The 260,922-nt window shown below is 36.5% G+C and overlaps 6 protein-coding genes across 21 annotated transcripts; 2 read left to right on the forward strand and 4 right to left on the reverse strand.

Moving 5' to 3' along the window:
• Window positions 1–5,080: 5,080 nt before the first annotated feature.
• On the reverse strand, window positions 5,081–18,607 carry MRPL30 (mitochondrial ribosomal protein L30). Of its 2 annotated transcripts, XR_006215659.1 has the most exons (8): window positions 18,498–18,607; window positions 14,106–14,183; window positions 12,361–12,441; window positions 8,007–8,153; window positions 7,703–7,776; window positions 7,465–7,624; window positions 5,766–5,889; window positions 5,081–5,175 (listed from the first exon to the last, which is right to left on the reverse strand). XR_006215659.1 is itself a non-coding variant. In XM_015544608.2 (7 exons), the coding sequence occupies exons 1-6, from the start codon at window positions 18,567–18,569 to the stop codon at window positions 7,492–7,494; spliced, it is 585 nt and encodes a 194-aa protein (XP_015400094.2). In that variant the 5' UTR covers window positions 18,570–18,607; the 3' UTR covers window positions 5,593–5,889; window positions 7,465–7,491. The 2 variants fall into 2 exon arrangements, 1 of the variants encoding a protein (XP_015400094.2); XM_015544608.2 differs by lacking the exon at window positions 5,081–5,175 and having other exon boundaries at window positions 5,593–5,889.
• Window positions 18,608–18,664: 57 nt separating this feature from the next.
• On the forward strand, window positions 18,665–29,110 carry MITD1 (microtubule interacting and trafficking domain containing 1). Of its 3 annotated transcripts, none has more exons than XM_007097803.3 (7): window positions 18,665–18,891; window positions 24,777–24,878; window positions 26,746–26,882; window positions 26,963–27,049; window positions 27,752–27,867; window positions 28,762–28,822; window positions 28,935–29,110. In XM_007097803.3, the coding sequence occupies exons 1-7, from the start codon at window positions 18,741–18,743 to the stop codon at window positions 29,028–29,030; spliced, it is 750 nt and encodes a 249-aa protein (XP_007097865.1). In that variant the 5' UTR covers window positions 18,665–18,740; the 3' UTR covers window positions 29,031–29,110. The 3 variants fall into 3 exon arrangements, with proteins under 3 accessions (XP_007097865.1, XP_042837127.1, XP_042837128.1); XM_042981194.1 differs by lacking the exon at window positions 18,665–18,891 and adding an exon at window positions 22,116–22,362; XM_042981193.1 differs by lacking the exon at window positions 24,777–24,878 and having other exon boundaries at window positions 18,668–18,891.
• An 11,269-nt stretch (window positions 29,111–40,379) lies between these two features.
• Window positions 40,380–63,660, reverse strand: LIPT1 (lipoyltransferase 1). 6 transcript variants are annotated; one of them, XM_042981195.1, is made up of 4 exons: window positions 63,564–63,660; window positions 62,777–62,884; window positions 61,900–61,968; window positions 40,380–41,554 (listed from the first exon to the last, which is right to left on the reverse strand). In XM_042981195.1, the coding sequence occupies exons 2-4, from the start codon at window positions 62,845–62,847 to the stop codon at window positions 40,432–40,434; spliced, it is 1,263 nt and encodes a 420-aa protein (XP_042837129.1). In that variant the 5' UTR covers window positions 62,848–62,884; window positions 63,564–63,660; the 3' UTR covers window positions 40,380–40,431. The 6 variants fall into 6 exon arrangements, with proteins under 6 accessions (XP_042837129.1, XP_042837130.1, XP_042837131.1 ...); XM_042981196.1 differs by lacking the exon at window positions 63,564–63,660 and adding an exon at window positions 63,411–63,473; XM_042981197.1 differs by lacking the exons at window positions 61,900–61,968; window positions 62,777–62,884; window positions 63,564–63,660 and adding an exon at window positions 42,645–42,741.
• CA3H2orf15 (chromosome A3 C2orf15 homolog) lies at window positions 47,366–61,969 on the reverse strand. Its single transcript, XM_042981201.1, has 2 exons — window positions 61,900–61,969; window positions 47,366–48,410 (listed from the first exon to the last, which is right to left on the reverse strand). Exon 2 carries the CDS (start codon window positions 48,339–48,341, stop codon window positions 48,066–48,068), a length of 276 nt encoding a protein of 91 aa, XP_042837135.1. The 5' UTR covers window positions 48,342–48,410; window positions 61,900–61,969; the 3' UTR covers window positions 47,366–48,065.
• A 137-nt stretch (window positions 63,661–63,797) lies between the features above and the next one.
• On the forward strand, window positions 63,798–219,058 carry TSGA10 (testis specific 10). 8 transcript variants are annotated; one of them, XM_042981204.1, is made up of 21 exons: window positions 63,798–63,946; window positions 71,010–71,138; window positions 74,713–74,949; window positions 81,179–81,394; window positions 89,739–89,804; window positions 90,804–90,971; window positions 91,377–91,532; window positions 95,822–95,992; window positions 96,078–96,155; window positions 97,425–97,576; window positions 116,365–116,480; window positions 119,298–119,452; window positions 123,472–123,527; window positions 125,070–125,238; window positions 127,551–127,661; window positions 132,928–133,113; window positions 193,048–193,257; window positions 208,528–208,730; window positions 210,653–210,757; window positions 211,045–211,194; window positions 218,110–218,431. In XM_042981204.1, exons 6-21 carry the CDS (start codon window positions 90,921–90,923, stop codon window positions 218,132–218,134), a joined length of 2,094 nt encoding a protein of 697 aa, XP_042837138.1. In that variant the 5' UTR covers window positions 63,798–63,946; window positions 71,010–71,138; window positions 74,713–74,949; window positions 81,179–81,394; window positions 89,739–89,804; window positions 90,804–90,920; the 3' UTR covers window positions 218,135–218,431. The 8 variants fall into 8 exon arrangements, with proteins under 8 accessions (XP_042837138.1, XP_042837137.1, XP_042837140.1 ...); XM_042981203.1 differs by having other exon boundaries at window positions 63,944–64,030; XM_042981205.1 differs by lacking the exon at window positions 63,798–63,946 and adding an exon at window positions 64,062–64,149.
• LOC102965954 (heterogeneous nuclear ribonucleoprotein A1-like) lies at window positions 170,684–171,812 on the reverse strand. Its single transcript, XM_015544613.2, has one exon. The coding sequence runs from the start codon at window positions 171,810–171,812 to the stop codon at window positions 170,850–170,852; it is 963 nt and encodes a 320-aa protein (XP_015400099.2). The 3' UTR covers window positions 170,684–170,849.
• Window positions 219,059–260,922: the final 41,864 nt, after the last annotated feature.

Below are 260,922 nucleotides of genomic sequence, written 5' to 3' on the forward strand. Positions count from 1 at the left end.
TTTTGAGGAAACTGCACATTGTTTTCCATAGTGACTGTACAAATTTACATTCCCACCAACAATGTTCTGGACATCCTTGCCAGCATGTTATCTCTTATATTTCTGACGATAGCTTTTTTTTTAAATGTTTTATTTTTGAGAGAGAAAGACAGAGAGAGAGAGACAAACGGTGTCAGGGAGGGGAAGAGAGGGAGACACAGAATCAAAGCAGGCTCCAGGCTCTGAGTGGTCAGCACAGAGCCTGATGTGGGGCTTGAACTCACAAACCGCAAGATCATGACCTGAGCCAAAGTTGGCACTTAACCACTGAGCCACCCCAGGTGCCCCCTGATGGTATATACTCTAATATGAGATAACTCATTGTGGTTTTGATTTGCATTCCCTAATGATTAGTGATGTTGAGCACCTTTTCGTGTACCTGCCATTCATAGATCCCCTTTGGAAAAATATGTATTCAGGCCCTTGGCCCAGTTTTAAAATTGGACTATTTATTTTGCTATTGGGTTGTAGGACTCTTTATATATTTTGGATACTAACCCCTTCTCAGGTATATGGTTTGCAAATATTTTTTTCCATTCCACAGGTTGTCTTTTCATTTTGTTGATGGTTTCCTTTGCTGTGCAGAGGCTTTTTAATGTAGTCCCACTTGTTCATCGATTTTGTTGCATTTTAGGTATCATATCCAAGAAGTCATTGCCAAGACCTATGTCAAGCTTTTTCCTGTTTTCTTCTAGTTTTATGGTTTCTAGTCTTACATTTAAGTCTTTAATCCCTTTTGAGTTAATTCTTTGCGAGTGGTGTTAAGATAAAGATTTAGTTTCATTCTTTTACATGTGAATATCCAAGTTTCCCAGCACCATTTATTAAAGACTGTCTTTTCCCCATTGAGTGTTCTTGGCTCCCTTGTCAAATACAGTTGGCTGTATATGCATGGGCTTATTTCTATGCTCTCGATTCTGTTCTATTGGTTTATACATTTATTTTATGCCAATACTATTCTGCTTGATTACTATTGCTTTGTAATATAGCTTGAAATGAGTAAGTATGATGCCTCCCACTTTTCTTTCCCTCAGGATTGCTTTGGCTATTCTGGGTCTTTGGTGGTTCCATGTACATTTTAGGATTATTTTCTCTATATCTGTAAAAAAAAAAAAAAAAAAAAAAAGCCATTGGAATTTTGATACAGATTGCATTGAATCTATAGATGCCTTTGAATAGTGTGGACATTTTAACATTAATTCTTCCAGTCCATAAACACAGAATATCTTTCCATTTAGGTCTTATTTGATTTTTTTTCATTAATGTTTTGTGGTTTTAAGAGCAGAGATATTTTACCTCTCTGGTTAAATTTATTCCTAAGTATTTTATTGTTTTTGACTATTGTAAATGAGATTGTAACAATTTCTTTTTCAGATAATTTAATAGAAATGCTGAGTTTTTTGTATGTTGACTGAATCCTGCAACTTTACTGTATTTGTTTATTAGATCTAACAGTTTTGGTGGGGGGGGGGGTCTTTAGAATTTTTCTATGTGTAAAATTATGTCATCTGAAAATAAAGACAATTTTGCTTTTTCTTTAAATGACTGCATTTCTAATAGAGGAATGTCAGACTCCCTAACAGTGATGGGAGGGAGTTTTTGGTTGAGGGGCCTTTCCAAGTCCTATTCTATATTTCATCCTATGGAAAGGTAGTTTCTTGCATTGTACTAAGTTGAAACATGGCATTCAGGCAGATTTTACCAAATTAGTATTGTAAATAAGAAAATGCCTTAATAAAAGTACCAGTCCCTGTCAGTGGCTCTGAGACCCTCTCTAAGAACTCCATTATCTCTGAACCAGAGAACAAAGCAATAAATGAGATGTGGATCTCAGTGACAAAGTGTCATGGGGGACAAGTTTGAACAAAAGTAGTAACTCCTCAAACCTGAGATGAGAAAGAAAAACACAGGATTTCTTTAACCTCAGGGAAAAGAGTAGAATGAGCATGACTACAGACACTAAACAGACAGAGAATTTAATAAATACAATGGAAAAATAATTTAACATCCCAACAGGAATGTATTTAGGGTCCATGCTGTCAGAGGGCTGGTCCTTTTGTCTGAATTTCTTAGATTAATGCATGACACCACAGACCCATAGGAGAGAGGTAATAGGGTTTTGAGTGTTGCAGTATTGGACAGTGATGTATAAAGAGACCGAAACAACACTTCATACGTCAGGGGACTCGCCAAAAAATACCAAGTTAGTTGTCAGTGGAAGAGTCTGTACTATTAAGTGTAGTAGAGACCCTAGAACCAAATCAACTGAAGCTTTCACACTTTTTTTGCTGCTACAGTTCTTAACAAGGTGGATGTATATGTCTTGGCTACTGATATAACAAGATTAAATACAGCAATGGGCCTCTGATGATTTCCATTTAATTGAATCAGTTCCCTAATGCTTGTTCAGATTTGTAATGAAAGGAAAGGGGGTGGAGAGAGGGGAGAATTTGTGAATCTAGAATAATGGAAACAATCTTTTGGAAGGTAGTTATTGTATCTTTGTGTCCAATCTTATTTCTTTTAATTTGAAAAAATGTATATTCATTAAAAGATATTTAATAGACTTTACTTATATGTAATTAATCTAGAGAGATCAACTCTAAGTTGTCAGATTTCTGTCAATACTAAGTTTGGTAGACAAAAATGCTCATAATCATTTTGAACTCAAGTTTGGAGAATTTTTAGACAATCATCCCTACTGCTTTTACTTTTATGTGGTGAACAGCAAATCTTTGTTATCTGATGGCCACTTTAGAAAACTCATAGGCAGGGGCACCTGGGTGGCTCAGTTGGTTGAGTGCCCAACTTCAGCTCACGTCACGATCTCGCAGTTCGTGAGTTTGAGCCGCACGTCAGGCTCTGTACTGACAGCTCAGAGCCTGGAGAGTGCTTCAGATTCTGTGTCCCCCCTCTCTCTGCCCACCCCTACTTGTACTCTCTCTCTTTCAAAAATGAATAAACATAAAAAGAAAATTAAAAAAAGAAAGAAAATCCATAGACAGTTTAAGAATAAAATACATCTTAATAATTTTACTGTTTCAAATTTGGGTATGACTTTGGGAAAGGCAAAATCAAGAATAGTTTTGAGAGAGGACAAGATATGTGCTAAGTATCTAAAATAGGAAAAAGGGGTGCCTGGGTGGCTCAGTCAGTTTAGCAACAGACTCTTGGTTTCGGCTCAGGTCATGATCTCACAGTTTTGTGAGTTCGAGCCCCACATTGGGCTCCGAGCTGGCAGTGCGAAACCTGCTTGGGATTCTCTTTCCCTCCCTCTCCCTACCCCTCCCCTACTTGTGCTATCTCTGCCTCTCTCAAAATAAATAAATTTACTTAAAAAATTTAAAAAAATAAAATAGGAAATAATGATTCTCTAGACAAAAATACCTTGGTTTACTCAAACTTGATTTTTACCTTTATTTTACATTATTCATGCAGATTGCAATAATTTGTTAATATACCTTTATATGTATTTAGGCATGGACATTTATATTTAATAAACCTAAGTTTGTATCTATTGCTTTACAATAGAATTTGTCCGGGGCACCTGGCTGGCTCAGTCAGTTAAGTGTCCACCTCTTGGTATCAACTCAGGTAATGATTTCATGGTCATGGGATCGAGCCCTGCCTCAGGTCTATGCTGAGCTTAGAGCCTGCTTGGGATTCTTTCTCTGCTTCTCCTTTCTTTCTCTCAAAATAAATAAACTTTAAAAAAAAAAGTATAATTTATAATTATATTAAATAAAAGATGTAGGAGTACCTGGGTGACTCAGTCAGTTGAACATGCAACTCTTGATTTCAGGCCATGATTTCATGATTTCACAGTTCATGATTTTCACAGTTCATTGAGCCCCAGTGTTGGGCTCTGTGCTGACAGCACAGAGCCTGCTTGAGATTCTCTCTATCCCTCTCCTGCTCTCTCTTGTGTGAGCGCACACTCTCTCTCTCAAATACTTAAAAGAAAAAAAAAGTATACATATTAAATTTACCATCTTAATAAGGAGTAAATCATATTCATTATGCTACATACATATTTGTATTTCTCTGTAATTATTGTACCTGATTTATATTGTTTATAATATATAAAGTGTTAACAATTAGTATAACATATAACATTCTTAACACTTTATATTATCTTTAACTTAAGTGACCAACAAATTTTTTCTCCATACAATGCAGAAAATTAGAGAACAGAATATGAAGAATTATTCATCTATTAAAAAAATTTTTTTTAATGTTTATTTATTTGAGAGAGAGAGAGAGACAGACAGACAGCATGAGGGAGGGAGGGGCAGAGAGTGGGAGACACAGAATCTGAAGCTAGCTCCAGGGTCTGAGCTATCAGCACAGAACCTCTTGTGGGGCTCAAACTCATGAACCATGAGATCATGACCTGAGCCGAAGTCTGACACTTAATCGACTGAGCCACCCAGGAGCCCCAAGAGAGAAAAGTTTAGATGCAGAAAAGTTTTGATGTATATACATATATAAAGAGTGACAGATGGTTTAGACAGTAACTTGGACCCTTGAAAATTTTATCAAGCTGTGTGATCAAAAAACCAGTACTTGTTACTCCTGGAAGTTTGGGAAGGAGAGGATACCACCTATATTAAGCAAAATTATCTCTTTTTTAGAAAAACAGGACAAATAATCTCTTCATGGGATTTCTTCGCTTTTTTTGTTGTAAGGTACCTCCTAAATGCACCATCTTATTTGTGTCAAATCTCCTCAAAATGGCCAGTGCAATTCCACTTGGTGGAACTGCTCTTGGTGAAACTGTGCTAGTTAGGATGCTAAGTATTAGTATTGCGAGGACAAAAGATGCCCCTGGAAGAGGTGCAATTTTAGATTGAGAAGATGTCAAGAGAACTGGAATGGTCCTTAAAAGTAGTGCTAGCGCTCAGGTAACTTCTCGGAGACCCAAAGACAAAACTAAGCAAGAAGTCCTTAAAAGGTTTTGAAATGATACGAAGCAAAGGAATGACAATATGGGGATTTCCATGGGTCTACTTGGGGATGGACTTACCATGCTTGCAGGTAATCTTTAAGGAGGCCCCCAGGATCCTTGCCTCTTGGCAGTCATACATTTGTGTAATTCCCCTCTTCCTTGAGTTTGGCTGGACTTATGACTTGCCTCTAACCAATGGAATGCAACAAAGGTGATGGAATGTACATGACTACATTTGCATGATTACCTAAGAGTATAGCACAAGATGAGGTTTTTGGAGGTGTTAGTGGGGTTCACAGGGTCCGGAGTCCATGGCCAAGAAAGAATTCTTGAAGACATCTTTGGTGCAAAAAGGTGATTTTATTTAAGCACCCTGCCCTGGACGATGAGGAAAGACTGATTATATACTATGGGGTTGGGGGAGGTAAAGTCCAGGGGAAGTTTCCAGGGAGATTTTCATATGCTAAAGACTCACAGGACACTGGAGGCCTAGCTATTGTCAAGCTAAGGCTGTTTTTCCTTCTAGCAAAACATTAAGACAGTAGGGTGTTCCTAAAGAAACATTTTACTCTGCCAGCCTCAAGTATTTGTCAATGGGCTGCATGTTACAAGGGACTGGAGTTCTGCCATTTCCTTCTGCCTTTGTTTCCCACTGTGGAGGGCTAGCGGAGACCTAGGTCCTGAAGGACTATGATCTCTATCAGTTAACCTTTTGTTTTCCGCTCTCCTTTGTTCTTGGGCAGCCAGGAGTGCCTGAGGAGTATCACACATATCCCACCTGGTTGGGTTGTGGGGGGTGTTTGTGGTCTGTCAGCTTGCCTTGTGCTCCCTCATTAGCACACATCTTGCTAGTTTCTCTCTTCAACAGTGACTGCCTTTGAAGAAACAACTTGCCATGAATCCTACAATCACAAGCAAATGAAATGAGAGAGCTTGGAAGCAGATCCTTCCCCAGTCAAGGTCGAGGAGAACTCAGCCTTGTGAGACCGTAAGTGACTAAGCCCAGCTAAGCCCAGACTTCTGACCCACAGAAACAGTGGGATGATTAAGTGCGTGTTGCTTTAAGCAACTGGGTTTGTGGTAATTAGTTACACAGCAATAGAAAACTAATGCACTAGGTTATACCCATGTGTGCCTTATACTTTTCTCCTTATAGACAATTTTACTTACAAATATTCAACTTAACATTTAGGTCCTTTTTTCTAGTCATGGACTGTTGAGGTTAAAATTACTTACCTAAACTTTATTAGAATCTTTGGGTAAAAATTAACCAATGTTCTTTTCCCCATTTTAAACATTAATATTAGTATAGTGAAAGAGATGGCAATAAATTAGCAGGGACCAGCTTTTATTAACACAGCTATCCTCAAACCACCTCCAGCAGGGACACATTTTGTTGTAGCATACAGGTTTCTCTAACTAGAATGAGCTCTCTAAAGTTAGTGTCCTCTGGCTTTAAGGTCTCCTCCAGGCCTTACATATACTAGATATTTCATAATTGTCGAATTGAAACTGTAATTGCATTCAAGCTTAGTAATTAATGATATCTGGCTCATTTCAGGTAGCAATTCTGAATGCTCTAAAACATCAAGACCTATGACAGGATGAATACTACACAAATTATGAGTAGTATGCCAATGTTATTGTTGCCCAAACTAAACCTCACAAAAGACAAAGGGAAATAGGCAACTAGAATTCAGAGATTCTTCACCATCATCTTTGATTAGCTGCCACAAAACTTCCCACTATTGAACCTGTCCTACAATTCTTACTTCTCCCAACCCCTCCAGGTATCTGAAATAGGAAAAAAAAAAAAAAAAAAAAAAGGAAATAAAACAATTCTCCCTAAAAGATTTCTCCCTTCTTTCTCATCTTTTAAATATTACCTCAACCGTTGGCAGAGATTTCTTAGGAACTCAAAGAACATCAACAAAATTTGGGCCAATTCAGATTTATAATTAGAAAAAGATACTATTTTTGGTATTAAATTTAAGAATAAAATGCAGCCAACTCTACATATATACTTATAGACACTAAAGCACAAAGCAGTCAATCTAGCTACACCCAATGTTTAATGACTGTGGCCGAATCTCTGTTCTCTAGCAAGAGACTAAACTCCTGATGGGCAGGGACCATGTTCTGGTCTGCTGTGCATTTCCCCAACACGTAACACAGTGCTCACTCAAAGGGACACTCAAGGAATTTGTTGCGTTCAATTAAAAGAGAAAACAATATTTTAAACAAGTCAATGGTGACTGCTAAGGTGACATCTGAACCCAGATGTTTAAACAATACCACTCCAGCCCATTCTGTAGTGAAACTATCAGACAGAAAAGAGAGTTAAATCAAATACCAGCACTGAAACTTCCAAGCCTATATAAGGAAGAAATCACACCATGTTTAGCCAGTGAAAATGGCTAGAATTTAAAATATATTTTAATGAGAACACTTTCTATCTTTAAATAAAAATGATTTACATTTTTAAATATGAAACTGCTCTGGCATTAGGACTTAACTGCTTCCTGATCTACAGGGTTTAGATGCCACCGCACCACTAATTCCCCAGTGCTCTTGAGGCACGTGTTAGACATGTCCTCTTCCGCTGGAAGTCCTTGCGGCAACTTCAGGGGCTGGATTCTGTGACATAAGAAAATGCTTTTAGAATTATACTAGGTAATACACTTTTTTAAATAGCTGAAGTAACAAACAACAAACCTTATCAAATGTTTAACCACTTTCAGTTTTGCATTCACTGAAGGTATATTCTTGTGAACTTGAGGAGTATGTGCCTATAAACAAAGGAAACAGGGTTATGGATCCATTTCAAAGCAGATGGTCCCATGTTACAGTGAAATGTTAAGGTGAAACTCATTTTGTCTGAATCAAATTTTCAAATAAATTACACTAAATAATACATTTAAATGAGTGAAGTAATAAAAATGTACCTTAAAGTTTAAAAATTATAAAATTTAAAGCAAATTTAAACAACTAACTTAAGAGGACTTAAACAGCTGCTTACTTTTTCTAATCCAAGCATCTTTATTATATCTTTTTCCCAATATGGACGTCTTTTTGTACTCTTTATTCTGGTAACAATATGTAGTTTATGAGGGTGCTGTGGATCCCCACCATATTTTTCATGATCTGCAGGTGAAGGCTGAAATACCTAGGAAAGAAGAATTATAAATGGTAAGTTTTCAATTACACAGTTTCTATGTATTTCCTTTTCCTTTCTTAACCACCCCCCAAAATCTACATCACGATCTCATCCCCAATCTTTCTGAAATCCTCATCTTCAAACTGATTATTCAGACAAAGTCTAAGGATTGCATACTTTGAAAAAAAAAAATCACACAGGCAAAGACTGCTTTGTTTTGTTTTGTTTTATTTTTTTATTTTTTATTTATTTTATTTTATTTTATTTTTTTAATTTTTTTTTTAACATTTATTTTTGAGACAGAGAGAGACAGAGCATGAACGGGGGAGGGGCAGAGAGAGAGGGAGACACAGACTCGGAAGCAGGCTCCAGGCTCTGGGCCATCAGCCCAGAGCCTGACGCGGGGCTCGAACTCATGGACCGCAAGATCATGACCTGAGCCAAAGTCGGACGCTCAACCGACTGAGCCACCCAGGCGCCCCTGTTTTGTTTTGTTTTAAAAGCAAAGCGGGAGTAACCAAAGGACATTAAAGAGTTCAAATGCCAGGAGACTGTATTAGCACCAGATAAGCGGGGCACAGTAGCATCCCTCCACCCCATTCAGGCAGGGCATCAAAGATAAGCTTACAATGACAACACATGAGTACGTGTTAGTACAAATGACTGCCTACAAAGGGTCAGAAACAGCTCAAGAGAGCTGACATTAATACTGATTCTCTAAAAACTCAAAAGGTTCTAGTAAGCTATCACACAAAAAACTTCCCTGAGTATATAAAATGTACTAAATAAAGAGGTACATGGTAATACTATTTGTAATAATGAAAAATTTAAAGGCCACATCCATGTTCCTCATAGAATAACTGGAATAAATGGAATAACTGGAATAAATGGAATTACAAGGCATACATCTGAATTAAAACTAGTACAAAATAATAAAACCAGTAATATATGATACAACTGAATAAATTATGATGTATCCCATGGGATACAATGCTGCCATAAAAACCAGTAAGGCTAACTATCTTAGCAGCTACTAACATTGAAGGATGGCCATAATACATTCTTGAGAAAAAAATAATTCCACACCACTATGTGTAGTAGGATCTCATATTTGTTTCATCTGTACCAAATACATGAGTGTGTACACAGGATACACTACATAACGACTGATTCTAAGAATCATGTAATATACATATGTGCATATACATACACTAATATATGTATAAAGGTCTCAAAGACATTAGATCAAGTCATATCACCTCTGGGAAATCAGACCAAGGAAGGACATGGACACACGGACACACACACATGGTGGCACTTTGACCAAAAAGGGTATTATTTAATTATAAAATAATATTGTAGAAACTTATCTGCTGAGAGGCTCACATTATATTGCTAAATGAAGACAGCAGCTAAAGAAGCATTTTACATGAGATGATTCACATCTTTAAAAACATATAACAGAAAAGAATATGGAAGCTGTCTCCAGGTGGTGGGATTAAGGGTGTCTTTTTGCTCATTTGTATTTTCCAGGGGTTTTGAAGAGATGCAGGGTGAGAAGAATGGTGGTAAACAGAGGATGGGGCAGGCATGCTGAAGAAAAACAAAGATTTAAAGAAACAGTGTAAAGAGCACAAAATATCTGGGAAAACCAAGGGTAAATGTGTGGCTCAAGTAGAAAAAAACATGAAAAGCAATGTAGAGGATGAAGTTAAATTGCTCAACTGTGCTGAGCCTTCAGAAATTTCCAGAAGGGATACAGAGCTCTTGAAGACTTGAAGCAATATGACTACAATTTTAAGGGACTCAGAAAGAATATACTTACAAGAAGACAAAATGAAGTGGGAATGGGAGACTGGTACCAGGAAACTTGCAGCCCTGGTTTAAGAGCCTGAACTACAGTAGCTGCAACAGAAAAGGGACTCATTTGGGGACTTTGGACAGTAAAATAGATGCATTTGTGGTGAATGGAGGAAAAGGAGGGGTTGAGATGGACACATCTCCACCCTGATTTGGGAAATCAGGTAAAGGATGGTAGCATTAACTGATATAACTAATACAGGACGAGCATCCTATTTCATTTGGTTGTTTGGAGGGAAAGTAAGATGAGTTTGATTCTAAATATGTTTAACCTGAAATACCTCTGCATTATCCACAAGGCAGGGTCTAGGAACATGTGAGAATACAGGAATAAGTTCAGAAGATAGGCATGGGCTGAAGATACACATCTCAGAATCATTTCCATGAAGTTTGAATTTTCATATTTGCTACAGCTGACAATCAAAATCAACGCCTTACACATTTTAAAGGAATGCTAACGTCTGTATCTATCCTTTTATTCTAGAACTTTACAGACTAAGAAACATGAAAAGATACAAGACAATACAGTTGTGGAGAGCATAGCAGCAGCAAAGCCATGACTTGAAAAATAAAGAGGTTTCTGATATAAGAACATCAAGCACATTAAAGGTGTCAAAATAGTCAATGGTAACACTATTTTATCTTAAAAAAAAAAATCAAAGGAGAATGGTAGTTGTCAAAGGCTGGGGAAAAGAGATTGGGGAGTTATTATTTAATGGGTACAGAGTTCCAGTTTTATAAGATGAAGAGTTCTGGAGATGGATGGTGTGATGACTGCACAACAATATGAATGTATTTAATAACACTGTAACGTACACTTAAAAATGGTTGAGACGGTACACTGTATATATATTTCGCTGCAATACAAAAAATTGGGGTAAAAAAAAACACAAAAAAACCCAGACTTTAAAAACTAAATGTAGTCTTTTCCATATATTCCATCAACTGCATAATTGCATTTCTAGGTACTTACCTCAAACGAGTTGAAAACTTATGTCCCCACAAGAACTTGCACACAAATGTTTACAGCAGCTTTATTCACTACTGTCAAGAACTGGAAACAATTAAGATGTCCTTCAGGAGATGAATGGCTAAACAAACTACAGTACATCCATAAAACCAAATATTATTTGTAATAAAAAGAAATGAACTGCATAGCCACACAACTCAGGTTATAAAAATGCAACTTTCATTATTTCCAGAAACTTGTTTGATTTCTGAGTCCCCAGCCACTTTAATGGAAAATAACTTGATCTTTCAAATTCGTGTTTTTCCTTAATTCTATCCAGATATGTTTTAGCTAACTCACAATTTATCATTCTTTTGACTAAGTATAGTTAACAAAAAGCTAGCAATCCTGGTGGCAAGACGTCAAGAAACCTTAACTGCATATTGCTAAGTGAACGAAGCCAGTCTGAAAGATTACATGTGCATGATTCCAACGATAAGAAATTCTGGAAAAGGCAAAACTATAAAAACAGGAAAAATATCAGTGGTTTCCAGGGGTTGGGAGATGAGAGGGAGGGATGAACAGGTGAAGAACAGAGGATTTTTAGGGCAATGAAACTATTTGTATGATTCCCTAATGACCCAGGACATTGTGCATTTGTCAAAAGCCACAGAATGTGTAACACTAATAGTAAACCCCGATGCAATCTAAGGACTTTAGTTTATAATAATCTGTCAATTCTGGTCCATCAATTCTAACAAATATATACCAATACAAAATGTTAATTATAGGGTAACTATATATGTTGGGGGAGGGAGTATATATATGGGAACTCTCTGTACTTTCTGTTCAATTTTTCTATAAGGCAAAAACTGCTGTAAGAAATAAAGTCTATTCATTTAAACAAAATAAAACGAAAGTCAATAGGGGGCTTAGCCAGTGTTTTCCAAAAGTATGATATGTACACATAAGTATAGCAAAGAAAACGCAAAGATCCCAAGTTGCAATACTCAATATATAAAGTGAACACAAAGAAGCACAGAGACAGAGTCTGAGCCGGAGGAAGACCCACTGTTTTCCTGAGGATAATGGTGATATGAAAACACAAAATATTAAGGCAAAAACCATAAGCGGGAATAAACAGGTACTAAGATGATAAAACCCCACTACTTCAAAGGCCAGTGGCACATTAAAAAAACAAAAACAAAACAAACAAACAAACAAAAAAAGAATCATTACCTAGATAAATTCTACCATGTGTTATTTAAACTCTATACTACCATGGACATTCACAAATAATTCAATGTAAAAGTTTTCAATATTACACAAATAGGTACCATTTGAAAACATAACATGCTTAAAAAAATAGTAACGCTAACCCCCACCCCGCCAAACCCTTGTTCTTACTTTATCTGGAATTCTTGACTTGGTAAATTTGTGACGAATCCAATCTGTACAAATGAGAGACTCCACACCTTTTGTTACAGTCTAAACATGATAGAAAACATTTTTTAAAAAACTCTGGCTAGTGCAGAAATCTATACTCACCAATTTTTAGGTGACAAAAGTCTGTTTTTATTTAACCTATAATTATCAAACCTTTATCTCAGCTCCTTAGCTGAGTGAATACATCTCACCTTACCACTAACATTATAAAGCAAAAAGCACACATAGACTTCTCTCTTTTTTTTTTTTTCAAGTTTTTATTTAAATTCCAGTTAGTTAACATTCAGTGTAATATCAGTTTTAGGTGTAGAATTTAGTGATTCCCACTTCCACAACACCCAGTGCTCATCATGACAGGTGCCCTCCTTAGTACCCATCACCCATCTAGCCCATCCTCCCACTCCCATCCCCTCCAGTAACCCTCAGTTTGTTCTCTATAGTTAAGAGTCTGTTTTCTGGTTTGCCTCTCTTTTTTTCTTTTTTCTCCTATGTTTATCTGTTTTGTTTCTTAAATTCCATATATGAGTCAAATATAGACTTCTTGACCAGGGTGGGCAATATTTTTCTATAAAGGACAAGACAGGAAATATTTCCAGCTTTAGGGCTGTATGGTTTCCATTGTCAAGTCTCAACTCTGCCACTGTAAGGTAAAAGCAGCCACAAACAATATGTAAACAAATAGGCATGGCTATGTTCTAATAAAACTTGATTTACAAAAATAGGTGGACTGAATTTGACTTGCAGGCCATAGTTTGCCAACGCCTGCTCTAGACAATGTGCAATAATTTACCTTCAACAATACAATGTAAAAGAAAAGGAGTTGCCAATTTTCTTTCTAGTCCCTACAATGCCAACACTCCTAGTTCCTATTTCTTATTCCCTTTCTATAATCTTCCAGTCTTGTTGCTCTCAGTCTGCTAAAGAAAAAGGATTCACTGCCAGTCCTTCCCATCAGGAAACTCCCCTCTGGATGGGCAATAATCATTCCTTTCATGCCCTCTCTGTCCTGAAGAGATCCACAAACAACTAGACAGTAGGTAGGAGTGAATGAGGGAGAGAAAGGAAAAACATGGGCTTCTAATCCTGGCTCTGTGCTCACCATTTGTGAGAAATGAGACACTTATCCTCTCAGAGAGTCAATTTCCTCAGCTATTTAAGAAGGAAATAATACTGACCACACAGGATTAATCTAAGGTTAAGGCAATGTACGTAAAGCACCAATGTATGGCCAGCAGCAGGTCTGTATCTAGACTCTGGCCCTCATGAATGGGTTAGGCTGTACTGCTACAATTTCTGTAAGAAAGAATAGAAGGAATTACATGAAAATACAAACATTAGTGATCTCTGGGAGAGGGCTTTTCTTCTTTCTGCTCTTCCATATTTTTCTATGATTGGAAATATACTCTTTTCATAATTGAAGGGAAAAAACCTAAAACTTTAAAAAGATTAAGGGGAATCAACAGTGGCCATTTTTTACCAGCATGTTCTCCAGGAAAAGATCTTTTGTGTTTTTAAATTTTTAGTGATAAAACAGCAGATCATAAATCATAAATAAAACTGCTCTTCAACATTAAAAAACACTATATAAAAAAAGGAACTTGTACAGTTTAACTTGCCTGTTTGTTTTGTTAATTACAAAAGAGAAAGAAATCACTCTTAAGGAATAAAAAAACAGAGAAAGATGATACTTGAAAAGAAATACTTACTTGGAGTCCACCTGGGGGCTTCTGAACTATTGAGCGCAAAATCCCTGCCATGAGTGTGGTGACTGTTCTCTTCAAAGGCTATGACAAGCATAAAATAGATCCGTGGGTCAAATATGTATTGGAAATGGACAGGTGCCTACTTACATATTATTAAAAACCTAAAGAAGTTAATTATAAACTTGACTGAAGTTTAACAGTAAAATCCTAGTTATTTTAATGCAGTAAGAGTAAGAAGTTATAATAAATGTTTTATTCAGAATTCAGCAAAACCATATGTAGCAATTATACATTAATCACATTCCATTTTTGCCAGATGAGTTAGAAACTAGGTTGATTCAATAAAAATGGGCAAAGAAATCACTACTACTTAATTTCTTCACCAAAGAGCACAGATAAAGAATGCTTTGTTATAAAATCACAAAATGAAAGGACTAGAAGGGACTGAAGAAATCCAGACTCCTAGAATGAGAATTGACAACCTTCTTTAAAAAAGAAAAAAAGAAAAAAAATGTTTATGTATTTTGAGAGTGAGCAAGTAAGCTGGGGAGAGAGGGGGAGAGGGGGAGAGAGGGGGAGAGAGGGAGGGAGGGAGGGAGGGAGGGAGGGAGGGAGAGAGAGGGAGAGAGAGAGAGAGAGAGAGAGAGAGAGAGAGAAAATCACAAAAGCTCAACACGGAGCCCAGTGCATGGCTGGATCCCCAAACCCTGGGATCATGACCTGAGCAATCAAGAGGTGGATGCTTCACTAACTGGGCTACCCAGGTGCCTCTAGAATTGACCACCTTAGCCTATGTATGTGGAAAATGAAAATTCATTCATTTTGAAGGGCATCCACCTTCAATCCAATCCAATCCAAGGGCATCCAGCTTATCCAAGGAGCATATAGTTTGGAACCCAATTCTCATTAATTCCTACTCCAGTGCATTTTCACTAAATCATAATACCTTTCTGTTAAAAAGTAAACTATAACTTTCTTTCTTGAATACTTGTATTTTTAAACTATTCTTAATGAATATGCATTGCTTCTATGATGTAAAAAAGTCATGTTTATTTAGACAGGCAATAATTACAACCAATTATACTGATGTATACAAAAGCAGAAAGATAAGGTTTATGAACTACATGTACATTTTTCATAGGTTACTTAATTTGTGTGTTTCAATTTTTTTTTCAAAAGGACAGAATATAATATCTACCTTCCAAATGAATCATTCTAAAAACACCTAAAACAGTTTTTAGTACATAGGAAGCCCTCAACAAATGGTAGTTTTTGCTATTATGAAATTATTACAAAGTTGTAATAAGAATACCCTAACACACTAAAATTGGGTAAATGCTGTACTTCGGTGAATCCACCAGATTCTGGCTCACTCAAGCTCATCAAGTCTTTCCTGTGATGTGGGCAAACAATGAAGTTGTGGGAATCAATGCAAGATGTCCCATTAAAAGAGCCAAGACTTTTGAAAAATTCTCAGCAACTAAACCAGTCTCTCAAAATTAATTATGCATCAGTTTTAGAAGAGTCAACTACTAAATCCTTAGTGCCATGAAAGCCAGAATTTTATCTTGTTCATTTTCTACTCTCAGCATCTAGCACAGTATCTGATGAACAGTAGGCACCCAGTGTTTGTTTATGAATGTTTGAATCAATTAATGGGTTAGAACTATGGTCTGCTCAACTCAGAATTCAGAAGTATATCTAAATTTCGTAACTCTCATTCAGACTTCAAAGATTACTATACAGCATAAGAATTTCTAGTTCAAATCAGTATCTAGTGCAAATCATCAGCCATTGCTTGGCTGGTTGTTTATATATATTTTGTATCGACGCTTCCTTAGAAGAGATGCTTATTTAATCCTCTGGCTCTGCAATCAAATAGGTAACGATAAATTATTTTCTCTACCATACTTCTTCCTCCTAAGTTAAACATTATATATTAACCCAATTCATTTGGCTTCACATTTTATTACTTTTCTCTTATCATTTAGATTTCAGCAAAAGCCTCCTAAGGGGCCTTCCGGTTTCCAGTCCAACTTCCATAAGCCCTCTTCTCCATAGCAGCAACCATTTCATTAAAATCCCAAATCAAATCATGTCAACTCCTCTTCCCCAAACCTTCCAATGAGCCAGGTTTCTCACTGTTGAAGTGAAAGGTAACATATAAGAGGAGAAAGCTAGAATAATCCATGTGATCCAATGACACAAGTTGAGAGTTTGAGCTCATGTTTAGCTTAATATAGATACTGATGGATATAGAAATAATCACAGGTATGAATGTGTGTGTGTGTGTATATATATATATATATATATATATATATATATATATATATATATATATATATGGGTTAGCTCTGTTAGCTGAATGGCATCCCAGTAGCAATGAACACACTCAGCGCCTGATCTTAGCATTCTCTAATAAAAGGAACCAGGGCTCCTTTGAGAAATGGCTAATCATAGGGCTACCACAGGGAATATATTAAGATGAACCTGGAGCACTTTGTAGCACTAGAAAACGAACTGCTTAAAAACTCAAAATGATGGGAGTATGTCTTCAAATACCTGACTGCCTTAAAACTGTCAAGATCACCAAAAACAAGGAAAGTGAGAAACTTCCATAATCAAGAGGAGCCTAAGGAGACATGACTACTAACTAAATGGGGTAAAAGGACATCTGGTAAACACTAAGAAAATTCGAATGAAATATGGACTTTAGTTAACAGTGTAATAATACTGGTTCATCAATTCTAACAAATGTACCATACTAATGTAAGATGTTAATAAAAGGGGAAATAGGATGTGGGTATATAGGAACTTTACTATTTTCACAACTTTTCTGTAAACCTAAAGTTATCCTAAAATAAAAAGCTTATTTATTAAAAAACCAAAACCTCCAATGTCTCAGAGCAATAGCCAGTCCTTAACCCCTACCTCTAGGACTTCATCTCCAACTGCTCCCTTGCTCACTGGATACACACTGACACCCTTACAGGTCCTAGAAGTTGCCAGGCAGACAAGCTCCTCTGGACTGTTTTTTCTCCTGGAATGCTCCTGATATTCATATAGTTAGTTCCCTTATTGCTAAAATAAGGTGCTCAAATCTCTTCTTAGTGGGGTCTATCCTGATTCCATTGTTTAACATTTTGACCCCCCACAATTGTCAGCACTCCTCACTCCACTGGATTTTCTTTCCATAGCGCTTCTCTTCTAACATAGTTTGTTAGGTTTGTTGCTTACTGTCTGTCTCCACCCAGTTAACATGTTAATTCCGCAAGGACAATAAATTAAAAAAAAATTTTTTTTTTCTTGGTGTGCCCTATCTATTCACAGATGTATCCCAAGCATCTACCAAGAGCAGCACCTGTTGTGTAGTAGGTACGCTATCAATTTCTGCTGAATTAAGTTTAATTTACAGACTTCAGAAGGTGTGACAGTGAAAAGTTGTAAGTTTTAATAAAAAATAAAGGTTAATGTAATAATTACTCACACAACTCTTGGACCTTGAAGCAACTATACTGTCTTCTACTGTACAGTAGCTTTTCTCTTGCAAAAATAGGAAAACACATGCATCATGAGAAGTATGATCCCTTTTCCATTAAGAAAATGTCTGTGACTGTATATGTATACACAGAAAAACTCTGGAAAGCTATCAGTAAAATATTAACATACCCATGGGGGGAAGGCTACCAAGGTGATTTTCTACTTTTTGCCCCAGTTAATATCCGAACAGTTTTAGACACCTACTTACTGACAAAAGGAAGGAAAACACTGAAAACGCACAACATAGAATTTTCCTTTCAATTAACCGATATCTCTGAACGCAAAAAATGTTTAATTCCTAACGCCTAAAAAGTAACAGGCAGTCTTCATCAGCGCCTGTTGGCGAAAATATGCAAAACAGGCAGCTCTGGGTAGGCGGCGATCAAAAACATGATTGCAAAATTATAGCTTTTAGTAAAATGGTAAATATTTTAACTGCAAACTCCCGAAGGTGTTGCCTTCTAAGATGCAATCAGCAAGCTTTTATCCTCATTAACAAAAAATTCAAGTTACGCGGACCCCCAGTGGGAAACCGAAATTAGTTATAAACAGAAGCACAAAAACTGCCAAAACAACCCTGAATTCCCTGCCCCACTAAACTATCTTGCCTAGGCGGGTCCAGAGCCGGGCTTAGCAAGCCGCGCGGCTCCGGAACTGGGAAACCAGATCCGCTCGACCACTGGCTTTTCGCGATCCCAAGGGACAGTGAACGGGCGCAAATTCATTTAGGTTATTACGATCCGCAAACTCAGAATCCAATAGGAAAATCAATCCACATCTCCACGGCGTTCCCAGGTACCCACTCCTGGCAAAAATGCAATATTCCTAAATACTCTTCAGCCCGACCTTACTCACCGAGGGGAAGCAGAGCAGACGGGCGCCCACGAAGCGCAACACACAAACCCGGCCGTCATATAGCATACTCATAGTCAACCCCGGCACTTCAGTTCCGGCCACGTCCCGCCCCTTCAAGGCCATAAAAAGAGAGCGCAGGCGCAGGTCTGTCACGTTATTCCCCCCTCCCCCCTCCCCTCCCCCGCGCGGCAGCGGCTGGTTCGGCTCTGGTTGTGTTTGAAGCAGAGAGGAGTTTCCGTAACTATGGCGAGATCCGGACAGGAGCAGGAAGCCGAAAGCACAGCTGCATTCAAGGTGCTAAAGCGGGCGATGGAACTGGACTCGGAGTCCCGGTACCAGCAAGCTCTGGTGTGTTACCAGGAGGGGATTGACCTGCTCATGCAGGTCCTGAGAGGTGAGCAGGGAGCCGTGGAGAGGATACCAGAGGAAAGTAACTGGATCCGCAGTTTCTGGGGGTGGAGTGAAAGTTAAAAACCCTTCTTGTACACCACCAGGAAGCAGTCAAAACAGAAGGTTGATATTCTACAGGACAAATGGACTGGTTTCTTTCAGATTGATGTCATCAAAAAAGACAGGGTCAGTACTCTAGATTTTGAAGAGACAGAATCAAATCTAAATATATAAGCCTTGATAGGACTCAGGTTCGAAAGAAATGTAAAAATACATTTTTGGATCCTTTTTGGAAAGTTTGAATATGGATTGGGTAACAAGTTATTGACTTTGTTAGGTAGCATGTTTTTTTCTAAAACTGTCCTTGATTTTTAGAAATGCAGACCGAATTGTCTTGGGAAGGATTTGTTATAATGTCTGAATTTAATTTTAAGGGGGGGGGGGGGGAACCCGGAGCAAATGTGGCAGAATTCTAGCAATTCTTAAATCTATGTGATCGGTAATAAGGGTGTTCGTTACACTATTATCTTTGCTTTTATGTTTAGATATTTTCGTTAGAAGTAAACAAAAATAAAATCACATAGCGGTAGAATAAAATTCATAAATAACGGGTGTACTGAAATTCGTTGTGAGAAATACATAGGATTGTGGGTAGGCACAGCGAAACTCGATCTGTTAATATAGTTATTCAATGTTGAGAAGTACCCAAATAACCATTAACAACCAGTACAATCTCTGGCACATAGTAGACACTCAGTAATTATGTATTAAACTGATTTAAGTCCGGCCCCTGGTCCCCACAACCTGTAGCTCCCAGTCTGGCCGAAGATCTCCCCTGTGTGCCTTTTAGCCTAAGTATTACAGAAGCTTTTGGACAGCAGAGGGCGCTTTTCAGGGTTGGGGGCTTTAGTAAAACTACTTTGGGAAGGCCCAGATGATGATGAAGATGAAGATGATGATGATGGAGAAGAAGAAGGAGATGATGATGATGGAGGAAAGTAATTATCATTTATGAGTGCTGAGTGCTAGGCACTGTCAGAGCACATGAATATCATGATCTTGTTTCATCTTTACAATTGCCCTGAGAAGTAGGAGCTGATGTTATCCTCATTGTACAGCATAAAATTAAGCTTTTCAGTTCCACCACAGTTAGTCAAAATTGGGAGCCCAAGGCTTTAAAGACTCTGGTATACTGACTGCCAAAAAAAGAGAGGGTACAGTGTTGGTCAGGTGGATCATTGCTTAAGTTCCAGTGCTGTAGGGTTGCCAGGTCAAGCACTACTCAAGTTCTGGCATTCTGGGAATCTGAATTAGGAGAACTATAGTTTTGCTCCTGTGTGCTCTACTGATTCTACAGAGGTTATATAGAGACAGTGACCTGATCTTACAGGTTAAGATACAAATGCAAATAACTCTAGTACAGGAAATAAGTGCCAGGAGAGACAGATAGACAATGAGGATTTAAATAGTTAAAGGTCATTTGGGGGAGGAAAGGTGGAGGTGGCTTTTGAGGAATAAGTAGAATTTCAGAAATGAAATTCCGCAAAGAGTGTTTAAATTCTGTCTGTGCTATTTTTACCAAATAAGTGGCTCACTTTGGTTCATTGTGTGTCTCTAGATGAAGAGTGAGAAGTAAAGTAGATTGAGGTGTGGTGTGGATGACCTTCACTGCCAGGAGATTTTAACTCCTTCCATAGACAAGGAGAAACCATTTAAAGTTTTTATAAAGGAGTGATGTAATTAGAGTTGCATGTCAGGGCTTGTCTCTATTAGGAATATGCTCTTCTCCCAAATATCTGCATAGCATACTCCCTCTTCTCTTTCAGTTTTTTATACAAATAGTACCTTCACTGTGAGGCCTTTCCTGACTTCCTGTGTAAAGTTACAACCCCATCCCAGGACTCCCTTGTTTTCTTCCTTGTTTTATTTTATTTAATAGTACTTATCACAATCTAACATACATATTTTACCAACTTCCTTTTATTGTTGTCTTTCCTCCCACTTGAATGATAGGGGATAATCATGTCTGTTTTATTAACTGCTGTAGCCCCAGTGCTTAGAACAATGTCTGGCATGTGGTAAGTTCTCAGTAAATAATTCTTGAATAAATGAGTGAATATGGCAAGAGTGTGGGGGAGATACTAACCTGAAGAGACTGAAGTAAAGCAGACCAATCGAGGAGCTTCTGCAGGAATCAAGATGAGAGGTGAGAAGGGCCTGAAGGAACCAGAGGGGTGACACCAATATTAAGAAAGGAGGAGACAGTCTGGATATTGAATAATTGGCATTAGGACATGACTAGATGTGGGAGTGAGGTTCCAGTGGAATGGCTGCTGTAAGTAAGCCTAGGAAACTGAGATGTGATGTTTGAGGAATGGGTCTACATTGTTAAATTCTGCCAGCTGATCGAGGGTGATCGTTAAGAAAGGACTACTTTATTTACAGAGGACAGAGAAAATAGAGTATATTTATAGGCAGTCGCAAAGTAACAGTGGAATTTAAGAAAAGAGATATTATAGTCTGGTTCTAAAGGAAGCCCAGAGTATGGTGAATGGAAAAAATTATGTAGGTGATAATGATATTAACAAAATTTATTATTTCCTACAAGCCAGTCTCTTTGATCATTAATCATCTCCCTGTCTAAGGAACAATTTCTCTTTCCGTGTTACAGTTGAGGATACAGACAGGTTGAGTAACTGGCCATGGTCACACAGCCAAAAGTGGCAGAGCAAGTTTTGAACTTGTGACTCCAGATGCTTTGCTGTTAACCACTATTCACACTGCCTCTTTGTAACAGAGACCATAAAATGCTTAATCCTGATAAAGAGACCAGTTCAAGGTTTTTGAGTTTAAAGAAATATATATAAACCTAGTAGAAGAATATGAGTTCTCATATCACCTTAGGAGCAAAAACAGGATTCCTCACAAGAGATTTATAGATTATAAATAGATAGATTAGGATTTTCTTAAGATACTGAAGTATAGGCATGAGAAAGTAGGGATCTCGATACTAATTTTCAAGTAGAAGGACTTGAAAAGAAAAGAATTCAGTAATTATATTGATATCAATAATTTTTTTTAATGTTTATTTATTTTTGAGAAGAGAGAGACAGAGCATGAGCGGGGAAGGAGAAAGAAAGAGGAGACACAGAATCTGAAACAGGCTCCAGGCTCTGAGCTGTCAGCACAGAGCCCCACGCGGGGCTTGAACTCACGGACCGCGAGATCATGACCTGAGCCAAAGTCGGACGCTGAACCGACTGAGCCATCCAGGCGCCCCATATTGATATCAGTAAAATGTTGGAAACAACCTGAATACCCTGGGAAGAAGAGAGGTTGAATAAAGTGTGGTACATCCACACAATGGAGTGCTATACTGCTGTAGAAAACAATGAGGAGGATCTGTGGAAGCGATATGGAGTGATTTCCAGGATACACTGTTAGGTGAAAACTACAAAGGACAAAGAGATCTATGGTATGCTATCCTTCATGTAAAAAGGAAGATATTCATGTGTCTCCTCATTTGTTCAAAATAAAGGAAGGATAAAACAGAAACTAATGAGGTTTGTGGGGTGGTGGAAAAGAGGTACAAAGAAGGAAGGAATGGGAATGGGGGTAGCAAGATGAGGAAGGAATAATGCTGCTCTGAATTATTCAACTGTGATACAGAAGCAGGTGGACAAGAAAATAGGTAACTCAATTATCTCTGGAAAATAGTATTTTGACCATATTCTGTAAGGTTAAAGACAAAATGAATTATATACAAACATTGTGTTTTACAAAGGCAGATATATGTGTGTGTTAGTAACCCTATATATATTTACTTTTTAGCCACAAATTGAAAGGATCTGGAAGTAGTGACAGGACTCCCCTAGTGGCAGGAAGTATACTCAGCACCCAGAATTGGATTTCTTCATACCATTCTCCAATAAAAGGAACTTAGGGCTTTGGAAAAATGGTTGATTCCAGGGCTGGGGCAGGGAAAATACAAGATGAGTTTAGAACATTTTGCACCAGAAAGCAAGGAAGTGCTCAAAATATAATGGGTCATGTTGAAAGTACAGGGGTCAGCCAACATGCAGGAGCTCTCAAAGCCAAAGCTGATAAAGTTAGGGCAAGATAATAATATTGCCATTTGCAGCAACATGGATGGAACTAGAGAGTATTATGCTAAGTGAAATAAGACAGAGAAAGCCAAATACCATATGATTTCACTTATACGTGGAATTTAAGAAACAAAACAAATGAGCAAAGGGAAGAAGAGAAAGAGGCAAACCAAGAAACAAACAGACTCTTAACTATAGAGAACAAACTGATGGTTACCAGGGGGAGATGGGTAGGGGGATGGGACAATAGGGGATAGAGATTAAGGAGTGCACTTGTGATGACCATTGGGTGATGTATGGAAGTGCTGAATTACTATATCATACACCTGAAACTAATATACTGTAAACGAACTGGAATTTAAATAAAAACTTAAAAAAAATAGTATTGGATTACAACCCATAAAATAAAATAAATATGCATGAGTCAATACTGATACAAATTGATCACTCAATAAATAAATAGATGGGGGAGAATGGACAACTCTTCCTTATAGTAGCATTCCAGTTTATAAATTAATTAGGAATGATGGAAATAGAAAATCTCTGTTTGACAGACACTGCAGTGATAACTGTTGCAGGCAAGGACTATCAATGGATGCTAAAATTAGGGGGTGAAAGAGTGATGAGAAACAGGATATCTTCCCACAAGATACTTATCAATTATGAAGGACAAAATAGTGATTTTACAGTGGAGTGATCTTTGAACTCACCAGTAATGACATATATTGACATCATGTACCGAGAAGGGCATGCTTTCATGATTTTCTTCCCCAAAATGCATAACCTCAATCTAATCATGAGAAAACACCAACAGCCCCAAATGAGAGACATCCTACAAAATAACTGACCACTGCACTGTTTTCCCCAAATGTCAAAATCATAAAAGGTAGAGAGGCTAAGGACCGATTTCAGATTGGAGGAGACTAAGGAAACATGACAATTAAATGCTGTGCAGGATCGTGGACCAGAAAATGAACTTTCTCTTTCTCTAGTGGGAAAATTGGTGGAATACAAATAAGGTTTGTGGATGAGTTAGTAATGTTGTATCAATGTTAATTTCCTAACCCTGATAATTGTAGCATATTCACATGATATGTTAACATTAGGGGAGTTTGGGTGAAAGGATACTGTGTGCCATTATTGCAGCTTTTCCATAAATATAAAATTAATTCAAAGTAAAATGTTGCTAAAAAGTGGGAGTTTAAAAATGAAATTATTATTGGAAAATATAAGTAATATCAAAAAGAAGGAATGAGGGAACCAGAAGTGATTTGGGGGCGAGGGACTTGGGGTAAGTTTTATTGATAATATGTATTCAAAAAATACCTTATATTTTTTGGGTGACTGGGAAAAAGACTGAGCATGAACTATAATGGGTAAGTCTGGAAGAGAAGCTGGTTTTGCGGAAGAAAGATAGGTATTGTTTCCTGTGTTTTGATTATGTTAAGATTTCAGACTTAAGGTTGATTAGGACGAAATGGTTCTCAGACTCGGGTTTGAAAATAAGCCACCTTTGTCATCACCTCATCAAATTTGGTATCCCCAGCAGTGAGACACAGTGTCAGAGTTCCCACTCCTAAATAAAGTTGTTTCAGATGCTTAGTGCAAAAATGGAGGTCTTGGTGATCAAACCAAATTTGAGCCCATTTGTGTATTTGAGGATTGAGGCAAACCATGCTAAATAGGACAGGAAATTTGTGGAAGAGTTGGGAAACTGGAAATAATGCCTGTTTAAATAGAAAAACTTTTTGGAAATTTGAGAGTGTATTTTTTTAATTTGTAGGCACCAAAGATGTTACAAAGAAATGTAATCTCAGAAAACAAATTTCTAGCTACATGGATAGAGCAGAAATAGTGAAGAAATACACGGATCAAGAAAAAGAAGGTAAAGAGGCTGTTTTATAGAATGTGTCCATAAGTAAGTGTGACAAAGCCCATTTCATCCAGTGTTTCTGGCTCTGCCTTTTGTAACTCTTTGTGGTCTGGACCATTTATCCCTGGGAGCCTATAGTTTTATTCTGCATTTCCACGTCCCTATACATAACCTATATTCTTAACCCTTTTAGGTGGGGAGGTGATTTTCACACACCCTCTTGAGAATATCTGATGAAAGCTATACATACTGCAGAACTTTGCATGCCATTTTAAGGAATTCACTGCAGATCCTTATGAAGCTTATGTGTGGACTGCAGTTGAAATAATACTACGCAGAAATAGGAAATGTAAATCCTGTATTTTATTTCTATTTCGCTTTCTAAAATGACCAAAATGTTAAAGTAGCTAAGGAAACTCCTGGGGCTTCTTTAGGATTTTGCTGTGAATGAAAACATTTCAGGAGTGAAGTATTCCTAATGACCAGAGATGCCACTAGTTGTCCTTCCCTACTTACTATTAATCTACTTATGAGCATCCAGTTTACAAACATATGTCTATAAATGGTCATTACCACCTTTGCCTGGCATAATCCTACTTTTTTTAGCCAAAGTTACTACTGTCCTCAAAAAACCAGTGCCTCCAGACCTCAGCTGCTCTTCCTTGCTATCCTTATATGGCCCTCCCCTACCTCTTCCTAGTATTCCATATGAGCCCCTACCCTGGGTACCCCCCGCCCCAGCGAGCTCCTCTGTTGAGTGGGAATAAAATTGTATTTCCTTCACCCCAAATTGAAACTCACAATGAAATTTCCTTTTAAAACATTGATGAAATAGAGTACCATCAGCATTGTGGTTTGAATACATTGGGTTAAGTTAACCTGTGTGGGTAGCTTGGCTTGAAAACTGATGCATAGTTGCTAGTAACATTATATCTGTGGAAATACTAGGAAAAAAATCCAAACTACTGTTTTTTAAACAAACTTTAAATCGGCAACCATCACATAAATTAGGAACTACCATTAGGGGTCATGTTTTTTTAAAAAATTTTAAAGATCTTTGATAACTTACTCAATAATCATTCATTTTGAATGAACAAAAACTATGGAACTGTTTTACTGACCCTGTGCAATCCTAGTCTTGGGTTGTTAAGAAGTGCTAAAATTACTACTTAAAGTACCCTATGGGGCGCCTGGGTGGCTCGGTTGTCTGTGCGTCCAACTTCGGGTCAGGTCATGATCTCGCAGCTCATGAATTCGAGCCCCACATCAACTCTCTACTGTCAGCATGGAGCTGGCTTTGGTTCCTGTCTCCTTGTCTTCCCCTCTCCAGCTCCTGGTTTCTCTCTGTCTCAAAAATAAATAAAAACATCAAAAAAAAATTTAAATACTGTATAAGTTCTAAGAAAGACTTCTAAATTCCATGTATTTATATGTTTAATACTTTAGCTGTTAAATTGCAGGACACAGAAAGACTTATATCTGAAGAGAAGGACCACATAGCCACTGAGTTATATAGCTTATGGTTCTACTCATGGTGACAGAATTATCAGCTGTCATTATACATATAGACTTCTCTTGAATAAACTGCCTGGTCTATAGGATTCAGCTCAAGAACCTCTTCCAAGAAATCTCTGGACTTTCCCATTTGACCTCCATGAAGGCAGAACTCACTTATGGAATTCTTTGCCTTATTTATTTCTGTACATATAGCATCTTGCATTGTGCCTCGTATATATGTAGGAGGCATTCAGAAATGTTTGCTGAGTGGAGGAGTTAAAAAAATTAACTTGTATCTGATCCTGATTAATCACTATATGTAAATAATATAAAAAGAAAATAAATTGTCACTGGTTTTATTATTGAAATTTGTGTTTTTTAGATGGAAAATATCATCGGCAGATTAAAATAGAAGAGAATGCAACAGGTTTCAGTTACGAGTCACTTTTTCAAGAATATCTTAATGAAACAGTTACAGAAGTTTGGATACAAGATCCTTATATTAGACAGATTCATCAGGTAGGTGAAATGTAGAAAAATATGATGAAATGTTACTTAAAATGTATGAGTTAGTAATAACCCATCATGATGTCTTTCAGCTGTATAACTTTCTTCGATTTTGTGAGATGCTTATTAAGAGACCGTGTAAAGTAAAAACCATTCATCTTCTCACCTCTCTGGATGAAGTAGGTATCTGGAAGCATTTACTCTTTCTTCATGAATTTTGTTTAGCTAGGAGATGTAGTTTGAGCAAGGAAATGTGGACACAGTGCTTCAGCTAGAGCTATTTCTTTGGGAATTGTACAACAATAGGCCTAAAATACCTTCAGAAAAATGCTATTGACTTTTCTGATTTTGTTGTATCTTACATTTGGCTACTTTGCTAAACTATAATTCAAATAGTTTGTCAGTTTAGTTTCTTGGATGTTCTAGGAGATGATCACACTGTCTGCACTATTGACAATTTTGTCTCTTTACCAATGATTATATCTTTTTCTTGATTTACTGTATTGGCCTTCTGGTGGATCATAGCATGATAGTGAGCATCTCTATCTTGATTTTGATTTAAATAGGAATGCTTCTAAATAAACCAGAATTTTAAGATTAACTTGAAGAAAGCACCCCATCTTAATAACTAAAAAGCCTTACTAAAACACATTTTAGGAGATAGGATAGAATCGTGTTATGTGTACATTAGAAAAAAACAATTATTTTGATAAAAACAACTGCCATTAAACTGCTTCATACTTTTATTGCTTCTTTGAGATAATAGACATTGAAACTAGTATAGAATTTTTCCCATTTTATCTATGATACACATTGTGTAGCTTAATGATAATTTAAAATAGTAATAACTGAACAGAAAATCATATTTTTCCTATTAACAGGGTAGTGGGAAAGAGCAGCAAAGTAGTGGCCTGCAAGAAATAAAAGAGTCACTCAAGAATCATGGAGTGCTGTTGGAATTAGAATATTCTTCTTCAGTACATGACCGAGAAATTAGGTTAGTGTATAGCAATATTTTAATTTTTATGCAGTTGAATATACTTACTTATTTTAATGCAATATAATTGCATATAAATATTCAGTTTATTAAAATTTTAAATAAAGCACAATTTTAGTATCTTTTCACTTTTTAGGAAAAAATCTGGCTTATTATATCTGAGTTTCATATCTCTTAATGGAATAGTTTACATGTTCTGTTTCATGTGAGAAGAGGAAGTACTTTTCTATTCAAGCATACATATAGTGTTGGGGTATTGGGATAATTTTCTGGTGGTAATATTTAATATTCTGATGCTTTTAGTATTCACTTATATTTTATGAAATAATCTCATAGGCATGACAGTATGCAGCAGTGTCTACAAGGAGACAGTATATGCAGGTATTTTAGTAATATGTTCCTCTGTTTCACACAGTAGCTTTCATATGTTTATAGTGAGTGCACCTTTAGTTTTAATGAAAACTTAAGCACAACCTAAATGCAAAACAGCTGAAAATGCAGCTGCTGTGGTTGAAGCAGAGGTCGGGGTCCAGAGCTCATCCTGCGTATGTCCTCCATCTCTAGGTAGGGAAACCCCTGCAACACACCATAGCCTGACCTGAATACACTTAGCAGAACAGGAAAGTTTTATCAGAGATCTGAAATTCAAGAATAAGATATAATTTACTTGACAAACTTGTTACCATCTAATCAAACCAACTAATGGTTTCTTTGGACATTTTATTTCATTGTAGACACGGCCCATGAATAACTCCAAGTTTGGTTCAATTCATGCCACTGGAGAAAATGATTTTCTTTGTTAGGGGGAAATTTTGCTGATACTTACTACACTACACCTTTGATAACTGTCTGACTTAAATGTCTGGAATATAATACTGTATACTATTTCAATAGGTTTAACAATGGATGGATGATTAAGATTGGAAGGGGACTTGATTATTTTAAGAAACCACAGGTAGGATATAGTCTTATGAGTAAGTATGTTGCACTTTTTGTAACATTTTAACAAATCGCTTTGGTCTTTTTTATAAAAAAAAAACAAAACACCTCTTTTCTTCTCTTCTTAGAGTCGTTTTTCCCTTGGATATTGTGATTTTGATTTAAGACCATGTCATGAAACAACGGTGGACATTTTTCATAACAAGCACACAAAAAAAATATGATGGGCAGTAACTTAATTTGCATTATATATTTATATTTTAAGTGAATATTGATTTTGGGTTGTTTTTTTTTTTTTACTTTGGACAGATCATTTCTATAATTATGTATTCAATAATAAATTTTTACATTTCTACTAATTTATGGATTCATTGTTCAGTTATGTAACCAATCCTAAGTATTTTTTATAAATACATTATTTAGTGGATTTACAGGGTTTCTAGTCATATGATTAATTTAAACATTTTACCAGCTTTTCTCTTAATTTGACTATTGGGGAATGAATCAATAAACAATAAGAACCTATTAGGAAGATAAATTGGATGTTAATCTTGCCTCTGGGTAAGACATAAAGAGTCCAGGAGGAAAAACTCATGGATTAGAGTACTCTTAAAAGACAGATGGGCTTGGGGCACTTGGGTGGCTCAGTCAGTTAGCGTCTGACTTCGGCTCAGGTCATGGTCTTGCCCTTCCCGAGTTCAAGCCCCACATCGGGCTCTGTGCTGACAGCTCAGAGCCTGGAGCCTGTTTCAGATTTTGTGTCTTCCTTTCTCTCTGCCCCTCCCCAACTCACGCTCTGTCTCTCTCAAAAATAAACATTAAAAAAAAAGTTTAAAAAAAAGAGAGAGATGGGCTTGTAGTTCTAATAACCAAGGAAAAAATTACAATTAAGTGTTTTTGGCAGAAGTACATTAACATTGATTTATCCAATATTACCTAACTTCATAAAGGCAAATCATCCCAATTATACAGATGCATTTTGCATCATTCAACCTTGGCTGGCACATTTGTAAAGCTTTGCGTCTTAGAATCAACTATTCTGGGTAAGCTCATCCATCCAGATGCCAGATGACTGGTTGGGGACAAAGACTAGGTTCCATGGAGATAGGCTTGGATTGCAGACTATCACATATGGAGAAGACAGAAGATTGCATTCAAGATTAAATAGCATGGAGGACCTAAGCCAGGTAGAAGCCACGGGAATATGATTGGGCAGAGTGGTCCTGGGTGGCTTGGACACCAGATTTATGTTTTACCTTTGGGAACCAGCAGTCACCTGACTGACTTGGCACAAAAGACCAAGAAGGAATTCCAGAGAAGTTCCTAATATTTTTCTTTAATGTGTTCAGGTTCACATGCTGATAATGCTAAACCTGAAAAGACTCAAACCAGTTTGCCAAGTTTTATTATATTGGAATTCAGGGTCTCAGGACAGCACTTGGAACAAGTGTTGGACTTAATCAGAAGTTACTTTCTGCAAAGTATCGTAGCTTAGCTTGCCATCCTGTAGACATAGAGTGGCTTTTCATTCAGGTGAGAACATGTATTAGACCTCCTTATTTTCATGTTAAATAACAACTCTGATTTCTTCTAGAGCATGTGAACGTATCATTATAGAGACTCAGCAATCTATAACTCTGTGAAATTAACTTTTATCCAATCTACATAGGAATCCTGCCTAAGAGTCACTGATACTTAAGGGAGAGCACCTAACAGACATGCTATCGATAATACTAGATATTTGAAATCCATCCCCAGGTCCAATTAGGACATCAGAAGTCTACCAGATGCAAGTTACTTATTAAATACATCAAGAAATGTGCAAGAGCTATATGAGAAAACTATAAACTTTATGGAAGAATATAAAAGAAAACTAGGGAAAAACAAATGATATTCTCAAAATGGGAAGGCTTAATAAGATGTCACTTCTCCCTAAGTTAATTTATAAACTAAATGACAAAGACACTAACACTAGGAGACTTGCTTGACCAGCCAAAAAGACATAAAGCTACAACATATATATTTTTAACTGTATGGACATAAGAATGGACAAAACAGTAGCAAAGAATAAGGAGTCTGGAAACATCTGGGAGAGGAAGTGAATGTGTGTAAGAGCCCTCAACATACAATAAAGGTGTTGTTCATATTAGTGGGGAAAGAGTAGACTATTCAATAAATGTTTGGAAAAAACATTAGATATCTACCCCACATAGGGGTTATTGTGTTAAAGAGCCAATTAATTAAAAAAAAATTATTTTAGCTCCACTAAATGTACTAAGTATAACATAAAACCCACGAATTATCAAGGAAAGGAAAAAGCAAAAGATGTGATCATGTAAATAGTTAAAACTTGACTAAAGAGACCATGAAAAGTTAAAATGAGATCAAATTTACAGCATACAGAGAAAAGGGTTAATAGTATTAATATATAAGAAAGATACCAGGGGCGCCTGGGTGGCTCAGTAGGTTGAGTGTCTGACTTCAGCTCAGGTCATGATCTCATGTCTCGTGAGTTGAGGCCCCATGTCGGGCTCTGTGCTGACAGCTCAGAGCCCAGAGCCTGCTTCGGATTCTGTGTCTCCCTCTCTCTCTGCCCCTAACCCACTTGCATTCTGTCTTCATCTCTCAAAAATAAGTAAACACTAAAAAAAAAAAAAAAAAAAAGAAAGAAAGAAAGAAAAATAGCCAGCTTTTCAGGAAGTAAGCTTAATCTTGCCTCTTTAACCTCACCAAGGACTTTGTCCTTTGAGCTATCTCCTTCTCTGCTCTATTGTTGCTGCCAGTACATATATCCCCAACTAGACACCTATTTCTTTGTTCTTCATGAACAAACTTCTTCAAGTTCTCTATTCAATTTTTTCCCATTTTCTACCCACATATTCATACTTAACTCACTTCAACCAGGCTACCCAGTCACTCCACTGAAAATGCTCTTGTCAAGGTCAACAGTGACTTCCATATTACCATATCCAGTGGCTACTTTCTTCCTGTTTCTTGGCCTTTCAGGAGTATTTGACCCAGTTGGCCACTCCCTTCTTGAAACTCTCAAATTCTAAGAAACCCATTTTTTTTCCTCCTCCATTGGCCTTCTCCTAAATTACATACTAAGTAATAACCTCTTTTTTTAAATTTACACTCTCCTCCAAGTGATTATACCAGTAACTTCTTAGTGAAAAGCAACAGAAACTGCTCTTACCTGATGTAAGCAAAAAAGAGATTATAAAGAATAGTGGGTAGTTCAGTCTATCAACACAAGAGCTACAGACTTGGCCTTGGAGGTTCTGCAGTGGAAAAAAAAAAAAAAAAACACATCTAGAATCACAACACAGAACTAATCAGATGATACCACTGCTGACTCCAATGCAAGGCCTGGCCTGAGTAGCCTTATTATTACTTATATCATTTAAAGTACAGGGCAATACACTGTCAGCCTCAGCACCTTTGCTGCCCCCAGATATTCAGGCTCCTGTCACTACTGCCAGAGAAGGATTTTCACCATCCCAGGTTCTCTGCATCATGATCCATTCAGAATCTGAAGCAACTGCATCTGATTTTCAGAGCCTAAGTCCTGTACCCTCACCCTAGATTCAAGAGAGGCTAGGAAAAGAGTACAGTGAAAATTTCAGTTTCCATAAAGGGGGTGGTGGTGTTGGTTTGCAACTTCTGGAGTTCTCCAAGTGAAATTTCGAAACTGGCCTCCATACACTCAGGGTAAGGAGAGAGTGAAGAAAGAGGCAGACCTCTCCAGACTGGTAGCGGGGGTTAATAAGCAAGGGAACTTACATATGAGGCTTGTCTTGGGTGGCTACAAGATAAGTAATCTCCACACATGCCTTTAGAATCTCAAGAGTTCATGGAGGCCCCGATGGGATTCAAGTCACATATACAGTCCAGATGGTCTCAGTAGCCTATTACTCTCTCAAGGCCGAGTCCTTGAGGTGGTTCCCAGTGTGGGAACAGTGGGAAGAACATATATTCCAAGGACAGGGACGGTGTAAGGAGCCTCTGATTGCCCATATCCAGTCTGAGGGTCAACTGGCAGTCACATCCTTTTGATGACCTCTCCAACATCTGGGTTCTACCTCCTGCCAAGGTTTATAAGGTGGACAATTCCCCAGACATATTAAGGGGACTGAGATGCTAAACACTTTAAGCTTCAGATGAATTATAATAGTTCACAATTACCATTTATATGGCTTAAAATACTATTTGTATGCTGTCAAGTCCTAAATCTATAAACTAAACCAAAACTTTTCCTTGGAGTTGTGATCTCATATATTCAGCTGGCATTTCACCTGACATCTCAGAAGCACAGGCATTTCAAATACAGTAAAACCTTGGATTGTGAGTAACTTGTTCCGTGAGCATTCTTCAAGATGAGTGAACATTTCTGATAAGTTTTAACTCAATAAACGTGTGATATCTTGCGATACAAGTACTATGTGATGCCGAATGTCACATGATCACTCTCTTGCTGTGGGATTGTGGGTGATTGTCTCCTATGCTTGGATACTCGGTCTCAGGCCACGGTGTTGGGCAGAAATCAGTGATTTTTCAAAATGTTGGAAAGTGCCCACAACTGGCATTAGTGTATTTTATGTCACCTCAAAGCACATGGACAGTCCTTTGCTTTTCCATACAGGAATAAGCTTAGGAATGCTTTGCTTCATTCTAGGTCAGGCTGCCTGCAGATACAGACCCTTTCCTCTGCTGCCTTATTGCCAGTTACATTACATACAGTATGACAAGAGTTTATTAATACTGTACTGTAGCCAACAGCTGTGTGAAACGTATACAATGGCAGAAAAAAGGTTGAAAAGAAAGATGGTAAGGAGGAGATGATTACAGTGGAAAAGGTTAAGAAGGAAATCATCAAGAAGTACGGACAAGGTATGTGAGTGGCCGAAATTGCAAGATTTTATAAGAAGTCTATGTCTGCATCTTGTCTGCAGAGGAAGAGGAGAAAAAGGCAGAGGAATTCTTCAAATGAGATGAGGGAGATGTGTAAAATGTGGGAGACCGTACACAATTTTGTAGAAAAATCACCACCCGAATAAGGCTGTAGCAGTACAAGCAATGAATCTGTTTAATGACAATGCAATGTCACATTTCTACAAAATCTTCAAAAGGCGGCAAGAGCAAGTGTCATTGGATAGGTTCTGTGTTAAAGTTGCATGAAAAGAGAAAGATTCCATTGAGCCAATAGATAACAGAGGTTCCGTTAGTGATAGTGAAAGTCGTCCTACACAATAACCCTACTCTCTCTTGTCTCTCTCACAGCAGCCACGAAGGTTTTCAGAGGTAAGTGCAGGTTAATTTATTTTTCTTTATATTTTGTATTTTATTATTTTACATTATGTTACAGTATTGTAATCATTTTTATATGAATATTTTTGGGTTGTGGAACGAATTACCTGAGTTTTCATTATTTCTTATGGGGAAATTTGGTATACAAATGCTTTGGATTACAAGCATGTTTCTGGAACGAATTATGCTCGCAAAACAAGGTTTTACTGTAAAGGATGTTGCAACTGAACTTTGGATACACACTCCTCTACTCCCTGTTTACTCCCATCCATCCAATTGCTCAAATAAATCTAGAAGTCATTCTTGATTCCTCATTCTCTTTTATCTCCAGGTGGAAACAACCAGAAAGTTCTGTGGACTCTAGCTGCAAAACATACCTTTTCTATTCCAGGTGATACCTGTTAAATTTCCCTTTTGGAACTTGAAGCCCCTAAAAACTTTCACCTGATGATATCCTTGCTCTTGAGAAACAAATGGTATCAGAAAATCATGAGTGCTTTATTGCACTGAAGCACATCATATCAAGATTTTTATACCTTTCTTAGAAAATAACTTTCACGGGGTGCCTGGATAGCTTAGTCGGTTGAGCGTCCGACTTTAGCTCAGGTCATGATCTCATCATTCATGAGTTCAAGCCCCGCGTCGGGCTCTGTGCTGACAGCTCAGAGCCTGGAGCCTGCTTTGGATTCTGTGTCTCCCTCTCTCTCTGACCCTCTCCCACTCACACCCTGTCTCTCTCTCTCTCTCTCTCTCTCTCTCTCTCGCTCACTCACTCTCTCTCAAAAGTAAATAAACATTAAAAGAAAAAGAAAAGAACTTTCACATGTTGCAGGTTAAAAAATATGCCCAGAGAAATCTCTTCAAAATTGTTTACTGGCTATTTAATATTGCTGCAAAAGAACAGAAGGAACTATGAAACCTGCCTCAAATGAAGAACAGTTAGACTGCCAATTGTGTTTGTCCCAGGAGCCACTTGAAAAGTAAAATCCAGGACGCCTGGGTGGCCCAGTCGGTTGAGCGTTGGACTTCGGCTCAGGTCATGATCTTGCAGTTCAGGAGTTCGAGCCCTACGTTGGGCTTGCTGCTGTCAGTGCATAGCCCACTTCGGATCTTCTGTCTCCCTCTCTCTTGTCCCTTCCCTGCTTCTGTGCTGTCTCTTAAAAATAAATAAAATAAAACATTAAAAATTAAAAAAAAAAGGAAAAGTAAAATCCCCTTCACTTACTCCACTTCCACTTTGAGAGAACCAGTTGCAGGCAAATCCCTGTGTCCACTCCTGCTCCTTCTCTTCTCAAAAGAGAGAGAGAGAAGAGAAAGAAGGAAAGAAGGAAAGATGAGATCTGGACCCACTCAGTTACATGAAGAGAACTCATAAGAGCTAAATTCACATTAAATCCTAACTTCTAGTACATCAGATTGTAACTGTATTTGGAGGTAAGGTCTTCAAAGAGTTACAAAGCTAAAATGATGTCTTTAGGGTGGACCCTCTTCCAGTAAGATTGGTGTCCTTATAAGAAGTGGAAATTTTGACACAGATATACACACTCAGAGGAAATGTAACAGCATTCCTATTGGTCTTAAGGGTTAACTTGCTTCAAGCTTATTCACTCCTTGCTTGCTGACCAAAATCTCTGTAGCAGTACTAACCTACTTACCTTGAGATCCTGCAGACCGCTGACCTTGAGGAACAAAGAACCAGACTTTCTGGAAGATAAGACATGACTATACTCAAAAACAGCTGCCACTGACCATAGTATCCTCAGTGAGAAACATCTGGAAGCCTTGATTCCTGGTACAGGGGTAGGAGTTGGGATTGCCTTGCCAGGATGTGGCTTGTTGGACTTCAGGGGCATCCTTTACTGAGAGACACCTAGGAGCCTTGATTATTGGTAAAGCAGAAGAATCGGGAAAACTTGCATGGACAGATGATTAACTGGTGAGCACCAACTTCTCTCGAACATAGTCCCCTTACCATTCCCTGTGCCTTCCCTTTTAAAAATTCTCCTGCTTCCCTTGGACAGGGAAGATGGGTCTTTGAGATGTTAGTCCGCCATTTTCCCAGGTTGCCAACTTCCTGAATAAAGCAGCTTTTCCTTTCCCACCAATGCCTGTCACTTGAGTATTGGCTTTTGAGTGGTGACTTTGGAACTGGTCCTCTCTCTGGTAACAGAAAGGCTATGTGAGGACACAGCAAGAAGGCAGCCATCTGTGAGCCAAGGAAAGAGGCTCCAGGAGATACCAAACCCATCAACACCTTGATCTTGGACTTGCTAGCCTCCAGAACTATGAGAAAATATATTTCTATTGTTTAAGCCACCCAATCTGTGGTATTTTTTGTGGCCACCCTAGCAAACTAACATATACTGCTTTATTGTTTCCCTTTAAAAAGAATCCAAATTAAACCTTGCCCTGAAAATGGACGTCATCCTTAATTTTTGACAAGTGTTGAACACTGTGTCAGTATATTTCCATGGCCATTGCCAGCATCACCTCTGCTGGGATTCCTACAGTAGTCTTCCAAATGGCTTTCTGCTTCCTATCTTCCCTCACTCCAGTCCATTCTCCACAAAGCAGACAGAATAGTCTTTATAAGAACTGCAGTATCATTGCACTTAAAATCTTTCTCTACCTCGGACTATCAGTCCCTACATAATCTGGTCTCTTTTTCTCTACAGCTTTGTCTTGCTCCATTCTCCTCATGTTCCCACACTTCAATTTTTCTATACTTCCTTTGACACCATTAAAAACCTAGCTGTGGGGTGCCTGCGTGGCTCAGTTGGTTAAGTGTCCAACTCTTGATTTTGGCTCAGGTCATGATCTCACAGTTCATGAGTTCAAGCCCTACATCACTGCCAGCACAGAGCCTTCTTGGGATTCTTTTTCCCTCTTTCTGCCCTTCCCCTACTCATGCTCTCTTAAGTAAAACTTAAGAAAAATCTAGCTTTTACCTGCTTTAGGGCCTTCCTGTATACTGTTCTGTGTCGCAGATTATACTTTACAAAAATGGTTTCAGTAACATCTTCCAGACCCAGCAGTAATTTTTTAAAATGTTTGAGAGAAAGAGCGCATATGCATGCACAAGCGGGGTAGGGGCAGAGAGAGGGAGATAGAATCCCAAGCAGGCTCTGTCCTGCCAGCGCTGAGCCTGATGCAAGGCTCCAACTCACACACTGTGAGATCATAACCTGAGCTGAAATCAAGTCAGATGTTTAACTTACCAAGCAACCCAGGGGCTACCCTGCCTCCCCCGCCCCCCGCCGCCTTTTTTTCCCCTGCCTCCCCTTTTTTAATGCCAGCAGTGATTTTTAGAGTGACTTTGAGATTCCTCCCATGGAGAGGTGGTTATTGATGTTCTCTCCCCTTGAATTTGGATGCACATGGGACTACAGAAGTGATACTGTGTTACTTCCAAGACTAGGTCATAAAAGGAAAGAGTTTCTGTTGGGCTTGAGTCACTTGTTCTGGAAATCCAGCTACCATGTTGTGAGGAAGTCCAGGCAGGCTTGATTAGGCCCAAGTGGAAAGGAATTGAAGCCCTCAACTCACAGCCCCAGCTGAGCTCCCAGCCAACTGCCAGCACCAATTTGCCAGCCATGTGAGCCATCTTGAAGTAGGTATTTCCAGCCCCTTAAGCTGTCCTAGCTAATCCCACTGGATCATATGAGCTATCCCCATCAAAGCTCAGCTCAAATTGTAGATTTGTGAATAAAATAAACGTTTTTTAAGACACTAAGTTTTGGAATGGTTTGTTAGTTAGCAATAGATAACTGATAAAACTTGGAATACTCTCCTCCCCACTCCCCTGTGCATGGCTGCTTTCTTCTCATTCTTCAGGTCTCTGTTTCAATGTCCTCTCCTTGATAGGTCTAGCTAGGTAGTCTCTATTATAGCTACCTGGGCTTTTGTTTGTTTGTTTTATAATTGTCTGTCTACATTCCCTATTAGGCTTGAGTTTTTTACACTCAGGTCTTTAACTACTAATGGGTCATAAAATCAGTTTTTAAAAGCTGAAATAAAATTGAATATAAAATATCAAATAAATAGTATAGGATAAACATTGCATTGTAAAACTTGTTAGGTATAGGTAATATCTGTGCTGGTACACAATATAAAATATTTATTTTTTACTCTAGTTTTTAACAAGTTTGAAAAGCCATTACACTAAACTGTCAATTCTTGAGGTCGTATCTGTATCTTACTCACCATGAACATCCAGCAACTACAAAGTACCTGGCACACAGTAGGCACTCAAAAAGCACACAGTAAATACTGTAGAAATAAGAGAAATATATGAATGAACTGTAGAGACACAAAGTGTTGGCACTGACTTTACTCTGAAGAAGTTTGGCACTGAAGAGATAGAGACAAAGCAAAACTTGAGCAGGGGTTTAGGGGAAAGAAGAGACATGAGCATGTTCATTCACTCTGGGTAAGGATCCAGTAAAAATGGAGAGAGAAAATGCAAGATAAAGAAGATAATTTTTTTTTATTTAAAAAAATTTTTTTTAAATGTTTTTATTTATTTATTTATTTATTTATTTGAGAGAGAGAGAGAGAGAGAGAGCGAGTGAGCATGAACAGGGGAGGGGCAGAGAGAGAGGGAGACACAGAATCGGAAGCAGGCTCCAGGCTCTGAGCAGTCAGCACAGAGCCTGACACAGGGCTCGAACTCACGGACCATGAGATCATGACCTGAGCTGAAGTCGGACGCTCCACCGACTGAGCCACCCAGGCGCCCCAAGAAGATAATTTTTTGATTGTACAAGGCCCAAACAGGTTGGAAAGGACAAAGATCCAGGTACAATTACAGGGGTTAGCCTTAAGGAAAAGGAGTTGAGAATGAAGGACAATTGTTGAGAAGACATGGGGTACTGAAGGAACTCATTTATGAAGGCTTCCACTGTCAAATTAGGAGTTAAGGTTTGTGACAAGAGCAGTGGAGCTCTGAACTTAAGAGGAAACATTTGTGATTAAGGCCTTTGAAGAATGAGGGAGTCAATGGAGAGGAATTGAACCTGACGCCAATAGAGAATAAATATAAGTTGGAAACTGCAAATATTAAATTGGGTTAATCTGCATGATTACATGAATTTTCCTCCAGCTTTGCCTGCCATCTGGGTATCATAGGAGTAAAAGATCAGTTGTTGGAAGAAAAATAATTTAAAAAAATGGCCATATAGGTCAAGAGAGAAAAGCAAATGAGAATGCTGACAAGAAAGGACAGTATACATGAAAGAATTCAGGGTTGGGTAGGAAGGGAGAGGAAGCAAGAGACTTGGAGAGTTAAGGGGTTAGAAAAGTGCAGTGGGCTCCTCTTTAATGGGAGAGGATGGAGGATAAGACACTTAAATAACATGGGGGTTAGAGGTACTGACTGTGGCGCAGTTGAAAATCCACATATAACTTCGGACTTCCCCAAAACTTAACTAGTAGCCTGCTGACCAGAAGCCTTATTAATAACCATCAACACATATTTTGTATTATGTACTGTATTCTTGAAGTAAGCTAGAAAAAATGTTATTTAAAAATCCTAAGGCAGGTGCCTGGGTGGCTCAACTGGCTAAGCATTTGACTTCAGCTCAGGTCATGATCTCATTGTTCGTGGGTTCAAGCCCCCCGTTAGGCTCTGTGCGGACAGCTCAGAGCCTAGACCTGCTTTGGATTTTGTCTCCCTCTCTCTCTGCCCCTCTCCTGCTCATGCTCTGTCTCTCTCAAATAAAAAAATAAACGCTAAAAAAAATTTTTTTTTAAATCGTAAGGGAAAGAAAATATTTATAGCACTGTAAAAAAAAAAAAAAATCTACATATAATTGGACCCATGCAGTTCAAACCCATTGTTCAAGGCCAACTGTATGATTTAAAGGAAGAAGTTTAGAATTTAAGGTTTCAGAGGTGACAGGAAGCCTGGGTTGTATTCCCTAGAGGTAAGAAAACTAATTCTGAGATCAATGTCAAATAAAGTATACATCTCCATGGTAGTAACAGGAAGGAGCAGAAATACATATCTGTGCTAGGTTAAAAAAAATAAATAAAAAGCAATGAAGAAAGAGATAACATATCTATAGGCCAGAAAATAGAAAATATGGACTAGCTGACACTTCCTAATGAGGAATAGTTACTGAAAGAGACTATGTCTTTTTTAAGAGACATACAATGAAGGTGCCTAGCTGGCTCAGTCGATAACAGCGTGCGACTTGATCTCAGGGTTGTGAATTCAAGCCCCATGTTGGGTGTGGAGATTACTTTAAAAAAAAAAAAAAAAGACATACAAAGTAAACATTTTATTATCATTAAAACCATTAATAAATTTATTGGGAATCACATTATTCCCTTAATTTTTTCACAGAGAATATTCCATTTACTGTGTAGTTCATCATCTTTAGGACATGTTTTATGTAATATACTTGTTAGCATAGTAGTTTCAATTGGGCAAAACTTACTGCCAATAAAACCTGCTTTTAATTTGTCACATATTTCCAGTGGCAACCAATGATCAGGTGCTTCAATATTACAGATTTCAATTCTTCCATTCTTTATGTCTATGACTATTTTAATTTCCAAATATGACTGTCCATATAATACATTAAAGGAAGTGTTTATACTAAACTTTGGAGTTTTGCCATATATCCACTCCCAGGTCTGTAGTTCTTTGGCTTTATTATTTATTCCAGGAAACAGTGTCTCATCCGTTGGGTTTATTAGGTTAATATGATTATCAATTTGATGGTAAGCAGCATATTCTGCAGCAATAGCATTCATCAGTACTTCACAGGTCAGAGTGGGATCTTTTTCCAAAAGATTTTTTACTACGGAAGGTATGCTAGCAGTGGCATTGCTCTTGATCCCTTGGTAAGGGCTCTTCAGCAAAGATGACAAGAAGGTCCTATTGGTACTACATAATAAAGTGCAATGGTGATAAGCAGTAGTCCGGCCAATCTTAGAAGCTGTTCCTGAGATTTTAAACTGTCCATCAAGTAAAAGGTCACATCTTTTAGTGGCCTGCACATCCAGCTGGGGTTGGATAGCATTCAGAGCTCTCACAACTAATTTTAAATTCTCCATCCTATTGTACTTTTTTTTGGTTGTAAAAAAAGTCAAATTGATATTACCCATATCATGATAGACTGTTCCTCCTCCACTTCTTCTCCGAGCCAGTTTTATACCTTCTTCTCTCATCAGATTCAGGTTGCATTCCTGCCAAGGATTCTGATGTCTACCTATTACAACAGAGGGAGAATTTCTCCAAAGGAAAAGAACCGGCTTGCCCTCTAGATTCACATGGTCATGGATCCAGTCTTCTACAGCCAGATTTTGATAAACATCATTAGAAATCGATTGTAAAATAAGCCCACTTTTTACTGTGTTTTTAAAGCCAGCTGTTGGGACCTTGAGGTTACAAAGTAACTGGAAGCAATTCTTCATTGAAAATGGGATCAGCATGCTTTTAAAAATGGAAGAGAAACAAGTTAATTGAGAAAAAGAAAATTTAATTGCATTTTCTAGCTCTTGATTCTCGGTTATTTAATCAAAAGTTTCTAATGTATCAGTTGCTTTGCTTGCCTTTTAGCTTTATTGTTAGTCTTTAACAACTCTACAACAGAGTACTCAAAGGAAATAAACGAAGACAAACCTGAAGAAGAGTTTCAATGTCTGATGGAATGTGCCTTGTGGAAACCACCTTCCCAGCTTCTGGGCTCTGGAGAGATCCTGTTAAAGCCAGGATATCCTCTTTCTCCTAGAGGAGGCTTGGATTCATCTGGGACCGGTGAATCTCTTTTTATTCAATGGTTCAGTAACAGATCAGCCTTGAAGGTCTGGTAAAATGTTTCTTTTCTTTTTTAAAAATGTTTGCTTATTTTTGAGATAGAGGGCGAGTGGGGGAGGGGCAGAGAGGCGGAGACCCAAGACTCCAAAGCAGGCTCCAGGCTCTGAGCTATCGGTACAGAGACCCAGGCTGGGCTCAAACTCACCAACTGTGCGATCATGACCTGAGCCAAAGTCGGAGAAGCCGACTGAGCCACCCAGGCCTCCCTAAAATGTTTCTTTACATTTTACAGTTTTCCCCCAGACAACAACCTTATTTCCATATTCTAGGGGGACGCTTTGATACCACCATTTTGCATTACAAACATGCTTTTCAACACTGAACAGAAAGCAAAAGATAACAATTCCATCTATCCTCTTATGTAGGCCCAGCTCCTTCAAAACACCTGTTATTTTGCTACATCTTTGACAGTACATAACTGACCCAGAGTCTCACGACGGTCGCATGTTTTATTTCGCTTTCTTGGCTCTCTGTGGGAACGCACACACCTGGCACCCAACACGTTTTAGTTTTTTACCCTCCTGCGTTGGGGATAAGCTGTTCCTAACCGTGGAGTTAGGTCGTCCCAAGCGGTGAGCGAAAACCACGGCGTGTACAGCACCGGCCTCGGCGGCCTGGACTCAGAGTCCCAGGTGTCCACCCACCACTCACACCCAAAGGGCCGCCCGCCCCAGCGGCCCCGAACCGCACTTACAGCTTAGCTCACCTGCTTCTTCCAGTCGCGCGCACGGCGCACGCAGGTTCCTACAGGAGAAGGACGCGTGCGAGGACCCCACGGCCCGTCAGGCTGCGCGCGCGGCCAGCCCCGCCCACTGCCCACTGGGCCAGAGGAAGGCTGGGCGGCGGAAGCGCCGAGAGGAGGCGGGGCCACGCCGGGAGCCCTTCGTTCCCATTCTTTGGTGTCTGGCTGTGGGTGCCCGAGGGGCTCTCGACAGAGTCGATCAGCTGGCGCTAAACCAGATTAGAGATGGGGATACTTTCCAATGGAAAGTCACAGCGCCCGCAGTTCAGATGGAGTTCCCCACGTGACAGCGCGGAGCTAAGGGTCACCCAGGGCGAAGGTAGGACAGGGCGGCTGTGTCAGGTTGGAGGGGGCATTCGCAGAGCGAGGCCAGAGGGAGGACGCCAGGAAGCCAGAGCAGTCAGGTCGCATGCCAGGCCAGGCCAGAGCACCAGCAGATGCCTACTGAATGTGCAGTCATTGCTCCAGGTCTTTCCATATCTCCTCACAGTCCAAAGAGCACATAATTCCACTTGGAAGGCGAGAAAACTAAAATCAGTTTTAAAAGACAAATTGCATTTAAAGGAATAAACGCTGGTATTCCCAATACAGAGATGGAAACTGCTGGGAAGGAGTGGGTCAGAAAATACACACTTAGGCTAATGAATGTTACCTATCTGCGGTGACCCTAAGTGCAGTTGGCAAGAAAATTCTTGTGGCTCAGCCAGGTGGGCAATTCCTCCAGCAAGCCAAAGTTTCATTTAACTATTGCTGCATAATAACTGACTCAAACATCAGTGGCTTAACACGATTTTTTATTTCTAATATTTATACGGTTTCACCAGAGCTTTATTCATCCAGGGTTGACTGAGCTGGGAGGTCCAGGATGGTCTTATTCACACCCTGGCAACTGGTGTTTACTGGCTGCTGGGGCACCTCAATTCACACCTAACCTTGGAAGAGACACTTCAGCCACCTTATGTTAGCCAAAGCAACAACAAAGTCAGGCCAGAGATAAGGGATGGAGCAATGGACCTCACCTCTTCATAAGAGGAGCCCAAAGAATTTGTGGTCTCTTTCAATCTTCCACAGAAATGAAAATTTTCAGTTAGAATAGAAACTGCCTAGGCCTGCATCTTGGAATAAGCAGCATCCAGGGTTCACAATTTGGTGATGCTTCACAGGGCTCCATAAAAAGCTACAATTTTTTTTTTTTTTTAAAGCTACAATAAAGACAAATGGCTCATTTATCATTACCCTTTTGGTTGAAGTTCCTCTTTCTTGTATTACGCAGATGGAATGGATTTTGTTCAGTTAGTCCCTCTAGGAATTTTATTAAAAATAGCCACACAATACTGTTTCCCTTTGCTTATATTACATCCTTCCTAAATTTCATTTCTCTCAAATCTGAGATAATTTTTTTTCCCTTTATTTCCTACTGAGGTGGTTGTGTCCTTTGGTTATTCTTAACCCTTCTCCTACTTCACCTCCACTGGAACCTTCTTCCACTGACACCCAAACATGAACTCTGCTTCATCATAACAATCCTCCAGTGACCCCACTTCCTTTTCCACCTTTCATCCTGTCTACTTCCCTTTAAAAGAGCAGAGCTTCAAGGACTTGCTACATATCCAGTTGCTTACTTCCCATTCATAATCAACTTCCAATATTTCTTCTGTCCCCATTCTGTCAAAAGTGCTTTTTGAGTGGGGGGTGGTGAAATGGGTCAGGGTGGTCAAAGGTATAAACTTCCAGTTATAAGTAAGTCCTGGGGATCTAATGTACAGCATGGTGTCTATAGTTAACAATATTGTATTAATGTGTTTACAAGGTGCTGAGAGTAGATCTTAAAATTTTTCATCACAAGAAAAAAATTTGATGGATGTTAACTTATTGTGTTGTTTTGCGGTATATACATATATAAAATCATTATGTTGTACACCTAAAACTAACCCAATGTCGTATGTCAACTATACTTCTATTAAAAAATAGAAATAAAGAATAAATAAATCTCTTTAAATCACTAAAAATGTATTCAGGGCTGATGAAGAATGAGGTCAGCTACTTATTTTCAAATGGTTGTGGGGAGACGGAAGGCCTTTGTACTAGCAACTTTTCTGTAAATTTGAGATTGTTTCAAAATAAAAGGAAAATAATATATGTTAGGTGTCTGACACTGTAATAAAGACTGTTAGTGCCCCCATGCATTCTCCAGCTGCTGTGAGTGTAGGAGCTGTTGTGTCCAGAGACACGTTAGTGATTCATGCTACCTCCCTGCTCCTCCAGCCTCCCCCTTGGGCTTTGTGGTAGCAATCAAGGTCTGACTAGTATGGGGCACAATAGTCCCACCCTTTGCCTCAAAATGGGTAATGGAACAGCTGTACAGTCAGATCCTTCCAAAGCATCCTGTGGATCAGGCCAAGAATTTATCTGAGCTCTCATCCTCAGCTGACTCCTATTTCCCTGTCTTGCTTCCCTCACTCCCTTACATGCTTTTTCTAAAGAGCACACTCTCAAAAATCACATGCATCTGAATTCCTGTCTCAGGCAGTTTCTAGGGAATCCCAACTAAGAGATCACACACTAGCTCAATAAGTGAAAGCTTTTATTATTAGCATCCATGACAACATCATTAGATGCAATACATAATAGGTTTAGACACCTTATTTTATGGATATGTTGAATTTAAAGTCTCCTAAACATCCTTATTTCTGCTGAACTACTTTTTTTTTTTATGGGAAGTTTACTGTCTTATTAGAAGTGGCAGAACTCTGAAAAGTACTCACTTTAGGATTCCACTTGTAGAATTCTCCCAAAACACCTAAGTGAGGTTGTTATCCTTATTAAGCTTGTTCCATTTTACCTCTTCCAGGAAGTCTTTGTGGATTTCCCTTGTCAAGTGTGCTAAAACTATGGCTTAAGTTGGATTTAAGAATTCCAGTTTTTTGGTATCTTAGCAGCAGTGGTTCTCAATGAGGGTGATTAATGTTAGCATTTTTATTGTCTCAATGACTTGAGTGAGCTACCATATCTGACATCATGCAATGCATGAGGCATCATGCACAATGAAAAATCATCCCACATTCAGCATCACCATGACTATCAAATATCCTGTTGGACATTCATGGAGATGAAAAACAAGGCTGTAAATATCTGAGCCAAGCCCCTGTTAAAAAAAAAAAAAAGTGATTTTGCTAAGGTCATTGTGACATTTCACGTTGCTAGATCCAATCCTTGTCTAACCTTGCAGTTGACTACCTCTACCTTAATGACTACTGTGGGCAATCTTGACATTACCTTGTCTTGGTTTTCCACCATCCTCAATGCCAGTTCCTCAGTTCCTTTGCTAGTTCCCTTGTGCTGACTAGCTCCTAAATGTTGGAGTTCTCAGGACTTTAGCTCACATTATACATTCACCTTAAGCAATTTCATTCATTCCCAAGGCTTTAAATGCCATTTCTGTGTACAACTTCAAAAGTTGTATTTTTAGTTTCATACATATAAATGACTACTTGCCTTGGAAGCTGGGTTATGTCCCCAAACCATGCTCCTGAGCTTTTCCCTAAGGAACCTCCATGCATGTAGTCTCTTTAGCTAGAAATCGTTTCTTTTTCCTCCACTTTCAAACCATCACTCTTTCCTGCTAAACTTCATTTGGACTTTAACCCTTCTCAAGATCTCAACCATCACCATCATGTTACTTAGACAACCATGTCACTGCAAAAGCTATGAAAACTTCCTAGTTCCAACAATTAAAAATCAAGTTTATGTGTTATGTCTCCTGTCTTTCTGAACATTTTACTTTTTCTTCATGGTACATCATAATATGCATCTTATAGAATTACTGTCTGATACTGTATCTTCCCTGGTAGACAGTAAGCACTATGAAGATGGTGGCTATTTTATTCACTACTATATCCCCACCAAGAAACATAATGCCAAGTTAGGTGAACAAATGAATGACTTATGTTTTTTTCCTCTCCCAAAGAATTATGTTCTGTAAATGATAAAAAGCAGTGTCTTATTGGCTTATGTCCAATTCAACAATTTTATTTAACTCTAGGATCAATATTCCTTACAATACATTTGTATTTTTCTGATTTATAAAATAGTTTCCCCTGAAAGAAGATGGTTTTTCATCTTTGTTTTTATGAATATTAAGGAAATTTCTCACAATTAGCCATTAGAGATAGCCAGTAAATTTTAAAGTACAGGAAAATGTTCAAAACATACATACATACATAATATAAATAGTTACAAGGTCACTATATGTCAACACAAAATGGTTTTACTTTCATCTAACAATACTTGGGACAATACTGCTGTCTCAAACTACTAGACATTTCTATAAGAATGGCAAACTGATGCTATAAAACAAGAATTTTTTTTTATCAATATATTAGGTTTATTTATTTATTTTTTCAATATATGAAGTTTATCGTCAAATTGGTTTCCATACAACACCCAGTGCTCATCCCAAAAGGTGCCCTCCTCAATCCCCATCACCCATCTTTCACTCCCTCCCACCCCCCATCAACCCTCAGTTTGTTCTCAGTTTTTAAGAGTCTCTTATGCTTTGGCTCTCTTTCACTCTAACCTTTTTTTTTTTTTTCTTCCCCTCCCCCATGGTCTTCTGTTAAGTTTCTCAGGATCCACATAAGAGTGAAACCATATGGTATCTGTCTTTCTCTGTATGGCTTATTTCACTTAGCATCACACTCTCCAGTTCCATCCAAAAACAAGAATTTTTTAACACAAGACTATTTTTCTTACATTAAGTATTGGTGGTATAAAATGGTAGTATCTATAAAATAAACCATTAGACTTGGAAATAACTATTTTGTAACTCTGAAATGAATTCAATGTGGGGAAAAATAGTTTTAAAAGGATGATTTAAAATGTGAAATGCTTCTCAAGATATGTAACTTACTGGTCTTTTGCAGGGTTTATGTGAAGTGATCTTTTACAGAACAGAAATGCAAAACTGCAGTAAGATAAAGTACCCTAAAGCAAAATCCCAAACTTGAAATATTAAAAAATTGGTACACTAGAAATAGTATGAAATACAGGTGTCAAATTGTTCAGGCACTGTTTTTGATCACTTGTTAGAGAAACATTATAATTAAAATGTTTTAGTACCATTTAAATACTGTTAATCAAAAATTCTGATTTTTGACAAGGATAGAATACCAGAGAATTTTGCTTTGAATTTTGAAAAGTTTTTTTCCCCTAAGACAACTGTTTTGAATATGTATCAAAAAAGTGCAGTCTAAGGTGATTCATAAATAGTGAAAAATAAGCAATCATCATTCTTCATTTTGTTAGGTTTTCCTAATAAGGTTAAGTTCTCATTCAACATGCTCTCTTAGTCAAAAGCAATTTCTTTGGCAGAATGTACAAATAACTTCATTCCACATCTGTCATTTCTATTCCATCATTTTCTTTAACATATACTACAGAACCCAAGATTTTCTCTGAAAGAGATCCTGTGCTAATCTCTTTACTTCTTGTAAAGTTTTCTTGGCTTGTGTTTTCTAATCTTATTTTCTTGATGTTTTGAAATAACTGAGTCACTGGTTCCAACTTGCTTTTCTCAGTCCCTTGCATTAAATGATCGTCCACTTTTGAATCCACACGCATAGCAGATACCTGAGTAGCAGATTTACTAAGGGAAAATCCCATTGGGAGAGCTGAATAATATAGTTGGCAGGTATCTCTTTAAGCAGTGGAAATGTTTCTTCAACTTGATTGCTTGGAAAGAAATGATAACAGGTGAATACAGTGGTAATTTCAACTAACCTCATGGCAGTGCTTGTTTTCATGAAACATCATGGTGGTGACTCCAAAAATATAAAGTAAAATTGCCTTGGGGTGCCTGGGTGGCTCAGTCGGTCCAACTTCAGCTCAGGTCATGATATCATGGCTTGTGAGTTCAAGGCCCCCCCCCCCCCCCCCAGTCAGGCTCTAGCCTGACAGCTCAGAGCCTGGAGCCTGCTTCAAATTCTGTGTCTCCCTCTCTCTTTGCCCCTCCCCCGCTTGCTCGTGTGTGTGTGTGTGTGTGTGTGTGTGTGTGTGTGTGTGTGTGTGTGTGTGTGCGCGCGCGCGTGCTCTCAAAATAAATATTAAAAAAAATTTAAAAGTAAAATTGCCTTCCACTTCTCAATGTTTACATTTTCTTTGTAGGAGGATTTGCAGTTCTACAGGTTCTGTGAAAGTCTTTTTAAAAAGGAATTTATCAGATTTTGTGCTTTATCACCTTTCAGAAATAAGAGAGCTTCTCTACTTAGTCCTTTATATCGTTTTTCCTATTAAAAATTGTTAATAAATTATTAATGGATTAAAGAAATAATTACTGAAGGCCAAACACTCTGCTAGGTATTCTGCCAAAAATACAGATGCCCAAACAACTGTAAACATTTACCTATGAAGCAAACAGAATTAATGGGGGACGACTGGATGGCCCAGTGGATTAAGTGTCTGGCTCTTGATCTCTCAGGTCATGATCTCACTGTTTGTGAGATCAAGCCCCACATCAGGCTCTGTAGCTGACAGCATGGAGATTGGGATTCTCTCTCTCCGCCCCTTCCCTGCTCATGCTCACACTGTCTCTTTGTCTTTCAAAATAAATAAACTTAAAAAGGAATTGAAGGGAGAAATAGTTCTATAATAATAGTTGAAGATTTCAATATTCCACTCTCAATAATGGATAGAACAACTAGATAGAAATAAGAAAATAGAGGACTTAGTAAAGAAATAGAGCACTTAAACAACAAACCGACTAGATTTTTTAATTTTAATTTTTTTTAATGTTCATTTTTGAGAGAGAGAGAGAGATACAGCATGAGTGGGAGAGGGGCAGAGAGGGAGAGGGAGACACATAATCTGAAGCAGGCTCCAGGCTCTGAGCTGTCAGCACAGAGCCCAACATGGGGCTAGAATTCACAAGCTATGAGATCATGACCTGGGCTGAAGTCAGACACTCAACTGACTGAGTCACCCAAGTGCCATTAATTTTAATTTTTTATTTAAGTAGGCTTCATGTCCAGCATGGAGCCCAATGTGGGACTTGAACTCATGACCCTGAGATCAAGACCTCAGCTGAGATCAAGAGTCAGACACTTAACCAATGGGCCACTCAGGTGTCCCTAAACCAACTACATTAACAAACATTTACAGAACACTCTACCCATCAACAGCATACACATTTTTCTCCAGTGCACTTGTGACATTTTCCGGGATAGACCACATGTTAGACCACAAATTGAGTCTCAACCGATTTTAAAAGGTCGATATCATATAAGGCATCTTCTCTGACCACAACAGAATGAAGTTGAAATCAGTAACAGAAAACAGGAAAATTCATGAATTTGTGGAAATGAACACACTTTTTTTTTTTTTTTGAGAGCATGAGTAGGGAAAGGGCAGAGTAAGAGGGAGAGAGAGTAAGCAGGCTCCATACCCAGTGCGGTAGCTCAACCTCACTACTGTGAGATCATGACCTGAGCCGAAATCAAGAGTTGGATGCTTAACCTATTGAGCCACCCAGGCATCCTGAAATTAACACACTTTTAAACAACCAATGGATCAATGAAATCACAACAGAAATTAGAAAACACTTAGAGATGAACTTAAATTTACAGCATATCAAAACTTACTGGATACAGCTAAATCGGTGCTACAGTGGAAATTTATAGCTATTAACACATTAAAAAAACAAGATCTCAAATCATCAACCTAATTTTATAACATAAGGAACTAGAAAAAGAAGAAAAACTAAACTTACAGACAGCAAAAAGAAGAAAATAATAAAGATAGAAATAAAATAAAATAAATAGAAAATAGAAAAACAACAGAAAAAGCAATGAAACCAAAAGTAGTTCTTTGAAAAGATAAACAAGATTGACACAATTTCTTAGATGGATTAAGAAGAAAAGATGACTCAAATTATTAAAATCAGAAATGAGAGCAGGACATTACTACTGATTTTACTGAAATAAAAAGGAATATAAGAGAGTGCTCTATTTTATATGTCAACAAATTGGATATTCTAGCTGAAATGGACAAGTTCCTAAAAACAGAAAACCTACCAAGACTAAATCATGAAGAAACAAAATCTGAATAGTCATCAAAATTCTCTTGACAAACAAAAGCCCCGGACCAGATGGCTTCACTGGTGAATCCTACCAGACACATAAAGAAGAACTAATACCAATCTTTGTCAAACTTTTCTAAAAATTGAAAAGGAGGGAACCCCTTATGTTACCATGAGGCCAGCATTACCCTGATATAAAAGCTGTAAGAAAACAAGCAAACAAACAAAAACCCTACAACAACCTGTAGACCAATATTCCTAAGGAACATTGATACAAAAATTCGCAACAAAGTACTAGCAAACCAAATTCAGCAGGATATTAAAAGGATTACACATCCTGATCAAGTGGGTTTATTCCTGGAATGCAAGAAAGGTTCAATATATAAAAATTGATCAATGTAATATATCACATTACAGAATGAAGGAAAAGAACCACACAATCAACTCAATGAAGCAGAAAAACATTTGACAAAATTCAACAAACTTTCATGATGAAATAGACAAACTAGGAAAAGATGGAAAATACCTCAACAAAATAAAAGCCATATGTGAAAACCCACAGCAAACATCATAATCAGAGAAAGCTTTTCCTTAAGATCAGGAATAAGGCAAGGATGCCCACTTTCACCACTTCTATTCAACACAGTACTGGAAGTTCTAGCCAGAGCAAAAAGAAATAAAAGGCACACAAATTGGAAAGGAAGAAGTAAAATTATCTCTATTCACAGATAATATGATCTTATATGTAGAAAATTCTAAAGATGGCACACACACACACACACACACACACACACAAAACTGTTGGAACAAATGAATTCAGCAAAGTGGCATGATACAGTCAACACACAAAAGTCAGCTGCATTTCTATATACTAACAATAATCTGAAAAGGAAATTAAGAAAATATCCACTTACATTAGCATAAATGGAACAATAAGATACTTAGGAATTAACTTAACCAAGGTGAAAGACTTGTATGATGAAAAATACAAAACACTGCTGAAAGAAATTAAAGAAGACATAAATAAAACACATCCCATGTTCACAGATTAGAAGACCTAATATTATTAAGATGTTCATATTACTCAAAGTGATCTACACATCCAAAGCAATCCTTATCAACATCCCAGTGACATATTTTGCAGAAATAGAAAAATCCATCCAAAAATTCATATAGAATCTCGAATAACCAAAATAATCTTGAAAAAGAATAAAGCTGGAAGGCTTACATTTTTTGATTTTAAAACTTAATAGAAGGCTACAGTAATCAAAATAATGTACTGGCCTAAAAACAGACATACAGACCAATGTAACAGAGTCCAGAAATAAACCCTCACATATATGGTCAAATGATTTTTTTTAAGTTTATTTATTTATTTTGAAAGAGAATGTGCATGCAAATGGGGGAGGGATGGGGTGGGCAGAGGGAATCCCAAGCAGGCTCTGCACTGGGGCTTGATCTCAGGAAGGGTGAAATCATGACCCAAGCCAAGATCAAGAGTTGGATTCTGTTTTTTTTTTTTTTTTTAACGTTTTATTTATTTTTGAGACAGAGACAGAGCATGAATGGGGGAGGGGCAGAGAGAGAGGGAGACACAGAATCGGAAGCAGGCTCCAGGCTCCGAGCCATCAGCCCAGAGCCTGATGCGGGGCTCGAACTAACGGACTGCGAGATCGTGACCTGAGCTGAAGTCGGACGCCCAACCGACTCAGCCACCCAGGCGTCCCAAGAGTTGGATTCTTAACTAACTGAGCCACCCAGGCGCCGCAGCTCAAGTGATTTTTGATAAGGGTGCTTAGATCATTTCATGGAGAAAAGGACAGTTTTTTCAACAAAAGGTGCTGGGGAAGCTGGATATCCACCCGCAAAAAAAAAAAAAAAAAATGGAACCCTTACCTAACACCATATGCAAAAATTAACTCAGAATGTATCAAAGACCTAAATATAAGATCTAAAACTATAAAACACCTAGAAGAAAACATAAGGCAAAAGCTTTGCCATGGATTTGGAAGTAATTTCTTGATTATGATGCCAAAGGCATAGGCAACAAAAGAAAACAGACAACTTGGTCTTCATGAAAATTAAAAAAAAAATTGTGTGTCAAAAGGCACTATCCAGAGTAAAAAGGCAACAGAAAAAATGGGAGAAAATATTTGTAAATCATATATCTGGTAAGTGACCAGTAGAATATACAGTGAACTCCTAAAATTCAACAACAAAAACCCAATTAAAAAATGGACAGAGGACTGGATTAGATATTTCCTCAAAGAAGATATGTGAATGTCCAATAAGCACATGAAAAGATGTTCAGCATCACTAATAATTACAGAAATGCAAATCACAACAGTGAGACACTGCTTTGTACCCATTAGGACAGCTATTACAGAGAGAGAGAGAGAGAGAGAGAGAGAGAGAAAAGAAAGAAAGAAAGAAAAGAAAGAAAGAAAGAGAGAAAGAAAGTAAGAAAGAAAAAGAAAAAGAAAACAAGTGTTGGCAAAGGTATGGAGAAATTGGAACCCTTAGGTACTGTTGGTGGAAATGGAACAGCTGCTGTGGAAAATAATTTGGCAGTTCCCCCCAAAAGCTAAAAATAGAATTACCATATGATCCAGCAAACCAACTTCTGGGTATAGACCCAAAATAATTGAAATCAGGGTCTCAAATAGTTGTACACCCATGTTCATAGTAGCCTTATTCGCAACAGCTAAAACATGGAAACAGTTCAAGTGTCCATTGATGGGTAAGCAACATGTAATGCATATATATACAATAGAATATTATTTAATACTATAAAGGAAGAAATCCTGTAATATGCTACATGATGGACATTATGCTCAGTGAAATAAATTGGTCACAAATCGGTCACAATCGTCCACTGTATGATTCTTCTTGTGTAGTACTTAGAATACTCAAAATCAGAGAGAAAGAATGGTGGTTGCCATAGGGGGTTATTGTTTAATGGGTATAGAATTTCAGTTTTACAAGATGAAAATAATTCTGGAGAGGGATGGTGGTAATGGTTGCACAACATTATGAATGTATTTAATACACTGAACTGTACACACTCAATTGGTTAAGATGTTAAGTTATATGTATATCTTACCATAATATAAAAAAATGAAAAAAAAAAAGAGTCCAATAAAGATACAGTACTTTTCAATACAGATCCCCAATCTGTCAAGAGAGATGAACATGCAACATGAAGGAAGGGCCCAGAGAGGTTTTGAAAGGAGGGGAGCCTAGGTCAGGGTTGGGCTTTGAAAGATGGGCAGGAACTTGAAAGGCAGAATTGACCAGGTTGGAAGAAGGGACCAGCTTCCTGGCACAAGGAAGACAGTGAGGACTTCTGAAGTTTTGTCTAGTGCTTGTTAGAGAACAGTGATTGACCGACCGAAGTACTTAAGCAGCAGTGTGAGATCTGAAACAGACTCCAAGTTGTGAATGAGAGCACTTTGCCACTTTTTGGAATATTGTCCTTCTTTTCCTCCCTCCTTCCCTTCCTCCCTCTCCCTCTTTCTTTCTCTCTCTCTTTCTTTCTTTCTGAGAGGGAGATAGAGAATCCCAGGCAGGCTCTGTGCTTTCAGTGCAGAGCCCAATGCTGGGCTGGAACTCACCAACTACGAGATCACGACCTGAGCTGAAATCAAGAGTTGGATGCTTAACTGACTGAGCCAGGAATGTGTCCAGGCACCCCAACAATGTATTATTTCTTTAATATTTAGGCACTGTGGTATCTGAGTTTAGAATTCCATCCCTATCAAGCTATAATCATTTTATTGACAAAAGATCTCTAATGATATCATCTTGAAACCTTAATCCATATGTGTGATTGAATATCAGTATTTACAACAGAACAAAGTCCTGGGTCTGTTGCAGTATCCTAAACATACTAGTTACTCAAATACTGTTAATATGAAAATTAGGAAATGGCTTTCTAGGAATCAGAGATAATTTAGCTAAAGTTTGAAAAGATCTCTCTGATGATATTCTAAAATGTAGGTCTCCCTGTTTCTTAGATCTGGAAACTGAAGTGAATATTTTTTCTCATCAAACACATATATATTACTGTCTTCAAATTAGTAAAATTGAATTTATTCTATTCTTTGGTCTGTCCTCTTTGATTATTTAAAAAGGAAGTACTCTGGGCATAAGACACGAATAAATGCTTTTCTAAAGAAGACACCCAGATGGCCAACAGGCACATGAAAAGATGCTCACCATCGCTCCTCATCAGGGAAATACAAATCAAAACCACAGTCAGATACCACCTCACGCCAGTCAGAGTGGCTAAAATGAACAAATCAGGAGACTACAGACTCTGGAGAGATGTGGAGAAACGGGAACCCTCTTGCACTGTTGGTGGAAATGCAAACTGGTGCAGCTGCTCTGGAAAAGTGTGGAGGTTCCTCAAAAAATTAAAAATAGATCTACCCCTATGACCCAGCAATAGCACTGCTAGGAATTTACCCAAGGGATATAGGAGTGCTGATGCATAGGGGCACTTACCCCAATGTTTGTAGCAGCACTTTCAACAATAGCCAAATTATGGAAAGAGCCTCAATGTCCATCAACTGATGAATGGATAAAGAAGATGTGGTTTATATATACAATGGAATACTACTTGGCAGTGAGAAAGAATGAAATCTGGCCATTTGCAGCAACATGGATTGAACTGGAAGGTATTATGCTGAATGAAGTAAGTCAGGCAGAGAAAGACAGATACCATATGTTTTCAGTCATATGTGGATCCTGAGAAACTTAACAGAAGACAAGGGGGAGTAGAAGGGGGAGAAAAAAAAGTTACAGAGAGGGAAGGAGGCAAACCATAAGAGACTCTTAAATATTGAGAACAAACTGAGGGTTGATGGGGGTGGGGGAGAGGGGAAAGTGGGTGATGGGCATTGAGGAGGGCACCTGTTGGGATGAGCACTGGGTGTTGTATGGAAACCAATTTGACAATAAATTATATTTAATATAAAAAAATAAAAAGGAAGTACTCTTGCCAAAAATGTTTAACTTGAATCTAATCTTGAGGACACAATCAGATAAACCCAAACTGAGAAATATTATATAAAAAAAAAATAGCCTCTAGTCAAAAATGTCAATGTTTGAAAGACACAGGGAAACTGAAAAATTGTTCCAGATTAAAAGAGACTAAAAAAACATGATTTCCAAATGCAGTTAATGATCCTTTAGTTGTGGGGGAGGGAAATGTACTATAAAGGCCATTTCTTGGACCACTGGAAAATTTGAGTATTGATGGTTTAGTAGATAATAATATTGTATTAATGTTAAATGCCCCAAATGTAGTACCTACTATGGTTATATAAGTGAATGTCCTTATTCTTAGGAGATACATGCTGAAATTGGGGTAAAGGATCTTTCCACAACTTGTTTTCAAATATTCCAGCAATAGATACAAAGAGAAAGTAAAATATGAAAAATGTTAACAACTATTGAATCTAGGTGGAAAGGGTTAAAAAAATTGTTCACTGTATTATTCTTGTTAAATTTCTGTATGTTTAAAACTTTTTCAAACTACAAAGTTGAAAAAACTTAAGAATATACAACTGACCCTTGAACAACACAGGTTTGAACTGCATAGGTCCACTTATGTGTGAATATTTTGTCTTTTCTTTTTTTTTTTAAAAAAAATTAATGTTTATTTTTGAGAGAGAGAGAGAGAGAGAGAGAACGCAAGCAGGGAGGGGCAGAGAGAGAGGGGGAGACACAGAATCTGAAGCAGGCTCCAGGCTCCAAGCTGTCAGCACAGAGCCCAATGCGGAGCTTGAACTGCACAAGCCATGAGATCATGACCTGAGCCGAAGTCAAACACTTAACCCACTGAGCCTCCCAGGCGCCCCGTGAATATTTTTTCAATACATACAGTATGGTACTGTAAATGTACTTCCTCTTATGATCTTCTTAACATTTTCTTTTCTCTAGTTTACTTCTCATAAGAATACAGTATATAATACATATATAAAATATGTGCTAATTATTTATATTATTGGTAAGGATTCCAGTCAACAGTAGGCCATTAGTAGTTACGTTTTTGGGGGATCAATAGATACATGTGGATTTTCAACCACATGGGCAGGGGAGGTTGGCACCCCTTAACCCTGCATTGTTCAAGAGTCAACTATAGTAACAAAACTCTGTGAAACATTATACTGCATATGAAATCAACAATGGTAAGATAATGGTAACATATAGATTCTCAACAAGCACATTAAATTTCAGTTTAATAGCAAAATTGAGGAAGAACCAAATGCAATAGGGTATATTTGGCCCTCTGAGTGTCCCTTTCACTTGTCTGGAATCTTGAGGACATGAAGAAAGAACAAGTATATTTGGGACCTCTTTGGCCTGGCATTCAGATAGCCATTCAAGAAAATTTTTTTTAATGGTTATTTATTTTGAGAGAGCAAGCATGAGCAGGGGAGAGACAGAGAGAGGGGGTCAGAGGATCTGAAGCAGGTTCTGTGCTGACAGCAGCAAGCGTGATGTGGGGCTCAAACCTGCAAACCATGAGATCATGACCTGAGCCTAAGTCAGACACTCAACTAAGAAACTAAATAAATTTGACATATACACACCACGGAGAGACTTGCCTTACCAGACATTAAGATATGCTACAAAGTCAAAATAAAAAAATAGTCTAGTACAGGCGCAGGAACAAATAAAGGACCAACGAAACATGACAGAGTTCTAATTTGGACCTAGTTGTGTGTAGGAACTTCATACATGGTAAAGGTGGCACCATACAACAGACTAAGTTTAGACAGAACAGACTAAGTTTAGTAGGATAGTACTGTCAATACTGGCTCACGATGTAGATGCAAATAAAGTAGGATCCCTATCTTATATATAAAAGTGAACTCCAAATGCAGTAAAGACCTAAATGTGAATTGCAGAACTATAAACACAGTTTTAAAAATGTAGGACAATATTTGTTATCTTGGGTGGAGAAAGAGTTCTTGAATAAAAACTAACAAGCTTAAACAGTAAGGAAGAAAACGGATGGATCTGAATACTCATAATTAAGAACTTCAATAAAGAAACTATAAACAGTTAAAAAGATGAAAATTGGAAGATGTGCTGTACAAAGCGGACAAGGAATTTACAGCTAGAGTATAAGAATAACTACAAATCAACAAGAAAATGGGAAACCCAATAGAAAAGTGGGCAAAGGATATAACGATGTAATTCACAGATTGGGGAATCCCAAATAGATAACAAGTACATAAAGAGATATTTGAACTTACTAGGAGTCAGAACAATGCAAGTTTACTACCATCAGAATGACAGACTCTAGGAAGGTAGATAACATGGAGTATTAAGAATACAGGATGACGAGGGGCGCCTGGTTGGCTCAGTTGGCTGAGCATCTGACTTCAACTCAGGTCATGATCTCACAGTTTGTGAGTTTGAGCCCCGCATCAGGCTGTGCTGACAGCTCAGAGCCTGGAGCCTGCTTCAGATTCTGTGTCTCCCTCTCCCTCTGCCCCTCCCCTGCTCACTATCTCTCTCTCAAAAATAAATAAACATTAAAAAAAAAAAAAGAATACAGGATGACAGGAAACCTTGTACATTGCTGGTAGAGTAATTTTTAGCTCCAATTTCATATTCTACATCCAAACCTTCAGTGAATCCTGTTTCTATTTTTACCCTTGCCCAACCCTTCCTATTGTGTATTCTTCAAACTGTATTTGGAATGAGCTTTTTTTTTTTTTTTTTTTTTTAAGTAGGCTCAATGCCCAATGTGCAGTTTGAACTCATGACCTTGGGATCAAAAGTCCCATGATCTACCGACTGAGTCAGCTAGGCATCCCCTGGAATGAGCCTTTTTAATAAAGTGTTAAAAAAATTTTGTTTTAATGTTTATTCATTTTAGAGAGACAGTGTGAGTGGGGGAGGGGCAAAGAGAGAGGGAGACACAGAATCCAAAGCAGGCTCCAGGCTCTGTCAGCACACAGTCCGATGTGGGGCTTGAACTCGTGGACTGCTAGATCATGACCTAAGCTGAAGTTGGGACACTTAACCGACTGAGCCACCCAGCACACCCCTGGAATGAGCCTTAAAAAAAATTTTTTTTTTAATGTTTATTTATTTTTGAGAGAGAGAGAGAGAGCATGCATGAGTGCATATGCATGAGTGGGGGGAGGGGGAGAGAGGGAGGGAGACACAGAATCTGAAACAGGCTCCAAGCTGTCAGCATAGGGTCTAACATGGGGCTTGAACTCATGAACTACAAGGTCATGGCCTGAGCCAAAGTCAGACACTCAACCAACTGAGCCACCCAGGTGCCCCTGGAATGAGCCTTTTAAAACATAAGCCAGATCTCATCAATACTCTGCTCACCACTCTGTTCTAGGTACTTTCCATGTCAGAGTAAAAGCCAAATTCTCTACATTTTGAGTCTCCAGCTGTGGTAAGGAGAATAATGGCCCTTAAAGATATTCACATCCTAATTCCCAGAACCTGTGAATGTCACATGGCAAGGGGAAATTAAGGTTGCAGATGGAATTAAGGTTCCCAGGCAAATGACCTTGAGGTAGGGAGTTTATCCTGGACTCACTGGTCGTTACCACTCTAACCACAAGGGTCTTCACAAGTGAAAGAGGGGAGGAATGTCACTATTAGAATGATGCAATGTGGGAAGGACCTGACTGGCCATTGCTGGCTTTGAAGCTAGAAGGAGACCACAAGCCAAACAAAGTGGGCAGCCTGTGGAGGCTGGATTCTTAGATGCTCCCCAAGAACCCCCAACAGGAATACAGCTCTGCTGACACCTTGATTTTAGTCTAGTGAGATCCATTTTGGACTCCTGACCTCCAGAGCTGTAAGATAATAAATCTGTGTTGCTTACATAACTACTAAGTTTGTGGTAAATTGTTACAGCAGCAATTGGAGACTAATACAGCCAGCTAACATTCTCAAATTCCTCTCTCACTCTGCCCCATGATCTTATTGCTATTCCTCAAGAATATGCTATGCCAAACCCTCTTCTGCTTTAAGGTTCATGCACTGACAGTTACCTCAGCCTGAAGCAATTATTGTGCAAAGCACTTCTGTTGGGGATGATTACTAACATGGGGTCTGAGGCTATCAATAGCTAGCTGACTTTGAGCCCTGAGGGAGTTAACAGGGACCAGATTTATCTTCATGTCTTCAACATCTTAAAAAAACAGACAACACATGAAACAGTGGTTTTTAAATAACAGACAATAGGCAGTGCATCCCTAAGAGATCCCTAAGAGAAAGGAAATAAACGAGGTGAAGCCTATAAGCGCTCACCGCCTGGAAATTTCAGGCTTCAGCACAAAGAGGGGGAACCCAAACTGTGTCTGGTTATTTCAGTGAGTTGAGGAGATAGGAGTTCAGAGTCTGCAGAGACCAGGGTCACTAGAATTTGTGGAGAGATGAGAGAGGTACAGTGAGAGAAAGAGCTCCAGAGATCTGCAGAGAGTTCCCCACAATTCTTTGGCTGAGTACTGATCAGGAAACACACGTGCAAGAAAACTACTGAAGCCTGGGAAAGAACCACCAAAAGTAGAAGGCCAAAAAGTCCATAGATCTTACACGGCCAAAAATGCAGTTCCCACCAGCCTGAGTATAAAGAACTCCTAACACAGGGGACATTATACAGAGTCCTCAGAAAGGTATTGGCTTAGCAATGGGGCCAAATTAGCCCTGAGAGTATTTTGGACCTAACAAAGCTTAAAAGCAAGCTTCTAAAGCAGTGCTGTCTGACAGAACTTTCCTCAATGATTGAAATATATTGTCCATTATACTAGCCACTAGCCACATGTGGCTTTTGGAGTTTGAAATGTACATAGTACAAATGAGGAACTAAATTTTAAGTTCTACCTAATTTTATTAATATAAATCCAAAATGCCACATGTAGCTAGCTAATGGTTACTGTTTTTTTTTTTTTTTTTTTTTTGTTTATTTATTTTTGAGAGAGAGACAGAGCATGGACTGGGGAGGGGCAGGCAGAGACACACACACACACACACACACACACACACACACACACACACACAGAATCTCAAGCAGACTCCAGGCTCTGAGCTGTCAGCACAGAGCCCGACATGGGGTTTGAACTCACGAACTGTGAGATCATAACCTGAGTTGAAGTTGGATGCTCAACGAACTGAGCCACCCAGGTGCCCCTAATGGTTACTGTTTTTTTTTTTTTAATTTTTTTCAATGTTTATTTATTTTTGAGACAGAGAGAGACAGAGCATGAACGGGGGAGGGTCAGAGAGAGAGGGAGATACAGAAGCCGAAATAGGCTCCACGCTCCGACCTATCAGCACAGAGCCCGACATGGGGCTTGAACTCACAGACCGTGAGATCATGACCTGAGCTGAAGTCGGACGCTCAACCAACTGAGCCACCCAGGCGCCCCAATGGTTACTGTTTTTAACAGTGCAGCTCTAAAGAGTCAAATTGTTTCCAAGTAACATTACTGCATTTCAGAACGCAGCCTAAATATATTTAAAGAAAAACAAAACCAAAAACCTCCAGCACCCAACAATGTAAAATCTGCAATGTCTGTTAGCCAAAAAAATTAACCAGGCATGAAAACAAGCAGAAAAATATGACCCATAAACAGGAGGAAAAAAAATCAGTTAATAAAAACAAACCCAGAAATGACACAGGTGATGGAATTAGTTCTCAAGGACTTTAAAAGCCATTTTAAATATATTCCATATTTTCAAGAAGGTAAAGCAAATCATAAGCACGATGAGGTTAGAAATGGAAGATATTAAAAAAGAATTAAAATTCCAGAGATGAAAAATATAATTCTGACATAAAAAATATGATGGATGGGATTAACACTGCCAAAGGAAAGAAAGTGACCCTGAAGATATATCACAAGATGTATCAAAATGAACACAGCATCAGTTAGTTGTGGAACAACATCAAGAACCCAAACATATGTTTAATTGGAGTCCCCCATTTTTTTAGGGTACCAAGGAGGTACAGAAAAAAAGGCAAAACAGATTTTTTTGTAGTGAAGCTGTGAAATGATGGAGAAGCTAAGGGAACAGAAAACCCAGACCTTAGAATTACCCAGGAGTACCTGTCACATATGTACTATAAAAGGATTAGTTGGGGCAGAATGGAGCACTTACCACTCTTTGGATTTCCATAGAGGAAAGAAAATGTTCACTTTCTTGGATTGGGGGACGAAGTCAACAGTCCTTGATAGGAAAAGAAAGGAAAATCTTCATGCTCTGGTTTGGCCTTAAAATGTCCTTTTCCTTACATTCTTCCCAAAGAATCTTCAGAAACATCTAGGTGGTGTACACAAATGCTTAAGGTTTTCTTATTTTTTCCCTAAGGGAAGTACTTTCCTAACTTCTGTATTAATAAGCCCCTCATTCCTCCCAAGTCTTCAACTCAGACTTTCGAGGTTCATACATTTTCCCCTCTTTTCAATAATGCTAGATAATGAGAACATTTTATTCACCATAATCTTAGTATCTGAAAAGGAAATGAGATTATACATTGTTCTCCCTAAAATAACTTTTTAGGATGGTCTTTGAGAGTTCATGCTTTGTTTTTTAAAATTTTTTTATTAAAAAAATTTTTTTTAAGTAAGCTCTATGCCCAATATGGAGCTTGAACTCATGACTCCTAAAGGAAGAGTCCCATGCTGTACCTACTGAGCTAGCCAGGTGCCCCAGTTCATGCTTCTTTGTAAATTATTTTTATCAGTTAGGTAATATTACACTTTAATACCTCTCGGGACCTCTGACTTTGTCTAAAATAACAAGTATTCTCAACTTAATTTTTTAGTGTCTAGCTATACTTACAAAGTATATGCTAGCTGAAAATAAATGCTACAAAATATGAGAAGATGTAATGGCACAAACAGGTGAAGAAATCAGAACAGAAATGGGGAAAACATGTCACATATTTAAACGTACTTCTACGAAGTAATTTGTTCTAACATAAAATGTGTTTATGGATGCCAAAAATATATGGGTGGGGGGAATGAGTACTCACCTGGCAAAAACAGGAATTGTCTCTTCAAATGTGAAATTACTTTTGAAATACACAGGCGAAAACTCGAACATCAGAGAACAGCCCTAAAAACCTAGTTACCTATTTAATCTGTAGGAAAAGGCAGGGAGATACAGCCATTAGAGTTCTGAAGTTTTTTGGGTTAAGACAAGTTATTTAATATTAAGAAATGTTAAAAAGATAGTATTTTTTTTCAAGCCGGGCTCCAAAACTTTGGCAGAGTAATGCAACCCTTATTCTTTTTCACTAAAAAGCCCTTTTTCCACTTTTAGGTAACGTGGCTAATTTTAACATAGTTGGATGGCCAAATATATTACACCTGGTTAAGTTACAGTGTTCCAAGACTCAAGGCCCCTACTTGGGAGAACACAAATTTAAATGGTTTTACACAGGAAAATAATCGACACAACATTAAATATCAAGTGAGGTAGTATACCCTTTACTTTTTTGGTTAACGATCTGGTGGAAAGGGGTTTTAGAGAACTGACATGTGGGGAAGGAATACCGGTCAGGAATCAGCGCCTGCCACTTCCCGATTCAACCATGACTGAATTGTGCAGGGCTGACCGGGTCGTGGGTCCGCTGGCTCCCCAGGCTGCAGGCTGCCGGTGCTCACCCGAACAGAACTGCTCTCTCCCGAGAGGCTGCAGCAGCAGAACCCCACCGGGGAGACTCCCCGAAAACCGGCGCCTGGCTGCGGCAGGAGAGCTAACCAACCTCTCAGCCCTCAAAAGCAGCTCTGGGGAGTAACACGTTCCGAGTAACTCACTGAACATGTGTCCAGAACGGTGTAGGATCCCTAAGAAAAATGGCACAAAGCTGCAGCAGCAAAGCAGCACGTATCCTAGAGCCGAGGGAAGAAGGCTGGAGGATACACAGCCCTGCGCATGCGCGTTCCATCCAGGTGCTACACCGCCGGCAGAGAATAAGAATTAAGTGGTGGAAAAGGGGGCTGCGGCTGGTTACTAGGAGACGGGACGCTCGGGTGGTACGACTACGATCTGCGTGGCCGCACGCCTGCGCGGCGCGGATGGACCAGGAAGAGGCCTCTGCTACGCGGCCTGAAAGGCGGACAGGTGGACGTACGCGTCGCTACGTGCGTGGGTGCGCACGCACGGCTTGTAGTTCCCGCGAGAGGGAGGGTCGAGCCAGGTACGCGTGCGCACGGGAAATAGGGGCACGCGGAAAGGAAGCCGAGCGAAGGCGCCGGGGAGGTGGAGGACGAGCCCCCCTCAGGTACAGAGCGTGAGGGCGGGGCCGACGGCGGCTCCGACCGTCGCTAACCGCCTCCGCCTCCTTCCCTCAGGGTCCCGCCTTCATCTCCCCCCCACCGGGGCGGGGCCACGTCGATTTAGGTGTGGGAGGGGAGGGGAAAGGGGCGGAGGATGGAGACGGGGAGGGACCTGGATCTCTGGGGCAGGCAAAGGCCCGCCAGTCGTCAGCATGAGCTCCAGCGAGGAAGCTGGGCCGAGAAGCCCAGGGAGGGACTCGGAGCTCCAGGTGGGAGCAGCAGGGATGCGCCGGGTCGGGATAAAGCAGCTCCTGGGCCGAAAGGCCCTGCAACAGGTCGGATGTGACGGGAATTAGGGGCTATGGGTGATCTCCGAGGTGGGTATTCACTGCTTGACCCGCTGTGAGGAACGGTGGAGAGCAGAGTCGCGGTCCAAGGAAGTCCTCCAGGAGCAAACTTTTCCCCTGTTGTCGTTTCTTGGGCTCTTAGCGTTGAGCCGAGTTCCTATGGTGACCGCTTCGCTTCCTGCCACAGCTCTCCACTTGGTAGTTGTGGGGACTGTTCTGTTTAGAAACGCTTGGAGTGGAGCTGAGGAATTTGAAAGTCAGAGATTCGGGAGTTCAATCTGCTCTTCCTGACTCCCGGTGTCTCATTTTTAAGCCTCCTTATAGATTTTGGGAGGTGAAGGGCCGAGATTACGTAGGTATTTGCATGGAAATCTCCAATAATTTCACTGGAAATTATACGCAGGAAAGTCAGAGTGAATTGGGTTTTGTTTGAAAAAATATTTGAGACAAGCTGAGTAACTGTGGCATCTGTGGACCTGATACCTAAATACGTATAGGAATATGTTTTTTTTCTTTAAATAAAGTCAAGCATCATGGCTTTAAGAAAGATTTGCATAGTGACAGAGTCCCAGTGTTTTCCTTCTTCCACTCCAGACCCTTATATCGCAAAATATTCGTTGTTTTAAAATTTCTTTTCTGGTTTTCGGCATTTAAAGAACACTGTTTTTGTTTGTTTGTTTTGTTTTTTAAACATGGAAGGAGATAAGTAGAAAAATAGTTTATAACTAGAAGAAAATAGGTTAGTTATAAACGTAAGTGGAAAGTGTCACATTATTCAAATCTGCTTCCAGGATAAAACTGGTTGTTTGTAGTTTAATTGCTCAATGAACTTAAACCATTCAATTTTAATTAGTGAGAAATAACTAGGAACATATATTAATGAAATATTTATTGTAAACAATAAACTTTGGCATTATTTAATGGCAGCTTCCAAAATATATCTTATTTTGTTTACTGTCTGAAAAAAAAATCACTGCTTATTGTCCAGCATATAGTCAGATGTAGAGATTCTGTTGGCTCCTTTGCTGTATTCTTTTCAGTTGCTTAGATCAGTTTTGGGTAATTTGCTTTTAGAGTATTCCATATACAGAGGCAATTAGAGAAGTATTATCCATTCTTTTTCCATCACATATCCCCTTTTCTCCCCAGATGTAGCCACTATCCTGACTTATATGATAATCTCTTTCTTGCGTTTCCTTATAGTTTCTCCATCTTTGTGTATGAACAGACATTCTAGTTTGGCTTGTTTTTGAATTTTATATAAATGGAATTGTAGTAAGTATTCCTTTGTAGTTTGCTTCTTTAGTCAATGTTATGTTTTTTAGATTTATCCATGTTACGTATAGTTTGTTGTTCAGTGCTCCATTTTAAGACTATACCACAATTTATTTACTCTAGTATTAGGGTTTTTACAGTTTTTGGTAACTATGAGCAACACTGCTGTGGACTTTTCCTATACATGTCCCTCATGATAATCTTTTAAAGTGAGCTGATTAGTAAGGTAGTTTTGTCTTAATGAATGTGATTAACATCAGTCTGTTATTAATATTTTTTAGTTCAGAAAAGCCTCTTAAAAACAACTCTTTAACTTCTTATGTTTCTTAGAGGTCTTGAGAAATGATACTTCTAAGGCCATTGTTTTATGCTCCTTTAAAAAGACAAGTTATTTCTTTACAGTATAGTCTGGATAGAAGAAAAGTCAGCTTGGGTTTGGATGCAATGACTAGAGAGATTATTTCTTTTTCCTAAGAAAGGTTAAACATTGTGGCTTTACTGTTTTGTTTGAAGTGAATTCCCAAAACATTTATTCATTCATTTTTATAATCAAAATCTATCTCAAAAGTATTCATAAAACTGTGGTTTTCTTCATCCTTCTGTTAGTGAGGCTATTCCTTCCTACTTCAAAATGTTAATGTAAACTTTTGGAGACAACTTTATAAAAAGAAAACAAGTTGAACTTTTGTGGAAACAGATTTCAGAATCCCATATAAAGTACTCCAGTATTTTTAATTTTTCTACCAAAATATTGCGTAGATTTGTTGAGCTTGTAGTATATGCATGATCTTTTGCTCAAGACTGATGATATTTTTTGGCACATGATCTTACCTCCTATTTCATGAAAAATGAAAATTCTTCCAGGCAGGACCTTTTGCACATTTCTATCTGTTCTTACCTAAATCTTCACCTGACCTTGCTTTTCTCTTTCTTGTCTCAAATGACAGTGCACAGACCATTTCTTTGGGTTTACTTTTTTTTTTTTTTTTAATGTTTATTCTTTGAAAGAGAGAGCTTGAGAGGGGGAGAGGCAGAGAGAGAGAGAGAGACACAGAATCTGAAGCAGGCTCCAGGCTCTGAGCTGTCAGCACAGAGCCCAACACGTGGCCTGAACCCACAAACCATGAGATCGTGACCTGAGCTGAACTCAGATGGTCAACTGACTGAGCCACCCAGGTGCCCCTCTTTGGGTTTACTTTTATTGGGTCAGTGGTCTTCCTTCATTAGTTAACATTAACCATGTTTTAGGTATCTTCACTGTGTTTATGCCGTAGGACTTCTTAAGCTAGAGTGTAAAAGCTTTAGGGAGTTCTTGAACCCCCTGAAGTTGCTTGTAAAATTTTGTATGCGTTTTTATTTTCCTGAGGAGAGGACTCAGGGCTTTTGTTTAATTCTGAAGGGAGTCCTTGATACAAGGAGAATTAAGAAACAAATTCTTCTCTTTTGTAACAACCCTTCAACAACTGTGGTCTTCTAACTTTTGCTCATAGTTTTGGGGGAACATGGAAAATATATTCTAAGTCTTTTTGGGGGAAGTTGAAGTCAAAAGTACTTTTTTGTACTCTTTTTCTCTATATTCCCTTGGCATACATTACATTCCACTGATATGGTGTTAATACTGACTATAATTTCTGATTTATTTTTTCTGGACTTCCCTAGATCCATCTAAAAATTGTAGGTTTTTGTTTTCCATCTTCCTATCCCCAGAATCTAATGTTGGTTCGTTCTTATTCTAGCTATTTATAAATTTGTTTTGTAAGTGAATAAATGTGGTTGTTAAAATCTTAAAATATAAATAGAAACGGTGACAGTAGGGTTAGGAAAAAAATGTATTTGAGAGAGGTTTTAGTGAAAAGACTAGTAGGACTTGATGGCCGATAATATATATAGCACTTCTTTTTGCCAGGCAGTGTTCTAAAATGCTTTATCGAACTCATTTAGTCTTCACACCTCTATCACGCAAGTATTATTATCATTCCTGTTTCAGAGATGGGGAAGCCATGGCCAGAGATCTAACTTGCTCATAGGCAGCTAAGAAACAGCACAACTAGCATAATGAACATAAGCAGTCTGATGCTAAAGAACAAGCTCCTAACCACTATGCTGTGATGCTTCCTCATTGAGAATGGTTGTGATTTTAGCTTGAGTGTTTATCGTAACAATTTGCTGCTTCCAAAGTACTTTCACTTGTATTCTTTAAGATCTGTACAGGAACACAAGTTCCATTTAGATAGAGATTATGGGAGTGTGGAGGATATTCAGTGGTCTGAGGTGGGGAAACTGGCAGGCCAGGCATGGGCATTTCAGATACACTGATTTCTCTCCCTTTTCACTGCCTCCAAAGATAGTGCAGAGAACGTAGCAACTCTAATATGATTGCCCACAATTGTCAGGTAGACTTTTGGCCTCTTGCTACTTTTAATTTCTAGTCTAACCTGATAGGTAATTTTATAGAATCCCTACCTGACTATTTAGTTTACCAAAGAGAAGAAAGAAAGTTCAATTTTATCTGCTTTTGTACACTGCTTCCTTATCGACCTATACAAATTTTTATTGGCACTTTCCTGTTATGCAAAGAATTCTGTGCAGGTTGGTAGGACTACAGAGAACTCTAGGACACTGCTTGTTTGTAAGATTCTAGTAATTGTGTGAGGAAGACATATCCAGAAAAATAAATAGCTACACAGATTATTGTATAACCAATACATACAGAAGTCTCAATAAAGAAGTAATCACTGTGGTGCCTGAGTGGCTAGTCGGTTAAGCGTCTGACTTTGCCTCAGGTCATGATCTCATGGTTCATGGGTTCGAGTCCTGCCTTGGGTTCTGTGCTGACAGCTTGGAGCCTGCAGCCTGCTTCAGATTCTGTGTCTCCCTTTCTCTCTCTCTGCCCCTCCCCAACTCACGCTCTGTCTCTCTCTTAAAAATAAGTAAACATTAAAAAAAAAAAAAAAGTAATCACTATCTGATGGAGAATACTGAGAACACCTACTAGAAAATATGGAATTCAAGCTGTGCCTCAGAAGTGTCTTTCGTTAAATGGAGAAAAGATAGTATGTTTCTATAATGATAATATGAACCTATGTGTAAAGAATGTAGAATAGTTTGTTTTTCATAAAGGGATTTTTGGAGGTATCAATTAGAAGATAAGTTTGGAGAAGTGGGAGGCAACCACATTATGAAGAACTGTGAACGCGTGGCAGGTTTCCACTTCATTTGAAGAGATCCTTGCTATTCAAAGTGTAGTCTCTGTACTAACCAAATAAGGAATTACTGAGCAGCATTTTTAGAAATGCAGTATTTCAAGCCTACCATGGATAAGAAAATTCCTAAATGATTTAGATGTTCAGAAGATTTGAAAAGTACTGTTAATTATAGTGAATAGTCTGAATCTGTTATTCTAAGTCAAATGTTTATAACTAGGAATACATTTTTCAACAGAAACTATGTAAGCAATGGTACTTGGGATTTTGGCTTAATCTATAAAATCTTAAATGATTTATAAATTAGAATTAGTCTGTGAGGGATGTCTTGGTGGCTCAGTTGGTTAAGCATCCGACTCTTGATTTCAGCAGTGTCATGGTCTTGGAGTTGTGAGATTGAGCCCTATATCGGGCTCCATGGTGGGCATGGAGCCTGCTTAAGATTCTCTCTCTCTCTGTCTCTCTCTGTCTGTCTCTCTCTCTCTCTGCCCCCCCTCTCCCCTCCAAAAAAAAAAAAAGAAATACTCTGTGAGTCTAATGCTGAAATTCCAGGTGAGGCAGTAACTGTTGGAATGAAGAACAGAAAAGTAGATTTATGTCTAGTTTAGGGAAAGGAAAAAAGGAAAATAAGCCTGTCAGACTGCTAAGTGCTGGATTGCACAGGGTGTAACACAAGGTCAGGGACTGGGGGGATCCTGATCCTGCATTTTCCCAAACACTAGATTTTGGACAATAGCATCTGTGTGGCCGGGAGAGATCTAGGATGCTTGTGGCAAATTCTTTCTTCCTTAACATAATGTTAGCTTTGGTTCAGGGAAAGAAAAAATTACTTTCCTAAATTACACAGTTTCTGAGATACATTCTCCTGTAAAAAAATCACATTGTGATGGTACATGGGTGGCTCAGTAGGTTGAGCTTCCAACTCTTGATTCAGATCAGGTCATGATCCCAGGTTCATGGGATCAAGCCCCTTGTCAGGCTCCAAGCTGAGTGTGGAGTCTGCTTGGGATTCTCTCTCTCCCCCTGCTCCTCTCCTCTGCTGGCGCATACATGTTATCTCTCTCTTAAAAACAAACAAACAAACAAAAAAACACAGTGTGGAGTAGTATGTACAGTATACTAAAGTGAAAAATATTTTAACACGTTATTTTGCACTTGGGCAAATATATATGTAGGAAAAATTCCTAGAAGTAGAATTATCTGTGCAGAAGCTACATGCATTTATAGTGTTGCTAGATTTTACATAATTGTTCTCGAGAAATATTGTGTCAATTTAACCCACCACCAGTGATGTATAAAAATGTTAAATTATAGGGGCGCCTGGGTGGCTCAGTCAGTTGGGCATCGATTGCGGCTCAGGGCATGATCTCATGGTTCGTGGGTTTGAGCCCTGCGTTGGGCTCTATGCTGACAGCTCAGAGCCTGGAGTCTGCTTCAGATTCTCTGTCTCCCTCTCTTTCTGTCCTTCCCCGGCTCAGCCCTGTCTCTGTCTCTCTCTCTCAAAAATAAACAAACATTAAAAAAAAAGTTACATTATATATCCAACTTTTTGATCTTTGCCAATATGAGATTAAAAAATGGTATCTCAGTGTTGTTTTAATTTGTATCCTTCTAAATGGTGAGATTGAGTATCTTTTAACCTATTTAAGAGCCATTACTGTGAAATATCCATATTCTTCATCAACTTTTAGACTATTTTCTGTTTTTATTTATAAGAATCATTTCTGTATTAGGGAAGTTAGCTCTTTGTGATATGTGTAGCAAAGCTTTTTATTAATATACAAAAGCAGCAACGAATATGTAGCTAGTAGCTATTATATTGGACAACACAGGCCTAAAGGTAGACTACATAATTTGTTGCTGACCTGTATTTCCTTAGAACAATGATTACCAAATGGATAGGATGGGGTATGTCTTTTTTGAAAAGCATGTGTAATATTGTAGTTTTATATTTGGAAAACACAAAAAGTTTATAACATGAAATTTTAAGAAAGTAAAGCTTGATGAAAATCCTCTTAGCTGGTGGGACAAGGTTAAAAACAATTGAAAATGTATCTAAAAATATTGTTAATTTCCAAAAATCATTAATTGTTGTAAGAAATCACAAAACTGTTTTAAACTAAAAAAATCTCTGCATCATTCTCATTTTTTCCCACTAGGTTACCACCAAAGAACATGATTTTGGTCTAGGGGCTCCATTTTCTGAACCTGAAAAATACCAGAATACTCTCCAGCTAGAGCAAGAAGTGAGAAATCAAGACCAATTCATCTCTGCACTGAAATTACAGGTTATATTTAATTTCTGTATTTCCCTGAATTAATTTGGGATGGAGGCCTATTTTAAAACAAGAAGATGGAGAATAAATACTAATTCAGTGTTCATTGACATCTTCTGAGTCTAAAATCATTCCGTTTCTATCTTAACCATTTTGATACATGCAGATTCAGATACATATAATGAGTGCAAACTATGTGGCAAGTGTTGTATCCAGTACTTTTAAGTACATAATGTTACTTAATCATTTCCAACCTTGTGAAATAGTGATGTTATTTCCATTTTAAAGACATGGAAGCTGAAGTTCCAAGAGATTAGAGAATTAAGATATTTGAGTAATGAGTGACAGAGCTAAGTAGGATTTGAGTTTCCAAGTTAGCTAGGATTTGAACCCAGTTCTCTGTATTGTCTGTTCACCTGGTGCGTGATGTGCCGTATGGCTACTAATGAAGGCTATTAAAAGAAACTTCCTCTTTTAGGAAAATGGAGTAGACTTACTTTGCCCTATTTCTCCCACCAAGTACAGCTAAAAATGCTGAGCGTTTTGTTATAAAACAAATATAAGGACATCCTGAAAGGTGGGAAGGAGGAGGAAGACTGGCTAGGGACCTCAGCACACATTAAGTGACACATTGGTGAATTCCTGGGTTTTTCTTTTGCTCCATATATCTCAAAGTGCTGGAAAAACTGGCATCTAGAAATAGCAATGGATGCAGACAAAAACAGTTTCAGAAGAGCCATTCTTCCAGACAAAAGAACTAGGAAGGCAGCAGCCTCGCAATATGGTTTTTTTTCCTTTGTCCTAGGTTTTTTTTTTTTCCCCCCAAATTTATTTAGTTATTTTGAGGGAGAGAGAGAGTGTGAGCTGGGCAGGGACAGAGAGAGAGGGAGAGAGCGAGAGAGAGAGAGAATATCCCAAGCAGGCTCCACACTGTCCTGCAGAGCCTGATGTGGGGCTTGATTCCATGACCTTGAGATCATGACTTGAGCTGAAGTCAGATGCTTGACCTACTGAGCCAACCAGTGCCCCTCTGTCCTAGGTTTTTATAATTTATGTATTTTTTTAATTTGGAAGCAATATCAAACTTATATAAAAGTCACAAGTACAGAACAAAGACTATCATCCCTCAAACCATTTGAGAGTAAGTTGCAGACCTGCTGTCCTGATCTCTCTAAAATATGAGTGGGTATTTCCTATAAATAAGAACACTTTCCTACAAGATCACAGTACAATCTAGTAAAATCAGGAAATGAATTTCAATATATAGCTGCCAGCTAAGCCTCTGGCTTAGTTTTTGCCAATTGTTCCATAATGTCCTCAGTTACAAAAAGATCTAGTCCAGCATTGCACATTGCATTTAATTATCATGTCCATTTATCTCCTTCATTCTGGAACAGTTCCCCATTCTTCCTTGATGTTCATGACTATGACACTTTAAAGAACACAGGTGAGGGACGCCTGGGTGGCTCAGTCGGTTGAGCGTCTGACTTCAGCTCAGGTCATGATCTCGCGGTTTGTGAGTTCGAGTCCCGTGTCAGGCTCTGTGCTGACAGCTTGGAGCCTGGAGCCTGCTTTGGATTCTGTGTCTGTCTGTCAGTCTGTCTCTCTCTCTCTCTCTCTGCACTTCCCCTACTTGTGCTCTGTCTCTCAAAAATACATATATGTTAAGAAAAAAAAAAAATTAACACAGGTGAATTATTTTGTAGAATGGCCATTGATTTGGGTTTGTCATGATTATGTTAATGAACCTTTGGCTGTGTGGTAGCCTTCAAATTGGCCCCACCTCATGTTACTCCCATTCTTATGCGGTCTTTTCACACATTGTACCATAATTGATCTTTGTGACCAAGAGCATAGAGCAGAAGTGATTAAGTTATAGAGTGATCTCTTGGATCATTTGCTCTGAAGGAAGCAAACATCCACGATGTGAGTAGCCCTGTGAACAGGCCAGCATGGCAAGGTACTGAATCATCTAGCCAGTAACCAGTGAGAAACAGGCCTGCAAACTGTGTTGGGTGAGCTTGGGAGTGGATTCTCCAGTCCCAGTTAAACCTTGCCATGGTGACTGTCACCCTGGCTGACTCTTCTGACCTTGTGAGAGACCTTAAACCAGAATTAGCAAATTAAGCCACTCCCAGATCCCTCACCCCTGGAAACTGTGACATAATAAATGTTGGCTTAAGGTACAACATGAATACAGACAGGAATAGTACAGAAGTGATGGTGGGTTCTTTTCATTGCATCCCATCAAGTAGCACACAATTTCAATTTGTTCTATTACTAATGATCTTTATTTGGATCTTTCGATTAAAGCGATATCTTCTGGGTTTTTCCCTGGTGAAGTTGCTTTTTTTCTCTCTTTTAATTATTTTTTAATTTTTCTATTGAAGTACAGTTGACATCCAGTGTTAAATTAGTTTCAGGTGTACAGTGTAGTGATTTGACAGCTCTATATATTATGCTATCCTCACCCCAAGAGTAGTTGCCATCTATTGCCATACGATGCTGTTACAATACCATTGACTATCCCCATGACTTATTCATTCCATAACTGGAAACCTATATATCCCCCACTCCCCTTCACTCATTTTTCCATTCCCTCCCCCACCATTTTGTTCTTTGTATTTATAGGTTTGTTTCTAATGCAGACTACTCTTAGGCAATACCTGCCCACTCAAATACCACGAAAAACACTCTATAGCCCCACTCCTGCCAGCAAAGGTTGAGTTAAGAGCCTAGACTTCCACTTTTGCCATGCTGTAACAAGGAGTCCTGGCCATGCCTCATGCCCCAGTCCCCAACCCTCCATCGCACCAGCGTGCTATCAAAGAGGAATGCTGGCTGGGGAGCCAAGACTTTAGTGCCCACCAGGCAGTAAGTGCATCCTCCAACCCCATAAAGTCAGCAAAGACCGTGTGGGGCACCTAGATACCCACCCTCACTCAGAGTAAGAAGTGTCCCCTTTTTGCTAAGGTGGTGTCAGAGGAGACGTAATGCAGAGTCAGGACTTTTGCCACCTCTTAGCATTAACCAGTTCACTCACCCGCAGTGGTGGTGGAGGACACATGGGAACAGTAACAAGTTGCCTCTGTTCTTCCTCACTGTGGTGGTATCAGCAGGGGCCTGCCTGGTGGGGACCCTGAACTCCCATCCCTGCCTAGAGTAACAAGGAGAGTGCCCTCTCCAGGTGTCAAGAGAGGCCTAGTAGAGAAATTGGACTTCACCTAAACCTAGCAGTAAGAAGATAGTGTCCCACCTTTTTAGCTAGAACTAAAATACCAGGAAGTGTGACAGGAAGCCTACCATAACACAAGAGCAGATCTCAATGAAAAAAATCACTTCTTGGAGTGCCTGGGTGGCTCAGTTGGGTAAGCATCTGACTCTTGATTTCGGTTCACATCATGACCTCACAGTTTGTGAGTTCAAGCCTCACATGGGGCTCTTTGCTGACAGTGCAGAAACTGCTTGGAATTCTCTGTCTCTCTCCCCCTCTGTCTTTGCCCCTACCTCACTTGTGCTCTCTCTCTCTCTCAAAATAAATAAATAAATTTTAAAAATGTTAAAAAAAATTACCTTTTATCTCAAGAATCAGGAATATCTCAACCTCAGTGAGAAAAGACAACCAAGAGATGCCAACACAAAGATGAATTAGATACTACAATTATCTCACACAGATATTAAATCAGTTGTCATATAAATGCTCCAACAGGAATTCTGAGCATGTTTGAAATAAATAAAAAATAGAAAATCTCATCTAAGAAATAAAGGATATAAAGAAGAACCAAGTGGAAATTTTGGAATCAACCAAGATATTCTTCAAAAGGTGAATAGATAAGCAAATTGTGGTATATCTGTACAATGGAATATTAGTCGTTGATAAAAAGAAATGAGCTATCAAGCCACAAAAAGCCATGAAGGAACCTTGAAAGCAAATTGTTAGGTGAAGAAAGCCAACTGAAAAGGTTACATACTTTTATGATTCCAACTATATGACCTGAAAAAGACAAAACATAGAGACATTAGAAAGATCACTGGTTGCCGGGGATTTGGTGGAAAGGAGAGTCGGAGGGGTAAATGGAGGACATGTATTTTTCAAGTAGTGAAACTATTCTATATGATATAGTAATGGTAGGTACATGTTATTATGCATTTGTCAAAACCCATAGAATCTACAACCCAGAGAGTAAATCCTAATATAAACTCTGACTTTAATTAAATGTGTCAATGTTGTCATTAATTGTAACAAATGTACTGTACAAATACAAGATTTAAATAAGGTGGGAAACTGTGTGTGGAGTGGGGAGAAGGGGTATATGGGAACTCTGTACTTCCTCATCAGTTTTTCTGTAAACCTAAAACTGCTCTAAAGAAAAAAATAAAGTCTATTAAAAAATGCATAGAAGTTATATCTAAATCATGCATTTGATACGGATTAATAATTGAGAATATACAAAGAACTCTACAACAATAAAAAAAAAAAATTCAAAAGTGAGCAAAGGACCTGAATAGTCATTTTTGAATAGACATTTTTCCAAAGACCTACAAATGGCAAGAAAGCACATGAGGGGCACCTGGGTGACTCTGTTGGTTGAACGTCTGACTTTGGCTTAGGTCATGATCTCACGGTTCGTGAGTTCGAGCCCTGCATCGGGCTTGCTGCTGTCACCACAGAGCCTGCTTTGGATCCAGAGACTGATCATGTTCATGGATTGGAAGCCTAAACATAATAAAAATGTCAGTTTTCTCCAAATTGATATACGGGTTTAGTGCAATTCCCATCAAAACCCCAGCAAAAACAGCTTTGAAAAAGAATAATAAAGTGGAAAGAGTCATTCTCTTTTGGTTTCAAAACTTTGTATAGATCTACAGTAATTAAGACTGTATGGTGGGGGGGATAGACACAGATCAATGATACAGAATAGTGAATCCAGAAATAGCCTTATGCAAGTACAGCCAAAAGGTTTTTGACAGAAGTGCAAGTGCAGTTTGATGGAAGAAAGATAATCTTTTCAATAAAAGATGCTGGAACAATTGGATATCTTTTAGGGAAGAAAATGAACCTAAGCCTAAACTTCACACCATATGTAAAAATTAATTCAAAATGGATCATAGATTTAAATGTAAAACACAAAACTATGAAACTTTTATAGTAACAGAAAACCTTCAGGGCTTTGGGCTTGGTGAAGAGTTCTTAGTGTGACACCAAAAGCGTGATTCATAAAAGAAAAATTGATACTCAGACTTCACCAAAATTTAAATACTTTACTTTGTGAAAGACCCTGTTAACAGGATGAAAAAAAACGATAACCCATACTTCTTTTTAAAAAAATTTTTTTTAATGTTTATTTTTGAGAGAGCGAGAGACAGCACAAGTAGGGGAGGGGCAGAGAGAGAGAGAGAGAGAGAGACGCAGAATCTGAAGCAGGCTTCAGGCTCTGAGCTGTCAGCACAGAGCCTGGTGCAGGGCTCAAACCCACAAACCGCGAGATCATGACCTGAGCCGAAGTCGGACGCTTAACCGACTGAGCCATCCAGGTGCCCCTACAAACCATATTTCTGCCAGAAGAATCATATGTAGGGTACATGAAGAATTCTTAAAACTCAGCAGTAAAAAGCAACAATTCAATTAGAAAATGAGCAAAAGACATGAAGAGGTATTTCACAGAAGGATATATGTTGAGCACATGAAAATGTTCAACCTTTCCAAACATCAGGGAAATGCAAATTAAGTCCAAGATAAAATAACAATGCACACCTATAAGAACAGTTAAAAATAGTGACAATACCCAATGCTGGCAAGGATGAGGAGAAACCAGATAGTTCTGGGTATTCCACAGACATGAAAACTTATGTCCACTCAAAAACTTGTATATGACGGTTCATAGCAGCATTGTTTGTCAAAGACTGGAAACAATTACAATTTCCCTTAATAGGTAAGTGACTAAGCAAACTGTGGTAATCTATACCATGAAATATTACTCAGCAACAAAAAAGATTGAACTATTGGTCCATATAACTTGGATAGATCTCAACGACATTGTGTTGTGTGAAAAAGCTAATGACGAGAGATCACATACTATGATCTTTATCACATGATTTTATTTATATAACATTCCTGAAAAGAGAATTATAGAGATTAGTGGTTGCTAAGAGTTAAGGATGGGCAGGGTAGTGGATGTGACTGTAAAGGGGTGTCAGTAGGGCAATCTGTGGTGATGGAATAATTCTGTATCTTATTGAGATGCTGACTACAGCAGTCTATACATGGGATAAAATGGAATAGAAAACAATATGCACATATCATATCAATGTCAAATCTCTGAGTGTGATATTGTGCTATAATTGTTTAAGATGTAACTATTGGGGAAAGTGGGTCAAGGGTATAGGAGACCTCTCTGTACTCTTTACAACTTCCTGTGAATCTTTACTTATTTCAAAATAAATAGTTAAAAAATTTTTTTTAATGTTTATTTACTTTTGAGAGAGAGAGAGAGAGAGACAGCATGAGTGGGGGAGGGGCAGAGAGAGAGAGAGAGAGAGAGAGAGACACACACACACACAATCTGAAGCAGGCTCCAGGCTCTGAGCTATTAGCCCAGAGCCAGATGCAGGGCTCAAGCCCATGAGCTGTGAGACCATGACCTGAGCTAAAGTCGGACACGTAACTGACTGAGCCACCCAGGTGCCCCCCAAAAGTTTTTTTTAAGTTATTTTTTGATTACCTGTTATCAACCAGAAATTTTACTTGAACTTTTGTACCTGACTATACCCTACAAATTGTAGGTATTCTCTCCGTTTAGCAGATGAAAGTTAAGAGGCTTCCATTTATTTTTTCTGAAGTCAGATGTATCTCTTAGGATCAAGAAAATACGGTAAATTGCCCAGGGTTAAGTAACTGGTAAAGAACTACAACAGGATTTGAACCTGTCTGCCTAATTGCAAAGCCTACATCCTTTCTCCTACTTGAAACTATCTCTTCTAAAGTACTTGTGTCTTAGAATTGAGTGAAAGTAGGGCTTGATGTTAAAGGTGAGAGGAATGAGTGTTTATTTATAATGTATTTGTTTTTATTTAAAGATAATTTGAGCATTATATGCTAGATATATAATAAATGATAAATGAGAGGTGTGTTGATACAGAAGTTGGAGACAATCACTTAAAATTGTTTTTTAATGTTTATTTAAGGAGGGGGGAAGGGGCAAAGAGGGAGACACAGAAGCTGAGGCAAGCTCCAGGCTCTGAGCTGTCAGCACAGAGCCTGACTCGAGGCTCGAACCACAAACCACGAGATCGTGACTTGAGCCAAAATCAGACACTTTAACTGACTGAGCCACCCAGGCTTCCCTAGAATAGAGACTATCACTTTAAAGTTGCTTAGAATTTAGTGGGACAGGGAGGTAAACACATAATATGCATTATAAAATACTAAGATTAAACTGTGTAAGAGGCTTTATGGATCACAGAAGGAGAAGCATTTAACCTGGGATAGTGGAAGGTTAGCAAACATTTTTAGTGTGCTCTTATTGCTCAGAAATATGACACTGTAGAAGCCATGAACAAAGACAAAAATATATATAAATAGATAAATTGAAGTTTATCTGTTTGTTTATCCCACATCCTATGGGTTTTTTTTTTTTGTTTTGTTTTGTTTTTTTTTTTTAGTTTTATTTTGAGAGAGAGAGGGGAGGGGAGGGGAAGACAGAGAATCCCAAGCAGGCTCCTCACTGATAGTGCAAAGCCTGACTAGGGGCCTGAACCCACAAACTGTGTGATAATGACCTGAGCTGAAATCAAGAGTCAGACGCTTAACCAACTGAGCCACCCAGGCACCCCCCACATCCTATAGTTTAAAAAATGATACAAGTAATGAAAATAGCTTAGGTAATAAGAACAGGGGAAAATAAACTTAGTGAAAGCATGAGACAGGAATAGCAAACAGGAGATCATTGTACACAGGTTCTCTGCTAGTTACTAGAGATGGGTTGCAGATTGTTTTAAAAATTCCTTGAGACCAGGGCAAAAAGGAAATTTTAGTTAAATAATTCACTGTCCCGAGGATAAGAACAAACCAGGTATCCAAGAGAAGCATGTTTTCCTGAAATTGAGACATGAGCCAAGTTTTCTTTGAGAATTCTTATAAAGAGGGTTGTAGGACATAATATATAACATCTTCAATAACTTAGTAAAGTTTTTAAAATGAGTCTAGCATCCTGGAACTTAGATACATAGGGTTGGTGGAAAGTTAAACTGGAGAGGTCAGTAGGGTTGGCATTGCAACATTTTTTAAATCTTACTCTTAGTGTGATAAAGCACCATAAGGTTACAGGAGTTAACTCCAATTTGCACTTTCAAGGAATTTTTAGCTGTATATGGTAAAACGCCAAAAGAGAAGAAAGTAGGAGGTATTGCTGAAATTCAGGCCAGTTGTGATAAAAGACTCAGCTAAGGAAATAAGTGCATATACAGTTTCTGTTTTTGGTTTTTCTTTTTTTTTTAATTTTTCAAAATTTTTCTTGTTTCCTGGATTTGATAAATTCCTTACTTCTATTTTTTAAAATTATTTGTTTTTAAATTTACATCCAAGTTAGTTAGCATATAGTGCAACAATGATTTCAGGAGTATATAAATTCTTTACCTCTAAATCTCTCAAGTTAGCGTGGCTTACAAAATGCCAAAGGAAGAGTTGAATTTATTGTGCTTCTTGGTATGTATTTATTGGGTATAATAAATGTCTTGGTAATATATTTAGCTAAATACAATTCATGACCTTTAGGGTATTTATATATATAGTGACAAATTATAGATAAAGTTTGTATTTGTATTTTTATTTTTTTAAAAATTTCTTAATGTTTTTATTTATTTTTGAGACAGAGAGAGACAGAGCATGAGCAAGGGAGGGGCAGAGAGAGAGGGAAACACAGAATCTGAAGCAGGCTCCAGGCTCTGAGCTGTCAGCACAGAGCGACGCGATGCTCGAACTCACAGACTGTGAGATCATGACCTGAGCTGGTCAGACACTTAACTGACTGAGCCACCCAGGCGCCCCAAGTTTGTATTTTTAAAGAAAACTTTGTTGCTTCTGATGGTTTGAAAAGAGTGACATCTATAGTTATTTGAAATGGGCAAGGTTGGAAGTTAGAACTAAGGATACCACTGGATGAGGGATTTAGCAATTTTTGATGCTCCTCAAAGACTGAGTCTGTTTTTCCTTCTGTCTTTTTACATTTTTTATAGGTACCAACATGGTGCCATGAATATAATAGGTGCTCAGTAAATGTTTAAGTACACAGTGAGAGAAATGGAAAAGGATCTTTGTGCCATCCTTAATAGATATTTGTTATAGTACTTAACATATTCTTTTTGTGTTTTTTCAAGTAAACAAATTCCGAGAGGGCAGGTACCTAACCTATTTTTGTATCTATGGGATTTAACATAGTTCCTGATATATAATCATGTTCAATGGGTCTAATATATATTTCTTCCTTTAAAGGCATTTGGATACCTTCGTGATAGAAAAGGCCATTTTCTTCATCCGTTGGTTTAATAGTGGGCTGGGAAGGAAAGCTGTGGTCCTCCACGTTAGTTAGCAAATACTTGACCGATTTGGTATTTAGCTTAGTCAAGTAAGTTATTAATATGTTCAAAAGAACCTCTTTTGAAGAGTTAACGTATTTTGGTAACAATAATTAGAAATATAATTGATGATATGAGTTATTAAAATTAAATAATTTCAAGAGTGTGGTTTCTTTTATACAGATATAAATATTTGGCCAGTCTTCTAATAGTTTGGTTAAGAAATCAATAGTAATTAGGTTTTTTATTAACTATAAATTATCTTGTAAGATGTAGCTATAAACCTTTAAATTTTCATTTATTTTTTCAGATAGGTATTATATTTACATGCTACAAAATTCAGAAAATGAAAAAAATATATATAGCTAAGTCTCTTTCCAGGGAAGCAAACCTCCCTTCCTGATTCCATTCACCTAGTTGTTCTCCTTGGAAGCAAAGGAAATATTTTAATACGATTATTTTCTTTCTCATTACAACAGGTTGAAGATCTCAAACAGACAAATCATGGCTTGGAAGAATATGTTAGGAAACTCTTGGATAGTAAGGAGGTGGTAAGCAGTCAAATAGACGATTTAACCAGCCACAATGAGCATCTTTGTAAAGAATTGATTAAAATTGACCAACTAGCAGAGCAACTAGAAAAAGAAAAAAATTTTGTGGTGGATACCGCTGACAAAGAACTTGAAGAAGCAAAGGTATTACATTTACCATTGATAGGATTTTTTATTGAGTTACAATTGACATGTATAGCATTATATTAGTTATAGGTATATGACAAAATGATTCACTATTTGTACATATTGTGCAATAATCACTGCAATAATTCTAGTTAGCATCTAACTACTGATCAGGATTTTAATTCCTCTTTAAACATCATATAATTATTAGATGCAGTGTGGAAAAAGTGACATTCTCATTTATATCATTTGAAAGTTTTTTCGATTTGACATTACATTTAAATGTCTATTCTAAGGATTAAATTGTATTGCACACTTTATTTCTTTTAAAAATTCTTGCTCAAAAAATTTCCTAAGTAATTGTAGTCATGGTAAAAACTTCAGGCAATAGGAATGTTCCTTTTTTTTTTTTTTTTTTAGTGTTTATTTTTATTTTGAAAGAGACAGAACAAGTGGGGGAGGAGCAGAGAGAGAGGGAGAGAGAGAATCCCAAGCAGGCTCTGCACTGTCAGCACAGAGCCCTATGCAGGGCTTAATCTCATGAACCCTGAGATCATGATCTGAGCTGAAATCATGAGTCAGATGCTCAACTGATTTAGCCACCCAGGTGCCCCAGGAACGTTCTGTATATAGGACAGTGATCTCCCTTCCTAATCCTTCTCTCTTCTGTAGAGAGATCTCCCAGCAAATAGATGATGCATATATTTCCATCCTTTTTTTTCCTGTTTTCACACACACGATTTATTTCACATTTTAAAGCATTTTTTAAGTCAAAGTTTTAAATGTCTGTGTGATAAAATTCATCAATTTTTACTGACTTCTGAGTTTTGATTCTTTTATTTTTTGGAAGTTCTCCCCCTTTTAAAAAATTTGAATAGACTGTATTTTAGAGCGATTTTGGGTTTATAACATAATTAAGCAGAAGGTACAGAGATTTCCCATATACCTCCTATCCCTATGTATGAACACCTTCCCTATTATCAACACTACCAATCAAAGTGATACACTTGTTAAAATTGATGAACATACATTGACTCATCATTATCACCTAGAGTCCATAGTTTACATTCGGGTTTACACTTGGTGTTGTACATTCTAAGAGTTTGGACAAATGTAGGATGACATGTATCTACCATTATAGTATCATGCAGAGTAATGTCTAGCCTAAAAATCCTCTCTTCTCCACCTAGTTTTGATCCCTGTTTAGGAAGATCTTACCTCAAGAACTACAAGAATGTTTTCTATGGTTTCTTTTAATACTTCTTAAATAATTTTTTAAAGTTTTAATCCTTCCAAGGGCGCCTGGGTGGCTCATTCAGTTAAGCGTCTGACTTCAACTCTCACGTTCTGTGTTTGAGCCCCACCATCAGGCTCTCTGCTGTCAGTGTAGACCCTGCTTCAGATCCTCTGTCTCCATCTCTCTCTGCCTCTCACCTACTCATGCATGCTCGCTCGTGCGCTCTCTCTCTCTCTCTCTCTCAAAAATAAACAAATATTAAAAAAATAAAGTTTTTTGGGGTGCCTGAATGGCACAGTCGGTTAAGGATCTGAGTCTTGGTCTCTGCTCAGGTCATGATCTCACAGTTAGTGAATTCAAGTCCCATATTGGGCTCTGGGCTGACAGTGTGGAGCCTGCTTGGGATTCTCCCCTCTCACCCTCTTTCTACCCCTCCCACTTTCTCTGTCTCTCTCTAAATAAATAAACTTTAATAAAAAAATAAATAAATAAAGTTTTAATCCTTCTGGAATTTTTATTCTGGTATGAGGTAGGGTTGGATACTCCTTTCTTTAGTCACTGATTTGAAATGGCATTTTAATAGCTATTAAATTTTCATGTGCATGGATATGTTTCTGGACTCTTTTATTTCATGGATTCATTTGCTATTTTCTGTGCCACTACTGTATTATTTTAATTAGTGTAGCTTTATAATATTTTGATAAACATTTTATTTCTTTTTTTTTTAAATATGAAATTTATTGTCAAATTGGTTTCCATACAACACCCAGTGCTCATCCCAAAAGGTGCCCTCAATACCCATCACCCAGTCTCCCCTCCCTCCCACCCCCCATCAACCCTCAGTTTGTTCTCAGTTTTTAAGAGTCTCTTATGCTTTGGCTCCCTCCCTCCCTCTCTAACTTCTTTTTTTTTTTTTTTCTTCCCCTCCCCCATGGACTTCTGTTAAGTTTCTCAGGATCCACATAAGAGTGAAAACATATGGTATCTGTCTTTCTCTGCCTGACTTATTTCACTTAGCATAACACTCTCCAGTTCCATCCGCGTTGCTACAAAAGGCCATATTTCATTCTTATTGCCACGTAGTATTCCATTGTGTATATAAACCACAATTTCTTTATCCATTCATCAGTTGATGGACATTTAGGCTCTTTCCATAATTTGGCTATTGTTGAAAATGCTGCTATAAACATTGGGGTACAAGTGCCCCTATGCATCAGCACTCCTGTATCCCTTGGGTAAATTCCTAGCAGTGCTATTGCTGGGTCATAGGGTAGGTCTATTTTTAATTTTTTGAGGAACCTCCACACTGTTTTCCAGAGTGGCTGCACTAGTTTGCATTCCCACCAACAGTGCAAGAGGGTTCCCAAACATTTTATTTCTTGACTGAGTTTAGTACCCTGCAATGAAATTTAGAAACTAGGAATGTAAACACAATTCTAAAAATGAAGACAGTTTCATTTATCATTGCTGCCTAATGGCTTATAAGCATGATATAGTGTATTTGAAAGCCAAAAGCAACCTATTGAGTTTTTAAAGGTGTGAATGTGCTCCATTGTCTTGGTTTTATTAATCACCACATTACTAATTGTTTGTAACAAGGTAGTTTCCTAAAGTTCATTGTTGTTCCATGTTCTTTCTTTTTTTTTTTTTAATTCAAAATTTTTTTCTTAGTGTGTATTTACTTTTGAGAGAGAGAGAGAGAGGGAGAGAGACAGAGCCTAAGCAGGGGAGGTCAGAGAGAGAGGGAGACACAGAATCAGAAGAAGGCTCCAGGCTCTGAGCTGTCAGCACAGAGCTCGACGCGGGGCTCGAACTACAAACTGTGAGAACATGACCTGAGCCAAAGTTGGACACTTAACCGACTGAGCCACCCAGGTGCCCTGAGGCAGGGGGGGGATTATTAAGCAGACTCCACTCCTAGCATGGAGCCCAACTTGGGGCTTGATCTCACGAACTGGGAGATCATGACCTGAGCCTAAATCAAGAGTTGGATGCTTAACTGACTGAGCCACCCAGGTGCCCCTGTTCCGTGTTATTTCTTAAGCATCCTTTTAATGTACTCTTGGTAGCACATAATAAAGCATTATATGTTACTCTTGGTAGCATATGATAAAGCACTTAAATGATCAGGCTGAGAACCTAAGTGTTATTATAGGTATTATCTATTATAGTAATTTGAAATATAAGAGCCCAGTGAATAAACTCTAAGGTAGTATTTGTTTTTTTATGCAGTAATTTTGCTTATTAAAATGGTGTAAAGGGTAAGTAAGCTTGAATTAATGAAAAATCTGAGTAATTGAATATTGAAACATATGAAGTTTCTTACTTTAACGTAAGGACACAGTCTTCTTTAACAGTTACCTGGAAGAGGTCCTTAGGAGAACTACTTGAGAGAGTAGATAAGAATGACGTTTTAACTTATGAATTAATCTTGTAATGGTTGCTACTAAAGTATTTGAGGGACATTTAAAAATAGCTTGAATATTTTAAACATTTCTCAATAAACTCTTGTTTGTATTGTTTCTTTAAGAATAGTTATCCTTCAATCACAGTTTATGATAAATTAAGTTCAGTCTTAATAATAAAAATTACCAAATTAAAGAACACTAGATTAATGTTTTATTTTCTTCCTTGTTTTCTTCTTCACATTAAAAATTAACTGCATCGCTTCCCAGTCTGGGAGGCCTAGTTGGCCAAATTCCCTTTAAGAGAGTGCCTGGTTTAGAAGTCATCAATTTTAAAGGATTGTTAGTGTCTGTGTTAGAGAGTGAGTACTCTGTCAGGGTGATCCTCTGCTATCAAACCGGAAATTTTAATGAGTGGGAAACATCTAAAATAAGAGCTAGGATTTACCTAAAACTGAAAATATTAAACCTACAGATGGAAATTCTGCCTGGTTCAGAAAAGAGTGTTTCTAGGAAATAGATATTCATATATTGATGTGGAACATTTGGTATATCTAAGAATTGGAAAGCTAGAGTAGAGATAGCATTGCTGATGCAGGAAAGACATTGGATAGTAAATACAGAGAGAGAAAAGTAGAAATAGGTCCTTTGGGTTGTTTAAATGTGTTGAAATGAAATCATCAACCTGAATAAGTGAATGTTACAGGTAGAATGGGGATAAGAAAGATGCACAACCAGTGTTGGGGATGTGAACACCAATGCATGTTGCCATCATCCTTAAATCAGAGGATGTGCAGTCTCAGTATTCAGTTACTGGGGAGAGAATCCTTGTCTGATTTGTGGGATGAGGATTGAAGCAAGAGAATTTCTAATTTGAGCTGAGAAAGAATGTTTATGTTCCTGCACTATTTGCGGTAGCGAGGTAGAGTCAGGTTAAATCTGTTTATCTAGAATGGAGATGTATAGTATTAAATTTATTTACTTGGAAGAGTTTACTTTTAGTCATATTTTTAAAGGTCAACAGAATAACTTCTTCCATCATTTATTACATTAAAATGTTTTGAGTATTTACTCTTTTATTATTTATCATGTAACAAATTACCCCTCAACCTTAATGTCCTCAGATGAGAAACATGTGTATATCATAGATCCAATTATAGCATAGGTGGGTAGTTCTATTTCATGGTTTCTCAGAAAATTGTAATCAAGATGATGGCCAGGCTGTAATCATGACGTGACTGGTAGTGGAGGATTTGCTTTTTTTAAAAAAATGTTTATTTATTTTTTGAGAGAGAGCATGTGTGGGGGGAGGAGCAGAGAAAGAGAGAAGAGAGAGAATCCCAAGCAGGCTCTGTGCTGTCAGTGCAGAGCCTGACTCCAGGCTCTGTGAGATGCATGACTTGACCTGTAATCAAGAGTTGGACACTTCACTGACTGAGCCACTCAGGCACCTCAGAGGATTTGCTTTTAAGAAAACTTACTCAGATGACTGTTGGCTTTTGGGGGGAAACCTCACTTCCTTGACAGGTGCACCTCTCCCTAAGGTTGTGTGATGTATTTATGTCAGCTGACTTCTCTCTGAGCCAGTCATCCAAGAGAGACAGAAAGGAGGAATCTGCAATGCCTATTATGAGCTAATCTCAATGGTTACATACCATCACATCCTGTTCATTAGAAATGAGTTACTAAGTATAATTAGGGGGGGAAGAAATTAAGCTCCATGTTTTGAAGGAAGGAATATCAAAATTTGTAGACATATTTTAAAACCACCCCAATTACATGTCTCCTTTTATCTTCTCATCTTGAGGTTTTTTTTTAATCATTTATATCTTAATAATACAGTGTTTCCCAGCTAATTGAACATAATTTTTTGAAATAAGCAGAATTGCAATTTTACCACTACTAGTTCCTTCACACAATTTATATTTTAATTAACCTAAGGGTTATTATTGGACTGGAACTTTGGTAGCTCTTGTCATTATTGTTACATTTATGTTTGATTCAATCAATCAAAAATATTTCACGATTGACCATGTGGAAGATGAAGTGTAAAGGCTATTAAGTTCTTTGTCCCTTCCCTGCATGCTTAGTTCTCCTCTTCCTCCCATGCTTTATTTTTCTCCACAGCATTGTCCAGCTACTTTCCCCTATCTACACTCTACTCCAGCCACACTAGCCTCCTTACTATTCCTTGGAATTTGGCAGACATTCTTTTGCTTTAGGACATTTGCTATAGTCGTATCTTCTGCCTGAAATGTTCTTCTAGATTTTTATATGGTTGACCCCCTTTCTCTTTGCTCACAGGTCACTTTTCAATGAGGACTTATCTGCTAACCCTATTAAAATTCCAAACTATTCCTTCATAAAACTCCCAGTATCCTTAACTCTGCTCTTTTTTCCCCCTACATTACTGCATAATTTATTTGTTAGGTTTATGTTTTATTGTCTACTCAGCTAGAATGTAAGGTTGGCCCAAAGACAGGGATCTTTGTCTATTTTTTTTAACGTTTTTGTCTGAAGTGCCTAGAACAGATGTGAATGCTCATGTATTGTTTGAATAACACAGTAACTATCTATTTACATATTTATTTTTACATATTTTATTTTTCTCTTTTCAACTAGAATGTAAGTTCCATGAGGGCAGAGGTTTTTGTCTATTTTATTCCTTACTGTCCCCAGCATATAACACATTGTCAGGCACATAGTAGGTCCTCATTAATCAATTGTCAAATAAATGAAAACACTGGGTTAGCATCTTTTCTCTTGGGCCAGTTATAATTTTGTTTTTATTTTTAAGTAATCTCTACACCCAATGTGGGCTCAAACTTAAAACCCCAAGATCAAGAGTCACATGTTCTATCAACTGAGTCAGCTGGGTACCCCTAAATTAATTTTTCAGAGTGGAATCAGCATTATGTTTTTTATGTCTATAAAAGTAATATATGCTGCTTATAGAAATTTCAGTCCATATAGAAGAGTATAATGAAGAAAATAACATTTACTGGAATCACACCTTGCTATGATTAGACATAATCTTCAGTTTAAATATTACTGGTTTGCTCCATCTGTATCTAGGTTATGTGTATATAAATTTTCTTTTTACAGCAAACAAAATTTTTGGCTCTATGAGTTTTTATAGTTAATTTAATATGGACACCTTTATATGTAATATAGATCCATTTCTTTTTGGTGTCTACATAATAGTATAAATTAAAGCATTGAAAATTGTCTATCCAAAACTATATAAACTTATCCAAACTGTACATGAATTTTGTTTCATACCATAACAACCCTTAATATTTCATAAATTACAAAAATATGATTGCCAGAGAAATCTTAGAAAAGAACTTGGGCCTAAAGAACAAATGAGGAGCAATAATTACAGAAAAGTCAAATTTAAAATAAAACAGGAAACAGTTTAGAATAATGAGGGAGAGGTTTATGAATTGAGAAATAAATTTGTTAAACTAATAAGCTAATTTATAGCATATAGATTATAGCAAATGGATCTTTGAATAAAAACATAGTCACTGTCCTCCAGAAACCTACAATCTAGTCATATACTCAATATATGACTATAGATGACTATACTGTAAGACTGGGTATGTTCAATGTCCTAAAACTGATACCAAAAGTGTTTTATAGGTTTGATTGAACTAACCTATTAGAAGAGTTCAGAAGAGAAAGCAATCACTTATGACTTTAGTGATATCGGAAAACTTTTATCCTACTAATTCTTTTATCTCTTCCCTATTTTCATCTTCAGAATTATAAGTAGTATTAATATTTTGTTGTGGTTTATAGAGAGTAATTTGGTAAAATATAACCAATTAATATTTCATACCAAACTGGTAATACAAAAGAACTGCTATATTTCATGCTATGTTCTTTTACCATCTAAAGGTAGGTGAACAGAAAGGGGTAGATTATCTTTTATTTTGTAAAATATTCATTACATGTTTTTATTTTTAAGTGGCTTCCTTTTTAAAAAATTAAAGAAAATTTTTTTTGGTCATGGTTAGTGTACTCTTTAATCCCCATCCTCTTTTTCACCCATCCCCACTCACTTCCCCTCTGCTAACCATCAGTTTGTTTTCTGTGGTTAAGAGTCTGTTTCTTGGTTTGTCTCTCTTTCTCTTTTTTCCCTTTGTTCATTTGTTTTGTTTCTTAAATTCCACATACAAGCGAGATCATGTGGTATTTATCTTTCTCTGACTTACTTCACTTAGCATTATACTCTCTAGCTCCATCCATGTTGTTGCAAATGGGAAGACTTCATTTTTTATGGCTGAATAATATTCTAGTGTGTGTGTGTGTGTGTGTGTGTGTGTGTGTGTGTGTACATTACATCTTCTTTATCCATTCATCTATTGACGGACAATTTGGTTGCTTTCATCACTTGGCTATTGCAGGTAATGCTGCAAGAAATGGTACATGTATCCCTTCGAATTAGTGTTTTTGTATTTTTTGGGTAAATACCCAGTAGTGCGATTATTGGATTGTAAAGTAGTTCTATTTTTAATTTTTTTGGGAACTTCCATCTGTTTGCCACAGTGGCTACACCAGTTTGCATTCCCAGCAACAGTGCAAGAGGGTTTCTTTTGCTCCACATTCGTACAACGCCTGTTATTACAAGTGGCTTCCCTTTTTGATGTTCTCTTTTTAGCTAAATCTGTTCAAATATTTTAAATTTAAATAACAATTTTTTCTGTCTTTTCAGATTGAACTCATTTGCCAGCAAAATAATATAATAGTATTGGAAGATACAATAAAAAGGCTTAGATCTGTAAGTGCATTTTTCATAAATGTGTGTTGAGGAATCATTTGTATTAGTAAGACTACAAACAAATGGTACATGTGTTTTAGCTCTCATGTATTTTGTGAACGATAAAAAATATCTGTTTTCTAAAATTAGTACTCTGATGCACAGGGGCATTTCCCATCTGTAAAAGTATCAGTGTTCTCGCTCCATTTCATCATTGCACCTTTCTTTCCTAGAGGTGGAGAGAACTTTTGGTTGGTTCTATTAGTGCCCTTAGCTTTACATGATTTAAAATGATGACTGTGAGTAATTTGATTCTCAAAATATAAGATGCATTTGTTTACACATTAGCTTATTCCCGTTAGTAATAAATATTAAGTCAAATATTAAAACTTAATTCTGAGTAATATGTTTTCTTTACCTAACAATGCAAAGTGAAACTGCTCTGTTTAGATAGTTTGTCATCATTTGAAATATTTAAAACACTCTCTCTGAAAGTATATCTGTAATTTTCTCCCAATAAAGTATTAGTACAATAAAGATTATGAAAAACAAACAAAAGCTTCTAAACACATTAAAGTGAGTGGGAATGTACTTGAAAGTGCCTACAAGTATACCATATATAGCATTCATTTAATTTATTCATTTATTGAAAAATTATTGAACATAGATGGTGTGAACAGATGCTTTAATGTTAGCATACAAGTTTTCTCAGCAAATTAATTCAATTTCTAGGACTTGTAATTAGATCTGTGGATATTTCTGGCCTTTCCAAAATTTCTTTACCATTTTTCTTAAAATTATTGACTAAATTTAGGGGTACTTTCGGTTAAACAAAAATATAGTAAATTCAGAAATGCTGGAAAAAGAAGGTATCTAACTGCTTTTTAAAGAATATTGATGAATTATCTTTAAAATACCAAATTTATTATTTTTAAGGATCCTGTTTATTCAACTTGCATTTAGAAAATAATGCTATAGTTTTGCTTGAAATAATGACCTAATTTTTTCCTCCTTGGCAAGATAATTTTAGAGACTGAAAAAGCACAAAATAAATCTCCTTCTAGACTTGATTCCTTTGTCAAGACTTTAGAAGCAGACAGAGATTATTACAAGAGTGAAGCTCAAAATTTGAGAAAGATGATCAGAAGTAGATCTAAAAGTCCAAGACGCCCGTCTCCATCTTCTCGGGTAGGTTTTGGTAATTTGTAAGTATTTTGGAGTTCATTGTTTGAACACTGATTTTTATTCTTTGATTTACCTAATATGGAAATAATTTATTTTGATTTGGTATGAATTGGTGTATCAAAAAATTGGGAGAGACAGCAGTCTCTTTGATAGCACAGTGGACCAGTGAAATTGGTTCTTTATCCCCAGTGTTAGTAGGGGTTGGGAAGTAATCAGATAAATATGGACCAATTTGGGATGAAGCTGTTTAAAAGAGAAGTGATTTTTTTAAACTTTTTTTTTTCATCATTTCCTTTCATTATATAGTCATTTTTGCTTGAGTAGAGATCATGTACTGCTCTTAGTGGCACCATTTCCTTAAAAGCACATGTCAAGAAGAATTTCAAATTTCTTGTATAATAATTGCAGGGTACAAACTGTGATGTAGAGCTTTTGAAGACAACAAGAGACCGTGAAGAACTTAAATGCATGCTGGAAAAATATGAGCGTCATTTGGCAGAAATTCAGGGTAATGTCAAGGTTCTTACATCTGAGAGAGACAAGACCTTTCTTCTTTATGAACAGGTAAACTTATTTATAAAGAAAATACCTAAGTAAAAATATTCAGTTCTAAATATATGTAATTCTTTAAGTTCGATAAGAATGCTTAAATCTGCCAAATTGATCAACTAACATTTGGGAATTACCTTCGTTCTTAAGATATTCTTAATGAAACGTAATATATTTCCAATACAATAAGTGTATGTGTACATACACACACACGCACACACATTATTCCCATATCCAAAAAAGATCATATATATGCATAGAAATAGTCTGATTTTGGGCATGGGAAATGAGAAACGTGTTAAATGATAGGGGATGGTGAGTTCAAGGTAAAAAGATTTTGATTTTAGGGTTAGAAAACGCTAACATCACTAGATGTACTGTCAGTCACTTTAGGAGCTGACATATAATTTGCTTAATTTAGGAGAGTAAGATCAGTTTGTAGTTTATCTCTATTTGTAGCTTAAAGTTATATACATATAGTCCTTATTAATCATATAGCTTATTTACTCAACAAATATTAAACCCCATAAATCACCAACATAATTTTATTTTAAGAATAAAATCAATAAAATATTAAAATAAATAAATAAAATTTTATTTTAATAAAACAAATTTTAAATTTAAATTTAAGTAAATAAATTTTAAATAAAAATACATTTTATTAAGAATTACTGCTTGCCACTCTAAGAGAGAAAAAAATGATAAAATATGAACATTGCTTTCTATGTTTGCAATTTATCGGGGGAGATATATTGTCTTATATTTACTTTTTGTTACTTTAGCATAAGTAGTCTAGAAGGTATTGTAAGAAATAAAAGAAGTGGGTATTTCTTAGTTGTTGTGATCAAGGAAATCTTTGCTAGATGATCTGGAATTTGAGTCCTGAAGGAAGAATGGAGTTCCTGTTATCTTGAAAGGGGTAAGAAGGAACATTCCAGACTAAAGGAATTGTGTGAGGCAAAGAACAAAGGCAGGAAAATGAGTAGATAAATGGATCAATTTAAGACTAATTTGTGCCATTGGAGTAAGAGGGAGCTAAGGCTTGAGAGATAAATTGGACTAGAGCAGGGGTCTGCAAACCTTTTCCGTAAAGGCCCAGAAAATAAATATCTTGGGCTCTGCAGGCCGTGCAATTTATCACCGCTATTGAACTGTGTTGTAGTATGAAAGTAGCTTTGGACAATCTACAAATTTTTGGCTGTGTTACAATATAACTTTTGCATATAACTATATACAGTATAACTTTTACTTTTGGATACAGAAATTTGAATATCATTATTTTCACTTATTATACATATTTTGAAATCTTCTTTTGCTTTTTTTTAATCATTAAAGAACATAAAAAACATTCTCAGCCCACAGACCTACAAAAACAGGAGGCGGGTTAGATTTGGCCTGTGAGCTTTACGTAGTTTGCCAACTTCTTGAGTACATGGTAGAAGCTCTTCAATGGGTCTTACACGGGGTTTATACTTTGCTTTATAAGCACTGGCAATCTGGTTATTTTTAGAGAAGAAATGACCAAAGCCACATTTTTACAATTTTAACCTGTTAACAATTTTATATTATTTTTTTTCATAATCTGTTATCTTTTTATATAACAATTTTTCTTTCAAGAGAATTGGAGGAAGGAGAAACTGTGGACTTTTTAGAAGGCTGTGAAAGCAGTCTGTTCATGAGGCATTAAGAACTAATCTGACCAGTGGTGGTGGCGGGGATGGGAGGTGCCTGGGTAGCTTAGTTGGTTGAGCGGCCATCTCTTGGTTTCAGCTCAGGTTATGATCTCACAGTTCATGAGTTCAAGCCCTGTGTTGGGCTCTGTGCTGATAGTGCGGAGCCTGCTTGGGATTCTCTGTCTCTCTCTCTCTCTCTGCCCCTCCCCGCTCATGCTCTCTGTCTCTCTCAAAATAAATAAACCTAAACAAAGAAACACAAAGTAAGTTAGGGTGCTATCTGTTGAAATAAGGATAGAGACAGGTGTAAAAGACACTATAAAGGAAACCTTGAGAAGATTTGGTTTTAGCAAAAAGAGGGGATGAATGTAACTGACTGAAATTCTTTTTTGTTTTTTAATTTTTTTTTTAACATGTATTATTTTTACTTTTGAGAGAGAGACACAGAGCGCAAGCAGGAAAGCGGTAGAGAGAGACACACACACACAGAATCTGAAGCAGGCTCTAGCCCCTGAGCTATCAGCACAGAGCCTGATGCGGAGCTTGAACTCCCAAACTCTGAGATCATGACCTGAGCCAAGGTTGGACACTTAACTGACTGAGCCACCCAGGCGCCCCGAGACTGAAATTGTTTTTTGAATGACTGAAGAACTGTGGTAGTAGAAAAAGAAATAGTAAAGCCATTGGTGACTTGAGGGAAAAAATGTGTTGGTTTCAGACAGATGGAGTAAGATGATGGTTGTACATTCAGAAAGTAATTGCATTCAGGCAGAAAGAAACGTGGGACTGGAGTGGGGAGAGAGGTAAGAGCTGAATATGTAGATGGGTAATTCATCTGCTTAGAGGTCAGTTTTGGGCCTTCAGAGTGGATGAGGTCTCTGAATGAGAAAGCTATAGAGGAACAGAGAAGTCAAGATGTTATGTTGGGACATTTTATTTAATTGGTAGAGGAGCTTTGAAAGAGATAAAGACAGAAAACTAAGGTAGAACAATATTAAGCCCAAAAGAGGAAAGAATCTCAAAGAGTGTGTTAAAGACAATGTCAAATGTTGCCAAATATCAAAAACAGGAGCTGAGGAAAGGCCATTTGGTGAGGTCATTAGATGAAATTCTGCAAAATGGTAGGTATAGGAGCCAGGTTACACTGGAATGGGAGAGTAGGTGCTGAAGAACAGGCAATGGGTACAGACCATGGTGCTTAAAAAAAATTATATGCCAATGCAAAAGAGATAACAGGATGGTAAGTGGACAGCAAGATTTAGTGACAGTTTTTCGTGATATGGGAGCCTTGTGCCATGGCTGAAGGCAGGGGAGAAAGAGCTAGTGGAGAGGGTGCTATTCAAAGTGAGAGGAAATAATTATATAGTTGTGTCTTGAACAAGGCAGGGCTAGGGATGTCAATCCTCCTGCACAGTTGGAGATCTAAGTTTTGACTTCCCCAAAACTTAATTACTAATAATCTACTGTTGACCAGGAGCTTTACCAATAACACAAAATCAACTAACACATCTCTTATATATGTACATATATATATATATGTATGTACATATTGTGTGTACATATATATACACATACATTTATGTACATATATTGTGTATATATATACACACAATGTTATTAAGAAAATCATAAGGAGGAGAAAATACATTTATAGTACTATACTGTATTTATTGAAAAAAATCTGTGTATAAGTGGACCTTTGTATCAATTCAAACCCATGTTGTTCATGGGTTAACTGTAATTGAGTCAGGAGTATCTTAGAAGACATTTCAGGAGATGAGGTCCAGGATTCTGGTGAAGTCTTAGCTGTGGAAATTGGGAGGTAATACATCTTCCTCTGAGACTTGGAGACCAGCTGAACAGGTAGCAATCAAAATCAAGAGGAAGGAAGATTAGGGATTTGAGCAGCAAAGTAGGAGATGAAATTATCTTTAGGTGTGGAATAGGTTTGGGACCTGAGGGTGGTTGAACAAGTGTGTGAGAGTATGTCGGGTTGTTGGTAAGGATTGATGGGCCTTTCTTTCAGGGTAAAAGTAGCCAGAACATGGAAATGGCTTATATATTTTTGTAGAGAAAGACAGGAACACTAATATTTATTAAAATTGTATTCTACCTGGGAGTGCCTGGGTGGCTCACTCGGTTAAGCATCTGACTCTTGATTTTGGCTTAGGTCATGATCTCACAGTCAGGAGATCAAGTCCAGAGTCAGGCTCTTCTCTGGGTGTAGAGTCTTCTTGACAGGCTCCCTCTCTCTCTGCCCCTTCCCCTCAAAACAACAAAAACAAAAACAACTGTATTCTACCTGAATTTTGCGAATTCAAATTTATATCACAAAATGGATGTAGTAATACATATCTATTTCTTAGTAAAACATTCTGTCTTGCATTGACTGCCTCTAAATTAATTTTAAAAAATTTTTGGCAAAAATATTATAAACCAAACTTCTAATTATACATTCACTTGCATTTTTGGACATCATTTGAGTTTATTTGTATAAACTCATTAAAAAACATTATCCTGTTGTATGCATTTTTATATATGGTTTGTATTTTAACTGGCTGGATATAAGATAGCTATATTTATGTCTATTCCAAAGCTTTGTTAAATAGAAGTCTTGCATTTAAATAATAGGCACAGGAAGAAATTGCCCGACTTCGACGAGAAATGATGAAAAACTGTAAGTCTCCTAAATCAACAACAGCACATGCCATCCTCCGACGGGTGGAGACTGAAAGAGATGTGGCCTTCACTGATTTACGAAGAATGACCACAGAACGAGATAGCCTGAGGGAAAGGCTAAAGGTTTGGACGAATTTTATCTGTGTGACCATTTGTGAAACATAGTGCAGCAACATTGAAAACATTTTTTTTTTTTTTTTTTTAACAGATTGCCCAAGAGACAGCATTTAATGAGAAGGCTCACTTGGAACAAAGGATAGAGGAGCTGGAGTGTACAGTTCATAACGTAAAGAAACATCACTGTTGTGCTTTTGGCTATAAACTGTCAGTGGCTTCCCCCTTTCTCTTTTTTTCTATATTCAGAGAGGTTCTTTCATTTTTCTAAGACAATGTTTGTAGTCCTAAAATATTTAAGGTGGTATGTATGGTATAAATTATCACCTTCTCATTGTTTATTTTCTTCCAAAAAAATATGTAAGTAAAGTTTTTTGTGTTAGGTTGCAAAGTGTGTTCTTTAAAAAAAAAAACAACAACCCATTAGGGATGCATTCTCAGGGATGTTAGCAACTTTCTCATCTCCTTATTTCATTAAAGATAACATTGCCAGATACAGAGAAACTGGCTTATTCTACCTAAAGAGTAGCTAAGGTAGAGAAAATTATTATGGAATGAAAATTAATGAGAATAATATATTTAAACAATTTATTTATTTATTTATTTATTTATTTATTTATTTATTTGCCAGGAAGTAGGTATTATTACCATCTCTATGTCACAGATAAGTAGAGAGGAATTTAGTACAGAAAGGAAAGATCATACAGCTGTTATGTGGCCGAGACAAGATTACTCCAGTTTCTTATGCCCTTGATTCAGATGCACTGTCTCCTGGGATTACATGTGTGGCTAAACAATGAATGGGCATCTATCTCCTAGTGATAACAAACTGGCTGCTCTTTCAGATTCAACAATTAGTGATTATAATTTGTGGCATGTACAGCTCCAACAAGAGAATAATATATTTAAACAATTTAAATGTGAAGCATCGCTTTTTTAGTAGTCAAGGATTTGAGATGCTATGAATATATATTTGATATGTTATGACTATATAAACAATTAGGGGAAGTTGCTTTTCTGTTACCAGGTTTAATTGAATATATTTATAAATTTGTCAATGTTGTTATAAAGAGAAAGAAAAAGCATTACTCAGGAGAGGAAAACATTTTTTTTCATAGTTCCACTTTATATGTCTATCTTATTAATGTTGAACAACAAATAAATCTTTTTGCAAATAAGATACATATGCTACATTCAAAATGAACCAGATTGAACATATAGATACATATACTGTGATAGGCATTATGCACAGGCCGTGCAGTGGCTTATTCTCGCTCCTGCTCCACAATACCTTGTCCATACAGCCTCCCACAATATTCAGGTCTCATCTGATCATCTCCTAGTGTAAATCTTGTCATATGCCAGTTTGTACAAAGAGAGGATGTCTCTTTAGGAAGATTTTGTTAGTGATGGCAGTAACCTTGTCATTCTACTTGTATAGCTTGATGATGAACGTATGGAGCAAATGTCAAACATGACTTTGATGAAGGAAACCATAACCACTGTGGAAAAAGAAATGAAATCACTAGCAAGGAAGGCAATGGATACAGAAAGTGAACTTGGAAGACAAAAGGCAGAGAATAATTCTTTGAGGTAAACTAAATTACCTTTAAACAAGTAGTTTAACTACTAGATCTGTTTTTATAGTGTATTTTATAATGATAATTAAGTTATTTGTTGACTTTAATTTCTGAGAGGATTATTATGAAGCAATTGTAGAAACCTCAGCACACATTAAATGATTTTTCCCAAGATCACTTACAGACTAGTAATGCCATATTTAACTAGGAATCAAACTTCCAGTAATCTTCATCTTACATTTGCATAAAGCCTTAATATTTAACTGACATAGCTTTTACAAAGTCCTTCTGGGTATAGAGCATATTTGACTTTGGTGTTTGAATGTGTAAGAACATGTATTGGCACTTCTGTTAATTGAAGGCCACGTGGGTACTTAGCCCTTCCTATATACTGACTGGTATGATAGCAAAAGATATGCCAAAGTTGGTGATGGGCATTGAGGAGGGCACGTGTTGGGATGAGCACTGGGTGTTGTATGGAAACCAATTTGACAATAATTTCATATTAAAAATAAAAAAGGGGAATAAGTTTTTGAAGACCTCCATGTTAGGAATTTTACTTTTAGTATCTGCTGATGTGAAAAATAGAGTTTTACAGATTCAGTAATCTTGAATTGCAGTGCGTCTGTGAATATTTGAAAAATAGTTGTTCATAGGAGTGTGAAATATATTTTTAAGTCTACAGATAATTCTTGGTTCACATAAGAGTTCCAAGAGTCTCCTGTTTGATCTTTCAAGGATCTGTGGTACATATTTTTACACCACTTGTCAGGATAGATAATCACTCAAATTTTTTCCCTTCATTCATTCATTCATTCATTCAATCATTCATTCATGGGTCTGTAGTACATATGTTGAAATCACTTGTCAGGATAGATAATCACTCAAATTTTTTTCATTCATTGATTCACTCATTCATTCATTTACTTTAAAGTTGATTTATTTGTTTTGAGAGAGACAGAGAGCAAGCGGAGGAGGGGCAGAGAAAGGGGGATAGAGGATCCAAGGCAGGGTCCGTGCTGAGATAGCAGGGAGACCAATGTGGGGCTTGAACTCACAAACCACGAGATTGTGACCTGAGCCGAAGTCAGACACTTAACCAACTAAGCCACCCAGGTGCCCCTCGCTTCATTTATTTTTTAATTTCCTGTTTAAAAGGATATTGCAGCCTTGGGTAAAATAAAAATAATAAAATAAGATGACAACAACAAAGAAAACCTTGGAAAATAGAGAAAAGGGTAAAGAAAATTTAAATCATCCATGATTCTGTAAGAAAACTATCATTAATATAGGTCTCTTTCTAATCAGAAATATTTCCATCCATATTATATAAACTTTCTGTGCAATTGATGTTGGCCAGTTTCATTTAATTGTATATCATAAGCATTTTCCTGTGTCATTAAAAGTTCCTTGAAAGTAGTTTATTAAAATATTCTAACAGATAGAAGTATAATACTTCTGAGGGTTTTTGCATACACTTGTTTTCTTTTAACAGTGTTATTAGAGTCTAATTGACATACATACAGTAAACTGCACATATTTTTAAAAGTGTTTAGCTTGTTTTGACATATGTATATACCTGTAGCACAGTCAAGATAGTGGCCTTATCCATCATTCCCAAAAGTTTCCTCCTGCCCCTCTGTAACCTCTAACTTATTCTGCCAATCTCTGGACGACCACTGATTTATTTTCTGTTATAGAGATTTGCTTGGATTTTCTAAAATGTTATATAAATAAAATCATGTAGTATATATTCTTTTATTGGGCTGCCTTCCCTCAGCATAATTATTTTGAAATTTATCTATGTTATATAATCAGTAGTTTATTCCATTGTATGAATAAACCTCATGGACATTTTGGTTGTTTCCAGTTTTGGACTATAAAAAATAAAACTTTCATGTACATGCTTATACGAGTCTTTGTATGGACATAAGCTTTTATTTTTCTTGGATAAATACCTAAGAGTATAGTGACTGAGTCTTGTGATGTTTATATGTTTAACTTTTAAAGAAACCATTAAACTGCTTTCCAAAGTGGTTGTATTATTTTATTTTACATTTGTACCAGTAGTGTATAAGTGTTCCAGGTGTTACATAGCCTCACCAACACTTGGTGTGCATTATCTTTTTAATCTTTAACATTCTATTAGGTAGGTTTTATGGTTTTAATTTGCCTTCCGTAATAACCAATGATTTTGAGCATCTGTACATGTGCTTACATGCCATACATTTGTCTTCTTTAGTGTCTGTTCAATCTTTTGCACACTTTTATTGAATTGTTTAAATTACTATCAAGTTGTAAAAGTCCTTTCTATATTGTAAGTCCTGTGTCACATGTATTTTGCAAATATTTTCTTCCAGCCTGTGGCTTGCCTTTTTATTAAATGTCTTTTAATGAGCAAATGTTTTTCATTTTGATTAAGTGAAGTTTATTGATTTTTTAAAAATTTTATCCAGCTTTTTGTATTCTTTTAAAGAAATTGTTATCAGGGCTAAGGTAATATTTTTCTTCTGTGTTTTATTCTAGCAGTTTAACATTAAAATTTAACATTTAAATCTGTGATCCATTTCAAAGTTTTTGTGTTTAGTACACAGGATATAAATCAAAGTTCACTTTTTTTTTTTTTTTTGCATAATGATAACCAAATGTTCCAATACCACTTATTATAAAACTATCCTTTCCATAGTGAATTGTTTTTGTGCCTTTGTAGAAAGTCAGTTGTCCATATATGTGTAGGTCTGTTTCTTGAAGATCTGTTTTGCTTGATGGATCTGTTTATATATCTTGATTCCAATACTACCTGCCTGATTACTTTGGTTTTATTTTTAAAGTCTTCACATTAGGTAATGTTAGTCTTTAACTTTGTTCTTTCTCAAAGTAGTTTTGGCTATTCTAGTTCCTTTGTATTTTATTTTAATTTTAGAATCAGCTTCACAGTGTATACAAAAAAAGCCTGCTTGGGAATTTGATTGGAACTGGGGGACACTGACATCTAGAATATCAAGTGTTCCCACTCATAAATACAGTGTGTCTTTCCATTCTTTACATCTTTAATTTCCCTCAGCAATGTTTTATAGTTTTTAGAGTGTTCTCGTACTTCTTTTTTTGTCAGATTTATCTCTGAGTATTTCCTATTTTTTGATGCTGTTATAAATGGAAATTTAAAATTTTACTTTCTGATTTTTATTGCTTGTATATGAAAATACAGTTGTTTTTAAAGATAAACTTTGTATTTTAGAGCAGTTTTAGATTTACAGAGCAATTGTGAAGATGGTAGAGTTCCTACTTACCTCACACCCAATTTCCTCTGTTATTAATATCTTACATTAGTACATTACATTTGTTACGATTAAAGAATCTATTACTTGATGCATTATTATTGACTGAAGTCCATACTTTTATTCAGATTTCCTTAGTTTTCCCCTAATGTCCTTTTTCTGTTCCAGGATCTCATCCAGGACACTACATTACATTTAGTTGTCATGTCTTCTTAGGCTTCTCTTGGCTATGACAGTCTCAGACTTTCCTTGTTTTTGATGAACTTGACAGTTTTGAAGAGTACTGATCAGGTATTTTGTGGAATGTCTCTCAATTGGGATTTGTCTTCTGTTTTTCTCATGATTAGACTGGGTAATATGTTTTTGAGAGAAAGGTCACGAAAGTAAAATGCCATTTTAGGGTACATATATATCCAGGGTATCATGGGTATGTATTATCAATATGATTTATTACTGTTGATTTTGATCTTTATCACCTCGCTGAGGAATTGTGCGCCTTTTCAAGAATGTCATATAATTGAAATCATACAGTATACAACCTTTTCAGACCAGCTTCTTTCACTTAGCAATGTGCATTTTAGGTTCGTTTGTGTTTTTTTCATAACTGGATAGCTCATTTCTTCTTATCATTGATGTAGGTACCACAGTGTGTTTATTCATGCACCTATTGAAGGATGTCTTGGTTGCTTTCAGTTTTTGGCAATTATGAATAAAGCTGCTGTAAACTTTCATGTGTAGGTTTTTGTGTGGACATAGGTTTTCAAATCAGTAAATACCTAGGGGAATAATTACTGAATTGTTGAGTAAATCTGTATTTAGCTTTATAAGAAACTGCCCAACTCTTTCAAAGTGACTGTACTATTTTGTATTCTCACCAGCAATGAATGAGAGTTTCTGTTGCTCCATATCCTTATCAGCATTTGATATTGTCAGATTTTTGTATTTTAGCCATTTTAATAGGTATAATAAGTATGTAGCAATATCTCATTGTTTTAATTTGCAATTCACTAATGACAAATGATGTGGAGCATCTTTTCATATTGTTACTTGCCATCTGTATCTTTGATAAGGTATCTGTTTACGTATTTTGCCAATTTTTCAATTGTTTTGTTTGTTTGCTTACTATTGAATTTTAAGAATCCTTTGAATACATGTTGTTATCAGATGTGGTTTGCAAATATCTTCTCCCTATCTGTGCCTTGTCTTTTCATTCTTTTAAAAGTGTCTTTTGTAAAGCAGAAATTTTAAATTTTGATAAAGTTCAACTTACTTTTTTATTTCATGGATAGTATTTTTGGTGTTTAATGTGTTTAAAAACACATAACCAAACCCAAGTGCACATATTTTTCTCTTGTGTTTTCTTCTAGAAGTTGTATAGTTGTGCATTTCATGCTTAAAGTCAGTGATCTATGTTGAGTTAATTTTTGTGAAAGATATAAAGTTTGTATCTCAGTTCACTTAAATTGCATATGGATGTCTTAAAATTGTTCCAGCACCATTTGTTGAAAGACTGCCCTTTCTGTGTTGTCTTTGATCCTTTGTCAAAGATCAGTTGCTTATATTTGTGTGGACCTATTTCTGGGATCTCCATTGTGTTCCATTGATCTATTTTGTTTATTCTTTTGCCAAACCATGCTGTTTTGATTACTATTGCTTTATTGTAAATCTTGAAACTAGGTATTGTGAATCCTCCAACTTTCTTGTCGCCAATAATGTATTGGCTATTCTTGGTCTTTTGCCTTTCCATGTAAAATTTAGAATCAGTTTCTCTAATTCTACAATAAATATTTATAAAATAGCTTTCTGAGATTTTAATTGGGTTTGCATTGAATCTGTAGATCAAGTTGGGGAAAACTGACATCTTTATTTTATTTTATTTTTATTTTTTAATTTTTTTGAGAGAGGGGAGTGAGGGAGGGGCAGAGAGAGTCAGGGAGAAAAAGAATCTTAAGCAGGCTCCATGCCCACCATGGAGCCCAGCACGGGGCTTGATCTCACGACTGTGAGATCATGACCTGAGCCGAAATCACAAGTTGAACACTCAACCCACTGAGCCACCCAGGTGCTCCACAACTGACATCTTAATATGGGATGTTTCAATCCATGAACATGGAATATTTCTCCATGTATTTAGATCTTTGATTTCTTTCATCTTTGTTTTACAGTTCTCTGCCTATAGATACTGTACATTAATTTTGGAAAGTTCTAGGCTGTTATTACTGAAAACATTTTTTATTTAAAAAAATTTTTTAACATTTATTTATTTCTGAGACAGAGAGAGAGAGAGAGCATGAACAGGGGAGGGTCAGAGAAAGAGGGAGACACAGAATCTGAAACAGGCTCCAGGCTCTGAGCTGTCAGCACAGAGCCCAACACGGGGCTCAAACCCACAGACTGCGAGATCATGACCTGAGCCGAAGTCGGACGCTTAACTGACTGAGCCACCCAGGCGCCCCTACTTAAAACATTTTTAAAATTGAAGTGTAGTTGATATGTATTAGTTATAGGTGTGTAACAGTGATTTGACAATTTATATACATTATGAAATGTTCGCCACAACAAGTGTAGTTTCCATGGATCACTGTACAGTTATTACAGTATTATTGAGTATATTCCCTATGCTGTACTTTTCATCCCCATGACTTATTTTATAATTATTTCAAATATTTCTTATGCTCTTATTCTCTTGTTTTTTCTCCTTTTGGTATTTCAGTTATACCCACAGTTCTTGGATGTTCTGTTGTTTTGTTTTTTTTTCTTTTTCATTTCGCATTTTAGTTTGGGAAGTTTTATTGACCTGTTTTCAAGCTCAATGATTTATGCTTGACTGTGTCTAATCTGCTGATGAGACCATCAAAGATATTCTTCATTTTTGTCACAATAATTTACTTTCTAGCATTTCATTTTGTTTCTCTCAGGTTTTCATCTGTTTATGTTACCCACCTATTACTGCATATTGTCTACTTTTTCCATTAATCTCCTTAACCAATTAATCATAGTTATTTTAAATTTTCTGATAATTCCCATGTCTGTGCTATATCTGAGTCTGGTTTCATTCTTCAGGTTGTGTTTTTGCTTGACTTTTGGCATGCCTTGTAATTTTTTTTTTTGTTGAAGCCACACGTATTGGGTGTTAACTGAAGTAAATAAGCCTTTTGTGTAAATGTTTATGTTAATTTGACTGGAAGTTGATCTAAGTTCAGTGTGTGTTGTAGATGCAGATGCCAGAGACTTCAAGTTCCTATGTTCTGATTGTTTCTCTTTTTGACTTTAAGCTTCCTTAAGTATCCCTCCTAAGTGAGAGCTTGCATCTTGCAGCTCTTTTGCTTGTAATTCACTGTGATTATCATGGAGCACTATTAATGTGTTGGTTAGGTGAGAGGAGGGAACATGTTTTCCAGTGGTATAACTTTTATTTTTTTATCCACTTATGTGAAACAGGAAGGCTAGAGAGGGTAAAGTGGGAGAAATGCCCTTCTCTAGCTGGGATAAAGCTCTGGTAAAGTCTTTTTACTTGAAGATTAAGCCTATTATGGAGAATGCTCTGGGCATATTTCATAATAATTACTTTTCCCCTGTCAGAGTCATAAGGGGATCTTTCTCAGATCTTTACTGTGAGAACCTACTGGAGTTCCTGGAGGTAAACACACTGAAGTATAGGGACCCTTCTAAGATTGTGGCCCCTAGGAGCTTCTCACTCTCATGTTAGTACAAACTCAACTTCCAGCAATGCATCAAATTTATCATTTAAATTTCTTAACCATTTGTGATTCAGCTGGCTTTTGCTCCAGATGATCAGATCTTGATTATTCTTTTCAGAATTTGAATTGGCAGTTTGCTCTGTAATTCACTCTTCTAATGTGTCACAGCAAGTCTTTGATTTTCATTTTGTTCATCTTTTTGTTCTTATAACAATGGAAATGACAGTTTCTAAGCTCCTTATTTGTCAGAGTTGAAATCAGAAGTCCTACAATTGATTTTTGTATATTTATCTGGTATTTTACAACTTTGCTAAATTTACATTTTGGTTCTAGTGGCCTTTTTGTAGAATCTGGTTAATTTTCTACATAGACACTTAGAGCATCTGCAAATAAAGACGGTTTTACATGCTTAGTCTGCATGCCTTTTTTTGTTTGTTTGTTTTTGTTTTCTGTTTCTTATTGCATTGGCTAGAATATCTACTAACAGTGTTCAGTAGAAATGGTGAAGTAGACATCCTTGTCTTGTTCCACATCATAGGGGGAAGCATTTAGACTCTCAACAGTTAGTATGATGTTAGCTGTATGTTTTTCATAGATGTCTTCTATCAGGTTGAAGAAGTTTCCTTTTATTCTCAGATTACTGAGAACTTTTTTTTCAGGAATAGATGTGCTTTGTCAAATCGGTCAGGATATATTATACTTTTTATAGATTACTGTTGTACATTAACTAATGTTTTGTTTGAGCTATTTACATTTATTTTTATAATTGATTTTGGCCAATAACTTGCCTTTCTTAGGACTACTTAAAATCAGAATTTGTTATCAATGTCATGTAAACCTTATAATAATCTTCTCAATTCATTTTGTCTTCTTTTAATACCTTGAAGAATTTGAATAATATTAGAGTTTTAGTACTTAACCAATGAAGCCTTTTGGGCCCAACTTTTTTTTTTTTTTGAGGGAAGGATTTATTTTATTTGTTTAATGGATAAAGGAACAATTAGAAGTTTCTTCTTATGCCATTCAATAGATACTTTTGAGGCATTTGTTCACTTTCTCTAAATTTTAAAACATTTTTTGAATAATTTTGTTTACAATATCCTATGAACATTTTAATGTCTACAGAATCTGTAGTGATTTCCTCTTTTTTAGTCTGTTGTCATTAGTCTTTTCAAAGGACTAACATTTGCTTTGGTGATCCTCATAAAGTTTTGTTCTTTATTGTCTCTATTTTCTTTAGATTTATTTTTAAGTTTTTCAGACAAATGCTTATATTATTACTTTTCAGCTTTATTTCTGATATAAACATCTAAAGCCATAAGTTTTCCTCAAAATACTTATTTGAATGTATCCTGTAAGTTTTGTTATGTACTTGTGAAATGTTTTCCAGTTTTCCATCATTACTTCTTGATCTATTGGTTGTTTAAAAGTGTGATTTTAAGTATCCAAAAACATAATGAATTTTCACTTATCTTTGATTGACTTCTTGCTAATTACATTGCTTCGCAGAACATACTGTTAGATTTCAAATTTCTGAAATTTGTTGCCCTCTACTTTTATGATCAGTTTTTGGTAATTATCTGTGTATACTTAAGAAATTTGTAAAATCTGAAATAGTCTATAAATTCTGCAATACTTTTGTATTTGTCCCTTAGTTCAGATTTGTAATCATATTATTCAGATATTACAAATTTGGACTAAATTTTGTGTCTCATTTACAGGAATTTCACTGAAAGAGTTGTCTAAACTTCTGGCTCCAGAATCTTACATTTTATTCTCTTTTAAACCTACTGTAATCTGTCTTTTCTCCCACCATTCTATGAAAACTTTTTACAAGGCAATATTTACTTTCATGTTGCTCAATTCAGTGGTTGATCCTCAGTCTTCATTTTGTTTCACCTATCAGCAACATTTGACAAATATAATCAGTTGTGTTTTTAGCTACTCCTTTGGCTTCTGAGGTACCATGCTCATTTGATTTTCTTTTCCTCTCTTTGGCTGTCCTGTTTCAGGCTCTTCTAGTTCATCCTCCATGACCTCCAAATGTTCGAGTATCCTCAAGCTCAGTCTTAGACTGCTTCTCTTCTTGTATATGTACTCATCCATCAGTGAATTCATCTAGTCTTGTGTATTTACTCTTGACTCTCAAATGTGTATCTGTAGCATGGATTTCTGTCTTGAACTCTGGACTTGAATGTACAACCACCTCCTTTTCATCTTCACTAGGATGTCTCATTGACATCTCAAAACTTAACATTTCCAAACCTGAGTTCTGCTATCCACTATCCTTCACCCTCCAACACCCACAAATTTATTCTTTCAGTCTTCCCATCTCAGCAAATGGAAAGTCTGTTCATGCAATTCTTGGCCTGAAACCTTGAAGCAATCTATGATTTCTCCTTTCATGTATCCATATCCAATCCAGTTTGTTCTGTCTTCAAAATATACTCAAAGCAGAGCATTTCTCATAACTTTTGTTGCAACCATGCTGGTATTGAAGGATATTTTTGCAAGGTAGAGAATTCTAAAGGTTGGAAATTATTTTTAACACTTTGATACTATCTTTCCAGTATCTTATGACTTGCATTATTTCTGCTGAGTAGTGTGAAGTGTCAGCTTATTTTTTATAGATCAATATTTTGTATTTTGTAATATATTTATATCATAGTTTCGTATTTGTATGTACAAAAGGCAAAGAATTACAGAGAATCTACATAGGAGTTATGTAATCCAACTACATTCAAGTATAGTTAAAATATTGTTCCTGTTCTCTCTTTTGTCAGTTGATGGGAAAATTATGTTTTGTCCCATGTGTGAACTCCACTCACTAGAAGTTGAATTCTAAGCACAGGTTAGCACATGTCTGGATATCTATATGTCTAAACAGGTTCCATAGTGTTTTAAGTCAAATCAGCCACAAAGAAATGGATGCATTTCTGTTTGGGTTTACCTGCTGATGAAGAAGAAAATCTCCAGTGTTTCAAAACAAGTACTCATTATCTGTGTTTCTATATGGCTTAAATGAACTTTTCTTTCTAAATAGGTATGTTTTAGTAGCAGCAGTTCTTCTATTTGGGTTTCTATGTCAGATAAATCAACAATAGTAAAAAGTTGGATTGTTTTCAGAGTATTTCCTCAAAGGAGATTAAAAAAAAGAAAAAGATCTGTGTGTCTGCATCAGAGTATCAAACATTTCTAGGAAGAATTTCTCATATAGTTGAATGATTGATAGAGCTATCTGTTAACAAAAAGTTAGTTTGGGCCTTTATGTTCAGTGATTCCAAAGACTGGTTTAGTTTGAGTTTGGTTATTTGCAACTAAAAAGATTTCAGTATTAAAATCTATTCTAGGGGCTCCTGGGTGGCTCAGTTGGTTAAGCGTCTGACTCTTGATTTTGGCTCAGGCCAAGATTCCAGGGTACTTAAATATAAATCTAACAAATTATGTGTAAAATCTATATGAGGAAAACTACAAAACTAGTGAAAGAAATCAAAGAGGAACTAAATACATTGAAAAATATTCAATGTTCATGGATAGGAAAACTTAATATTTTCAAGATGTCCATTCTTCCCAACTTGTTCTATAGATTGAATAAGTTCAAATCAAAATTGCTGCAAGTTATTTGTGGATATCAATGAACAGCTTCTTTTTTAATTTATTTTTATTTTTTATTAAATTTTTTTTAATGTTTATTTATTTTCGAGAGAGAGAGAAACAGAGCATGAGCAGGGGAGGGGCAGAGAGAGAGGGAGACACAGAATCCAAAGCAGGCTCCAGGCTCTGAGCTGTTAGCACAGAGCCTGACACAGGGCCTGAACTCACAAGCTGTGAGTTCATGACTGAGCTGAAGTTGGACACTCAACTGACTGAGCCACCCAGGCACCCCAATGAACAGATTCTAAAGGTTATATGGAGAGGCAAAAGAATGGGCAACAGAAATTGAAGAAAAACTAAGTTGGAGCACTGATGCTACTTGACTTCAAGACTTACTAAAAAGCTACAGTAATCAAGACAGTGTGGTATTGGTAAAAGAATAGACAAATAGATCAATGGAACAGAATAGACAGTCCAGAAATAGGCCATGTAAACATAGGCAACTGATCTTTGACAAAGGAGCAAAGGCAATATAATAGGGCAGAGATAGTCTTCTCCACAAATGGTGCTGGAACAACTAATATCCACATGCCAAGAAAAAAAAAAAAAAGAAAAAAAAAAGTAACACAGATATCACACCCTTCAAATTAACTCAAAATGGATCGTATACCTAAATGTAAAATGCAAAACTTTAAAACCTCTAGAAGACAACAGGAGAAAATCTAGTTTTTCTTGAGTATGTTGATGACTTTTTAGATACAACACCGAAGGCACAATCCATGCAAGAAATTGTTGATTATTTGGACTTCATTAAAATTAAATACTTCTGCTCTGCAAAAGACAATGTCAAGAAAATGAGAAGCCAAGCCACAGACTGGGAAAAAATATTTGCCAAAGGCACATCTGATAAAGAGCTATTAACCAAAACTACAAAGAACTGTTTAAAAATTCAATAATAAGAAAACAACCCAATTAAAAAAATGGGCCAAAAACCTTAGCAGACCTCACCAAAGAAGATATACAGATGGCACATAAGCGTATGAAAAGATGTTCCACATCATAGGTCATCAGCGAAATTCAAATTAAAACAACAATGAGATTCCATTATATACTTATTAGAATAGACAAAATCTGGATCACTGACAAAAATGCTGGTGAGGACGTGGATCAATAGGGGCTCCTATTCATTGCTGGTGGGAATTCAGAATGGTACAGGCACTTTATTTGACAGTCAGTTTCTACAAAGCTAAACACAGTCTTAACATACAAAACTCCATGGTATTTACTCAAAGTAATTGAGTCTTATGTGCACACAGAAATGTGGACATGATGTTTATAGCAGCTCTAATCATAATTGCCCAAACTTGGAAGCAGCCAAAATCTAGTCTAGGACTCTGGGCATTTGAAAAAACTATATATAGATAGCTGTTTAAAGTTCTGGGGTACCTGGGTGGCTCCTTTGGTTAAGTGTCTGACTTTGGCTCAGGTCATGATCTTGTGGTTTGTGGGTTCGAGCCCTGCATCCGGCTCTGTGCTGACATCTCAGAGCCTGGAGCCTACTTCAATTCTGTGTCTCCCTCTATCCGCCCCTCCCTCGCTTGTGCTCTGTCTCTTAATCTCTCTCCCTTTCAAAAATAAATAAACATTAGCAAAATTATGAAGTTCTAAGTATTTCTTGGAGGAGTTGTAAGAGTCTTTTCTGACATTAGAGTTACAAGAGTCTGCAAAAGAAGCTACTGGCTTTATATCTAAAGTTTCTATTGCTTAAATGTGTTTTAGGTGTGGGTTTATTGATCAGTGATTTAAAGATCTGATTTGATGACTTCTGATCATGTGTGTAGTTTTCCATTTTGTTTTTTGTATTAGATGGATCTCTGTTGTTGGCTATTTTGGAAAATAGATGGCTGTAATGCAATTTAACAGCATAGAAATAGCCACAGTGTACACTGGAAGGTTTTGCCAATCCTCCCGTGTGTCTTTCAGGATTCATCATTATCATATGAATTGATAGGCTCATTACATTTATACTTCTGACTTTAGTATGCATTTTATTTAAGATTAAAAAAAATCTCTATATCCAGCGTGGGGCTCAAATCCACAACCCTGAGATCAAGAGTTGTGCACTCTACCAACAGAGCCAGCCAGGCACCACTTAGCATGCATTTTTTAATGATTTTTCTCTTTAAGTAGGATTCGTACTCAGCATGGAGCCCAATACAGGGATTGAGCTCAGGACCCTAAGATCAAGACCTGAGCTGAGATCAAGAATTGGGTGCTTAACCAATTGAGCCATCCAGGCGCCCCAGCATGTGTTCAAAAAAAGTTTTTTAAATCTTTTATTTATTTTAGAGAGAGAGTGTGTGTGTGATCTTTATTTTTGAAAGAGAGAGAAAGAGAGTGCTAATGGGGGAGGAACAGAGAGAGAGGGAGACACAGAATCTGAAGCAGGCTCCAGGCTCTAAGCTGTCAGCACAGCCTGAGGTGGGGCTTGAACCTATGAACTGGGAGATCATGACCTGAACCAAAGTTGGACACTTAACCAACTGAGCCACCCAGGTACCCCCCCAGCATGAATTTTTAAATACTGTTTTACAAGAAAAAAAGCTAAGAAAATAATTTGTCAAGGCATTTGAAAAGATTCTTCAGTTGGACTAAAGTAGAACTTCACTATACTTTCAAATATTTTCTTATTGTTGATTTATCGTACCATTCTGCAGACAATGTTTTGTTTTCCCCCAAATGCATGCCAAATAAAAGTAGGAATTAGGTAGGATTTTGTAATAGTCAGATATTGTACAGAGAATGTTTTGTCTTAATTGTCCATGGTAGTTCTCTGCCAAAAGCGAGGTAAGTTTTTGTAATAGCACCACTGAAACCCCTTGCTGCCTTCCATGAGCCAAGGGACACAGTGATAGCTTTCCTAATGTTTTCCCAGGCAGCCAGAGTGCCCATGGTCAGAGCACTCATAGTAATTATACCCATATCAGTCTATTTTTTATCTGATTCAAACTGTTGAATATAGTTTGTCTTTTTCCTTTCTACTTATAAGGTATTCTCTATATGGCTCCTTTTAATCCACTATATGTTCCTAGGTGTGTGTGTGTGTGTGTGTGTGTGTGTGTGTGTGTGTGTGTGTGTGTTTAACTTATCCTTGGGTTTGGAGGATTTTTTTACTTTGTTGCTTGATATCTTTCAGCAGTTTTAGAGAACTCTCCACTGTTTTCATTTCAGATGTTACTTTTGCCCCTTCATACTGTATTCTGAATTTTTTTCTGACCCTTCTTCTAGTTCACTCATTTCCTCTTTGACTGTGGTTGAACTTGCTGTTAAACCTTATCAGTTGAATTAATTTTGGTTTTTGCATTTTTCATTTCTGGAATTTGTATTTGACACTTTTAAAATATATATTTTCAAGTCTCTTGAGAAATCTTCAATCTTGGCTTTTTTTCTCCTTTGATATATTAAGCATAGTTGTTTTTTTTAAAGTTCTGTTTCTGATAACTCCGTTATCTTGATTCTGCATGGTTCTATTTTTATTGAGTCTATTCTTGTTATCTTTTGTTTCTCTTATTTTTTCCAGTTTGTGATGTTGTCTTCTGTGTGTCTGGTCATTTTTGACTGAGTATATAATACTGAATATGAAAATGTATAGAAATCATTTGAGACCAGAATATTGTTTTCATCTAGAGAGGATATATGTATTTGCTTTTGTCAGAACTGAGATAATTTGAGGGGTATGTATATATATAATTTGCTTTGTCAGAACTGAGATAATTTGAATCTGGGCTTAAATCTTTTGTTTTAACTATTCAGGGTCCCAAACAAATGTGTATGTGTAGGAGAAAGTGGTTTACTCAGTATTTTACCCTTTCTTGGCGGGACTTGACTCCTGTTTTTGTACCCTAACTTCTTGAAATTGTCACAGTTGCTACTCAGCTTTTCAGCCTCTTATCTACCTTTCCCTGAGTCAGAGATTTCTTTAGGGGAAAACAATTATCATATTCCAGACTTACCTATTTCTCTTTCTCTTCTCTTGTCTTTTCTTCTCAAATCTTGCTCAAGTAATTCTTCACCCCCAGCTCTCTGCTGCCACCTGCTTCCCAGCTTTCCTAGTTTGTTCTCACTGAAAGCATTGATCTGAACAGTTGAAACTGTTACTAAGTGAAGCAGAAATTTTCTGTTTTTAATAATCTTAAATTTTGTTTTAAATGTTTATTTATTTTTGAGACAGAGACAGAGCACGAGTGGGGGAGGGGCAGAGAGAGAGGGAGAAACAGATTCTGAAGCAGGCTCCAGGCTCTGAGCTGTCAGCACAGAGCCTGATGCTGGGCTAGAATTCATCAACCACTAGATCATGACCTGAGCCGAAGTTGGACACTCACCCAACTGAGCCACCCAGGCACCCCTCCATTTGTTTTTCTTACCTCTTTTCTTTTTTTTTTCCTGCCGTTCTGTGGGTTACTTGAACATTTTTAGAACTCCATTTTAATGTATCTAATACTTTCTAGTATCTCTGTATAGATATTTTCTCTGTTGGTGTAGGTATTTCATTTTACATATGTAACTCATCATAGTCTATTGGTGCCACAGTTATCAGTTTAAGTGTAGAAATCTTCACTCCCATTAAATCTTTTCACCTCCCCCATTTGTAATTGTCTTAATGGATACAGATTTATTTTGTTCTTCCCAGGACTTATGTTCCTTTAATATTGGTGTTTGTATTTTTCACTGGTCATTCTTTATTCTAAGATTTCATATATTTTATTAGCCATTATTTCTTTGAATATTGTGTGTATTCTATCCTGGAATTAGATGAATATTGGACCTTCTCGTTCTTTTCTTTATATTGCTTAACCTCTTCTGTATTTTTCTTTTTATCTGTACTCTATTATAGGTAATTTCCTCTGATCTGTTTTTTTCCAGCTTACTAATTGTCTCTTCAGCTGTGTTTATTTTGTTCTTAAACTTATCTGTTGATATTGTTTCTTTTTAAAAATTTCAATGATTTTAGTTTAATTTCCTGAAGTTCTTTTAGGTTCTTTTAAAAATCTAGACTTTTTTCTTATTATATATTCTTCTATGTCTTTGTATTTAAGCACATCTGTTTTTAAGTTTCTATTTGATAATGCTATAATATGAAGTTATAGGGCTCTAATTTTGTGTGTCTTGACTCACACTAAGTTTGGATTATTCCTTAATATGATTTTGAAATTTGGATTGGGAGCTTGTTTTCAACAGGCCTTTATCTAAGGTTTAGTTCTGTGTCTGGGTTGAGAGTATATCTTGTCAGAGAAGTTATGTGTTTATTTCTACCAAGTGTTCTAGATTATATGACCATCCTAGAACCAGATTTTATTTAGATTTCTTATTTTGATGTTAAGAATTCCCAAGAAAGACTTTTAATTGTTACTGTTATCCTGTGCCTAGTAATGGTTGACAAGCTGATTTTGTCTAGTTTGACCTTTCCACTAATAGTGTAGCTCTCATTAGCTTTACGTGGAGGATCTTAGTTCTCATACTTGTGTTGCGGACATTTCTGTCCTCTTACTCTGTTTCTGATTTAAAACATAAGACCTTAGGCTAGTGAGACAGGGAAATCCCAACCACATATAATATAACATTAGTTCATAGTCTTACTGCTCTGATTTCTCTTACAAAATAAATTTTGCTATACATTTAAAGAGATGCTCATTTTATTCAGTATGTCTAAGTGTTTTGTGTTGAGGGAACTTTCAGATTATCTAGTTTCCATATTGCCAGAAATTATAGTCTGTTTGTTTGTTTATTGACTGTGTACTTCTTGAGGATAAAGCCAGTGCCCACCTACTTCACCCTAGCTTCCTAAATGTTTGTGGAATGAAATTCTGTTCATTAAAAATTTATTAGTAATAGTTAAAAACCAAAATGAACCTAAATGTCTAATAATAGAGGAGTACTTAAATAAATGATTGTATTTACTTAGAAGGAAATGGCTATTGCTCATATAATACTTTTCATCCTTAAAAGGGTGATTTGGTTTCCTTTGCAGTGCAGAAGTTTTATATCTTGATGAGGTCCCAATAGTTCATTTTTGCTTTTAATTCCCTTGCCTTTGGAGATGTGTCAAGTAAGAAATTGCTGCGTCTGAGGTCAAAGAGGTTTTTTCCTGCTTTCTCCTCTAGGGTTTTAATGGTTTCCGGTCTCACATTCAGGTCCTTTATCAATTTTGAGTTTGTTTTTGTGAATGGTGTAAAAAAGTGGTCTAGTTTCATTCTTCTGCATGTTGCTGTCCAGTTCTCCCAGCACCATTTTTTAAAGACTGTCTTTTTCCATTGGATACTCTTTCCTGCTTTGTCAAAGATTAGTTGGCCATACATTTGTGGGTCCAATTCTGGAGTCTGTATTCTATTCATTGGTCTTTGTGTCTGTTTTTGTGCCAATACCATACTGTCTTGATGATTACAGCTTTGTAAGAGCTAAAGCTCTTGTAGAGCTTTGTAGAGGCTAAAGTCTGGAACTGTGATGCCTCCCTCTTTGATTTTCTTCTTCAATATTACATTGGCTATTCCAGATCTTTTGTGGTTCCATGCAAATTTTAGGATTGCTTGTTCTAGCTTGGAGAAGAATGCTGGTGCAATTTCGATTGGGATTGCATTGAATGTGTAGATTGCTTTGGGTAGTATTGACATTTTAACAATATTTATTCTTTCAGTCCATGAGCATGGAATGTTTTCCATTTCTTTGTATCTTCTTCAATTTCCTTCATATAAACTTTCTATAGTTTTCAGCATACAGATCTTTTACATCTTTGATTAGGTTTATTCCTAAGTATTTTATGATTCTTGGTGCAATTGTGAATGGGATCAGTTTCTTCATTTCTCTTTCTGTTGCTTCATTATTTGTGTATAAAAATGTAACTGATTTCTGTACAAAGGCAACCAATGGAATGGGAAAAGATATTTGCAAATGACATATCGGATAAAGGGCTAGTATCCAAAATCTGTAAAGAACTCACCAAACTCCATGCCCAAAAAACAAATAATCCAGTGAAGAAATGGGCAGAAGACATGAATAGACATTTTTCTAAAGAAGACATCCAGATGGCCAACAGACACATGAAAAGATGCTCAACGTCACTCCTCATCAGGGAAATACAAATCAAAACCACACTGAGATATCACCTCACGCCAGTCAGAGTGGCTAAAATGAACAAATCAGGAGACTACAGATGCTGGCGAGGATGTGGAGAAACGGGCACCCTCTTGCACTGTTGGTGGGAATGCAAACTGGTGCAGCCACTCTAGAAAACAGTGTGGAAGTTCCTCAAAAAATTAAAAATAGATCTACCCTATGACCCAGCAATAGCACTGCTAGGAATTTACCCAAGGGATACAGGAGTGCTGATGCATAGGGGCACTTGTACCCCAATGTTTATAGCAGCACTTTCAACAATAGCCAAATTATGGAAAGAGCCTAAATGTCCATCAACTGATGAATGGATAAAGAAGATGTGGTTTATATATACAACGGAATATTACTTGGCAATGAGAAAGAATGAAATCATGCCATTTGCAACAACATGGATGGAACTGGAAGATATTATGCTAAGTGAAATAAGTCAGGCAGAGAAAGACAGATACCATATGTTTTCACTCATGCGGATCCTGAGACACTTAACAGAAGACAAAGGGGGAGTAGAAGGGGGGAGAAAAAAAAAGTTACAGAGAGGGAGGGAGGCAAACCATAAGGGACTTAAAAACTGAGAATAAACTGAGGGTTTGTGGAGGTGTGGGAGAAAGGGGAAAGTGGGTGATGGGCATTGAGGAGGGCACCTGTTGGGATGAGCACTGGGTGTTGTATGGAAACCAATTTGAGAATAAATTATATTTAATATAAAAAATAAAAAGGTGATTTGGAAGGCTGTGTTATAGGACTGAAAAATATTAAAGACTAAGTGTAAGTGAAAAAACTCAGGATTTAATTTTGAATTTATAGTATGGTAACTTTAAATATGCACTGTAAAAAATACTGAAAAGTGAACACCAAAATGCTAGTAGTAGCTTTCTATGGAGTGGTGGATTTGAGGGTCTCTTTTTCTCCAAACTTCCTACAATGTAGTATTATAAAGAAAATGCTAAAATGAAAAAAATGTGTATTATTGTGCTTACCAGTTTTTAGATTTAAATACACTAAAAAGTTGATAAAGCATAAAAATTTCAGAATTAGTTTTATTATTAAAACGTTTACAGACTTTTATATGAAAACACAGAAAAAGATCTTTCTGATACTCAACGACATCTTGCTAAGAAAAAATATGAACTACAGCTTACTCAGGAGAAAATTATGTGCTTGGATGAAAAAATTGGTGAGTTTTTTCCCTAATATATATATATATATATTTTTTTTTTTTTTTTGAAGTCTGATAGAAAATATGTTTTCTTCTTTTCAGTTATAACATAGAGAAACTTGGAAATAGGCCCATAAATTAAAAGTTTATGAATCAAAAATAGTGAAAATGGGGTTTTTTTGATAGTAAAAATTTTTCCTTATATTTAGGACCACAAATACTTAGACAGGGCATCATAGTTTTGAATGAAGGAATAGCTAAACAAAGCAGTGACACTTTGTAAATTTATGATGAACGCTTATAAATTTACAACTCGTACCATTGTGGCTTGTCCATAGCTATTATAATGAAACATGGTACCTATCTGTGTATTACTTTTGGTGGAAAGCATACATATGTTTATTTGGCTATATCTGTTTTATCACTTGGGTTCAGAGAAAATTGTTTTTATAAAGTGACCTATTTATGTTTCTTTCCAGGATCTCTATGGTCATAACTTAATCTACTTATAACTGTAAAGTAAAATTTTGGTTAAGACTATAAAAAAGCCCATTTAAAAACAGGGAATATATTGTTTTTTGAGAGAGAGAGAGAGATAGAAGAGAGAGCACACCAGTGGAGAAGAGGGGGAGAGGGAGAGAGAATCTTAAGCAGGCTCCACACCCAGCATGGAGCCCTATGTGGGGCTTGATCCCATGACCTGAGCCAAAATCAAGAGTCAGATGCTTAATCAACTTAGCCACCCAGGCACCCCAAAATTGGCAATTTATTTAAAAAATTTTTTTAATGTTTATTATTTATTTTTGAGAGACAGAGTGCAAGCAGGGGAGGGGCAGAGAGAGAGGGAGACACAGGATCCGAAGCAGGCACTAGGCTCTGAGCTATCAGCACAGAGTCCAACATGGGATTTGAACTCACAGACTGTGAGATCATGAACTGAGCCAAAGTTGGGTGCTTAACCGATTGAGCCACCCAGGTGCCCAGGTGCCCCGTAAATGGGCAATATTTTTAAGTTCCTATTTTGTAGTTCAAAAATGCCTGGCATAAACCATTAGATTAGTGGAGGTGCTTTTTATTGAGATAGGAAATATTACAACAGAACTATAAAAAAGAAATACTAAAGAACTCATTTTTGGATATTTTAAGTCTAAGTAAGAATGTAAGGTAAGCAGTTAAATAGATAAGTTTTTATCTCAGAAGATAAATCTAAATTAAAGATATACATTTGGGGCACATCAGTATATAAATGATATTTTAAAACCATGAAATTGCCTAGGGAAAATATAGAGAATGAGGCGAAGAGGATCCAGGACTGAGTAAGAAGAAGCCAAAGAGGTAGGAAGAAAACCCAGAAGTGAGTGTTATTTTGGGAGGCAAGAGAGCAAAATATTTTTACAAGGAGAGCATGATCAATTGTCAGATATGTTTGAGAAGCAAAATAAGATGAAGATGAAAAATTATTGATTGGATTTGGCACATTGCAGGTTTTTGTCACATTGACAAAAAAGTGTGAATGGACTATTGGATGGGGAAGATGGAGTAGGTTGAGGAATAATTGGGAAATGAAGAAGTAGGGACAGGAGAGAATAGAAGTCTTTTAAAGCTTACCTATTAACAGAAGCAGAAAAATGGCGTGGTAGCTTGAGCAGGATGTGAAATTGAGATTTTTTTTTTAAAGCTAGGAGATACTAGAGCTATTTTAGAGTTTTTAAATTTATTTATTTAATGCCAGTGGGAATGGACTCAAATATCTGAACACCCAAAACATGCGTTTTGCCTTAATGACAGTGCTCTCTGGAAAAGGGACATGATGTATTCTCAAGTACTATATAGATCATCCTCTTAGTATATGGTGCTACCTCTCCTAGCACTGCACTGGACGTCTGTTGGAAGGATTTACATAGAGGTCTAGCAGAACTTCCCTTGTAGAGCTCTCGACAGTGGTTTTCAAACTTGGTGTGTGTTAGAATCACCTGGAGTGCTAATAAACATCACTGGAGCTAGGCTCTTTGAAGCAAGATATGGCCAAGGCTTTTGTATCTTAACTAATTTCCTCAAGTGCTTCTCAAACTTTGTTAGGCATTAAAGTCATTTGGGAAGGGTACTTGTTAAAACATAAATTGCTCTGCCCACTCAGAATTTCTCATTCAGTGGGTCTGGTGTGGGACCCAAGAATTTATATTTGACAAGTTCCCAGATGATGCCAATGGTGCTGGATGAGAACCCACAACTTGAAAACCATTATTTTATACCATTCAGTCAGGTCTTCAACATTGACATTGGTTTGCTGGTGTTATCACAAATCGAATCAGACTTCCTGTGATGTTTTTTTCCCTAGGAATTTTTATAACCCTGCTTTAGAAAAATCAGAATATCAGGAGACATTTGATTCTGAAAATGACCTAATTAATTATTTATTAAGATCTTGTAGTTACCAACTTACATGCAACAGTGATTCTAGGCTAGAGGGAGGGGAAATTAGAGGGAGAAAAGTCACAGTTTGTTTTAATATTCCACTCATTTTGTCCATTCACCCTCTCCTCCCCTACCACACATGTAAATCTACTTTGAGAACTTGTGATATAGAGCTTTCCTTTGCTGTTCTAATTTAAATGTGTTAATTGTGCTTTTACATTTATGTGTCGTTTGGAATTTCATGATTCATCTTAGTTTTTAATCACTAACAACAAAAGCCATTTTTTATTTGGGATACGGTACTTATTTGCAGCCATTGAACATAATACAGGAGAACTTACTTTGAAAAGTATTTCAATTTGCTTGAGTTGGAAAAAAATTATCTTGATTAAAACAATGCCTTTATGATTACATATTTAGATAATTTTACCAGGCAAAGTATTGCCCAGAGAGAAGAAATCAGCATTCTTGGTGCAACCCTCAACGATCTGGCTAAAGAAAAGGAATGCCTACAAGCATGTTTGGATAAAAAATCTGAGAACATTGCATCCCTTGGAGAGAGTTTGGCAATGAAAGTATGTTCTGAGAACTGTGGTTTAAAAGAAATGTTTGGACTTGAGTCTGAATAAAATAATAGGATTTTCTCAAATTTTTTCCTAGAGAGCTGAAACTATAAAATCTGATTTAAAAATTTTTCCAGATACTCTTAGGAACTTCGTGTTCAAATCCACTAACGAATATTTTTAAATTGATTTTCTGTCATTAATTGTGATTAACACTCATTACAACAACTATTTCAAGTATCAAAATGTGAAGCATGGTAATAAAGCAGTAAAACTGATTTCTTTGTAAAAGAACACCAGAACTTATATTTTCAGGTAGCCATCTTAGGAAGCAGTAAACATTAAGAACATTAAAACCGCCTTTGTAATTGTGCTCAAAACTAGGAGCACATTTTTACATCATCCTCAGCCTTTGAGGATAGATTATATGTAGCTGGTGAATAAAACTGGATGATAATCTCCATCCCACACTTTTTGTTGTTTAAACAATAATAGCAAAAGTGTTGCCAAAAAGGCAGGGAAATATTAATACCCTTTTCTATTTCATAAACCAGTTCTGAAGATAATTCCTAAACTGTTTTCCACAGATGGTTTAAGCAAAGGCAGCATGATTGGAATAAGGTCTTTTCCCTCTCTAAGGGATCGAATTCATTCATTCATCCATCCATCCATCCATCCATCCATCCATCCAACCAACAAACACTTATTGACATGTTCCAGGTATAATGTTAGAAACTGAGGGTGAGTGGTCATGACTTCCAAAAGCCTATAATATGATTGGGAGAAAGATAAATTAAGATGTTATCATGATGGAGTGCGCTAAGTGCCATAGTGATGTGTGTACAATGTGCCATTAGAGTTAGGCATAAACACACCTAATTCACCCTGGGGATTGGATTGGGGAGAAGGAAGATCTCTAGAGAGCCTTCCAGGAAGTGATGGGGCCTGGACTGCCCTGTGATGACTAGGAATAGCCAGGACAAGACTTAGAGAAAGGGAACAATGAGAAAAAGGATGATTCAGACAGACAAAGCAGCTTTCAAAGAAAGCCCAGTGGCTTTCATAAGAGAATTTAGGAAAGGTCAGTATGGGAGCAGGGCTGGGGGGTAAAAGTTGAGATGGGACAGATAAGCAACAAATCATAGAAATATGTATAATATTGGGTTTAGACTCTATCATCATGGATGTAGAGGATTATTGAAATAATGTAAATGAAATGTCACAATTAGATCCTTATTTTGAAACAAATATTCTGTTACTTGTTAGTCCATGTAAAGGATGGATTTATAGGGAAATGAGAATAATGACAAGGACAGTAGCTACAAGTAAAATAAGAATTGTATTAGGATAGTAGCAGTATCCATGAGAGAAATAGAGTTTTAAGGAAGATTGATGAGATGTGCTTTCTGACTTAGGGACCACATGGATAGTTCCTGTGCATGAAGCAGGAAACAGAAATATAACAGGCTTACAGAGGAAGATTATTGACATGTATTTGGGACGTAGTTGAAATATTCATAGGCTCTTGGATTTTTCAGTTTGGAGAGTAAGTTGAAGTGAAGTTAATAGATTTGGGAATCATGAGCACAACTGAAATCTTGCTATCCATGGGATAGTAAATTTAATTTGTTGAAAACACTGACTTATTTTATAGTTATGCCTTAATAATTTAAAATTTTTTAAATGTTTATTTATTTTTGAGAGAGAGACAGAGTGTGAGCAGGGGAGGGGCAGAAAGAGAGGGAGACACAGAATCTGAAGTAGGCTCCAGGCTCTGGGCTGTCAGCACAGAGCCTGACATGGGGCTCAAACCCACGACTGTGAGATCATGACCTGAGCTGAAGTTGGATGCTTAACTGACTGAGCCACCTAGGCGCCCCTTAATAATTTTTTTAATTTAATTTTATGGGGGTTTGGGTGGGTGGAGTTTCTTATTGTATTCAGACCAGTTTTTTAATAGTCAACATGATTTTCTTTAAAAACAATTAGAAACAAATTATTTAGAAATTTTTGAATCATTTACCTCTGTTATATCTAATATTTCATATTTCTTCAATTTTGCTAACATGTACTGGCATTAATTTTTTCTTCACAAAGAATATTGAGTTGCAAGTCTATTTTCAATATCAGGAACTTCATATAAGATCATGAATATAAACACATCCATCCTCTGAAGGGAAAATAACTTTTAAAACAGTGTTAGACATTCAAAAGAGGAAATGTTCTCTACAGTGATATCTCAGAGCTGAATTTACAAATACCCTTAAGTGAAAAGCAGTAATGTTACAGTCTAATCTGGAGATTACAGAAATAAATTGCTGTGGAGAAAGTCTACATTATAATGAATAAGGGGAAATTTTTTTCTGGTAATCATAGTTTTAAAAGATGTTCTACTACTTGCTACCAATTAAAGTTAGAAAACTCAACAGCAGGTTCACATATTTTTGAATAATAAAAGATAGAACTACTTGTGTAACATTTTAGTTTGTTTCTTTTACCATCCTGTTCAGATTGAATTTTTAATAATTAACTTGAGTCTTTATCTCTAGATAAGCATATTGAGGTTGTATGAGGAATATTAAATTGATAATGATGGGTTAGATTTCAGCAATTTGAGAAATGGTGGTATTAGGGTCATAGTAAGAGAAAAATAGGCTAATAGGATATATTACTAGATTCTACCCAGTAATTTTGTTGTCCTGGATGCTTTACAATGTTCTCAGAGCATCTTACTTTCAATATGAATTTCTACTGATAAAGAGAAGTCCTATATAGACTTATAAACCATATTTAAAGCTTAACCAAGTAATTGCTTTTAGAAACACTTGACGTTCAATTAGTTTTTCAGAGTTTATTTAGAAATGTATTGTTGTATTTTAAACCTTGTGTAAATATTCCATTTTAAGCAGACTTTCTCTTTTTTTGGCCTGTGCTTTTTAAAGCAGTTTAACTGCTTTACTAATAGCCATTTTAACCATACCCTGATATCCATTACTGCCCAATGTGGACTCTGCACCATTCTACCAGAAAGCAGAATGGGAAAATGGAGCTAAAAATAACCTGGAGAGGAGCACATGAATAAAGGAAGATAACACACACACACACACACACACACACACACACACACGACTAACTGTCTCTAAAGAACAGAAACAAGACTTGTTGGGAAATCCAGGTTTAGTTTATCTTGCTACTTGGTTACTAAGGATTTGAAAATTCAAAGGGCAAAATGAAATATAGTTATTTAGTGAAAGAATAACTTCATACTTTTTTTAGATCTAACGTTAGCCCTAAGTATCTGTGTATATAACTATACACAGTCCTATAACTAGTTCAGGATCAATGAGAGTTTTAAAAGGAGGAGGTGTAGGAGTGGTATTAATGGCATTAAGATCATTTCAGCCTTAACTGACTCCATTAATTCTACTCTCACACACCCTTGAAAAGGGAGAATGTCAGTAGTTTATTTTTTTATACCTTTTCTCTAGGCTTAAGGTTTATCTCTTTATTAGCTCACATCTAAAATTAATAGTACACTTTTACAAGTAATTCAATTGGAACAGCTTTTTGAAGATATTGTCAATGACTAATATAAAGAATTTACTTGATCAAAGTTATTATTCCTAAGAACTAAAATTAGTTTCATGTGATCCACATTCCTGGGTTTTATATTCCCAGTATACAACACTCCAATGCCAAAACACTGGTTTGCCAACAAAAACAGGGTGCTTATGGGATCCTTGTGTAGTTGCATGACAACACAAAACAGTTTAACAAAGTATTTGATATACTGATTCCATATTAGTGCACGTAAGTGTAGTCTTTAGTCAACATAATCTTGTTTTTATCCAGTACAAATACTCAGACTGATGTATTAGGCTTTAGTTTTAAAGTATAGAAAAGAAGAATAGAACATAAATGTTTAAAACCAAATGGAAATCAAAAAGGGAGGAGAAATTTTTTTTGTTCATTCAGTTTTAAGAGAAATAGTTTAAAATATTTTTTATTTAATACTTATATTACTTTTCAAGGAAAAGACCATTTCAGGCATGAAGAATATCATTGCTGAGATGGAACAGGCATCAAGGTAAATCATTCAACAAGAATTTGAGATTTACTGGGGACAAAATACTATGTTAGGTGCAAAGATAGTAGGAGACAAGGGGGTTAGTGTTATGTATAAGGTGATAACTTTTTTTTTTTAAGTTTATTTATTTATTTTGAGAGAGAGAGAGAGAGCATGCAAGCAGGGGAGGGACAGAGAGAAAATCCCAAGCAGGCTCTGCATAGACAATGCGTAACCTGATGCAGGGCTCGAACTCATGAACCGTGAGGTCATATAACCTGAGCCAAGATTAAGAGGCAGATGCTTAACCGACTGAGCCACCCAGGCACCTCAGGGGATAACTTTCTAATGTTTGAAAGGAGGCACAAGTCTGTGTACGGAAGTAAAAGAAAATATGGTGTTAGCCAAGTAAAGGAATGGGAAGGGCATTCAAGGTAAAGAGAATAGCAAAGAACCCCAGATCATGTTCAAGAGCCTCTTGAATGACAAGTAGTTGAGTGTGCTGGAACCCAAAGGGTAAGAGAAGTGATGGAAGGAAAGGCTAAATAGGCAGAGGCTTGTGGTATAGACAAATGTGTCTTAATGTTATCTTTTGGACAAGAAGAAATCATTAAAGGAAATTGAGATTTTTGTGCTAGATTACTGAGCCAAAGAGATGATGATAGATAGGATGGAGGGATTGGGAGACAGGAGTGATGGGCTTCTTGTGAGGAGGAGAATCTAGGAGAATGCCAGGTTTCTGGCTGGGGATGAATATTCAACATTATGAAAGTATGTGGAAACACATGATTTCCTCTGGATTTGAAGAGCCTTTGAGGCTTTCTTATAGATGTGTCTAGTAGGCAGTTAAATATGAGTTTGGAGTGTTAAGGAAGAGGAAGAGCCTGGATATAAGATTTCAGAATCGTCTGAAGATGGGGCTAGGAGCCATGGCTATGAACAAGATTTTCTTTTTTTTTTTAATATGTATTTTTTAATGTTTACTTCTTTTTGAGAGAGGGAGAGCTAGAGTGCAAGCAGAAGAGGGGCAGGGAGAGAGGGAGACAGAGGATCCAAAGAAGGCTCTGTGCTGACAGCAGAGAACCCATTGCAGGGTGTGAACTCATGAACCGTGAGATCACGACCTGAGTCGAGTTGGACACTCAACCGACCGAACCACCCAGGTGCCCCTGAATAGGATTTTCTGAGATAAGGGTGAGAAGAATCAGGAGGCTAAGGGTTCAGCCCTGAGAACCATTAACTTTTAGGATGGCAGAGGACTGGGAACCTGCAAAGGAGACAAAGCTATAGCAGCCAGAGGTAGAATGAAGGCTTTCTTATACTGGAGTATTAGAAGTTTTGAAATACTTAGCAAATCATTGACTATTATGTATATTTAGCATCCTTTTTTAGAGTGAAATATGGGAAACATTGAGAAACTCCAATGGACTGTATTTAAAATTTAAATGTGTTTAAAACATCAAACGTTTTCATGCTAACTGTCCAACTTCTGTCTTATGAGAATTTGTTATTCTGTTTTTGATAAAATGTCTCTTTTTATGTACTATCTGATTTGTGGAATAGACAGTCTACTGAAGCCCTAATTATGTGTGAACAAGACATTTCCAGAATGCGTCGGCAATTGGATGAAACAAATGATGAGCTGGCTCAGATTGCCAGGGAAAGAGATATCTTGGCTCATGAGAATGATACTGTCCAAGAACAATTTTCTAAAGCCAAACAAGAAAACCAGGTATACTTGTTCCTAGAATCTTTCTTCTCCAAGAAAAATTTTTGTTTTATTCTGATTCTCAGTCCTCATTTTATTTTGTAGAAGACCTCAGGCTTTGGAATCAGCCATTTTTTTTTTTGCCTTTACTCTGCAGATTATGCCTCATATTTTATAAATGAAATTCTCAAACATGAAGTATTAAAGGAGAGAGTGGTGATATAATAGATTTGTATTAAATCTTAGGAAGTACTTCCTTACTGAAGGATAAATATTTGAACAAATCAACAAAGGAAGAGAAAAACCTTCAGAAACTTTTAAGAAAGGGGTAGATTTATTTGGTGGACTATTATTCTCTTTAAGGATGAATATATTTTGGTCCTCCTTAGCACTGTGATTCTACTTGGGAAATTTTCTTTTATAATTATTCTCTTTCTAAGACAATGTATTTCAGTTTATCCACTCTTTTCATTTCTAATATCAGTATTTTAATTTGAACATTAAAAAACTCTATTTGGAAGCTTTTTTCCCCTCTTAAAATGATTCAGTCTAAATGACTCCCCCACTTGCTGTCACTCTCAGTGTGTTTAGTCTGCATCATAGAAGTCTGTATTTTTAATTGTTAAATATTTTTAACTTACATAATGAACTTTTTAATGTAAGTGGGATAAAACCACACACTACTTTATATCATGGTTTTTCCTACATGATAAGGCCTGGAGTATTTAAGACTCATGAGTTTCAATACCCTGCTTGGCTGTGTGATCATACCATTAAACTTTCCTGAGTCTCAGTTTATATATGTAAAAATGGAGAGGAAATGAGAACATGCCTAGAAAGTACTCATTGGAGTGTCTAGCACAATCACTGGACAAATATCTTGTTGCTGTTACTTGCTTACTGTGACATCATAAGCACTCCCTTGCTTCGTTAAAACTTCATAAACATTTTTTATAATCAGAATAAATTGGTGTTAAAACAATTTACATTTGTTCAAGAGTAGTTTTTTCCTTTGTTTGGGTTATAGGCCCAAGGGTAGAAGTTGGATCCCTTTGTGGACCACAAGTTAAAACCCACATCACAGCAAATTTGGAAAACAGAAACCTTTAAAAAAAATCTCATCCGCAATACCACAATTTCTAACAAATTGGTATGAAGTATTTTTAGTGTTTTATCCTGACTTTTTCACTAAATATAGATGGATATTTTCCTCTGTTATTAAAAATTACTCTAAACAATTTCTCATAGGTAGATACATAATGTATGTGGTTATGCCACTGTGTAGATACTTTTACTGCCTTCATTTACTTAACATGCATAGATATTGTCATCATAACAAATAATGCCTTAGTGAACGTTGTTTTCATTAATTTCATTCACTAGATTTAGTTTTAAATTAAATCAAAGCTTATGAGGTTTCTTTTTTAAATTAAAAAAAAAAAAGCCTTTCTAAGTGGACATTTTCAAATGTAGTGAATACTCATGAATCTATCTCCCACCTTCAACAAAAAGCAACATACTTGTCATTCCTGCTCTTATGAGCATTTAAAAATGTCTCCTGATGTAGATTGTAGATAGCAGATAACAGATTTGCTTTTGCAAATTTTGTTTATTTTAAGATACATGGAAATGCTCATTCCTGGGTTTAACAGAATAACTTTAATTCTTTGCTAATTTGATAGACAAAATAGTATTTCATTTTTAAAAAATTATTTAAAATTAGTAAAATTTTAAAAGTTTAGAAAATTAAAATGTTTTTTTATTACTTATAAATTTTAACTTTTTTCAAGTACTATGCCCTTGGGCTTCCTTTTTGTGAATTGTCTGTTGGGTTCTTTGCTCATTTACTATTTGGATTCATGTGTTTTCTGTTTTGTTTTATTTTTTTGCTAGTGGGGTGATGGGCCACATGTCTCCCATTATCTCACAGCCTTGCCCAGACTTATTCACATGGTGAATGTTGCAGTATTTCCAAGAGCAACAAGCAGGAATTCCCAATAAATAAACAATTTTCAAGCACAGATTTTCAATTTGTGTCCTGTTATTTATTGTCCAATTAGCAAAAAAAAAAAAAAAAAAATTGTGAAGGCAAGATTAGATAGAAATGTGGTTAAATAGACTTCAACTCACTGGAAGGAGTTATGGCAAAGAATGTGATACTAGAAAGCATGAAGAGCTGAGGTGTTTTTGGTTTTTATGAGCTTTATATATTAGGTATACTAAATTTTTTTTTATCACATTTACTATAAATATTTAAAATTAATAGTGGTTTTGACATAGAGAAAGTTTCTATTTTTATTTTTTGTTGTCAAATCTAGCTATATTTTTCTTTATAGGCCCTGTCTAAAAAATTGAATGATACACATAATGAACTTAACGACATAAAACAGAAGGTCCAAGATACTAATTTGGAGGTTAACAAGCTGAAGAGTATATTAAAGTCTGAAGTATGTATACATTTTTTTTTCTGTTTGCTCATGATACTGATGAAATTTTGCTAGTTACTTCTCATAGGGACAGCTGAATCAAGGCTTTTTAAAACACATAGCATATTTTAGTGTTGACAATGATGGATTAATTGTATATTCAGCCATCCTAGATAAGTAGAATCCTCCTAATTGGCTGAAGGACAAGAGATCAGAATCAATTTCAGCTCATTTATATTTGAAAATGGTAATTTTCAGTTGTAAACCTTTGACAAAAGAGGCTCTGCCTGATTGTGTAGAAGATCAGAATTGATCACTGTTGTGGGGGCCTTTCTTTCTTTTTTTCTTTCTTTGTTTCTTTCCTTTTATATATATATATATACACACACACACACAGACACACACATATATATATATTTTAATATGAAATTTACTGTCAAATTGGTTTCCATACAACACCCAGTGCTTATCCCAACAGGTGCCCTCCTCAATGCCCATCACCCACTTTCCCCTCCCTCCCACCCCCCCATCAACCCTCAGTTTGTTCTCAGTTTTTAAGAGTCTCTTATGTTTTGGCTCTCTCCCTCTCTAAATTTTTTTCCCTTCCCCTCCCCCATAGTCTTCTGTTAAGTTTCTCAGGATCCACATGTGAGTGAAAACATATGGTACCTGTCTTTCTCTGTATGACTTATTTCACTTAGCATAACACTCTCCAGTTCCATCCATGTTGCTACAAAAGGCCAGATTTCATTCTTTTTCATTGCCAAGTAGTATTCCATTATATATATAAACCACATCTTCTTTATCCATTCATCAGTTAATGGACATTTAGGCTCTTTCCATAATTTGGCTATTGTTGAAAGAATTTACCCAAGGGATACAGGGGTGCTGATGCATAGAGGCACTTGTACCCCAATGTTTATAGGGATCATCTATTTCTTAGGACCAGAGTAGATGGCTCTGCTCTGTACTTCTGTGTTAGTGACCAAATAAATCTAGAGTATGTGTGGTCCTCCTGGAATAAACAGACAGCTTGACCAAGGATGTTAGGTATGCCCATTGGTAAAATATTATCTAAAATAATATAGTTACCTTAATTAATATAATAGGTATAGTATTTCCTACCTACCACTCAAACCATTAATAGGAACTTTCCACCCCCAAACTGTTTTCCTTGTTTTATTTAACATCTCATTTAAAATCAGTCTGTAAACATTTCTTGAGCATTCATTTTTAGTGTGCATAAGACTGTTTAAGACTTTGAGAGAGAAGAGATTCTGAGGATTTCTAAATTGCAGGTAAGGCAGTAAGTCGGCAGCCTTACATTGGAAAAGCAGGTCGTTTCTTACATGTCTTGATTTTAAGGTGCCAGCAATGTAATACTATAATTGAATGGAAGCTTCAAAGTCAGATAGGTCTGACCCCCCTTCTTACTCATAACATGAACTTATGTAGGCTACTCAATCTGAGTCTCAGCATCCCATCTGTAATTGGAAAGAAAGCCCAAGTAAGTAAGATAGACCTAGCACAGTGAACCATTTAAGTATATTCTGGAACAGAACAGAATATGAATAAATGAATATCTAAGCATTTAATGTAGTAAGATTTCAGTCAGTGTTAGACACTTCCCTTTTTCTCCCTAGCTTGTCACATTATCTGAAATTCCACCATTAGGGATCGGGGCTTTTAGAGTGTGGAATGGTATTTTCAGACATCACACATCAGGCTTCTCTCAGCTGTTGGTGTCCTTCTGTGAGTTCTTTTATTTTGTTTCACAACAAAACTGGATGGATCCTGGCAGTCCCCTGAGAGAATAAACCATAGGTCCATTAAGAATTGTTGAGCACTTGATTCATTCACTCATTCAGCATGTAGTATGGTAGGTGCTGAGGTGCCAGAGATGAAAAGTAGGAAACAGAATGGCACCCCGGGCAGTGAGGACAATCTGAACAAAGGTGTAAGGGGAAAAAAGTAGGTTCTGTAGCTAGAGGGGAGGGTATAGGTAGTGATGATACAGAAGTAGAAGGACTTGTTTGAACTCTGTTTTCAGGAAGCTTTTGTTACAACATGAGCCCAGAAGTTATTTGAAGAATTGCCTTTTAGAAAGATCGTTCTGGTGATTTGGGGAGGAATAAATCAGAAGGGTAACAAAATCAGAAAGAGGGAGATCAATTAGGGGAGGCTGTATCCTTAATTCAGTCAAGTAGCACAAAGGATTACAGCTGAGGCAGCCAGTTTTGCTGTGGGGAAGTATAGAATTGAGCCCAATAATGGACCAGAGGTGGAGGGTAGTGAGGTGGGGACAGCACCAGAAAGAGGTAAACAGATGCTGAAAGGGAATTGGAAAATACCAAAGAATAGTTTCACTTTTTTAAAAAATTCAAATTCGAGTTAGCTAACATACAGTGTAGTCTTGGCTTCAGGTGTAGAACCCAGTGATTGCTCTTTTATATATGACACCCAGTGCTCATCCCCAAAAATGCCCTCCTTAAAGCCCATCACTCATTTAACCCGTCCCCCCACCAACCTCCCCTCCAGCAACCCTCAGCTTGTTCTTTGTCTTTAAGAGTCTCTTATGGTTTGCCTCCCTCTGTTTTTACCTTATTTTTCCTTCCCTTCCCCTATGCTCATCTGTTGTTTTTCTCAGATTCCACATATAAGTGAAGTCATATATCTGCCTTTATCTTATTTTGCTTAGCATAATAGACTCTAGTTCCATCCACATTGTTGCAAATGGCAAGCAAGATTTCATTCTTTTTTAAAAAGTTTTTGACATTTATTTTTGAGAGACAGAGCATGAACAGGGGAGGGGGAGAGAGAGAGGGAGATACAGAATCCGAAGCAGGCTCCAGCCTCTGAGCTGTCAGCACAGACCCCAATATGGGTCTCGAACCCACAAACCATGAGATCATGACCTGAGCCAAAGTCTGATGCTTAACCGATTGAGCCACCCAAGTGTCCCAAGATTTCATTCTTTTTCATCGCTGAGTAGTATTCCATTGTGTGTGTGTGTGTGTGTGTGTGTGTGTGTGTGTGTACCACATCTTCTTTATCCATTCATCAGTTGATGGACATTTGGGCTCGTTCCATAATTTGGCTGTTGTTGATAGTGCTGCTATAAACATTGGGGTGCATGTGCCCCTTCGAATTCAGCATTTTTATATCCTCTGGATAAATACCTAGTAGTGCAATTGCTGGGTTGTACAGTAGTTCTATTTTTAATTTTTTGAGGAACCTCCATACTCTTTTCCACTGTGGCTATACCAGTTTGCATTCCCACCAGCAGTGCAAAAGAGATCCTCTTTCTCTGCATCCTCATCAGCATCTGTTGTTTCCTAAGTTGTTAATTTTAGCCATTCTGAAAGGTGTGAGGTGGTATCTCATTGTGGTTTTGATTTCTGTTGCCTATCTTGGGCTCCACACTGCTCTGGTTGCTTTGAGTAGATACAAAAAAAAGGGAAAATATGGTTTCTGGTTGACCAGAGGGCACCAGGTATGTGGTGACCAGGAGTGACACATTCATGCCAGTCCCTTTTTACTGCTTGAACCTTGAACCATGTGTTACCTGGGAGTCACAAAACTACATTTAATATAAGAAATGGTTCGTATTTTAGAAAACTTAATATAGTATAAAAAAATGGTTTCTATCTTCGAGGAACTCAGAGTGTTACTGGGGAGACTGGACATCCACATCTAACAACATAAAACTCTCAGGCAGTGTTAAGAGAATGGCATAGACAGTGAGTGCCACAGAAAGTTAAAGAGGGTGAAGAGTGATGGGGGTAGAATTCAGTTTATACATACTGTACCGTGTGTTTCCCAGGTACATACTAAGTGCACAGCTGTTGTTTTTAGTACAATAATGGAAAAACACATCAGATTCCTACAGGCACATTGAGAATATCCAAATCTTGAAAGTCAGTGCAGTAGTTGAGCATGTTAACAAACTTGACAAGATTCTATATTAGTTATAGGTAACCAAACCACAAGGTGGCGATATTAACTGAATTTTAACCATCTCATGGTTAATCATATTTGTGAAAACTTAAATCTGATTTGAAAGCTTTCTTAGGGTGAGATATCATTTATTGCAATGTGATCATTTTATGGTTCTGATAGAAATTCACTGGTTATTAACAGGTATTAATGAGAGAGAGGTCTGGTACCTTTTTAATAATAACCAAAATTATAAATGACTTTGTAAGAATGAGTTAGCCAAACCATATTACTAAAACATGTTTTTAAAAATAGCCTCATAATGATTACTCAATATAGTATACTATTTGTGTGTTTGTGGAGTTATTATATTCCTTATAAATAAGATCCCACTTTTTAGTCAGTCTCTCATGATAGAACTTTTAAGGTTTTAAACATGTGGTTTGGGGCACCTGGATGGCTCAGTCAATTGAGCGTCCAACTCTTGATGTCAGCTGGGGTTGTGATATAGCAGTTTATGGGTTCAGGCCCTGCATTGGACTCCGCACTTATAATGCAGAGCCTTCTTGGGATTCTCTCTCTCTCCCTCTCTTTCTGCCTCTCGCTTGTGTGCACGTGTACTCTCTGTCTCTCTCAAAATAAATAAACCTACAAAAATTAAAAAGTTTTAAAAATGTGGTTCCATATTGTATGCCCAATATGACTGTATATTTATGAGTAGTGTTTGTTGGCATAGGTTTGTTGTTTTATTTCTTAGAAATTTTAGGTAAGTTACTAGAACAGTAAGCAAAAGTAAATCATAAATCATAGAACAGTCCATGATAGAGAAAATTAAGACTGAGGTTATGAATGAAAGGCAGGAACTAGACAGGTGATGTGCCAAATCAACAGAATTATCAGAGATTTATGCTTGAAATTTGTAATTAGTCAGAAGTTCTGTAGCCAGTACAATCTAGAAAAGCAGTCAGGATCAAAGGAATGCACAAGTATAGAAGGTTGGCCAAGGCAGAAACTCAAAAACCAGAGTAGCAAATAGTCACTAAACGGATATATAGGGAGAGGAGGCAATGAAGGATTTTGTTTGAACAAAAGCAAATATAGGAACCAACTTGACTTTACTAGATGGGTGAGTGTGACTCAGGAGGCAGGGCAGATCCTGGTCCCACTCCCTTTTGTTGATTACAGGATGACCAATTTTCTAAATGGAGAATATAGATACGATTTCTTGAGATTATGTTACAAATGGTTCTGTAGCAAATAAATTTCCCGTGACCTGGCAAATAATGTTTACTTTATATTGTATGTTGACCATTTTACATCTTTTAAAGTAAGTCCTAAAATTGCTTTTTAGGAATCTGAGAACCGGCAAATTATGGACCAACTCCGAAAAGCCAATGAAGATGCTGAAAACTGGGAAAATAAGGCCCGTCAAGCAGAGGCAGATAACAATACCCTCAAATTAGAACTTATTACTGCTGAGGCAGAAGGTAACAGATTAAAAGAAAAAGTAGATTCTCTCAACCGAGAGGTCGAGCAGGTAAGTTTGGGAAAATGTATTTGTGGGACATTCTACATCATTTTGAAAGAGTTTTGTTTGGCATTCCATAAATTAAATATATAAACAAACACTTAAATTATTTAAATATATTATGAATTGTAGCCTAATTGTTCTCCAATACCCACTCTGGTTTTGCTCTAATCTATTATCTACCCTACAACTAGAATAATCTTTAGCATTTTTAAAAGTTAGGAACTATTTCAAACATACCAAAAAAGTGCAAAAAAAAGTAATGTAAGTAAAACACATACACACATCTCACTGGTTGAAGGATGCTAATATTTTCCACTGTTGCTTCAAGTTTCTCTTTATGTAAAGAAACAAAATATTACAGATAGAACTCATCCTTTTCCCTCTTGCCTCCCTAATGACTGGTGTGAATAACTTTCATGTCAGTTGTATAACTCTTTTGCATATGTTTATGCTTCTTCTACGTATCTATCACCCACAAATGATATATAATGTTGTTTTGTGTGCTTTAGGTTTTTAAGTGATACTCTAGATATCCATTTGTAATTTGCCTTTTTTGCTCAATATTATAATTTTGAAATTTATCTATGTGATACACAAAGTATAGGTCTAAACAGTTGCATCTTATAGTCATTGTGTAAATATTAATATTCATTCCCATATTAAAGGAAATTTAATTGTCTTCACTTTTTCTTTAATAAAATGCTGCAACAAACATTCTTTTATGTTTCTCCTCGGGTATATATTTCTCTGGGTTTATGACTAGAAGTGGAATAACAGGGCAGGTTTAACTCTTCGAAGTATTGTATTGCTCTCTAAAGTTTTACCATTTCATCAGAAATCATGGAGTTGGTATTTTCTCAAGTACTAAGCAATACTTGATATTATCAAACTTTAAAATGTTTTCTATACTTTTTGTTTTCTGTTTCCTTGATTACAAGTGAAATTGAGAATTTTTTCTTATTTCTTGGCCATTCAGAATTCCTCCTCTGTAAATTTTCTCTTGAATGAATTTTTGTAAACTTTGCTCATTTTTCTATTGGGTTATTTATCTTTTTCATATTGACTTATCAGGATTATCTATATACTCTTGGTAATAATCCTTTGAAAGATATTATAGCCGGGATGCCTGGGTGGCTCAGTTAAGCGTCTGACTCTTGATTTTGGCTCAGGTCATGATCTCATGGTTTGAGTTCAAGCCCCAAATAGGGTTCTGTGCTGACATTGTGGAGCCTGCTTGGGATTCTCTCTCTCTCTCTCTCTCTCTCTCTCTCTCTCTCTCTCTGCCCCTCCCCTGCTTGTGCACACACACACATACTCTCTCTTTCTCACTCTCAAAAATAAATAAATAAACTTAAAAAAATTTAAAGGTATTATAGTTATCCTCTTTTGCTGTTACTTGTCTCTTCATTGTGCTTGGAATATAAACAGAAGTTTTAAATTCTGATGCTGTCAGAATTATTGTCAATCTCTCCAAAATATGGTTTATGTTTATATGTCTTCTTTAAGAAATCCTTTACTATTCCAAGAATAGAAAGATATTTTCTTATATTTTCTTTTAAAGGTTCTTCTAAAATTCTAAAAGTATGTGGAATTTTGCCCTTTACATTTAGATATTTAATCCACTTGAGGTTGAATTGTGTGTGGTTTGACATAGAGATGTAATTTTTTTTATTTTTGTAGATGGATATCCCCATTCTTTATTCACTGAATTATAAGTCTACTTTGTCATAAAAATAAATTTCCATTTGTTCTGCTCCATTTATAACTTTATCTGTTTGCCAACAATAAACTCTTGAAACTTCTATAGTTTTATGTTAAGTCTTGATATCTGGGATTAATGTTCCCCCAAATTATTTTGGCTATCCTTTGTCCTTATTAAACTCTTTCAAATACATTATAAAATAAATATATCAAATTCCATAATTTAACATCTTTCTTCTTTTGTATGAATTTAAGACTAGAAATTTCTTTCTAAATATTTCTTTGGCTGCATCCTACAAGTTTTGAGGTAATGCTTTTATTGCCATTCACTTAAAAGTATCACCTAGTTCAATAATGATTTATTTTAATAACGATTTATTTTTGATCACTGAAGTTATTTATTTTTTTCAAAAATTTTAACTACTTTATTTTCTTTTTTTAAGTTTTTATTTAAATTCCAGTTAGTTAGCATATAGTGTAATATTAGTTTCAGGTGTACAATATAGTGATTCAAAACTTTCATACAACACTTAGTGCTTATCACAAATGCCCTCCTTAATCCCCATCCTTTATTCCCCCGAGTCCCCCACCAACCTCCCCTCTGGTAACCATCAGTTTGTTCTCTATAGTCAAGAATCTGTTTCTTGGTTTGCCTCCCTCTCTCTTTTTTTCCCTCTTGCTTATTTATTTTGTTTCTTAAATTCCACATGAGTGAAATCATATGGTATTTGTCTCTCTGACTGACTTATTTCACTTAGCGTAATACTCTCTAGCTCCTAACATGTTGTTGCAAATGGCAAGATGTCATTCTTTTTGATGGTTGAGTAATATTTCATTGTATAAGTATACCACATCTTCTTTTATCCATTCATCAGCTGATGGACATGTGAGCTGTTTCCATAATTTGGCTGTTGTAGTTAATGCTGCTATAAACACTGGGGTACATGTATCCCTTTGAATTAGTATTTTGTATTCTTTGGGTGAATACCTAGTAATGCAATTGCTGGATCATAGGGTAGTTCTTTTTTTAACTTTTTGAGGAACATCCATATGTTTTTCAGAGTAGCTACACCAGTTTGCATTCCCACCAACAGTGCAGGAGGGGTTCCCCTTTCTCCACATCCTCGCCAACATCTACTGTTTCTTATGTTTTTGATTTTAGCCCTTCTGACAGGAGTGAGGTAATATTTCATTGTAGTCTTGATTTGTATTCTCTGATGATGAGTGATGTTGAGCATTGTTTCACGTGTCTGCTGCCCATCTGGATGGCTTCTTTGGAAAAGTATCTATTCGTGTCTTCTGTCCATTTTTAATTGGATTATTCATATTTTGGGTGTTGAATTTGATAAGTTCTTTATAGATTTTGGATACTAACCCTTTATCATTCCTCATTTCTCATTTGCAAATATCTTCTCCCATCCCGTAGGTTACCTTTTAGTTTTGTTGATTGTTTCCTTTGCTGTGCAGAAGCTTTTTATTTTGATGAAATCCCAATAATTTATTTTTGCTTTTGTTTCCCTTGCCTCAGGAGACATATCTAGAAAGAAGTTGCTACAGCTGTTGTCAAAGAGGTTACTGTCTGTGTACTCCTCTAGGATTTTGATGTTTTGGGGTCTCAAAATTAGGTCTTTAATCCACTTTGAATTTAGTTTTGTGTTTGGTGTAAGAGATTGGCCCAGTTTCATTCTTTTGCATGTTGCTCTCCAGTTTTCCCAGCACCATTTGTTGAAGAGACTGCCTTTTTCCCATTGGACATTCTTTCCTGCTTTGTTGAAGATTAATTGACCATATAGCTGTGGGTTTATTTCTGGGTTTTCTATTCTGTTCCATTGATCTATGTGTCTATTTTTGGGCCAGTACCATACTGTTTTGATCACTACAGCTTTGTAGTGTAATTTAAAATTTGGAATTGTGATACCTCCAGCTTTGCTTTTCTTTTTCAAGGTTGTTTTGGCTATTCAAGGTCTTTTGTGGTTCCATACAAATTTTAGGAATGTTTGTTCTCGGTCTGTGAAAAATGCGATTGGTATATTGATAGGAATTGCCTTTAATTTGTAGCTTACTTCGGGTAGTAGAGACATTTTAACAATATTTGTTCTTTCAATCCATGAACATAGAATGTCTTTCCATTTCTTTGTTCTTCAGTTTTTTTCATCAGTGTTTTATAGTTTTCAGAGTACAGGTCTTTCACCTCTTTGATTAGGTTTATTCCTAGGTTCCTTATGGTTTTTGGTGCAATTGCCAATGGGATTGATTCCTTAATTTCTTTTTCTGCTGCTTCATTATTGGTGTATAGAAAGGCAACAGATTTCTGTATGTTAATTTTGTATCCTTTACTGAACTTTTGCAACTTTACTGCATTTGTGTATCATTTCTAGCAGTTTGTGGCAGAGGCTTTTGGATTTTCTATATAGAGTATCATCTCATCTGAAAATAGTGAAACTTTCACATTCTCCTTGCCAATTTGGATGCCTTTTATTTCTTTTTGTTGTCTGATTGCTGTGTCTAGGACTTCCAGTACTAGTGGTACTAGTGGTGGTACAGTGGTGAGGGTGGACATCCTTGTCTTGTTCCTGACTCTAGAGGAAAAGCTCTCAGCTTTTCCCCACTGATGATGATGATACTATCTGTGGGTTTTTCATATATGGCCTTTATTATGTTGAGGTATGTTCCCCCAAACCTATTTTGTTGAGGGTTTTTATCATGAATAGATGTACTTTGTCAAATGTGTTTTCTGTTGAAATGATTGTATGGTTCTTATGCTTTCTTTTATCAATGTGGTGTATCACATTGTTTGATTTATGAATATTGAACTACCCTTGCAACCCAGGAATAAATCCCACTTGATTGTGGTGAATGATTTTTTTAATGTGTTATTGGATTCAGTTTTGCTAGTTTTTATTGAGAATTTTTACATTTTTGCGTCCATGTTCATCAGGGGTATTAGCCTGTAGTTTTCTTTTTAGTGAAGTCTTTATCTACTTTTGGTATCAGGGTAATGCTGGCCTCATAGAATGAATTTGGAAGTTTTCCTTTATTTTCTATTTTTTGGAATTGTTTGAGAAGAATAGGTATTAACTCTTCTTTAAATGTTTGGTAGAATTTGCCTGTGAAGCCATCTGGCTCTGGACTTCTGTTTGTTGGGAGTGTGTTTTTTTTGTTTTTTGTTTTTTGTTTTTTTTTAATCACTGATTCAATTTCTTTGCTGTTTATCAGTCTGTTCAAGTTTTTTTTTTTTTTCTTCCTATTTCAGTTTTGGTGGTTTATATGTTTCTAGGAATTTATCTATTTCATCCAGGTTGTCCTTTGTTTGCATATAGTTTTTCATGGTATTCTCTTGTAATTGTTTGCATTTCTTTTTTTTTTTTTGGTTGTTATTTCTCCTCTCTCATTCTTGATTTTATTTATTTGGATCCTTTCTCTTTTGTTTTTGATAAGTCTGGCTAGAGGTTTATCAATTTTATGAATTTTTTTAAAGAACCAGCTCCTAGTTTCATTGATCTGTTCTATTGTTTTTTAATTTCTATATCATTTATCTCTGTTCTAATCTTTATTATTTCCTTCATTCTGCTGGGATAGGCTTCATTTGTTCTTTTTCTAGCTCCTTTAGGTGTAAGGTTAGAATTGTATATTTGAGATTTTTCTTGCTTCGTGAGGTAGGCCATATTTCTATATACTTCCCTCTTAGGGCCACTTTTGCTGCTTCCCCAAGGTTTTTGACCATTGTGTTTTCATTTTCATTTGTTTCCAGGTATTTTTAAATTTCTTCTTTGATTTCGTGGTTGACCCATTCATTATTTAGTAGCGTGTTATCTAACCTCCATGTATTTGTGGTCTTTTGAACTTTTTCTTGTGGTTGACTTCTAGATTCATAGCATTATGGTCAGAAAAGGTGCATGATATGATTGCAATGTTTTTGTACTTGTTGGGGCCTGTTTTGTGACCTAAAATGTGATCTATTCTGGAGAATGTTCCATGTGCACTTGAAACAAATGAATATTCTGCTGTTTTAGGATGGAATATTCTGAATATATGTTAAGTCCATCTGGTCCAGTGTGTCATTCAAAGTCATTGTTTTCTTGTTTATTTTCTGTTTAGATGATCTGTCCATTGATACAGGTGGGGTGTTAAAGTCCCCTACTATTATTATGTTATTATCAATGAGTTCTTTTATGTTTGTTATTAATTGTTCTATATATTGGGTGCTCTCATGTTGAGTGTAAAAATTTTTACAATTGTTATATCTTCTTCTTGGATTGTCCCCTTTATGATTATATAATGCCCTTCTTTGTCTCTGTTATAGTCTTTGTTTTAAAGTGTAGTTGTCTGATATATGCATTACACTCTGGCTTTCCTTTGACATTGGTTTGCATGATAAATGTTTCTCCATCCCCTCACTTGAAATCTGCAAGTGTCTTTAGGTCTAAAATGAGTCTTTTATAAGCAGCATATAGATGGATCTTGATTTTTTATTCATTCTGATACTCTGTGCCTTTTGATTGGGGTGTTTGGTCTGTTTATATCCAAAGTAATTATGATCACTGAAGCTATTTTTAAAATTTCCAATGCACAGGGGACTTGATATTATTATTCTATTTTTTATATCTAGTTTTGTTGTATATTATGATGAAATAATATGGCTTATATGATATTAACTTATTGATATCTGTTAAGGCTTGCTTAGTGGCAGGGTACACAATATTTGATAATACTCTAAATGAGCTTGAAAAGCAGGTGTATTCACTTATTTTGGGGGGCATATGTATGTTATATGTATTTATATATAGCATATTTATATATACATGTGATTAGGCTTGTTAACAGTGTCATTCAGTTCTTAAAAACCCTTACCAAATTTGTATTTTTGATTTTTAGTTACTGAAAGAAATGTCTTAAGATCCTCCTCTATAATTGTGGATTTGTCTATTTTTCTGTGAATGATTTTCTCAGTTTTTGCCATATTTTTAAGGCTGCTATTAGTTCAGCATTTTATATATTTATGATGAAAATATAAATGTGTAATGAGTCACCTGAATAACTCTCTACTTAAACTAATTTTTAACCATCTATACTGAAATGTAACTTACATACAATAAAAAATTCTCATTATGATCAGATGAGTTTTGTCAAATGAATACGTTTTCACAGTCATCTGTATAATCATGTTATAGTATAGAACATTCCGTCACCTTCCTAACATTCCTTCAAGTCCTTTTGCAGTCAATCCATCCCAATCCCTAAGCAATTACTGGTTTTCTTTCTGTCACTATAGATAAGATTTGCTTTCTCTAAAATTTATACAAATGGAATCATACAGTAAGTATTCATTTGTGTCTTAACTTGTCTCACTCACAAGTGTTGCATGTTAGTTCATTCATTAGTTCATATTGTTGAATAGTATTCCATTGCATAGCCAAATCACAATCTGTTTATTCACCTATTAATGGACATTTAATGTGTGCATTAGTCTGCTAACTCTGGTGAAATAAAATACTGCAGATTGGGTGGCTTAAACAGTATAAATTTATGTTCTCTCAGTTCTGGAGTTTGGCAGTCCAAGATCAAGGTGATGGCAGTTTAAGTTTCTTCTCAGGCCTCTTAACTTGGTCTGCAGATTGGCCACCTTATTACTATGTCCTCACAAATCCTTTCTTTTGTGCATGTGCATCCCTGGTGATTCTTCTTGTAGGGGCACAGTCATATTTGATTAAATCCCCATTCTTACGGTCTCGTTTAGCCTTAATCACCTTCATTTTTTTTAATTTTTTTTTCAACGTTTTTTATTTATTTTTGGCACAGAGAGAGACAGAGCATGAACGGGGGAGGGGCAGAGAGAGAGGGAGACACAGAATCGGAAACAGGCTCCAGGCTCTGAGCCATCAGCCCAGAGCCTGACGCGGGGCTCGAACTCACGGACCGCGAGATCGTGACCTGGCTGAAGTCGGACGCTTAGCCGACTGCGCCACCCAGGCGCCCCAACCTTAATCACCTTCATAAAGGCCCTGTCTCCAAGTACAGTCATCCTGGGGTGTTAGGGCTTCAACATATGCATTTTAAGGGGACACAATTTAGTTTATAACAGATTGTTTCTAGTTTTTGGCCATTATGAATAAACAGCTATGAACATCATGCGCAAGTCTTTGTGCATAAATTTTCACTTTTTCTAGGATAAAAAACTAGCAGCAGAATTGCTGGATCATATAAGTAGGCTTAACTTTGTAAGAAACTGACAAACTATTTTGCAAACTGGTTGTATCACTTTACTCTCCCATTTGCATTGAATGAGAGTTCCAGTGGTTCTCCATTTTTCCTGACACATGTATTGTCACATTGTAGTTTTAGTTTGCATTTCCTTTTTAACTAATAATGTAGTGCAGCTTTCCACATTCTTAATGATCATGAAAATATCTTTTGCGAAGTCTCTGTTCAAATCTGTTGCCCATCTTTTTATTATGATTCCTGTTACTAAGTTGTAAGAATTTTTTGGAACACTCTAGATGTTTCTTTGTCAGATATGTATACTTTTAAATATTTTCTCCTAGTCATTGGCTTGCCTTTTTAAGTCTTTTGAAGAGCAGAGGTTTTAAATTTTTGCTCAAGTCCAGTTTAGAAGTTTTTTTTTTCCTACTTGGTATTTCTGTGTCCTGTCTCATAAATCTTTGCATACAACAAGATGCATCGACTTTCTTCTTTTCTTCTTCCAGAAATCTTACACTTTTGTATTGTAGTCTATGATACATTTTGAATTAATAGTTGTGTATGATGTAAGATAATGATCGAGGTTTATTTTTTTCCCCACATGATTTGAAGTTGTCCAGTGCTATTTGTTGAAAAGATGGTATTTCACCACTGAGTTATCTAAGAACTTTTAGCAAAAATAAAATAATCCTGTGTGTATGGATCTATTTCTTTTTTTTCTTTTTTTGGCATGGATCTATTTCTGAACTCTTCTGTCCATGGATATATATGTCTATTCTTAGCCAGTGTCATAGTAAGCCAGTATCGTATAAAGCTTCATTAATTAATATAGCCTTACAGAAAGTCTTCAAATGAATTAGTGTGAATCCTCCAAATGTGTTCTTTCTGAGAAGGTCTGCTGTTATGGGGCCTCTTCATTTCCATATAAATTTTAGAATGAGTTATTTTCTACAGAAAAAAACTTATATGGAGTTTGATAGCATGGTATTGAATGTACAGATCAATATGGAGCAAGTTGAAGATCTTAACAATAATGAATCTTTGGGGACATAAATATAGTCTATCCACATGTTATATGCTTTTTAGTGTATAGATATTATATACATATATTGTTATTATCCTTATCTCATGGGTTTTTAAAATGCCATTGAAAATGATATTTCATTCCTAAATTTTGTATTGCAGTTTTTGATAGTCTATACACAGAAATAAGGTAGAATTTTGTTATCTTTTATTCTGTAATATTGCTTAAATTCATTTTTTTTAGTTCTAGTAGGGTTTTTTTTTTTTTTGGTAGATTTTAAAGGATTTTCTACATAATACAGTCATGTCCTTTGCATATAAAGATAGTTTTACTTCTTTTTTTACAATCTGAATGCCTTTCTTTTCTGTCTGGTATTGAACGAAGTGATGAGAGTGGACATCTTTGCCTCATTTGTCATCTTAAGGAAAAAGGATTCAGTATTTCTTTTTTGACTATGATATTAGCTGCATGTTTTTGTAGAAACATTTTATCAGGTTGAAGACCTTCTCTTCTAAGTTTACTTAGAATTTTTATCATGAATGGGTATAGAATTTCATCAAATGCCTTTTCTGCAAATATTGAGTGCTCATATCATTTTTATTTTTATATTTTTGGTTTGTTAAAATGGTTAATACATTGATTTTTTAAATTTTAATTTTAATTTTTTTCTTACCTTATTTATTTATTTATTTTTTAAAATATGAAATTTATTGTCAAATTGGTTTCCATACAACACCCAGTGCTCATCCCAACAGGTGCCCTCCTCAATGCCCATCACCCACTTTCCCCTCCCTCCCACCTCCCATCAACCCTCAGTTCTCAGTTTTTAAGAGTCTCTTATGTTTTGGCTCCCTCCCTCCCTAACCTTTTTCTTTTTTTCCTTCCCCTCCCCCATGGTCTTCTGTTAAGTTTCTCAGGATCCACATAAGAGTGAAAACATATGGTATCTGTCTTCCTCTCTATGACTTATTTCACTTAGCATAACACTCTCCAGTTCCATCCACATTGCTACAAAAGGCCATATTTCATTCTTTCTGATTGCCACGTAGTATTCCATTCTGTATATGAACCACAATTTCTTTATCCATTCATCAGTTGATGGACATTGAGGATCTTTCCATAATTTGGCTGTTGTTGAAAGTGCTGCTGTAAACATTGGGGTACAAGTGCCCCTATGTATCAGCACTCCTGTATCCCTTGGGTAAATTCCTAGCAGTGCTATTGCTGGGTCTTAGGGTGGATCTATTTTTAATTTTTTGAGGAACCTCCACACTGTTTTCCAGAGCGGCTGCACCAGTATGCATTCCCACCAACAGTGCAAGAGGGTTTCCATTTCTCCACATCCTCTCCATCATCTATAGTCTCCTGATTTGTTCATATTAGCCACTCTGACTGGCGTGAGGTGATATCTGAGTGTGGTTTTGATTTGTATTTCCCTGATGAGGAGCGACGTTGAGCATCTTTTCATGTGCCTGTTGGCCATCTGGATGTCTTCTTTCGAGAAGTGTCTATTCATGTTTTTTGCCCATTTCTTCACTGGATTATTTGTTTTTGAGGTGTGGAGTTTGGTGAGCTCTTTATAGATTTTGGATACTAGGCCTTTGTCCGATATGTCATTTGCAAATATCTTTTCCCATTCCATTGGTTGCCTTTTAGTTTTGTTGATTGTTTCTTTTGCAGTGCCGAAGCTTTTTATCTTCATGAGGTCCCAATAGTTCATTTTTGCTTTTAATTCCCTTGCGTTTGGAAATGTGTCAAGTAAGAAATTGCTAAGAAATTCCTGCGGCTGAGGTCAGAGAGGTTTTTTTCCTGCTTTCTCCTCTAGGATTTTGGTGGTTTCCTGTCTCACATTCAGGTCCTTTATCCATTTTGAGTTTATTTTTGTGAATGATGTAAGAAAGTGGTCTAGTTTCATCCTTCTGCATGTTGCTGTCCAGTTCTCCCAGCACCATTTGTTAAAGAGACTTTTTTCCATTGGATGTTCTTTCCTGCTTTGTCAAAGATGAGTTGGCCATACATTTGTGGGTCTAGTTCTGGGGTTTCTATTCTATTCCATTGGTCTATGTGTCTGTTTTTGCGCCAATACCATGCTGTCTTGATGATTACAGCTTTGTAGTAGAGGCTAAAGTCTGGGATTGTGATGCCTCCTGTTTTGGTCTTCTTCAAAATTACTTTGGCTATTCGGGATCTTCTGTGGTTCCATACAAATTTTAGAATTGCTTGTTCTATCTTTGAGAAGAATGCTCGTGCAATTTTGATTGGGATTGCATTGAATGCGTAGATTGCTTTGGGTAGTGTTGACATTATAATAATATTTATTCTTCCAATCCATGAGCATGGAATGTTTTTCCGTTTCTTTATGTCTTCTTCAATTTCCTTCATAAGATTTCTATAGTTTTCAGCATACAGATCTTTTACATCTTTGGTTAGGTTTATTCCTAGGTATTCTATGCTTCTTGTGCAATTGTGAATGGGATCAGTTTCTTTATTTGTCTTTCTGTTGCTTCATTATTAGTGTATAAGAATGCAACTGATTTCTGTACATTAATTTTGTATCCTGCGACTTTGCTGAATCCATGTATCAGTTCTAACAGACTTTTGGTGGAGTCTATTGGGTTTTCCGTGTATAATATCATGTCATCTGCAAAAAGTGAAAGCTTGACTTCATCTTTGCCAGTTTTGATGCCTTTGATTTCCTTTTGTTGTCTGATTGCTGATGCTAGCACTTCCAACACTGTTAAACAACAGCGGTGAGAGTGGACATCCCTGTCGTGTTCCTGATCTCAGGGGGAAAGCTCTCAGTTTTTCCCCATTGAGGATGATGTTAGCTGTGGGGTTTTCATAAATGGCTTTTATGATGTTTAAGTATGTTCCTTCTATCCCGACTTTCTCAAGGGTTTTTATTAAGAAAGGATGCTGAATTTTGTCAAGTGCTTTTTCTGCATCGATTGACAGGATCCTAAGGTTCTTATCTTTTCTTTTATTAATGTGATGTATCACATTGATTGATTTGCAAATGTTGAACCAGCCCTGCAGCCCAGGAATGAATCCCACTTGATCATGGTGTATAATTTTTATATGCTGTTGAATTCGATTTGCTAGTATCTTATTGAGAATTTTTGCATCCATATTCATCAGGGATATTGGCTTGTAGTTCTCTTTTTTTGCTGGATCTCTGTCTGGTTTAGGAATCTAAGTGATGCTGGCTTCATAGAATGAATCTGGAAATTTTCCTTCCCTTTCTGTTTTTTGGAACAGCTTGAGAAGGATAGGTATTATCTCTGCTTTAAATGTCTGGTAGAATTCCCCTGGGAAGCCATCTGGTCCTGGACTCTTATTTGTTGGGAGATTTTTGTTAACTGATTCAATTTCTTCACTGGTTATGGATCTGTTCAAGTTTTCTGTTTCTTTCTGTTTGAGTTTTGGAAGTGGGTGGGTGCTTAGGAATTTGTCCATTTCTTCCAGGTTGTCCAGTTTGTTGGCATATAATTTTTTATAGTATTCCCTGATAATTGCTTGTATTTGTGAGGGATTGGTTGTAATAATTCCATTTTCATTCATGATTTTATCTATTTGGGTCATCTCCCTTTTCTTTTTGAGAAGCCTGGCTAGAAGTTTATCAATTTTGTTTATTTTTTCAAAAAACCAACTCTTGGTTTCGTTGACCTGCTCTACAGTGTTTTTAGATTCTATATTGTTTATTTCTGCTCTGATCTTTATTATTTCTCTTCTTCTGCTGGGTTTGGGGTGTCTTTACTGTTCTGCTTCTATTTTGTTTAGGTATGCTGTTAGATTTTGTATTTGGGATTTTTCTTGTTTCTTGAGATAGGCCTGGATTGCAATGTATTTTCCTCTCAGGACTGCCTTCGCTGCATCCCAAAGCATTTGGATTGTTGTATTTTCATTTTCATTTGTTTCCATATATTCTTTAATTTCTTCTCTAATTGCTTGGTTGACCCATTCATTCTTTAGTAGGATGTTCTTTAACCTCCATGCTCTTTGGTTTTCCAGACTTTTTCCTGTGGTTGATTTCAAGCTTCATAGCATTGTGGTCTGAAAGTATGCATGGTATGATCTCAATTCTTGTATACTTGTGAAGGGCTGTTTTGTGACTCAGTATGTGATCTCTCTTGGAGAGTGTTCCATGTGCACTTGAGAAGAAAGTATATTCTGTTGCTTTGGGATGCAGAGTTCTAAATGTATCTGTCAAGTCCATCTGGTCCAATGTATCATTCAGGGCCCTTGTTTGTTTATTGATCCTGTGTCTAGATGATCAATCCATTGTTGTAATTGGAGTATTAAAGTCCCCTGCAATTACCACATTCTTATCAATAAGGTTGCTTATGTTTGTGATTAATTGTTTTATATATTTGGGGGCTCCCGTATTCGGTGCATAGACATTTATAATTGTTAGCTCTTCCTGATGGATAGACCCTGTAATTATTATATAATGCCCTTCTTCATCTCTTGTTACAGCCTTTAATTTAAAGTCTAGTTTGTCTGATAGAAGTATGGCTACTCCAGCTTTCTTTTGACTTCCAGTGGCATGATAAATAGTTCTCCACCCCCTCAGTTTCAATCTGAAAGGTGTCCTCAGGTCTAAAATGAGTCTCTTGTAGACAGCAAATAGATGGTTTTTTTTTTTTTTTATCCACTCTGATACCCTATGTCTTTTGGTTGGAACATTTAGTCCATTTACATTCACCATTATCATAGAAAGATATGGGTTTAGAGTCATTGTGATGTCTGTAGGTTTCATGCTTATAGTGATGTCTCTGGTACTTTGTGGTCCTTGGAACATTTCAGTCACAGAATCCCCCTTAGGATCTCTTGTAGGTCTGGTTTAGTGGTGATGAATTCCTTCAGTTTTTGTTTGTTTGGGAAGACCTTTATCTCTCCTTCTATTCTGAATGACAGACTTGCTGGATAAAGGAGTCTTGGCTGCATATTTTTTTCTGTTCATCACATTGAAGATTTCCTGCCATTCTTTTCTGGCCTGCCAAGTTTCAGTAGATAGATCCATCACTAGTCTTATCGGTCTCCATTTGTATGTTAGAGTGTGTTTATCCCTAGCTGCTTTCAGAATTTTCTCTTTATCCTTGTATTTTGCCAGTTTCACTATGATATATCACGCAGAAGATTGATTCAAGTTACGTCTGAAGGGAGTTCTCTGTGCCTCTTGGATTTCAATGCCTGTTTCCTTCCCCAGATCAGAGAAGTTCTCAACTATGATTTACTTGAACAAATACACCTTCAAGTACACCTTCAGCCCCTTTCTCTCTCTCTTCCTCTTCTGCAATCCCTATTATATGGATATTGTTATGCTTGATTGCATCGCTTAGTTCTCAAATTCTCCCCTCATACTCCTGGATTTTTTTTATCTCTCTTTTTCTCAGCTTCCTCTTTTTCCATAATTTTATCTTCTAATTCACCTATTCTCTCCTCTGCCTCTTCAGTCCAAGCTGCGGTTGCCTCCATTGTATTTTGCACCTCATTTAGAGCATTTTTTAGCTCCTCATGACTGTTTCTTAGTCCCTTGATCTCTGTAGTAATAGATTCTCTGCTGTCCTCTATACTTTTTTCAAGTCCAGCTTGAAAAAAGTTAATTTTGTGACTATTAGAATAATTTAGAAATTATTCTAAATTTGGTGACAGGAACTGGTTCTCTTTTGAATTTTGGCTCAGGGATGGGAGAGGGAGTTGGCAGTTGGCCAGCACCTGTGTTCCTCCGCCGAGCTGAGCTCTGTCTTGTGGGGCTCAACAACTCTCCCTCGCCGTGTCCTCTCGCCCTCCCCATTCTCCGAGAGCAGAGCTGTTGACTTTTAACATTCCAGATGTTACGTCCTGCTGGCTGTCAGAACACAGGGAGTCCGGCCCCTCCGCTATTGCAAGCCAGACTTCAGGGGTTCTGCCTTTCCTGGCAGGCTGCCCCTCCACTGCCCCGGCTCCCTCCTGCCAATCCGTGTAGTGTGCACTGCTTCTCCGCCCTTCCTAACTTCTTCTGTGGGCCTCTTGTGTACACTGGGCTCCAGGGAGTCCATTCTGTTAGTCTTCTGGTGGTTTTCTGGGTTATTTAGGCAGATGTGGGTGGAATCTAAGTGATCAGCAGGACATGGTGAGCCCAGCATCCTCCTATGCTGCCATCTTCTCCTTATTGATTGATTTTTAAAAATCAATCATGGAGGGATGCCTGGCTCGCTCAGTCAATGGAGCATATGACTCTTAACCTCGGGGTTGTGAGTTCAAGCTCTGTGTTGAGGGTAGAATTTACTCAATAAAAATTAAAAAATTTTAAATATATATTCCTGTAATAAATCCAGTTGGTCATGATATATTACCCTTTAAAATAAATTATTAGATTGCTAATATTTTAAATAAATTGTTAAGTTATAATATTTTGTTGTATATTTTTGCATCTGTTTCATGAGGATATTGATCTATGATTGTCTTGTAATGTCATTGTCAGATATTGTTAATTTTCTTTATAAATTACTGAGGTATGTTAGCCAGGTTAATGCTGCCTCATAGAATAAATGGATGTGTTTCTTTCTCTATTCTAGTTAGTATATTGTTATTATTTTTTCTTTAACTGTTGGTAGAATTCACAAACGAAACCATATGGGCCAGAAAATGTGGGCAGGGGTAGATTTTCAATTACTTGAAGTTTTAAATTTATTTGGAGCTATTCAGATTTTCTATTTCTTCTTAAATCACTTTTGGCAATTTGTGTTTTTCTAAGATATGTCCATTTCATCAAAGTTGCCAAATTTGTTGTCAAAAAGTTATTTGTAATTTTTAATGGCATCCCTTTTGCATTCTTGGTATTGATAATTCATGACTTTTCTCAATTTTCTTCATCAGTTTACTTGGAAATTTATCATTATGTTAATCTTTTCAAAGTATCAGTATTAATTTCATTGATTTTTACTTATTCTTGGTTTTACATTTCATTGATTTCTTCTCAATATTATTTCTTTCCTTCTACATCATTTAAGTTTAATTTACTCTTATTTAAAAAATGTAAACAAATAAAAATAAAAAATTTTTAAGGTGAACACTTAGATGGTTAGTTTTAGGCCATTTTTCTTTAATATAGTTGTTTAGAGTTTTACATTTTTCTCTACACACTGCTTTAGCTGTATCATACTACACATCTTTGTGGGATTTGGTAACAGCTTTTTTGAGATATGATTCACATGCCATACAGTTCATCCATTGGAAGTGTACAATTCAGATGAGTTTAGTATATTCACAGAGTTATGCAGCATTTACCACAGTTTTAGAAAATTTTTATCACCTCAAAAATTAGGCTCTGAGCCCCCATTTAGGTCCTTGGTTCATTTTGAGTTAATTTTTTGTACATAGTGTGAAGTGAGGGTCCAACTTCATTCTTTTGCATCTGGCTATCTAGTTGTCTAATCAACATTTGCTCTTGGTACCCTTATTGAAAATAAGTAGATTTTAGGCACATGATTTTATTTCTGTGTTCTTAATTCTATTCCATTGATGTATATGTCTATCCTTATGGCAGTACCCCAGTCTTAATTACCATTGCCTTTAGTAAGTTTTGAAATGGGAAAGTGTGAGTCTTCCTTGGTTGTTGTTGTTGTTGTTGTTGTTGTTGTTGTTGTTTTCAAGATTGATTTGGCTATTTTAGGTCTTTTGAGTTTCCATATGAATTTTAGGATCAACTTTGCAATTTCTTTTTTTTTTTTCTTTTAATATTTATTTTATTTTTTTTTTATTTAAATTGGTTTCCATACAACACCCAGTGCTCATCCCAAAAGGTGCCCTCATCAATACCCATCACCCACCCTGCCCTCCCTCCCACCCCCCATCAACCCTCAGTTTGTTCTCAGTTTTTAACAGTCTCTTATGCTTTGGCTCTCTCCCACTCTAACCTCTTTTTTTTTTTTTTTCCTTCCCCTCCCCCATGGGTTTCTGTTACGTTTCTCAGGATCCACATAAGAGTGAAACCATATGGTATCTGTCTTTCTCTGTATGGCTTATTTCACTTAGCATCACACTCTCCAGTTCCATCCACGTTGCTACAAAAGGCCATATTTCATTCTTTCTCATTGCCACGTAGTATTCCATTGTGTATATAAACCACAATTTCTTTATCCATTCATCAGTTGATGGACATTTAGGCTCTTTCCATAATTTGGCTATTGTTGAGAGTGCTGCTGTAAACATTGGGGTACAAGTGCCCCTATGCATCAGTACTCCTGTATCCCTTGGATAAATTCCTAGCAGTGCTATTGCTGGGTCATAGGGTAGGTCTATTTTTAATTTTCTGAGGAACCTCCACACTGCTTTCCAGAGTGGCTGCACCAATTTGCATTCCCACCAACAGTGCAAGAGGGTTCCTGTTTCTCCACATCCTCTCCAGCATCTATAGTCTCCTGATTTCTTCATTTTGGCCACTCTGACTGGCGTGAGGTGATATCTGAGTGTGGTTTTCATTTGTATTTCCCTGATAAGGAGTGATGTTGAACATCTTTTCATGTGCCTGTTGGCCATCCGGATGTCTTCTTTAGAGAAGTGTCTACCCATGTTTTCTGCCCATTTCTTCACTGGGTTATTTGTTTTTCTGGTGTGGAGTTTGGTGAGCTCTTTATAGATTTTGGATACTAGCCCTTTGTCCGATATGTCATTTGCAAATATCTTTTCCCATTCCGTTGGTTGCCTTTTAGTTTTGTTGGTTGTTTCCTTTGCTGTGCAGAAGCTTTTTATCTTCATAAGGTCCCAGTAATTCACTTTTGCTTTTAATTCCCTTGCCTTTGGGGATGTGCCGAGTAAGAGATTGCTACGGCTGAGGTCAGAGAGGTCTTTTCCTGCTTTCTCCTCTAAAGTTTTGATGGTTTCCTGTCTCACATTCAGGTCCTTTATCCATTTTGAGTTTATTTTTGTGAATGGTGTGAGAAAGTGGTCTAGTTTCAACCTTCTGCATGTTGCTGTCCAGTTCTCCCAGCACCATTTGTTAAAGAGACTGTCTTTTTTCCATTGGATGTTCTTTCCTGCTTTGTCAAAGATGAGTTGGCCATACGTTTGTGGGTCTAGTTCTGGGGTTTCTATTCTATTCCATTGGTCTATGTGTCTGTTTTTGTGCCATCAACTTTGCAATTTCTATAAAGAAGCCACCTGAGGTTCTGATAGGAATTATTTTGAACCTGTAGATAATTTGGGAACTACAGCCATCCTAACATTATTAAGTCTTCTGATCAGTGAACACTGGCTCCAGTTTCATTTATTAAATCTTTAATTTCTTTCAATGATATTTTGTTTTCAGAGTATAAGTTATGCCTTCTTTTGTGAAATTTATTCCTAAGTATTTTTTTTTTTGGATGCTATTGTAACAGGGTTGTTATTTTCATTTTGGTATTATTTAATGTGAATGCATAAAAACACAATTGATTTTTATACATTCATCTTGTATCCTACAACCTAGCTGAACTTATTCATTCTCATCATTTTTAGTGGATTCTTTGCAATTTTCTATATTCAAGACTGTGTAATTTGCAAACAGATAGTTTTTACTTTGTTTCCAATCGGAATGTTTTTATTTCTTTTTGGTCAGTTGCCCTACCTAGAACTTCTGGAGCAATGCGAATAGAAGTGGTAAGAGGAGAGGGACATCCTTGTCTTTTTCGTGATCTTAGGGGGAAAACATTTAGTGTTTCACCATTATCATGCTAGTTGAGGGATTTTTCCTCAAATGCCTTTTCTGTGTCTTTGGAATGATCATGTGGTGTCTGTTTTTTATTTTATAAATACAGTATATTACATTAATTGGCTTTCAGATGTTAAACCAACTTTGTATTCCTGAGTAAATCCCACCTTAGTCATGGTGTATAATTAAGTTTTATGTTGCTGGATTTTGTTTTCTAGTATTTTGTTGAGGATTTTGTGTCTATATTCCTAAGTGATAATGGTCTATAGTTTTCTTTCCTTGTGATTAATGTCTTATCTTTTTTTTTTTGGTAACAGAATAATAACTGGCCTGATAAAATGAGTTGGGAAGTGTTTACACTTAAATGCAAATCTAACAAAATGTGTACAGGTTATATATAAGGAAAAGTTATAAATCTTTGATGAAAGAAATCAAAGATCCAAATAAATGGAGAAAGAGTCCATGTTCATGGGTAGAAAGGCTTGTTATTGTTAAGATGTTAGTTTTCCCCAAATTGATGTATAGATTCATTCCATCTCAGCCAGAATTCCAGCATGTAGTTTTGTGGATATTAACAAACTGATTATAAAGTTTATATGGAAAGGCAAAAGATACGAGATAGCAAATTCAATACTGAAGGAGAACACAACCTGACTTAAAGATTTGCTATAGTGCTGCAGTGTTTAAGATGGCACAGGATTGGTAAAAGAATAGACAAATCAATCAATGGAATAGAGACAAATAGATAAATGGAATAGCAGATGGAGGTAGCAGACAACAAAAATTGCTATGAGAAAAATCAGATGTCAAATTTGACAGGCAAAATTTCAAAATATCCACTATAAATATGTTTAAAGAATTAAATGAAAAATGTTTAAATAAGTGAAGGAGGATATGATGATAATGTCTCATTAAACAAAGAATATCAATAAACTTATAGAAATTATCTTTAAGAAAGAACAAAATGTACTTTTTAATTTCCTCCTTAACTTCTTGTTTAACCCATTCATTGTTTAGTTGGATGTTTTTTAGTCTCCAGCTATTTGCTATCTTCCACATTTTTTCTTGTGGTTGATTTCAAGTTTCATAGCATTGTGGACTGAAAATATGCACAGTATGATCTTGATCTTTTTGTACTTGTTGAGGGCTGATTTGTGTCCGAGAATGTGATCTATTCTGAGGAATGTTCCATGTGCACTGGAGAAGAATTTGTATTCCACTGTTTTAGGATGAAATGTTCTGAATATATCTTTTAAGTCCATCCGGTCCAGTGTGTCATTCAAAGCCATTGTTTCCTTGTTGATTTTCTGTTTAGATGGTCTGTCCATTGCGCTAAGTGGGGTGTTGAAGTCCCCTACTATTATGCTATTATAACCAATGAGTTTCTTTATGTTTGTGATTGATTGGTTTATATACTTGGGTGCTTTCATATTTGGAGCATAAATGTTCACAATTGTTAGGTCTTCTTGGTGGATAAATCCCTTAATTATTATATAATGACCTTCTTCATCTCTTATTACAATCTTTATTTTGAAGTTTAGATGATCTGATATAAGTATGGCTACTCCGGCTTTCTTTTGTTGACCATTAGCATGATAGATGGTTCTCTATCCCCTTACTTTCAATCTGAAGATGTCTTTAGGTCTAAAGTGGGTCTCTTGTTAACACCATGTAGATGGATCTTGTTTTCTTATCCATTCTGTTACTCTATGTCTTTTGATTGGAGCATTTAGTCCATTGATGTTTACAGTGAGATACGAGTTTATTGAAAGATATGAGTTTATTGCCATTATGTTTCTTATAGAGTTGGGGTTTCTGGTGGTGTTCTCTGGTACTTTTTAGTCTTTGTTGCTTTTGGTCTCTCTATCTCTCTCTCTCTCTGTTTCTCTTTTTTTCCCCCGTCTTTTCTCCCCTGAGAGAGTTCCCCTTAAATTTTCTTGCAGGGCTGATTTAGTGGCCATGAACTCCTTTAATTTTTGTTTGGGAAATTTTTTATCTCTCCTTCTATTTTGAATGACAGTCTTGCTGGATAAAGAATTCTTGGCTGCATATTTTTCTGATTCAGCACATTGAATATATCCTGCCACTCCTTTCTGGCCTGCCAGATTTCTGTGGATAGGTCTGCTGCAAACCTGATCTGTCTTCCCTTGTAGGTTAAGGACTTTTTTCCCTTGCTGCTTTCATGATTCTTTCCTTGCCTGAGTATTTTGTGAATTTGAATATGATATGCCTTGTTGATGGTTGTTTTTTGATTGAATCTAATGGGAGTCCTCTGTGCCTCCTGGATGTGACTTTCCCCAGGTTAGGAAAGTTTTCTGCAGTGATTTGCTTATATAACCCTTCTACCCCTTTTTCTCTCTCTTCATCTTCTGGGACCCCTATGATTCTGATGTTGTTCCTTTTTAATGAGTCACTGATTTCTTTAATTCTTAAACCATGCTCTTTTGCCTTAGTCTCACTGTTTTGTTTGCTTTATTATTCTCCATAAGTTGTCCTCTGTATCGCTGATTCACTGCTCTGCCTCATCCATCCCTGCCACCATGGCCACTCCTCGAGATTCCTGCTCAGTTATAGTATTTTTTAATTTCATCCTGACTAGCTTTTATCTCTGCAGAAAAGGATTCTAATGTTTTCAACCCCAGCTAATATTCTTATTATCGTGATTATAAATTCTGATTCAGACATCTTGCTTATATCTGTTTATTAAGTTCCTGGCTGTCATCTCTTCCTGTTCTTTCTTTTGGGGTGATTTCCTTCGTTTTGTCATTTTGAAGGAAGAAAAGGAAATAATAATGTAATAAAAAATTTAAAAACCACAAAAAAATCAAATAAAGGATGCTAGATCCTAGGTGTGTTCTGGTCTATCTGGTTGTTGAAAGGAGCTTGATAGATTAGAGGAAAGGGGGAAAGATAAGAAAAGAAAAAGGAAAATGTTTAAAAATTTGAAAAAATGAATACAGTGAGGTAGAATAAAGTGAAATAATGGAAGTAAAAAATAGAGTTTAAAAAATTTACAAAAATGTAAAAAATATAGTAGAAAATTAAGAAAATATTTTTAATAGAAATGGAAAATAAAAATAAGTTTTTTCTCTTTCTGTATTGAAGAATAAGAAAAGAAAAAAAAATTGAATAGATGGACCAGCAAACAAACTGTGGTATGATTGAAATTAAATCGGTTTCCCCTAGAAGTCGAACTATGAAGTACTTTATAGTCTGTAAACTAAACAGGCAGAGAGACTTGTGTTGTTCCTGAAGAGTGAGGTTGGCCCAGTTGGGCGGGGCTTAGTGTAATGGCTCTGTTCTCTACTAGATGGTGCTGCTTAGCTTACTGGGGTGGATTGTTGTGGCGCCTGTAGGTGTGTATGTGCATGCGTGGGAGGGGTGAAAATGGTGTCACTCAGCTACCCAGTCTCTAGTATCAGACCTCTTTGCTCTCCCCACCAGCAGTTGCGCACCCCTCCTTTGTCTCCAGCTTCCATCCACTCCCTGCTTTTACACTGTCCCTGACCAAGTCATCAGGTTGCCATGCAGTACCTCCCTCCTGAGTTTTATCTCAGATGCGGCTGTGTTTCCCAACCCCTCACTTCTGAGGGTCTCCAGCTTTGACCTGCTCAGACCTTCTAAGGGAGGATCTCATTGAGCAATGGCCGGGTGCCAGCCTGTCCCCAGGAATGTTCGGAAGACCACGCTGCTGCCAGTGCCCAGAGACTGTGGCTCAGTGCCAGCCAGGAAAAGGTCACGCGATTGTGTAGCAGCAGCGTTTCAGGGATTATGGAAAATCATAACACACATCTGGTGCTAGGCCTCCGCTTGAATGTCCTTGTTCCAGCACCAGAAAATGTGGTTGTTCTCTGGCTTCCACTGGGACCTTTGCCTGTGGGGAGGCCATACAGCCTCTACCAAATGTCCTCCCAGCAGGGGACCACCTCTCCTTGTCTGGCCTGAGGACCCAGAGGACCTCGGTCTCTGCTCCTGGGGATTCACCCTTCCCACCAGAGCACCGCCAGGTATTGAGCTGAGGAGTTTCAGACTATGCGCTTCCTCTGTTTATAGAGTCTTAATGGAATTTAAACCCTCTCCTTTCTCCTTTCTCCCTTTTTTGTTCAGTCCCTTGCGTACTCTTTCTTTTCTCTCCAGCTGCTTTCAGGCGGGGGATTCTTTCTGTACTCTCCCCCCTCCCCATCTCTGTCTTCTCTCTGCAAGCAAAAACAGCTCCCTGCCCTCCACAGTTTTCTCCCCCAGTTCATCTCTCCACCCTGCATACATGCTGAGTTCTCTGGTTCAGGTTGTGCAGATTGTTGTGTTAATCCTCAAATCAGTTTTCTAGGTGTGCAGGATGGTTTAGTGTTTATCTGGCTGTATTTCAGGAATGAGAGACACAAAAAAATCTTCTCTGCTGTTCTGCCATCTTGGCCTCTTCTCCTTTGGTATTAACTCTTCTTTAAATGTTTGGTAGAATTCACCTGTGAAGCTATCTGGTCCTGGATTTTGTATGATGGGAGTTTTTTGATTACCAATTCAATATCATTGTTAGTCTGTTCAAATTTTCTATTTCTTCTTGATGAAATTTTGGGTGATTATATGGTTCTAGGAATGCATTCATTTCTTCTAGGTTGTCCAATTTGTTGGCATATAATATTTCATAATATTTTCTCATAATCCTTTCTATGATATTGGTTGTTATTTCTCTTCCTTCATTTCTGATTTTATTTACTTGGGTTTTCTCTCTCTGTCTCTATCTCTGTCTCTCTTTCTAATGGGTGTGGCTAAAGGTATAACAGTTTTGTTGATCTTTTCAAAGAACCAGCTCATGATTTCATTGATATATTGTATCTGTTTTAGTCTCTATGTTATTTATTTTTGCTTGAATCTTTATTGTTTACTTCCTTCTACTGGTGTTGGGCCTTGTTCTTCTATTTCTAGCTCCTTTATGTGTAAGGTTCAATTGTATATTTGAGATTTTTTTTGCTTCTTGAGGTAGACCTATATTGCTCTAATCTTTCCTCTTAGAACATCATTTGCTGCATCTCAAAGATTGGGAGCTGTTATATTTTCATTTTCATGTGTCTGCATGCATTTTTTGATTTCCTCTTTGATTTCTTGGTTGACTTGTTCATTATTTAGTAGCATGATATTTAGTTTCCATGTATTTGTGTTCTTTCCTGATTTTTTTCTTGTAATTGTTTTATAAAATTTTTAAAGTTCATTTATTTATTTATTTTGGAAAAGAGAGAGAGAGAGCAGGGGAGGGGCAGAGAGAAAGGGAGAGAGAGAATCCCAAGCAAGCTCCACACTGTCAGCACAGAGCCCATTGTGGGGCTCACACTTACAAACCATGAGATCATGACCTGAGCTAAAACCAAGAGTCAGATGCTTAACTGACTGAGCCACCCAGACACCCCTACCATTGTGGTTGGAAAAGATGAGATATGATTTCAATATTTTTAATTTATTGAGATTTGTTTTAGGCTTTAGGTGATCTCCTCTAGAGAATATTCCATGTACACTTGAAAAGAATGTATGTTCTTCTGGTTTTGAATAGAATGTTCTGAATATATCTGTTAAGTCCATCTGGTCCAATATATCATTCAAAGCTACTGTTTCCTTGATGATTTTCTGTCCGATCTATCCATTAATGTAAGTGGGATATTAAAGTCTCCTCCTGTTGTTGTAATACTCTCAATTTCTTCCTTTTGTGTCTGTTAATAGTCGCCTTGTGTATGGACTGAACTCTCATATTGGATGCATAAATATTTACAATTGTTCTATCTTCTTGTTGGATTAATCTCTTTATGAATATGGTGTATCTTTCCTTGTCTCCTTTTATGGTCTTTGAAAAAGACCTTTTATGGTCTTTGAAAAAGTCTATTTTGTTTGTTATAAGTATTGCTATGCCAACTTTCTTTTCACTTCCATTTGCATGGTAAATGTTTTCCCACACCTTGCTTTCAGTCTGCATGTGCCTTTACATCTGAAATAGGTCTCTTTTTGGCAGCATATAGGTGGATCTTGCTTTTTTAATCCATTCAATTACCTTATGTCTTTTTTTTTTTTTTTTTGAGAGAGAGAGAGAGAGAGAGAGACAGACAGACAGACAGACAGACAGACAGACAAACAGCATGAGCAGGGCAGGGGCAGAAAGAGAGAGGGAGAGAGAAAGAGACAGAATCTGAAGCAGGCTCTGAGCTGTCAGCACAGAGCCTGACATGGGGCTTGAACTTGTGAGCTGCGAGATCATGACCTGAGCTGAAGTTGGACACTTAACCAACTGAGCCACCCAGGTGCCCCTACCTTGTGTCTTTGAGAAGCATTTAGTTCATTTATAATCAAAGTAATTATTGATAAGTATGTACTTATTGCCATATTGTTACTTGTTATACAGAGGTTTGTTTTTGTTTTTGTTTTTGCAGTTTTTCTCTTTTCTTTTCTCCTCCTCCTCCTCCTCCTGGTTCTTTCTTCTTTTGCTCTCTTCCCTTGTGGTTTGATGGCTTTCTTTATTGATATGCTTGGATTCCTTTCTTTTTATTTTTTATGTATCTATTATAGGTTTTTGATTTGTCATTACTGTTAGGTTCCTATATAATAGCTTATGCATAATGCTTTGGATTACAAGTATGTTTCCAGAACAAATTATGCTCACAAATCAAGGTTTTACTATAATATAATGTTATTATGCTTGATGATGTTGCTAACTTTGCTTGACTTATTCTCATTTTTTATTATTCTTTTTTATTTTTTGCTGTTCAGCTTGGTTGCTTTCCATTATTTTGTCTTCAAGGTCACTGATCTATTCTTCTGCCTCCTCTAATCTTCTATTGATTCACTTCTATTGTATTTTTAATTTCAGTTATTGAGTTCTTCATCTCTGATTCGTTCTTTATTATATTTTATATCTCTAATTTGAAAATCTCACTAAGACCTTCACTCTTTTTTCAAGTCCAGTTACTAACTTTATGAACATTACTTTGAATTTTTTACAATGCATATTGCTTATCTCTGTTTCATTTAGTTATTTTGCTGTGATTGTGTCCTGTTATTTCATTTGCAACATATTCCTCTGTCTCTTCATTTTGCCCCTCTGTTTTCTTCTTTGTATTAGGAAAGTCAGTTACATCTTCTGCTCTTGAAAGTAGTGGCCTTATGAAGAAGAGGTCCTGTGGTGTCCTGTAACACAGTGTTCCCTGTTCAGTAGAACCAGGTGTTTCAGGGGTATCTCCTTTATGGGTTGCATGTACTCTACTGTTGTGGCTGAACTACATTTGCCTTCGGTATATTTAACTGCAATAGCCCATTTTGCCTCTTGTGGGCAGGGTTTGGTCTCTGTGCTGATAAGGAGCCAATCTGGGGCCTCTTTGGGCTAGTAGTTGGGCAGTGTCACCTTTATCAGTTAAGCCAGATGCCTGTCCTCAGCACATTTATTGGGGCTTTGGTCACACCAACCTGCAGAGTGTTCTCCCTGTGTTGTCTCCTTAAGAGCCTTTTGTTGGTGGGCGCAGCCTACAGTTAAACTGTATGTCTGCCCCCAGGTCTATCTGCAGGGGCTGTAGTGGAAATGGTATGTGTGGTTATCTTCCCTTCATCTCAAGGCAGGAGTCCCTTTGGTGTGGTACCAATCCCTGCATGGGCTGATTGTATGATATACGGCAGGAGCCATTTTGGAAAGGACTCCTGCTGATCAAGGTGATTGGATGGGGGGATCCATAAGAGAACTCTGGGGTGGGGTTGGGGGGAGAAATGGTATCCACCAGCTTTCTTGTTCTTGGAGAAGTCTAAAGATCCCTTCCCCTCCAGTGCATAATATAAACCACCTTCATGTACACCCTAGCTGCTTTTCAAACTATTCCTTCTATGTTGTATCTCTGCAGGATTTTTTGTTATGCTCTTTTTAAAGGCAGGGACTCTGTCTCCTTTTGCCCTCTGGCTTTTCTAGAACTTAGCCCACTGATTTTTAAATACCCACAGTTAAGCCCAACTGATTGTGAAAACTTGCAAAGTTAAGTCCCACTGGTTTTCAAAGCCAAATATTATGGGGATTTGTCTTCCCAGTGCAAGTATTCCATGTCTGTGGTGCTTCTCTTCTTTATCTGTGCTTGTGGTGCCCTCCTGTTTGTGGTTAGTCTTGCAGGGAGTCTAGTTCCTGACTCTCCATCCCTCCTACCCTTTTTGATGTAACCTCCTCTCTATGATTAACTGTGTAAAGTCTGTTCTGCTTGTCTTCACATCGTTTCCTGGGTTAGCTGCTATTCCTGGATTAGCTATTATCTAGGTGTGTCTGTGGGATGAGTGAGCTTAGGATCCTACTACCCCACCATCTTTAGTCTTACTTTTTATTTTCTCCCTCCAATGAGTTGCTAGAACTTCTCTCCTGGACTTCTGGACTCCCTCAAAGATTCTTTTTTCTATGGATAATTGTCTAATTCATTGTTCTCCCAGGGCTCCCAGACCTTGGCCAAGAGAGGCTGGAGCCATTCTCGGGCACTTCATTATCCACAGGTGGGTCAAATTTCTGTAAGCCTATTACCCAGCCCTTGATTGAGTGAGACAACTCCTGCATCCCTTGGAGTATGGTGCTGGTGATAGCTGTAGCCCAGTCTTCAGAGGTATGGAATTATTTCTGGGTCTGTAGTTAAGGCCACAGCTATCGAGTCAGCTACCTAGGTATGGGCTTGTCTTCTCAAAATGACTCTCGTTGTTTGTAGACCACTGGGGTTTCACAGTCTCCTACCTGGGTTGCAAAGCTCCCACATAGGCATTTGTGACTGTGAACAGATATGAAGTTGTTGTGATTGAGTTGGGGAAACATGTGAGGAATATCTTGTTTAGCCATCTTGCTACATCACTTCTGCATCAATTGATTTTTGTATGTTGAAACAGCCTTTCATATTTGGAATAAATTTCACTTGGTTGTGGTGTGCAATTCTTTTTACACCTTACTGGATTCAATGTGGTAATGTTGTGTCGAATATTTTTGCATATATGTTTATGAGAGATATTAGTGTGTAGTTTTCCTTTCTTGAAAAATCTTCTTCTGGTTTTGGTACCAGATGCTGGCCTTGTAGAATGAGTTGGGAACTTTTCCATCTCCTTTGATCTTCTGGAAATGATTGTATAGAATTGGAGTAATTTCTTCCTTAAGTATTTGGTAGAATTAATCAGCAAAATCATGTAGGTTTGGTGATTTCTATTTTGGAAGTTTATAAATTGTTGATTCAATTTCTTATAAGTTATAGACCTTTGAGATTATATCTCCTTGTATGAATTTTGGCAGATTTTATATTTCAAGGAATTGTTCTGTTTCATCTAAGTTATCAGTTTTGTATGCTAAGAATTGTTCATAATTTTCTTTGTCCATTTGGACTGCTATAACAAAAATAGCACAGACCTGGTGGATGGCTTAAACAATTCATTTCACAATTTTGAAGACGGGAAAGTCCAAGATCAGGACTCTTGCAGTTTCAGTGTCTGGTAAGGACCTACTTCTAGCTCTTCTCACTGTGGCCTTATATGCTGGAAGAGGGGAGGGAGTTCCTTGATGTCTTTTTTTTTCTTTAAATAATGGCACTAGTCCCATTCTAGAGGGCTTCACCCTCAGTTGTAACCACCTTCCAAAGGAACCACATCCAAATATGAACTGGGGATTAGGTTGCAACATTCAAAGTTTTAGAGGATATAAACATTAACAATAATATTGTTATTATCTTTTTATGTTCATATGATCAGTAGTTGTAGTCTCTCTTTCATTTTGATGTTAGTTATCTGTGTCTTCTCTTTTTTCGTTGGTTAGACTGCCTAAAAGTTAATCAATTTTATTGATCTTTTCAAGGAACGAGCTTTGGGTTTCTTTGATACGTTCTGTTTAACTTCTTGTTTTAAATTTCATAGACTTCTGCTTTGGTTTTTATTAATTTTTTCTTCTGCTTACTTTGCATTTAATTTACTCTTTTGCTAGTTTACTTGAGGTAGAAGCTTATATTCTTAATTTTAGATCTTTTTTCTCTTCTAACATATGCATTCAGTGCTATAAATTTCCTGTAAGCACTGCTTTCACAGCATGCCACAAATTTTGACAAGTTATATTTTTATTTTATTTTATTAAAATATTTAAAAATTTCTCTTAAGATTCTTCTTTGACTCGTGTTATTTAGAAGTGTGTTATTTAATTTCCACATATTTTGAGATTTTCCAGCTATGCTTCTGTTAATGATTCCTGATTCAATTTTGTTGTGAGCAAAGAACATATTTGGTATGATTTTTATTTTTAAAAGTTTGTTAAAGTGTGTTTTATAGCCTATATGTGGTTTGCTTTAGTGAATGTTTGAGATTAAGAATGTGTATTATGCAGTTACTGAATTAAGTACTCTAGAAATGTCAGTTAAATCTAGGTGATTGGTGGTGTTTGGTTCAACTATATATTTAATGAGTTTCTGCCTACTAGATATGTCAGTTCCATATAGAAGGGTATTGCAGTCTCCAACTATAGGGGTGGATTTGTATGTCTCTCCTTGTCATTCTATTATTTCTTGCCTTACATATGTTGACATATTGTCTTGTTAGGTGCATATACATTACAAATGGTTATGTCTTTTTTTTCTTCATTGCCAACTTTATTTTTTATTAACTTTTTAAAAAATTTAATTTCAGTATAGTTAACATACAGTGTTATGTTAGTTTCAGATGTACAATATAGTGATTCAACAATTGTATACATTACTCAGTGCTCATCATGATAAATGTACTTTTAATCCCTTTAACTGTTTTACCTATCCTCCCTCCTACCTCCCCTCTGGTAACCCTCGGTTTGTTCTCTATACTTAAGAGTCTGTTTTTTGGTTTGTCTCTTTTGTTGTTGTTCATTTGTTTTGTTTCATAAAGTCCACTTATGAGTGAAATCATATGGTATTTGTCTTTCTCTGACTTATTTTACTTAGCATTATACTTTCTATCTCCATCATGTTGTTGCAAATGACAAGATTTCATTCTTTTTTATGGCTGAGTAAGATTCCATTATATATGGAGAGAACTAGAAATAGAAGCAGAAAGAAAAGAAAGGAGACAGAGAAAGAAAGAAATAAAGGAAAGAAAGAAAGAAAGAAAGAAATCATCTTCTTTATCCATTTACCCTTTAATGAACACTTGGGTTGCTTCCATAATTTGGCTATTGTCAATAATAGTTCAGTAAACATAGGGGTGCATGTATCTCTTTGAATTGGTGGTTTTGTATTCTTTGGGTAAATACCCAGTGGTGGAGTTACTGATCATATAGTAGTTCTATTTTAATTTTAATTTTAATTTTAATTTTAATTTTGAAGAAACTCCATACTATTTTCCATAGTGGCTGCACCAGTTTGCATTCTCACCAACAGTACACAAGGGTTCTTCCTCCAAATCCTCACTAGTATTTGTTGTTTCTTGTGTTTTTGATTTCAGCTATTCCAACAGGTGTGAGGTGATAGTTCATGGTGATTTTGATTTACATTTGCCTGATGATTACTGACGTTGAGCATCTTTTCATGTGTCTGTTGGTCATCTGTATGTCTTCTTTGGAGAAATTTCTATTCAGGTCCTCTGCCTATTTTAATTGGATTATTTGTTTTTTGTTGTTGAGTTGTATAAGTTCTTTATATATTTTGGATACTAACCCTTTAGGGGATATGTCATTTCCAAATACCTTTTCCCATTCAGTAGGTAGTCATTTAGTTTTGTTGATTATTTTGTTTGCTTTGCAGAAGCTTTTTATTTTTATGTAGTCCCAGTAGCTTAATTTTGCTTTTTGTTTAGTTTTCCCAAAACCATTTGTTGAAGAGATTGTCTTTTTCCCATTGTATATTCTTGCCTCATTTGTCAAAGATTAAGTAACTATATAATTATTAGTTTATTTCTGTGTTCTCTATTCTGTTCCATTGACGTATGTGTCTATTTTGGTACTGGTATCATACTGTTTTGCTTACTATAGCTTTATAGTATATCTTGAAATCTGGGGTTGTGATACTTCCAATTTTGTTCTTTTTCATAATTGCTTTGGCTATTCTTTTATGGTTCCCATAACATTTTATGATTGTTTGTTCTAGTTCTGTGGAAAATTATGTTGATGTTTTGCTAGGATTGCTTTGGGTAGTATGGATATTTTAAAATATTGGTTCTTCCAGGAGAACCTGAGTGGCTCAGTCAGTTAGGCATCTGACTTTGGCTCAGGTCAAGATCTCGTGGTCTGTGAGTTCAAGTCCCACATCAGGCTCTGTGCAGACAGCTCAGAGCCTGGAGCGTGCTTCGGATTCTGTGTGTGTATGTGTGTGTATGTGTGTGTGTCTTTTTCTCTCTGCCCCTCCCCCTCTCCCTCTCTCTCTCACAAAATTAAATAAACATTAAATATATATATTGGTTCTTCCAATCTGGGATAATGGAATATGTTTCTATTGGCTTATGTCCTCTTAAATTTCTCTCATCAGTGTTTTATAGTTTTCAGAGTACAAGTATTTCACCTTCGGGGTTAATTTTATTCCTAGGCATTTTATCATTTTTGTTGTAGTTGTAAATGGCATTCTTTTCTTTTCTTTTTTTAAAGTTTATTTATTTGGAGAAAGAGAGCATGAATGGAGGAGGGACAGAGAGAGAGGGAGAGAGATAGAATCCCAAGCAGGCTCCACACTGTCAGCACAGAGCCTGACATGGGGCTTGAACTCACAAACCACAAGATCATGACCTGAACCGAAATGAAGAGTCGGATGCTTAACAACTGAGTCACCCATGCACCTGTAGAATTATTTTCTTAATTTCTCTTTCTGCTACTTGATTATTACTGTATAGAAAGTATATATATATAGTGTCATGTCATCTGAAAATAGTGAAAGTTTTACTTCTTCCTTACCAATTTCGATGCCTTTTATTCCTTTTTCTTGTCTCATTGCTGTGGCTAGGTCATCTAGTATTATGTTGAGTAAAAGTGGTAAGAGTGAACATCCTTGTCTTGTTCCTGATCTTAGGTGAAAAGCTCTCAGTTTTCACCATTGTGTATGATGTTAGCTGTGGGTTTTTCACATATGGCCTTTATTATGTTGTATGTTCCTTCTGTACCTACTTTGTTGAGGGTTTTTATCATGATTAAATGTTGTATTTTGCCATTTGCTTTTTCTGCATCTATAAAGGTGATCCATATGTTTTTTTTTTCTTTCTCTTGTAGAAGTGATATATCACATTGATTGATTTGCAAATATTGAACTACCCTTGCATCCCAGGAATAAATACCACTTGATCATGGTGAATGATTTTTTTCTATTGTATTGTTGGATTCAGTTTGCTAACACCTTGTTGCAGATTTTTGAATCCATGGTTATCAGATACATTGGCCTGGAGTATTCTTTTTGTAGTGTCTTTATCTGGTTTTGGTATCAGGGTCATGCTAGCCTCAGAATGAATTTGGATGCTTTCGTTTTTCTATTTTTTAAAATAGTTTGAGAAGAATAGGTATTAACTCTTCCTTAAATGTTTGGTAGAATTCACCTGGGAAGCCATCTGGTCCTAGACTTTTGTTACTTGGGGGTTTTTTGATTACTGAATCAATTTCATTGCTGGTAATTGGACTCTTCAAATTTTCTATTTCTTCCTGATTCAGTTTGATAGTTTTTATGTTTCTGGGAATGATCCATTTCTTCTAGTTTGTTGAATTTGTTGACTTATAATTTTTCATAATATTATGTCATAATCCTTTGTATTTCTGTGGTGTTGGTTGTTATTTCTCTTTCATTTCTGATTTTATTTAGTCCTCTTTTTCTTGGTGAGTTTGACTTTCAGTTAGTTGGTTTTGGTGATCTTTCAAAGAACCAGTTCCAGGTTTCATTGCTCTATTGTTTTTTTAGTTTCTATTTCATGTATTTCTTGACTAATGTTTATTTCCTTCCTTCTGGTTTAGGGAATTTTGTTTTTTCTTCTTTTTCTAGCTCCTTTATGTGTAAGGTTAGTTTGTTTATTTGAGATTTTTCTTGCTTCTTCAGGTAGGCCTGTATTGCTGTAAACTTCCCTTTTAAAACAACCTTTCTACATCCCAAAGATTTTGGACCATTTTTTTTTTTCATTTTCCTTTTTCTCTATGTATTTTTTTATTTCCTCTTTAATTCCTTGGTTGACCCATTCATTTTTTGGTAGCATGTTATTTAAACTCCATGTATTTGTGTTTTTTCCAGATTTTTTTCTTATGGTTGATATTTAATTTCATAGTGTTGTGGTCAGAAAACATGTATGGTATGACTTCAATCTTTTTGAATTTGTTGAGACTTCTTTCATGGTCTCATATGTCATCTATTCTGGAGAATGTTCCATGTGCATTTGAAGGAATGTGTATTCTACTGTTTTAGTGTGGATTAATCTGAAGATATCTGTGAGGTCTATCTGGGCCGGTGTGTCATTCAAAGTCACTGTTTCCTTTTTGATTTTTCTGTTTGGATGACCTATCCATTGGTTTAAGTGGGGTGTTAAAGTCCCCTACTATTACTGTTTTACTATCAATTACTTCCTTTGTGTTTTTTTATGTGCTGCCTTATATGTTTGAGTGCTCCATATTGGGTGCAATAATATTTACAATTGTTACATCTTTTTGTTGGATTGTTCCCTTTGATTATGTAGTGTCCTTCTTTGCCTCTTGTTATAGTCTGTTTTAACATCTATTTTCTCTGATGTAAATATTGCTACCCTAGCTTTCTTTTCACTTCCATTTGCATAATAAATGTTTCTCCATCCCCTCCCTTTCAATTTGCAGGTGTCTTTGGATTTGAAATGAGTCTCTTGTAGGCAGCATATAGATGAGTCTTACTTTTTTTATCCATTCTGTCACCCTTTGCCCTTGATTGGAATGTTTAGCTCATTCATATTCAGAGTAATTATTGATAGGTATGTACTTATTGCCATTTTATTACTTGTTTTACGGTTGTTTATGCCATTCTTCTCTGTTCCTTTCTTCTCTTGCTCTCTTTTCTCACAGTTTGTTCAGTTTCTTCAGTGATATACTTGGATTCCTTTGTCTTTATTTTTTGCATATCTGTTACTCATTTTTGTTTCATGGTTACCAATAGGTTTGTATATACCATCTTCTGTTTATAGCAGTCTACATTAAGTTGATGGTCACTTATGTTTGAACCCACTCTTTTCTCCTCTGCCCTGCAATGTTTTAGATATTTGGTGTCATACTTCAAAATCCTTTTATTTTGTGAATCCCTGACTGATTTGTATAGGTATACTTATTTTCACTCCTTTTGTGCTTCCTACTTTTCTTACTCCTGCTTATGGTCTTTCCTTTACCCTAAAGAGTCCTCTTTAACATTTTTTTGTAAAGCTGGTTTACTGGTCATGAATTCCTTTAACTTATTCTGGGAAACTCTTTATTTATCCTTCTATTCTCCTTCCTGGATAGAGTATTATTGGCTGAAGATTTTTCCTTTCAGCAATTATATCATGCCACTGCCTGCAGTTTCTGCTGAAGAATCAGATAGCTTTATGGAGTCTTCCTTGTATGTAACTATTTTCTTTTCTCTTGTTGCTTTAAAAATTCTCTGTTTATCACTACTTCCTGCCATTTTAATGATTATGTGTCTTGGTGTGGAACTCCTTAGGTTGATTTTGTTGCAGGCTCTCTGTGCCTCCTGGATCTGGATTTCTGTTTCCTTCCCCAGATGTGGGAACTTTTTAACTATTATTTCATCAAATAAAATTTTTGCCCTCTCTTCTCTCTCTCTTCTCTTCTGGGATTCCTACGATGTGAATGTTATTATTCTTGATGGTGTCACTGAGTTCCCTAAGTCTATTTTCATTTTTTATTATTATTTTTCTCTTTCTTGTTCAGCTTAATTGCTTTCCATTTCTCTGTCCTCCAGGTCACTGATCTGTTCTTCTGGTTCCTCTAGTCTACTATTTATTTCATCTAGTACATTTTAAGTTTTATTTATTGAGTTCTTCATCTCTGGTTCTTTTTTAAGTTTTTTGTTTCTTTATTGAGGGTCTTACTAAGGTCCTCCACTTTTTTCTCAAGTCCAGTAAGTATCTTTATGACCATTATTTTAAATTCTTGATCAGGCATATTGCTTATCTCTGTTTTGTGTAGGTGTTTTGCTGTGATTTTTGTCCTATTCTTCCATTTGGAACATTTTCTTGTCTCCTCATTGTGTATGTTTCCGTGTGTTAGTAAAGTCAGTTTTGTCTCCTGCTCTTGAAGAGGTCCTGTAGTGCCCTACAGTGCAGTGTCCACTGTTCACTAGAACGTGGTGCTTCAGGGGTGTCTCTTATGTGTATTGCATGTACTCTGCTGTTGTGACTGAACCACTTTTACCTTCAGTCCTATTGTCTGCAACGGCTCACTTTACTGTGGACAGGGGTTAGTCCCTATATGTTGTTAGTGGGCCAGTTGGGGCCATCTTGGACTTACGTTGAGTCAGACTAGGTGTTTGATAGAGATGCAGTAGCACCAAACTGCAGGGTACTTTCCCTATTTTGTCCCCTGAGAAGCTTTTGTTAGTGGGTAAGGCCTGCCCTCAGACTAGCTATCTGTCCCCAGCCTGTTGCTGGGGCCCCAGCTGGACTTGTGTGTTTGGTTATCTTTCCCTCTTTCCCAGGCAGGAGTCACTTGGGAGTAGTGGTGACCCCTGTCAGGGATGCTTGCCCACTATCAGGCTTGTGGCACTGCTTTGGATCGGCTCTGGCCAAGAGCATATCAAAGTTGGCAGGACCACAGAGAAACAGGGGTCAGGGCGGGTGGTGGTAGCAAGGTTTGCATTGGAGGGGGTGGATTTTCAGAACTGCTCAAGTCAGAAGTATGGTATGGCGTTAGCAGCACTGGTTTCTACAGATGTCTGTGTGCCTAGGCTGGGGGCAGGGGAGGGAAATGGTGCCCACCAGCTCCTTTGTTCCTGGAGAAGTCTCCCAGAGATCTCCATCACATGTCCTTAGATTAGTAAACAATCTCCCATATACCCCAGGTGTTTTTCAAACTGCTGCTTCAGTGCTGTATTTCTGCTGGGCCATTTGTTGTGCTGTGTCTTTGAGGGCAGGGACTCAGTTTCTTTTTGCCCTTCCAGCTCTCCCAGATCCAAGCCTGCTGATTTTTAAAGTTCCAAGGGTTAAGTCCTGCTGATTGTAAGAACTTGAAAAATTTGGCCCTTCTGTTTTTCAGAGCCAAATGTTATGGGCTTCGTCTTTCCTGCATGGGCTCCCCAGTGTGAGAGTTGATTCCTCTCTCCTCTCTGCACTCACGGCATTCCTCCCTCTAACAGAGAGCCCCACAGGTCGTTTAGCTTCCGATCATGTCTCTGCCCTTCCTACACTCTTCCTTGTGGCCTCTTCTCTGCATTTAGCTGTGGAGAGTCCATTATGCCAGTCTTTGGGTCATTTTCTGGGTTATTTACACTGATGTGTGTGTTACCTAGTTGTATCTATGGAACAAGGTGTGCTTAGGGTCTTCTTACTCCTTTATTTTCCCCAGAAGTCACAGATTGTTAGGCCTTGATAAATTAAATTTTTATAGTTCTGTAATGCCTCCTTTTTATCTCTGATAAGTTTCCTTTCTCTGAAATCAGCTTTGTCTGAAATTAATATAGTTCTTCCAGCCTTCCTTTGATTAGTGTTATCTTTTTTTTGCATCTTTATATTAAAGTGAATTTCTTGTAAATAAATATAGTTGGCTTGATGTTCTGCATTAAAAAAATTTTTTTTTGAGAGAGTGAGAGCGTAAGTTGGGGAGGGGCAGAGGAAGAGGGAGAGAGAGAATCTTAGGCAGGTTCCATGCCCAGTGCAGTGGAGCCTAATGCAGGCTCAATCTCATGATCATGAGATCATGACCTGAGCTGAAATCAAGAGTTGGACACTTTACTGACTGAGCGAACCAGGTGCCTCTGACATTCTGTGTTTTAATTGTGTATATGTCCATTCGCATTTAAAGTGATTATTGATATGGTTGGATTAATATTTACCATATTTGTAACTATTTTCTATTCATTGTTCTATTCTTTGTTTCTTTTTTGTATTCCACTCATTTGTTAGCCTTTATGGTTTTAATAGAGCATTTTTTTTAATAGAGCATTTTATATGATTCTGTTTTATCTCTTGTTAGCATATCAATATAGTTCTTTTTCTTTTCTTTTTTTTTAAGTAGGCTTCACACCCAGCACTGAGCCCAGTGCAGGGCTTGAAATTTTGACTTTGACACCAAGACCTGAACTGAGATCAAGAGTTGGCTGTTTAACCAACCAAGTCACCCAGGCACTCCAATATAGTTCTTTTTAAAAAACTTTTTTAAGTGGTGACCATAGATTTTTAATATACACTTAGAACTAAGTCCACTTTTAAACAACACTTTACAAGTGTAGGGATAATGCAGGTATCTTGAAATAGAGTGTTTGAAAATCTTTTCTCTTATTCTTTATAACATTGCTGTCAATCATTTTATTTATTCATAAGGTATAATTTTCCAATATATTGTTGCTATTATGTTGAACAAACTGTTATCTGCTAGGTCAGTTAAGAATAAGAAAAGTAAATGATTTTATTTCACTTTCGCTTATTCTTTTTCTGTTTTCTCTTCCTTAATTGACATAGATCTCAGTTCCTAACATATATCCTTTTCCTTCTCTGTGAAAATTTTCTTTTGACATTTCTTCTAAGGCACATCTACTAGCAACAAATTCATTTTGGTTTTCTTTGCCTTAGAAGGTCTGTTTTTTCTTCACTTTGAAAGAATAGCTTTTCCAGATATAGAATTCTAGATTGGTGGGATTTTTCCTTCAATACTTTATTTATTTATTTATTTATTTATTTATTTTATTATTTTTTTTTTAAAAAGACACATTTATTCACCATCATGATCAGACTATTACATTTAGCAATCAACAGCATGGGTGCAAAAAAAAAAAAATCTACATTAAAACCCTTTGTTGGAATGCTTTACACTTTCCACAGAACAGAAACTAACCTGTTATACAATTAGTCACAAATACAGTCCTCAAGTTTTTTGCCCATACACATGAGTATTGTCTAAAGCATGTCTTCTTTGTAGCAGCTAGGCCCTGCCACCACTGTGCTTGGCTGAGTTCACAAATCTGTTGTAACCTGTAGCTTCCCTGTCACTTCTCTGGCTCTCCTCTCCTGCTAAGCTTTGTTTCCTGGCAGTAATTAAAACCTTCTGCCACTGCCATAGCTACTGCTGCTGCTGGAACCGCCATAGCCACCTTGGTTTTGTGGTTTGGCAAAGTATTGGCCTCCACCACCATAGGGGCCAGAGCTTCTGCCTCCAAAATTTCCTCCTTTCATGGGTCCAAAATTTGAAGATTGATTGTTGTAATTGCCAAAATCATTATAGCTTCCACCACCTCCAAAGTTGCTTCCATCATTACCAAATCCGTTATAGCCATCCCCTCTGCCACCATATCCACCACCACCTCGACTGCCGCCAAAGCCACCTCGCCCACTGAAGTTTCCTCCACGGCCAAAGTTGTCATTCCCACCAAAACCACCTCCACGACCACCACCGAAGTTCCCAGAACCACTTCGACCTCTTTGGCTGGAAGAAGCACTAGCCATCTCTTGCTTAGATAAAGCTTTCCTTACTTCACAGTTGTGGCCATTCACAGTATGGTATTTTTGAATGACAATCTTGTCTACAGAGTCATGGTCGTCAAAGGTCACAAAAGGAAAGCCTCTCTTTTTGCCACTGCCTTGGTCAGTCATGATTTCAATCACTTCAATTTTTCCATACTGTTCAAAATAATCTCTTAGATGATGTTCTTCAGTGTCTTCTTTAATGCCACCGACAAAAATCTTTTTCACAGTTAAGTGGGCACCAGGTCTTTGAGAATCTTCTCTCGAGACAGCCCTCTTTGGTTCCACAACTCTTCCATCCACCTTGTGTGGCCTTGCATTCATGGCTGCATCCACCTCTTCCACAGTAGCATAGGTGACAAACCCAAAGCCTCTGGAGCGCTTGGTGTTTGGATCTCTCATTAGCACACAGTCCGTAAGCCTTCCCCATTGCTCAAAATGGCTCCTCAGACTCTCATTGGTTGTTTCAAAGCTCAAACCTCCAATGAAAAGCTTCCGCAGCTGTTCAGGCTCTTTGGGAGACTCTGACTTAGACATGACAACGGTGGGAGGGGAGACTTTCACGATGCTTACTCAGCGGTGTCCACAGGCAGAAAGGACCTTCAATACTTTAAATATTTTACTCCATTCTCTGCTTGTGTGCATGGTTTCTGAAGAGAAGTCCTGTAATTCTTATCCATGTTCATCTATAGGTAATGTGAGTTTTTCCCTTTGGCTTCTTCAGGATTTTATCTTTGCATTTTATTTTCTGCAATGTGAATACTATATGCTTACATGTAGACTTTTTGCCACTTGGTGTTCTCTGTGTTTCCTGGATTGTTGGTTTGGTGTCATTAATTTTTGCAATTTGTTATTTATTTTTTTTAACATTTATTTATTATTGAGAGACAGACACAGAGTGTGAGCAGGGGAGGGGTAGAGAGATGGGGAGACACAGAATCTGAAGTAGGCTCCAGGCTCTGAGCTGTCAGCACAGAGCCAGATGCGGGGCTCGAACTCATGAACTGTGAGATCATGACCTGAGCTGAAGTCGGTCGCCCAACCAACTGAGCCACCCAGGCGCCCCTGTTATTATTACTTTAAATATTTCTTTTGTTCCTTTCTCTCTTATATTTCTGATAGTTTCATTATGTGTGTATTATACCTTTTTAAATTGCCTTAAAATTTTTGGGGGCCCCTGGGTGGTTCAGTCAGTTGGGCATCTGACTTTGGCTCAGGTCATGATCTTGCAATTCATGAGTTCAAGCCCTGCATCAGGCTCTGTGCTGACGGCTGAGAGCCTGGAGCCTGCTTCAGATTCTGTGTCTGCCTCCCTCTCTCTCTACCCTGCCCCCACTCACACTCTGTCTCTCTCTGTCTCTCAAAAAAACAAATAAAATGTCAAAAAAAAATAAAAACAAATTGTCTTACAATTTTTGAAGATTTTCTTCTTCTTTTTCCTTTATATTTTCTCTTTGAATTTCAGTTTGGGAATTTGTATTGGATTTTCAAGCTCACCAGTTTGTTCATAAGCTGGTTCCGGTCTGATGGTGACCCCATCAAAGGCCTTCTTCATTTCTGTTAGTTACAGTGCTTTTGATTACTAGCATTTCCTTTTAAGCTCTTAAGAGTTTCCACCTCTCTGTTTACATTACCCATCTGTTCTTGTATGTTGTCCAGTTTTTCCGTTAGAGCCCACAGAATACTGATTGTAGTTATTTTATATTCCTTGTCTAATAATTTCCAAATCTCTGCATATACAAATCTTATTCTGTTACTTTCTTTGTCTTCTCAGACTATGTTTTTTGCCTTTGAGTATGTCCTGTAACTTTTTTTTGAAACCAAATATGTTGTATTGGGTAAAAGTTACTGAGGTAAATAGGTCTTTAAGAGTGAAGTTTTATGTTTATCTGTGAGTTAGGTTGTGATTACCATTTATTGTAACTGTACATGTCAAAGCTAAATTTTTCTCTTGTTCTTTTTGTTTTCTCTATTGTCTTCGGGTTCATTTAGAGACTTTTTAAACAGAGTCTGAACCTTGTAGTTCTTTCAACTGTAATCCCTTGTTATTACACAGGAGGCTTGTCGATGTGGTAGTAAGTTGTGGGTGGAGGAGAAGCATTCTATAATCCTATGATTAGGTCATAGTCTTTCAGTGGGCTTGTGTCTCTGGGATGTGACCTTCACAAGTATTTCTCAGCCTTTTTTTCTTTTCTTCTTTTTTTTAATGTTTATTTTTGAGAGAGAATCAGAGTATGAGCTGGGGAAGGGCAGAGAGAGAGGGAGACACAGAATACGAAGCAGGCTCCAGGCTCTCAGCTGTCAGCATAGAACCCTATGTGGGGCTTGAACTCACAAACTATGAGATCATGACCTGAGCTAAAGTCAGACACTTAACTGACTGAGCCACCCAGGTGCCCCATCCTTTTTATTTTTCTTAGGTGATATGGGAAAGCTGAAGAGTATCTGAGTTAGGTATTCCATTCCTCCACATTGATCAGGCTCTGTTCAAATCATGGTTATGCTCTGAAGAAATCATCTCCCTTGAGGGCAGACCTTTGTCAAGGAGAACAGGATGCTCTAGGATTATTTCAAAATGGCTACTTTTCTCCTCACTTTGCCAAAAGCATGTGAGGGTTTTTCTCTGAAAATTTGTTGGGTTCTTAGAGATGAAAATAATGAAAATGTGGGGGCTTCCCTAAAGCTGGGACCCCAGGAGGTTTTATCTCTCAAGCTAGTCTATGCTCACTCCCCCAATAAATAGTCAGTTACTGCATGTGGCTAGCTTCAGTGTCACTTTCTGTTCCTGGTAAGCTGTGATTCTCTGTACTTACCTTTATCTGCATTTGGGGGAGTAGTGGTTTGTTCTATGTTCTTAATTCTTTGATTGATCAAAGAAGAGTTATTATTGTCAGATTTTCAGCTTTGTTTCATCTTGTGAGGTTGGGAGTCATGATTTCCAAGCTCTTTGCATGCTAGAACAGAAACCAAAGTGCTATTTGTTTATATCTTTAGTGACTTGTTAGATTATTTTAGTGAAGTCTGTTCCTCCCCTTCTCCTTGCAATATGAAGCCTCTGATGTTTCTCAAAAGGGGCAGCCTTGGGTATGTTCACAGTTACCCTGGAATGACTATGGTTTTAGTGAGTCCTTTTTGATTATCTTGCTTCCAGACTACATTCAGCTGTTAAGCTCCATAAATTCTTGGCTGTTTGTTTTATTGTTTTCAACAGCGCCCTCAAGCATAAATTGATTCACACACTGATTCAAGTAAATTTGGGTTCCATTATAGGGATAGGTTTTTAGTTCAGTATTTGAGTTTTTCTGACCTGAGAATGCTCTTCTTAGCAGCCTCGTTCCTTGATTCTCTCTGGTAAAGTAGCTGACCTATGGTTTATTTTATATCTATAAAGAGTTTACCTCTGTTCTGTATTTCTTTTCGCCATACCCTCCAAATCTTTTCACCAGACCCTTCATTCTTGAGACTGTCCTGGGCTTGAACTTCCCCACAGTCTATTAAAAATGAAGGAAATCCCAGGGCACGTGGGTGGCTCAGTCAGTTAAGCGTTCAACTCTTGATTTCAGCTCAGGTCATGACTTTAGGGTTCGTGAGTTTGGGCCCTGCATCTTGGGGTTCTCTCTGACTCCCTCTCTCTCTGCCCCTCCCCTGCTCACTCTCTCCTCTCAAAATCAATAAATAAACTTAAAAAAAGTTTTAAAAACAAATGAAGGAAATCCCTTTGGAAGAACTTAGGAACTTCCTGTTTTATGGCCTCCCTCTCTTCACGGGCACAATCTCTGAGCCATGGCTCTCAAGCTTGTATGAAGACAGTGGTGCACTTCTCTTTGAGTGGCATGCCTACTTTAGGATCTAGGCACTTGGTAGGGATGGTGGAAAGTGTGGCTGTAGCCCCTGGCCTTATTGTCATGCATCTGCAAGTATGGAACCCCCTATTTACGAAAAACCTGTGTCAAGGAGAATCAGAGGCATAATATTCTTACTAAGCCACAAATAAGATAGAACTTCGAGCCTGTGTGTAAAGAATGGGCATAAGAAGGGAGCCCCCATTTCCTAGAAATACTTGCCAGGAACTTAGCCTTTTAAACAAATAGCTTGAGATGGGATGAGAAAAGCTGATATCCTGTCTCTCCTGGAAAGATAGTTTAGTTCCTGACCAGGTACTGAGGGGAGAGGAAGCACTGTTCTTGGATGCATCCCATCTGTAGTGGATTTTCCTTTATGCTTAGCTGGGAGTAAGGAGGGAATAGGTCATAGTTCAGATGCCGCAGACTTTCACTGTTCCTAGTTTAGTTAGTTTTCTTGAAAATGTTACTTCATCCACTATATGTTCTTAGGACCCTTTCCAGAACCTATTTAAAGACAAGGTAAAGTTGGTTTTTTATAATTTTCACTAATTTCTCTAGGGAGTGATTCTGCCACACTGCCATGCCAGAAGTGGAATCTTTACCTTATACAGTTGATATGTTTTAATTTTATTTTATGTGAATATAATTTTCTAATTACTCTTATGTTATTTTGTACCATTTAATTTTCAATATTTGGAGATTAAATAAATATCTTTCCAGTTATTGATTTTTCAGTCTTTTGTATTAATTGAGGCTTTGTTATGTACAATGTAATCATCTTACTGGATGTTCCATGTACACTTAAAAGGAAAGTGCATTCTTTTCTTTAGGATGAAATGTTCTATAATTGTCAATTGGGTCAAGTTTTTCAATTCTTGTCCTACTGAATCTCTATTTACTTGTTCTACCACTTATTTAGAGAAGAGTATTGACATCTCCAACTGTATTTGTGCATTTGTATTTCTTCTTTTATTTATATCATGTTCATGTATTTGAAGGTATGTTTTTGATATATATAGATTTAGGGTTATTATTACTTCATATATATATATATATGTGTATATATATGTGTATATATATATATATATATATAATTTTTTTTTTTTAATTTTTGAGAGAGAGAGAAAGACACAGAGTATGAGCAGGGAGGGGCGGAGAGAGAGAAGGAGACACAGAATCTGAAGCAGGCTCTAGACTCTGAGCTGTCAGCAGAGAGCCTGATGCGGGACTCAAACTCGTGAACCACGAGATCATGACCTGAGCTGAAGTTGGATGCTTAACTGACTGAGCCACTCAGGTGCCCCAGGGTTATTATTACTTCTTAATGAATTCATCCCTTTACCCATTATAATGTTTCCTATCCTGTAGTATAGTTTATGAAATATTAATATAACCACTTTAACCTTCTTAAGATTATTTTTTTGAATGGCATATCTCTTTCCATGCTTTTGTTTCTAATTTTTCTAGGTTTTTATGTTTAAAACATATTTCTTTAAACAGCATATGGTTGGATCTTGCTTTTTGTAGCCAATCTTACAATTCATCTTTATCCATTCATCTATTGATGAATTTGTGGATTGCTTCCATATCTTGTCTGTTGTGAATAATTCTGTACTAAACGTAAGGGTGCATATGTATTTCCAAATTAGTGTTTTTCTTTTCTTTGGGTAAATACCAAATAGTTGAATTACTGGATCATTTGGCATTTCTATTTTTAATTTTTTTGAAGAAACTTCATACTGTTTCCCACAGTGGCTGTACCAACTTAAATTCCTACCAACAGTGCATGAAGGTTCCTTTTTCGTCACATCCTCAGTAACACTTGTTGTTTTATTGTTTTTTTATTTTTTATTTTTTTAATGTTTATTTTTGAGAGAGACAGAGTGTGAGTGGGGAAGGGGCAGAGAGAGAGAGGGAGACACAGAATCTGAAACAGGCTCTAGGCTCTGAGCTGTCAGAACAGAGCCCGCTGCAGGGCTTGAACTCGGAATGGTGAGATCATGACCTAGGCTGAAGTCGGACGCTTACCGACTGAGCCACCCAGGCGCCCCTGTTGTTTTATTGTTTTATGGGTTTTTTTATTTTAGCCATTCTGACAGGTGTGAGGTGATATCTTTATGGTTTTGATTTGTATTTCCCTGATGCTTAGTGATGTGCATATTTTCATGTCTGTTGGCCATCAATATGTCTTTTTTGGAAAAAGTTCTATTCAGATTCTGCCCATTTTTTAATTGGTTTATTTGTGGGTTTTGTTGTTGTTGTTGAGTTGTATAAGTTCTTTATATATTTGGGATATTAACCCCTTATCAGATATATATATATATATATATGTGTATATATATACGTATATATATATACACATATATATATATACACACACACACATATACATATGTATATATATACATATATACATATATATACATATATATATGTATATATATCTTTTGGAAAAGAAAACATTTAATTGTCATTTTTTCCCCCTTTTTATTTCTTTTTCCTATTTTTTTACTTTACATCCAAATTAGGTAACATATAGTACAGCAATGATTTCAGGAGTAGATTCCTTAGTGCCCCCTTACCCATTTAGCCCATCCCCCCTCCCACAACCCTGCCAATAACCCTCAGTTTGTTCTCCATATTTATGGTTCTCTTATGTTTTGTCCCTCTCCTTGTTTTTATATTATTTTTGTTTCCCTTCCCTTATGTTCATCTGTTTTGTCTCTTAAAGTCCTCATATGAGTGAAGTCATATGATATTTGTCTTTCTCTGACTGGCTTATTTCACTTAGCATAATACCCTCCAATTCCATCCATGTAGTTGCAAATGGCAAGATTTCTTCCTTTTTGATTACCGAGTAATGCTCTGTTGTATATATATACCACATTTTCTTTATCCATTCATCCATTGATGGACATTTGGGCTCTTTCCATACTTTGGCTATTGTTGATGGTGCTGCTATAAACATTGGGGTACATGTGTCCCTTCGAAACAGTACACCTGTATCCCTTGGATAAATACCTAGTAGTGCAATTGCTGGGTCGTAGGATAGTTCTATTTTTAATTTTTTGAGGAACCTCCATACTGTTTTCCAGAGTGGCTGCACCAGCTTGCATTACCACTAGCAGTGCAAAAGAGATTCTCTTTCTCCACATCCTCCCAACATCTGTTGTTGCCTGAGTTGTTAATGTTAGCCATTCTGACTGGTGTGAGGCGGTATCTCATTGTGGTTTTGATTTGTATTTCCCTGGTAATGAGTGATATTGAGCATTTTTTCATGTGTTTGTTGGCCATCTGGATGTCTTCTTTGGAGAAGTGTTTGTTCATGTCTTTTGCCCATTTCTTCACTGGATTATTTGTTTTGGGGGCATTGCGTTTCATAAGTTCTTTATAGATTTTGGATACTAACCCTTTATCTGATATGTCGTTTGCAAATATCTTCTCCCATTCCATTGGTGGCCTTTTAGTTTTGCTGAATGTTTCCTTCGCTGTGCAGAAGCTTTTTATTTTGATGAGGTCCCAGTAGTTCATTTTTGCTTTTGTTTCCTTTGCCTCCAGAGACATGTTGGGTAAGAAGTTGCTGTGGCTAAGGTCAAAGAGGTTTTGCCTGCTTTCTCCTCGAGGATTTTGATGGCTTCCTGTCTTACATTTAGGTCTTTCATCCATTTTAAGTTTATTTTTGTGTATGGTGTAAGAAGGTGGTCTAGGTTCATTGTTCTGCATGTCGCTGTCCAGTTTTCCCAGCATCACTTGCTGAAGAGACTGTCTTTATTCATTAGATGTTCTTTCCTGCTTTGTCAAAAATTAGTTGGCCATATGTCTGTGGGTCTATTTCTGGGTTCTCTATTCTGTTCCATTGATCTGAGTGTCTGTTTTTGTGACAGTACCATACTGTCTTTATGATTATAGCTTTGCAATACAGCTTGAAGTCCGGGGGTTTTCAGTATGTATAGTATCATGTCTTCTGTAAATAGTGAAAGTTTTACTTCTTCCTTACCAACTTGGTAGCCTTTTATTTCTTTTCCCTATCTGATTGCAATAGCTAGGATTTCCAATACTGCATTGAATAAAAGTGGTGAGAGTGGACATCTTTTCTTATTTCCTATCTTAGAGAAAAAGCTCTCAATTATTCACCATTGAGTATGATATTAGCTATGGGTTTGTCATATATGGTTTTATTATGTTGAGGTTTGTTACCTGTAGACCCACTTTATTGGGAGTTTTATCATGAATGGATGTTGAATTTTGTCAAATGCTTTTTCTACATCTATTGAGATGATCACATGGTTTTTCTCTTTCATTTTTTTAATGTGGTGTGTCACATTGATTGATTTATGAATATTGAACCATCCTGGTGTCCCCAGAGTACGTCATAATTGATTGTTGTGAAGGAGCCTTTAACGCATTGTTGAATGTGTTTTGGTAATATTTTGTTGAAGATTTTTGTATCTGTATTTATCAGGATATTGGCCCTTAGTTTTACTTATTTATTTACTTTTGTAGTGTCTTTTGGTTTCATATGAGAGTAATGCTGGCTTTGTAAAATGTATTTGGAAGCTTACCTTCCTCTTCTACTTTTTGAAATAGTTTGATGACAATAGGTATTAACTGTTCTTTAATTGTTCAGTAGAATTCACCTATGAAGCCATTGGTCATGGACTTTTTTTGTTGGAGTGTTCTGATTACCAATTCAGTTTTGTTAATAGTAGTTCTGTTCAGATTTTCTACTTCTTTCTGATTCAGTTTTGGAAATTGTATATTTCTAAAAATTTGTACATTTCTTCTAATTTGTGCAATTTGTTGACATGTAGTATTTTATAACAGACTTATTATCCCTTGTATTTCTGTGGTGTCAGTTGTTACTTCTCTCTTTCATGTCTTGTTATTTACTTGGGTCTCCTTTTTTTCTTGAAGAGTCAGACTAAACGCTTTTCAAAATACCAGCTCTTAGTTTTATTGATCTTTTTATTGTTTTTTAGTTTCTATTTCATTCATTTCTGTTTTGATCTTTATTATTTCCTTCCTTCTAGTAACTTTGGGCTTTGTTTGTTCTTTTCCTAGTTCCTATAGATCAAAGGTTAGGTTGTTTATATGAAATTATTCTTGTTTCTTGAGGTAGGCCTGCATTACTGTAAATTTTCCTCTTAAAACTAATTTTCCTGTGTCCTGAAGATTTTGAACTGTTGTGCTTTCACTTTCATTTGTCTTGAGGTGTTTTAAAATCTCTTTGATTTTTTTTGTTGTTGTTGACTCATTTGTTATTTAGTGGAATGTTGTTTAGCACTCACATTTTTTGTGGGTTTGTGTTTTTGTTTGGTTGGGGTTTTTTTAATTTAGTTTTTTTTTTCTTGTAGTTACTTCTGGTTTCTTACCATTGTAGCCAGAAAAGATACTTGATATGTTTTCAGTCTTCTCAAATTCATTGAGAATTTTTTTTTCGTAGCCTAACATATGATCTGTCCTTGAGAATGTTCCATGTGCATATGAATGTGTATTCTCTTGTTTTTGGATGGAATGTTCTATGTATAACTGTTAAGTTCATCTGGTCTAATATGTCATTCAAAGACCCTGCTTCCCTATTAATTTTCTCTCTTGATGATCTATCCATTGCCATAAGTGGGGTGTTCAAGTTCCTTCCTATTATCGTATTACTGTCAATCACTATCTTTATATCTGTTAATATTTGTTTTATGTATTTAGGTGTTCCAATGTTTGGTGCATAGATATTTATGACCGTTATATCCTCTTGTTGGATTGATTCCTTAATCATTATATAATATACTTCTTTGTCTCTTATTACAGTCCTTGTTTTAAAGTCTATTTTGTCTGATATAAATAAGGCTTCCCTGGCTTTTTTTTTCCACTTCCATTTTCATGGAATATTATTTTTCCATCCCTTCACTTTCAGTCTGTATGTGTGTTTTAGGTTTGGACTGAGTATCTTACAGGCATCCTGTAGATAGGTCTTGTTTATCCATGCCATCACCCTATGTCTTTTCATTGGAGCATTCAGACCATTTAGATTTAAAGTAATTATTGATAGGTATATACTTATTAGTTAATTGTTTTATTGTCGTTTTGTAGTTCTTGTCTGTTTCTTCTCTTGCTTTCTTTCGTTGTGATTGGTGTTATACTTGACTTTCCTTTTCTTTATTTTTTTTTTGTGTATCTATTATAGGTTTTTGGTTTGTGGTTTCCATGAGGTTCACATATAATGTCATAAGTATGTAACAGTCTATATTAAGTTGATGGTCACTTAACTTCTAATGCATTCTAAAAGAACTTTATTTTTATTCCCTCCTTCCCTTCATATTCGTATTTTATGAATATGTTGTCATGTTTTACATATTTTTATTTTGTGAGTTTCACTGACTACCTTTTTTAGATATAATTGATTTTACTACTTTTCCCTTTTAACTTTCATACTAGCTTTGTAAGTGACTACTACTTTTACTGTATATTTTCTTTTACCCATGAAATTTTTTCCTTTTATATTTTCTTGTAATTATGGGATTTTCTACTTAAATTAAGTCCCTTTATCATTTCTTGTAAGGCTGGTTTAGTGGTGGTGAACTACTTTAACTTTCATTTGTTTCAGAAATTCTTTATCTCTCCTTCAATTCTGAATGATAACCTTGCTGAGTAGAGTATTCTTGGTTGTAGGTTTTTTCTTTTCAGGACTTTGAATATACCATGCCACTCTCTTCTGGCCTGCAAAGTTTCTGCTGAAAATCAGCTGGTAGCTTTATGGGGTTTGCCTTGTATGTAACTAGTTTCTTCTCTGTTACTGTTTTAAAAATTCTCTTTAGGGTGCCTGAGTGGCTCAATTGGTTGAGTGTCTGAATCTTCATTTTGGTTCAGGTCATGATCCCAGGGTTGTAGGACTGAGCTCTATTTTGGGCACCATGCTGAGCATGGAGCCTGCTTAAGATAGTCTCTTTCTCTATTTCTCTCTCTTTCCTTCTCTCTCTCTCCTCCCCTCCCCTGCTCTTGCATGCACTCTCTTTCTTTCAAATAAATAAAAATAAATAAAAGTCTCTTTATCTTTAATCTTTGACATTTTAACTAAGTCATGATGTGGAACTCTTTGGGTTCATCTCATTTGGAACTTTCTGTGTTTCCTGAACCTGGATGTCTGTTTCCTTCCTAAGGTTAGGGAAGTTTTTAGATATTACTTCTTCCAATAAGCTTTCTATCCTTTTCTCCCTCTTCTCCCTTTGGAACCCCTATAATGGGAATATTTTTCACTGGATGTTGACTAAGAGATCCTTTAACCTATGCTCATTTTTAAAATTCCTTTTTCTTTTTGTTGTTTAGCTTGGGTACTTTCTATTACCCTGTTTTCCACATTGCTGATTCATTCTTCTCTGTCTTCTAATCTATTGTTGATTCCATCTAGTGTATTTTTTCATTTTGATAATTATATTTTTCAACTCTAATTGGTTCTTTTTTAATATTTTCTATCTCTTTGCTGAAGTTCTGAGTTCATCCAGTCTTCCCTCCAGTGTAATGAGCATGTTTATTATCATTACTTTGATATTTTTGTCAGGTAGGTTGGATATTTCCACTTCATTTAGTTTTTTTTCTAAGGCTTTGTATGTTTGCTTTTATTTGGAGCATATTTCCTCTGTCTTAATTTCCCTTGACTTTCTATGTTTATTTCTATGAATTAGGCAAAACAACTACTTTTCCTAAACTTGAAGTAACTTTCTTGTGTATGATCTTTCCCTTTGTAGGCTGGGTGTGTCTGGTCAATTTCACTGGCTGGCTCAAGCTGTGGCTGGATGGGCTGGGGGATCTGGGACACTCAGTGCTGGGGCTACCCTGGTGGGATGACTGGAGCTAAAGTGAACATGGTTTTGGGCAGTCCTGGGATTCTCTGCAAGAGGACATCTTGGTTGGACAGTTGAAGCTGAAGTGAGTGGAAGCTTAAGTGGTCCTGGGACTCCTTGTACAGAGGGCACTCTAGCAGGACAGCTGAAGCTGAAATGCTGAAATGGGTACAAGTCGGGGCGGTGGGGGGAGGTGTCTTTCTATATAGAAGGCATTATGGTATGATGGCTGAAGTTGATATGGGTGCAAGTTGGGGCATTCCACAGGTGGGGCACCTTGGCAGGTTGCTGGAGCCAATGCTGGTGTGGGCCTGGAGTGTCCCAGGATGCTTTGTGCCTGTGCCACCTTGCCTGCCTTCTTTTATAGTGAGTTTTAAATATTATATTCTATCTTAATTATGGTCATATAAGCCATACATCTTTTTTTTTAAACTTCTTTTTCTACAGTATATACCATGCGTCTCTTAATTGTCATAGTCTACCTTCAAATAATATATTACTTCATAGTACACTTTTATTTCCTATGTCCTATCATTTATCCTAATGTTCTTACATTTTACTTCTTCATATATTGTATTCCCCATAGTGCATTATTATTATTTTCACTTTAAACTCATCATTTCACTTTAAATAAATTAAAATGTGAGGTGAATGAAAGGCTTTTTTATTCATCCACATATTTACTTTTTTTTTTTTCTCTTCATTCCTTTGAGTGGATCCAAGTCTTCATTGACTCTCATTTTCTTTTTGCTAGAAGAATTTCTTTTAAACATTTCTTGCAGTTCTGTTGGCATCAACTCAGGTCTTATTTGTGTTAAAAAGTGTTTATTTCACCTTCATTCCTGAAGAATGTATTTGCTGAGTAGAGAATTACAAGTTGGTAGGAATTGTTTTTGCTGTTGTGGTTTGTTTTTTTGAGCATTTTGGCAAAGTTGTTTCTTTTTTCTTAAAGTTTTAATTTAAATTCCAGTAGGTTAACATACAGTGTAATATTAGTTTAAGGTGTACAATAAAGTGATTCAACAATTCTGTACAACACCTGGTGTTCATCACAGGTGAACTCCTTAATCCCTGTTACCTATCCCCACTGAACTTCCTTCTTGTAACTATCAGTTTGTTCTCTATAGGTAAAAGTCTGTTTCTTGGTTTGCCTCTCGCTCTTTTTCTTTTTCCTTATATTCTGCCTTGTGTAGTTTCTAGACAGAAATCTGAAATCAAGTTCAGCTGGTTAAATTTTTTTTTCTCTTTACCCCTGGCTTTCAGCAATAGAATGTTCCACAGTTGAAATTAATGTTGTTTTCCTTATGTTTATAATATTTCATTATAAGTGTCATCAAATTTAGAAAATATTTGACCATTATTTCTTAAGATATTTTTTCTCATATCTTAAGATATGAGATATCTTTCTCATATTTTCCTGGAACTCGAATTGAAAGTACATTAGATACTTGATATTGCTCAACAGATCATTAATAATCTATACATTTTTCCCCGATCTTATCTTTTTGCCTTACTTTGTATAGTTGCCATTTTTTGTGTCTTCACATTTAGTGATCTTCTGACATATCTGAGATGCTGTTAATTCCATTCAGTGAAGTTTTTATTTCAGAGATTATATTTTCATCTTCAGGTAGTCCATTTGGTTCTTTTGAATGTATTTTACTTCTTCTTTTTTTCCCTTTAAGTCCTTAAATGCCTATTTAGTGCATTTATAGTATTTGTTTTAATGTCCTTGTTTGCTAATTTCATTATGTCTGACACATTTGATTCTGTGTTGACTGACTTTTCTCTTGATTATGGATCTCATCTTCCTACTTCTGACCCCACTTAGTGAGTTATGATTGTATTCTGGATGTTGTTAATTTTACATTGTTGAGAACTGGATTTTGAAAGTATTGGATTTATCTTGCCAAACTAAGTTACTTGACATTCGCTTTATTTTTTTGAGGATTATTTATAAACTCCTTAGGATAGCTCTAGAATAGGGATAACCTTTACCCTCTACTAAGATGTGACCTTCGTGGGTTCTCTATTGAGTTCCTACTTTTCTGTTGAATGCCTTATATAGTCAGTGACATCAAAGTGTCTCCACTCTCGATGATGAGATTTTGAATGCATTCTGGCCCTATGTCAGATGTGGGAATTGCCTAGCTCACAGTTTTCCTGATAATTGTTCTTTTCTAGGAAGTTCTTTTCCTGGCTTCATTCATGAGTTTCACTCATGTATGTGCAGATTTCTGGAACTCCATCTCTGCATAGCTCCCTTTTCTCTGGTGATCTGCTCCACAAATTCTAGACACCTTGGCTTCCCTGAATTCTGATATTTATCTTTCAAACTCATTGATATAATTAGACTGTGTTTTGGTTCCTTTTCCTTCATCATCCAGAATTTGCACCTAAGCAAGATGCTATGGCAACGATAGGGTTCACCTTGTTTGTTTTCTTTCCCTTAGAGATCATAGTTCTCTGCTACCTATCCATTGTGTGTAAACAAGTTTTTCTTCCTATATTTTGTCCATTTATCTAGTTGTTTGTGACATTGGGTTAATTCAGACCATATTAATATCTCTTGTATCATGGATGATAGCTGTTTTAAAGCCCTTGTTAATACCATGACCTTTGTCAATTTTTAATCTATTTACATTGACTGATTTGTATCCTGCTGTAGGTTACATTTCTGCAACTTCACGTGTCTGGTATTTTTTAAATTGGGTTCTGGACATTGTGAATTTTACTTTGTTGAATGTTAGACTTTGTCGTTTTCCTTTTAAGAGTGTTATATTTTTCCTGGCAGGATGTTAAATTGCTTGCAGATCAACCGATACTTTCGAGATTATCTTTAAGCTTTGATGGGGCAGGTTTAAATTAGCTTTTTCTCTAAGACTAGTATAACCCTACCACTATGGTGTGACCCTTCTGTGTTCTCTATTAAGTGCCCAACCAGGGTGTTCATTAAGGACTCTTCATTTCAGCAGGTTCAAACACAGACATTTTCCCAGCTGTGTATCAGCTGTGGTTTTGTTTACTTTAGAGCTCTCTGGGGGTTCTTTCCCAGTCTTCTAGAGTTTGACTCTATATATTCATGGCTGAGTGTTCAGTATCAGACTCAAGGAAACTCCTGGGGAAATTTCTGGATGTCTTTTTGTGTGTGTAGACACTTCATTTCTGAAATTATACCCCACACATTTCACATGCTTATTTCTGTCTCCTCATATCAGCATATCAACGGTGCTTTGATTGAAATTTCTTTCCCTGAACTGAAGACTGGAAAATTGTCTCCTGATAGAAAGCTGGAATGATTGTAGGGCTCATCTTGTTTGTTTTCCTTCTCTCAGAGATCACAGCCCTGTGCTGCCTGTTGTCCTATATTTGGAATCATTCCTTCCTTCCTTCCTTCCTTCCTTCCTTCCTTCCTTCCTTCTTTCCTTCCTTTCTTCTTTCCTTCCTTCCTTCCTTCCTTCCTTCCTTCCTTCCTTCCTTCCTTTCTTCCTAGTTTTCCAGTTGTTAACAGTAGGAGATACATTCAGTCTCGGTTATTCTATGAAGGCTGGAAACAGAAGTATTATATATCTTTTCTTAGTCCTTTTCATCTGTCTCTAATAAACATCATATAGCCTAATTTAAAAAATTCAGTCTGAGAGTATCTTTCTATTAACTGATAAGTTTAATCCATTTGTTTTTGTTTGAATTACTGTCACATTTATATTTATCATTTCTAATTTATTTTGTATTTTGTACTTTCTACTTGTCATGATTCTTTTATGTTAATTCTTTCCTTCCTTTTATTTATATATGTTTGTTTTCTTTATGCACTTTCTACCCCCACTATTTATTGGTTCAGAAGTTATATATTCTCTATTCTTTTAGTAGTTAAATTTGTAATATGTATATTTAACAAAATCTATTGTTAGTATTTCCAGCCCTTCTTCTAAACAGTATGTTGTCCTAGGAATATTTGAATATTGAGCACAACATCCTGCTTACTAGTGAGTGTCCTTTCTTATTCTCTCCCTCCCCCCATACACACACACACACACACACACACACACACACACCAATCTTTCATAAGGTTGTGTACTATTTTAGATCCACATTGATTTTTTATAGCCTTAAAAATAAATCACTACTTTCATGCAAAAATAAATAAATAAATCACTACTCTTGTTCTTATTCTTTCAGTCAATGCTTATTTATATTCACTTATATGTTTACAGAATTTTTCAACATTGCTTTTTGTGTTCTATTTCTTCCTTTGAAGTTTAATTTCCTTTCTTGAAACTACTACCTTTCTTTGACTTGTGAGTTAATTTTCTCAATCTTTGCCTAAAATGGATTTACTTTACCCTTATTCTTCTGTATTAGTTTAGCTGAGTATAGAATTCTAGGTTGACAGTTATTTTCTTTTGATAACTTTAAAAGTAATGAGAAGTCTGTTCTCATTCTAATTGATCTTCTTTCTAAGTCTACCTTTTGTCATTTTTTTCTTTTAAGATCTTCTTTTTCTCTTTTTAGTTTGACTATTATGTGTATGTATTGTTTGAGGGGGGCTTTGGTTTGCAGTTTTTCAGAGTATTCATGCCTTTTAATAGTTCTGGAAAAATTCTCAGATGTTATTTATTTGAACATTACTGCCTTTAAATTTGCTCTACTGTTTCCCTCAACTTTTATAATATGCTTGTTGGATCTCCTAGTCCAAATTTTTATTAATCTTTCTTATCATAGTTTCCATATGTTTATCTCTCTGTACTGTGCTCTGTGCTTTTAGTATATTCATTCCTCTTCAGCTGTACCTGTTTTTTGATACATTCATTGTTTTTCATTTTCTTAACTACTTTTACCTGCTTTCCAGAAGTTCTATTTGGTTCGTCTTCAGATTTTCGTGGGTTTTTTTTCCCCTACATCTCATTCTTTTCAATTTTTTGTTTAATATCTTTAAAACTTTTGAGCATATTTTTATGCCTTCTCCAATATTTTGTTCAATAGCTTGAAGTCCTAGAAGTCTGATCCTGGTGTGTGTTAGTTATGTTCCTCTGACTCTCACTCATGGTGGATGGGATCCCCCTGAGTTTTTAGGCTCCTTTGAAGCAGGAATTTCCCCCCTCTAAAGAATCTTACATGGCCGGGAGATGAGTTTGCTTCTACAAAGGGACTCTGTGTTACCATTGGCGTGGGACAAATTTCATGTTAGAGTTGAGAATTGGGAATGGATAGTGTGAAGTCAAACTACAAAACTGAGTAAAGTCAGACCTAAGTTTTCTTACAGAAGACGTTTTTCCCTATCCAGAGGGTAGAAGAAGATAAACTTTTGCTTATATCTCTGTGAGGTTGAGTGGATTTTCCTCTGGAGTCTCCTTTCAAAGATTCCAGATTATGTAGAGGTCCCAGAGGCAACTATCCATTAGTACTACTTCTTATTCCCTGTCTTGCTTGAATTTTGAAACAAGCCTTTTACTGTCACTGGGTCTCCCTACCCCCAACTCTTAGTTTCAGGCCTTATTGTTTGCTTCATGCTCTGTCTTTGTTTTTGTTTGTTTGTTTGTTTGTTTTGTTTGTTTGTTAGTTTTTTTGTTTTTTTGTTTTTTGTCTTTGGTATTTGAGACTGTTTCTTTCCTGCAAGCTCAGCTATGAATTGTGAAAATATTTTTTTCTATTTTATACAAAAAAAAAACCAAAACTACTTTCCTCTTAGCTCAATCAACTGTCTTACTAGAACCTGAAATATTCAGTGTTATCTTTCTAAAACATAAAGCTAGTCCTATCACCTCCCTCTTTTCATAAAGGCCATGTAGGAAAGACCCAAAGCTAATATCCTCAATGGGGAAAATCTGAGAGCTTTCCCCCTAATCATGTTAGGAACATGGCAGGGATGTCCACTCTCACCACTGTTGTTCAATATAGTGTTGGAAGTCCTAGCCTCAGCAATTAGGCAACAATAAGAAGTAAAAGGCATTCAAATTGTCAAGGAAGAAGTCAAACTTTGACTCTTTGCAGATGACATGATACTCTACATGGAAAACCTGAAAGACTCTACCAAAAAACTGCTAGAACTGATACATGAATTCAGCAAAACCACAGTATATAAAATCAATGTACAGAAATCAGTTGTATTTCAAAAATCAATAATGAAGAAGTAGAAAGAGAAATCAAGGAATAAATCCCATTTATAATTGCACCAAAACCATAAAATACTGACGAATGAACATAACCAAATAGGTAAAAAGATCTGTATGCTGAAAACTATAGAACACTTGCAAAAGAAATTGAAGAAGACACAAAGAAATGGAAAAACATTCCATGCTCATGGATTGGGAGAACAAATATTGTTAAAATGTCATTACTACCCAAAGCAATCTACACATTCAATGCCATCCCTATCAAAATTATACCAGCATTCTTCACAGAGCTAGAACAAACAATTCTAAAATTCGTATGGACCCAGAAAAGACCCCGAATAGCCAAAGTAATATTGAAAAGGAAAAACAAAGCTGGAGGCTTCATAATTCCAGACTTCAAGCTGTATTACAAAGCTGGTGCTGGCACAAAAACAGACACATAGATCAATGGATGGAACAGAATAGAGAACCCAGAAATGGACCCACAAATGTATGGCCAGCTAATCTTTAACAAAGCAGGAAAGAATATCCAATGGGAAAAAAACAATCTCTTCAGCAAATGGTGTTGGGAAAACTGGGCAGTGACATGCAGAAGACCACTTTCTTACACCATTCACAAAAATAGACTCAAAATGGATGAAAGACCTAAATGTAAGACAGGAAACCATCAAAATCCTAGGAGAAAACAGGCAACAACCTCTTTGACCTTGGCTGCAGCAACTTCTTACTAGACATGTATCCAGAGGCAAGGGAAACAAAAGCAAAAATGAACTATTGGGATCTCATTAAGATAAAAATGTTCTGCACAGTGAAGAAAACAGTCAACAAAACTAAAAGACAACCAACAGAATGGGAGAAGATATTTGCAAATGACATATTGGATAAAGGGTTAGTATCCAAAATCTATAAAGAACATACCAAACTCAATACCCAAAAAAACAAATAGTCCAGTGAAGAAATGGGCAAAAGCCATGAGCAAATTCTTTTCCGAAGAAGATATCCAGATGGCCAACCAACACATGAAAAGATGCTCAGCATCACTCATCATAAGGGAAATACAAATCAAAAATGAGATACCACTTCACACCTGTCAGAATGGCTAACATTAACGACTCAGGCAACAACAGATGTTGGTGAGGATGCAGAGAAAGTGGAACCCTTTGCAGTGCTGATAGGAATGCAAACTGGTGCAGCCACTCTGGAAAACAGTATGGAGTTTCCTCAAAAAATTAAAAGTAGAGCTACCCTATGACTCAGCAATCACACTACTACGTATTTATCTAAAGGATACAAAAATGCTTATTCAAAGGGGAAAATACACCCCAGTGTTTATAGCAGCACTATCAACAATAGCCATATTTTGGAAAGAGCTCAAATGTCCATTGACTGATGAATGGATAAAGATACGCAATAGAACATTACCTGGTGATCAAAAAGAATGAAATATTGCCATTTGCAACAATGTGGATGGACCTAGAATGTATTATGCTAAGTGAAATTAGAGAAAGACAAATAACATATGATTTTAGTCATATGTGGAATTTAAGAAACAGAACAGATGAACATAGGGGAAGGGAAGGAAAAATAGATGAAAACCATGAGGGAGGCAAACCATAAGAGACTCTTAAATATAGAGAAAAAACTGAGGGTTCGTGGAGGGGTGTTGGGTGTGGTGATGGGCTAAATCCGAGATGGGTATTAAGGAGGACACTTGTTGGGATGAGCACTGGGTGTTACATGTAAGTGATGAATCACCAAATTCTACTCCTGAAACCATTATGACACTATAGCTTTGTGTTAAATAAAATTTAAAAAAGGAAAAAATATTTCATTGGGTAAAAACCTAATTTTAACCCAGCTTATCAGGCTGACTTGTGAGGATTTTTTATACCTTTTCAACTGTATCTCCTATCATTCTTCTCTGTGGCTTCTGAGTTCCAGTCATACTAGTCTTCTCTCTGTTGTTGGAGCATGTCATTTTCCCTCCTTCCACACACTCCCTTTAGGGCCTTTGTACTTAGCATTCCTCCAATTCGAAAAACTCCCTTCCCCAACATACATTGTATATCTATTCACCATTCAGATCTCAGTTCATGTGTCATTTATCAGGGAACCTTTTCCTGACTTCTCTGATCCTCTTAGTTTAGGTCAATTTCCTTTGTCATACAGCTTTTTTCTCTAGAAGTATTTGCTTAATATGTATTTATATAGTCATTTCTGTGATTATTTGATTGATGCATGGCTCTCCCATAGTCTGGAAATGTCATGAGAGCAAAGACTATTTTGCTTATCATTGGATATGCATCTAGGTGCATTGACTGGAACACAGAATATACTAAAAAATGGAATGGATGGGCAGACGGATGGGTAGGTGGATGGATAGAAGGTTGTCTGAAAAATGAGTGAGAAATAGAGGGAGTGAAGAAGGAAGAAAGGGAAAATTGTGGCCAAACAACTTATTCCAGGAACAATTTTTTTATGCTGTGTACTTATAAAAGCAGAAAAATTTCTTTATTTGTCAGTTCTGTCAGTTTCACACAATAGCAAAAACTTCTCTGCAGTGCACTTATTTAAGACATGTCTCTGAAACAGTAAAAAGGAGGGGTATTATCTTGAGCTTTTGAAAAAATTTATATGACTTGAATCTTATATTACAGTTTTTAGGGGCTCCTGGGTGGCCCAGTCAGTTAAGCTTCCGACTTTGGCCCAGGTCATGATCTTGTGGTTCGTGAGTTTGAGACCCCCGTTGGGCTCTGTGCTGACAGCTCAGAGCCTGGAGTCTGCTTCTGATTCTGTCTTTGTCTCTTTCTGCCCCTTCCCTGCTCATGCTCTCTCTCTCTCTCTCTCTCTCTCTCTGAAAAATGAAAATAAACATTAAAAAAATATTTTCATATTGCAGTTTTAAAAATATGCTTATTTCCCATAATGTGGATGTATTTTTTTTTTTGAGAGAGAGAGAGAGTACAAGTGGAGGAGCAAGGCAGGGAGGGAGGGAGGGAGGGAGGGAGGGAGAGAGAGAGAGAGAGAGAGAGAGAGAGAGAGAGAGAGAATGAATTTTAAGCAGGCTCCACACTCAGTGTGGAGCCCAATACAGGGCACAATTTCATGACCCTGAGCCAAAATCAAGAGTTGCACACTCAACTGAATGAATCACCCAGGTGCCCCCCATGTGGCTGTATTCTCAATTTATACTTGCCCAGAGTCTTTTTCTCTCAGAGTTATTAGTAAGTGCTAGAGAGCTGTCAGTCCTCATTTTATGATATTATGATCTAGATAAACATTCCATTTAAGAATTGGAAAATGGGTATTGTGAGTGAAACAGTAGTGACTAAAGTTTTGTCTTTTTTTATTTTATTTTATTTTTTTTTTGAGACAGAGAGATACAGAGCATGAGCAGGGAAGGGGCAGAGAGAGAGGGAGACACAGAATGTGAAGCAGGCTCCAGGCTCTGAGCTGTCAGCACAGAGCCCGATGTGGGGCTCGAACTCATGAACTGTGAGATCATGACCTGCGCCAAAGTTGGATGCTTAACCGACTGAGCCACCCAGGCACCCCTAAAGTTTTGTCTTTAACAACAATAATATTTATCTTATAGAATAATTGAAACCGTGGCAAGAATAGAACTACAGACCAAACGTATATGTGTCGCAACTAGCTTTGGAGTTGAGACTTTTAAGTGGGAAAACTTGTTTTCTAAACACATTAAAAATAATGACCATTTGACCACCTTACCTCATGGATTTTATGTATAGACATTTGAAAGCTGTATTTATCTTTCCCAGGGTGTTTTGTATGTACTATTATCACCTATATTGTATAAAGTTCCTTATAATCTAAGTGTACTATCAAAAGATTTCCCTCATTTTGTCTTCCATATTGTTGTTTTTTCAAGTTAAAAAAATATGTGTGTATATGTATGTGTGTGTATATATATATATATATATATATATATATATATAAAATAATAATTTTGTCCTTGCAGCACTTAAATGCAGAAAGGTCTTACAAGTCCCAGATTTCTACCTTACACAAGTCTGTTGTAAAGATGGAAGAGGAACTTCAGAAGGTTCAGTTTGAAAAAGTGTCTGCCCTTGCAGATTTATCTTCCACAAGGGAACTTTGTATTAAACTTGACTCAAGCAAAGAACTTCTTAATCGACAGCTGGTTGCTAAAGATCAAGAAATAGAAATGGTATGTAATAAACTTTTAAGTGGTTCTTTTAATATTATTGCTACTATAAAATTACTATAATCTTAGAAAAACAAATTGTTTTTATAAAATATTACATCAAGCCATGTCTATCAAATTTAGATTTTATTTCTAAAGTCCAAGAGATAAGTTTCTAACACAGCTGTGTTCCAACAATTTATGAAGTAACAGAAACTTTTCCTTTGAGCATGCATTTACTTTTAACCAGAAGAATTATAAAACACATTGACATAGAAATCAGCAAAGAACTGTGAGGTTGAGATTTACTCAACTAATTGTATTCTTTTAAGCTAAATTTATTTTAAGCTATAATTCAGTCGATTGTATCTGCTGACATTGTGTTTGCCACCATGAATAAAGGTTCAAAACATGAATGGATCTAGAGGATATTATGCTAAGTGAAATACACCAGACAGAGAAAGACAGATACCATATGATTTCACTTATATGTGGAATCTATAAAACAAAACAAATGAATAATCTGACCCATAAATACAGAGAACAAAATGATGGTTGCCAGAGGGGAGGAGTGGGGTGATAGGCAAAATGGGTGAAGGAAAGTAGGAGATACAGGCTTCCAGTTATGGATTAGTAAGTCATGTGGATAAAAGGTATAGCATAGGGAGTACATTCAATGGTATTGTAATATTATTCATGATGATAGACGGTAACTGCACTTGTGGTGAGCATAGCCTAACATACAGAGTTATTGAACCACTATGTTGTACAACTGAAACTAATATAACACATACTCAAAAGAAGAAGAAGAAGAGGAGGAGGAGGAGGAAGAGGAGGAGGAGGAGGAAGAAGAAGAGGAAGAGAAGGAAAAGGAAGAAAAAAGAATAGAAAAAGAGAGACAGGCCTTTTCTCCCGAGGACCTCCCAGTATTGATATGCAAATTATTTGTATGAATGTTATACTAGTAAAAAATATTCAGGGTTTTAGAAAGGGAATTCCTAATTGGCCTACGGGTGTCAGGGAGGAGTTCACAAGGATGTACTACTGAGCTCAGAAGGAGTAAAGCACCCATTCAGAGGAAGCAGCAACATAGACAACAGTATGGAGTTATAAATGAATTCTTGGGGCACCTGGGTTGCTCAGTTGGTTAAGCGTCTGACTCTTGATTTCAGCTCAGGTCATCATCTTACGGCTTTGTGGTTTTGAGCCCCACATTGGGCTCTGTGCTGACAGTGTGAAGCCTGCTTGGGATTCTTTCTCCCTCTCCCTCTATCTCTGCACTTCCCCCACTTGCACTGTCTGTCTCTCTCAAAATAAATAAATTAAAAAAAAAATAAATGAATTCTTGAGTGAATAGTAAATGATTTGCAGTGGCCATTGTGGCATTCACAGGTCAATGTGGCTGGAGATGTATCTGGAGAGATAGTTGGAGCCCTGATCCTAAGGGGATATGTATACAAGTTGTATAATGTAATTGAATTTACCCAAAGAATACAAAAATACTAATTCAAAAGGATACATGTATCCTGATGTTTATAGCAGCATTATCTACAATAACCAAGTTTTGGAAACAGCCCAAGTGTCCACCAACTGATGAATGGATAAAGAAGTTGTGGTATATTTACACAGTGGAATATTACTCAGTCATAAAGAAGAATGAAATTTTGCCATTTGCAGTGACATGGATGGAGCTAGAGAGTATTGTACTAAGTGAAATAAGTCAGTAAGTAAAAGAAAAATACCGTATTATTTCACTTACATGTGGAATTTAAGAAACAGATAAGCAAATGGAAAAAAAGAGAGAAACCAAGAAACATACTCTTAACTATAGAGAACAAACTGATGGTTACCAGAGAAGAGGTGGATGGGGGGGGGGGGTGGTTAAATAGGTGATGGGGATTAAGGAGTCCACTTGTTTTGATGAACACCAAGTGTTGTATAGAAGTGTTGAATCGCTATATCATACACCTGAAACTAATATTACATTATATGTTAACTAACTGGAATTTAAATAAAAACTTTTAAAAAGTTGACAAATTGTGGTCATCTTTACAGTTCCCATTTTTAAATTTTGCTAGTCTACTGTTTGAGAGGAGGATATGATGGATTTGAGAATCATGAGTCTGTTGGTTTCTCTAAGAATCCACTGTTGGGGCACCTGGGTGGCTCAGTCAGTTGAGCATTAGATTTCGGCTCAGGTCATGATCTCATAGTTTGTGGTTTTGAGCCCCATGTCAGGCTCTGTGCTGACCACTTGCTCAGAGCCTGGAGCCTGCTTCGGATTCTGTGTCTCCTTCTCTCTCTGCCCCTCCCCCGCTCATGCTTTGTCTCACTCTGTTTCTCAAAAATAAATAAATGTAAAAAAAATTTTTTTTAAAAGAATGCACTGTTAATATTTTATTAACGCTTTGTCTCACTGTTTCTCAAAAATAAATAAATGCAAAAAAATGTAAAAAAAGAATGCACTGTTAATATTTTATTAACTAAGTGGTATATGCAAGAATTTTCTTTTTTTTTTCTTTTCTTTTTTTTTTTTTTAACGTTTATTTTTGAGACAGAGAGAGACAAAGCATGAACGGGGGAGGGTCAGAGAGAGGGAGACACAGAATCTGAAACAGGCTCCAGGCTCTGAGCTGTCAGCACAGAGCCCGACGCGGGGCTCGAACTCACGGACTGCGAGATCATGACCTGGGCCGAAGTCAGCCGCTTAACCGACTGAGCCACCCAGGCTCCCCTGCAAGAATTTTCTAACTCTTCCTTTATTTTTTTATTTCACCAAGAACTTTAAAAACAATTTTTTTAACGTTTATTCATTTTTGAGAGACAGAGAGAGACAGAATGTGAGCGGAGTAGGGGCAAAGAGAGAGGGAGACACAGAATCCAAAGCAGGCTCCAGGCTCTCAGCTGTCAGCACAGAGCCTGACACGGGGTTAAACCCATGAACCGTGAGATCATGACCTGAGCTGAAGTCAAGAATTTTAACTGACTGAGCCACCCAGGCACCCCTCAGCAAGAACTTTTTAATGATGAAAGTAACTCATGAATAGATTCTCACTGTAAAAATTCAAATGATATGTCCTTAAGTTTTCTTTAAAAATATTTTTTACTTGCTGTTTTCAAATTGGGAAACTAACACATGTCGTTACAACTGAAACAATATTAAGATGAAATACCAGAAAATATTATCCCAAAGCTTCTTAAAATGGTAATACATCATGACTAAGTAGTATATAGTCCAATAATTTTCTTTAAGCTTTAAAATCATTGCCCTTAGAGGTACAACAGTATATAAAGTTGAAAGTGGTTTATATTAATTTTTAAACATTTTAAGGATGGTTACTTCAAGTTTTGTAGCTTCTTTACTCTTCTCATAGTTTTTTCTATTTTTTCTTTTATTTTGTTAAAATACACATAACCTTTTCTGTCTTAACCATTTTTAAGTGTACAGTTCAGTGGTATTAAATACATTCGTATTGTTGTGCAGCCTTCACCACTGTCCATGCCCATATCTTTTCATCTTGTAAATCTGAAACTCTGTACCTATTAAATAATAACCTCTTATTCTCCCCTTTCCCAAGCCCCTGGCAACCATCATTATACTTTCTCTCTTTATGATTTTTACTACTCAAAGGGCCTCATATAAGTGGATTCATATAGTATTTGTCTTTTTGTGACTGGCTTATTTCACTTAGCATAATGTCCTCAAGGTGCATCAATGTCGTAGCATATTACAGGATTTATTTCCATTTTAAGGCTGAATAATATTCCATTGTATGAATATACTACATTTTGCTTATCCATTCATCATCCAGTAGACTCTTGCGTGGCTTCCATGTTTTAGTTATTGTGAATAATGCTGCTTTGCCCATGAGTGTACAAATATCTCTACAAGGCCTTTCTTTTAGTTCTTTTGTATTTATATCGAAAACTGGATTTCTGGATCTTATGGCAATTCTATTTGTAATTTTTTTGAGGAAATTTTGTTCTTTTTTCTACAGTGACTGTACCATTTTACATTCCCACCAACAGTGCACTTGGGTTCCGGTTTCTCTACATCCTTGCCAACACTGATTATGTTTTAGTTTTGTTTTTTCAGTTTATGATAATAGCTATCTTAATGGATGCAAAGTGGCCAGGCTAAGTCTAACAGTATTTTTTTAATATTTATTTATTTGAGAGAAAAAGAGAGGGTGCACACTAGCAGGGGAGGGGCAGAGAGAGAGGGAGAGAAAATCCCAAGCAGACTCCATGCTGACAGCACAGGGCTCAAACTTGCGATCATGACCTGAGCCGAAATCAAGAGTCCAACGCTTAACCCACTGAGCCACCCAGGTGCCCCCTAACTTCATTTTAAAATACTCCTGACATGTAACCAAAATCTATAAGGAACTTATCAAACTCAACACTTAAAAAACAAGCAACCCTGTTAAGAAATGTGCAGAAGATATAAACAGACACTTTTCAAAGAAGACATCCAGATGGCTAACAGATGCACAAAAAGATGCTCAACATCACTCATCATCAGGGAAGTACAAATCAAAATTATGTTGAGATACCACCTCACTCCTTTCAAAATGACTAAAATTAACAACACAAGAAACAACAGGTGTTAGTGAGGATGTGGAAAAAGAGAATCGTCTTGTACCATTGGTGGGAATGCAAACTGGTGCAGCCACTCTGGAGAACATAATGGATTTCCTCAAAAAACTAAAAATGGAGCCACCCTATGATCCAGCAATTGCCTTGTTAGGTATTTACCCAAAGGAAAAATAATACCAATTAGAAGGGGTACATGCACCCCAATATTTGTAGCAGCATCACAACAATAGCCAAACTATGGAGAGAGCCCAAATGTCCATCAACGGATGAATGGATAAAGAAGATGTGGTATATATACACAATGGAATATTACTTAGCCATCAAAAGGAATGAAATCTTACCATTTGGAATGACATGGATGAAGCCAGAATGTATTATGCTAGGGGGAAATAAGTCAATCAGAGAAAGACAAATACTATATAATATCACTTGTGTGGAATTATGAAATGAAACAGATGCATGTATGGGAAGGGTGGAGGGGGAGAGAGGGAAACAAACCACAGAGAACAAAATAAGAGAACAAATTGAGGATTCATGGAGGGAGGCAGGTAGAAGATGGGTTAGATAGGTGATGGGTATTAAGGAGGGCACTTGTGATGAGCACTGGGTGTTGAATGTAAGTGACACATCACTGAATTCTACTCCTGAAACCACTATTGCACACTATGTTAACTAACTAAAATTAAATTTTTTTTTCCCTTGTGGTGCCTGGGTGGCTCAGTCGGTTAAGCATCCGACTTCAGCTCAGGTCATGATCTTGCAGTTTGAGAGTTTGAGCCCTGCATTGGGCTCTGTGCTGACATCTCAGAGCCTGGCGCCTGATTCTGATTCTGTGTCCTCCTCTCTCTTTTCTCCTCCCCACTCATGCTCTGTCTCTCTCTTAAAAATAAATGAACATTAAAAAATATTTAAGAATTTTTTGGCTTGAAATTTAGTTATTTACATATATGTATTTATACATTACATAATAAACTGTAATTTCAAGTGTTAGAGCCATCTTATTTATCTTTGTATTTCTTTAGCTGTACTATGCATATAGGGGACACTCATTTGTCTAAACTAAAATTTGATTTTGAGGTATTATAGATTCACATGCAATTGTAAGAAATAACACAAAGTCTCCTTTACCTGGTCTCCCCAATGGTAACCTCTTGAAAAACTATTGTATAATATCACAACCAGGATGTTGACATTGAATCAGGCAGGGTATAGAACATTTCCATCACAGGATCCATCATGTTGCCCTTTTGTAACTCTGTCTACTTCTCTCCTATCCCTAGCCCCTCCTTAACTCATAGCAACCACTAATCTAGTCTCCATTTCTATAATTTTGTCACTTCAAGAATGTTATATAAATAGAATCATATGGTATGTAACCTTTTGGGATTGGATTTTTTCACTCAGCATGATTCTCAGCATGATTATTATGAATTGTATTCATAATATATGAATTGTATTCATAATGATTATTATGAATGAGTATTGAATTTTTGTCAATTGCTTTTTCTGCATCAATTAATATACTCGTGTGATTTTTTTTTTCTTTAGCCTGTTATGATTGGTTATGTTAATTGATTTTTGAACTCTGAACCAGGCTTGCATTCCTGTAATCACTCAGATAATTTTAAATGAGAAAGGAGAGGTTAAAGGAAAAAGATCTATATCTCCTTCTTCATTCTCCAATGGAAATTATTCAAAGCACTAGAATTAGGAATTTTAGAATCTTTTATAGTCTTAGTTTTCTTTGCTTTATGTTTTTAAAAAAATTTTTTAGTGTTTATTTTTTGAGAGAGAGAGAGAGAGAGACAGAGAGAGAGAGAGAGAGAGAGACAGTGTGTGAATTGGGGAGGGGCAGAGAGAGAGGGAGACACAGAATCGGAAGCAAGCTCCAGGCTCTGAGCTGTCAGCACAGAGCCCGACATGGGGCTTGAACTCATGGACTGTGAGATCATGACCTGAGCCAAAGTCAGCCCCGGTGGCCAGGTGCCCCGGTTTTCTTTGTTTTAAAAAATATATATTTATTGAGTGTTAGTTCATAACCCTCCTGGGAGCTTCCCAGGTGTAATTTGAAATTAGTCCCTGTACTCAGAGGGCAGGAAAAGGCCAAAAATCGAGGCAGACCACTCCAGGTTGGGAGGTGGCAGTTTTATTTGCAAAAGGAACTTATGTATGAAGTTTGTCTTGGGCAGCAGCAAGGTGAATGGATCCTTGCATTCACCCACCAATACATAAAACCTTATAAAGCGGCCCAAAGCCGGCTCAGTCATGTATACTGTGTAGGTGTTTTCAATATCATATATTACTATCTCAAGGCTATGTCCTTGGAGCAGCCTCTGGGAGTGGGGGAGGCAAGTGGAACCCACATTTCAAGGACAGGGGAGGGAGTAAAGAGCTTTTGAGTGTCTAGGTCTAGTTAATAGGTGAATTGGTGGTCGCATCTTTTTGAAGATGTTCCACAAAACTAAGATATATATACCATACCAATTCACCTAGGTCGTAGTTTTCTATTTTCCAAATAAATATAGTATATCTTTCTCTTATGTAACTCTTCTCAAGAGGAGTGTTAAGAACAGGAATTCCAAATACCCTTCCTTTAATGTTCTTTAATTAATAGTTGTGTTATGGATGATTTCCTTCAGAATAATATGAGAAGTCTTTGGAGAATCTCATTTAATTTTTAATGAAACAAAAGATTTTTAAAAGTGTTATCATCATCTTAGGTTACAGTGGATTTCAGAACCATTCTCCTATAATAAATGTTTTGTTTTATTTCCTTTTAGCCCTTTTCTTTTCCTAGCCAGATTTTTATGTTGTTTTACATATTTGCAATAGTAGCATATTACAATTGACTATTCTACTTTTCACTACTTCCCTATTGCTGGGCAATAAAAAATTTCAGATTTTTAATTTGTATATAAAACAACCTTGTAATTATTTTGTTGCATAAAACTTTTATCACATTTTGCATTTTATTTTTAAGATGTATTCCTAGAAGTGGGAATTTGGGCATATATAGCCAGAGAGCTTTCAAAAAGTGATGATACACAGTTAAGAAGAAACTAGTGGTTCTCTGCTGGGCAGAAGTTTCTGAATATTATGAAGCAGAAGTGCTTTCTCTTTGGTCTCCACCACAGAAGTGAGATGATGAAGGGAATGTCAGTCATCATTTGAAAAGCATGGCAAGAATATGTACTTGTGCTGCTGCTGTGACTCTAAGGCCTACCACTTTTAGAAGTTGATGTGGCAAAGGTGGCTATCCTGCCAAGTAGAAGAGAAAGTATAGCTGTGGTGTAAAGGCTAAAAGTTGAAGTGCCACTGGGACCAGTCCAGTGAGTCATGTAAAAGTTGTATACCACAGATTCAGGCATGGATTCCATGAACGAGCAACACCTGAATCCAGGAGGGCAGCTGTTGCATTATCCAGTTCATCCTAAGGATTTCAGCAGTTAGTCATGAAATGAAAGTTTTTTGAAGGAACTAGTAACTTCATGAAAACAAGAAGCAAAACAATAGGCTACTTAGAAGTTTAATAAAGAACCATGGAAAGTGATAGCTAAAAGGACCTCTCCTGGAGTCAGAGCAAGCCTTAAAGACTTACCCAAAACTGCCCTGGAAGGGATACAAATTTAATTGCATCAGACTGTAAAGCAATTTATACCCCTAGGCCATTGTCAAAATCAGTAGAGTAGTCAGCCAGCAATTAATAGAGGCTAACATTTAGATGATACCAGTAGAGACAGGCCAGCTAGAAACTTAATACAAGATCAGGGACAGAGAAAGGTAGGCTGGCTAAATCCACTGTCATCCCAAGAGAATGGTTTAGAGAGACTATGAACATGCTGATGGTAAATGAATCAGAGTGATTGTGCACATACCTTGAGAAGCAACATCAGAAGCTGTACACTGCAAGGAAAATATACTTCATGGAAACTGTCCAGAGGAGGGAGGGTGGGAGGGCAGGAGGAAGTACAGACCACAATAAGCCCTGAGGTGGGGAGGAGTATTCCTGAGTATTCAGAGTATTCAGGAGTATTCCGAGTTGTTACAATATGGTATCTTAAATGTCCAATTTTCAACAACAATTTGACTTTCAAAGAAACAGGAAAGTGTGACTCATCCACAGGTAAAAGAAACTGCCTTTGAGAACAGTTTATAATTTCTATATCCTTATTATTCTCTATTGATGAGACATTGTCATCATACATTCCTTTACTTCTTTAAACATGGTTTCCTTTAGTTCTTTGAACTAAAATATTTACTTATATATTAAAATATTTATAGTTATTTGAACTAAAATATTTAGAATAGCTGCTTTGAATCCTTTATCTGTTAAATTTGAGTATTATATACTTGCTCTCTTTTATTCTATCAATGTATTTTAAAGATATATTAATTAAAAAGTAATTACAACAATATGTTATGGGACTTATTTCATATAGATGTAACATGTAAAATTCTAATAGCACTAAAGAGGGGAGGAGGAAATAGAGCTATATAGTAATAATATTTCTGTATTTATCTGGAAGTAAACGGTTCAACAATAATAGTTGGAAACGTCAATACAGCACTCTCAGTAAGGAAGAGAGCAACTAGACAGAACGTCAACAAGGAAATAGAAGACTCCAACAAAAGTAAAATCAAACTAGAGTTAACATATCCATGTTAACAACAGTAGAATACACGGTTTTCTCAACTACATGAATGATCCTCTAGGATAGTCCAAATGTTAGGCCATAAAACAAGCCTCAATAAATTTAAAAGGATTCAAATCATATTCTCCCACCAGAATGCAATTATTAGGAATCAATAAAAGAAGGAAATTTGGGAAATTCATAAGTAAATGGAAATTGAACAACGCACTCCCCAATATCAGTAACCCAAAGAAGAAATCACAAAGAATAAAGAAAATGAGATTAATGAAAATGAAAACACAATGTGCCCAAATTTATAAGATGCCAATTCAAGCAATACTTACAGGGAAATTATAGCTTTATAATTTATGTCTATATGTTTTTAAAAAAGAAGAAAGATCTCAAATCACTAATCTAAGCTGGAAAAAGAGAAGCAAACTAAATCTAAAGGAAGTGGAATGAAAGAAATTATAAAGATTAGAGCATGAATTAATAGAAAACAAGATGGGAAATGGTAGGAAACATCAAAAAAACACAAAAGGTTGTTCTTTCACAATATCAACAAAATTGATAAAACTTTAGTTAGAATGAGTAAGTGTGTGTGTGTGTGAGAGAGAGAAGTCAAATTACTAAAACTAGGGATGAAAGGGGGACATCACTACCAATCATACAGAAAATAAAAGGATTATAAGGGAATATTATGAGCAACTAGATGCCAAAGATTACATAATTTAGGCGAAATCAATGTAAATTCCCAGAAAGACAGAAAGTACTGAAACTGACTTAAGAAAAAATAGAAAATCTAAATATATCTATAACAAGTAATTAAATTGAGTTAGTAATTTCAAAACATCCATAAAGAAAAGTTTAGACCCAGGTAGCTTTAGTTGTAAATTCTTCCAATGTTTAAAGATGAATTTTGTTTTTGGTGAAAATCCCTGACTTAATATCATACTTAATGTTGAAAGACTGAATGCTTTCCCCTTTTCTTGTCAGTAGCAAGATAAGAATGCTGTCTGCACCTCTTCTAATTCACCACTGCACTAGAGGTGCTAACCTGGGCAATTAGGCAAGAAAAAGAAATAAATGGCATCAGACTGGTAAAGAAGTAGAACTATCTTTATTCATAGATGACATGATCTTGGATATGAAAAATCCTAAGGAGTCTGCTAAAAACCTAAAATTAATAAATGAGTTAATCAAGGTTGCAGAATATAAGATCAGTGTACAATAATCAATTACATTTCTATATATTAGCAATGAACAATCCAAAAATGAAATGAAAACATTTCCATCAGATGGGATTGCATCAAGAGGAGATAAAATACTTAGGAATAAATTTAACAAAAGTAGTGTCAAACTTATACTTTACAAAACTAGAAAACATTGCTAAAAAAATTTAAAGAGGACCTAAATAAATGGAAAGACATCCCATATTCATGGATTAGAAGACTAAACACTGTTAAAAAGGTAATACTACCCTAAAGTGACCTACAGATTTAATACAATGCCTATCAGCATCCCAGCTTGTTTCTTTGTAGAAGTTGACAAGGTGATACAAAATTAATATGGAAGTTCAAGTAAAACAATCTTGAAAAATAACAAAATTAGAGAACTAACACTTCCCATTTTCAAAACTGACTACAAAACTACAGTAATCAAGATAGTGCAATACTAGCATAAGAAAAGACATAAAAGTCAGTGGAACAGAATTGAGAATCCAGAAACAAACTCTTACATTTGTGGCCAAATGATTTTCAAAAAATTGATGCCAGTACAATTTAATGGGGAAAGAATAGTCTTTTCAATGAATGGTACTGGGACAACTGAACATCTGCATGGAAAAGAATGAACTTGGATTCCTATCACATACCATAAGATGGATTACAGTCCTGTAGGTAAGAGCTAAAATTATAAAACTTAATTAGGAAGTAGAAGTAAACCTTTGTGACTTTTGGTTAAGTAATCCACATCAAAAGCACAAGCAACACAAGAAAAAATAAAATAATTTTATCAAAATAAAAACTTTTGTGCTGCAAATAATATCATCAATAAATTAAAAATATAATGCACAGACTGGTTAAAAAATTATAAAGCATATATATAAGAGAATCGTATCTAGAAAATATAAAGAACTCTTACAACTTAATAACTAAAAAAATTGTCAAAAGATCTCAATAGACATTTCTCTATAGAAGATACATAAATAGCCAATAAGTACATGAAAAAGTGCACAATATCATTAACAGAGAAATGCAAATCAAAACTATACCATTTCACAACCACTAGAATGGCTATAAAATAATCTTAAAAACAATAACAGGTATTGGCAAAGATGTAAAGAATTTGGAGCATTCGAAATTCAGACATTGCTATTGGAAATATAAGTTCACTTTGGAAAATATTTTGGCAGTTCTTCAAAATGTTAAAAATAGGATTACCATAAAGTCCAGAAACTTTACTCCTGTGTATCAAAGAGGAATGAAAATAGAGGTCCACTCTAAAACTAAGAACAAATGTTCTTAGCAGCATTATTTATACTAGCCAGAAGGTGTAAATAACTTATATGTTCCTACACCTATGCAACCAAATGTTATTTGGCAATAAAAGCAATGAAATATGGATACGTGCTATAACATGGATGATCCTTGAAAACATTATGCTAGGTAAAGGAAACAAGTCACAAATGACCACATACAAATTATGTTATTCCATTTATTTGAAATGTCTAAAAGAAGACAGATTATAGAGCCAGATAATAGATTGGGGAATGCCTAGGGATGGTGCTGCAGCAGGTGGGGTGGGTGCAGAGTGACTGTTAATTGATACTGCGCTTCATTTTGGGATGATGAAAAAGTTGTAACACTAGAGTATGAGATTGTGGCATGTTTGCACAACTCTGTTAATATATTAAAAACAATTATTTTTTCCACCGGATATAATTTCCTACTTTGTCAAAAATTAGTTGACCATATAGTTGTGGGTCCATTTCTGGGTTTTCTATTTTGTTCCATTGATCTGTTTTTGTGCCAGTACTGTACCATCCTGATGACTACAGCTTTGTAATATAGCTTGTAATACAGATTGTAATATAGCAATCCCGAGTTGTGATGCCACCAGCTTTGCTTTACATTTTCAAGATTGCTTTGGCAATAGAGGTCCTTTGTGGTTCCATACACATTTTAGGTTTGTTCTAGCTCTGTGAAAAATTCTGGTATTATTTTGATAGGGATTATGTAGATTTTGGGCAGTAGTATAGACATTTGGATAATATTTCTCTTATGATCCACAAGCATGGAATATTTTTACATTTCTTTGTGTCTTCTTCAGTTTCTTTCATGAGTGTTCTATAGTTTTCATCATACTCGTCTTTTACCTCTTTGGTTAGGTTTATTCCTAAGTATCTTATGGGTTTTGGTGCAGTTGTAAATGGGATCAATTCCTTGATTTCTCTCTCTGCTGCTTCATTATTGGTGTATAGAAATGCAACTGATATCTGTACATTGATTTTGTATCCTGTGACTTACTGAATTCATGGATCAGTTCTAGCAGTTTTGTTGGAGTCTTTTGGATTTTCTATATAGAGCATCCTGTCATCTGTGAATAGTGAAAGTTTGACTTCTTCCTTTTCAATTTGGATGTCTTTTATTTCTTTTTGTTGTCTGATTGCCAATGCTAGAACTTCAAGTATTGTGTTAAATAACAATAGTGAGAGTGGACATCTCTGTCTTGTTCCTGACCACATAGGAACAGCTCTCAGTTTTTCCCTATTGAGGATGGTATTATCTGTGGGTCTTTTGTATATGGCCTTTATGATGTTGAGGTATGTTCCCTCTCTGTACTTTGTTGAGGCTTTTTATCAAGAACAGATGCTGCACTTTGTCCAATACTTTTTTTCTGCATTGATATTACTCAGCCATAAAAAAGAATGAAATCTTGCCATTTGCAATGATGTGGATGGAGCTAGAGTGTATTATGCTAACCAAAATAAATCAGAGAAAGACACCATAGAATTTCACTCATATGTGGAACTTAAGAAACAAAACAGATGAGCATAGGGGAAAGAAAAAAGAGAGAGAGAGAGAAACAAACCATAAGGGACTCTTAACTATAGAAAACAAACTGAGGGTTGCTGGAGGGGAGGTGGGTGGGGGATGGGCTAAATGGGTGATGGGTTTTAAGGAGGGCTCTTGTTTGTAATGAGCATTGGGTGTTTAACTTAAGTGATGAATCACTAAATTCTACTCCTGAAACCAATATTACACTATATGTTAACTAACTATAATTTAAATAAAAACTTGAAAAAAAATCCAATTGAATTGTACCTTTTATTTATTGAATTGTACCTTTTAAATGGGTGAGTTGTATGGTATGTAAATTATATTCCAATAAAGCTGCTGCTGCTGCAAAAAAAGTCATGCTTCATTTTGTATTCTTGCTAGCAAAGTGTATGTACTTGCCATTGCCCATTAAAAATTTTTTTTTTCTTTTTAGAGAAAGAGAGAGTGCATGCGTGAGTGGGGGAGAGGGCCAGAGGGGAGAACAAGATGGGGGGGAGCGGAGAGAATCTCAAGCAGGCTCCATGCTCACTGCAGAGCCCGACGCAGGGTTCAATCCCATGACCCTGGGATAATGACCCAGGCTGAAATCAAAAGTCAGATGCTCAACTGACTGAGCCACCCAGGTGCCATGCCATTGCCCATTTTAATGTTAACCAATACATACTAAGAAATTTGCCAATTTGATAAACTAAAACAGTGGTTCAGCTGAGAGATAGTTTGCTCCCCTGTGGCCATTCAGCAATATCTGGAGACATTTTTGATTGTCACAACTGGGGTGGGGGAATGCTACCAGCCTCTAATAAGTAGAGGCCAAGGATGCTGCTAAATATCCTACAGTGCATAAGGCATCTCCCTACACCGAATAATTATCCAACCCAAAATGTCAGTAGTGTCAAGATTAAGAAACCCTGTACTAGAAATAGCATCTTATTTCAATTTATACTCACTTGAATATTAGTAAGGGTAGTTTTTTTTCCCCCACATGTTTACTAATGAGCTTTATTTTATAAATCATCTGTTCATATCAGTTCATATTTCTCATCAATTTGTATGAGTTCCTTTTAGTAGTAAGATATTAGCCATTTTATTTATTGAGTTTCTTTTTAAGATTTTTTAAAAGCTTGAGTATAGTTGAGACACAATGTTACATTAGATTCAGGTGTACAACATAATGATTCAATAAGGGTATACTGATGCTGTGCTCACCTCTAGTATAGCTCCCATTTGTCACGATACAAACAGTATATTTTTCCAGTTTCCTTATAAATTTTGGTTAGGTTTATAATCAATATGTTTATTTTTTATATGGCTATACATCATTTTTAATTATATCTAGTCTAGACAGTTCTTCCCTACCTGCTCACCCCTCCCCCAATAATTTCATTTTTATTAAATTCTTTTTTCTTAGAGTTTTATTTTTGCATATTCAACTTTTTAAATACATGTATAATTTATTGTAATGTGTATTATGAGATAAGGAATACTTTTTTTCTAAATATCAATGTCTGATCTTCTTTTGAAGAAACATTTGGCTTACAGAGCATTTTTGAGGCTCAAGATAACCTTCATAAAATGAAGCTTTCCACAGGTTTATACAAGAGAGAGAATGTGCAGTTATTCCTTATCTTCCTTAACTATGAAATGCAATAACATTCTATAAGGTAGTTAGGTGTTTGTAACTCACCTAACTCAGGACAAAGCAGTAGTCATGTATATCACCATGTCAATCTTGCAGAATTATATAAAGAAATATCAACACTGGAAATGGAAATTATTTGCAGTTTGGGATTATTAATAAGTCTTTACTTAATTTTGATCCTATCAAAAAAATTGGAGTTGGAGAAAGTGATCCTGTGTGTATATTTGGTAAGAAGGAGGATATTTCTAATTAAGAAATTAAAAGGGGTTTTGAATTTATAACATAATACAGAAATTTTATGAGTCTCTGATAATCAGTTCAATAAATGAATGGGAATAAGTATAGATATCTTCCTATTGTACAGATGGAGAATGAGTTAGATTCTGCTCGCTCTGAAATAGAACTCCTCAGGAGTCAGATGACAAATGAGAGAATCTCTATGCAGAATCTAGAAGCTTTGCTGGTGGCCAATCGAGACAAAGAATATCAGTCTCAGATAGCGCTTCAAGAAAAAGAATCTGAAATTCAGCTTCTCAAAGAACACCTTTGTTTGGCAGAAAGTAAAATGTGAGTTGGTTAGCAACATAATAGCATAAAGTCATATTTTAAATAATTTTTATACTTTATAGGGTAGTTGAATTTTAAAGCTGGAATTTAGACAATTTAGTGCCCATCTTCTGCCATAGGTTAAACTGAGGACCAGAAACATTGTGATTTGCCTAAGATTTATTATTCATTTCTATTATATATTTATCTAAATGCGTCTAAATTTAAATTTAACCATCTCTGTTGATTATTTCCAGCAGAGCTTTGGATATAGTAGAATGTCTGACCTAAAATATTACCTTGTAGAAATATTATAACAAGTTCTTAGAAAAAAAATTAAGCACTTAGGAAACCAGAAGAATTTTTCTATTTATAGACCCACCTGGTTATTGTTACCTAGTCTTTAGACTTGTCACATAGTATTTCCTTATGTACCTGTAAGTATATACTGGGTACTTGGAAGAACTCCCACATTCATATAATACTGAAGACCTTGCTTAGAGTACTGATTTTAGCTTAAAATTTTTTTTTAATTTATTTTTGAGAGAGAGAGACAGAGAGTGAACAGGAGAGGGGCAGAGAGAGAGAGAGAGAGAGAGAGAGAGAGAGAGAGGGAGAGGGAGGGAGAGACAGACATAGAATCTGAAGCAGGTTCCAGGCTCAGAGCCTGATGCGGGACTCAAACTCACCAACCGTGAGATCATGACCTGAGCGGAAGTCGGACCCTTATCAACTGAACCACTCAGGCGCCCCTTGGCCTTTTTTTTTTTTTTTCCCCAAGCATCCATATCACCATTAGCATCTTATTACAAGACTCTTAGCTGGAAGATTCAGTAGAAATGCCTGCCTATATAGTGAATGTTTTTATTACTAAACTTGGTGACCTCTCACAAAAACTGATGGGGACCCTCAGCCTCTATTCTTATGTCCCATCTATAACACTTTTTCATCCAGCCTCATCTGAGCATGGGACCTGGAAAAGATAAGAATCATGGTCTCAGTAATCAGTCACTCTGGAGCCCCTGACTGAGCAAAGGCTGCAAAGCCAGGGCCAGTTTCCTTGAGAAACTGTTGTCAGGTTATAGCAGCTGTGAGTCATTCTTTTCCGTCACCACAGCTGGGATTCAACCAGTTCAGCAGGATCATTTTCTCAAGCTGGTATGTGGAAATTGGCCTTAGTGAAATGTGCCTAAACCCCCACCTTCAGGGGTACATTCTGTTTTAGACTGGTTGATAAGTACTATCATTCAGAACTAGTAAGCATAATAAACATTAGTGTTCTTAGTCTCTAAAGTTTAGATTTTAGTAGTTAACATTGCAGTTCTGAAGGCAAGCAAAGAGGATAGAATGTTCTATGTAAGCAGCATTCATTGTTGTCATTGTCTTCCTTATGATAGTGTGCCTAATGACAGGGTTTTTGAGGCACTGTTTACCCCTAAAGAAAATCCTGCTAAATTGAAGAGATTTTATGTTTTTAACAGTTTGGATATCAAATTTCATTACAAATTGTGTAAATCAAATTTCATTATAAGTATATGTAAAGCACTTGGTTGATTTACTAAATATATATAATAGACTAAATTAATCATTGTGTTTTATTATTTGGTTAAGGTACTACTTTACATATAATACCTTAAAGTACTTTAAAAATAGATAATATAGATAGATAATAGATAATATTATCCCAAATAAACGTAGGGAAACTGAGACAGAGGTTTAACTAATTGGATGGGACTGACACAGCTTAAGCTTTTCAAGTAGGCTATTTTCATATTTATTACATTTAAAATTGGCATATTTTAGGTGAACTAATATATCCATAAAAATCACAGTTTGGCTTGGTTCCAGCTGAGAAGCCATTGCCAATATGGTTTAATGCACTCTAGAAGTCCTTGCCGTATTTTAAGCTTAATCAGCTGTCACTCCTATGTTTTTTTACACAGGGCCATCCAGAGTAGAGATGTGGCCCAGTTCAGAAATGTTGTAACACAATTGGAAGCTGATTTAGACATTACCAAACGACAGCTAGGGACAGAGCGCTTTGAAAGGTAAGTTTGTCTCTCTGCAGTGTTCAGTCTGGAAGGCACTTTTTTTTAATTTTTGTTTTTATTTTTATTTATTTTTTATTTTTTAATATATGAAATTTACTGTCAAATTGGTTTCCATACAACACCCAGTGCTCATCCCAAAAGGTGGAAGGCACTTTTTAAGATAACAACAAATTTTGATAATTTCATGATGGTTAGCTTTTAAAGTGTGAACTTAACTACAGTTTTATGACACTATTAATAACATCACTGGATATAAAGTTTAAAAGCCCCTTATTTTGCTTTAGGGAGAGGGCCGTGCAAGAACTTCGCCGCCAGAATTACTCAAGTAATGCTTATCATTTGAATACTACCATGAAGCCAAGTACAAAATGTCATTCACCAGAACGTGCTCACCATCGATCTCCTGACCGAGGCCTAGATCGATCGTTAGAAGAGTAAGTAATTTAAAGATCCTTTCTTTGGGTACCATATAGCAATACTTGAGGGAGTAAGGAAGCTCAAAAACAATCTATCATTAATAGTGCTATTTAAATACAATTACATAGGTAATATAGACATAATATTTATACATAATAATATACATACGTATATAGACATAAAAATAAAGTATTTTGATAATTTTATGTAAATTTGCTAAAATGAAAGATCTCCACTCTATCTAATGTTGACATAAATTATATTTTTAAATCTGATTTTCTTTTTTTTAAAACAAATTTTTTCATATACTTTCATTAATAAAATATTGGTTAATATAGCACCATAAAATACTTATGCTTTAGGAAAGTAGTTTATTTTTCAGAAGAGAGTATTTTAGATATATTCCTATAAGTCACAAATTTTGTAAAAACATTTGTATTTTGATATAAATTCAAACTTATAAGAAATTATAAAAAAGAAAATAATGCAGAGAACAGCTATATACCTTTTACCCATACTCGTTAAAATTTTACCCCTTTTACTTTCGATGTGTTTGAGGCAACACATTTGCCGTCTCACGTACTCACACTCTTGCATATATTCCTTCTCTCTCCATATATGCACACACACACACGCACAGTCACGCACACACATGTTTTAAAAACATAAGCAATCTCTCCAGTTCCAAACCATCCTCTCAGGTGTTTTCCTTCCCTTTTTCCATTTTGTATGTGTATGTCCTTTCCTCTATAGTAAGGACCCTGGCTCAACATCAACATGTTTACTCAACAATATGCACATACCCATTTGCTCAATCCCAGAATGCATCTAAAATAGTTTCAAAATTTCTTCACCTGTGTCCCTACAATAAACAGACCAACTTAAAAGTTCAGGATCCATTTGTAATTCCTGTCTTCATACACTACTTTGCACAAATCTTAAGAGCATATAGTCAAATACTGAGTTGATAAATTACTTGGATTAACTTTTTTCCCCCTCTTTTCCTGTGATTATAGTATACCGTTGAAATAACATTAGATTCATTTATTTCACTTTGCTTTCGTTTTTTCATTTTTCCCCTTCCTAGTTTTTTCCTTGATTTAATTTTATGTTTGAATATGTAGACTAATAGGCTTTTAAAAGTCAAAACTCTGCAAATTCTGTATGCCTTCCATCCCATGTCCCCCATATTCCTTTATGGTCTTATGATAATGACATTCAGGTATATTTTTATTTTTCTTTTCATATGCAAAAGGAAGCATATTATATATGCTTCTTCACACTTTGCTTTTCTCTCTTCTTTTAGAAGTCACTCCATATTAGTTCATAGTGATTTTCCTCATTCTTTTCTATAGCTGCATAGTATTCCTTTGTATGGATATACCATAATTATGCAAACCTTCTACATTTGGACATTTAGGTGGTTTTCAGCAATTTGAAATTACAAATAAAGCTGTAATGAATAATCTTATACAAATGTATTTTCGTAATTGTGGAGGCATATCTTCAGGATAAAATCCTAGAATCAGGATTTCTGGGTCAAGGGGTAAATGTGTTATGTATATAGTTTTCTTAAATAGTGCCAAATTCTCCTCAATAGGGGTTGTACCATTTTGCACTCCCACTAGATATGGGTGAGAGTGCCTGTTTCCCCACAGCCTCACCAGCAGAGTATACTGTCAAGTTCTTGAATTTTTACCAGTATGGTGGGTAAGAAATGGTACTTAAGTGTAGTTTTAATTTGCATTTTTCTTTTTATGAGTGAATTTGAATATCTTTTCATATGTTTAAGGGCTGTTTTAATATCTCTTATTTTTGAATTATCTATTCCTTTGCCCATTTTTCTACTGGAATTTTTTTGTTAAAAATTTTTTTATAAATGTGAGAAATTAGCTCCTTATCAATGATAAATGTTGCAAATATTTTCTTCTACTTTGCCCTTTTTCTTTTGATTTTGCATATACTATTTTTCCCATGGAAAAATGTTTATTTTTATGTAATCAAATTTTTAAATGTATGTTAATGCATCCATATTTCTGTTTATAGTTAGAAAAATCTTTCCTTATACTCAAATAGATAATAGAGGAAATAATGTTTTACATACATATATACATATATATATATATATATATATATGGTTTTACTTTTTACATTTAGATTTATGATCCATTTAGAGCCTTTTTTTTTTTTACATGGTACGAAGAATGGATCTAATTTTACCTTTTTCCGAATGACCAACCAGTAGTCCTAAGAAAAGATTTTGCTCCAGTGGTTCAAGTTTCTTTTTAGACTTTCTCTTTTATTCCTTTGGGTCTATTTATGTTCCAGTCCCATGCTACTTTAATTATAGAGCCTTTGTAATATTTTTAGTTTTGGGGGGGCTAGTCTGATGGTTTGCTAGTAAACTGACTCTCCAAGGAAGGCGAGGGAGAAGCCCTGACTTGTAGCATTTGACAGTTTTAGTAGTGTAAATATGCCCACTGTGGGGGCATTCTTTCTTTCTTTCTTTTATTGAAGTGCAGTTGACATACAATGGTATAGTAGTGTCAGGTGTACAACATAGTGATTACACAATTCTATACGTTGCCCAGTTTCAAGCAACCAAGCTGGTTTAACCACGAGCTCACAAAATTCCTGAATATTTACAATCAACTACGAGCCAGCTCCAGCATACCAAAGGGCTAGTGCTTGTAAGAGCTCTTCCTTTTAAGTGTTGACCTATATTTTCTTGTGAGTTTATTTTCCATATGAAATTTGGGGTCAATTTATCTAGTTCCATTTAAAAAAAAAACCTTGGGATTTTTATTAGAATCACATTAAACTTATAAATTAACTTGTGGAGAAATGACATCTCAATAATGTTGAGATGTCCTAACCAAGAAGAGATATGTCTTTCCATTTGTTCAAACTCACTTTGTGTCATTCAAGAATGACTTGTAGTTTTCTTTATACATGTTTTGAACATTTCTTGTTAAGTTTATTCCTAATTATTTTATCTTTAGATTTTTCCCTCATTCATTATATCTTCAAATACGCTGTTTTTACATGTAAATTTATCATCATGTTGCCTTGCTGAATTTTTTTATTGTTTCATTAAGTTTTGTCATTGATTTTTTAGAAAATTCCAAGTATATTATCATGTCATCTGCAAAAAGAGATCATTTTGTTTCTTCTTCTCCTATTTTTATCTCTTGAATTGTATTCTCCAGTTCATTGCATTAGCTAGTATCTTCAGAATAGTGATAAATGGTAGTGAAGAAAATGGGCATCTTTGTCTTGATTCTGACCTTAAGTGGGAATACCTCTAGGGTTTGTCAAATAAGTATAAGATGCTGGCTTTAAGATTGAGATGTAAATGTTTTATAATATCCACTCATTTTTATCTTCTCAAGATTATTTTAATTAGGAATGGGTGTTTTTTCAGCATCTATGGAGATATGGTTTTTCTCTTTAGAACTATTAATATGAGAATTATATTAAAATATTTTCAAATATTGAACCATCTTTGAATTTGTGGTATAAACCCTGCTTTGTTTTAGTGTATTCTTAATGTTCACTAATATTTTATTTTAGATTTGTGTATTAATATTTATAAACAACATTGGTCTGAATTTTTTTCTTTGCCCTATCTTACCAAGTTTAGATATCAACGTTATCTTTGCTTCAGAAAAGTAATTGGAGAGTTTTTCATTTACTATGCCTTGAAACAATTTATGTAGTTTGTGATTATCTGATCTCTAAGGATTTGGTTCTTTCTGTTTTGTGGGGTATATACTTCCTTGATAAAATTTTGTTTTTTGTTTTTTGTTTTTGGAACTTGTTTTAAACTTTCCCTATATTCTGTTTATCTAAAAATTATCGGGGCGCCTGGGTGGCTCAGTCGGTTAAGCGTCCGGCTTCGGCTCAGGTCATGATCTCACGGTTCATGGGTTCGAGCCCCGCGTCAGGCTCTGTGCTGACAGCTCAGAGCCTGGAGCCTGTTTCAGATTCTGTGTCTCCTTCTCTCTGTGACCCTCCCCCGTTCATGCTCTGTCTCTCTCTGTCTCAAAAATAAATAAACATTAAAAAAAAATTTTTTTAAATTATCCATTTCCTTTCAGTTTTTGGAACCAATGCTATATCTTATGAATTTAAAAATTTTCTCTGTATCAATAGTTATATGCCATTGTCATTTCTTAATTGTGTATGTGTGCTTCCCTCTCCTATTTCTTGGTTACTTTAGCCAGTGTTTTGTTTACTTTGTTCATTGCTTCAAAGAACCAGCATTTTGACTTACTGATTTATTTTTCTTTATCTTATTAATTTATGGTTTTGCTTGTATTATTTTCTTCCTGTGCTTTTTATTTACTTTGTTGGATTTTTTCCTTAGTATTTTTAAGTTAGGAACTCATTTATTGCCATTCTTTCATTCTTATTGATGTAAATATTTAGGTCTATGAATTTTCCAGTGACCATTGCTTTAAATATATCCCATAGATTCTGATATGTAATATTTTGTTACCATTATTTTTCAGAAATTCTCTAATTTCTATTTGTATTTTCACTTTTACCCAAAAGTTATTTGACGGAAAATCTTTAACCTTCCAATAAGAAGGGCTTTTTGCGTTTGTGTTTCATTTTTTAATTTCTGGCGTTATTTTGTGATTAGAGTATTTTCTATAATATTTCTATTTTGTGTAACTACTGAGACTTTCTTTAAAAATTTTTTAGAAATATTTATTTTTGAGAGAGAGAGACACAAAGTGTGAGTGAGGAAGGGGCAGAGACAGAGGGAGACAGAATCCCAAGCAGGCTTCAGGCTCTGAGCTGTCAGCACAGAGCCCAACACAGGGCCCGAACTTACCAATCGCGAGATCATAACCTCAGCCGAAGTCAGATGCTCAACTGACTGAGCCCCCCAGGCACCCCTATTGATATTTTCTTTGTACTTTACTACATGATAAATTTTTGTGGGTAGCTCATGTGCACTTGAAAAGATATATTCTTTCTTATCAAGGTATATATTTCTAGTATATATATATATATATATATATATATATATATATATTTAAAAGATTTACCTTTTTTATTTTATTAGTTCTTTTGTTTTACTAAAAATCTTCAATTATTATTATATTTTTATTTCTTTTTGTATCTCCTATAAATTTTGTTTTATGTAGGTGGTGTACCGCTTTATTTGTTGCATAGATATTATGAACATTATGTGTGTGCACTAATATCCTCATTGTGGAATGTGGATTTTATGAAGTGTACTTTTCTGATACATTTAATTTTTTGGAGGTGGGAGGGGCTTGGTGTCTACCTTGTCTGGTATTAAGAGTTACAAGTAGTTATTGTCTCCATCTGCCTGGCAAACCTTTGTCCATCTCTTTATTTTTAGCTTTTCTGAATCACTGCATTTTAGGTACCTTTCATGTTTATAGCATGGATTTAAGTTTTGCTTTATGGGCTGTTTTGAAATAATGGATGAGTTAAACTTTTTCACATTTTTTTTTTTTAATTTTTTTTTCAACCTTTTTTTATTTATTTTTGGGACAGAGAGAGACAGAGCATGAACGGGGGAGGGGCAGAGAGAGAGGGAGACACAGAATCGGAAACAGGCTCCAGGCTCCGAGCCATCAGCCCAGAGCCTGACGCGGGGCTCGAACTCATGGACCGCGAGATCGTGACCTGGCTGAAGTCGGACGCTTAACCGACTGCGCCACCCAGGCGCCCCAAACTTTTTCACATTATTAATATGATTGAAATTTGGTATCAACTCTGTCATGTTATCTTATGATAACTTTGTTCATCATGTGACATTTATTGTATTTTTCAATTTGACTTTTCTTCTTTACTTTTTATAATTTCTTTTGATATTTAAGACATTTGTACTTTATTATAGTAGTCTCCTTTCTATTAATAATTTTAATAGTGCCCTTAATTCCCTTTTTTCTTATTTAACCTTTGCTGGTAGTTTGAATGATATACTTTGACTACCACCTATTATCTAGACAATAGTCAATGTACTTCATTTACTTTCCCCAACCACTGATCTCTCTCCTATCCCTATAGTTTTGCCTTTTCAGTGTTATCATATAAATAAAATCATGTATGTAGCTTCCAATGGCTTTTACTCAGAATCATATATTAGAGATTTATCCAGATTATTGTGTGGATCAGATGTTGTCGTATGTTCCTTTTAACTGCTGAGTTGTATTTCCTTGTATGTTTATGTCACAGTTTTGTTTGCTTTGTTACACTATTTTGAAATGACTACAGTCTCACACATAGTTGCAAAAATAGTACAGATAATCCTTCTTCCCAGCATCCCTAATGGCAATATCTTACAAACCAGGAAATTGATATTGGTACAATATAATTAATTAGTCCATAGGCCTTTTAGATTTCATTCATTTTTACATGCACTCATATGTATGTGTGTGCACGGTTTTTTTACACACCATACATATACCACAATTACAAGCAACATACTGTACTATATTCTCTATCAGCACCAAGGAACTTGCTCCCTTATGATACCTTTTTACAGTCACAAGCCTCCCCTTCTCCGCCCTGACAAACACTAATTTGTTTTCTATATCTTTAATTCTGTCATTTTGATAATGTTATATAAATGGAATTACACACAGTATGTAACTTTTTGAGATTGGGTTTTTTCATTTAGCACAATGCCCATGAGATCGATCCAAGTTGTTGTATTTATCAATAGTTCATTTCTTTTTATTGTTGAATATTATTCCATGATAGCGATGTACCACAGTTTGCGAAAGCTGAATGAAAAAAATACATTGTATATGTTTTCCTTCACAGAGGCTGGGGAAAAAAAAACCTTAAGAATTGCCAAAGTAATGTTAGAATACGTTTTTTATACATGGGTGAAATCATTGAGTTAAAAATATTAATCTGCATAATTTTTTTCTCTTTCATAGGAATCTTTGCTATAGAGATTTCTGACATGCGAAAAGATTCTTCACATCCTTGGGAAAGGTCAAAGTTACAAACGTTTTTTTTGCTATATGATTGCATTTATCTTTTGAATGCTTGACAATGTTAAATGTATTTATTAACTTTGTGCCTCTGAATCTGTGTTCTCATGTGCCATATCGCGGTGGTCCAAAATGATGTATAGAAACAAAAATGCATATGGCTCTTTCTATCGATGCAGTAATAGTGAGTGTAAAATCTGCTTACTTCACTATTGAACACTGTTATGTTAACTATCCGGAGTAAATAAAGAAGCTTATAAAAAGAGGGAAAAGTGTTTTTACAAAACTGATTTCCTTTCCTTTCTTGATATCTCAAATAATTGGTTGGTTAAATTTTTTCTTTGTGATTTGTGCTTTCATGGCTGGTGAAGTTGTGCCAAAATAGGCACAGTTTACCAATACTGGCCTGGGACCCAATATTCCATTTTGGAACCAACCTGACATAAATTCCAGGCCATAATCTGATTTCAAAGCAGCAGATAGTAGGAGTGTGTCAGAGTTTTAAAATCCATAGTATTGTACCACTAATTAACATACATTTTCTGCAATTGTGTTTATCTCTACTATTTTTAGAAAGGTAGGTGATGCTATATTTGTCAAGAATGTAAGATTTTTAAAAAATGTGTGTTTTAATAAGTTTTCTTTAAAACATTAAAGTACTGCAATCAACTTAATTGCCATTTTATTTATTTTTTATTTTTTGCCTATGGCAGGTGTCTATAATGTAGAGTAATAAGTTTAATGATATTTTCCTATTTCTCCTAAAATCTCCTAAATCTCATCTTTTCTCTCCATAGGCTTTGGCTTCATGTTGATATTAAAGCCTGGACAGTACTGTATTTTACATTTGATATAAGCTATTTGTATTCTTGCCATTTTAATAAAAAAAAACCCTAAGTCCTATCATTAATAATAGTCTTATGAAGTAGACAATTTCTCATTTTATATAGCAACTATGCAGTATCATTGCAGTAGGATAGTGTCCTGATTTAGGTCTTGTCTAATAATTAGCACAGTGATATTTTACTATAAATTCATGCTACATATTCATTTTAGTTTGATTTTTGAAAACTTTGAGGTTTATTCATCTAGTTCAAGACAATCATTATAGATTGGTTTTAAAAATTGAATAATTTAAAATAAGATGCCCTTTTGGGGAGCGTGGGTGGCTTAGTCAGTTAAGCATCCCGCTCTCAACTTAAGCTGGGGTCATGATCTCACAGTTCATGGGTTTGAGCCCCACATCGGGTTCTTCTCTGGCAGTGCAGAGACTGCTTGGGATTCTCTCTCTCTCTCGCTCGCACTCTCTCTCTGCCTATCCCCCTCTCACGTGTTCTGTCACTCTCTCAAAATAAATAAACTTAAAAAAAATAAGATGCCCTTTTATAAACATTTTAGAGAATAATACATAAAAAGTTGTTCTTGCTAATATTAATATGCTGATAAATGTAAAAATTAACGTTTACCAGGTGATGCAATGACCTAAGCACTAGGTTACCACAACATTAATTTTAGTTTATGTACCTTCTAGAAAAGCTGACAAGGAGCTGAGTGTCGCCTGTCATTTGCACTTAATATATGTTGTATGTGGAGGGCAGTATGTGGGGAGGGGAACATGAGAGAGTAGGAATGAAGTATGAGAGAAAATATTTTCATACTTGATTAGAAGTATACTGTAGTTAACTTGTCCCATTAATTACAGAATATTTAAAGGAAAATTATATAGTGAATATAATGGGGTAAACATTATCCAAAGTTTGGGAAACAGCAACTATATTCTTTGTTAAAACTTAAAGAAAGGATTTTTTCTTATGGTAATATTTTAAGAACACATATCACTTTAAATGAGATTCAAACCACTTGAGATAAGTACATAACAGCCAATTGATATGGTAGAGACTGTCTAAAGCAATAAAATACACAATGCAAAAACTATACAGACATATTCTTTTCTTGATGATAAAGAAATCTGAAAAAGAGCTCTCAGCTTTGAAATGTCATTTTCAATACAAAACATCCACTCTTGCTGAAGTAAGGGTGTTTTGAAAGAAGATTGTTAACGCTTTGAGTTAAATATCTCATAGGTGCTGGGTCTTAATGCCCCTAAACTAAGTTCCAGCAATGTCTCCCCCTTGCATTCTCTGCCATTGTTTCCCCTGGTAGAGTGTCACCAGGTACCATGTCAGATTCCTGAGCCCAGAGCCCACATGCCACCTCAGGTCAGTCCCTTCCCCTCTCATTCCACATTCACTCAACTTAAATATTAATTGCTACTACACAATACTGCTGAAAGAAATTAAAGAAGACATAAATAAGTGAAAAGACATCTCATAATCATAGATTAGAAGGCTTAATATTGTTAAGATGGCAATATTCTCCCAAACCATCTTCAGATTAAACATAATTCTTATCAAAATACCAATGGAGGGTTTTTTTTGCAGAAATGGAAAAGCCAATCCTAAAATTTATATGGAATTGCAAGGGACTCAGAATAGCCTAAACAATCTTGAAACAGAAGAACAAAGTTGGAGGATACACATTTTCTGGTTACAAAAAGTTACTACAAAGCTGCAGTAATCAAAATAGTGTAGTACCAGCATAAGGATAGACATATGGATGAATGGAATAGAATTGAAAGTCCAGAAATAAACCCATACATTGATTTTTGACGAAGGTGCCAAGACCATTCAATGGAGAAAGAACAGTCTCTTCAGCAGTGATGTTGGGACAACTGGATAACCACAGGCAAAAGAATGAAGTTAGACCCTTACACACCACATGCAAAAATCAACTCAAAATGGGTTATATATCTAAATACAAGTGCTAAAACTATAAAACTCTTTGAGGAAAACATAGAGGCAAATCTTCACAAACTTGGATTTTGCAATGGTTTTTTACATATGACTTAAATGACAAGCAACAACATGAATAGATAAATTGGACTTCATCAGAATTAAAAATATTTGTGCATCAAAAGACACTATCAAGAAAGTGAAAGAGCACACCTGGGTGGCTCAGTAGGTTAAGCATCCGACTTTGGCTCAGGTCATGATCTCACTGTTTGTGTATTCAAGTCCCATGTCAGGCTCTGTGTTGACAACTCAGAGCTTGAAGCCTGCTTCAGATTCTGTGTCTCCCTCTCTCTCTGCCCCTTCCTGGCTAGTGCTCTCTCTCTCTCTCTCTTTCTCTCTCTCTCTGTCTCTGTCTCTAAAAAGTAAATAAACATTAAAAAAAAAAAGAAAGTGAAAGATAACCCAAATAATAGGAGAAAATATTTGCAAATCATGTATCTGATAAGGGTGTTAGTATCCAGAAAAATAAACAATTTTTACAACCTAACAACAAAAAAAAACCTCAATTTAAAAATGGGCAAAGGACTTGAATAGGCATTTCTCCAAAGAAGGTAAAGTCAATATGTAGATGAAAAAAGATACTCAACCTCATTAGTAATTAGGAAAATGGAAATTAAAACTACAAAACAAATCACTCCACATGCACTATGATGGCTATATAGAAAAGATAGACAATAACCAATATCAGTTAGAATATGGAGAAATTGAAACTCATTGCTGGTGGAAATATAAAGTGGTACAGCCACTGTGGAAAACAGTTTGACAGTTCCTCAATAAATTCAACATAGAACTACCATATGACCGAGCAATTCAACTCCTAGGTATGTATCCAAAGAATTAAAAAAGTATTCAAACAAAAATTTGTGCATGAATATTCATAGCAGCTCTAATTCACAATTAGCAAAAGATGGAAACAACCCAAATGTCCAACTGATGAATGAATAAACAGAATGTGATATATCCCTACAATAGAATATTACTCAGCCATAAATATGAATGAATTACTCATACATGGTACAACATGGATAGCCCTTGAAAACTAAGTAAAAGAATCCAGACATAAAACTACATATTTTAAGATTTCATTCATATGAAATATCCACAATAGGCAAATCCAGAGAGACAGCAGATTAGTGACTGTCAAAGGACAATGGGGAAGGACTGCTTTGTGGGTACAGGGTTTCTGTTTAAGGTGATAAACAAGTTTTAGAACAGATAATGGTAATGGTTGTACAACATTGTTAATGTACTTAATGCCACTGAATTGTACAATTTTAAATGGTTAAAATGGTAAATATTAAATGTATTTACCACAATAAAAAAGTCATTTCCTCAAGGTTTCTCTGACTCCTAACATTGGTCTAACTGGCTCAGATTCTCCTGTAAAAACATCCAATATTTCTCCTTTTCTCCTTTAACTGTCCTTTAAAGGACAGTTGTAATTAATTGTATAATTATTTGTCTATTATCTGTCTTTCCTTCTGTACTATAAGATACATTAAGGCAAGGGATGGTATCTACCTTCACCACTATATCTGCTAGGGTGTAGCACAATGTTTGACACATACTAGGTATTCTGTAAATTCTTCTGGAACAAATAAAGGAATGAATTATCCTCAATTCCTAGCAAGTCTGTCTCCTAAATATCTATGGAATAAATCTACTTTTCTCTCTTCTCACTGTAATTCAGACCATAATAAACTCTAAGTCTAGAATAATGGAACATCTTCCTAATTTAATCTCTCTTGTTTCAGCCATACTTCCATTTAATCCATTCTCCACACTGTCATCAAAGAAATAGTTTTAAAACACAAATACAATCACATTCCTCTCCACACATATACCTGATGAGTACCAGATTTGCCTTTAGACTAAAGTCCAAGCTCTTTAACATTGCCTTCATAGGTCTCTCTGATTTGGTTCTTCTTTTTTTAATCTCTTGAATGTCATATCTCACTCTTTCTACCCTACACTGATATATTACTCTGAATTACTTTCAGCACTTAGAACTGTTTACGCTTTTTTATCTCTTGACCTTTGCACATGCTCTTTCCTCTGCCTGGATTGCTCATTTTCTTTCTCTCCCATTTCCCCCCTCAGCCTGGAAAATTCTTGTTTGGTTTAACATTGTGTCCACAGCACCTATCATAGTGCCTGGCACATAACATGTGCTTATCAAATAGTTGCTTTAGAAAATGAAAGTCTAACTGGATTTCTTGTCTAACTTCTATTTGTTATTAATTTTACTTATCCTTTGTGCTCCATTGCATTCTTATTGTGTGGTCTTCTTTGTATGTTATACCTGCTAAAACTGTGAGATCCATGAAGGCAAGGAGAATAGTCTGATTTATTTATCATGGTACAGACTATGCTAGACTTATGGTGGCTTCCAGCTAATATATATTTCACTGAAAGAATATAGAGTATAGGTAGTTAAGATCATAGGTTCTAGAGCCCCACTGCTTGACTTTACATCATGTCTCCACTTACTAGCTGTGTACTTGGGTAAGTTAAACTTAAGCTCTCTAAACTTTATTTCCCTTATTTGTAAAAGATATGTTTATAATAGTACCCAACTTAAGATAGTTATGTGGATTAACTGAGATAATAATATATCTCGAGTCTTAATATGTCTCAGTATAATGTCAGACAATATAGTAGGTGGTCAGTAGATGTTTTTATTATTTGTTGAATTAATAAAGAAATCTATAGGTTTGAGACTCAAGAGAGAAAACTTGGCTAGAGGAAAAGATTTGGTAGTTCTCAGCAGGTATGCAATATGAGATCAAACAAATGAAAAACAAGGTAGGGGAAACAAAAAGTAGTTCAGGAAGAGAAAGATTAACTATAGCTTACCAGATGGTTTAGTTGTAAATACTACTTCACAGTCATAACAATGTGAGCACTGAATATAAATCTAAGAAAAATTATAAAATTAATTAATGAGAGGATGAAGGAATGGGAAAGAAGCAACGTGTGATAAAAGGCTGAGAAGGAACTAAAGCTACATTTTCTTCTTTCATAGTGATAAGTCAATAGATATGCCTAAAACTGAAAAATCAAGAAATAGCAATATAAGTATGTTATTTAATGATAAGGATACCTAAGCAATCAGCTAAAGAGGTAAAAATGATTATTTTTTGGAGGGAGAAATGTAGAGGTGAGAATGAGGCTGGCTGAAGACTTACTAACCTTGAAGAACTGTTTGAATCTTTTATAATATTGATTAAAATCAAAACAAAAATGCATAAAGATTAACTTTTTCTATTCTTTTGGTTTATAAGAGAAGATGAAAGATGGGTCAATAGTTAGAAGGCTTTTGAAGTCTTCTCTAACCCCATCAGCTCTCAATTATTTTACTCTTCTCTGACATCCTACTAAAATGCTTACCTTTTTAGGCATGTATCATGCAATGCCTTGTATTACACATATTTGTGTTCATGTACTCGTTTTCTAATAGACTTTGGATATTTTGAGGTGAAAGAATATATTTTTACCCAATTATATCTTTATCCCCAGACTTCTCCTTCATACATACATGACAGGTAGTCTTTATATGTATGTTGAATGGATGAAAGTATATTTAACTGTGTCCCCACTTTATGTGTTTTTGCTTTGTTTCATCAGATATATTTGGACTCAGTTTTTAAGTTTTTTTCATCTCTCACCATACTGAAAATGTAAGTGGTTATTTATGAATGCTAAGATGATTAAAAGATCTCTAAATTTTGAACAAGATAACTGAATTTATTAGCATACTAAAACTAGTTTTCCAAAACAACCTACATTATTCTAATGTTCTAGAGAAATAAAGTACATTTATATCTTTTATAGCTTTACAGCACTCTATTTCATTATCTTCATGTACTTCATAAATGTTCTTTCCCTTACTTGTACACATTGGGGCCTATTTATGGTGTTCTCTGGTAATGAGAATATATACATTTTGTTCCTGTCCCTCAAAACATTTCCTTTGAGTCAAAACTCCAGTTCTTCCCTCTCTCTGTCTTCCTTTTAATGGCTTTATTGAGATATAATTCACATGCCTATAATTCACCTATTTAAAGTATTTAACTCAATGGTTTTTAGTATATTCACAGAGTTGTGCAACCATCACCACAGTCTAATTTTAATTTTTTTTAACGTTTATTTATTTTTGAGACAGAGAGAGACAGAGCATGAACAGGGGAGGGTCAGAGAGAGACGGAGACACAGAATCTGAAACAGGCTCCAGGCTCTGAGCGGTCAGCACAGAGCCCTACGCCGGGCTTGAACTCACGGACCGTGAGATCATGACCTGAGCTGAAGTCAGACGCTTAACCGACCAAGCCACCCAGGCGCCCCCACCACAGTCTAATTTTAGAACATTTTTGTCATTCCAAAAGAAAAAACATACCCCTTAGCCACTCACCCTCCATTCCCCTCTACACACTCAACCCCTTACCTTAGGCAACCACTAATCATATTCTGTTTCTCTTCTTTGCCTATTCTGGCCATTTCACATAAAAAGAACCATACAACATGTGGTCATTTGTGACTGGCTTCTTTAATGTAACATAATGTTTTCAAGGGGTTTCTATTTTATAACAGGTATTGGTACTTCATTTTATAGTAAATTATATTGCATTATATGGATATACTGCATCTTATTTATCCATTTAGAGGCTGATGAGCATTTGGATTCTTTCCACCTTTTGGCTATTATGAATAACCATTTACATACAAGTCTTTGTATGAGTATATCTTTTCTAAATGTACCTAGGAGTGAATTTCCTGGGTCATATAGTAATATTTTTAGGAACTTCCAATGTGTTTTCCAAACAGCAAATTGACTTGGATTCCTTGTTGAAAATAAACTGGCCATAAATATGAGTTTATTTGTGGACTCTCAGTTCTGTTCTATTGACCTACATGTCTCTGTTTACGCCAGTACCAGTCTATCTTGATTACTACAACTTCGTAGTAAATTTTGAAACCAGGAAGTATGGTTTCCTTCAACTTTGTTTTTCTTTTTCAATATAAACAATAAAACATTTAGCTACTCTGAGTGGCTTGCATTTCTATATTAATTTAGGATCCATTTGTCAATGTCTACAAAAAGGCAGCTGGTTTTGATCGGAAGTGCACTGAATCTATTCAGACTAATTCAGGGAATATAGCCTTCTTAACAATATTGAGTCTTCTGACCCATGAATGTGTGATAGGGATATGTTTTTATTTATTTAGGTCTTTTTTGATTTCTTTAGATAATATTTTATAGTTTTCATTGCATCTCTTTTGATAAATTTATTTCAAAGTGTTTTATTCTTTTATATGCTATTGTTCAGTTATTTTTAAATCTTATTTTCAGATTATGTATTGCTATTATATAGAAATATAACTGATACTTATATAATGATCTTAAATCCTGCAACCTTGCTGAACTTTTGATCTAAAATGTTTTTAGTGCACTCCTTAGGACTTTCTGGATATAATATCATGTCATCTGCAAATAGAGTTTTACTTCTTCCTTTTCAATATGGAAGTTTTTTGTTTGTTTGTTTTATTTGTTTTGTTTTGTTTTTTAGTCTGTTTCCCTGGTTAGAATCTTCAGTAAAATGTTGAATACAAGTGATGAGAGAAGATATCCTTGTTTTGTTCCGGATTTAAGAGTAACAGTATGTAGTCACAGTAAGTGTTGTTAGCTGTGGGTTTGTCATAAGTGCCCTTTGTCACATTGAGGAAGTTCCCCTTTATTCCTATTTTGCTCCTTTTTTTTTCATGAAAAAGTGTCCTTTTACTTTTACTTTCCTTTTACTTTCATTCTATCTTTGAATCTAAAATGTATATTTTGTAGACAACATATAGTTGGATCTTGTTTCCACCCCCCCACCCCCCGGCCTGGTCTATCACTGCCTTTTGATTAGATTGTTTAACATTCACATTTAATGTTATTATTGGTATGGTTAGATTTACCCCTACTGCTTAACTTTTTGTTTTCTATACATCTCATGTCTTCTTTTTCTGTTGCCATTTTAGTGTCTTCTTTTGTATTAAGTGAATATTTTCTAATATAACATTTTAATTGATGTAGTGACTTTTTAGCCCTAATTTTGAGTTATTTCCTTAGTGATTGTTCTATACATTATAATGTAGATCTTAACTTATTGGAAACTACTTCATATCTTTATTAACTTAATTACAATGATATATGAAAATGTTACTCCTATATAGCTCTATTCTCTCCCTTTTGTCTGTATGTGTGTATATAAATAATAAGTATAAGATATATATTTTATTTATTTATAAAATGCAATATTACACTGTTATAGGTACTTCATGTAATTTTATATTTTTTAAAAAGCTTAGAGAAGAAAAGAGAGAATAAGTATACAGAGAGAGTTAAAAAATATATTTGCCTTCTTATTTGCCATTTTTAGTTCTTCATTTCTTCTTGTGAATTCAAATTACCAACTGGTTTTATTTCCTTATGCCAATATAGTTCTGTTACCACAAATCCCCCTTGTGATGTTGCTGTCAAATGAATTACATTTCTATATAGGCCCATTAGTATAATTATATACATATTGTTTTATATAATTGTTCATAAAAATTATTTATTTTTAAAATTGTGATAAAATACAGATAACAATATTTAATGTCTTACCCATTTTAAATGTACAGTTCAGTGGTATTAAATACTTTCATATTGTTGTGCAGCCATCACTATCATCTTCAGAACTCTTCATTTTGTAAAACTGAAACTCTGTGCACATTAAACAATAATTCCCCATTCCCCCTTTCTCCAGCCCTTGATGACTACCATTAAACTTTTTGTCTCTCTGAATTTGATTACCCTAGATACTTTGTATAAGCTGAATTATGCAATATTCGTCCCTTTGTACCTGGCTTATTTACTTAGCATAATGTCCTGAAGATTCATATATGTTGTAGTCTGTGTCAGAATTTTCTTCTTTTTAAGGTTGGATAATAGTCCATTGTATGTATATACCAAATTTTGTTTATCCATTTATCCATTGATGGACGTTTGCATTGCTTCTGTCTTTCGGCTGTTGGGAATAATGCTGCTATGAACATGTGTGTACAAATATCTCTTTGAAACCCTCCTTTCAAGTCTTTTGTGAACATACATAAAAGTGGAATTACTAGATCATATGATATTCTACTTTCAATTTATTGAGGAGCTGCCATAATGCTTTCTCTAGCTGCTGAACCATTTTATATTCCCCCCAAAAGCAAAAGGTTCCAATTTCTTTATGGCCTTACCAACACTTGTTATATTCTGGGGTTAACTGGAATGTCTTTATTTCACTTCTATTTCTGAGAGATAGTTTTGCTGGGTATAGAAATCTTGAATGACAAGTTATTTTGCCTGGCATTTTGCATGTCATCCTACTGCTTTCTGGCCTGTATTGTTTCTCATGATAAATCAGCTGTCAGTCTTTTGGAATTCTCTTAGAATAGTTGAGAAGTCAGCTGTTAATCTTATTAAGGTACATACTGAGTGGTTTTTCTCTTGCTCCTTTCAAATTTTTTGTTTTGTTTTGTTTTTAGTTTCAACATCTTGAGTATGATATGTCTGGGTATTGATATTTTTGTGTTTATCCTACTTGCAGTTTGTTGTGCTTGTTAGATGTGTAGGTTAATATTATGTCAAATTTGTGACTTTTCAGCCATTATTTCTGGAGGTATATTTCCTGCTTCTTTCTCTCCTGTTCTCTGTATTCCCAGTACATGTATATTGCTGAGTTTAATAGTGTCTTACATTTCTCTGACGCTCTGTTCATTTTTCTTCATTTTTTTTTTCTTTTTGGCCTTCAGATTGCATACCCAAATTCATGGATGATAGTTTGTAATTTCTTTGGAATGTGGTTAGAGAGTGCATCTTTATTACTTTTAGTTGAGGTGGGCAGATATTTCATTTTGGTTTTGATTTGCAATTCCCTCATGATTAGTGATGTTGAGCACCTTTTTATGCAGCTATTGGCCATGTGTATGCCTTCTTTGGTAAAATATCTATTCAGATCCTCTGCCCATATTGTATTTGGGCCAGGTTGCCTTTTTCCATTTGGTAGGTTGCCTTTTTATTCTGTTAAAGGTTTCCTTTTCTGTGCAGAAGCTTTCTGTGTTTTAAATTTTTGTTGCTATACATAGAGGAAATTTTATAGCTTATATCTGTACATTTAGTAAAATGAAGACCAAATTTCATAAACAAGAAAAAGTGAAATTTATAAATATCTCATTTTTGTCCCTCAGGAAATTAAGATTATTATTTTATGTTTATTTCACTTTTTGAGGTAATGTTAATTATGTATATGGTAACACTGAGATGGTATCTATTTAGGTATGACAAATATGGTGTCCTGTTTTAATGATTTAAGGAAAAAATCCATCTTCTGGTTGCTACCTACTTAAATGTATTTTGTTGAGCTATATTTAAACCAGTTTTATCTCAGTATAATACACACATTATAGTAATTATTAATGCATTTGCATCATCCCTTAGGCTATAGCATCCTACATAATAGAGATACTATTTTGCAGTATTCTGAAATAGAAGTCTTCCAACTCTTCAATGTGATAGAGATGTCTCCTGGGGTGCTTGGGTGGCTCAGTCGTTGTGTATCTGACTTTGGCTCAGGTCATGATCTCACTGCTCATGAATTCAGGCCCTGCATCGGGCTCTGTGCTGACAGTTCAGAGCCTGGAGCTTCCTTTGGATTCCATGTCTCTGTCTCTCTCTGCCCCTTCCCTGCTCATGCTTGCTTGCTCCTTCTCTCTCTCTCTCTCTCTCTCTCTCTGTCTCAAAAATAAGCATTAAAAAAAGAAATGTCTTCTACTTCCTCAGTTTTCTTAAAAGGGCGTGGAATCTCAAGAATTGTTATTAAAGGATGAGTTTCTTTAATGGTTTCCATCAAAGTCAAGATAATTTGAAGTAAGCCTAGTGCAAGGACAGGTAATTAACTTCATCTGTGACTATCTGTACTTCAAGATAATGACCTCTAGGGAAATAGGCCTACAGTTTGCTTTACTTCTGATGACAGTAATGGAGAGAATCAAGAACATGTCTCATGGGTATCTTGTTTCTGCTATTTTCAAAGGAAAATGGTTTTTTTGTAGATAGAATTGACATGACATTATATTAGTTTCAGGTATACATTATGATTTGATATTTGTATATATTGCAAAGGAAAATGTTATCTGTTTTTAAGTATAAGCTTAATTTGGTATTAATTTTGTATAGCTCTTCCTATTTTTCTTTCACTGGACTACTGCAACACTTTTCACCAATTTAGCCTTATGCACCAGTGGCTTTCATTTAATAGATGTCCAATAAATATTTGTTGAATGAGCACATGAGTGAAACCTATTTTTTTTACATTTATTGGGGAAAGGGTTTCTCTCAGTACTTTTCCGTAACTCCAGGAACTCACTGAAATTGCACTCCCGTGCATGCAGTCTTAACATGTTTCCCATACATGTGCCAAATCGCTGGTAAAGTACATGCCTATCCATTGGCAATATAGACTCTGCTCTACAGAGGGATTCTCTTCAATTGCATTTACATTTTTGAAACATGGTCACTTATCTCCACTTTCTAAACATTTCTAACTAAACAAAACGTAGCTTTAGTGAGTCTATGTAATGATTTCCATAATCATTTCTTCAGAAAAAAGCAGACAGCAGATCTTTGCAAAAGTGAGTGAAAGGCAAACTGAAGAAGGTGATCACAAGCAAGAAACAATTCAAGAAAACTTCCTCAGCATCCTGGAGTTGTTAAAATTTGGTAATGAAGTTAACCCATGATGAAAAAATGTGAATATTTTCAGGACTTCTATTTTGAAGAAGGCAATTAATTCTGGATTTTGTAGGCATTAATGTGAGGCCTGATTACCTCTTTTAGAGGAAAGCCATATTGAATGCCTTAAAGAAAAACGCCACTTAGTAACAACCACACAGACTGGTAAAAACTTTTTATAATAGGTGACTGAAAGTTCTGGGTTTATGTATAAACCCACATAAGTGTATATGTATATATAATATGTCCACATAAACCCAGAACTTTCAATTTCCTATTGCAAAAGTTTTCTGTGTTAGAAGTTCTAAACTATATTTGTGATCAGAATTTTACACTTGCTCTAGAAAAAGGGGAAGAGCTTTTTTTCTTCAATTTTGTACCTTGATTGAATTATAGCTACTGCTGTAACTGATCTGCTATTGCATCCCCAGTATGACATCTTTCAGGTCCCTCTGCTTACCTACAAACCTCAGTTATTTGTGAAATTTGAGTTGTTCAGAGACAAGGATTTTTAGCAAGTAGATGAAAAGATAAATGACTTCAGATTTTCAACAAGCTCCCATCTAACAATAGGTTAACCTTCAAAGGTTTTGAGACAAACATCTTCACTGGGCTAAGTGGGTAATTTGTACATGAAATAATAGAATAGTATCTCCCTTTATAGCAATGAATGGCAGGTTTATATAGGGTAGTTCTTGATGAGACAGAATGAATGAAAATCATCTATTTGAGGAGTTTCCAGAGATCATCAAAACCAAACAAGGCAGACTATTGTCCCTCGGGTGCTTCTTTGCACTATCTTCTTATGTATTAATGCTCATTGTTTTAAAGCTATCTGGGGCAAAATAAAACAGACTTCTCTGAATTCTACACTGGGAAGTAGGAATTTTTCTTTTTCTGGCAAACAATGTCTTTGTGATCATGATCTCATAGGATCACAGACCTGACATCTGATATGCCAGATATTTTTGCTTCCTTTTCTTATGTTCATGTTTTGTATCTTAAATTCCTCAAAGGTGACCTTGAGAAAAATCACCCATAGGGATGAGAGAAGAAATATTTGATCTCAGTTTTCTGTGTTTTGTTATTAGAAAAATTTAATCATGAATACTAATAATAATAGTACTTAGCAATACTTCATAGAAGGTACTTTTTATTGTTAAGTATTACAACCATACAGAAAAGTACACAATACAAAAGTTTAGTGAACTAAATTGTCACAAATACCCATAGAACTACTGGGTGAAGATATGGAGCACATCAAGTATCTCAGCACTTATCTTGGCACCCCATCTCAATCACTATTCTTGTCTTCCCAAATAACCAGTATTCTGATTATTTTCTCCTTCTTCCTCTTCTTCTTCTCCTCCTTCTCCTCCCCCTCCTCCTTCTTCTTCCTCCTCTTCCTCTTCTTCCTCTCCTTCTTCCTCTCCTCCTTCTCCTCCTCCTCCTCCTCCTCCTCCTCCTTCTTTCCTCTTTCTTCATTCTTCTTTCTTCTATCCAAAACAGAGTTATAGGTTTATTTTGTATGGCATAATTTGTAGTCTTTGCCCCCTCAACACTGTTTTTTCTTTTTAAATTTATTTATTTATTTTTTAATTTACATCCAAAGTTAGTTAGCATATAGTGCAACAATGATTTCAAGAGTAGATTCCTTAATGCCCCTTACCCATTTAGCCCATCCCCCCTCCCACAACCCCTCCAGCAACCCTCTTTTGTTGTCTGTATTTAAGAGTGTCTTATGTTTTCTCCCCTTCCATGTTTTTATATTATTTTTGCTTCCTTTCCTTATGTTTATGTTTTATATCTTAAATTCCTCATATGAGTGAAGTCATATGAAATTTGCCTTTCTCTGACTGACTGGTTTTGCTTAGCATAATACCCTCTAGTTCCATCCACGTAGTTGCAAATGGCAAGATTTCATTCTTTTTGGTGGCCAAGTAATACTCCACTGTATGTGTGTGTGTATATATATATATATATATATATACATATATATGTATATATACACATATATATACCACATCATCTTTATCCATTCATCCGTTGATGGACATTTGGGCTCTTTCCTTACTTGGGCTATTGTTGATAGTGCTGCTGTAAACATTGGGGTGCACGTGTCCCTTTGAAACAGCACACCTGTATCCCTTGGATAAATACCTAGTAGTGCAGTTGCTGGGCTGTAGGGTAGTTCTATTTTTAACTTTTTGAGGAACCTCCATACTGTTTTCCAGAGTGGCTGCCCCAGCTTGCATTACCACTAGCAGTGCAAAAGAGATTCTCTTTCTCCACATCCTCCCAACATCTGTTGTTGCCTGAGTTGTTAATGTTAGCCATTCTGACTGGTGTGAGGTGGTATCTCAATGTGGTTTGATTTGTATTTTCCTGATGATGAGTGATGTTGAGCATTTTTTCATGTGTTGGTTGGCCATCTGGATGCCTTTTTTGGAGAAGTGTTTGTTCATGTCTTTTGCCCATTTCTTCACTGGATTATTTGTTTTGGAGGCATTGAATTTCATAAGTTCTTTATAGATTTTGGATACTAACCCTTTATCTGATATGTCGTTTGCAAATATCTTCTCCCATTCCGTCGGTTGCCTTTTAGTTTTGCTGATTGTTTCCTTTGCTGTGCAGAAGCTTTTCATTTTGATGAGATCCCAATAGTTCATTTTTGCTTTTGTTTTCCTTGCCTCTGGAGACATGTTGGGTAAGAAGTTGCTGCGGCCAAGGTCAAAGAGGTTTTTGCCTGCTTTCTCCTCGAGGATTTTGAGGCTTCCTGTCTTACATTGAGGTCTTTCATCCATTTTGAGTTTATTTTTGTGTATGGTGTAAGAAAGTGGCCCAGGTTCATTGTTCTGCATATCGCTGTCCAGTTTTCCCAGCACCACTTGCTGAAGAGACTATCTTTATTCCACTGGATATTTTTTCCTGCTTTGTCAAAGATTAGTTGGCCATATGTTTGTGGGTCCATTTCTGGGTTCTCTACTCTGTTCCATTGATCTGAGTATCTGTTTATGTGCCCGTACCATACTGTCTTGATGATTACAGCTTTGTAATACAGCTTGAAGTCCAGGATTGTGATGCCTCCAGTTTTGGTTTTCTTTTTCAAGATTTCTTTGACTATTCGGGATCCTTTTTGGTTCCATACAAATTTTAGAATTTTTGTTCTAGCTCTGTGAACAATGCTGGGGCTATTTTGATAGGTATTGCATTGAATATATAGATTGCTTTGGGTGGTATTGACATTTTGAAATACTTGTTCTTCCTATCCAGGAGCATGGAATATTTTTCCATTTTTTTTGTGTCTTCTTCAATTTCTTTCATAAGCTTTCTATATTTTTCATGTGTAGATTATTCATCTCTTTGGTTAGGTTTATTCCTAGATATTTTATGGATTTTGGTGCAATTGTAAATGGTATCAATTCCTTGATTTCTCTTTCTGTTGCTTCATTATTGTTGTATAGGAATGCAACCGAAATCTGTACATTGATTTTATATCCTGTGACTTTGCTGAATTCAAGGATCAATTTTAGCAGTTTTTTGGTGGAATCTTTTGGGTTTTCCATAGAGTGTCATGTCATTTGTGAAGAGTGAAAGTTTGACTTCCTCCTGGCCGATTTGGATACCTTTTATTCCTTTGTGTTGTCAGATTGCTGAAGCTAAGACTTCCAATACTATGTTAGATAACAGTGGCAAGAGTGGACATCCCTGACCTGTTCCTGACTTTAAGGGGAAAGGTATCAGTTTTTCCCCATTGAGGATGATATTAGTGGTGGGTCTTTCATGTATGGCTTTTATGATCTCAAGGTATGCTCCTTCTATCCCTACGTTTTTGAGGGTTTTTATCAAGAAAGGATGCTGTACTTTGTGAAATGCTTTCGCTGCATCTCTTGAGAGGATCGTGTGGCTCTTGTCCTTTCTTTTATTGATGTGATATATCACATTTATTGTTTTGTGGATATTGAATGAGCTGGGCATCCCAGTTATAAATCCTACTTGGTCATGGTGAATAATTCTTGTAATGTATTGTTGGATCCAGTTGGCTAGTATCTTGTTGAGGATTTTTGCATCCATGTTCATCAGGGAAATTGGTCTGTAGTTCTCCTTTTTAGTGGGGTCTTTGTCTGGTTTTGGAATCAAGATAATGCTGGCTTCATAGAATGAGTTTTGACGTTTTCCTTCCATTTCTATTTTTTGGAACAGCTTCAAAAGAATAAGTTTTAATTCTTCTTTAAATGTTTGGTAGAATTCCCCTGGAAAGCCATCTGGCCCTGGACTCTTGTTTTTGGAGGGATTTTTGATCGAATTAGTATTCGATTTCTTTACTGGTTACGGGCCTGTTAAAATTTTCTATTTCTTCCTGTTTCAATTTTGGTAGTTTATATGTTTCTAGGAATTTGTCCATTTCTTCCAGATTGCCCATTTAATGGCGTATAATTGCTCACAATATTCTCTTATTATTGTTTGTATTTCTGCTGTGTTGGTTGTGATCTCTCCTCTTTCATTCTTGAGTTTATTCATTTGGGTCCTTTCCTTTTTCTTTTTGAATAAGACTGGCTAGGGGGTTATCAATTTTGTGAATTCTTTCAAAGAACCAGCTGCTGGTTTCATTGATCTCTTCTACTGTTTCTTGTTTTTTGTGGGCTTTTTTTTTTTTGGTTTAGATAGCATTGATTTCTGCTCTAATCTTTTTTATTTCCTGTCTTCTGCTGGTTTGGGGTTTTATTTGCTGCTCTTTCCAGCTCTTAAGGTGTAATGTTAGGGTGTGTATCTGAGACCTTTCTTCCGTCTTTAGGAAGGCCTGGATTGCTATATATTTTCTTCTTATGACCACCTTTGCTGTGTCCCAGAGGTTTTGGGTTGTTATGTTATCATTTTCATTGGCTTCTATGTACTTTGTAATTTCCTCTTTAACTTCTTGGTTAGCCCATTCATTCTTTAGTAGGATGTTCTTCAGTCTCCAAGTATTTGCTATCTTTCCAAATTTTTTCTAGTGGTTGATTTTGAGTTTCTGGTGGTCTGAAAATATGCACAGTATGATACTAATCTTTTTGTACTTGTTGAGGGCTGATATGTGTTCCAATATGTGATCTATTCTGGAGAAAATTCCATGTACACTTGAGAAGAATTTGTATTTCGCTAGTTTAGGATGAAATATTGTGAATATATCTGTTACGTCCATCCGGTCCAGTGTGTCATTCAAAGCCATTGTTTCCTTGTTGATTTCCTGTTTAGATGATCTGTCCATTGTTGTAAGTGGGATGTTGAAGTCCCCTACTATGTATTATTATCAATGAGTTTCTTTATGTTTGTGATTAATTGGTTTATATATTTGGATGTTTCACATTTGGAGCATAAATGTTTACAATTGGTAGATCTTCTTGGTGGATAGACCCCTTAATTATGATATAATGCCCTTCTTCATCTCTTGTTATAATTTTTTAAAAATCTAGATTGTCTGATATCGGTATGGCCACTCCAGCTTTCTTTTGTTGACCATTAACATGATAGATGGTTCTCCATCCCCTTACTTTCAATCTGAAGGTGTCTTTAGGTCTAAAATGGGTCTCTTGTAAATAGCATATAGATGGATCTTGGTTTTTTTTTTTTTTATCAATTCTGTTACCCTATGTCTTTTGATTGGAGCATTTAGTCCATTGACATTCAGAGTGAGTACTGAAAGATATGAATTTATTGCCATTATGTTGCCTGTAGCGTTGGAGTTTCTGGTGGTGTTCTCTGGTCCTTTCTAGTCTTTGTTGCTTTTGGTCTTTTTTTTTTTTTCATCTTTTCTCTCCTCAGAGAGTCCTCCTTAAAATTTCTTGCAGGGGTGGTTTAGTGGTCATGAACTCCTTCAATTTTTGTTTGGGAAACTTTTTATGTCTCCTTCTATTTTGAATGACAGCCTTGCTGGAGAAAGAATTCTTGGTTGAATATTTTTCTGATTCAGCACATTGAATGTATCCTGCCACTCCTTTCTAGCCTGCTAGGTTTCTATGGATAGGTCTGCTGCAAACCTGATATATCTTCCCTTGTAGGTTAAGGGCTTTTTTTCCCTTGCTGCTTTCATGATTCTTTCCTTGCCTGAGTATTTTGTGAATTTGAATATAATATGCCTTGTTGGTGGTGCCTGGTTGGTTGGTGGTGCCTGGTTGGTTTTGTTGAGTCTACAGGGATTTCTCTGTGCTTCCTGGATTTTGATGTCTGTGTCTTTCCCCAGGTTAGGAGTATTTTCTGCTATGATTTGCTCACATAAACGGTCTACCCCTTTTTCTCTCTCTTCATCTTCTGGGACCCCTATGATTCTGATGTTATTCCTTTTTAATGAATCATGAGTTCTCTAATTCTTATATTGTGTTCTTTTGCCTTTGTCTCCCTCCTTTTTTTTTCTGCTTCATATTCTCCATAAGTTTGTCCTGTATATCGCTGATACACTGCTCTGCTTCATTCATACTTGCCGCCATGGCATCCATTCGAGATTGCAGCTCAGTTATAGCATTTTTAATTTCATCCCTACTTGCTTTTACTTTTACCTTGTAGGAAGGGATTCTAATCAATTTTCAACCCCAGCTAGTATTCTTATTATAGTGATTCTAAATTCTGGGTCAGACATCTTGCCCATATCTGTGTTGATTAAGTCCCTGTCATTATTTCCTGTTCTTTCTTTTGTGGTGAATTCCTTCATTTTGTCATTTTGAAGGAAGAAAAGGAATTAATAAAGTAAAGAAAAATAAAAATTAATATTAAGAAATTAAAGGAGCACCTGGTTGGCTTAGTCAGTTGAGTGTCTGGCTTCAACTCAGGTCATGATCTCGCAGTTCGTGGGTTTGAGCCCCATGTTGAGCACTGTGCTAACAGCTCAGAACCTGGAGCCTTCTTCAAATTCTGTGTGAATTTACCCCTCCCTGCTCAGGTTCTGCCCCTCCCTGCTCAGGTTCTGTGTCTCTGTCCCTCAAAAATAAATAAACAAAAAATTTTTTAAAAATTAAAAACAACAGAAAAAATTAAATAAAGGATGCTAGATCCTAGGTGTGTTTTGAACTGGTTGTCGAAAGAAGCTTGATAGATTAGAGAAAAATGAGAAAGATAAGAAAAGAAAAAAAGGAAAAAAAGAAAAAAAGGGAAAATGTTTGAAAATTTGAAAAAATGAATATAATAGAATAGAATGAAATGATGGAAGTAAAATAGAATTTTAAAATATTTACAAAAAGGTAAAAAATATAGTAGAAAAAAGTAAAGAAAAATCTTTTTAATAACAATGGAACATAAAAATAAATTTTTTTCCTTTCTGTATTCAAGAATAAGAAAAAAAAGAAAAAAGAATTGAATAGATAGACCAGTTGAATAAAATGAAATATGATTGAAATTATATCCAGATTCCCCTGAAGTCAAACTGTGAAGCACTTTACAGTCTTGTAAACTAAGCAGGTGGAGAGACTCGTGGTTTTCTCAAGAGCGCAGTTGGCCCAGTTGGGTGGGGCTTAGTGTAATGGCTCTGTCCTCCACTAGATGGCGCTGCTTAGCTTACTGGGGTGGATTGTTGTGGCGCATGTAGGTGTGTATGCAGATGCACGAGAGGGGTGAAAATGGCATCACCCAGCTACCTAGTCTCTAGTAGCAGAACTGTGTGCTCTCCTCAACTGGCAATCTAGCACTCCTTTGTCTCCAGCTTCTGTCCACTCCCTGCCTCTACACTGTCTGTGACCACGCTGTCAGGCTGCCAGGCAGCACCTCCCCCCTCAGTTTTATCTCCGATGGGGCAGTGTTTCCCAATCCCTCACTTTTAAGGGACTTTGGCTTTGACTTGTTCTGACCCTTTGAGGGAGGGTCTTGCTTAGCAATGGCCAGGTGCCTGCCCACCTCCAGGAATGTTCGTGAGACCATGCCACTGCCACTACCCAGAGGCTATGGCTGGGCACCAGCCTGCCCCAGAAAAAATTATGTAGCAGCCACATTTCAGGGATTATGGAAAATCATAACACATTTGGCTCTAGGCTTCACCCTTAACTTCCTCATTCCAATACCAGCAAATGTGGCCGTCCTCTGGGGTTTGCCTGTGGGGAAGCTGCACAGCCTCTACCAAATGTCCTCCCAGCAGGGAAACTGCCTCTCTCCATGTGGCCTGAGGACCCCTCAGACCTTGCTCTCTGCTCCCAGGGATTTGCCCTTCCCACTAGAGCACCACCAGGTATCAAATAAGGAGTTTCAGACTCTGCATTCCCCCGTTTACAGAATCTTAATGGAATTTAAACCGTCTTCTTTCTCCTTTCTCCCTTTTTTGTTCAGTCCCTTTTTATTCAGTGGCCATTTCCACTCTTCCTCTTTCTCTCCAGCTTCTTTGGGAGGTGCTGCTTTTCCCATATTCTCCCTGTCTCCATCCTCTCTCTGCAAGCAAAAACAGCTCCCTGACTTCTGCAGCTTCTGTCTCCCCCAGTTCACCTCTCCATGCCATGTGCCTGCTGAAGTTCTGTGGTTCATGTTGTGCAGATTGTTGTGTTAATTCTCAAGTCATTTTTCTAGGGGTGTAGGTTTAGTGTTGATCTGTCTGAATTTCAGGGACAAGAGTCTCAAAAAAAACTTCCATACTGTTCCTCCATTGGCCCCTCCCCCTGATTATTTTATTTTCTTACAATTTGTTTTCTTATAAATTAATTTTGCCTACCTGGAGACTTATAAATAGAATCATAGTGTATGTATTCTTCTTTTATTTTTTTTTATTTAATATTGTGTTTTTGAAATGTACCCCTATTGCTAAATTACTCCTGTAGTTTCATTTTGTTCATTTTCATTACTCCATTGTACAAATATGACACAAGTTATTCATTCTTCTGGAAGTGGGCATTTGGATTGCTTCCTAATTTGGATTCTTAAGAATGATGCTACTATAACATTTGTGTGCGTGTCTCTTGGTGCACACGATATATCTAGAAGTGGAATTACTGTGTTAAAGAGTGTACACATTAATAAGAGTTTTCACATTAATAAATAATACCAAACTGTTTCCAAAGTATTTGCATTAATATACACACCCACCAGCGCAATGGGAATCTAAGGGAGTTCACAATGCCCCACAAGCTTGGTATGGTCTCTCTTTTTATTTTTTGTCACGGTGGTGGGTATAAAATGGTGTTTCACTGTGGCTATAATTTGCATTTTATTAATGTCTTAATGTGGTTGAACACCTTCTCAGATGCTTATTTCCTAATTGGTATAGTATTTGTGAAGTTTCTATTCCATGTCTTTCACCTAATTTTCTGTTGAGTTTTCTGTCTTACTAATTTATAGTTCTTTATATATTCTATGTACAAGCACAGTACCTTCTGCTGAGGCTTGCTTTTCACTCATTTAATGGTGTCTTTTAATAAACAAATTCTTAATTTTAATAATGTCCAATTTATCAATGATTTCCTTGATGAATATGCATTTTTTCTGTCCTGTTTAAGAAATTTTTCCATACCTTAATATCATAATGATGTCTCATATTCTCTTCTATAAACTTTTTTGGTTTTCTTGTTAATTTTGCAACTATTTTCCATCTGGAATTGATTTTTGTGTACAATTGAGGTAGACATTGAGATTTTTAAAAATTCCATTTAGGTTTCCAACTAATTCAGCACCATTTATTGAAAAGATGGTCTTTTCCCCATTGGTATGCATCACTACTTGTCCTATCACCTATCCAAATTTGTGTGGCTTTGTTTTGGGGCTCTATTCTATTCTATTGGTCTATTTTTCTATCTGACAAATACACCTCATTGTTTTAGATACTGTAGCTTTACCATGAAGTTTTGCTATCCACTAGAGTGTATTCCTTCAAGTTATTGTTCTTCAAAAGTATCTTGGCTGTTTTTGCTTTTGCATTCCTACATAATTTAAAAATCATTTAGTGAAATTCCGTTTGAAACCTGTTAGGATTTTTAAATGTATGGAGCGAAATCTATGAATACATTTGGAGAGAATTGGCATCTTTATCATATTGAGCCTTCTAGTTCATGAACATATATTCTATTTATTTGATTTTTCTCAATAACATTCATAGTTTTCTGTGTTGAGATTGATCCACAGATTTAAAAATATTTGTCACTAGGTATTTGAATTTTTTGGTGCTTTTGTTAATGAGTACATATCATTTAAAATTTTTTATTTTTTGATTCTTGCTGATGTATAAAATTCATTTGATTTTCATATTTTCACCATGTACTCTACTCAGCAACCTTGCTAAAAGTCACTGTCTTATTCTAATAATTTAGTGATAAATTCTTTTGAATTTCCTGCATATTTAATCATATCATCCATGGAAAATAATATTTTTATTTTGTCACAATTCTTATACTTTTTATTTTTCCTTGAGTTATTAGTACACTGGATAGGATCACCCATTTGAAACTGAATAGAAATGGTGACAATGGCACTATTGTCTTCTTTATCACTAAAGAGGGAAAGGTTTTAACATTCCACCATTACATATGTTTTCTATTAGTTAGTGTTCCATTTTTTAAGGTGCTATTTAACAGATTAACAAAGTTAACTTTAATTTCTAATTCAAGAGGTTTAATCCTGAATGGATGTTGAAATTTATCAAAAGGTTTTCTGCAATATTTTGATCATATTGCTTTTTCCTTTATTATGTTGATGCAGCTAATTTATGTTGATTGATTTTTAAGTTGTAATTTAACCTTGTACTCCTGGAATAAATTCAACTTGTTTTTTACATGTTAACCTTTTCATATATTGGTAGATTTGATTTGCTAATATTGTGTTTGATATTTTTGCTTATTAATTAAATTGAGTATAAATTTTCATTCTTGCAAAGGCTTTATCGGGTTTTGGTATTAAGACTAAGCCAGCCTCCAAAAATGAATTAGGAACTATCTGTTTTCTGGGATAGTATTATAAGAGTTGTAAAGCCATCTGGGCCTGCAGTTTTCATTGTGGGAAGGTTTTCAATTACAAATTCATTTTTTAAAATAGTAATAGGACTATTCAAATATAATCCTTCTTAAATCAGTTTTAGTGTTTTGAATTTTTTAAAGGAATTTGTCCATTTAATCTAAACAAAATTTTAGACATAATATTTTTCATAAAATCCTGCAATTATCTTTTTAATATAGCAGGATCTATAATGATGTCCCTTTCTTCATTCCTGATATTGACTACTTTTGCCTTTTTTCTCTCATTTTTTTCTCAAAGTCAATCTCAACAGGAATATAACAATTTTATTAGTCTTTTCAAAGAATCAGTTTCTGGCATTGTTGATCATTTTCACTGTGCTTTTTGTTTTCTATTTTACTACTTTCTTCTCTTTTCTATTCTCCATTTTGAGGATAATTTGTTGTTTTTTTGTCATATTCTTGAGGATGGATGTGTATATCAGATTTTCGGTCTTCTTTTCTAATATATGTGGTTTTGAACAGAATAAATTTTCCACTGAGGCAAAGTATTTAGGTGCATCTCACAAGTTGTGATAGATCATATTTTCATTGATGACTAGTAAAAATATTTCATAATCTCCATTGCAATTCCTCTTTGACTCATGGATTATTTTTTAATTATACTGCTTATTTACCAAACTTCATTTTTTTTTCATTATACCCATTCTTGTGGGTGTGTCCTGGCTTTGATTTAAATTTCCCTGATGAATAATGATGCTGAACATCTTTTAATTAATTTAGTAGCCATTCATGTCTTTAGAGAGATGCCTGTTCTATATTTTGCCCACCTTTAGTGGGGTTATTTTTTTATTATTATCGAGTTATGAGAGTTTTTATATATTCTGCATACAAGTACCTTATCAAAATAAAATTTTCAAATATTTTCATTGTCTTTTTACTTTCTTTTTCTTTAAAATAGTTTATGGTGATTCTAATGTCAGTTTGCTGAACAAAGGTTCTAGTGACATCTATGATATACTATGAAATTCTCACATGAATAGGTAGTTTTGGAGGCAAAAAACACTGGTCTAGCTGCTTACTGCCAACACTTACAGAAAATTCATTTATGCTGTTATTTATGTAACATTTTGTCATACTTTATATGTATTCATACAGACCTATTAAAAGATATCTGCTATAATGATTTCTGTACAATATGGTACAATTAAAATGTATTTTAGGGGCGCCTGGGTGGCTCAGTCGGTTGAGCGGCCGACTTCGGCTCAGGTCACGATCTCGCGGTCCGTGAGTTCGAGCCCCGCGTCGGGCTCTGTGCTGACAGCTTGGAGCCTGGAGCCTGTTTCGGATTCTGTGTCTCCCTCTCTCTGACCCTCCCCCGTTCATGCTCTGTCTCTCTCTGTCTCAAAAATAAATAAACGTTAAAAAAAATGTATTTTAAAAGAAGATGAAAGTTGTACCATTCATCACTCTTTTTTTTTTAATGTTTTTATTTATTTTTGAGACAGAGGTAGACAGAGCATGACCAAGGGAGGGCAGAGAGAGAGGGAGACACAGAATCTGAAGCAGGCTCCAGGCTCTGAGCGGTCAGCACAGAGCCCTATGCGGAGCTCGAACTCACCACGAGATCATGACCTGAGCTGGAGTTGGATGCTTAACTGACTGAGCCACCCAGGCGCCCCATTCATCACTCATTTTACCTTCTTAATGATATACTTTGAAACACAAAAGATTATGATTTTGATGAATTCCAACGTATCTTCCTTTTTATCACTTGTGCTTTCAGGTGTTATATGTAAGAAATCAGTGCCTAACTCAAGGTCACAAAGATTTACTCCTGTGTTTCCTTCTAAGAGATTTATAGTTTTAGCTCTTACATTTATGTCTATGATCCACTGTGAGTTAATTTTTGCATATAATGGAAAGAAAAGATTTAAATTAATTCTTTAGCATATGGATATCCAGTTCTAATAACATTTGTTAAAAAGACTATTCTTTCCCCATTGAATCATCTGAGCGTTATTGTCAAAAACCAATTATGAGTGTTTATTTCTGTATTATCAATTCTGTTGCCTTAATATATATGTCTCTCCTGTGCCAGTACCACACTGTCTTGATTTCTGTAGCTTTTCAATAATTTTTGAAACCAGGAAATGTGAGTCCTCCATCTTTGTTCTCCTTTTTCAAGATTATTTTGACCATTTTGGGTTTCTTGTATTTCCATGTGAATTTTAGCATCATGTGAATTTCTGATCAGCATTGCATGAAATCTTTAAGTCAGTTTGGGAAGTATATCCATATTAACAATATTTAGTTTTCTGATCCATGATCATGGGATAACTTTCTGTTTACTTAGGTCTTAATTAATTTCTTTCAATAACGTTTTCCAGTTTTCAGTGTACTACTCTTATGCTTATTTTGTTAAATTTATTTCTACATATTTCATTATTATTTTTTAATGTTTATTTATTTTTGAGAGACAGAGACAGAGCGTGAGCAGGGGAGGGGCAGAGAGAGGGAGATACAGAATCTGAAGCAGGCTCCATGCTCTGAGCAGTCACAGAGCCTGACACGGGGCTCAAACTCACGAACTGTGAGATCATGACCCGAGCCAAAGTCGGACGCTTAACTGACTGAGCCACCCAGGCGTCCCAGTATTTCATTATTTTTGATGCTACTATGAAGTGGATTGCTTTCTTAATATTGTTTCAGATTATTTATTGCTAGTGTATGGAAATATAATAGATTTTTGTTTATTGGCCTTGTATACTTCAACCTTCTCTGACGTTTTTCTTATTGGTTCCAATAAGTCTTTAGTGGATTTCTTAGGATTTTCTGTCTGCAGAATCATGTCATCTGCAGATATACATTGTTTTACTCTTCCTTTCAAATGGATGTCTTTTATTACTTTTACTGGCCAGTTTCCCTGGCTAGTACTTCCAGTACAATGTTGAATAGAAGTGGTGAGAGTATTTTTGTTCTGATCTTTTTTTTTTTTAACATTTATTTATTTTTGAAAGACAGAGAGAGACAGAGCACAAATGGGGGAGGGCTAGAGAGAGGGAGACACAGAATCCAAAGCAAGCTCCAGGCTCCAAGCTGTCAGCACAGAGCCTGATGTGGGGCTTGAACTCACGGACCATGAGATCATGACCTGGTCTGAAGTCGGCTGCTTAACCGACTGAGCCACCCAGGTGCCCCTGTTCTGTTCCTGATCTTAAGGGGAAAGCATTTAGCATTTCATCATTTAATATGTTAGCTGTAGGTTTGTAACAGATTCCTTTTGTCAGGTTGAGAAATTTCCCTTTAATCCCTAGTTTGTTGAGTGTTCTTATCGTGAAAAAGTGTTGGATTTTGTCAAATGCTATTTGTCCTTTATTCTATTAATATGATTTATTGCATTGATTGATTTTCCTATGTTAAACCAACCTTGCATTTCTGGATAAATTCCACTTATTCATGGTGTATAATCCTTTTTATATGTTGCTGTATTGATTTTACTAGTATTTCATTGAGAATTTTTGCATTATTCATAAGGGATATGGTCTTTAGTTTTCTTTTCTTTTGTCATTTCTGTTTTTGGTAACAAGGTATTATCAACCTCATAGATAGAGTTGGGAAGTGTATAGGAATGTTTCTTTTCATTAGGCATTTAGTTTGTTGGTATTCAGTTCATAGTATTCCTTTATAATCCTTTTTATTTCTGTAAGGTTGATCATGATGCCTTTTTTATTCCTAATTTTAGTCATATTTTTCTCGGTGGCTTAAGATTTATCAGTTGTAGGGCACCTGGGTGGCTCATTTGGTTAAGTGTCTAACTCTTGATTTTGGCTCAGGTCATGATCTCATGGTCATGAGTTCAAGCCCTTCATTGGGCTCCACACTGAACATGGGAGCCTGCTTGGGATTCTCTCCCTCTCTCTCTCTCTCTCTCTCTGCCTTTCTCCCCCACTCACATGTACACGCTCTCTCTCTCTTTCCCCCCAAATAAATAAATATTTAAAAAAATTGTCAGTTCTATTGATCTTTTCAAAGAATCAACTTTTTAAAATCAAATATAGAAAATTTGCATCCATTATTCTTTCAAATATTTTAAAATTTCTTCTCTCTATTCTCCACTGGGAGTCTAATAATATGTATGTTAGAACACTTGATATGCCTCACAGGTCACTAAGGCTCTGTTCAATTTTATTTTTAGTCTAATTTCTCTGTTTTATTTTAGTTAAATTCTATAGGTAGGCCTTCAAATTCACTTGTTTTTTTCTTCCACAATGTTTAGTCTGCTGTTAAGCCCATCTAGTGAATTTTTAATTTCAGATAATGTATTTTTCACTTTGAGAAGTTCCATATACACACCCACAATGAACAAAGGAATAGATGGGACAAACAGAAAACAAATAACAAGATGGTAAATCAATCTCTCATCTACCAAGAAAGAATGAAAGCTAGCCTGTTAGTCTTCTGCCAGAACCATTGGATGTCTGAATGTGAAATCAAATACATTCTAAATGCTTCCATCTTTTCATTTTACTGATAGGAAAACTAAAGTTTAGGAAGTTTTTGAAACTTGCCTACAGATAGGCAACTATTTCAGGGCTGAGCCAAGTCTAGGGCCAGAGCTCTTTTTACTAACATTAATACCACTTACATTTATTTTACCCTTCACAATTTAGGTAGCACCTTCTCATGCTTTTTGACCTTGTTTATTATGTCATACCACTCATCCTATGGAGATGGCATTTCCCACTTTTCTTTAGGAGAGAATCTTGGGAGATTTTTAAATATTTGTTTCTTAGAACGCCAGTGGTTCTGAAGCTGATTCTACCTTATGTTAAAAAAATTATAGGAAAAAAACCATAGCAAGTCTCCCTATGTTGTCCTACTGCAGGCCACACATTGGTAGTCACAAGAGAAATGGTCTTGTTTGAGAATTCCCATTCTGCCTTTGTCACTTCAACACAAAAGGGCTCAGAAGTGATCTTATACTTTCAAAGGGGCCTGGGATTGTTGGTAGTTTACTCTTTAATGACTCTCACTTTGATAAGGAATAGAAAGGTTGGGTTGTCATTCTGCATGTAAGTTTTTGCAGTGATTCCTTCAGAGTATGAAGACCTATTCATATTTCTTCCAAGAGTTTTTCCTTCTTTTTATTTTCCTTTTTTTGTAAGGTTACTATCTTAAAGTACATACACAGTTGTAGATATAATAAAAGATGAAATTGTATGAGGAAATCAAACAAAATATCTAAAACAACTCATCAGATATTAAAAATTTAAACTCAGGGATGGGGCATAAAATGATATATTCTTTTCAACCTGATGTAAAAGCTGTTACATACAGTCCAACTGTCTCAAAAATGGGAATGAAAAAGATAAGACACCAATTCAGTTGCAGAACAAAGCTGTAATCTTGGATTTACAGCTTTTAAAGTATTAAGAAATTCGCTGGCCATCTAATACCTTCTCCTGAGTAGGCCAAGGAGGATAATTTTAATTCAGTTGTTAATTCATCACACTGCTGTCTGGCTAGCAGTTCATGGAGAGACATGCTGTCATGTGAGTGTATCCAGTTTTTTCCAGTCCAGTCATAACATTTGAGCCTACTGGAAGGAGAAGACAACCAGATTCGCTTTTGGTCTCCCTGTTGATCATGTAGGTCCTCAGATCACAAGTTAAACCACTGGATAAATATCTAGTCAAAACTCCCAAATTAAATATGATCCTTAAACATGTAAAGTTTGTCTGCAAAGTCTTTAAAGAACTCTCCTAAAAAGTCCAACATGTCTTCTGCCAGTCGTTCACAGGAGTATCACCTAGAGATACTTGATCTCTCAAAGTTTCTGTTTTCCTTAAATACATCAAATGGTCATTTGGCTTTTTGATGTTTAGAATCTGGTTGAGGCAGAACAGGTACCAATTGGACTAGCTGTGGATGTTTGCAGCATGCAGTATCCCTGCTGACCACGCCCACTCCTCATCCACTTTCAGTTTTTATATATTAGCTCATTAAGGCTGCTGTAACAAAGTACCACAAACTGAGTGGTTTAAACTATATAAATCTATGATCTCATAGTTTTGGAGGCTAGACATCTGAGGTCAAATGTGGGTGGTACTGGTTCCTTCTGAGGGCTGTGGGGCAAGAAACTATTCCCTGCCTCTTGCTTAGCTTCTGGTGGTTTACTTCATTCCTTGGTTGGTAGAAGCATTGCCCTGATCTCTGCCTTTGTGTTCACATGGTGTTCTCCCTGTGGGTACATGTGTGTGTGTCTGTGTTCAAATGTCCTCTTTGTATAAGGACAAAGACTGGGGTCCACCTGACTCCAGTATGATCTCATCTTAACTAATTATATCTGCAACGACCCTTTTCCAAATAAGGTCACATTCAGAGGTACAGGTGGTGAGGATTTCAACATGTGAATTTTGGTGAGGACACAAGTCAACCCATAACTCTCTGCTGGGGTGGTTCTAGGGTATAGTTAATCCAGGGAAAGTTCAGCCCCACTACTAAGGGGTGCTTCCCAGAATAAGCTGTATAATCTCCAAAGACGCTCCCTTCTGGTTGGTCAAAGCTTGCCTATATGCTTGATCTGTGTGAGTACTGGGAATTTCTCAGCTTTTAACTCATATCATCCTTTGCTCAGCTTTGTGGATCCTCACTCTATGCGTCTATGGCCTGGTACAGAAGAGACTAGGTTTCTGGAGCTCTTTGCCCCATGGCTCCCTCCTTTCCAGAACTCTGTTCTGAAAATTCCAGCGTCTTCAGCCTTTACTAATTCTAAGTTCCATTTCTCTTTTAAGCAAGGCTGCCACCTCTGTCTGGAGTCTTTCTGTCTGTACAGCCCCAAAATCACTTTCAGGCAAAGCCAAGGTGATCAAGGATCCTATGCTACCTATATTTAAATGTCTGAACATAATTGTCTTATATCTTTGTTCCAGTTTTTTAGTTATTAAGTCTGGTCCTTCTTACACCATTGTACTCCAGGGCAGAAATTCAGGGTGAACTTTAAAAAAAAATTTTTTTTTAAACGTTTATTTATTTTTGAGAGACAGAGCATGAATGGGGGAGGAGCAGAGAGAGAGGGAGACACAGCATCTGAAGCAGGCTTCAGACCCTGAGCTGTCAGCACAGAGCCCGATGCGGGGCCTGAACCCACCAACCGTGAGATCATGACCTGAGCCGAAGTCGGACGCTTAATCGACTGAGCCACCCAGGCGCCCCTGGGGTGAACTTTTAAAAGCTTTTACTTTTATAGGGCACCTGGGTGGCTCAGTTGGTTAAGCATCCGACTTTGGCTCAGGTCATGATCTCCCCCTCCGTGAGTTCGAGTCCTGCGCCTGGCTCTGTGCTGACAGCTTAGAGCCTTGAGCCTGCTTTGGATTCTATGTCTCCCTCTCTCTCCACTCCTCCCCTGCTCACACCCTGTCTCTCTGTCAATATCTCTCAAAAATAAACATTTAAAAATAAAAGCTTTTACTTTTAAAGCTGAGCTATAAAGTCATCTGTGTTGTAAAATTCACAACTTTTAGAAGTCTTTGGAGGATCAAATACTGGGATGTGCTACTTGCTCAATATGGCCTAACTAAAAGGACTGCAGAGCCACCTTTGAGAAGCTCATTAATGACGTTAATCACAGATCTTCTCTCAGCCATAGCCTGTTTGTGTACGAGTAAGTAGGAATGTGTTAGTTTAGCTAAATTGGTTCTCAGGCCACAGGAGAAAGGTAAGTCATAGGAGACAAAGGGGTGGCATCCCTAAGCTTCAGGCAATCGCAGAGAAGCTTGGGACTCAGCTTCACCATATGAAGCTCACACAGCTGACTTGTTTGGTTTTTTGTTTGTTTTTTAATTTTTTTTAATGTTTATTTATTTTTGAGACAATGCGAGAGACAGAGTGTAAGCAGCAGAGGGGCAGACAGAGGGAGACACAGAATCTGAAGGGGGCTCCAGGCTCTGAGCTGTCAGCACAGAGTCTGACGCAGGGCTCAAACCCACAAACCGCAAGATCATGACCTGAGCCTAAGTCGGATGCTTCACCGACTGAGCCTCTCAGGAGCCCCCAGCTGGCTGGTTTTAATATTATGCACCATAGGCTGAAAAGAAATACATTTAAGTTTCTACCAAACATTTGAGTTCAGAACCACCAAATCATCTTAACCCAATTATCAGAATCTCCAAAATCTTTATAATGGAAAGGAGGAGAGGCCCCATACTTACTTATTTTATTTATTTATTTATTTATTTATTTATTTATTTATTTATTTATTTATTTTTCTAGCTTTAGAGCTAGACCAGGTTAGGTCTGAATTCTGTCTTCTTCAATCGTTAGCTATGTGAACTTCGGCAATCCCCTCTGAGTTTCCTAACTCCTAAAATGGAGATATTTATTTCATAGGTGGATTGTGAGAATTAAATAGGAACATGTGTCTACCATTGAAGCCTGAAGTATGACTGGCTCATGGAAAAACAGCTTGGGCTTGGTGTTGTGGTGGGAAGTTACTAGAGACCTGCACCCCAGCATCTGCTCCCCCAATGCCGTCTGGTGGTTTTTACCCATAGGCATGTATTTTCTAGAGCTTTTACTTCAGAATTAAAAAAAATTACACATACCCTTATTAAACGGAGATAGAGGCAGGAATAGGGTAAGTCAATACTTGTCATTTACATCTTTGAAGGGATTGGTTTATTAGCATGTTGGTTTAACACAGGTGTAGGGCACCTGCAGAATAAGTCTCTGAACTGCAAGACGACTCTAAGTGCATCAAAAATGAGCTTCCCTTACATCACAACTTTGCATAGGGCCGGCGCTCCCTGTGCAATTTTGCATAGAATAAATGCAGATCAGGCCATAGGAAACTTACCTATAAAAATACAGTCAATAAGAACTTTCATATACACATGAAATAAATCAGACTCACAGACATTTGAAATGGGAAGAAATCATAGAGATGGCAGTGAAATGATTAGCAGTTGTTTGGAGAGCTATCATGTCAGCAGACACCATTCTATTTCTTTTAAGGAAGTCTCCAAATCTACCTAAGGCGTCATAGGCACAGTCAGTGGATACATCATTTCCACTTTCCTGTTTTTCCATGGAAACAATGAAGAAATTATTCCTCATCCTACTTTCACTCCAAACACTATTTTTAGTGTCAGCATTTGCTATGGAAACATTCACTTAGTTCTTTCACCTAATGTCATATCATTTCACTGATAGAGACAAGGGGAGCCTCTCCAGCAGTTTCCAGAAGAGAGCATATGTTTTGGGTACCAAACAACTGCTTTATGAACATGTTTTTGTTTATAACTCAGTCAAAAATAAGGAACTGCCCAAATAGCGACAACGTTCCATGATTTTTTTAAAAAGTACATTTCCTTTTTTATATTTGTTTATATTTTATCTTTTATTTATAATCTGTCAAATGAGTAACATCTATCAAATGTTGCTAATTTGTTCTACTAAGAAGATCAGCTTTCTGTCAGAATTTTACTGGTGATTACCAGAGACTAAGGAAGCTACGGAGTGAGAGGTGGGCAGGTGCATAATACAGCCTCTTTTAGAGGCAGGTGTGAGGCGTAGCTCAGTCATCACTGCATAACCTGTGGCTAGTTGCCCAACGTGGCCCCCATACAGTGGGACTGAAAAACATGATCTCTAAGACCCTGGACAGATCTCGCCTTCCAAATTTGAATTTTAGTCACGTAGCACATCATGCTGAGGAGGCAAGACAAGCTCCAGGAAGCTCCATCTAAATGAAAATCGTGAACCGCATTGGGTACTCAGAAACACAGCAGTGTGTTCATTGGCAGAGATTATCACTCTTATTCAGTGCCTTACATTTATACTCCCACATTTGTTCTCCTTGCTTCTAAATTAGTCAGTGTAAAGACTTTTAAAAGATTAGCTGATTTAAAGCCACATTTGCAAAAGAAGCTATGTGGGCCAGCACATAAATCAGATATATGCTTGTTTTATCTCTCTGCCCAAAAGAAAAGTAGCAGTTTAGACTTTTTCTTCATAAGCTTAATTAAAGTTCTCATTTCTCTTATTTAAAATATGATTGCATACAAACATAAAATGGGGACTGTTATGGGCATTGTGCCAAAATAATCTTTCAGAGTCATCCCCAGTCCCGGAAGCTGATAACTGGGCAAACAAATATTTGTTAGGTTAGAATAAGACTTTTATGGAAAGTAACAATATTAATGTTAAAAACCAGCAAAACTATGATTCTTAGATGGCATAATGAACACTTTGTTTTAGAGGGAAGGACTAAAAATAAGTCTTACAAAATTTGGCCAGGTTAAAATCAAAAGTATTTTTGAGTTACCAGAAGATACTGTTTGGACATTTCTGAAAGGTCTCTAAATTGCTGAAAGGTATTAAATGGCTGCCCAAGTGTCCAAAATTTCAGACTATTAGTGTTTAGCATTTGTGGGAGGAAAAAAGTGGGAATGCCTGGAAGAGATTCAGCTAAGAGTCTGAGTCCCTTTAGTGCAGTTTGAATGATAACCTCCATTTGAAATATTAAAGTTCTTCAGCTGGAATTCAGCCAAGGCATGTTTAATGGGACCTCTGCTATAGACTGCGTCAGTAAGTAGGGATGGAGAAGTGGGGTTTCCAGTAATGAGTAAGGAATTCTAAAATAAATTTTGTATTAGTTTCCTATTGTTGCAGTAACAAATCACCATTAATTTAGTGGCTTAAAACAGCACAAATTAAAATTCTAGGGGTCAGAACTCTGATATGTGTCTCATTAAGCTAAAATCCAGGTGTCAGCAGGATTATGAATCCATTTCCTTGCCTTTTTGGGCTTATAAAGGCTGCCCACTTTCCTTGGCTTGTGGCCCCACACCTCCACCTTCAAAATCAGCAATATTGACCTGAGTCCTTCTCACACTACCATCTCTCTGGTCCTCATCCACCTCTCTCTTCCATTTTTAAGCATTCCTGTGATTACATCGGGCCCACCCAGATAATCTAGGAAAATCTCCCTATTTTAAGGTCAGCTGATTAGCAAACTTATTTCCATGCTTGGTAACTTTAATTTTCTCTGAAGAAGGAAGCAAAACCATCTGTTCAAAGGAGTATGATGGGGACAGAGAACACACGCCGCATGAGAGCAGATAGGGCTAGTTGCTCTGGAGAACAGGGGAAGAATCCACCCACAAACAAATAAAAGTATTGTCCAATTGTGTCCTTTGGGTCTTCTACCTCTGATTCAATCAGACTCTCAGACCCATTCATAGCCATTGACTCAGGAATTCCTCCTCTGGATCTCTCCTAAGGATATAATTATGAATGCAGACAAATTATCTACACAGATATTTGTCAAAGAATGGTTTGGAATACTTTGAAGTTGGAAACTGCACCAGGGAAATGGTAAAACAAATTATGATATATCTACATAATGGACTATTAGCCAGTTATTAAAATTTATTTTTACTTGGTTATATACTTGATTAACATACTTAGCTATCACATGGAAGATACTTGTGTTATAATGTAGTTGCAAAAAAAAAAAATCGGGACTCAGAATTGTGTATTTGGCTTCATCTCAACTATGCAGAAGACATTTGGTTTTGCAGGCTAACTCCAATGCCTTTTTTTTATAAAAGAAAAACTGGAAGGAAAACAATAAAATGGCAACAGTGATTCCTCTGGGGTTGGAATATTTCCTTCGTCCTTATTTTATGTATTGTCCCACTTGTTTTTCAGAGAATGCTTAAAGGTATTACAGCCCACATAAAACTGGAGACTATAAATGCTTGTGGTTTTGGATTGCATGGTTCTGTGATTTTCCTTGCATGGAAATTTCTGGCCATAGGAAGAGAGGAGGTTGATGCTGAAAAGCAAGGCAAGCCACAGACTAGGTGAAGGTATTTGGATATTTGTTCTCTCTCTCTCTCAATACATACACACACACACACACACACACACACACACACACACACACACACACATATATATTTCAAATACATGAATTATATCTAGAATATATAAGGAGTTCCTACCAACCTATAAATAAAAGATTGCTCAATAGAGAAGTAAAGGACATGAATAGGCACTTCACAAAAGAGGATATCAAAATAGCCAATGAAAAATGAAAAGATGCTTATCATTAGGTATCAGAGAAATGACTATTAAAACCAAAATGAGATACCACTACAATACCCATTGGAATGACTAAAATTAAAAGGCTGACAATACCGCATATATATTGAAAAGATATGAACAACAGAAATTTTACACTAATCATGGTAATGTAAATTGTTCCAACAACACCAGAAAAGTGTTTAGTAGTATTAACTAGTTACACATGCATGTGACCCAGGATTCCACTCTTGGGTAATACCCAGTAAAATTGCTTATGCCTACCAAAAACATGTATGAGAATGCTCATAGCAGATTTATTGTAGTAGCCCAAACATGGAAACAATCCAAATGCCCAGGAAGAGTAGAATGGGTAAAATGCAGGTATATCCATACAATGGAATACTACACAGCAATAAAAAGGAATGAATACACACAATAAAGATGACTCTCACAGACATCATGTTGAGTAACAGAAGTTAGACACAAAAGGGGTGCCTGGCTGGCTCAGTCGGTTAAGCGTCTAACTCTTGATTTTGGCTCAGGTCATGGTCTCATGGTTTGTGAGTTTGAGCTCCACATTGGGCTCTGTGCTGACAGTGCAGGGCCTGCTTATCATTCTCTCTCTCTCTCTCTCTCTCTCTCTGCCCCTCCCCCACTCTCTCTTTCAAAAATAAACTTTATTTATTTTTTTTTTACAAGTTACTTTATTTTTTATTTTTTTTTAATATGAAATTTATTGTCAAATTGGTTTCCATACAACACCCAGTGCTCATCCCAATAGGTGCTCTCCTCAATGCCCATCACCCACTTTCCACTCCCCCCCCCACCCCCATCCACCCTCGGTTTGTTCTCAGTATTTAAGAGTTCCTTATGGTTTGCCTCCTTCCCTCTCTGTAACTTCCGCCCCCCTACTCCTCCCCCCTGGTCTTCTGTTGAGTTTCTCAGGATCCACATAAGAGTGAAAACATATGGTATCTGTCTTTCTCTGCCTGACTTATTTCACTTAGCATAACACTCTCCAGTTCCATCCACATTGCTACAAATGGCCAGATTTCATTCTTTCTCATTGCCAAGTAGTATTCCATTGTATATATAAATCACATCTTCTTTATCCATTTGTCAGTTGATGGACATTTAGGCTCTTTCCATAATTTGGCTGTGCTGTTTGAAAGTGCTGTTATAAACAGTGGGGTACAAGTGCCCCAATGCATCAGAACTCCTGTATCCCTTGGGTAAATTCCTGGCAGTGCTATTGCTGGGTCATAGGGTAGATTTTTTTTAAAATTTTTTTGAGGAACCTCCACACTATTTTCCAGAGCGGCTGCACCAGTATGCATTTCCACCAACAGTGCAAGAGGGTTTCCGTTTCTCCAACTCCTCTCCAGCATCTGGAGTCTCCTGATTTGTTCATTTTAGCTACTCTGACTGGCGTGAGGTGGTATCTCAGTGTGGTTTTGATTTGTATTTCCTTGATGAAGAGTGACATTGAGCATCTTTTCATGTGCCTGTTGGCCATCTGGATGTCTTCTTTAGTAAAGTGCCTTTTCATGTCTTCTGCCCATTTCTTCACTGGATTGTTTGTTTCTCAGGTGTGGAGTTTGGTGAGTTCTTTATGGATTTTGGATACTAGCCCTTTGTCTGATATGTCATTTGCAAATATCTTTTCCCATTCCGTTGGTTGCCTTCTAGTTTTGTTGATTGTTTCCTTTGCAGTGCAGGAGCTTTTTATCTTAATGAGGTCCCAATAGTTCATTTTTGCTTTTAATTCCCTTGCCTTTGGAGATGTGTCAAGTAAGAAATTGCTGTGGCTGAGGTCAGAGAGGTTTTTTTCCTGCTTTCTCCTCTAGGGTTTTGATGGTTTCCTGTCTCATATTCAGGTCCTTCATCCATTTTGAGTTTATTTTTGTGAATGATGTAAGCAAGTGGTCTAGTTTCATTCTTCTGCATGTTGCTTTCCAGTTCTCCCAGCACCATTTGTTAAAGAGACTGTCTTTTTTCCATTGGATATTCTTTCCTGCTTTGTCAAAGATTAGTTGGCCATACATTTGTGTCCAATTCTGGAGTCTCTATTCTATTCCATTGGTCTATGTATCTGTTTTTGTGCCAATACCATGCTGTCTTGATGATTACAGCTTTGTAGTAGAGGCTAAATTCTGGGATTCTGATGCCTCCCACTTTAGTTTTTTTCTTCAATATTACTTTGGCTATTTGGGGTCTTTCGTGGTTCCATACAAAATTTAGGATTGCTTGTCCTATCTTTGAGAAGAATGCTGGTGCAATTTTGATTAGGATTGCATTGAATGTGTAGATTTCTTTGGGTAGTATTGACATTTTAACAATATTTATTCTTCCAATCCATCGAAAGAGTAAGATTTTATGAAACTTAGCATCTGTGATAAATTTCTCACAACTGGAACTTCCCAGGCCCAGCCAACACTAAACCAGGATTATTGAGTATTCCTATTTCACTAACCTGAAATACCTAAGTACAGATCAATAAACTGGCCCCACAGGATAAAAAGTATCTAAGGAAATGCATTCCACCAGGGAAAATATAGAATGCTCTGAACTTATTCTGAACATAAGTCCATTTGGTTTTATAATCTGCCACCTATTAAAAAATGTTGTAAAGATTTATGAGAAAACATTCAGAACCATGGAAATAAAGATATGATCTAAATGCAGAGCCTCATGACTGTTAGAATTGTCTTGAAAAGAGTTAATCACTAGTTAGAGCTGAAATGCACACTGCTGCTCGATTGTGTGAACAAAACTGTACCTGCCTGGATGTGTGGTGACAGATGATGCCATGTAAATAACAGGTAAGGAAGTAGGAAATATAAAAGAAAGCAAACAGGTGCTCAATGCCTGACTAAATGTTAATAGAATTTCTTAGAACAAAGCATCAACATCAAATGATGTAGATGAGAATCCCTGCCTGATCTCTAGACCACATTTCCAGACTCACATGAAAAATGGGATTATGATGGACCCCCTTTCAAATTTGTAAAAATTCAGCCCTGTATGTAGGAAATACTTAGAAATACTATGTAAATGTCAAGACTTTAGAGTCATATCTGGGCTCTGACACTAAGTCACAAGAGAAATTCAAATGGGGATCTTGGAAAGCAACTAGTATAGTACGATGTATAATAGGTACTCAGGAAATGATAGGTATCATGATCATATTTACATATTTGATCCATCTTCCTAGGTGCTAATCTTGGAGGAAGGAGGTGCAAGCCAATCTTATTTAAAATTTAAGAGTCAGGGAGATACCATCTTACATCTTGGTACAGAGATAAGTGTTGTTGGGGTGGGGGTGGGACACTGAGAAAGTTCAGTCCTGATAACTTTAATTTTCTCTGCAGAAGGAAGCAAAACCATCTGTTCAAAAGAGTATGATGGGGACAGAGAACACACGCCGCATGAGAGCAGTCAGGGCTAGTTGCTCTGGAGAACAGGGGAAGAAGCCACCCACAAACAAATGAAAGTATTGTCCAATTGTGTCCTTTGGGTCTTCTACCTCTGATTCAATCAGACTCTCAGACCCATTCATAGCCATTGACTCAGGAATTCCTCCTCTGGATCTCTCCTAAGGATATAATTATGAATGCAGACAAATTATCTACACAGATATTTGTCAAAGAATGGTTTGGAATACTTTGAAGTTGGAAACTGCACCAGGGAAATGGTAAAACAAATTATGATATATCTACATAATGGACTATTAGCCGGTTATTAAAATTTATTTTTACTTGGTTATATACTTGATTAACATACTTAGCTATCACATGGAAGATACTTGTGTTATAATGTAGTTGCAAAAAAAAAAAAATCGGGACTCAGAATTGTGTATTTGGCTTCATCTCAACTATGCAGAAGACATTTGGTTTTGCAGGCTAACTCCAATGCCTTTTTTTTATAAAAGAAAAACTGGAAGGAAAACAATAAAATGGCAACAGTGATTCCTTTGGGATTGGAATTACTGAGGGAGGGAGGGGCAGAGAAAGAGGGAGACACAGAATCCGAAGCAGGCTCCAGGCTCTGGGCTGTCAGCACAGAGCTCGATGCGAGTCTCAAACCCATGAACTGTGAGATCATGACCTGAGCCAAAGTCGGAGTCTTAACCAACTGAGCCACCCAGGTGTCCCAAATGTTTGTGGTTTTGGACTGCATGGTTCTTTGATTTTCCTTGGCAGCATGGAAAGGCCTTGCTGTAGGAACAGAGGAGTCTCATGTACAGGTGGGGTTTCAACCAGGAAGGCAGAGCAGGAGGACCAAGAGATGATAGCCCTGGGGGTGCGGAAGAGAACAGTTGGGGTAATATCCATGGGGATCAGGGCTGCAAAGGATACATGCTGTGCAGGTATGACTCTTAGGACAAGAGAACAAAGAGCAGAAGGTCCCTGGAAGGCGAAAGAGCAAGAGGTTCGGAAACAGGGAGCAAGACCAGGGTGGGAAAGAGATGGGAAGAGAGAGTGGGTACTGTAGATTAATGCATTTGAGGTAGATAGAGCAATCCAAGGTTGTGACGAATCACTATGGGAGTTGATGGATTAAGATATTATCAAGCAACTACTATGTAGCAGCACTGTGCTAAGTGCTGGACATGTAACAAAAATGTTCAAAACAGATACAGACTCTGCCCTCTGGGAGTCATGCTCTGCTGGGGCAGTTCAGTATGGAACCAAAAATGACCCCCTACAAAGTGTGATATGTGCTCTAAAGAAGAGGTGCAAGTGGGAAATACAGGCCAGAAAAAAAGACCAAAGGAACTGAAACTCAAGTTAAAACCTGAAGGATGAAAGGGGTGAGGGTAACGTGAAGGGCAGGGGCAAAGCATTCCAGGAGAGGGGGCTGCTCAAGCAAGCACATCAAAGGAGGTAAGAAGTTGAGCTTTTTGGAAACTGGAAGAAGAGCAGTTTGGCTGCTGTGCGGTGAGCAGATGGTGGCACTGAAAGGAAGTCTATGAAAGACATGGGCAAGGAACAGACCAGACCCTCTTAAGGGATTTGGATTTTCTCCTGACTGGATGGAAGCTACAGAAGGGCTTTGAAAGAGGGAAATGACATGGTCACTCATGATTACTGGAAGAGATTGGGAGGGACAGGGGCTGAGATCTGGATACTGCTGGACAGCCAGCCAGTGGAGAAAGTCCCTCAGGAATAGGGTTCATGTGGCCTCTGACTGTGAGGTGGTTCAGTTTGACCCCTGTCACCAAGACTCACCGGGCAATAGGCCTCTTGTCATGAGAAGGATAGTATCGCTTTTTCCTAGATGGTTCCTGGCTGTTCCTTGGCTCTAATTCTCTGCCCAGGTAGGGATGCCTATACCTATGGGGTCTGAATTTTTGGAACCCAAAGAAAGACAGGCAGTTTGTCTTATGAAGATCCAAGAGCAGAATCCTGGGATGAAACACTAGACTTAAATACTGTTGTTTTCTGATAATTCCATAGGATTCCTCTTCTGGAGTGTGGGAAGGGCTACTCCTCCTTTCTTTTCTAAACTAAAAGGCAGTTTTCAGTTTGCAGAATTAGTTGCCACTTTTAGAAAGGCAGCCTGTTTTGGTGCTGAGGGTGCAGACTGGGGGTTCAAATCCTAGTTCTGCCACTACTTCCTGCATGAGCACATTACTTGCCATTTTCATGCCTGAGTCTTTTCATCCACAACATGGAGATAATAGCAGAACCTCATGTGTAAAGTGGGGGTAATGGCTGGTCTCAGCTCAGGGTTCTTCTGGGAACTGAATGATTTAAACGAGTGATTAATTGCAAATGGCTTAGAACAGTGCTTGGCATTTGATAAAAATGTGTCCCCAGATGAGGTGCAGTATACTTAGAAATAGTATAGTCTTTCTTTTGCCAGATCAGTGAGGTTCTCAGGGATAGCTGTAAAAGGTTTCCTGAGACTTGGAGAGGGAAGGAGGGAGGGACAGAAATAAAACAACAGCTATGCTCTTAGCTTTATGGTTGTCTGTACAGGCTTCTAGAAACTGTACATGGTTCTCATTTTCCTTTGAACCTTTAGGAAAGCCTTGCTAATATTTTTAGACTTTTCTCCACCCAGCTTCAAGGTTTGGTCCAAGAAGCATTAAGGAGGGAAAGAATTCTCTTGAGCCACATGGCAGGGCCCTGGGGACTGGAGTTCTCAGCAAGAAGGTGCAAGTGCCTGGGAGGTGGGAGAGGGGACATTTTTAAAGGATGAAGGTGACTGCTCTACTAGGTAACAGATAATTTCCCATTTCCCTAACCTATTCACATAGTTCCCTACCACTTTTTAAAAAATGTTTACTTATTTTTGAGACAGTGCGAGTGGGGAAGGGTCAGAGAGCAAGAGAGACAGAGAGAGACAGAGACAGAGGATCCAAAGTGGGCTCAGCAGCAGCAAGCCCGATGCAGGGCTCGAACTCACCAACCATGAGATCATGAGATCAACCAACTGAGCCACCCAGGTACCCTCCCTAACACTTTCTATTTTGGATGTTGACACCATGTTCGTTCTTTCTCAGCCTTAGCTAATCACCAAGAACTTTGGCTTTTGTTCTCTCAAAACCAACAGTAACTTCAAAAGCCACCCACAGTGCACGCAAATAAAGCTAAAGGCTTAAGATAGTCTGGAACAAATAAAATTCTAAGGTGGAAAGGTGACTTACAGAGTCGATAAATATTTAGTAGTTACAACCCCCAAAAATGTGATTTTGAATAGGAAGGAGCAGAGACTTAAGGTGAGAGAAGGGTGTGTAGATTTGCTTATAGTTGTTCAGTTTAGTTTGAGGATTTTGAAAAGAGGACACACACCAAAGTCATTGTCCTGAGGGTGATGAGTCATCTATTTTGAATGCAGGTGATTAACTTGGGGTCTGTAGACTGATTCCCAATATATATTTATTGCTTTCATGCAAGAAATTTATAAAGCTCTTAACCATCAAAACGGTGCCTTTAAGCAAATAGCTTGTGCTAAAAGGATTATAAAAAAATTTTAAAGGCAACTTCTCTTTATATGCTCAAGTGAGTGGGATGTGTCTTTAGCCTTTTTTCCCTGTCTCTTCTTGTATTTGGGATTTTGATCCCACTTAAAGCCAAAGGTGTAGAATGCCTCTTCCAGGGTTCTACCCTGGCTC

Source organism: Panthera tigris, chromosome A3 (assembly GCF_018350195.1).
Source record: "Panthera tigris isolate Pti1 chromosome A3, P.tigris_Pti1_mat1.1, whole genome shotgun sequence".
NCBI lineage: Eukaryota > Metazoa > Chordata > Mammalia > Carnivora > Felidae > Panthera > Panthera tigris.

Excerpts from the sequence above, each read along its gene's own strand:
- CA3H2orf15 (XM_042981201.1), bottom strand. The coding sequence starts at position 48,341 with ATGGGATTTTCCCTTAGTAAATCTGCTACTCAGGTATCTGCTATGCGT.
- TSGA10 (XM_042981202.1), top strand. The coding sequence starts at position 64,238 with ATGAGCTCCAGCGAGGAAGCTGGGCCGAGAAGCCCAGGGAGGGACTCG. Across the intron at positions 208,731-210,652 it reads TGTTTGGCAGAAAGTAAAAT|GGCCATCCAGAGTAGAGATG; the intron begins GTGAGTTGGTTA and ends TTTTTTACACAG. Across the intron at positions 210,758-211,044 it reads GGGACAGAGCGCTTTGAAAG|GGAGAGGGCCGTGCAAGAAC; the intron begins GTAAGTTTGTCT and ends ATTTTGCTTTAG.
- MRPL30 (XM_015544608.2), bottom strand. The coding sequence starts at position 18,569 with ATGAGTATGCTATATGACGGCCGGGTTTGTGTGTTGCGCTTCGTGGGC. Across the intron at positions 14,184-18,497 it reads GTCTGCTCTGCTTCCCCTCG|CCTTTGAAGAGAACAGTCAC; the intron begins GTGAGTAAGGTC and ends TGCTTGTCATAG. Across the intron at positions 7,777-8,006 it reads AGATGCTTGGATTAGAAAAA|GCACATACTCCTCAAGTTCA; the intron begins GTAAGCAGCTGT and ends CTTTGTTTATAG.
- MITD1 (XM_007097803.3), top strand. The coding sequence starts at position 18,741 with ATGGCGAGATCCGGACAGGAGCAGGAAGCCGAAAGCACAGCTGCATTC. Across the intron at positions 18,892-24,776 it reads GCTCATGCAGGTCCTGAGAG|GCACCAAAGATGTTACAAAG; the intron begins GTGAGCAGGGAG and ends TTTAATTTGTAG. Across the intron at positions 24,879-26,745 it reads CACGGATCAAGAAAAAGAAG|ATGGAAAATATCATCGGCAG; the intron begins GTAAAGAGGCTG and ends TGTGTTTTTTAG.
- LOC102965954 (XM_015544613.2), bottom strand. The coding sequence starts at position 171,812 with ATGTCTAAGTCAGAGTCTCCCAAAGAGCCTGAACAGCTGCGGAAGCTT.
- LIPT1 (XM_042981195.1), bottom strand. The coding sequence starts at position 62,847 with ATGTTCGAGTTTTCGCCTGTGTATTTCAAAAGTAATTTCACATTTGAA. Across the intron at positions 61,969-62,776 it reads ACAATTCCTGTTTTTGCCAG|GACTGTTGACTTCGTCCCCC; the intron begins GTGAGTACTCAT and ends TTTCCTATCAAG. Across the intron at positions 41,555-61,899 it reads CTATGGAAATCCAAAGAGTG|CATGCTGATCCCATTTTCAA; the intron begins GTAAGTGCTCCA and ends CATTTTTAAAAG.